Raw genomic sequence first — 274,776 nt, forward strand, 5'->3', positions numbered from 1 at the left:
GGTGGCACCCAATACCGGACACAATCTGGAAAAGCCTCGATATCTGTAAATTTGAACATTACTGAATGTTTTTACTACAAGAATAGTATATAATTGCCACTTCAATGCATTTGCAACATTAACGAGATTAATTTGAGTTTTTATTATTTTGCAAGATGTCCATCAAAAACCTCTTTCATATATGATAAAAAATAGCACATTTTACGATGTTGTTCTGAATGTTCATTCTTCTTAATTTTATTGCATGTTTGATACCATGATCGACGGAATCCATGAAAAATGTATGTGTTTTGAGACACTGGTGCCATAATTACAAAGATATCATATAACAAATCAAGCTGTCCGGAACTGGGGGACAGGAGGTGCTCAACCAAAATTGTAATTTGTCCACATTTAATTCAATTATGGTACAAAATACATTCATACAATCGAATTAGGATTATGTTCGATCATGCTTGCGTGATCGAAAGTATTTTATCATATTCAAAATAATTACTAAATAGGCTCAAAACTAAGGCAATACGTCAATATTTTTTAAATTTCAAAACATTTCTACTTTTTTGAAAAGGCATGCATATATCAAGGATGTGTTATTCTACGCAAACATTAGTCTCCATAATAGCTTTCTTTTCTATGAATACACCATCTGGATTGGACCATGATTTCTCAATTTTTCGACTTTGTCCGGTATTGGGTGCTGTCCGGTACTGGGGGATCTCCCCCTAGATGGGGAGACGTGCATACCTGCAGATGAGCTATATTATTGGATTTATATTTGCCAGATTTCCATGTCATTGCCCAGACAACCAAAATGCACGTATAACCAAATCACCTTTTGCTTTATGCGATGCTTATATGTGCAAAGTTTCACGTATAAGATGTCGCGAAAAGGCGCGCACAAAAGTGGAGGCGATTTACGTACATATTTTATATGATGAAACATAACATGCAATGCGAGTGTGTAAATTTTCTTGCGAATTGGTCTATACTCTTATGCGACTTTATTTATGATAACAAAGTTTATTTGACAGTTGCTACGGATTGATCCGACTTACTTTGTAAAACTATGCGGAACAAAACCAAATGTACATATGAACTCATAAAATAGCGTTTTATGCGAGGAAACTCATCGATCAAACGATTTCACCCACCATTTAGTGCGGAAGTGATGCAGTTTGTACAAATAAATGACTTTCGTCGTATACTGCTATGCGACTTCTGGTTGTCTGGGTGAACAGTGGCTGAACGGAACAGTGGTAGCCAGTATGATTATCTATCTGAAGATCTTTGCGTGGAGACTTGCATCCACTCGTTTTACTTTTTTTTTCTTTTTCTTTAATATAAAGTGCAAAATACTTTTATATACGAAACTATATAAAGCACCAAACGAACTCGTTTGAAGTTCTTCCAAGGGTGAAATGAATAATTGTGTCAAAATGAGCAATCAGTTCGATGCTCTACACAAATTTTCCGAACACCAAATCGAAGCAACCTCTAGCTCAGACTCTTTGATTCAAGTGAGGAAGCAAAGAGTGCCGCCTATCGTGGTCAGTTGTTCCGAATGTGGGCCCCACCGGTGGGGCAAAAGTTCGAATCTAGTGTGGTGCAAAAGTTCGTTGGCTAAAACACAAAATATCAATACTATTATGCCAGGCATACTTTATACCAGCCGTAAACTTATGTTTGCCGAAAAATACACACTGAATTTTCATCAAAAAATGCCCAAAACAGGGTTAATTGTAATACACCCAAAAAATAGCAGTTTTTCGCAAAACTAAGTGAAAATGTAAAATTTTTGTGACATTTTTCGCACGATTAGGCAAATTTTGGTAAATTTGAAGATAATATGTAGATTTCAGGAAATTTAGAAAATTTTCCGTGGATTTATACATGGGTCGAACTTTTGCCCCGCAGATTCGAACTTTTGCCCCGCTATGGGCCAAAAATTGATTCCAACTATTTATGGAAAAACTAATACACGTCAAAGCATCCTTGTGATAGGCCTAGAAACGCCCTTACATAAAATATTGAAAAATATTTTACCTTCATTTCATTCCATGCATCGAAAGTTTGACCAAATATTACAATATTTACGTCGAAAAACAACAAATAGCCATAACTTTTCCAAATCTCAATCGATTTTTATGATATTTGTAGTGAAAATTTCTTACTTGAATAGCATTCAAACCACCATGACATTTCTAAGTTTTGATTTGATTTTAGCTAGAAATCTTAAAAAGAAACTCTTGCCTCACTCGAACTTTTGCCCCACTTTACTCTAATCATTATGAAAAAGAGAACCCAATCTGGAATTGTTCGGAAAAGGGCTTTCTCCAGAATATTATTTTGTTCACTTTAACAAAAAAGATCTAAATAATATTAAAGCTTTAGAAAAAGCTAGACTTCTGTTTGACGTCCGTGTGACATGGGAACATTTCCAGAAACCTGGAGGAAATTTCCAGTGCCCCACTCAGTGCCGTCGGTGTCAAAAGTGGGGTCATGGTACAAAACTTTGCCGCATGGATGCTAAATGCATGCTTTGCAGAAGTTCTTCTCACGCTAAGGATGTCTGTCTAGTGAAGGAAGATACCGATAAGTTCATATGTGCAAATTGCAGGGACAATCATAAGTCAAATTTTTGGGCTTGCCCTTCGCGTAGGCGAGTCGTCGAGGCTCGTGCCAGGCAGATGAACGGTTATGTCCGTTACGATAACGGTCGTTTCCTGAATTTACGCGGTAGAGTATTGAACAATGCTCATTTAACGCTCAGTTAACGATCGCTTGAAGAATCATCCCATCAGGAAGATTAAAATCATGCTCAACTAATTTTAATCCGTCGGGTAGCCGTTCGAATCTTTTAATTTCGATTGTATCTACCCAAGGAAAACCATTTGCTAATATCGTAGCAGGCAATTTGAACTCCTCCCCTATTCATACTATGGGTACTAGACTGATGCAAATTTTAAAGTTTTTGCTCCCCTATGCTTAAACGATGTCAATTATGACGAAAATGATCCTCCCAAAATTTGAAGTGATTCGGAAGCAATTTGGTTGTGCACACGCTATTTGAAGTTTATATGGAAATTACTATGGAAAAAGCAAACCTTTTGTGTTCAGTCCTCTAACTGCTCGTCATAATAATCTATGGAAAAGTGAACACACTCATCTAATGTGAGAACTTCCCTGCTACAACTTTGCCGAAGACCACATTTTGATGGGCCGCACACAAGAGTAATTTGGGTAAATCATGGCCAAAATTATTTTTTACCCTAAATGATCTGCTCATACTTTAATGTTGACTAAAAAACTGTTATAACTCAATTATCAGTTATAACATATCAGTGAGTATCCGTATCGAAAAAAATACCGTTGTAGACAAACAGTTTTTAATTTAATTTTTGATGGCCAATCGTTTGAATATTCTACCAACAGATGGAAAATAAATTTGTACGTCATAAGTTGATGCGCATCTAGCTCGCCAAGAGGATAAGCAATCGATGAATAATTAGAGTTTTTACAGTTATTGGATTTTTCGTCCAAAAGAATACAATGCAATATTGCATTTGCAATTCATGAAATCAAATTTCTTTTTAATTGAATAATAAAACTGACTGGTATGTTTTATCTGGAACGCTTTCTCCATACCTTCTGCAAAAATGTTATGTATGCCTCATTTGTACAAATAATCTGATCCACAAATTTCAAGATATCACGAACGGATTATTTTGACTCCCTATGTTTTGTAAATGTGAATCGCATCAACAAAACTAGAAGCCGGCCTAAGTCCATCAGTCTTAAAATTTTAATAAAAAAGTAGACGAATATTCATAAGAATTCCTTTATAATTAGGTGAAAATTTGACAGCATAATCAGGTACAAATTTTACAGCTGGAACAATTCCTAATCCCATGAATGTAAAATCATGACATTTATTGGTTAATTCATTCAATTTTCACCCACAACTTTTAAATCCATTGAAAATTCTTTAGATACCCGTGGGACCATGACTCGATAAAAAGGACTTTTATGGGTAAAATAGTGTCGATTTTTTTTCACACAATGGTGTGAATGAACGTTGTTGACTATTGTTGGATCGAGAGTTGTGAAGATTTGTTTTGCGTTGATGAATGTTTATTTCTAATTTCTAAACTAATGTAAAATTCATGAATCATGTACGGTACGCTACTAACAAACATTCAAAAATAGCCTCAAAGTTTGTTTGTTTTTTAATCAACGAAACTCGTATCAACGAGCTTATTTTGTTGAAATAATTCAGTATCGGTTAGATATCAGGACATTCTTTTTTCTAAATTGTCTACATTGAGGCGTTTTCCGCGAAATTCTTGATTTTTTTTTTAAATTATTTCTAGACATATAGTTTTTTTTCAAAATTGGAAGCATATTTGTATTCAGGGAGCCGGAATTCAGTATGTGGAGTAATTTCAAAAACTCACAATAATCGCATTGACAAGTGATCAATTACACCCCGAAATGGAATTCCCCCAGTTTTTATTTAAGAGATTATTTTCAGCACTAAAACCACATTTGATAGAAAATGTCTGTACATAAGCCCGTGAGGATAACCGTTGTACTTATTTTCCTGTATTCAGTTGTTTGGCATTATCAACATTGAAGAGAACAGATAAAATCAACCGGGAAAAATTATCCATTTCAACCGAAATTACGGTATTCCTGAAATCCTATTAATGTGATGTTAACAACTGTGGAAGTGCTCATTAAACACTAAGCTGAGAAGCGGGCTCTGTGCCAGTGAGGACGTAATTTCAAGAAGAAGAAGAAGAAATTCAAAAGACATGGAATTTTAAACCATGGCACCATTGCGTCTCTTACAAAGCATTTCTGTTTAGAGGGATTCCACGGAGGCATGCAAGTCGATTCTGATCGACCATTTCAAAAATATCTGAAACTTTGCACAGTTTTTCAGTTCCATCTAAATCGTCATTTTCCGATATCAAATCTTCAAGTTGAGTCACGACTAACTTTTCAAAAGGGTGTATGTGAAAATGGTTCAAAAATATTCAAAAAGCTGCACAGCAAAAACGGTTCGTTCGATTGTTAGACAACTAAAGAAACAAAGTTAGACAACTAAATAAAGATTCCAAAAAAAATACACACAGTTATTTTTTTTTTTTTTGCATTAAAAAACATCATTTTTGTCACAAAAACTCAAATATCTCAAAACCCTATCGGAATACCAACGTAATTTTTTGAGGGAAAACGGTCCATTATATTAGCTATCTACCATAAAAATTTGGTGATGGTAAGCCAATAAACAAAAAAGTTATGACATTTCAAATATTTCACAAATTTGACACTTAGTGAAATTTTTTTTTTTCATTGTTAATTTTTTTTAGGACCGCAGTTTGTTGCTGAATTTTTTGTTAAGGGTACCACATGAGATTAACAAGTTGTTTTCATGATATTTTATTTAATTATTCATAACTATTATAGCATCTATTAGAAAGTTAGACGCGATCCAGTGTTGTGATCTAAAGTCTTGATAGTGTCATATTTTTTATTGTACGTAATTGAAGAAAAATTCTCTCAATAGTGTTGAAACCTTTTGATAAAAGAAACCTATAAGAAATCTAATATTGAAGACAAAAGCTACAAAAAAAGTTTTCTATACAGGTATACGACTAGTTTACCTGCAAAAAGTTTACCTCGTAGAGAACAAGGCGGGTCTATACCCAGGTGATCTAGTATACGTAAAGCAGGTCGGTTTTCTCGGCGCTGGTTTTCTCCACAAAGTTAAAATCTGATTACACCTGGGTAAAGACCCGCCTTGGTAGAGAATAGACTTTGTTAATCATATTTGGGAGAAAGCGAGTAACTTCAACAACATCAAAAACATGATAGGTACATACCATGAACATGCTCACGAAAAAGCTAAAAATATACTGCCACTATGGTTATAAAAGATTTAATTGTAAAATTTTTCTTCAGTCAAGCAAACGACACCAAACTAGTCAGTAAAAACTTAAAAGTGATTTTGTTTATTAAAATCTAACGAGCAACATGAGTAGTCGCTATCTCAACTGTTGCAGGCCGTTTGCAGAAAAAAAGTGTTCGAAAGAGCTACGAAATCTCACCGAAAGCACCATAGATAAACTGAAAGCGACTGGTTATGCTCCAATGTCTACATTGAATACAAATTTACGCATTTGTACGACCTGCCGTTTAAACGTTGACAAACGGGCAATCTGTACATCATCGGTGGATCAGGTTGCAGGAAGTTCGAAAACAACAACAACTGAGGAATTACTAGATGCACCGACAACAACTGAGGAGTTACCAGAAGCACCAAGTGCAGATAGTCTTGCCACGGTACCATCAGCGACATCTGTTTCAACAAATCAATCAGAAGATGAGTGCATCCAGAAGGTCAACATCGAACGCTTCAACGAAGGGATAGCTGGAATAAAAGTGACTCCGATTAAATGGACGAAGATGGGTTACGTCAATTATCCCGAGAAAAAATACCGTGAAATCAACGAAGCTGTACGAAGAAACCTCTTCAAATTAGGACCTGAGGATGTGGAAAATACAGACTACGATGAGGTAATTATGAATATGAAGGAAAGGTTCTCGAATCTAGCCACGACAAGGAAAGAAAAATTATTGATTTTGTCGATGCTGCCAAGCTCGTGGTCTATTCAAGACGCCATTGATGAGTTCAAAACCGATAGAAATACAGCAAAAGAGGCAAAACAATTCAAAAATAACTGTCTTGCAACCAAAAATGCTAGGTCGAGTACTTCATTAACAGATGAGACAAAAGAAAAAATAATTCAATATTTTGAAGACGATGAAGTAAGTAGAGCTATGCCTGGCCAAAAAGATTATGTATCTGTAAAAAAAGATGGAAAGCGTCAAGCAATCCAAAAACGATTAATGATAACTACTTTGAAAGAAGCGTATACACGCTTCAAGGAAATTAACGAAAATATTAAGGTAGGTTTTTCCTCATTTGCAAGCCTTCGTCCAAGGCAAGGCAAGCTTCTATCCAATTCAGGAACACATAATGTTTGTGTGTGCACAACACACGAAAATATTAACCTAATCTTACATAGTTTGAAAAGAATCAATTTATCAAAGGATATTAAAATGTTAACTGGTAGTCTTTTGTGTGAAAATACAACATCAAATTGCTATCTACGATCTTGTTCGGATTGTCCAGATTCTTCATCATTGGAAAATACTTTATTCGCTGAGTTTGAAGAAAATTATATTGATCAGTTATCATTTGAGCAATGGGTGACCACGAATAGGTGTGACCTAGAAACTATTGTAAAACCTGTAGATGAGTTTGTGTCATTTTTTTGCTTGAAATTAGAAAGTTTAATTCCTCATGACTTTATTAAAACAGAGCAATCCCGCTTTTTAAAAAATACGAAAAATACATTACAAGATGGTGAATTTTTAGTCATTTGTGATTTTTCTGAAAACTTTAGCTTTGTATTGCAAGATGAAGTGCAGTCCCATCACTGGAACGTACAACAAGCTACAATTCATCCATTCGTTATTTATTTCAATGGAAGTACGCAAATTGAACATTTTAGTTTTATTGTAATTTCCGAAGATTTACTCAGTATCTGTAAATTTGTTCATTGCCAAAATGATTAACTTTTTACGCGTTGATAAGGATAAAGAAATCAGAAAGATATATTTCATGTCTGATGGAGCAGCATCACAGTACAACAACCGTAAGAATTTTTCGAGCCTATGTCAATTTAAATCAAAGTACGGAATTGATGCAGAATGGCATTTCTTTGCTACGTCACATGGCAAAGGTCCTTGTGATGCTATTGGAGGAACCATAAAGCGCATGGCCACAAGAGCAAGTTTAGCCAAAGAACGTGAGCATCCAATTAAAACTGCAAAAGAACTATTTGATTGGGCGAATCGCAGAAAAGAAGGAGATTTAACAAAATTATCATTTTGTTTTACTACTACTGAAGAGTACGAATTAACGGCATCAGAGCTCAGCGAGCAATATAATAACGCGAAAACGATCCACGGAACCCAAAAATTTCACTGTTTCATTCCATTGTCAGAAAATAAAATTAAAGCAAAACTATACTCGAACTGTACTGATAATGATGCAAAAGTGTTCGATATTGTAAAAAAATGGAATAACAATAAATAAATAAATAAGTATTAATAAAATGTTTTCATGATCTCATAACGCATACCCAAATCCAAAACTTTTAAAGTTTATATATAACATTAAGAAACTCATCGATCATACTCTAAAAAAAATATCCTGGTAAAAAAAAAAAATTATTTTCGTGTAATCTGTTAATTCATTTTAATTTATACATATATACATATACATATAATATTTATACATATACATAATATTTATACATATAAAATACATAATACTAATGAATACATGAAAACGACTTGTTTAATTCACGCAAGGCCCTTAACAATAAAATCAGCAACAAACTGCGGTTCCCGTAATAATTTACACCGAAAAAAAAAATTTTTTTCTACTTAATGTGAAAATTGTGACATGTTTGAAATGTCATAACTTTTTTGTTTATTGGTTTACCATCACCAAATTTTTATGGTAGATAGCTAATATAATGGACCGTTTTCCCTCAAAAAATTACGTTGGTATTCCGATAGGGTTTTGAGATATTTGAGTTTTTGTGACAAAAATGATGTTTTTTAATGCAAAAAAAAATTTTTTTTACTGTGTGTATTTTTTTTGGAATCTTTATTTAATTGTCTAACTTTGTTTCTTTAGTTGTCTAACAATCGAACGAACCGTTTTTGCTGTGCAGCTTTTTGAGTATTTTTGAACCATTTTCACATACACCCTTTTGAAAAGTTAGTCGTGACTCAACTTGAAGATTTGATATCGGAAAATGACGATTTAGATGGAACTGGAAAACTGTGCAAAGTTTCAGCTCAATAGAAAAAAATGAATTAAAAAATTTACCAAATTTTGGTGCTGTTGCTTGGAATCACTCTTTATTTCAAAAAATTGCTAAATCTGATTTGGCGATGTCATGTGTAAAAACTGTGATATACGTTATTTATAAAATTAGCAATTTTACTTAAGTCAGTTATACAAATAAAAGAAAAATGTTTAAATTACAATTTTCTCGGACAACACATTGAACAAACTCATTAAGAACATGCACTTCAATTGATTAGGGATAGAAGGTTATTGAAAAGCGGGCAAAAATATTCGAAGAAAAATAATAAAAATTGATATTTTCGAAAGGTTTAAAATTTCAAGTGCGGAAATATGCGGAAGACTTTTATGCTGTAACTGATAGATAACATATGTAAGTTTAACACTGTGATCGAAACTTTGCCGGATATTGCCGTATAAGGTAACTTTTTCAATACTGAAGTTTACGAAAAATGACTAAAAGTTCGTTTTGAAAATTTGTCTTAAAAATAAACAAATAAAAAATATTTTTTGGAAAATTTAATGCAGAAGCTCTTCGTGTATTTATAAACAAAAAGTTCAGTAAAAAATATGTATTTATTTTGGCAAAATTGTCTCATCTAAAGAATAATTCTGATTTAATCATAAAAAAAAAATGAAAAAACCATTGAAAATCCTGCTTTTTTGAACTCTTTTAACATTTTTTAAGGTTATATGACGTCTTTTCAATGTAGCCACAACATGTGGCATACTATTAGCTATGTTTAAAAAATATAGCGGGGTCAAAAATCACATTTTTTCAAAATCGAAATTATGGCCACGAATTTGTTCTAGGTGCTCCTCTGTGGGCCGTAAGGATAATTTGTTATAATTGATAACAAAGTCTAAATCATGCTGAGATGATCATTCAATTACTTTCAGAGCAACACTGCCTTTTTGCTGTAGAACATAGTAGCCTGGATTACTTTGATCTATCATTCTCGCCAGGAGCACCACTGTTGCCTGACGAACACATGCAAACCAACTTTATGATGATGAATAACAATTTATCCTGAGGCCAATCAAAAAGTGGTCTTCGGCAAAGTCGTTGCTGGGAGGATTTCACATTAGAAGAATTTGTTCACTTTTCCATAAAATATTATGACGAAGAGATAGAGGGCTGAAAACAAAAGATTGTCGTTTTCCATAGTAATCTCCATATAAACAAATGGCGTGTGCACAGTCAAATTTCTTCCGAATCACTTAGGGAGGATGCTATTTACCATAATTAAAATAGTTTAAGCATAGGGGAGCAAACATTTCAAAATTTGCATCACTCTACCTATTCTAAATGTTTCAAATCAAATGAAAAAAAACCCTGTCGCCACAGGAAACTTTTACTCCGCCTCTTCGTCTACCGAAAATTCTAACGGCAAATCATCAGATAATGTACCCACTTCAAGTGATATGTCTGTCTCTGATTTTAATTTTCTAACTGAACAATTGAATCTAATGATTGATGCAATGTTCAAAGCCACCACTTTGATTGAAGAAGTCCAAGTTGGTGTGAAATTTACTAATCAAATTGTTATTGGATTACGTTTTTCTAACGGATCCAATAAATAATCATTTGAATATTTTAAATTGGAATGCTCGTTTTTTAACCCTCTAATACTCAACCTCGCCTTTAGACGGGGTACACTTTGGAATTTTGTGTATTTTTTCGTAGCTCGGAAATCAAAATGTTTTTATTTTTGGCTTATACTTTGACTCAAAACAGGCATATTAGAAAAGTTTTTTAAGACTTTTGAAACTTTTTTGTATTTTTAGAAATTGTTTGAAAAATTGCATTCTTGTATAACCTACAAATGCCTGGGGTTCATTTAACGTGTAATAAAAAAATCATACTTTTTATATTTTTCTACGATCAACCTATCACAAAAGAAGAGCCTGGTGGTATTAATATAATTTCAAATCTGTTTTCCGTTAGTTACACGGAAAATAAAATACGCTCCGAAAAAAAAATAAAAAAAAAAAAGTTTTTGAAAGTGCCGTAAAAATTTAAATTTTTATTATTGCCAAAAATCAACAACTAAAAAAGGCTTCAAGAAAAAATGAAAAAAGCTAGGGATGTTCAAAAATAAAAATTATAAAAATCAAAAACCAAAATTTAAAAATTGGCGAATAAAAATAAATAATTGCCCAAAATGGTTTAGAACAATTTTAGATAACGAAAAAAAATACTTAAATCGAAAATAAAAATTTGGGTATTAGAGGGTTAATGGTAAAGAGGACGAGCTGTTTAATTTTCTTACAGCTAATAACGTGCATATAGTAGTTATTACTGAAACGTATTTGAAACCTGGATACAAACTCAAAAGAAATCCTAATTTTTTTGTTTATCGTAATGGTCGACTTGATGGGGCATGTGGGGGAGTTGCAATCATCATTCATAGGCGTATAAAACATCAACTGTTATCGTCATTTGAAACTAAAGTTTTTGAAACTTTAGGTGTTGCTGTTGAATCACAGCTTGGTAAATATACTTTCGTAGCTGCAAATTTGCCTTTTCATATGAAACTTTATTTAGAAATTATTAATAAAGAGGACATAAATATAATCCAAAATGAAATAAAAGTCTTCTACACCTGGTGTAATAAATCCCTGCTGCAATTGAATGTAAAAAAAATGTAACCTAATAGCTTTTAGTAGAAAACGAGACACACCAAACGTTACAATCACCCTAGGAAATCAGACAGTGGTAAAATGTGACAGAGTCAGAGACTTAGGTGTCATCTTAGATTCAAAACTAACATTCATTGATCATTATAAGACATCATCAACAGAGCAAATAACATGCTTGGATTCATAAAACGGTTTAGTTATAGTTTCCATGACCCGTACACAACTAAAACGTTATATACTGCTTATGTAAGGTCAATACTTGAATATTGTAGTGTAGTTTGGTCTCCTTTTTCAATAACACATGAAGAACGGATAGAATCAGTAAAAAAAAACAATTCCTACTGTTTGCCCTACGTAAATTAGGTTGGACAAGATTTCCTCTACCTTCTTATAAAGCCCGCTGCATGCTTATCAACATACAAACTCTAAAAGTGCGTCGTGAATTCGCAATGGTGTCCTTCGTGAATGATATTGTTTCACATCGTATTGACTCCGCAGAACTCTTCGCAAAACTAAATTTTTATGCACCCTTCCGAACTCTGCGAAACCGGAATATATTCCTTACATGTCATCATCGTACTAACTATACCAAATATGGGCCTCTTAATCAAATGATGGCAACATATAATAAACATTGCGCAAGTATTGACTTCACATCGACAAAAACCAAATTGAAGCGATATTTCAATTCAGTTCGATGATTGTAAACTCGTTTATAAAACATTGTAGCACTAAATGTGTTGTTATGTACCTTTATAATTCCTGTTAGAAATAAGAAAAATATGTAAAATTAGTGTGTAATGAAACGGTCTACTAATGATTGACGACAAATAAATAAATAAATAAATAAATAAATAAATAAACAAATAATTGCGAAAATGCTCAAAAACTTGCTATGCAGTTTGAAAGCGCGCACAATTTTAATCTAGGACTTACTAGTCCAGTTGAAAATCAAGTTACTCAGGACTTCGAAAATATTCTCAATCAAGAGAACATTTTCGAAAATTCCTGGGAGTCTGATTTGGAAGAAGTGAGAACTATTATTTTAAAAAAATCAAAATATGAAAGCTCCTTGCTATGATGGAATTTTCTACATCCTCATCATGAAACTTCCAGAAAGTAGCTTATCATTTTTATATGATATATTTAACAGATGTTTTCAATTAGCATATTTTTCTGACAAATTGAAAAGTGCTAATGCTGTTCCAATTTTAAAACCAGACAAAAAGCCTGCAGAAGCTTCTAGCTATCGTCCAATCAGTTTGCTTCCCTCCATCAGTAAACTTTTTGAAAAGGACATTTGAACAGAATGATGGCCCACATCAACGAAAATTCAGTTTTTGCCAATGAACAGTCGGGATTCCGCCATGGACATTCGACCACTCATCAACTTTTACGTGTAACAAATTTGATCCGTTCCAACAAATCTGAAGGCTGGTTGCTCTTCTAGACATAGAAAAAGCATTCGACAGTGTTTGGCATGAAGGTTTGATCGTAAAATTAAAAAGCTTTAATTTTCCAACATACATTGTTAGAATAATTCAAAGTTATCTGTCAAATCGTACACTTAAGGTTAATTATCAGAACTCCAGATCTCAAAGACTTCTTGTAAGAGCTGGTGTTCCCCAAGGCAGCATTTTGGGACCAATTTTATACAATATTTTCACATCTGACTTACCTGAGTTACCTTAGGGATGTCAAAAATCCTTGTTTGGCATTGACACAGGCCTCTCCGCTAAAGAACGAAGCCTGTAGGTCATCTGTAGTAGGTTGCAAAAACGTTTGGATATTTTTTCTTCATACTTGCAAAAATGGAAGATTTCTCCTAATGCTTCCAAAACTCAACTAATAATATTCCCACATAAACCAAAAGCTCTTTATTTGAAACCTTCAAGTAGACATGTTGTCACGATGAGAGGAGTTCCAATAAATTGGTAAGATAAAGTTATGTATCTAGGGCTCATGCTAGATAAGAATTTAACTTTCAAAAATCACATCAAAAATACCATATACTCCCTGGTATAGTACCAATGAGTTACAAAGAATATCAAATGTTGAAACATTGGAACAAATGTCGAACAAAATAATTAATAATTTCAGGCAAAAACCGTTACAATCTTCTATTGCCACGATCAATGCGTTATATATTTAGGTTAAGTTAGTTTTGTGGTCTTCGTGGCCGTGCGATTAGCGGCGTCAGCCATTTAGGCGTATTGTGCCACGAAGCGTGGATTCGATTCCCACTCCAGTCGGTGGAAACTTTTCGTCAAACGAAAAATTCATCACTGGACTACTGGGTGTTCTGTGTTGTCCGTTGCCTAATGTTCGTGATTGTTCAGTCTGTGCAGCCTTTGGCTGAAGACGGTGTAAATTGTCTTTTATAAGTAAATCGAAAGCGTTTTTTTTCTCTTATAAGCAGGTGAAATCAACTCACCTGTAAAAAATCTGAACTGCTACGGCAATTGAAACGTAATATGTTGTTAACAAAATGTTAATAAAATCTTAAATTTGTTTTACTAAATTAGGATTATAGTGTTGTCTAACACAAAACACTTAGATATAAGAAATATATATCGCATAACTTATGATCTCGCCCTAAAAGCCATTGGTAATTATGTGTGTAGCTCTGTGTTTCTGAGTATTTGGATGGATTTACACGTTATTTAACAACGTTATGGAAAGGATCATTATCTACCTGCCGGTGGTGTTGGTTTGATTGCCTATTTGTTCATTTGCTCAGAAACAACAATCTACACACGTGGTTATCAATGGCTTTTAGGGCGTTATCCCAGATTACGCGAGATATGTATTGTTTGGAATGATACTAAAAACATATAAAAAAATACCCTCGTTGCTATAAGCAGGGTTAATTTATTCAACCGGATTGTTCCGATAAATAAAAGAAATATAAATAATATAAAATAAAATAGCGATTGCATGTTTTTTCTACAGATGATATTCAAACATCAATTCTAATTCAATAGTAAAAATACGCATGCTTGTAGGATTACATTGGACATAAAATGCTTTGAAATTTGTTGTTGATGTTAAGTTATTCAAAATAATTAACTATTCGCAACCGAGTTTAGAAGAACTATTACTATAAGATAAAAAATATATAGAAAATAAATGCACAAACATATTAAGACAGTACTCCATCTTTACCCTCAGTCTTTGATTGGGTCGATATTTCTTTCGCCGACCATGCGCACAACCGCCTCGTCCAAAATACTCTCATATAGTGAACGGATCATCAGTAGGTCAGATTTACAGCTATCAGTTTAAAGCCATCTAGTCGTGTTCCTTTGAAGGTTTGCAAGATTGTCTCGATTTTCAATTAAATGCTACACTAAATCGTACAGGTGAGGTAAATTCCAACGTTTTGGCTCCCATATTTCATTAAAAACGGGAAAATTCGCATAGGATAGAGTACGGTTTCGCTAACCAGTGACATTCGGTGCGAATTGCAAGGGAAACTTTTTCCGGCCATTGATGAAGTGTTCGGCTTTCGCGTATTTCGTACGTCGTCGTGTCCCTGTGTCCGAAGATAGACGATTGAGAAAAGGATTTTCATTCTAGCCAAAATCGGTATAGGAGTAAAGTGCTGTGCAATCGTCGCCAATTTTTCCCTGTGGATTATAAGTGATTTTTTGGAGATTTGCCTACAAATTTTGAAGGATTCTTTCTGCAATCGCTGGATTTACAGCTCTAGAGGTAAGAAGCAATGAACATTTTACTGTACGCGTTTACGGTAGACTATTCAAACCAATTTGTCGTCTACTTTGGGAAGTTTTTTTCAGCTCATGTGATGAGAAAATTCATTCAAAGTAATAGATGAGATTGTATAACGCAAAGAATAGAAACACCATATATTGTGTAAAATTGTTAAAAATGCTGGATTGTTATCCTTGAGTTCAGCTTATCTTGGGTTTCATCTCACGGATCATTAAATTGATAATTTTGATTAGGAAAAACTTTTCCACGTTCCGCCGCAACGATACTAGAATGGGTGGGCATTGGCATCGATCAGTGAGGTTCTGTTCATGTATGTAGTGGAAACATTGATGTAAGAGAGAAACGGTAAATCCTGTTTCTTCGAAGGACACCCATCGTGTCTCGACGCTTGAGCTCTAATGCTTATGGAACACGTCCTTACCTACTTTTCATTTCTGTCCAGCCAGCTTGACTCCAGTAATGGGTGGGAGGCGCCGTGTTTACTGTGCAAAGTAAAACAGTTGAGGGCGATTATTCTGCTCGTATGTCTTCTTCTTCTCTTTTCTGGTTTTACGTATTAACTGGAACAGAACCTAATTCTTAGATTAGTTATCTAAGAGTAATTCCACAGTTATTAACTTAATTATATTTGTCAATTGATAATTTTTACATTCTTTTACCGTGAGACAAAGGTACTCTATGCTCTAAGAAGTGTAAAAGACATCCAACTAATTTCCAAAAGGGCTTAGAGCCAAGGTCCAATTGAGAAATTTTATTTTCAAAATTTTTATTTCTTAATTGTTAGAGTCTTTTTTTTATTTTTTCTGCAAATCCTGCCATATAATTTTCATATGAGAATCGCAAGTGTGTTGAAATTGCCTTCTCCTTACGTTTTTAATACGGATCAAGAGTTTAAGATCATCGTCTATAGTCACGGATTCGAATTTAACTTCACATTTTGGAATTGAAATGCTCCTGGCTTCAATAATAGAATTTATTGTTAAAGTTTCAAGAGTATTGTCGATATCAAGTTTAGTTTGTAAAAATATGTTAACATCAAAATTACTACCAATATATGTTTCATATATGTTCCAGTCGGCTCGAAAAAACTTGAAAGTGAAGCTGGTAGGATTGAGAATTGCTTCATGGGATATTTGAAATGTAATCAGAATTGAAATGATCAAAATCAAAAAATCAGCATGAGTAACTAAATGGCTACAAAAATGACTCAAGTTGATAAAGACCAAATCAATCGTAGATGGATTTCTAGAAGATGAAAAACACGTAGAGCTATCAGGGTATTGAATTGAGAAATATCCTGAAGAGCCATGAAATTATATTTACCAAGCTGTGTTTCAACAGCAACACCTAAAGTTTCAAAAACTTTAGTTTCAAATGACGAAAACAGTTGATGTTTTATACGCCCATGAATGATGATTGCAACTCCCCCACATGCCCCATCAAGTCGATCATTACGATAAACAAAAAAGGATCTTTTTTAAGTTTGTATCCAGGTTTTAAATATGTTTCAGTAACAACTGCTATATGCCCGTTATTAGCTGTAAGTAAATTAAACAGCTCGTCCTCTTTACCATTTAGAGAACGAGCATTCCAATTTAAAATATTCAAATTATTATTTATTTTATTCATTAGAAAAACTTAATCCATTCACAATAGGATAAGTAAATTTCACACCAACTTGGACTGCTTCAGTCATAGTGGTGGCTTTGAACATTGTATCAATCATTAAATTCAATTGTTCAGTTAGAAAATTAAAATCAGAGGCAAACATATCACTTAAAGTGGGTACATTATCCGATGATTTGCCGTTAGAATTTTTGATAAACGAAGAGGCGGAGTAGAAATTTTCTGTGGCGGCAGGGTTTTTTTTTTTCATTCGGTTTGAAACAAGTATGAATAGGGGAGGAGTTCAAATTACCTGCTACGATATCGGCAAAGGATTTTCCTTGGGTAGATACATTCGAAATTAAAAGATTCGAACGGCTACCCGACGGATTAAAATTAGTTTGGGAATGAGCATGATTATAATCTTCCTGATGGGTATGATTCTTATTCAAGCGTTTGTTAACTGAGCTTTAAATGAGCATTGTTTAATACTCCACCACGGAAATTCCGGAAACGACTGTTATCGTTACGGACATTACCGTTAATCTGCCTGGCACGAGCCTCAACGACTCGTCTATGCGAATGGCAAGCCCAAAAATTTAACTTATGATTGTCCCTGCAATTTGCACATATGAACTTATCGGTATTTTCCTTCACAGGACAGACGTCCTTAGCGTGAGAAAAACTTCTGCAAATCATGCATTTAGCATCCATGCGGCAAAGTTTTGTACCATTACCCCACTTTTGATACCGACGGCACTGAGTGGGGCACTGGAAATTTCCTCCAGGTTTCTGGAAATGTTCCCATGTCACACGGACGTCAAACAGAAGTCTAGTTTTTTCTAAAGCTTTAATATTATTTAGATCTCTTTTGTTAAAGTGAACAAAATAATATTCTGGAGAAAGCCCTTTCCGAACAATGTCAGATTGGGTTCTCTTTTTCATAATGATCACTTGGACTGGGGAAAATCCAAGTAAATCATTTGATAAGATAATTTATGTATTTTTTTAATTTATTCAAATATGTGTGCTTCTTCTCTTCAAGATGCTTGAGAAGAAGCTCGCGATCTTTAAGAGTTTCCGGCAAAACGCGACAGTCTCCTTCCTTCGCGATTTGGAAGAAGACCTTGATTCCGCTAATGGAGATCAAGATCTCCTGCCTAAATCCCCCAAATTTGGAGCAACTGACCACGATAGGCGGCGCTCTCTGTTTCCTCACTTGAATCAAAGAGTCTGGGCTAGGTACTGCTTCGATTTGGTGTTCGGAAAATTTGTCTAGAGCATTGAACTGATTGCTCATTTGCAATTTTTAACATTATTCAATTCACCCTTGGAAAAAAGTTCGCATTCCGGAGAAACGTCCTTTCTTCCATTCTTGTCACGTTTAGTGACAGTTTTAAACCCCACTTTTTTGGAAGGAAGTTGTGAATCCAGAGATTCACCCTACCTTTTGTTTGTAGTTGCAACCATGTGAATAAACGAAAGAAGGCTTTACCTTCGAGAGGTTTCTTTTCCCAAGACGGTGTCCATGAAGGATTACCACCGTTAGCTTTCGCCAACGGGTCCAACGAAAAATCGAGGGCACGGGTCCAAACAAGGAGCGTAAAGGGATCAATAGTAGAAAAAAATAGTACTGAAAAGTACTGTTTTAGTAGCACTGAAAAGTATCGTTTTTTTGGCACTGAAATGTACTGTTTTTTTTTAGCATTGAAAAGTGCTAGGTAGTTTTTAAAAAAATTCCAATAGCAGAGAGAATTCCTGTACGCACAGCACGGAGGTACGATGCGCACTGAAAATTTAAATCTTATCGCTCCCTTGCTACGCCTATCCACCTAATTGGAGTAAATTCCAACATCAGAAAGAAAGCAAATTGAAACATATATTGTTTTCAGCATCAAATCGATATCATAATGTGATATCAATTGATCAATAATATATTCGATAACATATTTTGATTTCGTTTTGCTATCATGTTAATTTTTTGTTAAGAAAATCGGATTCGAAAATGTTTTTATAGCCGTCAAAGTGAAAAATAAAATTTTCTACCCGTTTTAACATCCACTTATATAAGAATTCAAGTTTATATTCAGAAATGTAACAGTGAAAAGTGAAAAATAAAAAAGCGACTTGGTTGATTTGTGTCCTCAGTACTGTGAAACAGTTGGTTTTTGGCTGCCCCATGTTCACCGAACCATCCGGAAGTTCCAGGCAGCACATGATTTGAGAGAATCAATCCGGTGAGTTTGTTCCAGTATGATACTTTTTATTTCGTAAGCCTTCTGGACTGTTTTTGTTTTCCGAGTCGTGGAACTTCTGGTCGTTTCTTGGACGGAAAATGTTTTTTCGGAGTTCGATATTTTTGTTCAGATTGCGCGCTCTGTCCGGGCGGGTGTTACGCAACTAACAATCGGTTCGATGACCCTGGATCGATTCTGCTTTTCGTAGAATTCTGAGCAGAAAACCCGACTGTGTTATCCTCGGGTGTTCAGTTCGAGTGCGCTTCCTTTCTATTTTCGACTATCTAAATATACCATACCGCCGGAATTTCTTTTTTGTTTTTTTTTTTTTGAACGGGCGGTTTTAAATGTTTATTTTTACGCGTATCGTATTTTTTTACAATCCGATGATCCAGGAGGGATCAGTTATGCTTTTACTGTCTATTGAGCAAAACATACTACTGCACAATCTACATTACGCGAAACACTATTTATACAATAAATAAACAATTGTTTTCTCTTTTGATTGCCGGCATTCAAAAGATTAATTTGAAAACGCTTAAACAACAAATATTTATGGTCTATCGCCAGCTTTCTAGGCGAATCCTGACAATATACCTTCCCCAACCTCCAACTTCGTAGCACTTATGAGGGTGTCGCTGAGTCGATGGCCTCTCAATAAGTAAGTGCTACATCATCATTTCCTTCCCCTATCCCAAGTTACGGTAAAAATGGGCGTGGCCGGGAATAGTGATATTCATGCGTTAAGTATTCTTGTTTATGATTTGAACAAGGTATACTCCCCTACCTTGTTCCTAAAAGCAGTCAGGATGAGATTATTAAAAACATACATGAATGTTGCTAGTATCCAATCTACGAAGTATACCGTAACTACGCTAACAGATATACGATGCTTCAAAATTTGGAGGCAAATAAAAAAAAAGTTCTCAGCAAGCCTCGAACGCGGGATCTCTGAATTAGGAATCGGACACCTTACCACTGTACCACCAAGGGTTTTATAAGACATGAGTGATTATTTGTCAGTATTAATGCATGTTTCATGTACAGCGACACTTGCTTTGTTGTTCTTTGAGGCCCATCGTCAGCAGATACCAAGTTTGGGTGGCAATTTTTGTTAAGTTATTGCGTTATGATATATGATCTGTCAGTTTATACAACTTAACGCGATTCAATGTTCCACTATTTGCGACATGTTTTGCTTTCCACACAGATTGTCGTTAATGAATCGCATTGGGGATTTATATACAACTTGTGTTGACATTGATAACGCCTTATTTGGCATCTTGTGCGATTCTGATTTTTGGCGTACGAATATGTGATTTTGGATGCCGTTCTTATACGATACGTGGTTCAATCGGCGGTCTTATGAGCGTTTTGTACATCGTGCATTTGATTCGGAGAAGAATCTTTCTTGACCGCTGTTTCTTCTGGAGCCCACTTATGATGCGCCGTCGTATTTCCCGACTAACATTGTTGTCAGTCGTCAACAATGATCCCAGGTAGACGAACTCGTCCACCACCTCGAAGATATCTCCGTCTATCGTGATACTGCTTCCTAGGCAGGCCCTATCGTGCTCAGTTTCGTCTACCAGCATGCACTTTGTTTTCGACGCATTCACCATTAACCGGACTCTTGTTACTTCGCGTTTCAGACTGGTGAACAAATCTGCCACCGTTTCAAATTTTTTCCCAATAATATCCATGTCGTCCGCGAAGCAAATAAATTGTCAGGATCTCGTGAAAATCGTGACTCGACTGTTAAGTCCGACTCTCCGCGTGACACCTTCAAGCGTAATATTGAACAACAGGCACGAAAGTCCATCGCCCTGTCGTAGTCTACGCCGAGACTCGAACAAACTGGAGTGTTCGCCCGAGATCTTCACGCTGTTTTGCACACCGTTCATCGTTGCTCTAATTAATCTTGTAAGCTTCCCGGGAAAGCTGTTTTCGTCCACGATCTTCCATAGCTCTACACGGTCAATACTGTCGTACGCCGCCTTGAAATCGATGAACAAATGGTGCGTAAGAACCTGGTACTCACGGCATTTCTGGAGAATATGACGCACGGAAAAGATTTGGTCCGTTGTCGAGCGGCCGTCGATGGAACCTGCTTGATAACTTCCCACGAGCCCGTTTGCTATAGGTGATAGACGACGGAAGAAAATCTGGGATAGCACTTTGTTTCATGCTTTTATTTTTAACTAGTGGTCCCCGCAAACTTCGTCTTGCCATCAAGTAGGCTGTTGAAAAACGCTATGCAAGTCCCGTGTAGAAAATGTCAGATTAGTTTCCTCCAGTTTTCCTCACTATCCCGAAGACTTTTTTAAACTTTTTCTTCGCACAAACACGTCGGAGCTCTGGACAAATTCAACAGTGAAAGAATCATGTAAGACCAATCACCCGTTCTCAAGCCATTTCGTGACATACAAACATCATTCCATTTTTGTTTATATAGATGTACAACTAGTGGTCCCGGCAAACTTCGTCTTGCCATAAAGTAGGCTGTTGAACAACGCTTTTGATCGTCCCATATAAAATGCCAGTTTTTTTCGCGCTCCTTTTTTCAACTTTCCCGGTGAATATTCTGGGATTTTTATACACACAAACACGTCGGAACCCTTGACGAACAAAACTGAGAAAGAATCATTCAAATCCGTTGGCCCGTTCGTAAGCCATTTCGTGACATATAAACACCATTCCATTTTTATTTAAATAGAAGAATATATATTATGAATCATATTTTTAACATGACAAACAGTGAATATTAGAGTGGTTCAAATAATCGTTTTTGCTGCACACCGCTCATGCGATTCTAGATCAAATTATGATTGTCCTCCCCATGGGGTAAGACACTCATTAATATTGGTATTAATATCTAATTAATAAATATTATTTTTATGATATCATCGAGATAGCCACGATTTTCCTAAAGACATCCTAAAGACAAGATGCATCTGTCTTGAATTTAAGTCGATGTCTGGGGCTTATAAACAAGCGGCTAGGGATCGTGGATTGTATGTTTTGCGGTTATGACATACCGCAGGAGACAAATTATAACGGAATCGAGTTGCGGAATGGCCCGGAAATCGTAGAAAGATGTGGGGCATTGATGACAATGAAGCTTCACCGAATGTGATGCATCGTACAAGGTGCCAGTCTCTTTCTAGCCAGACAAACAGTGTCGTCTATGTTGCATATTTTGCTCAATATAGAGAATGGAGGTGAGGAGGGTCTAATCACTGAATTTATTAGTGGTAGTATGGGGAATATCCTGGTCTGCAGAGACCTGTCAGATATAGATTCTGATTGTACTCCAACACATATTATGCTTCAGGAACATATTTTCTTTTCTTAATCTTCCTCTTACTGTCGACCACTTCCATTAAACACTTTCTCTTATAAATTAAGCTCTTCCCATCGCTATGATTAGTGCACTTGGGTCAATGTTCATCCGTTTAGGCTATTTTTACTAAGAACACAAAGCTACCATTTGGTTATACATGATTTCAATGAATACGGAATATGTTTGAGTGGAGAAAATCTATGCGGGCTTCTTACGGCGGTATCTACAGTGACTCAATCTCATTTTCATACGGGGCACTATAATGGTGCATGGACTTCGATATACTTTATCAATAATGAAGGTTATAGGTGTCACCTATTGTTTGGCAATGACAAACTGTATTCATCTGCTTAAATCTTTGGAATAATGGAAAAGTATTGAGATTGTGTCTATAATTGACCCAATTCCATATTCGTACACCTAACAAAAAAGAAATATACAGCATTCAAAACTAATTTCTAATGGACTAGATGATTACTTAAGCTTTTCGTTGTGTTGTTCAGATGCAGTAGAATACATTTGGAAAATTTAAAAGCAGACATATTTGAAACTTAAGTAAATTTAAGAAAAATACCAGTTTTCCCATGTTTTTTGCTGAAATATTCGGTGAGTCGAACAATAAATTGCATTTTTTTCAACATCACTTCCTCAAGAATGATAACTGCGAATATTGCACAAGTTTCAAAAAATTATAATCAGTTTTAGAGTAGCTAGGAGTGGATATCGACAACTTATACTTTTGAATCTTAGGTAGTATAACATTTACAACAAATCCAAAACCAAAAATTTTAGTTAATTTCTTTATGTTTGGCTCCTTAATGTATATACATAATCCATAGTTAATATTCCTATCAAAACATTGCGTAATTATCATTTTTAATTTACATTTTACTACCAAACATGATTATAGAGATTTAAAGAATAAATATTATTTCCATAACCGCAACACAAACGTTTTTAAAAATGATGAAAACAACAGGATATATTCTATTAAATGGTATATCAATGCGCTCTGCTCATTCAAGTTATTTTGTATTTTTATTATAAAATCAATAAATTGCAAAATAGGGTGCTATTTTGAATATAATTTGATATTATTTCAAAGATAATTGAATATTACGATGACATCAATTATGTGGAGGTATGTACAACGTAGTTTAGAGTACTTTATTGTAAAACGAAGTTCGTAGTTCAAATTATTTTTACAGACAAATTCAAAATTAACATTAACCTGTTGTTTAGAGTGAAAATTTGGTTGACATTGATTAAAAACATTATTTTAGAAGTGTTTTGAACTTATGGCACAACCATTTTCTGAACTCAAAAGGGGTAAAAACTGTTTATGATTTTTGTAAACTATATATATTTCAACTAAATTTCTATCAGAGCTTACGAGTATAATCTATAGATTGAATCCAATGACAAAAATAAACTTAATTGTGCGAATTATAAGATTTAATAGCAAAAATCATTGGAAAACTGGCATTTCTCATAACTTTACCTAAATTCCATATATGTCCACTAATAAATTGTCCAAATGTATTTCACTACATCTAAACATCATAATAAAGCATTTCAGTAATCAAATAGAGCTTCTAAATTTAATTTTGAACGTTGTGCGTATGAATTTTGGTAGGTGTACGAATATGGAATTGGATGAATTTTAGTCATCAATTCAATACTTTTCTATTATTCCAAAGATGAATGTAAATGGAAACATTTTGTGATTGGCAAACAATAGATAACACCTGTTACCTTCAATGTAGATAAAGTATTTGTAGCTCAATACTTCATTTAATAGTTTTTTACTAACTTGATGTGGAAACAGTGCCGTCTAAGCTAAACTGCGCACTATGGCCCTCCGAACATTTAGGGGGAATGGTCCTCCGGAAATCTAGGGGGTTGGTGTCAGGCCCTGCAAGCCAACCGTAAAAACACATCAGCACAGGAACGTCAACGAGAGAATACGGACCGGAACAATCGGCAAAGACCACAGCGACGAAAATGGACTAGCGATTGGAAACTCGGTACGTGGAACTGCAAATCTCTCAACTTCATTGGAAGTACTCGCATACTCTCCGATGTACTGAAGACCCGCGGTTTCGACATCGTAGCGCTGCAGGAGGTGTGCTGGACAGGAGCATTGGTGCGAACGTTTAGAGGTAATCATACCATCTACCAGAGCTGCGGCAACACACGCGAGCTGGGAACAGCTTTCATAGTGATGGGTGATATGCAAAGGCGCGTGATCGGGTGGTGGCCGATCAATGAACGAATGTGCAAGTTAAGAATCAAAGGCCGATTCTTTAACTTCAGCATAATCAACGTGCATAGCCCACACTCCGGAAGCACTGATGATGACAAGGACGCATTTTACGCGCAGCTCGAACGCGAGTACGACCGCTGCCCAAGCCACGACGTCAAGATCATCATAGGAGACTTAAACGCTCAGGTTGGCCAGGAGGAGGAGTTCAGACCGACGATTGGAAAGTTCAGCGCCCACCGGCTGACGAACGAGAACGGCCTATTTTTATTAATTTTTACAATTACCGAAAAAACCCAGTAAACCAAAACATGTTTTGATTAATGGATATTACTGACTTAGTCAGTAAAATTGTAGAGCGTTTTTACTGGCTTTCCAGTTTCCCATGCTTCATGCTTTGCTTCTCCGGATTCTGTTTTTTTTTTTCTCCAAAAACAATGCAAATAAAAACCCAAGGGACATGTGCATGTCCCTTATTAAGCATTTGTCATGTGAATAAACATCTAAGGTACGCGCGTATTTCAGTGGAAGTAATCGAAAAATGTGTGACAAAATCATTATTATTTTGGTTGGTTTGCATACAAGAGGCAAACTAATTGATGCAGATGAATTTACCTCTTGTATGGAAACCAACCGAATTTACCAACGTAAGAGCAGTTAAAATCGTGCTGAGCCTTTTTGGCTGCTTAAAATAGTTGAGTTTGTCACTGAATGTCGACTACTTACCACGAGAAAGCGCAAAATAGGCGCAGGAAAAGTTTGGTTGCCGTAGACGTGTCTCCTGGCGCCGGCCGGATGATTCTACAGCAGGAGATTCTCATTTGACACATTCCCGCATGCGCATCAGTTTGTTTTGATTTGATTTTGACGACAAGTCAGTAAAAAACACCAACTACTGAATAGTCGGTAATTGTTTTTTTGCAATTTCTCATCGTAATAGGCTGATTTTCATCACGCCAATCTGTCATGAAACGGCCTACTTTCCTGCACTGAAGTATGCAGTGCGGGAATAGTCATTACCTAACTGAAACCAGTGCTGTAACGATTCATTACGCAACTGTTTTGAGTTGCGTAATGAATCATTACACAACATTTTTTCAGAAATTGTAAAATGATGGTGAATGCATTCCGATATTATTTCTGATACCCTCCAGTGGTCTTCTACGAAATTGCAAAAAATGTTGTACGTAACTCGTTGCAGAACTTGATTTTCACAGCACTCGTCGTTATTATCCTACTTGGCAAGCCTCGTAGGATAAATTTACAACTTGTGCTGTAAAAATCATCATTCTGCAACTTGTTCCGTAAACTACTATTACTGACTTTTCGGCCTGTTTGGTAATGTTTCAAAATTGGGTCTGACAGCTACCATAGTTCAGTAAAAAGTAAAAATTATTACTGAACCTCAGAAGTTTTCAATCAAAAAGCTGAAAGTTCGGTAGTTTTTATGGTTTACAATTCGTATCCAGTATAAAAAATTACCGAACAAGCAAATCGTGATTGAGTGTGATGACATTATCTTATTCGGGTTCATAACTGGACGTGCTTCAGTGTAATGGATGTTATATACAATACATGCTTGTAACACAAGAAAATAATCGAGCTTCCTTTACTATCCAGATATCCTTCCAGATTCATCATTCGAACGAAAAAAAAAATACATGAGAAGGGTAATAATCAGATTGACGAAAATCGATACAATTATTTTCCGATAATACTCTTGTGGTCGTTACGTTGCTTGAACAAGCATCATACCGTATAGAATATGTCAGTATCGACAACCATGTCGTGTTCATAAAGCCCTATCAAATGTTGGAAATGAAAGCCGCATCAGCCGTAATTAGGTGAAATGTTATCGCGGTTGGGTGCGAATAAATCCCATATTTGCGCCGCACAATTTTAGGCATTTATATTGTTTCTCTTGAAAATCAGCTAGAATTCAGGATCGCTTTGCGATTGTTCTATTGAAATTTTAACTAATTAGTTCGATACAACTAATTTTATCTGCCGTTTTACAGTACTGGACAATAAATATGCAACCTTCTCGATTTTTAATAGAAAACGGTCAAATTTTGAATGCTAAATTTGTTTTATTGATATACAGATTCCAATGAATTATCAGACCTTCAGTAATAGCTTTAATTTCGACTTATATTTTTAAATATATTTTTTCTTTTGCGAAATTTGAAAGTTGATTTGTGGAATATTGGCTCATGTGGAATCGGGCTCATGTTCTAGCTGAAGGAGGCAAAGACGAAATGTCAGCGCTTTGTGGTCCGTGAGCAAACAGACATTCGTATGCGCGGTACGCAAACCGCTGCTCACATATATGCGGTCGAGGAGCGATAGGCAAATATAATGCGCCACCATCATAGAGGTCGCTGGGGAAGAAGGAGAGAAATGTCACTAAGAATGTTTGTTTACGTCCAAAATTCAATTTTCAACCCAAAAATTAGGTTATAATCAATTAATTATTGAACTATTTTCCATTGGCATAATCATTTGGAACCATTATTCTTGCGATACGCGTGATTTCACAACAAATTTAACCGCTCACAAAGAATCCGGAAGTTCATAACTTATGTTGCCAAAGACCAATTTTCAAATTTATTCCCACTAAACGTACATGAACACTGACCGCATCTGTACATTTTCCAAGGAATAAAAGTAAAAAAAGTAAAAAATAAAGTTTCCGAGAAGAAGAGTAAATTTTGTGCTGCTTCATATGCTGCACACGGTGCGTTCTAAACCCAACCTCTTTTTTGACGGTTCTCCTACTAGTCACCAGATGTCGAAGTGATCGTTTAGCATTGAAAATATTAGCCTATTGTGCATCCCGGCTTGTGTTTGACGAATCGCATGGGCGAAGCACTTGAAATTTTTTTTCCCTTGCTGCGCGCTGTGCAGAGCCGGAGGGAGCGTAGATGTTCCAAATCGTGGTATTATGCAATCGCAGACCGATAAGGCGGCTATCCAAGCTTTTCTCAACGTGAGATACCTGAATATACTTCATCAGAGCAACAAGCTTCCATTTTTCCATCCTTACGCCTGATACATAGGCAGTCTGCTAACCAAACAGCAACCCTCTCTGCCATAAAAATTACCGCCCCTCTACACTTTTACCTCATGAACTTAGCGTAGACGCAGTGGTATATACGGTCTACTGTGGGAGCCAGTTTAATGCATCATCAATTCCCCTCATTGGTCTGGTTCCCCGCGCACTACAGCACCTTCTCCACTTCTTTGCCGACCACTGGAACAACTTCTGCTATCCGGACCAGGAGGGGGATGACTCCTTCCTTCTCCTTTCTACTCCTTCGTCTGCAGTCTATCGTGGACCTCCTGCCTGTCCCATGCGCCTCTCGAGTGTCCGTCACCACTTGAGGCTTCAGTGACCCGTGGATTCACTGGAAAGCCTGGGTTTCCAAGCTTCACGGACTCACTCCTTAATTAGCCGCCCAGGGTCAACGCAGATAAGTTACGGTGGTAACGACTCAAACCGCAATGACGTTTTCAAACAATAACCGCGAGGTCCTGGAAGTCCAGTTATTCTTCGTGCTTTCCTCCTCTCTACTTCTAAACTCAATTCAAATTCGTGTGGTTTAGCGCAGCCCTGGTGGTGACTAGCGGCACTACTTTCGTTCTTCCATAGGGTGGAGCAAAGTTGGCTGCGTTCGTGAAAGCTTTCGGAACATTCTACTCTAACATATCTACAAACGTTTTTTTACGTTACATTTACGAAACTGAACGCGACAAATCTCATCATCAGACATCACACTGACACTGGTTACAGTTCATTGTGTAAGTGCAGCTGATCTGGCGGTACTGGAGTAGCAACCACGGGCGGCCCATCAAGTTCAAGCTCATGACATATATATTTTAGTGTATGTGCACCGCAGGGCTGTACATCTAAAACATTCTACTCTAAGATCTTGGTTACGATTTCTTCATTTGCTGTCATATCTGATTCGTCGTCTGTTTCCTGGTCGCTACAGCGAATGATTTCACTTCTGAAAATACAAGTTTTATTTAAAATCTTTTTAATGTTTTTCAACTTACCTTACAGTATGGCCCATAAAAATGCGAAAATTGTTTAAACGTGAATGATGCTATACAAGCGTTATTTTCATTGCTTTTGCTAGTTAATGTAATTTCTGATTATTGTAGTATATTTTAAAACAACTTCGCTATCCAGGACAATTTTTGTCATATTTTTCTTACTGTCCTAAATTATGTATTAAAGCAAATAAGTTCGAAGGTTTTGTCCGCCCAAAGCTAGAAACAGCATTTGATTGTCGTATACTCTGGTGATAAACTTTCCACCTTCAAAAATCACACTTTATTGTTGAAAATTTCAGTTTGTTTGTAATCAGAGGATGGAGGAGTTCTTAGAGGACGTACTTTTCATGATAACATATTTTGCCAGGGTCATAGTTTTGAGGGCATTTGCGTCTTATAGGTTTGATATGCCTTTATTTTTTGTTAAGGTTGAATAAAAAATAAATACGGAGGCCTATTACAGATTTTTGAGGATGAAATTTGTTCCTTCGGCTAGAGGCAACTTATATCAATACTAGCTCATAGATTTTGAGCAATTCAGAGCCGCTTATCACACTTATATGAAGGTTCAATCAAAGCTCTCCAAAATGAGACGTTTTTTCGAAAATATGTTTAAGTCTCCAATTACCCAGATATGCACCAATTCTAAAATTTCATATGGGCGTATGCTGGAGACAAGGCCTGTGAAGAATCTCACGCCATCGTTGATGTTTTAGAAGCTTTCATCACACAGATATTGAACTCGACGTCCGCATGATAAAATTTACATACTGTAGAGGGTTGGTAAATGGCTGGGCATGGCGTACCATTGGTACCTCGCGTACCTGAAGGAATAAAATAGACCCCTCCGTGTGGTCCTTAGCCTCTTGCCCAGCAACTCCTATCCCTACCTCCTCGCGGTACTGGCCGGGGTACGAGTAACCTTAGGGAAGATCGGGTAACCAACCCCTGGTGGGAACTTTGGTCGTATGCTGACAGGGAAGGGGGGGTTTGCTTTTGCTTTTGCTTCTGCAAACCTTGAGCGTCTGTACTCCATGTTAGGAGCGGCTCACAACAGCGTCTGTTCCCCATGTCAGGGGCGGCTGATCATCGTCCGAGTGCCAGAGAAGGACTCTAAGCTAAACTGCGCACTATGGTCCTCCGAACATTTAGGGGGAATGGTCCTCCGCAAATCTAGGGGGTTGGTGTCAGGCCCTGCAAGCCAGCCGTAAAAAAATCAAGCAACGAATAATCAACGAGAGAATACGAACCGGGACAATCGGCGAAGACCACAGCGACGTAAAGGGACTAGCGATTGGAAGCTCGGTACGTGGAACTGTTAATCTCTCAACTTCATCGGGAGCACACGCATACTCGCCGACGTGCTGAAGGACCGTGGATTCGGCATCGTAGCGTTGCAGGAAGTGTGTTGGAAGGGATCAATGGTGCGAACGTTTAGAGGTAACCATACCATCTACCAGAGCTGCGGCAATACACATGAGCTGGGAACAGCTTTTATAGTGATGGGTGATATGCAGAGGCGCGTGATCGGGTGGTGGCCGATCAATGAGAGAATGTGCAAGTTGAGGATCAAAGGCCAGTTCTTCAACTTCAGCATAATAAACGTGCACAGCCCTCAATCCGGAAGCACTGATGACGATAAAGACGCTTTTTACGCGCAGCTTGAACGCGAGTACGACAGTTGCCCAAGCCAAGACGTCAAAATCATCATAGGATATCTAAACGCTCAGGTTGGCCAGGAGGAGGAATTTAGACCGACGATTGGAAAGTTCAGCTCCCACCGGCTGACGAACGAAAACGGCCTACGACTAATTGATTTTGCCGCCTCCAAGAATGTGGCCATTCATAGCACCTACTTCCAGCACAGCCTTCCGTACCGATACACCTGGAGATCACCACAGCAGACAGAATCGCAAATCGACCACGTTCTGATTGATGGTCGGCACTTCTCCGACATTATCGACATCAGGACCTATCGTGGCGCTAACATCGACTCTGACCACTATCTGGTGATGGTCAAACTGCGCCCAAAACTCTCCGTCGTTAACAATGTACGGTACCGACGGCCGCCCCGGTATGACCTAGAGCGGCTCAAGCAACCGGATGTCGCAGTGGCATACGCGCAGCAACTCGAGGCTGCATTACCGGAAGAGGGTGAGCTGGACGAAGCCCCTCTTGAGGACTGCTGGAGAACAGTAAAAGCAGCCATCAACGATGCAGCTGAGAGCAACGTCGGGTACGTGGGACGGAGTCGACGGAACGATTGGTTCGACGAGGAGTGCCAGGAGGTTTTGAAGGAGAAGAATGCAGCGCGGGCTGCAATGCTGCAGCAAGGGACCCGGCAGAACGTGGAACGCTATAAACAGAAACGGCAACAGCAGACCCGCCTCTTTCGGGAGAAAAAATGCCGCCTGAAGGAGAGGGAGTGCGAGGAGATGGAACAGCTGTGCCAGTCTCAGGAAACGCGTAGGTTCTATCAGAAGCTCAACGCATCCCGCAACGGCTTCGTGCCGCGAGCCGAGATGTGCAGGGATAAAAATGGGAGCATTCTGACGGACGAGCGTGAGGTGATCGAAAGGTGGAAGCAGCACTTTGACGAGCACCTGAATGGTGCTGAGAGCACAGGCAATGAAGGACGGGACAACGGAGGAAATGCCTTCGTCAGTACTGCGGAAGATGGAAACCAACCAGCCCCCACTTTGAGGGAGGTTAAGGATGCCATTCACCAGCTCAAGAACAATAAAGCTGCTGGTAAGGATGGTATCGGAGCTGAACTCATAAAGATGGGTTCGGAAAGGCTGGCCATTTGTCTGCACCGGCTGATAGGCACAATCTGGGAAACAGAACAGCTACCGGAGGAGTGGAAGGAAGGGGTAATCTGCCCCATCTACAAGAAAGGCGACAAGTTAGACTGTGAGAACTTTCGAGCGATCACCATTCTAAATGCGGCCTACAAAGTATTATCCCAGATCATCTTCCGTCGTTTGTCACGTGTTCGTGGGAAGTTATCAAGCCGGCTTCGTTGACGGCCGATCGACAACGGACCAGATCTTTACTGTACGGCAAATCCTCCAAAAATGTCGTGAATATCAGGTCCCAACGCATCACCTTTTCATCGATTTCAAGGCGGCATATGACAGTATCGACCGCGTAGAGCTATGGAAAATCATGGACGAGAACAGCTTTCCCGGGAAGCTCACGAGACTGATAAGAGCGACGATGGAAGGTGTGCAAAATTGTGTGAAGGTTTCAGGCGAACACTCCAGTTCGTTTGGATCCCACCGGGGACTACGACAAGGTGATGGACTTTCGTGCCTGTTGTTTAATATTGCGCTAGAAGGTGTTATGCGGAGAGCCGGGCTTAACAGCCGGGGTACGATTTTTACGAGATCCAGTCAATTTGTTTGCTTCGCGGATGATATGGACATCGTCGGCCGAACATTTGAAAAGGTGACAGACCTGTACACCCGCCTGAAACGCGAGGCAGCAAAAGTTGGACTGGTGGTGAATGCGGCGAAGACAAAGTACATGCTAGCTGGTGGGGCCGAGCGCGACAGGGCTCGCCTAGGTAGCAGAGTTACGATAGACGGGGATACGTTCGAGGTGGTCGACGAGTTCGTCTACCTTGGATCCTTGCTGACGGCTGACAATAACGTTAGCCGTGAAATACGGAGGCGCATCATCAGTGGAAGTCGGGCCTACTATGGCCTCCAGAAGAAGCTGCGGTCAAAAAAGATTCACGCCCGCACCAAATGTACCATGTACAAAACGTTCATAAGGCCGGTAGTCCTCTACGGGCATGAAACGTGGACGATGCTCGAGGAGGACCTGCAAGCACTTGGAGTCTTCGAACGTCGGGTGCTTAGGACGATCTTCGGCGGTGTGCAGGAGAACGGTGTGTGGCGGCGAAGGATGAACCACGAGCTCGCCCAACTCTACGGCGAACCCAGTATCCAGAAGGTGGCCAAAGCTGGAAGGATACGATGGGCAGGGCATGTTGCAAGAATGCCGGACAGCAACCCTGCAAAGATGGTGTTCGCTTCGGATCCGGTTGGTACAAGAAGGCGTGGAGCGCAGCGAGCTAGGTGGGTGGATCAAGTGCGTATCGATTTGGCGAGCGTGGGGCAGAACCGAGGATGGAGAGATGCGGCCACGAACCGAGTATTGTGGCGTGAAATTGTTGATTCAGTGTTATCTGTGTAGATGTTAGCTAAATAAATGAAAAAACATACTGTAGAGGTTCCAATTGTTGGCCGAAATCAAAATCGTCAAAATCAAGAGCTTGTTCATGAGCTAAATGTTTAACCGTCCACTTCATATTGGGAACGGTAATAGCATACGCGTTATTAACACTCTGACTGAACTGCTCCATCAACATTTCGTTGCTTATGATGTTCACATTTTCATACATTTCACTCCAACAATCTTCGTTTACCATATAGGTGGCACACTTGCCCCAACAAGTATAGATTTCAACCAAACTGGATTTCGTTTGTAAAACAATATACTTTTTTCATTCAAATGCCACAATAACTTACGCATTTGAATAGTTTCACGATGTGCAGTACGTTAGAAAAATCTGTTCATAATTTACATTTTACCATGCTATTTAAAAACAACAAAATCTTATAAGAATCTACTCAAATTTGGTTGTTTTTACAAAAGTCGATGTAAATACGTGAAAAATAGAGTAATTTTCATCCTATTTTGATCATTGTATTGTGAACTATGAGGGAACCTATTGTTAAGCTCAAAGATAAAATATATTTTGTAGTTTTCATAAAAAGCAGGGGTGGCACACTTGCTCCAAAGTCCGCTACGGTTCATTCATTGGAGCAAACAATTCAATCATAGTATGCTTGAAAGAGAAAACGCTATAAAAATAACAACAAACACCAAGCATCAAGCCGGTATCCAAGGTATCATTGAGGCCTACAGATGATTTATCAGTGTAAATTTATGACGTGACAGCTGCGGTGACTTTTTGTTGAGCCCTGAGACGAGACTCGCGAAGATTTATCAGCAACTTTGGAAAAAACTGCTCCGCTGACTGAGGTTTTCAATAACAGTTTATTTTGAATACAATACTTTTCACGTTTGCAGCCATAAAAACGGCCGATTCCACCATCTTCAGTTCGGTTCTTCTGGTTTGGTGCCACTCTAGAGATCCTTTCTGAAATAAAAAAAGATAAATGTAAAATCAACAAGTTCAAATGTTGGAAAATTCTTCCTGTCAACGATAAAATTTCCGATGCCGATGCCAACGTAAAAATTTCGTGAAGTCCATGTTTGACATTTAGAAATCAACTTAGGTTACTCAATGGTTGCTGAGATGTAAATTTTAGTTCACTGTAATATTATGGCAATTTTATAGCAATTATGACCACCCCCTTGGTTTTCCCTGAAATTGCAATACAACCAATTAAGCGACATTCGAGACTGCGGAATAAAAGTTCTCTCCCGTAACCATCTTGATGATGTTTTTGAAATAGGCGTCCTTGCTCATTTTCCCTTGCATTTTATCAAAAACCTCTGCTCGGAGAATGCAAACCACACTGAAGCGCTTCATCAGGGTGCTTGAGGAAGAGGAGCCATTTCAAATTTCCTATATGTCATGCGGCAAGGTTCACAGGAACGTTTTACGCAGAACATAATACGCAGCGAACGAACCCTGCTTCCACTCCACTAAAGTGCTCTAACACCTACAAATTATACCGTGATGAATCAAAACCCGGACGGGACCAATATCCGGACACTCAAATAATATTTATTGATTTATCGATGAAATTTAACAATAATCTTGTAATATTTCCTCGTATCTTAAGATTTAAACTTATTTTATCATTTCACGATAATTTTCCATCTAGTAAGCTTTGCCATAAAAATATTAAAAATAAAAACAAATTCGCAACGTCAGTTTTGCCTTTTTCCTGCGTCGTTCAAGTTCATACTGAGCAATTCTCGCTGAAACCAGGCCGCCATCGGCACCCATCGTTAGAATTCCAATTTTATGTCTCTGATCGCTAGCTTTCGATAAAACTTAAGGGTGGTCCTTTTTGTTTTCTCAAATTGGTGGACCCCTCGTACGCCAGCTAGCTAAACAGTTTGCAAAAAAGCCCATTTTTTGATAAATCTTGGGTATTTCTTCACGTGATATGTCTCATATTTCCCTTGGAACACATACCAAACTTAATGGCATCGTATAGAGAAAGGATATAGCTTTCATTTGAAGTTAAAGAAATCCGGCGGCCATTTTGAATTTGGCCGCCATCTTGAATTTTGTTAGAAAAATCGTTTTTTCACCATTAGCGCACCGCTCGTTTTGAATTCTGAGATCACCATCAGAAAGCTGAGGAAAAATTGCGTAAGATAGGCTACAGAAACTAGGTGTGCAATGGTATTTACCCTATGAAATGAACGATTTTCTAAAACATGTTCCACGATTTTGACGTATATGGCGAGTGCAATCAATGCAAACATCATTTTTTGTACAACAAAGATACAAGTTTTCAATAGTTGGTGTATTTTTCGAGTCAGATGAAGAATAGGAGTATTATTTTGAGTGAAAAAATCTGGCGGCCATCTTGGATTTTGACGCCATCTTGGTTTTAAGTAGTAGAATGAGTTTTCACCTTGATAACTTTCAACATGTTGAATTTTAATGCCACCGTTACACTTACTATTCTTCTTGTTCTTCTTTTTCCTGACGTTACGTCCCTACTGGAATAGAGCCAGCCCCTAAGCTTCAAAAATAAATTAACAAGTAGAATTTTTTAACGCTTATTTGCCACCTGAATGATTGTTCTGCATATCTGCGAGTTGAAAAATAGCATTAATTCTTTCATTTATTTGGTCTAAAACCATTGATAGAAATGAACAATCTGTTGAACAGCTAAAATAAGATAAGAAATAAAGAATCTGTTTGTTTTTTAACGGAGATCTTTAATTAATTAAACATGAAGAGCGCTGAGCTGGTAAAAAATCATTCTACTGCTAAAAACTAAGATGGCGTCGAAATCCAAGATGGCCACCAGATTTTCCAAACTCAAAATGATTCACCTGAGTTTCGGCATTACGTCCACATTAGAACAAAGCCTGCTTCTCACCTTTCAATTTCGCTATTTTTCACATGCATGTTGGGTGTTAGTAAAAACAATACTTTATGATTCAGAAAATCAAGGATTTTTTTTGCTTAAAAATTTAAAATTTCCATTCTAAATTAATGCACTTTTGGAAATGTTTTACGTTAAAACTACAGATATTACCACAAAACTTACTAATGTCCCAACGCACAATTTATAAACTTCATTCGATGACAAAAAAAGCATATGGTAAAAAAAAAATTGTTTATTTCAATCAATGTTTTTGGACGGTTTTTATTCATTAAATTTATTTATTCATAATAACTGAATTCAAAGATATGTCGAAGAAATATTCTGTTATTAAAAATCGTATTAAAATTCCTATTTAATAACCTGTATTTATAACTAATAAAGCTGAGTATCAGGCTCGGTTCCACTAGGGACGTAACGTCAGGAAAATGAAGAATAATAAGAAGAAGAGTATACGTAACCTTGTTTTTATTGGTAACCTCTAAATTCGACATGCTGAGTGCTATCAAGGTGAAAAATTCATTCTACTAGTCAAAATCAAGATGGCGTCAAAATCCAAGATGGCCGCCAGATTTTATCACTCTAAATAATACTCCTATTCTTCATCTGACTCGAAAAATACACCAACTATTGAAAACTTGTATCTTTGTTGTACAAAAAATGATGTTTGCATTGATTGCACTCGCCATATACGTCAAAATCGTGGAACATGTTTTAGAAAATCGTTCATTTCATAGGGTAAATACCATTGCACACCTAGTTTCTGTAGCCTATCTTACGCAATTTTTCCTCAGCTTTCTGATGGTGATCTCAGAATTCAAAACGAGCGGTGCGCTAATGGTGAAAAAACGATTTTTCTAACAAAATTCAAGATGGCGGCCAAATTCAAAATGGCCGCCGGATTTTTTTAAACTTCAAATGAAAGCTATATCCTTCCTCTATACGATGCCATTAAGTTTGGTATGTGTTCCAAGGGAAATATGAGACATATCACATGAAGAAATACCCAAGATTTATCAAAAAATGGGCTTTTTTGCAAACTGTTTAGCTAGCTGGCGTACGAGGGGTCCACCAATTTGAGAAAACAAAAAGGACCACCCTTAAGTTTTATCGAAAGCTAGCGATCAGTGACATAAAATTGGAATTCTAACGATGGGTGCCGATGGCGGCCTGGTTTCAGCGAGAATTGCTCACTGTAAAGTTTCCAATTGACTTATCAGAATTGATTCACTCGCGAATGTGTGAATAAGTATTATTTTTACTGCTTGTTTGGTTCAGAAAAGTGAATGTGATGATAAATTATAGAAAAACAGTGATTTGGTGTGAAAATTAACTAAATCAAGAGCAAAAGCCGACACGAATGCCAAATGAATGGTAAAGTGTCGCTAATAAATAATAATAATAATAATAATAATAATAATAAGAGCAAAAAGACGCTGTCCGGGTTTGTGAGCCATTGTTTCTCTAGCCGGATATTTGCAGTGAAAAGTACTATTTTTGAAGAACATATGAAAAAAAAGGAAAGGTGGGAAAGTAGTGTAATCAATGATAACACAATTATTTTGCGCTGAAAAACTGCTTAAAACGCGATTGTTTCGGTGGCGCTGCAGCTCATGTTTAGCATCGAACTACAAAAATGAATGCAGGTAAAAAATGTTCTTATTAAACATAATGTTGTTAATTATATTATATTGTACAGTAAATGTATGTTTTACGTTACCGTAAAAATCATTAACTTGTTGATTTCAATGAATTTTGTATAGATATAGTCAATGTATTTAACGTTGTCCGGATTTTGATTCATGAGTGTCCGGCATATTGATTCACGTGTCCGGATTTAAGGACAAGCATTGTTTCATTATTTTAACAATTTACATGTTATTTTTGCTATTTTCCATGAAATTTTCTTCGTTTTTGTGGAGATGTATTCGTAAGCTAATTGTATGAATATCACACCTTAATCATGTGAGAAATTAAGGTCGTGCAAATTGAGCTAGAACATTTCGTGCCTCTTCAGCGTCCGGATATTGATGCACCACGGTATCTAGTTTTATTTTATATGTGTAGTAATCATTTACTATTGATGATTGATGTCCGATTGGTTTTTTTTCCGTTTAGAATACGATGGTCTTTTTCGATCTGTGTCACTGTTCGATCTATTTTCGGGAAAAATCGTATCTAGTATCAAACGAGCCAAACATTTTTATTAAAAATCCAGCAAATAAAAGACACTGATACGTTAATGCTTCCAGTGGGCATTTATGCCCTTTGAAGGAAGCACCACACTAGACAACGGACTAGCAGTTGCAACGCCCAGTGGCACATTCCTCACGAAAAGTTTACCGGCCTGAGGCGGGAATCGAACCCACACTCCCTAGCACGATGCGGCTAAACGCCTGGTGACACTAACCGCACGGCTACGAAGCTCCAAGATTATATATGACTATTCGATACTTATATTTCTCAGATGATCAAATGTCGCATAACTTATGATCTCGTCTTAAAAGCCATTGGTAACCAAGTGTGCTCGGTGTTTTGAGGCAAATAAAACTATCACAACTGGAAGAGGAGGATGTTCTTTTTATCATAACATTGCTAAATTAGTTTAAAATCTATTCGTTTGCTCAGTAATAACAAGCTACACACTTGATTACCAATGGGTTTTAAGGCAAGATCATAAATCAAGCCAGAAATGATTAGATAATATGCAATACCGATTTTACCAATGGATTTTCAATTATCCTTACATCCGTTCGTACTTCACACCCCTTCCATTATGACCACCAATTTTTACCCTTAGTGAGATTCAGGGGGTATATATTAACGTACAAGAGGACTTTATGGGAACAAAAACTGAGTTCCAGCTCTGTTTTAGAGGTTTTTTGGATTTTGGCAACTCGTCAAAAATTGCATATTGCCTAAAGCTTTAGAAACCCCATGTTTTAAATAAAACATTTTCAAAAAATCGTAAAATATAGATGCATGTCGGCGTCAATTTGTTAAACACTCTATCGGAAGGAAAATGTTCATATTAAATTGTACTTAGCGCATTTGAAATAGCTTTCTCATAAATCTGTTTTATTTCCTTCCTTTTTCAGATTATCCAACTAAAGTAAAAGCACATCAGGAGAAGCCAAACCAAACCGAAGATTAACTTCAAGTGATAGTGCAAGTGAAGAAGTGTATATCCGTCTAACGGAAATTAGTGCATAATTGTCGTATTCCATTAGGTCTACAGTTTTACACAACTCAAGTTCAATCAAGCAGCGATTCTGAAAAACAGCGTCGTGGCGTATTTACGTGGGTGAAAGCCAAACTTCAGTTCAAGGGTGAATTAGTTGTAGAATTTATCTAGATTTCAAAGTTTTTGTTAACATTATTTGTTTTCTTTTCCCCTGTCACGTGTCACGTCATCTCATTTCCCGGAAAACCTTGAATCGTCAGAATTATTGGCTCAATACCGAACGCATAAGACCCTTTTTGGTTGCTAAATAGTCATCACTTCACTAGAATATCATCACGCTATCTCGTTGAGATTGATAGTATAGAAAAAATCAAACCAAAACCTCAACTACACCAATAAAACAGCTACAACAAAAGGTTAGCTGTCCTACACGACAAATCGGTTCAATTAGAAAATAAAGCGAACGAGTAGCGAATCTTAAGCAAGGCAACTACTCATCCGGAGCGTGGTGTAGTTGATTCCCAACTTTTCTTCTCGTTCAATATTAGCGCCATATCTGACGCTGGGTGCGGGCGAATCTGCGCCCCGCCAAAGGTAATTTTCCGCATTACATGCATCCCTACTCAATACTGGCTATGTGATTTTTGTTTTTTTTTCTTCGTATTATTTTCAAACTCTTTTCTTATAGCTTTAAGCTTTGAACTTCTATCATAGAGTCGAGAATGCTTGTATTTCACGCTCTTATATGCTATATTTTTCCTTATCTGTTCAACAACAGCACCTTTAGCTACACAATATCATATAATGAATACACATCTTCAAGCAGAAGAAAAGCACAATAAAAAACAAAAAGCCACGATAAAGGATTCTTTTCTCTCTCTTCACACTTCGCATCATAAGTTCACCATACAAGCAATTGAAGCTCAGCATGCTTTTAACAGCTCGTAGATTAAAAGGAAGTGGAGAAACGGAAACCTGATTTGTATTGTTTGTGTGTTTGAAACTTATTCCACTTGGCTTTGCCTTCTATTGTACAGAATCTTATTGAGGTATTATTTATACCCAAAAAAACGTTATACCCTTACCTTGTCGGATGAGACTTGGTTAAAATAATAAATGATTCTAAATAAGTTAGTTTTGAACAAAATGCACTTTGTCAACAAGTGTTTATAATGCTACTACCTAGGCAAGAATATTGACAAAGATTCTTTCGATTAGAGCCCAGACAAACAGACGTCACACTTTCACCATTGTCCATCGACCACCTTTTTAACGGTCGAATAAAAAATATAGAAGGTGGCCAATCGACCACCCGTAGCGCTCGCATCGTTCACGTTCACGAAATCACCGATCTCTATATGGATCCAAGCTGAATTTTCAAAATTTTATCTCGGACACATTCACACTGATTGACCAGCCCACCCAAGTCTGCCGGTAGTTGATACACTTATTTACCTCACCTTACTTACCTATAATTTGCAGATTTAATACTCGTCATCAAAACACATAAGCGCCTTACATTCGAAAGCTATGCTAAGATGCTATCCAATATAACTTCTCCACACCCATGCTACACACAGCCAATTCAGATTACCGACCCCAGTAAAATTTACTGGATTTTGGAATTACGGTTTTTACAATTCGTATCCAGTATTAAAAATTACCGAACAAGCAAATCGTTATTGGCTGTGCATGTCTTTTAAAAGCAACAAAAATGATTGAGAGACCAATTTTATGAGTCGATTCGATCAAAATAGCTCAACTGAAGTCATTGTTGACCAAAATATGCGCTCGACACGACTCTTCTTTCCGTTTTTTGACTGTTTCCCAGTCACTCTATGTGACTGGATTACTATAAGAGTCGAAGGGCGGTTTCTGAAATATGTATGCTCAATAGACTTGAAAAGTTTCTGCTTCCTTATGCTTAAAAAGTATCAATTGTGATTGGAGATGAATTAGCCTATGGCTGAAAATCTTGATAATAATAAGTTATGATGAAAATTGATCTTTAAAGTTTGAAGTGATGTGGAATATGGTGTACACACGCCGTTTGAAATACTATGGGACAGGCCATCCTTTTGTGTTCAGTCCAAAAAGAGAACAATTTTTTTTCTTAAGTGGAATCTTCCCAGCTAGGGGAAATGAACCAATTTTCGACCAACCGGAAATCTGTGCCAATGAACTTTGGTCCAGAAATCAGATTTACGCGGAAAAAATGCATTTCGAGCTCTAGTTTTCTACAAGGTTGTAAGTGTCGTAAAACAGGGTTCTTTTGATAATGCGAGTTACTTTGATAGAACGGGACCCCCAGTATATTGTGCTTTGCCTTTATGGATGGATTATTGGGAAAGTTGTGTACTGTAATTTCGGGTGAAATTGATCACTTTCCACGGTTTTCCATGTCTGTTTTCTATGATGTTGCCAATTCCAAACAACTTAATGCAGGAAAACAAGTACGACGGTGAGCCTCATTGGTTTATATACTGAAATTTTCATACAGTTGTGATTTTAGTGCTGAAAATCGTCTCTAAAATAAAAAATCAAGGAATTCCATTTCGGGGTGAAATTGATCACCTGTCAAAACAATTACTGTTAGTTTTGAAAACAACTTTACTTATTTAATTTTAGCCTTCTGAATCCAAATATGCTCGCCAAATTCTTAACAATGTAAAATTTATGGAAATAACAAACAATTCTCGCGTTCAGTATCATAAGGGCGTAACTGCAGTGATCGATTTCTCTTCATCGATTTTCTCTTTAGCTAATTACTTGGTCGGGCGACTGTTTTCGACTGCAATGTTTGACTCAGTTGAAAGTATTCATCGTCCTTCATCGTACAGAACGATAAAATGTTTCGAAATTTGATTGAACTTCACGTAATAATGCAAAGAGAAAATCGACGAAGAGAAATCGAACACTGCAGATACGCCTTATGATACTCAACGCGAGAATTAATTTTCAACAGTACCGCAGAAAACGCCTAAATGTAGGCAATTTCCGTAGGAATCTTCTGATATCTATTAAAATTCAATTATTACAATAAAATGAACAAATTGGTACGAATTTTGATAAAAAAATCGTTTTGGGGTTATATTTCAAGCATCCTTACAAATTTTCAGGTTGACACCATGTTCAAATCCTTGTTTAAAACTATAAGTTTATTGATGTCTGCCAATACCACACAGAACACGATTATGAAATTTTCTATTATTTTCATAGAAATAAACATTCCTTAATACAAAAAGCTTCACAACATGCAATTCGGCAATAGTTAAAACAAATAACGTTCATTGAAATAGGTTGCATTAATTTCTGTGCTCTATTAGAGGGAAATAAAATCGTGTGACACAGTGATCAATTTCACCCTACTGATCAATTTCACCCGAATATACGGTATCGCACTTCGAAAGTTACCGAGCAGTGGCTCAAAATATTTTTCCATGCAGATGGTTCCACACCTGAAATGCTTCACGTGTACATTTACCCGACAAATTACGTAGGTATTTCTACCCAAATGCAGACTAGCACTTAACTGCATCTTTGCTACAACTAAATATAGTCGAACAAGCCTATTTCATGTAGCAGAAATACTTTTACAAATGTTTTACCAGTCAGTTTTTTTGTGAAACAAGTGTAACAAATAAACTAGCAACCCTGCTGAAAGCACAAGGTTTTGCTAAAACGTAAATAATTTTCATTGGCGCGAAACTGATTCACTCACTACCCGCCAACGGCGAAAACAAAGGGTTTGACGTTTCCGCACTTATAAACCCGCCCGCACTTGTGAAGTGCGTGGTGTCCAGAAAGGTAGGAACTGCACAATACATTACGAAATACTAGATGGAATAATAAAATTCGAGTAACACGAATGCAAAACTAAAAAGCATTAGTATGACACATTGTGTTAGAGCTATTTTCATTGAAATCGAGAATTAATTTGGGGTTTTTAGGTATTTAGTAAGGCGGCATCCATTTATTACGTAACGCTAAAATTGGAAATTTTCGACCCCCTCCCCCCCCCCCTCCGTAACGCTTTTGGTATGTAAATTTTTAAAATTTTGTATGAGTCGTAACGCTCGAGCCTACCCCCTCCCCCCCCCTTCGAGCGTTACGTAATTTGTGGATGCCGCCCAATAACATAAACACTAAGCTACTCCCAATCTTAAATAGGCCTTAACGGATACAAGACCTGGCATTAGACTGATTAAGAACCATAACTGAATAAACGCTTAAACCTATAATTCGTATTTTACTAAAACATCAGAAGTGGGATATGGATATTTATCTGCGGAGTCAATCACAGTCAGAAGGTGAAGTTTTGGAGAATCTGGGAAGTGGTCTTTCGTGGATCAGAGATGTAGTATTGCGAAACGATCGATCAAGCTAGACGAATTGTCCGCATTTTTGCCGTTCTTTTCCGAAGCACCCAACATCAATATTGTGGATCAGACACGAAAAACGTTTGATGTAGAAGAAGATGTAATGAAACTGACGATTTTCAAGCACCAAGGAACAATGTGAAAGCTTGGCTATCGTTACAACTGGATGTGTTCGAAACGAATTATTAAGAAACTATCACCCTAATAAAATCAACGTTCATTGTGTCCATCAGTCCGTTTCAAGCAAGGAACAAATTATAAATTCGTAGGAGGAGCACAGAAGAAACGTTTTTAGAATCCTTTATTGCAAAGAGAAACCTAGCTGTGTCGCTGAAATTACCTGCAGTTGAGTTGATTGAGATGACCGAAGGTAATATTCAGGTATTTAGTAATAACATGAACAATAAGCTGCTCCCAATCTTAAGTAGGCCACCTCATTTTGTGCGGCCCGCGAAGAGTTTCAAGCTTCTTCTTATATCGGGCCCTTTTGTAGCACAACCAAGTAGATGTTTCATCATTCCAAGGCCAATTATTACAATTATAGATGCTTCAGTTGTAAGCTATTTAATTTCGAAGATTTTTCACCAAAGTTTTTTAAACCTTCTAAATGTGCTTGCTTTCTTATAGGTGTAAAACAGGTTCATTTTCAAAAATTTAGCCAACATTTTTGAGGAATAAGTACAAGAAATCTGGGCAATAACTTTCTTTACCAATAAATGAACAAAACAAAACTCATATCAAGTACCTATGAATCATTAGTATTGTCGCATTTTTCTGTTTTGGTAACATTTTGTCCTGGATTCTGCAATTAACGCACGCTGTTTGTCTGTTGCACAGTTGTAGCACTTTGAACAACTGTAGTTCATATGTGACTAGCAATATTTTTCTTCACTTGTTACAAATTGGCTCCACCTCCTGCGCTTTTTTCGTTACATAGCTGTGAAATATTTCGTAGAGTTTGTTACACACAAATTGCTGTGATTTAAAAATGACATGGTATGCTACTTGAGCTTCGTTATGGCTAACGTTCACTATGGGAACGTGTTGTTCGAATAACACCATCAAGACAGCCAATCAAAACTACTCTGTTTTACGGTACGGGTTATGCTCTTTGTTTGCCGTTATTCAAAATAAGAGAGGTCCATAATTTCATAGGAATTAAATTGACAACTTTGTTATTTGTAAGAATTTTGGTTTATACCTACTACCCGTCATAAATACGGACTCGCTTGAAAAAGTATTGCAACACTCAGCTGAATATTGAAACACCCTGAAAAGTTTAGCATCACCTCAAAACAGAAACATTCATGATGCTATATCTCGATATGCTGATGATCTATAGTGGTGCGGTCTTCAGTTGTTCAGCAGATCAAAGACATTCGGAAAGCAAACAGTTTGGTTCGCAATTTTGCCGCTAGGTGGCACTAGTGAGCATGTAATATTGAGCATTTTAAGCAAGTTCCATCTTGTGATCCACATGAGATAGAAAGATCGAGTTTTCGACAAAGTTGTTCAGAAGGTCAAGGACATCCGAAAAGCAAACAGTTCGGTTTCGAAATTTTGCCGATAGGTGGCGCTAATGAGCAGATAAAAATGAGCATCTATATCATCATCCAGATAAGATAGAAAGATCGATTCTTCGACAAAGTTGATTATAATGTCAAGGATATCCGAAATGCAAACAGTTTGGTTCTAAATATTGCCGTTAAGTAGCAGTAGGAATACGGAAAACAGAATGATTTATATATGTTTCATACAAGTTCTATCTCATAATTTTGATAAGAAAGAACGTTCAAGTTTTTGGCAAAGTTGTTCAGAAGGTCAAGGAAACCCGAAAGGCAAACAGTTTAGTTCATAATTTTGTCACTAGGTGGTGCTAGTGAACATGTTAAATTGAGAATTTCAAGCTAGCTCTGTATTGTGATCCTGATGAAATAGCAAGTTTGAGTCTTCGACAAAGTTGTTCAGAAAGTCAAAGAAATCCGAACGTAAACAGTTTGATTCGTTATTCTACCGCATGGTGGCGCTAGTGAGCATGTGAAATTGAGCATCTTGAACTTGGAATTAAAGGGATGATCCCGTTATGGAACACATAATCAGTGTTACTAAGGTCCGAGGTTGCCACGAAAACCAACTTTTTCTCTGTTTCTTCAAGTCTTTGTCGAGATATGGAACATCAAGTTATGGAGGGTTGACTGTTACACAGCGCAACAAAAATTACATTTTTGCGTGTCTCAACACACTAAGCTCTTACGGTGAATTTCACCGTAATCTCAACAGCTGAAGAGTTCGGTGAAATAAAACACCGTAATTCCGTCGAAATTTTACGGATTCCGGTGATTTTTCACCGAATACTGTAAAAATTTACCGTACTCCGTTAATTTATTTCACCGAACTGTTCAGCTGTTGAGATTTTTACAGGAATCCGTAAAATAATTTAAGTGTGAAGGTTCAAATTATGTGTCTCTAGTAGATTTGGGGTTGCTAAATCTGATGCCGTTCTCAGAAATTTCCCAGCACGTCACAATTTTTAGCTACAGGTCGCCAAATTTGTATAAAACATTGATTTTATTGATGTTCACCTAATACTTGAAGTATATTTTATCAAACTTGTTTGTGATCTTTTCCACCTAGCATGAAAAAGAGGACTTCATTTTGAATGTATTTTGATTGAAATTGCACGATTAAAATTAGATTAAACCGATTTTTTTTTTCAATATGCTTGCAGTCTCCATACAAAATTCTTCGTTTCTCTTATATGGCAAAATATAATACTTTTCTAAACCATCAAAAAATAACTTTTTCGCGTCAAAAGTATTACAAACTTTCATGATAAGTGTTGTTATACACATAAAGTTTGAATTCTGTGGCAAATTAAGCAAATAAATTGCCTTACAAGCTGGGCTGAAATAGTCAATTTTCGCATTTTCAACAACCAATACCTCAAAAACTAGACGCGCTATGATATTTCTGTAAACGGCAATGGATTTAGCAACCCTTAATTAAGTAAATAGAGGTATTTTGATGCTGGAGACAAAAACTTGTTCCGCAGTATTATTAAATCTCATGATTTAATGAGATAGAATGTCCAGAATATTGTTCAGAAAGCTTTTGGCATTTGAAAGTGTAGGTGATTAATGTACGAATCTATCACATTCAAGTAATTCAGATCTGATGCATCTTTTAAAGATTCAGGTATGTTTTACTTCAAGTACGAGTAGTTCATGCCTGACGCAAGTCATATTCAAATTATGCAAGTCAGAACCTTCTCATATCCAAGTGATTCAGGATTGATTGACTTTAAATTCAAGTGATTCACGTTGATTCACTCAATACCCAAGTGATTAATGTCTAATTCACTTTATATTCATGTCCTTCAGGTTTGATTCACTTCATATTCAAGTTGTTCAGGTTTGATTCTCTCCATATTAAATAAATCATATCAGCTTCACTCCATGTTCAAGTGACTCAAGAGTGATACACTTCATATTCAACTGATTAAGGATTGATTCACTTTATATTCAAGTGATTCAGGATTGATTCATTTCATAGTCAAGTGATTTATGTTAGATTTGCTCCATATAAGTGATTCTTGTCGGATTCATTGCGTATTCAAGTGCATCAGGTCTGATTCACTTTTAAGGTGTGACTTACTTCATATTGAAGTAATTAAGGTCTGATTCAATTCCGGTTTAGCTTATTAATTTTTATTCAACTGCATTCTCCAGTGGAAGAGTTTAGGACTGATTCACTTAATTTCCTAATGATTCAGGTATGATTGCCTTCATGTTCAAATAATTTAAGACTTATTCACTTCATTTTCGAGAGATTCTGGTCCATTTAATTTTCACCAAATCATGTCAGATTCACCTAATATTTAAGTGATTAATCAAGAGTTTCAGGTTTGATTGACTTCATATTCCTAGTGATTAGTGTCTAAATCATTGGATGTTCCAGACTCCAATTTTCTATCATATCTGGATCAGAAGATAAAACTTGATTGAAATCCTTAATTTTATTTGCTCACTAGTGGCACCGACCGGATTTTTTTAATTCCGGTGTCCTTGAAACTCTGCAAAACTTTTCCGAAGACTCGAGCTTTCTATCTCATGTGAATCACAAGAAGAGCTTGCTCAAAAGGCTCATTTTCACATGCTTTCTAGCGCCACCTAGCGGCAAAATTGTGAACCAAACAATTATTATTTATTTAGTTGGTGTTACATCAATTAATTTGATAAAGCCTTGTTAACGATGTTACGCCAATTTAAACGGTCCAAGGCTGTGTCTCTCCAACTTCGATTTTGGCCTACGTTCTCCAGATATTGTTGCACCTGATCAAGCCAACTCGCTCGCTGTGCTCCCCGCCTTCTTGTGCCAACCGGATTCGACGCGAACACCATCTTTGCAGGATTGTTGTCCGGTAGTCTTGCAACATGCCCTGCCCAGCGCACCCTTCCGGCTTTAGCCACCTTCTGGGTACTGGGTTCGCCGTAAAGCCGAGCTCGCTATCATGGTTCATTCTCTACCGCCACATACCGTTCTCCTGCACACCGGCAAAGATGGTCCTAAGCACCCTACGTTCGAACACTCCAAGTGCTTGCAGGTCCTCTTCCAGCATGGTCCATGCTTCGTGTCCATAGAGGACTACCGGTCTTATTAGCGTTTTGTACATGGTACATTTGGTGCGGGGGTGAATCTTTCTCGACCGCAGCTTGCCCATAGTAGGCGCGACTTCTACTGATGATGCGTCTCCGGATTTCACGACTAACGTAGTTATCAGCCGTTAACTAGAATCCGAGGTAGACGAACTCGTCAACCACCTCAAAAGTATCCGCGTCTATCGTAACACTGCTTCCTAGGCGGGTTCTGTCGCGCTCGATTCCGCCTATCAGCATGTATTTTGTTTTTGACGCATTTACCACCAGGCCGACGGGTGTACAGGTCTGCCACCGCTCCAAATGTTCTACCGACAATATCCATATCATCCGCGAAGCAAACAAATTGGCCGGATCTTGTGAAAATCGTACCTCAGTTATTGAACCCGGCTCTCCGCATGACGCCTTCTAGCGCGATGTTGAACAGCAGGCACGAAAGTCCATCACCCTGTCAGAATCCCCGGCGGGATTCAAACGAACTGGAATGTTCGCCCGATATCTTCACGCTATTCTGCACACCGTCCATCGTTGCTCTTATTAGTCTTGTGAGCTTCTCCGGAAAGCTGTACTCGTCCATGATTTTCTATAGCTCTTCGCGGTCGATGCTATCGTAAGCCGTTTTAAAATCGATGAACAGGTGATGCGTTGGGACTTGGTATTTACGGCATTTCTGGAGGATTTGCCGTACAGTGAAGATTTGGTCCGTCGTCAAGCGGCCGTTGATGAAATCACCTTGATAACTGCCCACAAACTCATTTGCTATTGGTGATAGACGACGGAAGATAATCTGGGATAGCACTTTGTAGGCGGCATTCAGGATAGTGATCACACGATAGTTTTCACATTCCAGTTTGTCGCCCTTCTTATAGATGGGGCATACGACTCCTTGCTTCCACTCCTCGGGCAGCTGTTCCGTTTCCCAGATTCTGACAATCAGCCGGTGCAGACAGGCTGCCAACCTCTCCGGGCCCATTTTGATGAGTTCAGCTCCAATACCATCCTTACCAGCGGCCTTGTTATTCTTGAGCTGGTTGATGGCATCCTGACCTTCCCTTAATGTGGGGACAGGTTGGTTTCCTTCATCCGCCGTGCTGACGTAGTCACTTCCTCCGCTGTTGTGACCCTTTGCGCCTGTGTTCTCCGTGCCATTCAGGTGTTCATCATAGTGCTGCTTTCACCTTTCAATCACCTCACGTCCGTCCGTCAAGATGCTTCCATCCTTATCCCTACACATTTCCGCGGCGACGTTCGGTTGGGCCAGTCACGCTAGGTTATACCGAGGCGGGCGTCGATACCGTACAGTCCGCGGCTACAAAGCAAAACCAAGCTGAAGGTGTCTTGGTTCGAATCCCGGTCGGTGCAGGATCTTTTCGTAATGGAAATTTCCTTGACTTCCCTGGACATAGAGTATAATCGTACCTGCCACATGATATACGAATGCGTAAATGGCAACTTAGGCAAAGAAACCTCTCAGTTAATAACTGTGGGAGTGTTCATAAAAACACTAAGCTGAGAAGCAGGCTCTGTCCCACTGAGGACGTTAATGCCAAGAAAAAGAAGAAGAAGAAGCTAGTAGTCGGAGTGAATGTTAGCGCCACGACAGGTTCTGACGTCGGTTATTGAAGAGAAGTGCCGTCTATCGATCAAAACGTGGTCGATTTGTGATTTCGTCTGCTGTGGTGATCTCCAGGTGTATTGATACGAAGGGCTGTGCTGAAAATAGGTGCTGCGAATGGCCATGTTCTTGGACGCGGCAAAATCTATCAGTCGTAGGTTGTTCTCGTTCGTCAGCCGGTGGGCGCTGAATTCCTCCTCCTGGCCAACCTGATGATCTTGACGTCGTGGCTTGGGCAGCGGTCGCACTCGCGTTCGAGCTGCGCATAAAATGCGACCTTGTCATCATCAGTGCTTCCGGAGTGAGGGCTATGCACGTTTATTATGCTGAAGTTGAAGAACCGGCCTTTGAGCCTCAACTTGCATATTCTTGCGTTGATCGGCCACCACCCGATCACGCGCCTTTGCATATCACCCATCACTATAAAAGCTGTTCCCAGCTCATGTATGTTGCCGCAGCTCTGGTAGATGGTATGATTACCTCTAAACGTTCGCACCATCGAACCTATCCAGCACACTTCCTGCAGCGCTACGATGTCGAAACCGCGGATCTTCAGTACATTGGAGAGTATGCGTGTGCTTCTAATGAAGTTGAGAGATTTGCAGTTCCACGTACCGAGTTTCCAATCGCTAGTCCATTTTCGTCGCTGTGGTCTTTGCCGATTGTTCCGGTCCGAATTCTCTCGTTGACGTTCCTGTGCTGATGTGTTTTTACGGTTGGCTTGCAGGGCCTGACACCAACCCCCTAGATTTCCGGAGGACCATTCCCCCGTAAATGTTCGGAGGGCCATAGTGCGCAGTTTAGCTTAGAGTCCTTCTTAGATCCTTCTTAGAGTCTTTTCTCTGGTACTCGGACGATGATCAGCCGCCCCTGACATGGGGAACAGACGCTGTTGTGAGCCGCTTCTAACATCTAAATCACTTGAATTTTACGTTTGTTATACTTTTCACGTCAAAATCGTCAAATGTTTCATATTAAACACCATGCGTCGCTTAAATTCGATAACATGCATTTACTATATGAAAAAAAATCTTATTTATAAAATCTTTTTTAATATTTTAATTTTTGAACAAATTATTGTAAAAGTATTATATTTTTTAATATAACTTTACCCAAAAAGTTGCAAATTTTAGCAAAAACTTATAAATATTTCCAAATACGCTTTATTTAATCTACCAAACTTTGTAGGATGTTTATTTTGATATATTTGAGATATCTAAATTCAAAATAACCACCTTTTTCATATAAATAGATTTTTGACACATTGCGTCAGTTAAGATTTGTTAATCTAATACTTTTTGTTAGTCAGGTGTTTAAGCATACAGCTATTCCATGAAAACCGATCTAGTGCTATTTTGTTACTTATCCAAAATAAGGATACACGTATTTTTGGATTTTTTGATTAGGGTGACCATTTCCGAAATAGGGTTACCAGAAAAATCGCGATTTTGCAAAAAAATTATTTAAAAAAATATTATAACTTTTGAACCGTTTGACCGATTTTCAATCTTTTTGGACGAAATGAAAGCTAATGATTTTGACTTTTCATGAAAAATATGAAATTTCACAAAAATTGTGTTTTTACATGAAAAAACTCAATAGTTTCCGTTTTTTCGTGTTTTGAAGGCCTTGGGACCAAAGGGGCTATCGCTGTTCTCATTTTTTCTTTTGTTTTGAGGTTTTATTTGGCTAAATTCTGCTCCTGGCCCAGTGTGCACTGGGGTCTATTTTATTCGAACCAAACTATACGCTTCCCGAATGTCCTTGACCTTCTGAACAACGTTGCTTGAACAACTGAACAATATCATCTTGATAATGAGGTAGTTACTTATTATATATGCTTCTGAGTACAATTTTGGGGCTAAATTGCGCAACACACTTTCTGTCTTATGTCATTGACTTTCTGAACAACTTTGCCGAAGACTCGAACTTCTATCTTATATAGATCACAAGATAGAACTTGCTAAATCAATTTTACATGCTCACTAGCACCACCTAGCGTCAAAATTGCGAACCAAATGGTTTGCCTTCCGGATGTCCTTGATCAGCTGAACAACTTTGCTGAAGATCATGAAAATCATAAAGATCTCGAGATATAGCAGAGTAATTTTACCTATTTTGAGGCGATGCTAAATTTATTTGAATGTTGCAATACTTATTTTAGTGAGTCCGTATTTATGACGGATAGTGTACATGTTTCAGCAAAGTTGTTGACTATTCAATTTCAAGAAACTTTACCAAAAAAATTTTTTTTTGTGGCACTTGACCGTTTTACAGCTTTATTCCTATGTTGACGTAGAGTGTTCCTTAGACAACTGTTTATTCATGAACCCATTATAACTGCTCCTCCAGGGCCATATTAACTGGAGGTCCGAGGAGGCCATGGCCCCTGGCCCCCACATTTAAGTGGTTGTGAGGCCAATAATGACCTTAGCGTTAGCGTTAGCGTTAGCGTAGTTACGGTATACTTCGTAGATTGGATACTAGCAACACTCACGTTTCCTTTGATAACCCCATTCAGACTACCTTCAGGAACAAGGCTGGGGAGTAAACCAATTAACACCTTGACCAAAAAAGAAACAGATGAATTTGTACCAAACCCATCAAAAAATTTGAAAGACTTAAAGTGACTCCTAAAGTTCAACAATTTTCGAAGCAATTCAGAACATTAGGCAAAATTTACTCATTATACACTGAAAGCAAAATATTGAAACAAAGAATCCATTTTTTCATGGACAAGAAACAAGAAACTCCACATTGGCGACGAAAGGACCCACGTACGTCTACGATGGCTATCAAAGGTCAAAGATAAGCTGTATTTGAAGGGTATTTGAAGCGTTCAAAAGCTGTATGAAGATTTGTTTTCCCGAAGAACTATAACCCAAGAAGTAGCCGTAACCGAAGTTTTTGAAGCCACTGTTATTGCGATAATAGTATAATTACAACTAATAAGTACGTAAGGTATAAAAAAAACTTCACCTTAGAGGGGAAGTTGCCTTAGCGGCGGATTCGATCCGTCGGGTCAGGCTGTTTCAATAAAAAAAAAGTTCGCCTATGAAGGGAACGAGAAAGATAAGTTTCGAACTGTCGGGTCCGGTCGAAAAGTAAATGCTCGCCTTAGAAGGCAGTTGCCGTATCAACGGGTACGATCCGTTGGGTCCAGCGGAAGCACAAACACTCGTTTCAAAACGAGTACCGAAGCGATAGATTCGATCTATCGGGTCCGGTGGAAGTTTCGTAATGCTCGCCTTAGAAGGGAGCAGTCACGGATTCGATCCGTTGGGTTCAGCGGAAGTATAGAAATGTTCCCCTCAGAAGGGACCAGGAAAATTGACAGATTTGATATGTTGTGTTTGGTGTAAAATTCTCACCTTAGAAAAAATGTGACAGATTGTCGAGTGCCACAAAAGAAGAACAGTGACAGTGGAAGTACGAAGATTTCAAAGATCTCAATACAATATCTGAGTGTACAAATTTGCATAGATATTTTTCTGAGAAACGTCCAGGTACCGTCTCTAAAACAATAGAGTTCAAATAGGACCCAATTAGAACTGTCATATGATGACATTGATGCCAAAAAAACTCTTGGTCAGTGAATAAATTGTCACCCAACACGCAGCAACAAAGACATTGTCACCTCCTATTCTTGTTGCAACAATTTTATTCCGCAACATGAGTTTATCATCACCTGAACAGAATATGACAAAGATCGATCACCACGTGCGCGGCGATTTTCTGGGCTTCGCATTGCAATTTTCGAGACCTTTCTCCGTGTTGGTAAACATTGACACGTTATCAAACAGCATCCATAAAACAGTTTGGTTTTGTGTTTAAAATTACTGATTAATCGCGAGTTGAAAAGGTTGCAACAATATTGCGCTCTGTGATTGTCATGACAATTCTGCTTTAAATTGTGTCCTTATCCGCAACAGTTGTGACAAACGGTTGTGAGCAAGCTTGCTTTGTTGTTTGTTTTTCGTCTATTTTGATGATAATTTGATTCACTAGATATGTGGTGATTTATCATATGCCATGACTACTCTAAGATCATTATCATTCAAGTTGTCATGTCAGATAAAGAAGAAACTCTACGATGTTGATCTATTATTGCGGGGAAATTCAAAAATTTGGATTGCTTCGCGGAAATAACGTGCAGCTAGCAATCCCCGCACAGATGAAATGAACCACAGTAAGCATTGCAGTTTTAAATATGAGTCAAATCATTGACAACTTACAGCAAATCGATTGGTGCAGTTCGGCATGTAGTTGGAGAGGTTCTGCATAACTAAAACTCGTGATGGAAATGAATGATGGTTCGTAGTTGCTCGAATCTCGTAGACTACGGTCTTCCATATATTGTATTTAACTACGAATAACTACGTTTAAGACCAAGTTGGAAACCGTAGATAAAGTGTTTCCTACACCAGGGACTGTGTCACTTTTCATTTTTGACAATGATTCCGGATGGCTTCCCTCTCTAAGTATGTAATTTCCATCTATGTGGTTAACCAGTTAGCGTCTCACATACTGATGTATTTAGAGGTGAATTATTTTTGTTCAAGATGTACTATCAATGGAAGCTGAAAATTCAATTTAGCTAAACATCAGTTAACGCTTTAAGGTGTAATGGCGCAATTCATTCATGACTTATGAATTAGCAGGATCTCAATTTAAATGTTGTTCGCCGCAAGTTCTCGTGTGACAAACGAGGGATTCAACAAAATCTGTCGAAATCATCGGGTTCATTGCGACAGTTGATACAAAATAAACAGCAATAATACAATCTTCAAAGTCATCGGTGACTATGATAATTTTATTGGGAAATTTGGCAATCAAGAGCTCTGGATTTTCCACGATTCAAAATTTTTCTCGCAACGCGTAATACGCAAAAACATATATATAAGAGAAATTATCTTTAAGTCCATTGTGTTGTAACAACAACTTTCTTTTTTCAAAAAGGCATCTTAGGACTGTGACCCCAGAGCACATTTGTAAAACTGACCATCTGTAAGATCATCATTATTGATTCGGATAAATGAAATTACATTAAGAAATTATACAAGAATTGGACATTGAAACAACGTTTCAAAACTTCCTTATTAATTTTGGCATAATATAGAGCAAGTTCAAACGATACGTAGTAGAATTGAAATAATCATAAAAGTCGAGGCGAAGAGAAAAAATAACTGATTATGATATGACGTACACAGAATAAATTAATACAGTTATCACACTATTACGGGTCACCCACTATAAAGGATCGTTTCCATTTGAATTGCATGTGAAACAAAGTGATTAATATTCGTGACTAGGTGATCCATAATAGCGTGAGCCGTGTACTACTTTACAAAATTCTATATCCTCTTTAGGAAGAAAACTTTCTGGCCTTAGCTTCGTCAACGATTTAACAAAATATCTAAATAGCATATAAGAGTAGAAACGCTTTTTGCCTTCTCTATGTCCTTTCTTTTCCACTGTTTATATTATTGAAACTATGAGTGTACACCTCCGGCAATAACCTTCTTCTTCTATTTCTCTTTCTTTCTGTCGATTTCTCACTACAGCAGGATCCACAAGCCGGCACACTGTCTTTCGCAAGCTTCAAGAGTAGCTTTACCAGCAATGTTAATTTCCTGAAGCGACGGTAAGTGTCTGCAAATCCTTCCTTCATTCCGTCCGACATAAATTTTCCTTATGAACGTAGATTACACACATCCCCTGTAGCCATTTCCTTCCTGTCCTTTCTCAAGTCTCCCCACGAATCACATATTACACGTCATACCATCGGCATGCCGTTTGAGTTATCATTTCAGTTTTTATGAGCTTTGACATCTTAAATTTTCAACTCCACTGTGTAATCCCAAATCCGTGAAGACGCGTGTCTTGTGCTAGAGCTGAGCGATTATAATTTTCAGAAACTAAATAACACTGTGCAACAAACCGAGATGATGACACGTCAAGTGCTTATTTTAGCAGATCATTGCTAAACAAGTTATGATATAAGCCATGAAGCTGTGGAAAATGTCTTTCATTTTTGATTAATCAAACTCCATGCACAATTAGGTACCGTAAAACGAGGAATCTTTGATAACTTTGATAGTGGGGGATCCACAACATACTAAATGAAATAACATGGTTCCTGTTAATCAGTTAGGCTTTTTTCACAAGAGGGAAATCTGCAAACAGACGCCTGAGAAGGTAACTCAGGCAGTTTGGGGATGCCGCACCAACGATGACCCACTAAAACCAGCCGATGCACTTTACTTGAGCAATTCTTGTTGAATTGCTCAAGTGGTGTACAGTGCATCAACATTACCCTTGGCCTCAGACCCTTATCTCCCTGGAACCACCTCACGGTATTTCTTGGATGAAATGCCAGTAATCAATTAGGATGAACGACTATATAAGTCAGTGCTGCCCAACGTACGGCCCGCGGGCCGCATCCGGCCCGTGACCTCATTTTGTGCGGCCCGCGGAGGGTTCGAAGATTCTTCTCATATTTGGCCTGTTGACTATTCTACCAACCTGAAGTTAGAAAATACCAAGACTATTTCATTTTCAGCCAATATTTTAGCTTGGAAATTATTTGATTAGTTTTTTTTTAATCTTCTTAAATGCTTAATTTTTGTGAATGATTCAAATTTTAAATATCAAATCCTATGTGTTTCTACCATGACTTTCTACGGCATTAAAAAATGCAGGCTAAAAAAAACTTATGGACAAAAGGCTATATTTTCAAACATAATTTCACTGAATCATTGCCTAATATTCTCACAGAATATTGGAAATGATATTTACCAACACCTGGGCGTTATTCACGCAGAATCCTGGACAGGATTATAAAAATGAAGAAGAATTCTAGCCACGACTTTCACGGATAACAAGTGGACAATTAGATAACAATTGGAAAGATTCTTACAGAATTTTAACCAAGATTTCATAGACTTCAGGTAGAATTTTCAACGAATACATAATTTTCTAAAATCTTGGGTAAGACTACAATCTAACGCTATGTTGAACTTGGCAGGACCTTAAGTGAATTTATAATACAGTTTTAAGCAGGTTTCTTCTGAAATACTTTTTAGCACTTTCAAGGATTTCACGGTTGCATTCGAAATGATTATTGAGTGAGATTCTGAAGGAATTCTAGGCACGGTTTTTGAAAAATTATGGACACTCTGATCAATATTTTTGTAAAAGCTTAATTAGGATTTTAGCACATGTCATGCGCGGGTCATGCTAATAATACAAAGTCGAATAATCCAAAATTTCTGGGGTAAAAATTCTGTAGCTACAGGAATATAATATAATTTTGAAAAAAAAAAATCACAATATCCAGCAGAAAGCTTATTGGTAATTATCTGTTTATTGATTTCTTCAAATGAAGTTTACTTCATTCACTGATTTTGTCAGATTTCATGCGAATATTAGTACGTTTAAAAATGTGGCCCGCGACACCAAATTGTTTCTGCGGTTCGGCCCGCGGTTCAAAAAGGTTGGGCAGGCCTGATATAAGTAAAGAATATTAGTACACCCGATTCTGTTTTCGCACGGATTTTTTTTACACGGCCGTGCAAAAAAAGTTTCCATACATTTTTTTTTCGCCAAAACCTTATTTTTGCATGAAACGTCGAGAAATGATGTTATTTTTTTTTCACGGTTTTTGAAATTTTGAACTGAAAACTTTTTTGCACGGTACGCATCTTTAAAATCTCTTAGCGAAAAGCATTTTTACAAATTAGGACAATTTTTCTTATCAAAGTCAGAAATTCCCAAATAACGTTTAACGTCTAGATATATGCATCGTCTTATTTGCTCTAAGTAATTCATTAGTTTTTGTTCAACACATTTTTGTTTACCATAAAATGTGTTTTTAAGAACACATGGACTGATTTATATTTTTAAGTATTTTTATGAAAAATGTCTCGTTTTGAAAATAAGTGAGGTGTTAAGGGATTATCTATTCTACCTTTTCTAAGTAAGTAAACTCATTAGATTTATGCTGTTACATATTTCACTATACTTTTGGCTTATTCCGTGAAGTAAGTTTGCAATGTAAAAATTAAGGGGTCTATTTCGCGAGTCACTAAATATCAAATATCTTGATTTATGTAAAATTGGTAGGAAAACCTAGGTGGAAACGTAATAATGTAAAAGTGGGGTTGTTTTTGATAATACAGTCAACTCTCCCTTACTCAATATTCCGTATATCGATATCGAGATTGAGAACCACAGTAAAAGTTGGTTTTGATGGCTACCTCAATGGTTCCTTGGATCGCAGTTGCACTGGCTTTGTGTTCTGTAACGGAGGTAGCTCGATGGTATCTTCAATATCGAGATATGGAAAGTGACCTGTATTTCTAAAAATCGTTCAATCATATTTGTAGAATTTTTGGAAAAAAGATTTATTCCATAATTTGAAAATGGTTTTGAAGATATTGATCCTTTTAAGCACTACCTAGGTCCTAGATTAACAGGCATTTCATTAACATTTTCCGATCATGCCACTGCACACTGGTCCAGGAAGCTAATTTAGGCGGACATGAGGTTTTCGTCAAGATTCATTGATTTTAGAGCCATAGTTTATTCTGAGAATATGTTCAGAATTTTCAGTACTACAAAATGTACGGAACAAAAAAATTTTTACGGTGATCGCAAGAGTGACGTATACGCCAACTTTTTTATTTTAACGAATCGTAAGTTGGTATGTTCAGCAAAGTTGTAGCAAATGATCATAGAAACAACTTTGCCGAACAAACTTTTTCTCGGTTTTGCTTCAGAGCCGAGATAATTAAGTATTTTTAATAAAAAATCGTTTTTTGCTCTTAAGTGTTTTATATTTTAGTTTTATTGGCCTACTATGTTCTACAAAGTTTTTATACTTATCATTTGCTACAACTTTGCTGAACATACCAAAGTTGTATTTCTTATGGTTTTCATGTTATTTGAGTTTTTCATCTTAAAATTAGCTATTTTGTATGCCTTGTATCTCAACTATGAGCACCTCAAAAAAATATATCTTTCCACCAAATGATTTTGCAGTCTCTTAAGTACCTGTGAGCAAAATTTGGAGAAGATGATATTTTTCTATCTCGTTTAAAATCGATTTTACTAATAGACGATATGAGATAAATCCATATTTATTGAATATTCCTACATGTTCAACTCACAAAAGTCATGGCTACCTAAGCATATCAAACCAAAGGTAACACGTGTATTTATATAGAAATATAAAGTACATCGTTTTTCAGTTGTTTTCGATTAACTTGAAAGCTTCTGCAAGAAATTCATCGTCTTTTCCTCTACCAGTATTTAATCTATTCCTAAGCAAGATCAACGGGTTGAAAGTCAACATAAGCCGTATAAAATACATATACAAAATTTACAGTCCGATTGAATTCTGTGGCATGATTTTCCCAGAATCTTCTGATGGATTCCACGTTTCATGTTTTTCTTTGGTAACGCGGCATGCCGGATAACACCACTTCCGTGCAATAGTTGTAGACGTATCAGTAAGTGTAACAGCATTCTAAAGGATCGCCACGAAAAGCCCTCAAAGGAAGGTTAGGGCTGAGACTGTACGAACCTCTTCCAGTTGGTAGGAACTCAAATGGTCGTAACACGGCATGCTGCTTTTAACGGGAAGTAGATATTGTGTATTTCTTTCACTACTGGACTGCGAAGTGCGGCCTCATCAGTCCGAAAGTGTGAATAAAAGTGAGGGATTGCATTGAATCCTGTTGGTGTCTGCAGAACACTTATTCTTCGATTTACGAAGAATAAGTCTCCCGAAGACACCTACTCGATTTGATTCAATTGCGCACTTTTGTTAGCGTTTCCACACTTGTAATAACTTCTTTTCACAGATCTCAATCATTTTAAAAGTAGTCAACTTTAATCGGAAGATTAACGAGGAGGCATTTGAACAGTTTTTGTCAGAAACGTACTGTTAGTATCGCCAGTTCTACGATTGGTATGTACTCTCTCCAACGGTGCAAAAACTACTTTCGCATAGAGTGATGTTGTCCGGCATGCCGTCGAAGAAGCATAAAAAATGCGGAATAAATCCATCAGAAGATTCTGGGAAAATCATGCCACAGAATCCAATCGGACTGTAAATTTTGTATATGTATTTTATACGGCTTATGTTGACTTCCAACCCGGTGATCGTGCTTAGGAATAGATCAAATACTGGTAGAGGAAAAGACGATGAATTTCTTGCAGAAGCTTCCAAGTTAATCGATGCTACAACTTTGCTGAACATACCAACTTACGATTCGTTAAAATAAAAAAGTTGGCGTATACGTCACTCTTGCGATCACCGTAAAAAAATTTTGTTCCATACATTTTGTAGTACTGAAAATTCTGAACATATTCTCAGAATAAACTATGGCTCTAAAATCAATAAATCTTGACGAAAACCTCATGTCCGCCTAAATTAGTTTCCTGGACCAGTGTGCACTGGGTGTTGCACTTAAATCCGTGTGATGCTTCATATGTATATAGGGCAAATTGAACACTTCCCCTATTCATGCTTCAGGTCATTCACAAGGTTGTTCTGCACAGCTTCCAGAATACAAAAACTGCAAATATTTAGGTTATGATCTTGTTGCATATAAGTACAAAAATCATTTCAAGACAATTGTAGCGTGCATCCAAGTAGAATTAATATGTATGAGAGATTAAGCAGTCAAAATATAACAGTTTACGTTTTCAGGAGTTCCAACTTGAATTATACAGAAGTAATATCAGCTTTAGATTGCACAAAACCTATGAAATATAAGGTTGATACAAGATTAATTAAAATTGTAATATTTTGCTGTTGGCAAAATATAGTTTTATTTACAAAACTCAAATTCCTTAACACCCCATTTTGCATATCTGTCAAAAATCACACATTTTCATCGTTATCTTTGAAATCTGTCATATGATTGTCATCATTGTGATTGGCTTTTGATATACACGCCGGGAGAAAGGTAGGACTGTATTTTGTTCAATTATTGACATACCAGAAGTTGCTCGAAATTTACGTTGAACTTTTTTTCATCCCTTAACACCCCATTTTACGGTACCGTAAAACGGGGTAACCTTGATAGTTTTTTCGAAGAAAACTTGAATATTTATGCATGCTGTTTCAAAGAATTATAATTTTTATTTTTAAAACAAGTACTGGTATCCTAACTATCGATTGCAGTTGATGGATTGCCAAAAGATTTATCCTGAATGGATAAACAATTTTTCAAATAATCGAAAGTCGGTTTCCTGTTTTGGGGTTACTTTGATAATGGAGTATAAATCGAACTATATTGAATGCATTACGGAACATTTATAGAGCGTTGCATACCTCTAGGCGTTTAACGATGCATGGAAATTTCTGACTTAGATTACAAAAATGGTCCCAGTTTGTAAAAAAAGGTTTTCGCTAAGAGATTTGAGACCAAATTCATGTTCTACTATAACTAGGCTGTCATGGATTAGTGAAGAACTCATTTTGACTTTAACAAACAGTGATCGTAGAACAGATTGTTTGTAAGCGTTGCAAAAATGCTAAAATCTGTAATTTTTTTATACTTGCATATAAATACTCAAATGCACTTGATTCCAACAAAAATATATTTAACATGAAGTGTCATACTAATACTCTTCACTTTTGCATTCGTTTTTCTTAACTGATTAACAGAAACTTCGTTATTTCGTTTAATATGTTGTGGGTCTCGCTTTGTCAAAGTTACCCCGATTTACGGTATATGTCAAACTCAATTGATTTATGTAGAACCTAATGTCGAAACATGGGAATCAATCGGTATCTGTTCACATATATTATTTTTATACAGATTTTAGTTCCCGGTGGTGTACCTACCGTACTACGACGAAGATTCCCCGGCGGAAGATCTTTGGTATCGATGCAACCATGCAGACGCCGAGGTCCGTCCAGCAATTTCGGTGGAGGGAAGCTTCCAGCGACCATTTGCCGGTACTACGATGAAATTGTCACACTATGAAATTGCTCTAAGTTTTTAACCGTTGAGTAGAATTTAATGAAAATTTAGGTGGATTTAGTTCATAGTGCATTATTTACATCCTGCAAGTGTTAAAGTCCTGTGATCAAAACTCGCGGAAATGGAGCCAAAAGAACAGCTTATGCGTGATAAAATCTTGCGCATTCGTCACGAGAACAAGGATCTCTCGCATCGTTCCATCGCTAAACCGTTGGGAATCGCGAATTCCACGGTGTCGCGAGTGATTAAGCGGTTCGAGGAACGACTGACCACCGATCGGAAGCTCAGAAGTGAAGGAAAAAGTATTCCGTATAACACCAAAAATCACAACCACGTAGTTGGGGCCTTCAACCGAAACCCGAACGCCTCCGTTGGAGATGTGGCTAAGAACCTGCACCTAAGCTGAAATTTTGTCCAGAAGGCCAAAACTAAGGCTGGGCTTCGAACGTTCAAGGTACAAAAGGCCCCTAATCGCGACGAGAAGCAGTACCAGTACCGCCAAAACCCGTACCAGGAAGTTGTACCTCAACATGCTGACGTAAGTTGAATGCTGCATCATGGACGACGAAACATATGTGAAAGCCGACTTCAAACAGATCCCCGGCAACCTGTTTTTCAAGGCCAAGAATAAGTTCAGCGTTCCGGAGCATGTCCACACTCAGAAGATGTCCAAATTTGCGAAGAAATTCCTGGTTTGGCAAGACATCTGCACGTGCGGAAAGCGGAGTGCACCTTTCGTGACCCAAGACACGATGAACGGGCAGGTGTACATGAAAGAGTGCCTCCAGAAGCGGCTACTTCCTCTCCTGAAGGTCCACAACGTCCCAACAATCTTCTGGCCGGATTTGGCCTAAAGCCACTACTCCAAGGACGTGCTGAAGTGGTATGTGGACAATAAGGTCAATTTCGTGCCGAAAATGTTCAACCGTTCCAACACTCCGGAGCTCCGCCCATCGAGAAGTACTGGGCGATTATGAAGCAGCACCTTCTTAAACGATCTAAGGTAGTGAAGATAGTCGAGGAACTGAAGAAAGTATGGGTTTACATGCAAAAAACGGTTGACTCACAAGTTGTGCAGAATCTTATGGTCAGGGTTAAGGCCAAGGTGCGGGCATTTGCGTATGGACTGTAAATAAAATACGAGTAAAATGGTAAAATGAAGTTTAATAGTTATTTTTCAATCCCTGAAAATTTGATGGCTATCGGATGAAAACTCGAATTTTGCTAATCAATTTTATGTGTGGCAATTTCATCGTGGACACCCTTTAATTCGCGGTCTACTCTACTAGTCTCCGACGTCGGACCTAGTCTACCTCGACCGTTAGCTCGATGCTGGTCAGTTTGGTGCCAAGGTCAGTCCTACGCTTCCAATGGAGGTAGAATTACGGATAGCAGGTGCCCCATACTTACGTGTTGGAACATTTTCTGTACGATGCTGATGGGGATTAGATCTCCGTCGGTGCTCCCGAGCATTTCGTTCTACACTTCCGCGAGTATTGGGCAGCCCAAAACTACATGTTGCGGTGTTTCCTAGACAATCCAGCGTATGCTTCCAGTTTTAGCTACCGTAATCCGGGGTATCATTGATCAGCGGGGTAACATTGATCGGAATGACTCATCTCGTAAAAAGTTCGTATCATCCTATATTGATGGAACATTTCCAAATCACGAATGGTGCTTCTCTTTCTCATTTTCATAAACTAATGTAAGTGGGGATTTTTGCGAAAATTCCGTTTACATTATCCGTAAATTTGTCAACTTTTCGAAACAATGATTTCAATGGGTAAGGATGACATTACCAAAGATTCATATCTCACATAAGTTCTGCAAACGATATGAGCAAGGAAAATGCGGTTCTTACTAAAAATGGCATCGCTGAACACGATTCCGTTGTCAAAACTTTCATAAATATGCTCAATTGAGCAACATTAACGAATTACTGTAAAGAATATAGAATTCCCTTAGGAAATTGCCTACCTTTAGGCGTATTCCGTGGTTCGAGTTGTTTTTAATTTTAAAATAAGGCTGATACAAATATTAATTTTCTTTTATGTCACCCCCCCCTTCGAAAATCCGAAAATTTTGAAGGGGAGAAAAAAAAAAGATTCATCATTTTTTTGACATCAGTTAGGTTTTTTCAATTTACAAAGTAAAAAACAAGTAAAATAATGATCCAGAGGGCGATGAAAAACAGTTTAACAACTATCATTAAAAATAAAAATTCGATAAAATAACTTTTTTTTTCATTTTTATTTTTTTGTTCCTTATTTATTTTTATCCCCCCCCTCGTACCTTCCAAAAGGTCTCGGACATAAAAGAAATTTAATATTTGTATCAGCCTAACTCAAAAAGTAAATGACTTGTAAGCGTTTGGCTTTCATATTCGGCTGCGGGGGCCGTGATTTAAGTAAGTAACGATATTTTCAATATAACCGAACGTTATTTACATAGGTGATCAATGTTACCCCATATCAGCTAAATCAAAAAATCACTTAAAACATTTTTTTAAACATACTTAAATCTTTCAAACAACAAAATGCAGTATATAGTGTTACCTCTGAGATAGGTCCCAATATTAATTTTCTTCTTTTTCTTATGTAAATATTTATTCTTTGTTTATATTTTGTCTTTTTGTTAATAATTATCCCCTTACTATAAAAGTTGTAAATACTTGTATATAACTATTCCCTTACTATAAAATATGAAATCTGTAAATAAAATTTGAATTCAAATTCCCTCCCATAAAACCCTACATCGTCATTCCTTCCTCCTTGCACTAAAATAACATGGCGCGCATTACCAACTGCGCAAAAACAAACCGCTCCCGGGAAATGTTCCGCGGACATAGATTTTGCAGCATCATGAAATTGCTTAAAAGCCAATGTTGGTGAAGGCAAAAGCCTCTTTTCGGTAACAAAGTTCAAATCGTTAAAACCTTAAGTTGATTTAAAGAAAGTTAATCCTCTTCGCAGGAACAAAGTTTCAAGTGTTGTGCGACGCGAGTGGTCCAAAGTTACAGCCCTCGCGGGGTTTTGACCAGTGATAATTGTACCGATTAATCAGCCCTGGAACGTACCGACGAAACCGCCTACCACCCCTCAACCGTTCGCGACGAAAGGCCGTTCGCTACCCCTCGCCCGTCAAGAAGTGCGCCCGGTGCCCAGCTCGAGTCGACATTGAATCGGGTCATCACGGAGTGTTCGAACGGCGATTCGTCCGACAAGACCCCCAGCAGTTGGCAACCGGCAAATGATCCGCCATCCGGCGCCAGGTGATGTGCAGTGCAAAAAATCCCAAATAACCCTATTCCCATTTCCCGTAAATTACTAAATAAACTAAACAAATGAATTCGAATTTTATAATCTTTAGAGTGTAATTATTTATTTTGCTACGATTCCCTTATTTTCTTTCTTTTGTTGTGTGAATTAAATTTCGTTGAATTAGTGTGGGAAGTGAGTCCGCCCAGAAGATAACCGATTCTCCCGGATAGACCCTGAGAGGGATTAAATGTAAATAATCATATAAATTTCTTAGTGTTAATTTTTTATTTAGTGTAATTTTTATTTGATCTTTTTTTCTTAGTTTTAATAGAATAAATTGAATTTGAAAAGTAATGTGTGAATTAGACGAATGACTTACAATAGTCACAAGCTATGGGTGGCAGTACTTATTTTAAAAATATAAAACTTGCAACATTTGCATTTTCAAACAAAATATTTAGGAAATATTCAAAAAAATGATCAATGTTACCCCGGATTACGGTACTTTCAGAAAACTGGATTCACCGTAGAGTGGGGCGAGCTCATGATTCATTCTTTGCCGTCTCACACCGTTCTCCTGCACGCCGCCGAAGATCGTCCTAAGCACCCGGCGTTCGAAAACTCCAAGAGCATGCAAGTCCTCCTTGAGCATCGTCTACGTCTCATGCCCATAGAGGATTACCAGTCTTATGAGCGTTTTGTACATCGTGCATTTGGTGCGGAGATGAATCCTTTTTGTCCGGAGTTTTTTCTGGAGTCCACAATATGCACGATTTCCACGGATGATGCGCCTCCGTATTTCCCAACTAACATTATTGTCGGCCGTCAGTTTAATCCGAGGTAGACGAACTCGTCCACCACCTTAAATGTATCCCCATCCATCGTGACACTCTTTCCTAGACGGGACCTGTTGTGTTTAGTTCCACCTACCAGCATGTACTTAATTTTTGACGCATTTACCACCAGTTCAACTCTTGGCTTGACTTTGCGTATCAGACGGGTAAACAAATTTGCAACAAATTTCTCCCAAAATATTCATGCCGTTCGCGAAGTAGACAAATTGTCCGGACCTCGTAAATATTGTGCCTCGACTGATAAGTCCGGCTCTCCGCATGGCACCTTCAAGCGCAATTTTGAACAGCAGACACGTGAGTCCATCCACCCTGTCGTAGTTCCTGGTTGGATTTGAATGAACTGGCGTGTTTGTTCGTGATCTTCATGGAGTTTTGCACACGGTTAATACTGTCGTATGCCGCTTTGAAACAGATGAACAAGTGGTGCGTAGGGACCTAGATTAGTTACTCACGGCATTTCTGGAGGATTTGCCACATGGAAAAGATCTGGTCCGTTGTCGAACAGCCGTCGATGAAACCTGCTTGATAACATCCTAGGAACTCGTTTGCTATAGGTGATAGGCGACGGAAGATAATCTGGGATAGCACTTTGTAGATAGCGTTTAGGATTGTGCTTGCACGATAATTTACACACTCCAGTTTGTCTGATGAATTGCATTCTTAACTTCCCCCATTGTGGGTGCTGGTTGGTTTCCACTGTCTGCTGTGCTACTGCTCCATTGAGCTTCTGATAGAACTTCCGCGTTTCTTGAGAACCGTACAGCATGGAGTTGCTCTTGGAATTTCATCTCTACCAGGCAGCGATTTTTGTCCCTGAATAGTCGGGTTTGCTGTTACCGTTTCAGTCTGTATCGTTCCACGTTCAGCCGCGTACTTCAACATTGCCGCGCAGCAATCTTCTCCTCCAAAACCTCCTGGCACTCCTCGTCGAACCAATCATTTCTTGAACTTTTTTCCATGTATCCGACAATGCTTTCGGCAACGTCGTTAATGCCAGCTTAGACTGTGCTCCAGCAGTCCAGCAGATGCGCCCTATCTGGCAACTCTGCCTCAAGATGCTGCGTGTACCCATTGGTGACATCTGGTGGTTTCAGTCTCGCTGGATTGTACCGAGGCGGGCGTCCGTATCGTACATCGTTGATGACTGATAGTTTTGGGAGCAGTTTCACCATCACCAGGTAGTGGTTGGATTCAATGTTAGCGCCACGATAGGTTCTGACGTTGGCTACGTCGTAGAAGTGCCGCCCATAGATCAAAACGTGGTCGATTTGCGATTCTGTATGCTGAGGTGAACTCCAAGTGTACCGATACAAAAGGCTGTTCCTTGTGTTAGTGCAGCTGATCTGGCGATACTGAAGTAGCAACCACGGGCGACCAATCAAGCTCAAGCTCAAGCTCATTGATATTTCTTACGCGCCATACAATTTATTTTGTGGGTCTGACCAATGACCACGGTCCACACAAATTTTAAATTTTTTGTATGGTCAAACCACAAGAGGGAGGGGATGGGGTTGGAAAAGACTACGTGGTTAATGGACAGTCCCTAAATCAAACACAGTCGACTGTCTTTGTGGTTCCAGTTGCACAGTTAGTGTAGTTTGGTGGAAATTATTGAACGGAAAAATGCTTGTTAATGACCATTAGCTCAGATCTTCCAAGCACAATCTTCATAATATCAATTTATAATTTTGATTTCATTGTGCGCGATTACAACAATCGCGTATGTAGTATTAAATTATAAACGTATATTCTATATTTTCTTGTATTTCTCAATTTTTCTCGCTACATGATCGATGTGATGTGAAACGTGTAATCTGATAATATTGATCCGCCATTTTCTATCCAACCCTTCTGTCCTGTTGCACTGTGTTACTCTATAGTGATTTTTTACCTGGTAGATTCAGCTCGGGAGACTTGTCTTCTGAGTGTGATGATGTCGATCCCAAAGATTTACCACCAGCAGCACGTCCACAACCCCCTCTACAGCAGCAACCAATGCCTGGTGGACCACCAAACATTCCTCCGCCTCCGGCACCCGGTTCGGCCGTTTCGCCAGGGCCGGTTCCAGGATCAGCACCTCCCACCGGAGGACCCGAACTGTCACTGAGCTTCGGGAAAGGGCCCCAGCGTGGAACCAGTGCACCATCCAGCCCTGCAAAGTCACGCGAAAGTCTACTACAGCGTGTCCAAAGCTTAACCGGTGCAGCACGTGATCAGGGCGCTTCGATTATTGGTGAGTATGTTTGGGGAATTCGCATAATAACATTACACTGTATTGTTTTTTTTTGTCGATTTCATGCGCTTTTTGAATAGCGCTCCAAACCGTAGATTTTGGCGATATAGTATGTGGTTCTCTTAGGTACGAAAAAAGCACGCCGATTAGCCACGGAAATGTGAACGGAGGAAATAACGCTACGCGAGACGGGTTCAGGCTTACAATTTCAACTGTACTTGATGTATTTTATTTCTTCCTTTTATATAAATATCATTTCTTATGGAAATAATTACGGTATACAATTCAATAGATGCGAAGTTTGTCGCAATGTAAAGTACCGTTTTGATTCATATTACGGACAGCTCTTAATTCCGGACACTCTACTTTGTATGGGAAACGTTTCACACGAAATGTTTCAATTTTTGCCGTTCGAATGTTCACAATTTCGAGACTCGTTTTAATAAGCTATTTTGATAAATATCTATGCAAATTTATAATGCACAACTGCATTAGACGTCTCTTTAGTGGTTTAACAATTTCATTTGATGATTTGATTATTCTATTCATCATTTTCATGAGATGTCCGGAATTCGAATCAAAGTGTCCGGAATATGAGGCAAAAGTGGGGACGCGTCCGGAATAAGAATCATCAAAAGGCTATACATTTCGATTTATTAAAAATTATTCATGTTGCGGAAGCGTATTCTTTACCCACGATTCAAAAGTTAAGGGTTTTCGGCGCTCGATAACGCTGAGGAATCATACAGAATGATTTATTTTGAATGCTCTTTGCTGTGTTATACTTCCCTGAGGCCTTAAGTGTCCGTAATATGAATCAAAACGGTATCGGAGAGAGAGATTTTTGGAATTAAAAGGAATTCTTTGGATGAAACTCACCACTATCAATTCGGGTAGCTTCGCCAAACTTTGCGAAAACGCAAAATCAAACAGATTATTTGAAAGGTTAAATATGTGTGTGAGTATTATATTTCATTCGTGTCCAAACTATTTTATTGGTAAACTAGTGGTCCCGGCAAACTTCGTCTTGCCATCAAGTAGGCTGTTGAAAAATGATATGGTTTGTCCCATACAAAATGACAGTTCCGTTCACTCTCGTTTTTTCAGCTTTCCCGGTGAATATCCTTGGATTTTTATACACACAAACACGTCGGAATCCGTGACAAACAAAACGGAGAAAGAATCATTCAGATCCGCTGACCCGTTCGTAAGTCATTTCGTGACATACAAACACCATTCCATTTTTATTTATATAGATAATCAAATTTTAAGTTATTTATTTATTTATTTTCACTAAAATTTGGAAGAGGGAAAAACCCCTTTGAGTAATCACTTGAAGAGATCTTTCTCAAAAAGGCACAAAACCTCTTCATCTTTTCTAAAACGTTATAACAAATATCTTATAAACTAAAGGCGCATTCGGTTTGAACCATAACAGAGCCAGGATCTTGATCTTTCGAAACGTTGGATCAGAAAAAGGGAAAGGGGAGTCCGTCTTGGTAAATGGCTCAAATTTCAATTCTTCAAAGAAAAACAAAGAAAATTACGGCAGTAAAAATCAAACACGATATGATATCTCATTTAAATAATTATATAATAATTTCAAACAAGGATGAAATTTACTTCCAAGGATATCACGGACAGATGTAGGAGGAGTTTGATATAAAGTTTCCAAACTACTAATGAATTAACTTCTTGGTACCGTAAATTTGGTGCATACAAAAACAATATGATCAATATCTTCATAAAATTTCCCACAATCACATTTGAATCCTTCATGTCTATGCGATATAAATAACTGTTGCATATGTAATGGTTCGATTTTATTCGTGATATTTGATAGTTGCACTTTATAAAATTTCTATTTTCTATTTGATATTTGAACTTTATAAAATTTCTATTTTCTGATATATTTTTAAACCATGGGAATTTATCAACAAACGAACAAATGGAATGACACCAACGTCCTTTATCGCTTGAATTCCTAAATTGTTTCCAATTATTCATGCAATATTTATTAAGTTTTGAATGATGTTCTGAAGCAAAAATTTCTCTATTATAAGTAATTCCACGTGCAATACCTAATTTAGCCAAAGAATCAGCTTGTTCATTGCCATAAATATTACAATGAGCAGGAACCCACAAAAATTTAATTAAAAATCCTTTAGTATATAAAACTTATAAAAGAATTTCAGCTCCAAAAGAATGTGATGAGTTTTTGAATTAAAGTTTATAGGATTCAACGCATGAAGAGAACACAAACTATCAGAACATATTATATATGTGTTCGGAGTAAAAGGTCTAATCAAGTTACATGCAAAATATAATGCGATTAGCTCAGCTATGAATATAGAACAAGGATTTTGTAATTTTAAAAAATGAGCCAAATGATTATTAAAAACTCCAAAGCCAGCAACATTTTGAATTAAAGACTCATCAGTGAAATAAAATTGATCATAAAATTTTTATTTGAACAATAGATAAAGGAATTTAATATTTTACTTATAGGATTAATTACATTTAAAGATTTTAAAACATCAATGATTGGATGTTTATATGAAAAACATTGCAAGATAAATTTGCAATTTAATTTTTGAAAACGAATCTTAAGAGGTTCAATACTAGCTAATACTTCAATTGATTGAGTATGAGTTGAATTCAAGAGTTTTAAACAAATCCTTAAACATCGGAATTGATTTTTTTCACGTTTTGAAAAATGAGTTTTAACTGCATTTCCAAAAGTAAAACATCCATATTCCATGACTGAACGAATAGTTGTTTTATAAAGAATTATCAAATCAGAAGGATGTGCTCCCCACCATGTACCAGTAATCATACAAAGGAAATTTATTCTTTTAGAATAAACTTTTTGAATACATAAAATTTGACTTTTCCAATTTAATTTCGAATCAAACCATATACCAAGATATTTATAATCAAAAACTTGTTCAATTTCATGCCCATTTAAATGTAATGTAATATTGATTGTTGAATGTTTTCGTGAAAAAATAATATATTTTGTTTTTGGTACCGAAAATGTAAACCCATTATCAAAAGCCCAAGTGTCAATATTGTTTAACGCAGATTGCATAAAATGACCAATAATTTCTCTATTTTTACCACTAATAGACAATACATTGTCATCAGCAAATTGTATCAAATAACATCCATTAGGAATAACATTCACCATATCCGAAGTGAATAAATTATATAAGAATGGACTTAAACAAGATCCTTGAGGTAAACCAAAACAACTATAACGGATAATTTTAGATGAACCATTATGAAAAAAATGCATAACTTTCAAAGAAAACAAATTGTACAAGAAATTTGAAATCAAATTTAAAATTTTCAAATGATTCATTTTTTTGAAAAGTAAATCAATCTAGATAGAATCATATGTTCCAGAAACCTCAAGAAAAGTAGAAACTACATCTTGTTTTCTGTTGAATGAAAGTTGTATCTGAGAAGATAAAAGAGCGGTACAATCACGAGTACCCCGACCTTTCCTGAATCCAAATTGAGAAGAAGAAAAAATGTTATTGTTTTCTGCTCACAATTCCAAGCGATTCAAAATCATACGTTCCATAAGTTTGCGTAAACATGATAATAAACTGATAGGTCTTCGACTATCAGCCAATGATGGATCTTTGCCAGATTTTAGAATGCTTATTACTTTTACAAAACGCCATTCAAAAGGAATAATGTTTTGAGAAAGAAAAGAATTGTATATCGAAAGTAAGTATTCTTTACAGTCATCTGGTAATTTTTTGAGAACTATAAATTTAATATTGTCAATACCTGGGGCTGTATTTTTAGTTAATGATAAAGTGATCTAATGAAAATGGAATACAAAGATCAGGAAAATAATTAAAAGATTGGTTTTTAAAATTGATGAATGTAGGAACGAAATCCGGACATATTTTAGATGCAAATTTTTCAATTCTAGTAGAACTGGATCATATTTGATAATTTGTTTTTAAAGCTAGTTAAGCTGAGGGGCTGGCTCTGTTCCAGTAAGGACGTAACGTCAGGAAAAATAAAAACAAGAAGAATAAGAAGTGTAACGGTAGCATTAAAGTTCAACATGTTGAGTGCTAACAAGGTGAAAAATCATTCTACTACTTAAAACCAAGATGGCGTCAAAATCCAAGATGGCCGCCCGATTTTTTCACTTAAAATAGTATTAATATTCTTACTCGACTCGATAAAACACAAAAGATTGAAAACTTGTTTCTTTGTAGTACAAAAATGGTTTTTGTATTGATTGCACTCGTCATATGCATCAAAATCGTAGAACATGATTTAGAAAATCGTTCATTTGATAGGGTAAATACCATTGCTCACCTAGTTTCTGTGGCTTATCTTACGCAATTTTTCCTCAGATTTCTGATGGTGATTCAAAACTAGCGGTGCGCTAATGGTGAAAAAACGATTTTTCTATCAAAATTCAAGATGGCGGCCAAATTTAAAATGGCCGCCAATTTTTTTTCGATTTCAAATGAAAGCTATATCCATTCCCTACCCAATATTATCAAAAAATGGGCTTTTTCGCAAACGGTTCAGCTAGCTGACGTACGAGGGGTCCACCAATTTGAGAAAACAGAATGGACCACCCTTAAATTTTATCGAAAACTAGCGATCAGTGACATAAAATTAGAATTCTAACGATGGGTGCCGATGGCGGCCTGGTTTCAGCGAGAATTGCTCCATTCTCATTTGAATTTTCATTATATTTAATTTTTTCATCATTATTAATTGAGGAAGCAGTATTTTTTTGAAAACCAGGAATATTTTTTTGCGTAGCAGAATTTTTGAGATCAGGGAAATTCGAATTGTAGGAAGTTGATGGTTGAGGTTCAAAATCAATTGCATTATTTTTTGATGAGTTAATATGTGTTCGTTTTCGTTTAGTGGGAGGATTGTAAGTGAAATTCTGTTGTTTTCCAAAATTATTATCATCGTTATCTGGCAAAATTTCAAAGGTGTTGGAGGTAGACAAATTATCTGAAGATTTCATAATATCTGCATATGATAAAAGATATTTATTTATTATTTTTTGATTTAATTTCATTTGATTCTCAATATATATAGGACATTGTTGCAAGGTATTGTGTTTTTTTTTGTACAGTAAATACAAACACCAGAATTTTTCTTACAATCTGATGATGAGTGCAAATCTCCACATTTGGAACATTTCAATTTATTTGAGCAAAAATTGGCAGTGTGACCAAAAAGTAGACAACGCTCACAATGCATGAGCTTTGGATAATAAAGTCGAACATGAAATATTACATTATCAATCATTACATAATCTGGTAAAACAGAACCAGAAAATGTAATTTTGATACAATTTGAAGCTACATATTTTGATTCACTTCCATTGAAAAATAATTTGGATAGTCTATTACATTCTAAAATCTGGACAGGTGGAATAGAATTATTTTTAAAAATTCCCAAACCATGATCTTTAATTTCATTGCAATTCAAATCTTCATCGTATATAACTCCATTGATTTCACAATAATCACATGGAGCATATACACGATACGAGTTAATAAACAATTTAGATTCCAAAAGACTGTTGGCATCATCTCTGGAACTGAAAACAATTCTTAATTCATCGAGAGATTTTTTTTTGATTTCTTTCACAGATTTATAGTTTTTATAAACCTTTGAAGAAATCAATAAACATTTATGGGTCTCTCTTTTTTACAAAAATATACCACATATGGGCCAGCAAAAGTTGATGGATAAACTTTTACACGGAAAGGTTTCGAAGGAAGGGATTCTTTTAAATGAGAAGCATCATTTACATCTCCTTCACCTCCGTCAGTTTCCATAATAAGAATTCGAAAAATCTGTAAAACAAAAAAGAAAATAATAGAAGAAAAAATAACAAAAAATAAAATTAAATTATACTTAGCGATTTCCAAAATAAGAGAACTCCAATTCCGCGAATCAAAACCTCAGATTCTTGAATTTGGATACTTGAATACGAACTCTTGAATCAACTTGAAAAATCAAACAGCGCAACGATTACAATGTCTTGAATCCCCAAGAAATTTAGCGATTTTCAAAGGAAGAAAACATCAATACGCAAATGGAAATCTCAGATTCTTGAATTTGGATACTTGAACACCAGCTCTTGAAGTAACTTGTAACTGCAAATAGCGCAACAAATAATAAAGTCCTAAATTGGAATCCTCAGAAAATCTGAAAATGGCAAAAAAAAATTGACAAGCGAAGAAAAGACCGTTTAGCCTGGCCAAGGCCTATTTACCGAGTATGAAAAAAAATAAAGTTCAGTAAGTTAAATGAAAATCAATGCTTTATCGGCTTGGAAAATATTGTTTGTCCATTGTTTGTTAACAAGATATAGCATCAACCGTTGCAGTTTAATTCATATTTTCTGTTGGAGCTTTATTTCCCCAAAAGAATATAATATGCTCCTTAAGACAAATATTAACGTTATTATAGCAAAACAAAATATTTATTCAGTGCATTCAATGTTGCAGAAGATTTCCACTCAGTCAACTAACGGTATCGATATATCAACGCCCTTGATGGCAAAGCCTGGATGATAATGAGGACATCATAATCGAGTGTTATCCTTAATATGTTAATTGTTCTATCATTAAGTTTTCTAAATCACTCGGTAATTCAGCAAAAAAGCATTTGAATTATTTCATTTTTTCATAATGAGTTGTGTAAAAATATTTCAGTATGGGTGACGATGATGAAGTTTAGTTGAAATATAAATAGGTGATTATAAAAAATGATATGAAATAAAGGTGATTGTATAAAAATAGCTGATTTTTGAAACATTCCAAATATTACAATTGGTATTGTTTCTCTATCTAGTAACTGTTTGGTGAATGTATTTAAATTTAGAGAATAATGACGGAGATCCATTCCAATTTAAGGAATTTTGTTGATCATATTCACTAAAATCTGTTTCTTCACCACGAATAATAAAAACAATCCTCTTATGATAAACCCTTACTCATTGCTGGTAGTTTTATCAATCCAAACAAGATTTTTATCTTTTCTGAGATTCTGTTGTAAATCAATCAACTTTTCATTGATAATATGCACTACATAATGGCCTGCTTGTCCTACCAAAAAAATAATGCTGAAAAGTGCTACTTTTCAGCACTGCTTTCGGGGCAGAAAAGTGATACTTTCCAGTACTGTTTGGGAAGGGTCAGCCAAATATCCCAGTCTATTCTGCCACAGCATCTGATTCTGAATCTGATGTGCGATCCAGATGCAAGACTGATGATATTGCCGTCGTGACAAAAATTTGGAATAGGTTTCTCGCCGAAGTTGGATTTTTCTCAGAATCTATGCGGGACATCTATCTTCGGAAGTGGTGCATTCGATTTGCATCCGGATGTGCTCGAATGCGCCCTTCTACCGAAGCAGGGCATCTTGCATGGACACCAAGAATAATCCATTCTCGACGAACTGCATTCTCTAATGATTGACGATCTTACAATACTTGTTTGAAAACGGATAGTCCAGCATTCGTAGAGATGGCAGCAGATCCCGCTACTGTACGCGGTTTTATCTGTTCTGTCCTCCAGTAGGGAATATGGGTCTGTATGATGTGAACAAGAAAATTTGTGACATTCGTAGATATTACGTCGCAGCCTATGTGATTGAAAAATACTGAAATGATACTACACATGGATGCCACTTGTTGCATAAATAACTATTTCTACATTTTCAGCTATAAACTTGTTCTACGTTTTAACAATAACAAAAGTACTACAAATTAAATTTAAACTTGGAATCAAAACAATCGCTAGGAAAACAAATAAAATGAAGGGGGGGGGCTTGATATACTCTAGGGCGATTCAAATTTTAAAAATGTTCGAAAATCCAATCTCCCATATGCCCCTTACCATCCTTACCATAAAAATAATGTTCTGTGAAATTTTTAGCAACATCCTTCATTAAGGTTTGAAGAATGAGTTTTCAATATGGGATGATAAGTTTCTACTTACATTACAGTATTAGCGTGTTTGGAACATTTCTCAAAATTTCTCCATGGTAATTTCCATATAAACCTACATTGTCTTTGGGTCACCTTTAAATCACCACCTAGAAAGCTGAAAATTTCACAGAACACTATTTTTATGATAAGGATTGTAAAAAACATATGGTGCTCTGCATTGTTTTGATTTTACATGGGATTTTGACGTTTACTGGCCTTGTTGTTTACACATTCTGTGTAGGGGTGAAAAAGAGAGAGCGATTTTTGTGCAGAGCCCCAAGGGAGATTGAATTCTCAAACAATTTTAATTTTTGAACCGCCCTAATATGCTACGTATTTTCCGAGGGGGATATCAGCATTTGTGACTAAATGCTACGAGGGGGAGGGGGTGTAAAAAATCAGCCACGTCGTGATCTTAAATTCATCTCTGATTTGGGTTGTATTTGTTCAACAGACAGTGGATACATCATATTCTTTCATAGTCATTCCAAATGAGGGATGTGAAGTTTTATAATCATGTGAATTACAAATCATTCAATGTGCGACCGGATTTTTCCTTCAGTGTGGTAACAAACCGAAGATGCATCAAAGCCAAACCTTGAATTTGCAAGCACAAATCTAGATAACTAGTCAACCGTTCGCTCTAAGAATTTGATCGATTGATCACCACCAGCGAGTGACCAATTTTAAGCGCAAATGATTGTCTGGTTTTCTAGATTTGTGCTCTTGAAAATTCGAGGTTTGGCTTCGATGCATTTTTACCTAAATACTGAACGTCAAACAGAACATTGTGGAGAAATTTCAAGGGCTCAAGTTATTGAATAACAAATGAATATCAAACAATGTTATCGCAATGGTGTTCAATGCCAATGTCAAACCAGTTTTGATTTTTTTGCGGAATCTTCACACACAATCATATTTCTAGAAAACTAGCTTTTCAATAGCTAATTTCGTTATGATAGCTTAATACGATAATGATAATAAATCATAACTTAACCAAGGTTTGATATTTCATTCTGATCGGGATGGTAAACTAAATTTTCAGCGGAACTACAGTGGACCCATCATGTTCTATGTATGATACAATTTTTAGGCAATTGGCAACACTTCTAAATGAGAAGTTGAATATCTCGATTTTGAGTAGCATTTTCGCAGTTTTTTACTGAGGGTTTTTTAACATATAAGCTCCGTAAAATTTATTGATTTTTAAATAGATATTTATTATGGCATAATAATAATAATAAATTAACATTTAATATGTTATATTTTATATGCCAAGAAAGTAGACGATTAACATACTTCCAATGGATTTCGTTTTCCCCCACAGGAGCGGCCGTTTCCAGCGCAGCACGTGTGCAGCCATTCAACAAAGACAAATGTTTCACACTGCTAGTATTAGACGACCAAAACACGGATTGGTCGAAATACTTCCGAGGCAAGCGCCTGCACGGAGATTACGACATTCGGGTAGAGCAAGCGGAATTCCGAGAAATTTCATTAACTGCCAATGCTGATGCGGGTCCGCTGGTGTCATTCAATCGTGGTAGTTCAAAACAGCCCAAGTCCTATCGTCCGGACTTTATCCTGGTTCGCCAGGCACCGCGTGATGGAGCAAAGGATTATCGGTCAACGCTTCTTGGGCTGAAATACGGTGGCGTGCCGAGCATCAACTCATTGCACTCGTTGTATCAATTCCAGGTAAATAATGTGCATTTTTATGTGATATTATATACATACAATATGTAATAGCATTTTATGTTCAATTAATGGCTTAAATAGACAATGCACTTTAGATTATAGACACCATTCTCTCGGTTGCCAGAGACTAATACATTTTTTGCATTTCCCAAACTAGTGAACTTATAAAACCGGTACAACTGAAAACCTAAAATAACTTTTCCTACAATAGGATATAAATATTATCCCTAACCTCGAATCAAACGCTAATATTTTGGTTATCAAATCTACCATTGTTTTAAAGCAAATACAAATTATTTACCGTGCACCCCCGCTAATTTGAACGGTACCTCATGCAAACCATCGGGGTTCATTTTTAATTTGAACATCTAGTCACCCTAGAAACGTGTTTCTGGTTACCTCTTTCACTGTTTTGTTTGGATTCTGCGTTCCGTTCAACAGCGTTCCTTTTCACTTTACTTCGTTCCATGAGCTAAATGACGTTTGAACCATTTTTAATCTGAACGATGTGCAAATTAGCGGGGTACAGATTAAAAATTGTTCAGATTAAATGTGGTCAAACCAGCGGGGGTACCCGGTGTATATTTTAATATTTTATTTATCTTCATCTAGTTTAACATGAATATAGGATTTCTTTTCAACTGTTCGGAAAAATTTTAAATCAATCTTTGCAACGATTGTACCCCGTTTGGAAAAAAGTGGTTTGGCATAATGGCCGTTTGGTATAATGAGTGATTTACAATGAATATCGACATTTTTTGAATCCTTTACCGAGATTAACACCAATGAGCCCATAGCAAAAATGTTTGGTAGGTACTCAACAAGCGTGGTGTTCGTTCAGAGATTTTCCAAGCTATGGATGTCAAAAAATGCTGTGACATTAGGGAGCATAACTAAATAAAACTCGTAACGGATCTGGTGGAAGATCTTTTAGGAATAAAGATTTCCTTTACATCCCAGAACATATAGTATCCTTGAGCTTGTTGTGATATATGAAAATAGTGAATTGTCAGAGATAGTTCGCAGTTAATAATAAAGAGAACGATCATAGAACAACTGTCCCAGTTGGGACGTAACACTTGATAAAAATGACTGGATAAAAGCAGCGTAAATGTATCTGCAAAATATTGAAATCTCTAATTCAAAGATTGATTATTGCAGCATAGCATAGCATTAACGACTGTACAAATCGTGGGTGGCGTCACGGGATAGGAAGATTGTGTTAGAAAGGTAGGGTTTATATAAGGATCAGCTCAATTCGACAATTTAGAGCATTTTTAGTAATAAAAATAATGATATGTATTGATTTTGGATTTACCTGATCTTTTCTGAAAGAGAACTTATTATTAGTACAATAGAAATAAAACACAAAAATCAACGATTTTCATTTCTTCAAGACTAAGCTTGTCGATTGATCCTACTTCTTCTGCTCACCCCCGCAGGGGCAAGCGACACTACCAAGGGATCATTCACTCCTACTGAAACTCGCGGTACTTTTTCACTCTAACGCGACGACGCGCGACATGTTTAATCCTGTCCTCGTCGCTCGCCCCAGCATCAAGGTCGAAGGATCAAACGCTACTCCAAAAATTGATTATTGCAGTATATTGAAAAAAAATCCTACATACGAAAGCAAATTAAAAATCTTCTCACAGCATAACTCGAATGAATTTTTAAACAAAAATATTAGCTTAGCTTAGCTTAGCTTAGACTGACTACACATATCAATGGTTGCTATTCCGTGATTGACCGAAGTCAGTGAAAATGCACAAAGAATCAACTAGAAGTTTGGCTGGGATTGGCCATAATCTTCTTCAATGTGCATAATTCAGTGCCTCTATTTATACAGGGTCAATAACGGCGACGGCCACGTCCTTGCAGTCAGGTGGGATTGGGGGAAGGAATGTTAGTGTGTAACCTTTGCTATTTGGAGACCGTGTTTGCCTCTGCATCTCCACAAAGGTTACTGGGAGGGATGTTTGTTAATGGGAAGGATCGTTGGGTCACAGGATTCACTTTGATAAGCGATTAGACCATGATAAATAATGATTTGTGAGATATATACATGCTTATTTGTAAATATAATATTTTCATTTGATATAAACAATTTCTATGTAGTGGAAAATTATGCCGACACTTTAGGTGACAAACCATTCAAAGTTTGTTGAACAAATACCTAAATGTAACATTCCTACAGCTGTCAGGACGAAAGCATGTGTTATTATATTTTACTTATTTGAAAAGAAACAAAAAACTTGGTTAGTTGGAACATCGTAGAACACTCTTATTCTTATGCCAACACTTACAGTGGCGAACCATCCAAAGTTTGTTGAATAAAGTGAACTTTTCGCAAGTCTACACTTGTAGTGTCGAACCATTCAAAGTTTTTTTTTTTATTACAAAAATAAAGGTAAAAGGTGAAAATAAAAAAAAATGTGAAACATAAATAATTCATGAATCAGAGTTTGTGTCGACACTCACAGTGACGAACAATTCATAGTTTGTTGAAAATTCATATTTACGTCCCGCAATTGTAACGATTAAATGTGCAGTCAAACATATTTCATAGATTAGAAATAGTAGCATGAAACGAGCTCACCAATTGATCCTTTATCCTTCACTGTGCAGCCACAATCCACTCTCAGCCTCACTCGTTTGCTCGGCTACATAAAAGCACTCAGAAAAAAAAGGCGCGCGACCCGAAAAGGAAAAAAGAAACTTGGCTTTCTTGACGCACTGCCCAGCAGCAAGCGTCAAGGTCAAAGGATCAAAAAGAACTAACCGATCACGCCACTTTTTCACTTACTAGACCGACGCGCGACATGTTTGATCCTGCCCTCGTCGCTGGCCCCCGTAGGAGCAAGCGTCAAGGTCGAAAGATCAGACAGAACTAACCGATCGTGGCACTTTTCATTTACTCTAACTGATCACGCCACTTTTTCACTTACTAGACCGACGCGCGACATGTTTGATCCTGCCCTCGTCGCTCGCTCCCATAGGAGCAAGTGTCAAGGTCGAAAGATCAAACAGAACTCTCGAATGAATTTTTAAACAAAAATATTTGTGGAAAACTTCTTGAACGATTCAATATTAATTTTAATTTTGAAAGTGTAAATCAAAAACACCGTCTATTATCGAAAGAAGGGAAAATTTGTGATCGAATAAAAAAAATTTCCGGTTTGTCTCAAAAGGAGATCACATGTTTGTAAAACAAAATATTTTGAAATATTAGCAGTTTCTAAAGAAATAATCATTCTAACAATGTTCTAAAGTAATAATAATTCTAGCAAGAAATATAAAATTGTATAACATTTACTGCCATGAATCGCAAGTCATTCCCATATGTAAAACTAGACATTGAGAAAATAAGCTGTAAAGTTTTCAAACTCGTTTACCATACAAATATTCAAAAAATTCCAGAGGATTGGAACATATTCAAATCTTAATAAAACTTTCACAACTTGCTTTCCACTACGATATCTTTCCGAGAAAAATATAAAGATGATCAAAACACGGTTCATTTTTGTGTTATACGGTGCGGAGATCTGTAATGTTACTTTTCATTATGGGACAATTTGACTTGCTGTTTTTTTCTGAATTTTTCCGAACAAATCATACTATTTTATTAGTGCAGCTGAAAGAGCATTGGAAAATATGTTAAAAACTGAACTCAACTCAGTTTTGACGAAAATGCAGATGGGACTGACTTGCGATTCACGGTAGTTTAGGCTTTCTAAATTTTATCTTATAACGCTTAAAATGATTGCGGCATAATAAAAACCAAAAGACATCAAAAATTGCGTACAGAATCAACTAATTTTTCTTTTCGCTGATAACTTGAGTAGATCAATGTTCAAAAAAAAATATAGCCCCAAAGAACAGCCTATGCATTCTGGTGAAATTTAATTAAGTTTTAGATCAATAGATTATATATCTATAATTATGGTTGCATCATATTTGGAAAAAAACGATTTTATGCCAAATGACCTAGGAGTATTATTTTAATACACATATTTTTTAAGAAATGCCGTGCTGGATCGGAATCCATACACATGAGAAATTAATCAAAGCTGTATATTTTATTCAGTACGCCAACTATTCGTATGAAGTGCACAGCCTGTACGAATTTTGGTGCACCATTGTACTCTCTATTTATTGCGAGTTCTACTTTTTATGCCTTTAATTTCTGTTCTTACCATTCACCACTTATAAAGTGGTATTTAAAGTGTTGACAAAATTTTGTTTCAACTTTAATTAGACAGTTTTCCATAAAAAAATTTAAACTTTTGCAAAAAAAAATGAAACTCAAAAGTTAAAATAATTATTATGGCATTTGGCAATTTTGATGCTTGGAATTTTTTAAATAATTAACATTTTAATGATTTAAATCTGTTTTACTACACAACAAAATCTGTTCCGTAACGCCTCCGAGCACTTGATTCAGCAAATAAACTATCAATTATGATAATTATGAACAAAACAAATTATAAATACAAGGTCAATGCATTGAAAATAAACTTTTTTTATTATTGTATCTTAAAATCGATGATTTAGTATAGGTCCTAGCGTTAAGTTATTTTGATATTGGTAAATTTACAACTGCGAAGCATCTGGAACATAGTTTAAAAATCTAAAGCAACCGAACAATTGTCCAAGTGCTATAAAAGATTGGCTTTTGCTTGGTAGCCTCAGGGTTTTAAATGACCGCATCGCACGTCCTGCTTCGCTTTTTCAATTAGTTATTTCCGCACAGTTTACCCTATTAGAACTATTCATTGCAATAAGAGTGACTATCATATGTTATGAAAAGAGAATGTTAGTCCGATTGGATGATATTCTCTGAATTTGTGAATAGTTTATTCAATGTCATCGTTGTAAATTAATTTCTTTATTGTATTTATTATCTCTTTCGCTCACAGGATAAACCATGGGTGTTTGCACATCTGCTACAACTGCAGCGACGTCTCGGAAAGGAAGCATTCCCGCTAGTGGAGCAGACCTTCTTCCCCAATCCACGTGATATGGTGAGTACTTACACACTTGATTATATTATTACTTTTATCCCACGGTCAAATGTTTGTCAGAAAGGTGAGTTATCATCGCCGAAACTACGTGCAAAAAACATAAAAACACCTAAAACATGCCCCTCCTAACATGGTTCCAGCACACATAACTTATTGCTTCCAAGATGAATAGTTTTGGTCCCATATCCACCTTTTTAGTCTCATTTAGGGCTTTCAAATGATACATAGTTCATCTGTGTACATTCCGGGACCATAACTCCAAACTCCATACAATATTGCCCAATCTCTTTTAATTACGTTTACTTGATTTTTGACGGTTTTTCAATAGAAATATTAGTAGTAGAACGCTAATGGCCCTGTTCTCACAAAACTTAATTAGTTTATTATCACTTTTAACTGTATCTTTTCATTGTTTGTTCGATGCCATGTTGTAGTGGATGATTTTAAAATTGATTTGACACCTTGAGGACCGGTATTCAAGCTGTCAGCGCGTGGCAAACTAGATGTTGGTAACACGAACAGTAGCGACATTAGCATTCTTAGGTTAATGCTTCTACTGGGTTTTCACGCTCTGCCCTTTGAATCTGCAGTTTTCCAGTGACAGTTGGTGACAGGTTCCTTTGACTTTTGGGAGCTCGCAATCTAAGCAAGCTGTCACTTCTCTCTCTCAGCTGTTATCCAAAGGACCATCGAGGTAGCCATGAAAACCAACTTTCACTATGGTTCTGTTCTCTAACTCGATATCGAGATATGAAATATCAAGTAAGGAAGAGTTGACTGCACCACTATTGCTGGAACATGTTTGTATGAAGGAGATACACTCTTAATTTTATTTGCCGAATCTTGGCATTTTTCAATACCAAGGTACCTTGTACCAAGGTTGGCACCACCGTGCGCTGTAAAAATATCTTTTTCGACGAGATCTCAGCAAGGGTGATGTTTGTTTGCTAAAACTCGGCAAACATGTTGCCAAAGGTAAGCTAACAAACGTATTTTTGCCGAGAATCAGTTTCAAAAATTTTCCGAGGCGCAGGATCTTCCATTTTTTTTTTATTATTTAGCCTTGCTGAGATGGATGATGAACGGTTGTTTTCATATGAACATTGCAAAATATCACTAACTAACCAGCATCATCTTAAACCATAATTTGTTATTTTAAGTTTTGTAATCATACACACCTAAATTCAGAAATTGACATCTGATGTTTCGGTAAAACTTTTACCGATTTGTTTTGTTGATATTGGTGAAAAAACTTAAGTGTGAATAATCGGTAATAATATAACCTATATATTATATAAGAAATCCCTATAACCGATTGAATGATTACGATAAAGTCTTCAGACTTCAATTTTTTCGATGAAAACGATAAAATCTTAAACGAATTTTCTTCACAAAGTTCAGTTTGTTGATATACAGTGGGATTCCGTTTTTGGCATGCTCCGTTTTTGGCATGCTCCGATTTTGGCACCCCCCGATTTTGGCAACAAAATGGATCCGTTTTTGGCAACATTTTTCAATACCATTAAAATTTGTAAATTTTTGTAAATATTATCGTGTCTGTTGCTTTAGTCACTTGAATAGCATGTCAACTCCACACCGATTACATTCCAGGTCTGCATTTTCGTCGATGTTTCCCCAAATCTCACCAACTACTAAGGACTCGCGTACGCGCTTATTTACTTCAGAATGGTCATTGGTCATATATTGGCAACGTTTCATGAGACCAATAATCTCCACCAGTATCTCAACTTAAGACCATTACTTTTTCATAGGCATTCATATTGAGTGACCAGCCCACTTGAGTCTGCCAGTAGGTGATACAATAAAAAAAAACACTGTTCTTCAGATTTGGAACAGCTTGTTCGAACAAAGCACCAGCACCGACATAAGAGCAACGAAAAATCTATGACTCACACAGAGTTACAATCATAAATTTTGTCTCGCTGTCTTTATTATTATGGATTTATATACGTTGCGTATGTAAAAACACACCGCAATAATAGATGCAAATATGTACAGCAAAATTTCGTGTATCATAACTTTTTTTTTAATTTCATTAAATACCATGACAAATACAAATACAGTCCAAACTACAATTTATTTTCAATAATACCATTGGAGCGTGCGATAAATACGACTGAGAGTGTTTTTACTTTTTGTCTGTGGTATTGGTGTGTATATTGATCTTTCTGCGTCAACTATTTAAAGCTACGTTCTCTCTTTTCTATAGACTCTATAAGGCGTTAGATTTGTTAAGAGACGATCCAGAATTCTGTACAAGATTGTTAATCAAGGATACGGGTCTCAACATCATCAAAATGTTCCTTACGAGCTAAGTCTATGAGTTTTCTAACTGCACCCTGGAGAATCCTTAAGGGATTCTTGGTTCTTGTGGGACTTTTCAGAAATTTTAACGAATTCATGAAGATATCTGCAGATTACAAGTGGACACTGAGAGCTTCTTGAGGGATCGTTAGAGTGTATAACTGGTTATGGAGGATTATGTCCAAAATCTGGTGATTTCTAATAAACTCTGGGGCGTCTTGTAAATTATAAGCGGGATAATGTGAATTTCTAGTAGTTTTTTTTTTTAATATTTTCGGCGAAAGCTTGAGGATTTTGAAAAGGTTCCCAGAGGAATTTGAGGTGTGCTAGTGGTAGCCTAATAATAATAAACTTTTAATTTTTTCCATCGGAGACTTGAGAATTTACGGCAACATCGCAGCGGAATTAACTCATAGCAAAATCCTTAGCAAGATCCTGAGAACTCTGTGCGAGTTCCTACGGAGTTCCTACGACAAGATGCTTCAGAGCTCAAGCGTTTTTTTTTCTGTAGATTTCTTATGAGAACCTGAAGATTCCTATAAGGTTCTTGAGGTTTCATAACAGGATCCTGTAAATTTCAGTTGATTTCATAAGGCAGGTGTAAAACATATTCTTCTTCGTCAGAAAGCGTTACGTCCCAACTGGGGCAAAGCCTGCTTCTCAGATTAGTGTTCTTATGAGCACTTCCACAGTTATTACCTAAGAGCTTTCTTTGCCGATTGACCATTTTTGCATGTGTATATCGTGTGGCAGGTACGAAGAAACTCTATGCCCTGGGAATCGAGAAAATTTCCTTTATGAAAAGATCCTCGACCAGCGGGACTCGAACCCACAACCCTCAGCATGGTCATGCTGAATAGCTGCGCGTTTACCGCTACGGCTATCTGGGCCCCTAAACAAAAACATATATCAAGCTGAATTAAAAATTATTTCAAGTAAAAATTAAATTCTACACAATTACAAGACATTTATGCATCTTCTCATGTTTATGTTTGCCCTTTTGATACAGTCATTCATTCATTATAAAATGCTTAACTTTATCAGAAACATAAATTGAAGGAGCAATTCTAAACTTACCGAATTTTTGAGATTTTATGCTAAAGTCCAAAAGATAAACTGATTTTAATTGTTCATTTAATTAGAAAAAAGGCCATGCCGTTTTGCAATACCCAGCGCTTTTGATTCGCAAATACGTCTTTAAAAGAAAACATTTTTGTTTTCGTTTTCTCTCATAGTTTTAAGAAAATGTCCTGTTCTTCAATAAAAGTCACTTATGCGATTATTGGTTTTACAAGCCCCTCTTATACAAAAATTATGCATAAAGCTTCTAAAAAATAATTGAAGACGTTGAGGCCTAAAAACGCGACCAGAATATCGTTTGCCAGATTTAATATTACGGAGCTATAGATTCATAGCATAGTATAACCCTTCGGGAAAATGCTTCGTAGTGAACCTTTTCGAAGTCTCAACGCCTTATGATTCCATAAAAATGATGTATTAACATTGTAATGATGCTTTCAAAACCAATAGTCGAAAAATAAAATTTGAAATATGGGTTCCGATTTTGGCACGGTTCCGTTTTTGGCAACTGAAAATTTCAACTTTGTTGCCAAAAACGGAATCCCACTGTAGTCACTATGACATATAAAGTATCGCACGTTCTTTTTCAAGTTGATTTATTCCTTAGTTATTGAGTAACCTTTATCGTTATCGATATAGCTTTAAGTTATCAGACAATAATTTAACGCTTAACAACCTGTTTTGAAGGGGCCTTCCTTAGCCGAGTGGTTAGAGTCCGCGGCTACAAAGCTAAGCCATGCTGAAGGTGTCTGGGTTCAAATCCCGGTCGGTCCAGGATCTTTTCGTAATTCCTAGACTCCCCTGGGCATAGAGTATAATCGTACCTACCACACGATATACGTATGCGAAAATGGCAACTTTGGCATAGAAAGCTCTCAGTTAAGCTGAGAAGCAGGCTCTGTCCCAGTGAGGAGGTAATGCCAAGAAGAAGAAGAAACATGTTTTGAACCAGCCTAGTATACAAATTACATAGTATAATGAATGTGGAAACAAATTTCTATTATTTCTCAAAATAATAAAACAAAAAATATATCATCGAAGAAAAACGATTTTCAAAACAACATTTTATTGTGCGTTTTAGTTCTTTTTAACAAATAGTAAGTTTCTTAGGGAGATTACACTACTTTTCTCTTCCAGAAATATTGCTTAATCTAAACGTATCGCTATTTGTACTACAACATAATATTTTCTGCAAGTACAAAGGAGCATTGCCGCACGCAAAAATACAAATAAATATTCACATGGAAATCAGACAAATTGTTACTGTATTTGACTTTCACCTGTGTAAAATAAATAGTATATGCATTTGGATAATAAATAGTATTATCAGGTTTTATCACAGATAACAGATGTTTATGCTAGAACAAAAATCTTCTGAAAACTTGTGTAAATATTCAAACTAAAACACGTTGAAAACACTAGCGCCGCCACACAACGAATTGCTGCAATCAGTGGTGAATATAAATATCTTGAAATGTTTCATATTCACCACAGACATCACCATGGGAACTTAGCGATAACAGCGCTACCACGATGTTGCTACTTGTGTTGCCACTTAAAATCACCAATCATTGTCTTACACAGTTTTACAATCGGACATAAACATCTGTTATCTGTGGTTTTATAAAATAGTAATTTTACAATAGAAACATTCGCTACACCCACTGGAGAATTTGGGGGTAAACGGAGGAGTGAATTCTCAGAATGAAATAATTACAGCGAAGAACAAAAATTAAACATGTCAACTAAAAACTCGACAGCCGTGTTCAGATCATTCTCTTGTGTCCACTTTACACTTTTGATAGAGTGGTGATCGACGCCAGTGGCATTTGGCCGGTGATCCATCAATCAGATATCCTCGCGTCGGAATGCACGATCCGTAATCCGTCTCACAGGAAGCCCACGGTGTCCAATTGCAGGCCCCGATCGTCATATTACACTCGCCGCTGAAGCAAGGCTTGATCTGACACGAACATCCTTTACGGTAGATACCAGCCAGGCCACGCTTTTCCACAATCGTAAGATCGCTGTACTTGCGCACAAAGTTGCACAGGCCAACGTGAATGTCTCTGGCGGCAATCGCATAAAGCTGATTCACTTCAAGCTGTATGCCGCACATGGAATCAGTTGACGGTGTAATGAGCTTTCCTTGCTTGAGCATTTTTTGTGCACGGGGTGACATCTGTAGAGGAAGTAAGAAAAAAAGCAAGAGCTTATGTTCCATGCGATCAATGCGCCATCTACCGTCTGATCTTACCTTGTATTCTTTTTTGATGGCGATCTTGTAAACGTTATTGTCGTTATGCTTTCGGTTCGACTTTCTGAGCACCTGGGCCACAATCACTGTAAGAAAGAGGAAATAGGAAATTGTTATTTGCGAGACATTTGAATATGCACGAGTATGCAGTAGTGGGCAATACATTTGCAACTTTTCTGATTTTCAATACAAAATAATCAACTTTGGTTGATTAAGATCCAAGTTATTCATGAAACGAAAGTCCGACATTACTCGAATTTCAAAATGTAATTTTTAATGATTGTTCTCATCATGATATCAAAAGTAATAACGGTTAGACTAGAGTGAAGTTTTTTACGAAAATTTATAAACGATTTATCTGAAAATATGAAATTTGTTCACAAAAACGCGAGAGGTGGGTAGGACACGTAAGGGGTCGTCCATAAATGACGTAGCATTTTAGGGGGGAGGGGGGTCTTCACGAATTTGTGACGATGTGTGACGAGGGGGAGGGAGGGGTCCCAGCTTACGGACGTAGCATTTTGAATAATTTCGGTGAAAAGAGTAACGCTGAAAAAAAATGACAAACGTTTTTTTATCAAACTTTTTTGTCTGAATTATATAACTTAAGTTGTAAAATTATGATTCAGCTTCAAAACATTAATAAAATAAGATTAAATTTTTTTTTTTTTTTTATGGTGTACTCAGCTGGAGCTGTATGACAGCTTCGTTGTCTGTGCTGGACCCCGTAGTGCAAATTTTTACCCCTACTTTTGCCAATATTTAGACGGAATAGGCTATGTTGCCCGCTTTAACACTATTTTGGATGAATATTGTGCAGAAGTAGTTTTATTAAATTGTTTTTGCTTCAGTTTCCCTCCCGTAGTCATGTTTGTATAGTCATCCTTTAGTTCTGAGCAATCGGATTCTTGTTTACGCATGGAGAAGCGACATGAAAATATATGTTATTAATTAATGCATGTCTTGGAAATAACATACAGAGCTATGTTGTAGTAGTCTATGTTGACAAATTGTAGCACAGATGTCATCTCCAAGCATCTTTTGACAATGATAGACAGAAAATGTTAATTATACAGAATGCAGTCGTATATCAAACGATAGCGATAGGGAGATCCTTTTTTCCCGAATGGAATGAAGGTTATTGAAGTGAAAAACATGAAATGTACTTCCATCTATACGCGAACAAGAACTATCTGAAGTGCCTCGTCATTGTACGTCATGTATTCTCTAGTATTTTAGTCGTTTATGCTACTAGTCTGAAACGTGATGTGTTATACTATATGAATTAATTTCAAAATATGAATCAAGTGTTTGGTTTTAAATAGTCTTTATCTTCCGAAGGTCGTACTGGAATGCTAATCAATACAATACTTTCCTAGGAGAGATGACTGTCTATGTTGCCATCTTGTAGTACCGAATCCAAGTTGTAGATAATTAATATGAGGAGAGTATCAAATCTAAATGTACTGTAAATGTGTTTGGTGTGGTCATCGATGTGCTTTATGTTCGTCTTATTGTTATTGTCCTGAGGTCTTCTCAAAATGAGAATTCAATTGAATAATGTCTCAAGTTAGTTTACAGTTTGGATAGACCAAGTTATTGGTACGGTATTAAGAATATATAGGGGGGCTGAAATGATATAAAATATGTGTTCGCTAAGAACTAAAAATGTTACTTACCCCTTTCTTAGTATACCCACCAACGCATATGGATCGTTTTTACCTCAGTTTGATGGTAATTCGATCCGTGTCCGTGCTGATCTATGTGCTTCGGCTCCTAACACGACGTTTGATACATACGACAGACGACTTGCTCCCTCGTGATGGTGTTGTTGTTAGTTGTTATACATGAAAAGAAAGAAAGAAAGAAAGAAAGTTATTAGTATTAGGAATAAACAGGATTTAGTGAGTTTTCATTGAATTACATTTGACTACATCGCTGATTATAGTCAACGACATCGGAAACTTTATGTGTTGACTGTTGATCTAGTTTTTCCTCAGTCCCGTTGGTCAGTATTGCCACAGATAACAGATGTTTATGTCCGATTGTAAAACTGTGTAAGACAATGATTGGTGATTTTAAGTGGCAACACAAGTAGCAACATCGTGGTAGCGCTGTTATCGCTAAGTTCCCATGGTGATGTCTGTGGTGAATATGAAACATTTCAAGATATTTATATTCACCACTGATTGCAGCAATTCGTTGTGTGGCGGCGCTAGTGTTTTCAACGTGTTTTAGTTTGAATATTTACACAAGTTTTCAGAAGATTTTTGTTCTAGCATAAACATCTGTTATCTGTGGTATTGCTAAAGGTCCTTTTTAACATGTTTATTAGTACTTGGACAAGTTGAATTTTTTAAGTTTACTACTTTTGTCATGTTGGTCAATAATGATTTTGATCGGTTTGTTTTATACATCTATTCATATTCAAATCTGGTCTCGTAAATACATTTATGTGTTAAAAACTATACTAGAAATAATAAAGAAATAGAAAGTCATTTTTTATTGTCCGGATCCACTTTTCGGTGACAAAATAAAGCTTCATCGCGCCTAAGCCCTATCTATTTATTATAATTTTGCGAAAATGAAGTTGTTGTAGTTTTATGATACCAACATAATAAATGTGGTTTTTTATTATGATTCTAATGAGAGAAGCATAACAAATTAACATTTGTGTCACATTCTACTCGATGGATCCTTAGTCATTCTCCTCATTAGTCAATATTATAACCATTTAAACAAAATCTAACCTATCTTCATCAAAGCGTGGCTACGGCTCCTGTTACCCCGATGCCTGGTAACAGGATAACCGTTGGATCACATCCGTAAGATTCATGCATCTATGCCAGATGGTTGATGACGCGGCATTAAACAAATATTTCCTGATGTGATACCACCACGACTGGACATGTCTTTGGTTCCCATATAAGTGCTAATGGGGTAAGCCCACCCATCGCGACAAGATTACACGTCCTAGGGGAGGGAAGTTGTAAAATTATGATTCAGCTTCAAAACATTAATAAAATAAGATTAAAAAATTCTTATCAAATTATCAAATTTACTAACATATTTTTAATTTTCCTGAAATCAAACAGATTTTGAGAAGCTTTAAATATTTATGTAAATATTATATTGTATTCGTGTTCAAACTATTCTATTTAAAAATAAACAAATTTAAAGTTCAATCAGTTAAGTAAGTAGCAATGCTTTATCGATTGTTTTTCCATTTGTTAACAAGATATAGCATCAACCGTTGCAGTTCAATTCATATTTTCTGTTGAAACTTGATTTCCTCAAATATTATATGCTCATTAAGGCAAATATTAATGTTATGATAGTAAAACAAGATATTTATTCAGTGCGTTCAATGTTGCATGAGATTTCCAATCAGTCAACTCAACGATTTGTTTTGATATATCCTTGCTCTTGATGGAAAAGCCTGGATGGTAATGGGCAGGCTTGATAATTCTCCTCAACATCATCAGAGTTCGGTGACATACTCTAGAGCAGCGTGCTGCCAGTGCCTCTTTGCGAGGGAGCCAAAAAATGCTAAGCAGTGAGGCAACGAAAAATGAGCGAGGAAGATGCAGCACAAAAAAAAAACCGAGTTAAATTCCATCAAAAATGGGTGCTCTCACAACTCCCCGAGGACTGTCTGTTCGGGCGGCAGACTCGAGAGTTCGTTTGAAGTGTGAGTGGTGGTGAGCATCGCAACGAGAGAGAGTGTCTGAAAAAATCCTCGCATTTTTCTGCACTCTCACTCGAATCGCTTGAGGATCTTTGTTGAAAATTTTGAGTTTATTTTTTTCTCCTCAGAAAAACGGCAAAATCGCCTCCTCTTTGCCTCGCAGAGGAGTTTCTATCAAGCCTGGTAATGGGGACATCAAATTCGAGTGTTGTTTTTAATGTGTTAATTGTTCTATCATTAAGTTGTCTACATCACTCGATAATTCAGCAAACGAGCATATTTATTGTTGCATTTTGTCATTATGTGTTGTGTAGGAATATTTAGTATGATTGACGATGATTAAGTTTGGTTGAATTAGATTGATTGTATAAAAAAGCTGATTTTTGAAACATTTCAAATATTGCCATTGTTTTTTTTTCTATCTGGTAACTATTTGCTGAATGGATTTGAATTTAGAGAATAATGACGGAGGTCCATTCCTAATTGAGCAATTTTGTTGATTATGTTCACATAAATCTGTTTCTTAACCACGAGTAATTTAAAAAAAATCCTCTTATTTTGAACCCTTACTCCATGCTGTTAGTTTTATTAATCTGCACAAGATTTGTAATCTTTTTTATCTACATTTTCAGCTGTAAACTTGTTCTAGGTTTTAACAACAGCAAAAGTACTATGTACATATTAAATTTGGCCCAAATTGAATCAAATAAAATTTAAACTGGGAACCAAAATTATGTAACTTAAACAGAAAATAAGTTGGTTTAAACTGTTTTCAAATGATTTTTGGGCGCTACAGTATATTAAACTATCATTTGTCAGATTTTCCTGACGTTTCAGTCAGTACTTAACATTAATTAAAATCAAACTTTTGAATTTCTGGATCTACTTTTCGGTTCAGCCCCATCGCTGAGGAAAACAAATAAAAAAATTGGGGTTGCTTGATATGCTACGTATTTTCCAAAAGGGGGTATCAGCATTTGTGACTAAATGCTACGAGGGGGGAGGGGAGTGTAAATATTCAGCGAAAAATTGCTACGTCATTTATGGACGGTCCCTAGGACATGTGCTACGCACGAAAATACCTGGGTAGGACAGACAAAGAGTTGTCCTACCCATAATTCATCACGAAAAAAGTTTAAATAAAATAAATCGACAAAATTTTTAAAAACCACAAAAAAATGTAACTTGTCATACGATATGTAACACAGCTGAACATAACCTAATAGGCCTATTCACATGACGTCTCAAATCAGCTGATCGGGAAGCACTTTGACAGTTCTTCTATGAAAATGACAGGTTCGTGTCAATCTTGCTGAAGGACGTTGCTGAAAGAAAAATCTCTTTTGAGCTAATTTTGTTTGGGATTTTTGTAGATGTTTGCAGGGCTATAATCCCATATGAAGCTAAATAATAGCTAACAAACTCTTGATTATCTCTTGATTGAATTGCTCTCTTCAGCAAATTTCTTTATTATGGTTTGAGGAATGAGTTTTTACGATGGGATAATAAGTTTGTGCTTACATTACAATCCTAACGTGCTTGGAACATTTTTCAAAATTTCTCCATAGTAATTTTCATATAAACCTACATCGTCTTTGAACCACCTAGAAGACCTAGAAGACTGAAAATTTCACAGAACACTATTTTTATGGTAAGGATGGTAAGGAAGATATGGGAGATTGGATTTAAAAACTTTTTAAAATTCTGAACAGTCCTTACAGACATAACACTCTAATTGCACATTGCACGGTGACGTCATCAGAAAATCGCTCTCTTTCCCACCTTCGGGAAATCTGAAAACAACGGTGCCAGTACCTGTCACAGCCTACCTGATTGAAAACTATTGATTGGAAGGCCATGTAGATATTCTTGAAGCATGATTGTGCTGTTGAAAATTATTCAATAAAACGGCATTTCTCGGAATAGCAAAAAATGTTGTATGCAACTCGTTGCAAATCTCGATTTTTTCAGCACTCGTTGATTATTTTCCGAATTTTGTATGACCTGTAATATCTCGAAGACACCCACACTATAAAATATTTTTGAAAAAAGAGATTATTGTAATCCCGTAAAAAGTCATTAAAATGTGCCCTCGTATAACTTGTTGTCCGCATCATGTTTAAAAAAAATGAAGAGACCCGTGCAATCAGTTAGTTTGATGTATTTAGCAGATCTATTGACATTGCATTAAGGACTGTTCATTTTATAAAGTGGACACCTTCTATATGCTATATCTTTTTGATTTATTGATTAAATCGTAATCCGTTTTCTGTGCATCGTTTAACTATTATTCTAAAATGTTATAAAAATATAAAATCTTACAAAATGTTTTTGGTTGAAATACTAAATAGTTTTTCCAAAAACTCTCAAGCAAAACTGTCCGTCAAGGTTAAGCATTATTTTTCGCATAACAAAAATCCTCATATTTATGAGCAAATTGCATGCTGGTATCCTTTATTATTCTACTAAAAAAAATCAATAATATTCCACGATTCTCTGACACTAGGTCACTCTATTGATTTCTATATGGCCAAATTTGCTGATAAACCATCCTTTTTCTCCCGGCTAAAAAGTTAAGTAAAAGCGTGTTGAAAATTGGTTTAGATTGCTGAAGGATCTATATTTTATTTAAACAGACTTATATCGTGAGCTTTGATCGAATTCTTGGGAATAAATTTTACTATTATTGGTCGTTTTATGAAGATATCTCATACTTTCAAAATTCTAAAACACATTAGGAAAATTTACGTATTCTCAGCTGTCAAAGCCGATGTCGCTCTTCTTTTGTAATTTTCTCGATCATATGCACATAAATTACGTGTTTGTCTGTTTAAATTTATGCGCTGCTCAATCCACTATCGATTCACACGGATATGCTGCCGTGAATCGCAAGTCAGTCCCATCTGTAAAAAGTAGGCATTGAGAATATGGGCTTTGAAGTTTCCAAACTCGTTTTCTATACGAATATTCAAAAAATTCCACATGATTGGAAATGTTCAAATCTTAATGAAAGTTTCACAAATTGCTTTTCACTATGATATCTCTCGGAGAAAAATATAAAGATGATCAAAACATGATTCATTTTTGTGTTATACGGTGCGGAAATCTGTAGTGGGACTGATATGCGGTTACTTTTAAATATGGGACAATTTGACTTGCTGTTTTTTTCCTAATTTTTCCGAACAAATCATATTATCTCATTGAAGCAGCTGAAAGAGCATTGGAAGATATGTTGAAAACTGAACTCAACTTTGACGAAAATGCAAATGGGACTGACTTGCGATTCACGGCAATATAATTGTTAAAAGCTTTCTGGAAACGTTTTTACAACGCTTCGGTAACTGTGACTATTGTCGGCATAGCTAGGTTTTATTTTGCAGCTTTTCCATAATCACTTTGGCGAATCTCTTCGGCAGCCCCGAATCAGCCGCATTTTGATGTGAGTTCATTTGAATTGATCACATCTTTGGCGAAAATGTTTGTTCAGCCTTTGAAGTCAGACACTTTGAAGAAGCGAGTTGTGACAGCCCAACTTGGGGTGAAATCGGCAATACACTCTTTGCTTAAACAAGCCTAGAAATAATTAGATGTTAGTGTGAAGTTCGTAGATCTGTTAGATTATGTAGGGTCAAATGCTCGTCGATTTGTGTCGTTTTCTCCTAATGAGATCCATATTTTAACGCTATTCGAAGACCTAACAGTAACTTTACAATATTTGCTAGCTACCATCTTGAAAACATTTCCCAAATTTGAGTTTTTTAACGGGTTGCTCTGTGGTATGGAAACGCTTATTCTTAATGAAATCATCAGAAAACCTTAATAATTAGGCAAAAAAGGGAAAAATGTTGGATTTCGGCAGAAAATTAAGGAAAAATCAATGAGTTTATGTCCAAGTGTTGTGGCGGCAACTCTTGGGTAAACATATTTAACATCGTTTGGCAAAGAATATAAATTGAATCGTTCCAGGAATGATTTAATGAGGTGAGCCATTTTACCCCATCAGTGCGTCTTGGACCATGTTTCCCTATCCAGAATAGTAAACAAGAAATATAATATTCTACAAGGAGTCCTTCATATGTCACGTGGGTATATTTATGGTTAATTCTTCACAATTATTTAGACCAGACACTTCTCCTCAAAATGGTTACGCTATACATGGAAGGCTTCACAGTTTAGTCAAGGGGTTGAGCATGAACTACAATACTTCTGCAGAGAGAGCTGATGGATTTTGTAGAGAGGGGTCAATAGAGGTCTACAAGTAAACTGCCACAAACCCCAACGCATGATCAATCTTACACAAGTCGATTTTCTCAGAATGAAAACATATCGATGTTTGTTTGACGTCATTTGAGTTTTCGGTCAAAGTCAGTCCAACAAGGAAGTGAATGCTCGGCAGCCATTCTGTTTATGTTTGCTTTCTCACAGCAAACAAAAGCAATGTTGTGACAGTTCTCACAGCAAACAAACAAGTTTGATAACATCTTCCGACATAAGGTCACAATTGGAATGAAACGAGCTTCTCAGCTTGGCTATTTGGGCCTATATGACATATTTTATTAAAATAATCCAAACAAATGAATACACAAAATCGAATATCCCTAATATGAACCTGCCCAAAATTAACTTTTAAAAATTCAGGCAAAAATAAAAAAAAGTAGTGACACAATAATCTGAATCGTGAATTTAGCAGAAAAAAAACATTCTATTCTATTGATTTAAGACTTATGATGTCTCGATGAAAAGTTGTACGAAATTGAGTTATACAATTCCTTAGAAAAATATCGGATGTGGTGATCTTTATTTAGATTAAAACTGTCAATCAATTTGATAAGTTAATTTGTTGTTGCACAGCAAACTTTTACAAGATTATGAACTACTTTAATGAAGACACTATCGATCTAACTAAAACATACTTTCTATCAAACCAACTCCATAAGATAATGGAATTCAATTTTTGTTCCCACGAAATAATCGATTCGTACCATAGTTGTTTGTGACGTAACTTCGAATATAAGTATCTCAAATTCACGCTAATAAAGCATTATACACAAATACTCACCATACTCGGCATCGCAGTAGGCTGTCTGTGCGTGCTCCGGCAAACAACTGCACGCTTCGGTCGAACTCAGTTGCAGTATTACACCCAGGGCAACCAGCAGCGCCGCTGTCATCACGTGGTAGGGATTCATTCTCGTTTGTAACATGGTACGATGAACACCTAAGCAAAAGAGGAGATGCGGAGAAGGAAAAAAAATGATAAATGCAACATGTTAATCAATGTCCAATACGGTGGTGGTGGTCCATTATTGCATAGCCTTCTATGTTTGACATTTCCAAACATAATGGGTCGCAAAATAAATCATCACCACCATCATCAGCAACGTGATTGATTTGTTGTATGTTTTGATGGGCCAATTGAAAAAATCTATATTTTGACAGTTTTTTAATGGCAAAACCTTAAATTAAAACCGTTCGGGAGACACATTCTCACCACTCTGAATACTGCTGTAGAACTGCTGCATAATCAGGATGTTGCCAGTACTGTGATTCACCCCAAATAGAATTTTGTTTATTTTAATATGCGAAGGAGAAATAAGGGGCTTATATTTCTAAGCTCAACAATAGATAAATGAATGACTCAATAATTTGTTCTTCGCAGTATCTCAAGTTCATTCCATTGTCATTCACATTCATTCACACTTATCCCATCGGATCACGAATGCTACGTAGTTATTTAGCCAAACATTTCGATTGTTTGTTGTCTGATTCGAGCGAACTGGCGTTAATTATATTAAATTAAAAACGCATGCGATGGATTCTGGTCTCATAGACTGTATGAATCAATCAAGCAAAAATAAAAGAATGCATCGAAATTCAAAACTGTTTCAAAATACGCATAAAAGGTATAAAACAAAATCAAAATTAAATTTATTTAATTTATATCAATATAAAGTAATATCAGGTACCTATACCTCTTTTAGCTAAATCTCTGCTACCCTAAAAGTTTTGTCACAGAAAAATAGACGTAGTGTTACGTCGCACGCTCATCGTTTTTTTTTTTCTTATTTGACGTTTCACACTAGCGCCTTCTGCGAACCTTGTTGCACATAAACGTTTTTCGTGCAACATGGCCATCAGATGATGATTGTTTGAAGAGACCGTAAAATTTGAAAAGAATGTGTGCTAATAGTAACGTCTGTTTGTCTTTGGTATTGAATGCCGTGCAATTATAGTTGATGACCACCGGAGTAGTGTCAATGGAAAGGCAAGCATCGACGCTTTTAGTGCAACTGCATATAACCATTATTTCTATTCTCTTCTATCGATTTTTATAAGATAATAAACTGTAGCAACGGTTCACACACGTCATCTGCTCTAGGTCACTTAGGACAGCGCTTCGTAATGTGTCGGAATTTATGAGTGCACTGATGGAATGAATAACGATCATTGATTGTTGATATGACCACAGCATACATTGTTCGAGTGTTACTAAGTTTTCTTTTCTAGCAGTTAAATATGTAGAGAATCAATATCCAAGTCAATATAATTGCTATGCGCCATTTAAATGCATATATTGAAGGCGGGCAAACCGACCGCTATAAGATTTTCCAAAGGAAATTTGTTGCCAAAGATAACTTATCTTTGCTAGGTTGGTGATAATGTGTCTTCTGATGGTCATCTATGGTTTTTGGCAACCCTGAAGTAACTTAAATAAGTCAGATGTTGAAATATTTACAATACTGTCCCACAATAGGCCTATTCACATGACGTCTCAAATCAGCTGATCATGAAGCACTTTGACATTTCTTCTATGAAAATGACAGACCCATGTTAGCACCGGTCCTCCACCGATGTAAACAAATGCATAGACGGATCTGTCACATGAAAAGGCCTATGCTGCCTCGAGTAACACCAGCTCTTACAGGAAGTCTGTCAGATTTTGAATTAGGGTGTTTTTAAAACTAAAGCTTTATAAAACAAAACTACTCAGTGTTACTTTTTAATGCATATTGGTAAGAATGGAAGAAAGGAAATTTTCTTAGAAAGTTTCTTAGAAATGTGCGCTTTCTTCCAAGGGTGGAATGGTTAATGTTGATAATTGCATCGAAATGAGCTTTAGAAAAATTTTCCGAACATCAAATCAATGCAGCCTCTAGCCCAGGCTCTTTGATTCAAGTGAGGGAACATAGAATGCCGTTGTGGTCAGTTGTTCTGAATTTGGAGGATTTGGGCAAGAGATCTTGAACTCCATTAGGGGATTCAAGGTTTCCTTCCAAACCGTAAAGAAGTGAGACTGTCGCGTATTGCCGGAAACTCTTAAAGATCATCTTCTCAAACATCTTAAAGAAAAGAAGCACATTTTTTATTGCGAAAAAACTGAACATTTGATCAAGGTCGTCTTAAAGGTTTCTCAAGTCACTGATTTTGTGGTTTGTGCTAACTCAAAACTTTTTAAAACGAGTGTAAGAACGATAAGTGTGTCGTGTCTCGCGTCGCGACTTGTATATGTGGTTTCTCAAATTAATGATTCTTAAGTCACCTGAAGAGATCAAAAATGGAATAAATGATTTACTTGTATTTTCTCCAGTCCAAGTAATCATTATGAAAACGAGAACCCAAGCTGGCATTCGTCGGAAAGGGCTTTCTCATGAATATTATTTTGTTCACTTTTACTAAAGTGCTCTAAATAATTAAAAGCTTTAGAAAAACACAAACTTTTGTTCGATGTCCGTGCGAAATGGGAACATTTTCATGAACCTGGACGAAATTCCCAGAACACCACTCCGTGTCGTTGGATCCAAAAGGGTCATGGTACCAAACATTGCCGCATGGATGCTAAATGCATGATTTTTGGAGATTCTTCTCACTTTTGGGATTGCCCTTCTCGCAAACGAATCGTTAAAGCTCGTACCAGGTAGATAAACGGCAACGTTTTTTCTAGCCGGGATTTTTCAGACATACTATCTAACAATTCTTATTTTTCAGTTAACTATCGCTTGCTTAATAACACTAGTTTACAGCATTTTTGTTGATCATGAGTTGATCATTATTTTTCATGTAAAACCGTGCTCTGAAAATGCGGTCGAAAAAATTGTAGGAAGAATTGTTTTTAAAATGCATTCAAATTTTGAATGTTGTGATTTGTTATATTGATGCTAATATCTCCGAATCGGTGCACTTGATTTATAGTCTCTTTTCTCCAAATGAAAGCTAATTATTGAATTTTTCGATCCTGAGAACATTATTCTTTTCATAGGAGTTTTTTAAGGAGTTTCATAAGATGAGCTTTTTAGTTACAGTCATCTCTCCCTTACTCGATATTGAAGGGACCATCGAGTTAGGGAGGTATCGAGTTACAGAACACAAAATCAATGCAACTGCGATCCAACGGACCATCGAGGTAGCCATGAAAACCAACTTTTACTATGGTTCTCTAACTCGATAACGAGATTCGAAATATCGAGTAAGGAAAAGATGACTGTATTTATAATTTTTTTCGAAAAATTCTATGTTATTTTCTATTTTTCGCTTGAAAAAAACAATTTTCAAACAAAATTTGATGTGAGAAATGAACTGTTACAAAATACTTTTAACTACACGAAAAAAAAAATGTAAAAAATAAAAAAGATTGATTTGTTGACGGTTAAAATTGATTGAAAATTGAATAAGTTGACTTTTTTTGTAAATGCATTAAAATTCGAGATACACTGATGTTGGAAAATTCAACATTATATACCTGATAAAACAGATGATGATCATTATTCAAAAAAGCGGTTATGACTGCGAAGCAACCGTTCTCCCAATGGTTGCTCCAAAAGGGGTCACCCACAAATTACGCAAGACGATTTTCTATGTTTTTAAATCCCCCTCTCCCCACTATATTAGATCTGATATATTAGAAATCTGATTGTTTTGTATTGTCTGTCTCAAGATTAATTCAATTATCGCGATCATTTAGCGCAGTGGTCATTCACCAGAAAGATGAAAACTAAGCAAAATATTTGGACATTTGCAATCAATTAAATCTTGCCATCAGAAATGCTTTTGAAGAATATAACTCAAAAACTGAACTTGAAATAAAATGTCCTGTCCAAAGAACTTCTACAATTACGTAAAAATAACTAAAATCTGACAATTTTCCATCCGTTATGCACCTTGATGAAAATGTGGGTGACAACTCAGAAAAAAATTGCAATCTATGTGCCAATTTTTCCAAGAAGTCTATACTACATTTTCGGAAAAAGACCGCGATCGCAATTATTTTGCGTCTTATCCGGAATTTTCTAGAGATATTGGTGTAAATCAAATCCATGTGCGGGAAATGTAAAATGTCTCTATACTCTTATTAATAAAAAATCAAAACTTTGTCTTAAGAACAAGCTTTTGATATTCAAACAAATTTTCAGGCCAGCCTTGTTGTATGCTGTACCAATATGGACTAGCTGTTGTAATACCAGAAAGAAAGCTCTGCAGAGGATTCGGAATAAAATTTTGAAAATGATTCTGGTATAGTACCAATGAGTTACATAGAATATCCAATGTTGAAACATTGGAACAAATCTATATAAATAAAAATGGAGTGGTGTTTGTATGTCACGGAATGGCTTGAGAATGTGCTATCGGATTTTGAAAATTCTTCCTTTGTTATGTTCCTAAAGAGTTCCGACGTGAATCAATAGAATGTTTTAAGTGTTTTAAGTGATACTAATAAAATATATTAAAAAAAATGATTTTTGTGGTTTTGGCCGCCTTTGTACGTTGATCAATACGGTATTAATCTTTTTCAAAACTGTTACTCCAGGAACCAACGAACACGTTACGATTACGTTGTCGTAAATGCAATAGTGGCAGAATAAACTTGGGGACAAATTTAGTCCGCAACAGAACAAGCGTCAAACATACCCGGAATCGGTGATACCAATTTATAAAGAAATCTGATTACAGTTCCGGCGAATGCCAACCATCTTCGAACTAGTTGAATCTACCATAGTTCATGCTCAAGATCAGCAGCAGCAGTCAGTGGCATCCTACTGAATGTGGGAAACACGGCATGATCCCAAGTGCTATATTTAGAAGATGAAATCAAATGGAACCGCGTCACACTCCCTGACGAAGAAGACGCAATAAAAATACAACATTAATTGAGTCATATTTCTGGCGGTTTTGTTTTGAGTGTCGTTTACGCTTTGGGGGGAGTGGTGGTAAAATGAACACTTAGACAGAGAAAAACAAACTCGGTTTTTCATCAAGCATGGACACTAACTTTAGAGCATGTTGGTAAAGAGGTCATATGAACATCATGAATGAAAATGTCAACGAAAAACAAAAGAAAATGATTTGAAAATTTGATCTGATGTTATTTTTAACTCATAGAATTTAAGATTTCCTATGAGGTAAACATACAATCGATGACTAGGATGCAAATATAAGATGATTTTAACATTAAAATTTTTAGATAAGATTTCTGCACAAAAGCTTGTGGTGGTAAATTAAACAGCTCATTAAGCAATAGATGGAAATTGATAGAAAATATGGCCAGGTATTGCTAATGATCCAAAAATCTTTGTTTTGGACGTGTATTTTGTTAGATCAATTGATTATTTTACCCACATAATGTGAGTGAAACGAATATTTCGATCAGTTTTTGGTTGACGATAAAAACATGTAAAAATAACTTTTATGAATCCTCATAATATATTAGTATTTTGAATTAATGTGATAAAACCAACCAATTCATCGTTTATCCATTATAAACAAGATAACATCTCTAAATGTTCATTTTACCCCCCACTTCCCCTACACACCAGTGAACGCGCCCAGCTGGTTGGAAGGCAGATGAATGGACGGATTGCCCGGGAATTCTACGCTGAAAGCGCGTGCCTCTTGTGTGGCGGCCGGCAGCGCAAATTGTTCGTGTGTGTCATCTAGGGAGGAATTCGCTGGAAGAATTCCGATGGGGACGATGATTGTTTACCTTCTGCCCACATGGCCCTCGCTCTTCATAAGAAGTAACAAATGATGGTTCCTTCATTAGGGAGACAAATATTGTTTCACTTTTCTGGTGAAATGGGTTTTGGAGTGCATTTTTCGGTTGCATAACATTTGAATGGGAAGCACACAGTTTGCGTTTAATTTAGTTCATAAATGGATATTTTTGAGCGAGGCAACATAAATGGGTTGAAATCTATATGAATAACATAAAGGTTTATAAAATTGATCAAAAAGCTTTCCAAACAAGCGAAACATGTTATTGAAGATTATCACGAACGAAAGGGAAAGGTGAACCTCTGAGTTCACAACTTCCTTCCAAAAAAGTGGGCATGGAATCAGCCGCTAAAAACAAACAGTACAAAAAAACATAATGCATTAATCGTGACAATATAAGATTGCAACGATTTTTTTTTTTGAAGTTATTAATAATTTTGTTCGACTTTTTTCCTATATTTAACTCATTGGTACTATACCAAGGAGCTTCTTAATCATTTTCAAAATTTTATTTCGAATCCTCTGCAGATCTTTGTTACTTTGATATTACAACAACTAGTCCATATGGGTACAGCATACAATATGGCTCGCCTGAAAATTTGTTTGAATATCAAAAGCTTGTTCTTAAGAAAAACTTTTGATTTTCTATTAATAAGGGAATGAAGACATTTTTCATATTTGTTACATTTGGCTTGAAAGCCCTCAATGTGATTTTCGAAAGTTGAATTTTTAGCTAGCATGATCCCTAGATACTTAATTTCGTCTGATCAATTTAATGGAACCCCTCTCAACGTGACAACGTGACAACATGCCTACTAGAAGGTTTCAAATTAAGAGCTTTTGGTTTATGTGGAAATATTATTAGTTGAGTTGTGCAAGCATTAGGAAAAATCTTAGCAAACTTTTTTGCAACCTACTACAGATGACACGCAGGCTTCGTTCTTTGGCGGTGAGGCCTGTGTCATCCGCAAACAAAGATTTTTGACATCCCTAAGGTAACTCAGGTAAGTCAGATGTGAAAATATTGTATAGTATTGGTCCCATAAGGCTGCCTTGGGGAACACCAGCTCTTACAGGAAGTTTTTCAGATTAGAAATGTACGATGGTATTGTGCTTTGCTTTGATAAATGGATTATTGGGAAAGTTGTGTATCGCACTTCGAAGGTCACCAAGCAGTGGTTCCAATATGTTTCTAAGCAAATGGAAAGTTCTTCAAATGTACATTTACGCGACAAATTACACTGGTGTTTCTATCCAAATGCAGATTTGCACTTGACTGCATTATTGTCACAATTAATTATAATCGAACAAGCCTATTTCAAATGGCTGACATACTTTTACGAATGTTTTACAAGCAAGTTTTCGTGAAACAAATGAAACAAACAAACTAGCAACCCTGCTGAGAGCACATGCTTTTGATAAAACGTAAACAATTTTCGTTGGCGCGAAACCGCTTCACTGCCTTTTCTTGCCCGCCAACGGCGAAAACAAAGGGTTTGACGTTTCCGCACTTATGAACCCGCCCGCACTTCTGAAGTGCGGGGTCCAATAAGGTGGGAACTGCGCAATAACAAAACCATCTTCCAAAGCTGCGGCAACACACATGAGCTGGGAACAGCTTTTATAGTGATTATAGCAAAGGCGCGTGATCGGGTGGTGGCCGATCGATGAGAGAATGTGCAAGTTGAGGCTCAAAGGCCGGTTCTTCAACTTCAGCATAATAAACGTGCACAGCCCTCACTCCGGAAGCACGGATGATAATAAAGACGCTTTTTACGCGCAGCTCGAACGCGAGTACGACAGCTGCCTAAGCCACGACGTCAAAATCATCATAGGAGATCTAAACGCTCAGGTTGGCCAGGAGGAGGAATTCAGACCGACGATTGGAGAGTTCAGCGCCCACCGGCTGACGAACGAAAACGGTGATGGTCAAACTGCGCTTAAAACTCTCCGTCGTTAACAACGTACGGTACCGACGGCCGCCCCGGCATGACCTAAAGCGGCTTAAGCAACCGGATGTCGCAGCGGCATACGCGCAGCACCTAGAGGCTGCATTACTGGAAGAGGGTGAGCTGGATGAAGCCTCTCTTGAGGACTGCTGGAGAACAGTAAAAGCAGCCATCAACTATGCAGCTGAGAGCAACGGCGGGTACGTGGGACTGAGTCGACGGAACGATTGGTTCAACGAGGAGTGCCAGGAGGTTTTGGAGGAGTCTCTCTCGTGACAAAAAACGCCGCCTGGAGGAGACGGAGTGGGAGGAGATGGAACAGCTGTGCCGGTCTCAAGAAACGCGTAAGTTCTATCAGAAGCTCAACGCATCCCGCACCGGCTTCGTGCCGCGAGCCGAGATGTGGCGTGTGGGTCAAAACGAGTCGTTCTTACCTCGGGTGATGCGAGGCGACTAATGTTAATCAAATGGATGCGAGCCGACACCTCACCGACTCGTCTTGCCTTACATGCCGCACAGAGTAAGCACAATTGCATCTGATTCTTGTGTTTATTCCACGTCTGGCGTGAGGTGAGAATTGTCGGTGTCCTATAGCGAGGTGACAAGCCTCGTAGGATTAATTTACGGACTCGTGCTGTAAAAATCATCATTCTACAACTTGTTCCGTAAACTACTATTGGACTATTTTTTTTAAGGCAATCCATGCTCGTGGCCACTACTGTGCCGGAATCAGTTGATCTGTAGCTTCTTTACCGATACAGATCTATTTTCAACTTATCTATATTTACATCTACTTTCACTCTCTCTCCTACTCTTTTACTCTCACACCGAGCAGGTAGGAGAGAGCTCTGCTGTTAGTGAGGCTAGCTGCCCGCGAAGAGGGTCAATTCGTCTCAGTCACCATCTGATACTGACGGAGGATGGATGTGCTCCCCAAAGCACGGTCCTCCGTGAGGCGTCTTCTGGTGGCTGGACGGTTTTTTTTTGTGGAGGGGCTGGGAATCGAACCCATGACTTCCGCTTATGAAGCGAAAGCGTAACCTCAAGGCTACAGAATTGGACTAATTCTCTGATATAATTTTTGAACTATATTTTTGTTCATTTGTTCAGCTCTATTCACCTTGCACCGTTTATGCTTGAACAGTTGTTGTTCTAAATTTACCTGCGTTGTTCTAAATTTACCTGCGTGCTAAATATGAAGTTTCTTCTTCCACCTCTGCCCATCACACCGATCAAATTAGCCAATGCAAATTTGTGACATCATTTTCAACCTTCCAGGAAACCATTCTCGACTAACTAGGGAAGTAGTACCTTCACGCTCCACGTAATCAAATCCAACCATATTTATTTGTATTTCCTGGGAACCATTCCGTTTTGGTGCACTCACGCCTGTTCGGACCGGACGATATGTGCACCCTTTCTCGTTGGCTCGCACGGAATCCACACGGTGTTTTGCATTATTGCTAAATTGTTCAAACAATTCGGCTTCAATGCACGAGGGTGCCACATTATAGTGGAAGGGCGTGCAGTTTCCATTTGCGTTCAATTCGCTTGGTTTGGAAATAAAAGTTTGTCAAGAAAATGCAAATATGGTGTTGTTCCCTTGCCCACACTTGAGATTGATCGCGACAGGAGTCCAACATGCAGTTCACCTATTCCTCTAGTGAGCAACATACTTTTTTGAACATGGAAAAGTATTGATTAGTGAAGCAGGACATTGGTAATCAGATCACTTTGAACTTTCACTTGACCAGCTCGGAAAAAAAACTTATTTTGTAAGCAGGATTTATTGAACGTTCACACGTTAAACGTTTTGTTGTAATGGAAAAAAGGCATATTATTACAAGTATAAACATGTACATGATAATTCGAAAAATACCATCCACCTGCTTGTCGTTCACACTTTATTCACGCCAGACACCTACGACAGGGCATATAAAACAATTGCATTTGCCAGTCACGCATAGGCAGGTGACAAAAGCTAATATTGGCAGACAATAATTATTCACTTAAAATCTCTCGGTCCCACACGACACAGCCATTAGGTAGGGTGGGTGAACCCTTAGTAAATAGGCGGTCTACTATAATCGCCCTTGTGCAGGCCTGCCCAACCTTTTTGAACCGCGGGTCAAATTGTTAAAACAATATTGTACATCGTGCCAAATTATAGTTTTCGTTACCAATTGAGATCAAGATAATAGTTTTTGCTCCGAATTATGAAAAACTTGGTCACATAGTTTTTGTAGCCTATCTTACTATTTTTTTCTCAGCTTTCTGATGGTTGTCTCAGAATTCAAAACGACCGGTGTGCTAATGGTGAAAAAACGGTTTTTGTGCCAAAATTCAAAATGGCGGCCAAATTCGAAATGGCCTCCAATTTTTTTAAGCCTCAAATGAAAGCTATGTTCTTCCTCTGTATGATGCCACTATGTATAATATTGTACAAGGGAAATATGAGACATATCACGCGAAGAAATACCTATGATTTATCAAAAATGGGCTTTTTCGCAAACTGTTAAGCTAGCTGCCTTACGAGAAGTCCACCAATATGAGACAACCGAAAGGACCACGCAAAAGTTTTATCATATACTAGCGATCAGTAACATATAATTGAACTTCTAACAATGTGTGCCGATAGCGGCGTGGTTTCAGCGAGAATTGCTCACTATATAAATAAAACACTATAATCTAGGAAATCCATTGATCCTGATTCTGCCTACCCCCGCAGGCCCAAGTGACACTCAATATTATCTACTCAATTTGAGATGTATCTATCAAACAGTGAACAAAATAAAAAAAGGATCATCGACTCGTGGAAATACCGAGTCATGGAACAGAAATGAATTGGAAAGCTGTTTGAGGGAACCATCATAGTAACCATGAAATTTTGACTTTGCAATTCCATTGCACATCAGTCTAGTTTTTGTCCACGATAAAAAGAAACAAGGTATTATATTCCGAAAAATGACATTTGTTAATGACGTCATTCCTATCGCAATCTCGAACGAGTGCAAGAGAAAGCAAAGCCTGCCTTTTTCTATCCTTCTAGACCCATGCTTGGCGATATGAATGGAATGACGACACATGTTTTTATTGAAAATCGTTGTTTACACGTGGGAATAGCCTACCTTGTTGTGTATATCGTGGTTTTTATCGAAAAACCATGACGGCCTGCTTTTCCCATCAACAAAAACAGAACTGAAAACTACTGCTACCTATTAGCACGGTTTCATAACGGTGCTGAAAGGTAATACTTTTCAGTACTGTTTTGAGAGTTGTTAAATTAATATCTGAGTGCCTTCATCAGAAAATTCTTTGATGTACCATCGTCATAAAATCATACACATAAGGAGAATACCAGACTGATCGCAAAATTACACTACAAATCTTGTCAAATTACTGTGAACCACTGGCTTTTTCATCGTCAAGGTTACCGTGGTGAATCAAAATCCGGACGGTACCAATATCTGGACACTCTGGTTCCATTTAACAAATTAAATATGAAATCGAGCAATAAATTTTGGTTTGTATTTAATATTCTCAACTTTCAATGTTGCTGTTCATTTTAATTCATTGTTTCATCTAGTAATCCTTTGCAATAAAATATTAAAAATAAAAACAATTTGGGTGCACCAGTTCGGCGTCATTCCTGCAAAGAACCAAATTCTACAGTCAAAATTTCGGCAACAAAATCAGCCACTTCTGACTTACGATTAGTTTCCTAAACTACATAAATTTAGTACTGTACGTCTCTTAGAAGTGTATGGTATAATAATTTTCAAGTGTGCGCACGAAAGAGTGGGGAACTCTGTGTAAATAAGCATTTTTAGTGTGAAGAAAGGCTGCCTCAAATGCTGTCCGGATTAATAGGCAAGTTATCATTAACCCGGACGTTTCATGGAAACCTTATATTTAGCGCGTTTAGAGAAACAAACATAATATGAATTGACGAAAAGTTGTATAATAACATTACAAAAAGTGTTATCAATCTCTTGTGAATAGATTTGCGGAAGAAAAGTGTTAATATTGATGATCATTTCCGTGAACCTCAAGTGCAGGATGTTGGCAGGAGCGAAGGTAAAACAAAAATAGTTTTACCCAATAGTTTGATCCATGTATGCAAATGCATGCATCTAATATTATTATATTGGAGATTTTCAGTTAAAGTGAAGTGCTTTTTATTAGTTTTTCATTTGTATTTTCAACCCAAACGCACTTGTCCAGATTTCGATTCAAAAGCGTCCGGCATTTTGATGCATGCGTACGGATTTAAAAACACGATATGCTTCATCAATTTAACATTTTACGTGTTATAATTGCCTTTTCCACTAAAATTTTAGATCAAGATTCAAAGTTTTAATGTGTATCTATGTGAATAACAATAACAGTGATACCAGAAGTTGCAAAAACATATTCAAAACAGTGTTTAAGGTGAAGATGAATCGAAGCCAAAGTTCAAATTTTCAAGAGCACGGATCTGGAGAACCAAACATCCGTTTGAGCTGAAAACCTAATCGATTGGTCATCAGCAGCTAGTGACCAATCGATTAAGTTTTCAGCTTAAACGGATGTTTGGTTCTCCAGATCCGTGCTCTTGAAAATTTGAACTTTGGCTTCGATTCATCTTCACCTTAAAGTTTCGGCATTGCTTAAGTGTCCGGGTAATGATGCATCACGGTATCGACTGAAAATAACGGGGCAGTCTCAGTTGAGCTGTCACGTCCTGTCCTAGATGTAAACTAGGAGTGGAATGAGAAAAACTAAGCAATCACTGTAAAAGAAGACCGTAACCGCTAGTCTCATCAATAGAAATATAAGTAGTAGAACGCTAGTGGCGCTGTTATCACAAAATAGAATTATTTTATTAATACTTACTATTGAAATTTTTGATCGTTTGTTTAGTGCCATGTTGTAGAGAATGTTTTATTATGGTTGAAAAATTTGATTTGACACTTATAGACCCGGTACACAGACTGTCAGAGCGTTGCAAACTAGATGTTGTTCACACGAACAGTCGCGACATTGGCCTTCTACGGCTAATGCTTCTACTGTCTCATCTCAGCTCGATACATGTCAGAAACCGGAGTTTTAATTATCATCTCCCAAAAAAAACTACAGTAAAAATGTTCTACTAAGTGAACATGAATGGATATATTATGTGTCCAATGATCCACTGTCGGCTAATCCTACGTTTATCGTTTAAAAGTTCGTAAAGGAAGTGACCGTAGAGTTCGTCATCATCGTCCTCAAACAACAGATAAAACGAAAGATGCGACTCAATCAACGCAGATTGTGTTAGCTGCAGGTGATGTCATCGTACTCGCCGCAAACCCACCGCAAAATTTACATAAGCTGAAACCACAAAAGCTTTTAAATACAACTACTGCCTTGGACTCATTGCATGCAACGAAAATCGATATTTTGTGTAGTTAGAATTTGATTGCTGGAAAGAGTTCCACACATGTGATTCAAACGCAAAACTTTGTTTGGGTGTGGACAATATTTGTCTGCGTAAAGCTCTAAATTCTAGTGCAAACAAACATACTTAGAAAGAGCAATTCTTGCAATAGAGTTCTTAAAAATTGGACACAAATTTCCCAACATTTTCAAGCTTCAAGGTTGTCCCAAATTCATATACTGGTAGGTACTATACACTTAAGTGGGGGGGCACTCTAGGTCAGCTATCTGGATGTTGTTGTAGCAAATATTGGACCGCATAAGATAACCGTGACTATAGCGCTTGCTTTGGCCGGTTCCACTTTTTTCTATGACGAAAAGATTTACTGACTGGGTGTGCAGTTCAAGTGGTTGCTGAGCTGTGGAGGTGGGAACATACCACTTTCGAGTTTTGCGTTTGTTCGGTTCAATTGGGCGGTAGGCGTTGAGATTTATAATTACCGTCTGCCTACTGTGATGGTTGTGCTAACCTGCTGAGTTGTTGTTGGAGAAGTAGCATTAATCTTCAAATCTCTAAATCAAAATATGGCTTACTATTTTTATGTACTCTGCATGCATTCCTGTCGTTAACTAATCATTATTTTTTCGATACAGTTTCCAATTTTGAAATAATTACGTTTTCATTAATTTTCCATAAGTTTTAACAGTTCTCGATTAAAATTCTTCCATGAGCTCTGTTGGAAATTTGATAAATTTGGGAACCGAAAAGGAAGATGATAAGATCATAAGCTTAAAAAGTATTTCAACAATCTTCATCAAATAACATCCTACACAGAAGCCCATTCAGACTTTTCACACGAATCGAACCATTGCCACTGCACTCAACCTAACGGAGAAAACCCAACCATGCAATAATCCATCCGATTCAGCGATTAGACACTAGCGCACGTGAGAGTGACGATGTTTATGGTATCAGGACAGATTGACAGAGAACATACGATTAATTGACATTTGGACGCGGAGCTACCGAACTCCCCGGGCCGCCGGCATATTTGATTGTTTTTTCATGTTCTGTTTCTGCTGCCACAGAATTAATTCAAGACATAGTTATTTGTATCTAGCCGTGCATGCCGGAATCGTTCCCTATGGCGCTCGGTACTTAAAGTTAATCAGTTTTCCTTCGAATAGTGCGATGTATAGATAAGAAGCTGTCATTGGGTTTGTTTGAAACCCTTGCACCATGTTTTTTTATATTTGTAATGGAAAAAAAAATCTAATTTTTTTGTTTGTGAATTGTAAGAATATTTTGTAAACTGTTCGGCCCTGACTACCCTAAGAATCTCTTAACGAATTTGCGGAGAATCTTATAAGGAGATTGAAAATTAGCATTTAAAATCTTTTATTTCCACTCTTATTGATAATCTTTCGTCAACAAAACTACCACTTCTTATTTTTCTTCGATGTCAGCTACTCACAATTCCAACATACTATTGAACTCCCCATAACTCGATATCCATATCTCTATATAGAGTTATAGAACCATAGCAAATGTTAATTTTCGTGACTACCTCGAACTCCAGTTGCACTAATTTTCTTTTCTGTAACTCGATATCTCCCTAACAAGATAGTTCCTTCAAAACCGGGTTAAGCATACTTGATTGTATTTCCCCGAAGGGACCAAACCCATGTGTAGCTAATATCATCAGATAATTTGAAACTAACTGAATCGCCCATTGTTCCGACTATGTATGGCCCGAAGATCAGAGATAAATTATAGGCTAATAAACCGTTGACAGGTAACGTGTGCCCTTAGGCGGCGAGGCGAAAATCTCCAGCCGTACAAAGTCTTGTGAGTGCACTACATTGCGCATATTCAGAGTAGAACCTATCCCACTAACTGTATCGATGTAAAACGCCTCTCAAAGCTTTCCGTACGACACATGTCAGGCTAATTTTTTTTTCAACTCGAGACGCGCCATAAAACTTCGACACATGAGTCTGGAATAGTCCCCATTAACGGACCCTTGACGTTCTGTTCAAACAGCTCCAGGGAAGAGTGGCGGCAATAACGACGAAGCTCTCATCTCATTGTATTCCAGGCGGTCGAACGGTTTGTAATCTAATTTATGCTAATTGTCGGTAAAACACAGAATACCGTAAAATGGGGTACCTTTGATAATGCGGAGACCCACAATATACTTAACGAAATAAGATACTTACTGCTGATCAGATACGCAGAACAAATGTAAAAAGTATGACACTTTATGGATTATAAGCAGGTGAAATCGACTCACCTGTAAAAAATCTTAACTGCTACGGCAAATGAAATGTAATATGTTGTTAACAAAATGTTAATAAAATCTTAAATTTGTTTTACCAAATTAGGATGATAGGGTATTAACAACACAGAACATCTAGTTATAAGAAATGAATGTAATGTTTGGAATGCTACTAATAAAGAAATTAAAAAAAATGACACTTCATGTCGGCTTTAGGACGTTTGGTCGAAGGGACATTTGGTCGAATGGACGTTTGGTCATTTCATTCAACAGATCAAACGTGTGCTAGAATAAGGGCATAAGTCGCATGATCGATTTGTCTCCATCGATCCTCTCTTCTGAGAATAGAGGTGACAAGATGCAAGTGCTTTAGCATTTCTTTACTGCAGACCGCTTGACAGCGATGCAATATTGTGTCCCAAGGTGAAAAAATGCTACAAACTTGCATCTTGTCACCTTTATTCACAGAAGAGAGGATGGATGAAGAGAAATCGATCATGCGACTTACGCCCTTATTCTATCACACACACTTGAGATTTAAAACCGAACTCGAATTTTTGAATATTGAATGATCTTATGTTAATTTTGGACAAAAATACTGCCGTTTTACGCATATCTGTACTACGTTCTATAAAATTAACATAGAATAGAGACCAAGTACTAAGTGAGTAAGTTTAATTTTCAATGTGATGTAAACTGAAGTCCACTGTAAAAATAAATCAAAATCATGTAAGTTTAAATTATTATACATTTAATTTTAAACTAAAGATAGTTGAATATTACATGATCGTGTAAATTTAAAGTGAATTGAATTGAAAAATAATGGATTGGTCGTTGAAATTTACGTTTATTTTGATGCTCCAAATATGTGCATGAAAATAAACTTAAATTTACAACATATTTTTAGCTGTGTAGGCCTAGAAGGGCAGCATACTTTTTATCAGAATTCAATAATGAATCTATGCACACGATAATTACAACCTAGTTTTATAACGTGATTAGTAAACGTACAAATGTTGTACCAAACGGCAATAGACAGCACTCCACAAGCAGCGATGCGTTTCTCACGTTCCCTCAAAAATCGAGCGGGATGGGTGAAAGGACTCTATTTTCCTTCCGACGCTAGCTGGGCTTCGCCTCATGAAGCCTCGATGCGGTTCAGCTGGACTAACCCTTTAGCTAGCATTTGTGATTTTTTTTTATAAACAACTCTTGGAAATTTATTCTGTATAACTCGAGTAAAAATTATTCCCGAATAACACGGAACTATTTGCTATAAAACTTTTGGTGGATGGGCACTGTATGCTGGGTTGTTGAAAATCAAACACTGAAAAATACTTACTTTACACCGTTCTTTCTCTCTGGTTTAACAAAACTACTTTCTTCTTCAACTTATTCTTCAGCCGACAGACGGCTACTTTTCTGATCTGCACTGTATGGCGGCTCGCGTACAACTAATCGTTGCGCACACGTCGCACACGGTTTTATAACCGAATCACTCGCTTTGGCAGTTGAGTTCGGATTGCACGCGGCGACCACGTTCGCCTACTCGGCTTCGGCTGAATGACGGCTCAGGACTTTACGGTCGACTGTTATAACGCTGACGGTTGTGCAAAAACTGACCTCGTTGCGCATTTCATTTCATTGAATTCATAATTATTGTCATTCAATGTTTACATAGTAATTGAATTCATGCGTTTGTCCGAGAGGTCCTTCAGCTTTGAATTGAAATTTGTTTTTAAAGGCTTTAGATTGTGGTGGGTTTACCCTAGTTATCAACTTGCTTGGCCTTATGGGCTTTGGTGGTTTTTCCAAAAAGTACGATTTGTTATTCTAACTACTGTTCACAAGACGAGGTCCCGGATGACCTTCTGGCCAGATTGTTAGAAACGAGCCTGGTATCGATCGAGTCACCAAAGCGCTCATCTAGTGTTTTTATCTCGGCCAGACAGTGGACCTCATTCACGGAAGACTGTTGAGAATAATCCGAAGAAATTTATTCTGGGTGCTTTGAAGCCTCAGAAGGTGGGTTTTGGCGCAGCTCTCCCAGATTGGTACACCATATTCGATGACCGGAAGAATGACCTGTTTGTAAACAGCAAGCTTGATCTTCAGAGACAAGGTTGACTTTCGGTTGATCAGTGGATTGAGTGCTTTAAGCAAGATGTTGCATTTGGTGAACGTTTTGCCAACCTGATGTCTTAAAAGAAGCTTGCTCTCCAACGTTAGACCAAAATAGTCGGTCACATCAGACCATTTCACCGTTAATCCACCGAGGGTGATTTTTCAATCCTCAGCAGCCACAAGTCTGGTGGTATTGGGAATAGGGGGCCAGATGTTATTACGTGCTGCTCTCGAACCACGGAGATGGCCTCTTCGATGCTCTGCCACTGCCAATCGACATCTTCAATGGAAGCAAAGGGAGCCTCGTATGCGATATTGACATCGACACACCGCTGGAATCGACCCCAGTCGACACGGTGGTAGGTGTGCCGGGTGGCTCGATGCCGGTTGACCAGGGAACTGACTTCGGCCACCACCGGGTAGTGGTGCGATGCTGAGGTCCTGATGAAAGAATGACTGGTAGATGTTGCCGTCCATATTGGTCAGGAAGACAATGATGGTTGAGTGGGGCTCGGACCGGCTCAGACGGGTGGGCGAATCCAGGGTGTAGTTGCCTTCCTCCAGGTCCTGTTGTAGGATGAAGCGATTTCTGTTCCACCGGGTGTTTCCCCGTGCATCGTGCCTTGCGTTCAGGTCACCAGCCAGGATGAACTGCCCCTGCCGCCGAGTCAGCTTGATGAGGCTTGTTTTAGGGCCACCGATGTTCCGTCGATGATAGTAACTTGCTTCGGGCAGTACGCCGCGATGATTTTGATTGGGCCGATAAAGGTTTCCACCAGAACACCAACGGCCTCGATGACTTGTAGCTGTAAGCTCGGCAGCAGGGTGCAGTTTATGTTGCAAAGCAATCGCAACGCCTCCTCCTTCGGAGCCGCACCGGTCAAGCCTTACAAGCCGGAAGTTGGGGATGAAGACGTTAACTTCCGGCTTGAGGTGCGTCTCTGTAATTACGGCTCAATCGATGCCTTCCTGTGCTAGGAAAACGGACAGTTCCCGGGTTTTGCTCCTTAGGGAGCAAGCGTTCTAATTGGAACCCTCACGGTTAATATCTTGCGAGGAAGGTTTGCACCGTGATGGTCACTCAGTTGTTCTCGTTTAGAGCAGCATACTCCCAGCCACTCAAACAATTTCATAGTGAGCTGACTACTTCCGGGGGGTAGAGGAATTCATCGTCCAACGGATCGACGGTTGGGGAGCGTCCCTGGTTGGACCAGCCGGGAGGTGGAGTTGTTGGCACGGATGGGGTTGCGGCGGCTGCCGCGAAGCGTTGCTGAACGGATGGCTTCTGGCCGACGGATGCCGACTGGGGGGCTTGCTGGCGGTGGTTTGGTTGTAGCGGCGGTAGATTCGGCACTTGGTACCGGAGCCGCGGGAAATTTTCCTCGGTGAGCGGAGGAGGATACCTTTCACGCCCACGCTGATTCTTGGTGGAAGCCCTCTTGCGGATCTCGATGTTCACGGCCCGCTATTGGCAGCTTCGGTGGCCGCCGAAGTGTTGTGCTCTACAATTAACGCACTTCGGCTTCGCGCTCTCGTCTATCGGGGCTCATGTCACGGTTAGGTGCACTAGCCGCGTTGTAGGAGCATGTGGCAGTTCTTCGCCCCATGGCCGAACGTAAGGCACTTGCCACTTGCAAATACCATCAGAAATTACCAAATTGATTATTTTTGACTGTTAAACTCCATCGAGGTTGATGTCGTTATTGATAGCACTTCAAAAATTCTGATTATGATGCGGAGCTCATATTGCGAATGCTCTGTTATATGAATTATTATATGTTCATAAAACCTTGCTATCATCTCTCTTTCCGTGTCCAAGATTAACAATAGTATTTAATATTTTTGTGATAAGTACCATGAAATCTATCAATTGAAAGCAATTTATAAGGATTATTATTGTCCAACTTAAAAAGATTCCCCGCACAAAGTTGCTTCACATGCTCATAAGACTACATACCAAAAGTAGTGGATTCAAAACGCTAATGAACACTTTTCTAAGTGCCGAAGATGTACATACCAAATAAATACCTATTAATTGATAATGTCGATTTCACATCAAATCTCTACCAAATAACGAACATGTCACTTAATGTTCTTAATCTTACGTTTCAAATACTCACAACTAAGAAATAACGAATGAGTTGTTTGTTAATATTTTGTTACTTCTTAATATTTTTTTTTGAAGCGCTGATATAGATACTGGAATGTTGTTGATTATCTTGTGTTGATGCTCAAAATAAATACAAGAGCAATTTCATGTCGTTCCTCCCACACTTTGCGAAGTCATGTCTTATATGTATCGAAACTAATTTAAAGGGATTTTATTGTCTAGGCGCCCTCACTAAAACTACTTATTAAATCAATACACAATGTTGCAAGTGCATTTATATCAAATTGAAGTATGAGTAGTGAAAATTTCATTATTTTGTAATTCCAGTTCGCTATAAATATACTGGTATGTAATAAATTCTCACAACTTTGATGACACGCTGCTAACTCAATTGCAAATATTTGCAACCAGAACTGTCACAGGTTCATTTTCCTACTCAAACATGATCATTTGGTGGCAGAAGTTTGATTAAATGTGATAAAGAACATATTCAAAAATGTACTTCAAATAAAGTGATGTAGTTACGAAGTGAGTATATTTCTATCCTCATTACTCACATCAATACCGAATCATAGATGTCAAAAAATAACACTCTAAACTGTATCGAAAGTGATAGATATAAATCTGTTCTAATGTTCTGTAATCTGAACTGATTGAAAAATCATTTGATTTTAACGTATTTTTAACATATGAAAAATACACTCAATCCTTCACAGCCGTACTAAGTATATCATACTGAAACGTCTATAATATTTATGTTTTTTACATTCTTGAGATCATAATCCATGAAAAAGTAAGGGAATGACAACCAAGACATTCTGTTTTTTTTATTTATGTCCTATGGGCGGTACCACTGTGTAGTGGTTTAGTTGTAGATTTTTATGCGTTTAAATACACCATTATGAAAGTTACCCTAAAACTGAAAGCCGACTATCAACAATATGAAAAATTGTATTCAAAATAAAACGTTGTTTTAGATTTAAAATGCAATCGATAACTATGATACCAGTAATTGTCTAGGAAAATTAAAACAAAATTCAGAAATACTCAGATTTTCTTCCAAAACACTATCGAAGTTACCCCGTTTTACGGTACTATCATAACCGATGAATCCCGGTACACTAGCCATATCTGCATGATAATCATGGGAAACGCGGCTCACTTGGAGGTGGTTTTCTCTGAGTACCTAGTTGTTTGTTTGTCTAAACGAGTGCAAACAATTGAGCCTATTAAGCAGATTACAGCACTTAGAAGTGATCTCATAGCACAGAGGCGGAGCTTTTCAGGTGAAATGAACCGAGGCGCCTGCTGAGATCATTTTTATCCAAATATATACGAGTCAACCTACTAATTAATCACGAGATTGTTCCACTTCGACGACATACGACAGACGGATGATCATAAGGCTGAAAATGGAAATTTAACTGTGGATTTGTAAGTTAGGGAATATCAAGCACGGCTATGTGTCAAAAATTTGTAATTCATCGCGCATCAACCTGGAGGTCTTCTACCAGCGATTTATTACCGATCAAGTGCGATCAACACCCCGCAGAGGACGATCGTGACTACCTTGTATCTGTGAGGTTGAAAAACAACTTCTCTGACCGACTACAAACTGATCACATATCAGTTGATGCTCAATGTGATAGTCAGATGATCGTCTATTTTGCTCCCTAACTGATAATGTTTGACGTTTTTCATGGGTATAATATCAGCTTCTAAGAAATAATAATCCCTTTATGATTGCAAAATATGTAGTTCAAATCAGATTACAAACTGCCGACAGTGATATTTTAAATGATGCATTGTTCAACCTCTTGATTTCTGCCGACCGATACGAATCTTTGATCACGATAGTTGCCCGTGAAATATAGCATAAGTTCTCTGTGAATATGCAAGCATTCACATAAAATTGACTACCATACACGGACCAGACATCTTGGCATGCGGGATCTGTTTTATATCCCCAAGTCTTATTTAAAGTAAAATTGCTCTGAAGTTGTTTTATTGCACTCTTTCTTGAAAACTGTAACACACGTCGGAGCGAAACCAGCCGATCTAGCGATGACAAGCCAATTGGCTCTTCCGCAGCTAGCAGCAGGATCGTGACGATCTGATATTCGTTCTGGCTCTCTCTTGTCCCGCATGCTTGAAGGCACCACCAAATAGGCAGCGCGCAGTTTCGTTGAGATGGGATCGTTTTGACGCTGCAATTTTGTAGCTAATGCACCTTAATTAGAGAATTCGTGGATATGTCAGCCTTATCGCATTGCTACTAAAATTGTGCATGTAGATGCATGAATGTGGAAAAATGACTTCAGGAGAAGCACCTACCTTGTACCCTACCTATGCCATTATTGGACTCTTGAGCGCAATATTAATTCGAAATTCAGTAAATTTGAAAGTGCATCTCCTAGCCGTAACAAACGCGGTTGACAATCCGAACAATTGATTTCGAATAGGCGTTGCACGTATCAGCCTAATTTGTTTCGCCGGTAAGCCATGTTTAGACATTATCGGTGACAGTTCTTTTCTTTGCACTATCGCTACGCTATCTTAAAATTAATGAACAGATGATTAGTTTGCGGGGCCTTCCTTAGCCGAGTGGTCCACGACTATAGCAAAGCCATGCTGAAGGTGTCTGGGTTCGATTCCCGGTCGATCCAGGATCTTTTTGTAATGGAAATTTTATTGACTTCCCTGGGCATTGAGTATCATCATACTTGCCACACGATATACGAATGCGAAAATGGCAAAGCTCCCAGTTATTAACTGTGGAAGTGCTTATTAGAACAGTGCCAAGAAGAAGAAAAATCATCAAAATTAAACTGACTCCTGGTAGTTCGTTTCGAAAATTCGCATTATTTTGCTTTCAATATCACAAAACATATAAAAAAGAAACAAATTGATTACACATTACTCTGTCATATTATCGTCCACTACAAAACTTCGTTAGTATCGCAAACAACTCACAAGACAACGCTGCGAGACAGGCGACGATATCACCACCACCATATACGTCATGATACAAGATTAGATGACTGATGTATCTTTCTCATCCGCCTAGAAGCTGTTCGACGCAAAATGACGCACATTATTGCTTTTGTTTTGAGGCGTCGATATTCGAAAACATGCTTTTTTACTGTAGAACATAGTAGCCTGGATTACTTTGATCTATCCTACCCGCCAGGAGCACCACTGTTGCCTGCCGAGCAGTTGGTTAAGCATGTAAAATGCAAACTCTCTTTATGATTATGAATAGCAATTTATCCTGACGTCCAGTCGAAATGTGGTCTTCGGCAAAGTTGTAGCTGCAAGGATTTCAAATGAGCAGAGATTGTTCACTTTTCCATAAAATATTGTGAAGGCGAGATACAGGGCTGAACACAAAAGGTGAGCGTTTTCCATAGTAATCTCCATATAAACTTCAAATGGCGTGTGCACAGTCAAATTTCTTCCAAATCAGTTCAAACTTTGGGAGGATGCTATTTACCATAATAAAAATCGGTTAAGCATAGGGGAGCTAAAATTTCAAAATTTGCATCACTCTAGTGAGGCATCATTGGCAATGCCTGCGAAAGATAAATTCACTCGTGGTAAATAATGTTATCAAATTTTGCACGGACACCTTTAGCGTTTATCACTCGCGAAGTATGCAGCTCAGACCGAGGAATGCACTTTGAATTGATTGTCGTAAAACAAGATAAAAACGGCAACTACGGCGTCACGCTAAAGTTAACAATATTTGACTTCTTCTCTAACGTTTTGAATGCTTCTAGATGACCAACCCCAAATATACAATACAAAAGCAATATAACGTATTGTAACAGTACCATTCTAAACATTGAAAATTCAGTACAGTATACTGTAAAATAACAATACAGTTACAGTATAATATATTGTTTTGAACAATTCATTGTATGGTATATAAAGTTTTCACAATATAATGTATGGGTAACAATACAAATATTCATATTTTCTCATACATAGCTAAAACATAACAATACTGTATTGTTTTAAATGGTAATTTGTGTATTATTCCTACAATAAAATTCAAATAATACACATCAGTTGGTGGTGAAAAGAATAGAATTTGTATTTTGTATGGAGTTTTCACGTTAAAGTTGAACATATGTTAGATATGATATGTCTGAGAGCCGGCTCTGTCCCAGTTGAGACGTCAACGCCAAGAAAAAGAAAATATCAGAATGTATGATAGATGTGTCAGAAATTATATTCCAATACGGAAACAATAAAAATAACGCTTGTATGTATTAAATTCAAGTTATTACAATTTTTGCATTTTTGATGGGTCATATTTAGAGTGTCCATCCCGGGACAAAAAATCCCGGGATTTGACAAATTTCGGAATTTCCCGTTTCCTGGGATTTAGTGTCTGACATCCCGGGAATCCCGGGATTCCCGAAATGTACGTAAAATGAAAACCACTAAATTTCAATGAAAAACAATGACATTTTTCCTCACTATCGACCTTATTTGATAAAGTAGAAAAGCATAATGAAAAAGAGAATACACGAGTAATTATTAAGTAACAAACACATATTTTTATTTGTATAAGGCTGATACAAATATTAAATTTCTTAAATGTCCGAGACCTTTTGGAAGGTACGAGGGGGGGGATAAAAATAAATAAGGAACAAAAAAATAAAAATGAAAAAAAAAGTTATTTTATCGAATTTTTATTTTTAATGATAGTTGTTAAACTGTTTTTCATCGCCCTCTGGATCATTATTTTACTTGTTTTTTACTTTGTAAATTGAAAAAACCTAACTGATGTCAAAAAAATGATGAATCTTTTTTTTTTCTCCCCTTCAAAATTTTCGGATTTTCGAAGGGGGGGGTGACATAAAAGAAAATTAATATTTGTATCAGCCTAATTGCAAAGTTTTAATGCTATTCTTTTCAACATTTGCCGTTTTTATAAGCCTATGCTGAGATATCAAATTTAAAACTACACCTAAACTGCCGCAAATCGCAAAACAGTAACACCTGTAAAAAATAGGCATTGAGAAAATTGAATGAAATGTTTTAAATCTCGTTTTCATACATATATTTAAAAAAACTCCAGGAAATTAAAACATGTTACGATCTCAATGAAACTTTCATAATTTGCTTTTCACTCCGTTACCTTTCCAAGAAAAATATAAAGATGACCAAATAACAATTCATTTTTGTGTTACACGATGCAAAATCTGACTGACATGCGTTTACTTTTCATTATGGTGTTTTTTCCATAATTTTACTGAACAAAAAGTGATTTCTGGTAAGTGCAGCTGAAAGATCATTAGAAGATATACTTAATAAAAACTGATATCAACTCAATTTTGACCAAAATGCAGATGGGACTGACTTTCAATCCACGGCAGTAAACTTCAGTCAATAATTTTCAGTAATTAACTTTTAGCATGATCTTCAATACCTTTAATGATCTTTAATCGTTTCTTTTCTTTTAAAGTTTTTATGACTTTTCAAATATTTGAAGCATATTGCTTTAAAATTATGACTTATTTTTTATTTTACTTCCATTCATTAGTGTTATAGAGAATTTGAAAAAATCCATAGCAAGCCCGTAATTAGTCAAGCTAAGTTTTGATTTTTGTTAGGTTACTTCATCAGAATAAGTAAGTCTGGAATGTGATGTGCTATAATTATCATATTATTTTGAAAAATTACATCATCTGTTTATTTCATTGAAAAAAATGTTTTGTTAAATTTCAACCAAAATGTTAGTTTTATTGAAAATTTAATAAATCCCGGGATCCCAGGATTTCCCGGGGCAAGCATAGATTTTTGTCCCGAATCTTGGGACGAGACCGGGAAATGGACACTCTAGTCATATTGTACTTTCTGCATGTTAGTACACTTTTTAGTGATACTTTTTGGAATCAATGTTAACTATGTGGACTGAGCTCAAAAATATTTAGTTGAACTGTAATGCTAATTTGGCTGCCAAAACATATGACGGGCTACTTTGCCTTAAGACGATGATCTAAGAGTGTCTCCCTATCCCTATCCCTATCAAAGAAATCCTACAAGGATTTCTTTAGCAACTTCTTCAAAATACTAACGCTAATTTCGCGACGAGGTCCTCTTGGGATTTTTTGAGCTTCCAAAAATAATTCATCTATATATTTCAATAAACATGTTTTCAAGAATTTCGTGGATATTTCTCCAAAATGTTTCCTAATGATATGTTTAAGAATTACTGCAGAAATTCATCCAGAAAATCCTCCATGGCTTTGTTAAGGATCTGTTTTAAGTAATTGAAGTAATTTGTGAAATCTGAAAAACAATTTCTGAAAATAAAATCTTCAGGACTCCGTAGGCGAGTTCTTATAAATATTCTAGTAGGTATTTCTGAATGGCTACCAGTTATAAAAAATGAAAACATATATTTAGGATCAATCTGAGAATATTTGAATATTTTCTAGACAAACTGCCTCAGACTTTCGCGAGGAAATCATTTCAACATATTTTGGGCAAACTTTTTCATAATTCCTTCAGGAAATCATAACATATGTAATATTTAACATAGGAGTAATACATAAAGAGAATCAATGTGGTAAAGCCATGTTTTTTTGGAAGAATTCAAGAAAACACCCGAAAGCTCTGTTTGAATTTTTTGAGGAAGACTTTCCAATTTTTACTCGATTCGATTTCCCGGACACTGGAAATAAAATAGTAATATTCTGGAAATTTCCGAGATCTCAGAAAATTTTCAAAAACGAGAAAACAAAGCAAATTTTGATGTATTTTGTTTTTAGTTCTTCGTATACTGTCTATATTATATTTCATGTCAGTAATTTTTTTGTTAGTAGTTAACTATTAATGTTTGTTTCAATAAAATAATGTTGACTTCGTTTTCAACACTTAAAATCAAACATGTTTAGAAGAATATGCAAGAGTTTTTTTTTCTATCTTTATTAAGGAGATTTTCAGCCCTGGGCTAGTTCATCTCGGGACCAACGGCTTTACTTCCCTTCCAAAGGAAGTCGTCACTAAAAATTTTAGTGACTATCTCGGGGATGCGACTCGATCCCAGGTCCTCGGCGTGAGAGGCGTGTGTTCTAACCACTACACCAGGTCCGTCCCCTAATATGCAAGAGTCCACGTTATAAAAAGAGTGGATTTCATACTAGACAAATTGAGTCAAAATCAGATTTACCAACATTGTATATTGCTTTTCACTAGTGTGTTGAAATGTGATTGTTACATTGAGCAAAATCTATTCAGACTGTTTAAGCTTTCTCAATTCATAAAATAGATTTCTTGAGAGATCCTTCATCATGTCTTGCACATAATCTTTCTTGAACATGCATATCTTGAAGTAATGTTTGGAGTGATTTCTGAAAGAGTTCGTGCAGTGATGCTTGAAAATACTCATAGAATAAATTATCTGAAATATTGTGTCAACTTTTTTGAGAAATCCCATGAACCCGTAAAAAAAATAGTACAAAATAAGTAAGTAAGTAAAAAATCCTAGTATGATTCCTGTAGAACTTGCTGAAATTTTCCAGTGCACATTTCTAAAAAAAACTAAAAGGAAATTTTGAAGCAAAATGTGAAATATCGTACAACTCCAGAAGAGGAATTCCGTTCAAAGCTACTGGACGATTATAACAGGAAATTCGTGAATAAAATCCTTAGAGAACATATGGACAAATTCTTGAAGCTGGTTTGATGGAATTCTCAGACGAATAATTGCAGGAATTTAGATATAATTTGGTTGGAATTACACGATGAAATTTAGATTAAACCGGTTTTTCAACATGTCTGCAGTCTCGTCTTGTTATTTTGAACAACTTTGTCGAAGACACTTTTGATCTAACAAAGTAAATCGATTTTGAATGTTTTAACTCAGGGTGGACCCAAAAAATCAGTTATTTTGGTCTAACTTTTTTATTTTCAATTTTACGTGAATGCGGTCTTGAAAAGAGTTGCAGAGGAAGTAATGACATACACTTTTGCTGAACATCACAAGTTTGTATTTCTTGTAATTTTGAAGTTATAAGCAAATTTAAATGAAAAACTTTGAAATCATTTGATGCCTATAACTCATGGAGTTGGTTCGTTTTTTTTTTCTTCAAGCGGCATTCGGAAGGTCATACAGTAGGCAACTTTTGCTGCAAAAAATATGAGAACGTAATTCTTGTAAATTGAGAAAATTCACTTCAAAAATACACTTAACACTCCGGCGGTTGTGACCCAAAATCAGTAGGAACGGTATTTTCAACTCGCTAATCTTTTTTCACGTACCAATTCTCTCAGGTATCAAGTTGGTTGAAATAGCCAAATTTTGCATTTTTAACAGTAAATATCTCAAAAACTAGACGTGCTATGATATTTTTGAAAACGGCATTGGATTCAGCAACCCTTAAATGAGTACATAGCGGTATTTTGATAAAAACGTGTTCCGCAGTTTAATTGAACAATCACATCTGATCAAATTCTCTTATGTGTGCAACGTATATGCAATCATGATAACGCATTAGGGTGCGGCTTATTTTTCAAAAGTTCTCAAAATCAAAAATTCGTGTGCTCTCCTAAATTCAAATCACATTAAAAAAGAAACCTCAAAATCTGAAACAAAAATATTACTATGTAGAGGTTGCGCAAGCGTCTTGAAGGTGAATTTTCAAGTTCTAAAATATGACCTTCAGTGAAGTAAACATAACTTTGTTATTTTTCAACCGATTTTGAAACTTTTAGCACCATTATTTTTCAAATTAAATTGAAAACTTTGTAGAACATTGAATTTGTCTAAAATCTTAATTTGTCTTAGTTAAAAATACTTTCATCCAAATTTTTCCTCATTTTACTAAAAAAAAATCATTTCTGTTTGACCATAATTTCATTAATACTCAATCGATTCAGAATTTTACATTTTTTGAAGCAAATTTAGTTGTAACAGTTTTTTTTGCCGGAAATTACATGTTTTCTATAAAACTTAAATTTATAAAGCATCTTCCCGCAGTTACGAGTTGAATAGTGCACATATTTTTTAGCATATGCAAAAATATTTTTGTTTCAAAATTATTTAAAAATTGTTGCAAAGTCCATCCCAAAGGTTTAAAAAAATGAGAAAAACCTGGGAGGGAGGCACCGATACTACACACGAAAAATGAAACAAAACTTTTCCAAACTGCAAGATAACTCCAGCTCCCTACCGACAATCAAGACAGGCTTGGGGAAAATCGTTGGTTTTCATTTGTTGTGCACCTTCGATTTTTCTGAACAAACATGGGAAAAGGGCCATAGTTTTCTGTGCTTTTAATTTTCATTTTTATTTGTAAAGAGTAAAAAAATGCGTGTTTCAATACTTACGTTCTATCAAAATGAAAGATGCTATCGTGACATTGCTTTTGGATTTGCAGGAATTGGATTTCAACCGATTGTTGTCAACTTGGATAAAATGAAAAAATATGTTTTGATAAATTACGCGCTTTTTCATCTATGTCCGGTCCGCTCTTTAAGATCCGGGCTCACAGTGACAGTTCGTGACAGCAGAAATCTCGGCTCACCTTGACGTACAGAAATTTTGTATCGGTTTCTCCCTCCCAGAGAAAAACCAGTTTCAGCTTTAGAGATAATATTGAACTAGCAAAAATTTGAAAAAAAAAACTGGCATTTTTCGTTAAAAAATCATACTTTGGTGCAGTTTTTGCTGAATAACTTGGTCAAGACATTTTTTTGTGAAATGTGATTTATGAATTGTATGAAAAAAATGAGTTAGCTTCAAAAGCATGTAAAAAGATTTGGAATCGGTTGAGTAATCATGAAGTTATGGTCAAACAAAGTTGAATTTTTTAGTAAAATGAGGAAAAATTTGGAATAAAATACTTTTAACTAAAACTTGTTTTGATATTAGACAAATTTGGTGTTCTACAAAGTTTTTACAAATTTAATTTTGAAGGTATTGATGCTAAAAGTGTTAGAATCGTTTGAAAAATAACAAAGTTATGTGCACTCCACTGAAGGTCATGTTTTATAACCTGAAAATTCACCTTCAAGACGCTTGCGCCACCTCTAAATAATAATATTTTTTGATCAGATTTTGAGGTTTATCTTTTGATGTGAACTAAATTCAGTAGAGCGCACGAATTTTTGGTTTTGAGAACTTTTGAAAAATAAACCGCACCCTATTGCGCATGCGTACGCGCGTAAGGCTAACAAGCTCAGGTGGCGCGTTTTACCCCGCAAAAACTAAAAATGCGGATGAACAAGCATTTCTTAAAAAATGTTCTATCAACTCCAGAAAAAGGAAAATGGAAGGCTGTTTTACTATTTGATAGAAAACATGTTTGTCTATCAGATAATGATTAAAAAAGGGCTTATAACAATGTACTTCATAGCTAAAAACGCTTCCATCCTTACACGGCGCATTATGCCCCCAGTTACCCTGAGACCAATCATGATTCTCCGCGGCTCATTAGAATCATTTTCTTCAGATCCGAAGCATTAGGGAATATCACCTTTAGAATTACCAGAAGGATGCTATTTAATCGGTAGGTAATATTGCAAATATTTTTCGGCATTAAATCTGCCAGCAGCTATAGTGCTGGCTATTAGCAAATGGATCACAATATAGCATATCAATGCCTCTTGCCACCCTCAGTTGTATGATGATGTGTGGCTTAATTAGTAAGTATCCTCCAGTTTCCGATTTCCCATATGATTGAATTTCAATTCACAATTTAAAACAAAATTGCCAAAAAAAATCATGATAAACATAAACAAATCATGATGGCTCGTATAAAAACCTACAAAGGTTTTGGTTCATGGTCAAATTTTTACAGGTCGATAAAGTAGAAGAAACCCACTATTTTGGTATCAAATTTTTATTAAAAAAAAATATATCAACATCAGCATCACGATGAAACTTAACGCAGCGTTAAACTTCTTTTTGAACTGATGACGATCGCTATCGATGAGTTATATGAGCATCTTTAAAGCTCGACATAAAGAAAAGAGAAAAAAAATATTGACCGGGATTACGCTGACAGTGCGGAAAAGTAGTCCGTTTTATGACGGGTTGGCGTAATGAAAAACAACCTGTTACGATGAGAAATTAAAAAAAATCCATTCCCTAGTCTTTTGTAAAATATAGCGAATTTTATTTCTTAAATATTGGATCATTTTGAATGTTATTCGATTTTTGTAAGTTTGTTCTTTGTTTTCCACATTACAGTTTATATATATATATATATATTACTATTGCGGATTTGAGTGTTGTTTTCTAACTGTATTAAGAAAAACTCAATTAAATATTTTGGGCATCAAAATCAGATGTACTTTTTTCCAAGTTTTTAAATCATCGAACATGTATCTTTCATAATTAACTGGATGGTTTGCTACATTTACCGAATTGACGGCATCCTTCAAACCATTCCAAAGCGCCTACTACACAGAAAAAAATATTTAATTTTCAATGTGATGTAAACTGAAGTCTACTGTAAAAATAAATCAAATTCGTGTATTGTTAAAACATCATGTAAATTTAAATGAATATACATTCAATTTTCAACTAAAAATGGTTGAATATTACATGATCGTGTAAATTTAAAGTGAATTCGATTGAAAAGTAATGGATTGGTCGTTGAAATTTAGGTTTATTTTGATGCTCCAAATATGTGCATGAAAATAAACTTAAATTTACAACATATTTTTAGCTGTGTATGACTAAAAAGCAACAGGTGCCTTTCTAACTTCAAACAGACACTTGTTTAAATGCCCCGTTCCATCGGCGGCACTCGATCGTGCTTACAATATTGTCGGATGAAGGAAAATAGAAAACAGACGCTTCCTTTCGAGTTTGCTCAATAATATTCAGTCGTTGGAGATTTCTAGTAGGTATTTCACTTCTTCCCTTTTCCATCAAACGCACGACATTGGCGATGGCGTTGCCTGGCGTTGTGGTCTGTTTAAGCCTACTCGACACAACCCGAATCGGCATCATCCTCTCATGATTGAATAAAATAGAAGCAAAAAAGATTGGAAAATAAACAAGCAATAAAACGATGAGCAAATAGACTCCTCTCATCCAGGCAGCGCCAACCCATTTCCTCAACCGAGAGGAAACACACATTGCGGCACCCATGAATGATATCTTAGCCATTTATTTGTAATCAAGTTTTGTAATGTGGCAATGTGAGCTCCATAAACCTTCGAATATGTGATAATGGAATTTCCGTCGATCGAAATATGATATTTCTTGATCTACAGTCGACTCTCCATAACTCGATATAACTCGGTTAAATTTTTCGGTCCCTTCAATTTTCAATACATCGTGCTCTCCATAAGTCAATATTTCCATAACTCGATGTTTCTTTAAAAATCGATGTCAAGTGTCTCCAAAACATTACATTTATTGTAAAATCTCTATAATTCACTGAAATTTTGACTACTTAATGTTTGGCAGCCAATAAACATCATACAAATATTCAAAGTTGACTGTATCTACATCTAAACCTTATTTTTCCAAAAGCATGACTCGTTATTCAAGTTTCATGCAATAAGCTCCTTACGTTGTCCTTCCAATGAACGAGAAGATGCCACCCGAATGTTTTGTCTTCGCTTTCATCCGTGTATTTTTCTACACTTTATGAACGGTTCTCTCTTTGTTTCGCCTTCCCAGTGAAAATGAAGATTTCATGCATTTCAACTAAAAATATCATTGCATCAGTGCATTTTCGCCAGAATTTTTGTTTATTCGCTCCCGCTCAATGCACACCTCTCCGCAGACCAGTGAGTACTCTCTCCAAAACAACGAGCAGGTTATGTGGATGATGATTGGTTCGGTTTCTCTAGGACCGTGCCATAAATCAAAATAGCTTGAAATATAAGCTGATGTGTTTAGTTGCTGTTAGAGAACTAGTTCTTATTTTAATGTGCGGAACTAGTTTGATCCATATTGAACGGGTGACTCAGAAACAGAAACCTGCTACATTTTCACTGATAGCACTCCGTCCTCAAAGTACGTAACGCTTTAGGGGGAAGGGGAGTAGGCTCAAGCGTTACGGCTCATAAAAAGCTTTACGACGGGGTGGAAAGGGTAAAAAATTGACAATTTTAGCGTTACGTAATAAATGGACGCTGCCTAAGTTGGGTGGCCGAGTCATGAATGAATCGATGAGAGCGTTAAAAAGACGTATCCTATTCTCGTCACTTTTGATTCGCATATCGAGCTCATAGATGGCGTTGAGAGGCTTCGCATAAGTTGCATGTCCTCCGGGGTACAGATTCTCGACTTCCCTGGGCATAGAGTATGTTCATGCTTGCCACACAATATCTTCTTCTTGCTGGCGTTACGTCCCCACTGGGACAGAGCCTGCTTCTCAGCTTCAATGACCATTTTTGCATGTGTATATCGTGTGGCAGGTGCGAAGATACTCTATGCCCTGGGAATTCGAGAAAATTTCCAACCCGAAAAGATCCTCGACCGGTGGGATTCGAACCCACGACCCTCAGCTTGGTCTAGCTGAAAAGCTGCGCGTTTACCGCAACGGCTATCTGGGCCCCACACAATATAAGAATGTGAAAAAAGGTCATTTGGCAAAGAAAGTTCTGTCTAATAACTGTGTAAGTGCTCTAATAAACACTAAGCTGAGAAGTAGGCTCTTTTAGGGTAAGTGTTCCCTTAGTTGTGGGTGTTCCTATAGTTGCGGTAGTGCCGTTTTCACTGATTTTATTACATTAGCCACAGAACCGACACTGCCAATCGACGTATTGGTTTGTTGACACACGGAATATTTGAAAAAAGCGTTCAAATTGCTTTAAAACTGATGAAATAGCACTAACATTGCTAAAACTTTTCTTACTTGTACCAATAGTTGCGGTAAAGAGTTCCTATAGTGGAGGATCCCATAAGAAAACAACAGATACCGCAACTATAGGAACACAAATTAAAAATATACCGCAACTAAAGGAACAGTGTACCAATAGTGGAGGTATTATTTTTCACTGACATGCCGTGGATTACTGCGATGAAATCATTTTTCTCATTAAGTAAATTGTTGTAATTTCCCGTTACAACATAAACATGTACATTAATTGCGCTTATTGAATTTAGGCGAATAAATGAAGTTCAACCTTGCTTAGTACCTCCACTATTGGTACATCTACCCTACAGTTGGGAAATAACGCCAAGAAAGAATAAGAAGACAATCTATTACAATTTTAGGATACAAACTGCATTAGCAATCATGAGCACTTAACTACATTGGAATACAAATAAATTAAAGGCGCTCTGTTGAAGCGCATAAATTTCCGCACAATCAATTACCAATTTCACGGTCATCGCATAATTAATTGAATTCTCATCTTTCCGCTTTACTTGGACTGATCGCCTAAGACAGCCGCGCATAAAAGGGTATGCGCCACCACATGACGCTTTGACGCCGAAAGGCAACACGCACGCGCTTTCGCAGGCTCAAAGTAAAGCACCGCCACGCCACGCCGCAGGAGAAGGAAACCCCGTAAAAACACTCCGATAACAGAACAACATTTGCACTCTTCAGCGTTTAATAGAGTGACCAGACATACCGCTTTTCGCGGGACAGACCCGCGTTTTGAACATTTGTTCCGACTCAATTCAGTAAGCTCGTAGGTAGAAGTGAACTGGCTGATGAAAATTTAAACCAATACCGCAAAATGAATATATAGCACTCATATCAATTGGTTAGTGTTCTAAGTACTTTTATCGAACAAATCAGTGTTCTTTTCTTTGAAGTCCAGAATCATGCTGAAAACTTTCACATACGTTTCCAGCCCATAGAGAACATGTCTCTCAGAATTTCATATTCTCTGAAGACAGAAACGTTATATTTCGTGTTAATTGATAACTGCCCAATAGTGCATTGAGCAATTCTCGCTGAAAGCAGGCAAACCATCGGCACCCATCGTTAGAATTCCAATTTTATGTAACTGATCGCTAGTTTTCGACAAAACTTAAGGGTGTTCCTTCCGGTTTTCTCAAATTGGTGGACCCCTCGTACGCAAGCTAGCTAAACAGTTTGCGAAAAAGCCTATTTTTTTATAATATTGGGTATTTCTTCACGTTATATGTCTCATATTTCCTTTGGAACACATAGCAAACTTAGTGGTATCGTATAGAGAAAAGGTATGGCTTTCATTTGAAGTTAAAAAAAATTTGGCGGTCATATGAATTTGGCCACCATCTTGAATTTTGTTAGAAAAATCGTTTTTTCCCCATTAGCGCACCGCTATTTCTTAAATCTGAGATCACCATCAGAAAGCGGAAAAATTGCGTAAGATAGGCTACAAAAACCAGGTAAGCAATGGTATTTACCCTATGAAATGAACGATTTTCTAAATCATGTTCTACGATTTCGAAGTATAGGGAGCCGGACCCAATTCTTGGCACTTTTGATTCACTTCGGCAGTGGGGTTTTTTGAAAGCTACAAAGCTCATATTTGACCACAATATGCGTCTTAGTAAAGTGCTCCTTATTGCCAACTTTCAGATAATTCTACCGAGAAAAACCCCTCATGCCAAAGTGAATCATGGAAGTGCCCAAGCGGTTCTGTTCCCTATGGCGAGTGCAATCAATGCAAACATCATTTTTTGTACAACAAAGAAACAAGTTTTCAATCGTTGGTATATTATTCGAGTCAAATGAAGAATAGGAGTATTATTTTAAGTGAAAAAAATCTGGCGGCCATCTTGGATTTTGACGCCATCTTGGTTTGAGTAGTAGAATGAGTTTTCACCTTGACAGCACTCAACATGTTGAATTTAATGCTACCGTTACACTTACTCTTCTTCTTTTTCCTGACGTTACGTCCCTACTGGAACAGAGCCAGCCTCTCAGCTTAACTACAGTAGACTCCCCACATCTCGATATCGAAGGGACCATCGATATATGGAGATGTCGAGTGAATACTAGATTGAAAACCGCTCCGTTGTCAGGAAAATAGATAAAATGATAAACAAGCAGGCGTCATTTCGCGCTCCTAATTTGTTTGGAATCACGAAAATCTGGTCTAGGAACCTTCGACATTGGTGATATCGACATACGGAGAGAAAATTGGGAATTGAAAATCAACAGAAACATCGAGATATGGAGACATCGAAATAAGGAGGATATCGACATGTGTAGAGGAAAATTGTAAGCAGAATGAAGGGACTGAAGAAATCATCGACATAGGGAGAGATATCGAGATGTAGAACATGGAGATGTGAAGAGTCGACTGTAGCTTCAAAAACAAATTATCAAGTAGGATTTTTAACGCTTATTTGCTACCTGAATGATTGTTCTGCATATCTTCGAGTTGAAAATTAGTATTAATTCTCTCATTTATTTGTTTTAAAACCAGTTGGACAGCTGAGATAAGATAAGAAATAAAGAATCTGATTGTTTTTTTTTTATAACGGAGGCCTTATAATTCAGCATGATGAGTAAAAATCATTCAACTGTTATAAACTAAGATGGTGCCGAAATCCAAGATGGCCGCCAGATTTTTCAACCTCAAAATGATACACCTGCGTTTCGGCATTACGTCCACGTACAATTTAGCCTGCTTCTCAGATTAGTGTTCTTATGAGCACTTCCACAGTTATTAACTGAGAGCTTTCTTTGCCGATTGACCATTTTTGCATATGTATATCGTGTGGCAGGTACGAAGATACTCTATGCCCTGGGAATCGAGAAAATTTCCTTTACGAAAAGATCCTCGACCAGCGGGATTCGAACCCACGACCCTCAGCATGGTCATGCTGAATAGCTGCGCGTTTACCGCTACGGCTATCTGGACCCCTTATCTGATAGCCCTACACTGCTGTATTTAGCAAACTTCTTACAAGTTATTTCTGAAGAACTGTGAAAATTTCATTCGAATCGGTCCATAATTGACTCAGATGTATTAATATTGAAATTTAGTGGTTATTTCGACCTGAACTTTGAGGTAAACTGTATACGATCTCACAGAAAGTATTAGAATTTAAAAAAGTTGCCAACTTTGGCTTTAAACTTAGCACTTTACGTCGTATTTTCTACTATACAACAGTGATATGTACGAACATCATCGAAATTGTGAAATTTTGTCCCGCTCTGGAGCCAAACACATCTGGTCACTGTAGCGTTGGAGTGCTTACCTTCTTCGGTGCGCCTGTAAATGCGGCGACTTGAGGCTGAACTCGGATCGTCCTTCGATCTTTTGCGGTACGCCGATAATAATAAAAAGCGCCGTCACAGCCTATTCCTCGAAAATCACGTTCACTTGAAAACGCTCAACGCGTAAGGGACTGCCACTCAGGATCAACTTGTTGATCTCCCAGACACTTTGCACAGATGTTGCCCTTGTCGGTTACACTTTTACCATCCAATTTCGCTGCCGCTTGTGATCTTGATTTGTAATAGCGGACTATTTCGTGGGATTTTTTACCATTTCACTGCACCATGTGAGAGCAAACAAATTACTATGTGAGGAGGTTTACAATAACAATTTTCTCTGCACTTCACGACTATTTCGTCTTCACACCCTTTTTTTCCTGAAAAGCGGTCGCGTAAAAATAACACATCCAATCGGTACGGCGTTCGAATCTCAACTGGTTGTTTGAGTCGAACGAGTTCGCGCAAAGATGAGGACGGAGCACTTTTTAAAATACACCACCATATACTGCTCTTCACCACGCTTGTCGTCATCGATCGTGCTTACTCACGGTAGACGTTCTGGAGGGTGAGAGCAAACGACACGCTCTTGGCTTCCATTCAACACCTTTTGCCGAATTTCAACGTCACACTACAGTTTCGCATCTACAACCAACCGTATCCGAACTATTCAGGCTGCTCCGGTTTCATCAACGAAAAAATTCTCACCCGAAGAATGGTTATAAAATTGGATGTCTCTTGATCCGTGAAAATTTGAACGATTTACCAAATCTTCGCTAATGTTCACCGGCGATCAAAGTTTCTAAGAATGACGCATTTTTTCGACATGAATGCGGTTTAGACGATATTAACTGCACGGTCGTGGTGCACTGCACAATGGTCAGGCTCCATATCAAAAGGTGGCCAGAACTATCAAAATTAATTTTGAAATCTTATTTAATTTTTAATATGGTTAATACAGTTTTGATACGAATTCCAGACAGCTTCAAATTCCAGACATGCTCATGTGTATGGAGAAGATTTCACTCGAAATGTTTAAAATGTGTGAATGTATATACATATAACTCCATACATTACTACTAGGAACATTATAAGTGATCAGAATATTGCTCAATGCTGAATATGAATATGGTCTCAAATCTCTTAGGGAAAACAATTCTAACAAACTGGGACGATTTTTGTAATCTATGTCAGAAATTTCCATATAGCGTTAAACGCCTAGAGGTATGCAACGCCCTATAAATGCTACGAAATTCAATCAATTTTGTTCGATTTATACTCCATTATCAAAGTAACCACAAGGCAGAAAACTGACTTTCGATTATATGAAAAATTATATATCCATTCAAAATAAATCTTTTGGCAATCTATCAACTACTAGCTCCAATGCAAGTACTTGTTTTAAAATATAAATAATAATTCTTTGAAACAGCATGCACAAACATTCGTTATCTTCGAAAAAAAAACTATCAAAGTTACCCCGTTTTACGGAACTGAAAAGTGCTCTAAAATGGTTCATCCGTTAGTTAGTTTGGTTTTTTTATTTGGTCTTTTATTTTAATTTAAAAATAATATTAGAAAATAAATGACACGAGTCCATTTAATGTTTTAACAGGAATTTCGAAGAGAGAGAAAAATTAACCGTCAGTGAGTCACTGGCCTCTCTTTAAGTAGATGCCACATCATCATTATCCTTTTCGGAACGCGTACGGGCGTGACGTGTTTTGAAATTTCTGTCGCGTTTCAATCGTTCTTCGCAAATTTTCTTTTCGGCTGGAACTAGAATCGCGGAACGGCTGATTCAAGTGTAGAGTTTTACCAAATGAATTTATTTGTTTCGAAGTGTACGGTTGGCAATCCATCAGTTTGTATTTTTCAATTAGTTCGATGTGCATGTAGCAGTGAAGTGTGTGTACCGTCCGGATGTTCGTGATGCTAAGCCGAATATAGCCTTTGGACTTCTTCTAATTTGATGAGATCTTTCATGTTTAAAAAAAAATATATTGGCGTGGTTTGCACGCTGCAAATATGACTATGTAAGCTTGAAAAAATATGAGTTTGACTTTTTTTTTGTTAAAACACCTCATCCGTTCCTACTAAACATAGGTCAGTTGATGTTGTTACAGTGCATAATTGAGGAGTACCAATAAGCGTAATTTCAGCTACAATTTGCGAATATTGTTGTGGTTTTATACGTTTTGCAATAATAATAAGGAGGCGGGCATTTAACCTCGCCATTTTATTTTCGTTACAGGGAGCGAGTAACGGCGCTTTAGCCTAAGCTTCCGAGCCAGGACTAAGGTAGACATACCTGTGTCCCATCCCTGGAAAAAGAGCAATGGAGCGTGCATTAACTTTCTTAGCAAACGCCACTCCCAACGATTTGAAGTTTCCCCTGAAATGAGATGGTTGGTACGGTTGTCCCCGTTTCTTCCTTAATAAAATTTAAAAGTTTACATCCATCATATTATTCATAAGTGGATAATCTGATCGTCGTGATAACTCAAAAGTATCTTAAAAACCAAGAATGCACAGGGGATGATTCTAATATTACGTAACGTTTTAGATCCCCTCCCTCCCCCCTGGAAAATTTGTTTTTTTTTATGAACCGTAACACAATGGAAGACCCCCTCCCTCCCTCTACTGCGATAGGTAATATTTCAACGATCCCCAGTAGGCCTGACCGTTTTAATATTTGTATCATACCACTGATATGCTGAAAATATTGATGCTGACAAAAAAATACTAGAAGAAATTCTAGTATATCCATGGTGCTTTCCAATATTGGCTGTGCAAGCGCTTAGATAGTTAGTTTGATATAGATACTGCCCATAACTGCATATTTGTAATATTCGACAAAAGTAGGCATTGAGTAAATGGGATACCAAGTTTGCATTTTATTGCAGTAAGGAAGGGAACTGATATTTCAAAAAATTACTATGAATTCAAAAGTGCTTATTGGAGGCTTAAATTTTGTACAACTCATATTGCTTATTGGATGAATAGTCAGAAAATAATTCTGATAGAAATTTCATTGCCACTGCATTACGAGGCTCATGTATATTCTGAATGTGACTGTTATGCGGTTACATTTGCTAATGTGACAAAAAAACTTGGTATTTTTTTCGAATTTTCTAGAACAATCTCACAGATTTTAGTAAGTTGATCGAAAGTATTTGTCATTTGATGACTTTCCCCGGTATTAACTCGAAATTGTCAAAAATGTCGAATGTGACTGTTATGCAGTTATGGGCAGGATAGATGTCATATCATCATTATCCTTTCCTTACTTCCTAACGGAAGAAAGGCAATGAAAATGTTCATGTCTTTTCATTTCTGACTTTCGATTAGACAGCTATTCTTTCCAAAATAGTTTTCCATAAGCAATTGGAATAAGAGTGTAAAAGTAACTAACATGACAGTTTTCAGTATGCATTCTACGAAATACTCCGTTACCACGCAACGCAACATGTTTCCGGTATGGTAGAATAAGTGTTTCCCATTAATATACCGATCATTTTGACTCAAGAATAATTTCTGAAAATGGTCTATTAGTTTTTACATTCAATTCATTTGAAAAATCCTAGCTCCGAAACTGTTAATTTTAAGAGAAAAAATGTTCGATGCAGAAGTTGCAGAATATGCTTTTAAAAAAATATTAAATTTTTATCATGATATATTTGAACATAAAACTTAAATTTCAATTGCCTCAACAGCCAGATGTTTGGGACAATGATGGAGACTTTTTCAATGAAAAAGTTTGATTAATTACAACTTTCGGTCGATTTTGTGTGCGTTTGTGTTTTTTTTTATTCTTTTTCGTTAAAATATGATCACATCACTTCTCTTAAAGTAGCCATTTTCGAGTTATTGTACGTTAAATGCAGAAATGGTTCAATACTTTTATTGATCATAGAATAAAATAGCTGGATGAAGTTTTCGAGCTATTCAATCTTACACTTTGTAAATTTTAAAGATTTAAACTCTTGTCACGTCATGTAGCCGCCATTTCCAAATTTACACACTACAAAAACATTCTTAGATCTCATAAAACGTTTTTTTTTTTTGCAGAAATTAGCTGTTTTTCAATTCAGAGTTACATGCAACTCTCCCTTATTCGATATCAAGTTAGAGAACCATAGTAAAAATTGGCTTTCATGGCTACCTCGATGGTCCCTGGAATCGTGGTTGCACTTTTTTTTTTGTTTCTGTAACTCGATACCTCTCTAACTCGATGGCCCCTTCAATACGGTGTTTTAAATATATGTTGACAATATTGTTACACTAAGTTCTTTTAAAATATATTTATCCACTCTTCATGCACATTCTGATCATACTCGATCAAGTATAAACAAAATTTGTGTTTTCAAACAAATGAAACGGTATGAACAGTTACGCATGATGGGAATAATTCTTCTAAAACAATAAAAGAAAACACCAAATAACATATTCAGACAACATATTTCTTCGATTATGCCGATAAAATTAATTTTGTCCGATTTTGTTTTCCAACCATTATGCAGTAAAGAAAAGAAGTAATCGCGCAATTTAGACGTCATCTCAGCCGCCACACTATTTACATGCGAGGGAGAGTGTGCTGAGATAGCATGTGGGTGCATAAACGCGTTATCGTGCATTTAACGGCTAATTGGACTCAGTTTAGTTGGACGCTAGGTATAACTAGTTAATAGTCCATTAGTGTGCAGTATACATATTGGCTTGGACAACTATCAACATTAAGGCATTAGTATTTTCAAGCGTATCCTTCACGCAGGTCGCCAATTGATACCGCAGAAATGGAAACCAAATACAGTCAACTCTCCATGGGGGTGGGCCGTTTCGCATAAGGACGTTTGGCATGATGGACATTCTCTTTAACTCGACCACGAAATCAGTGCAATAGCGATTCAACAGACCATATAAATTGTCTTGAAACCCAATACTCACTATGGTTCTATAAATCAATATCGTGATACGGAATATCGAGTTATGAAGAATTTACTGTTCATGGAGATCCGTACCTTAAATTCTGATGCACCATACCGAGTAAAATTGATTACCGTTACAGACGATTTTGCTTTTTACAAATAGAGCACCAATATTTAATAGAATTAACGAGAATACATGTTAGTTATGCTGATAAAGACAATTGTCATTGTAAATGTTAATTTAGATAGTTGAGCTCTGGATCCATGTGGAGAAGTAGAAGTAAAACCTTCAAGTGTTCACCACAAGTACTACACTTTATTTTGGTACTTTAGAACGTATATGTTGTAACTTTTTCACACGTGAAAAATTTACAACATGCGGACCGAGTTGGGCAGGGAGTAAGGCAGATATTGCGCACTTTACCCAAGATTATACTATCACAAAAGTTGTAGAGTAGAGAAAAAGTGAGTTAAATGTGCACGTTTGCATCCGATCATCTCAACGAATTTTGTGCACTTGTTTCTTGAACAAAAAGGCATAGGGGAAGGGGTGGTAAAATGAACACCTTAAATCATATTGTTTCTGATAGAAAAACGAGGAATTTGTATAGTTCTATCGCACAACATCAAAAATAGGGAAGTAATATGTAGCAGCGACATTGATTCAGACTAAAATTGCTAAATTTTCACATATTTTCATCGCTATCAAGAAGCGATGCAAATGTTCATTTTACCTGCACTATGTGGGTAAAATGAACAAATGATGGTGGTGAAATGAACACCACGTAAAAAACATGGGCATTTCTGAAAATTTTCATTGCCCTACCGAAAAAACATACTTTACTGATTGTAACCCATTGAAAAAAATTCTAAAGGTATCAGATTTGACATCATATCATAACGATATTCACCTGACTGGAAAACCTCAAGTCTTTCTAGTTCAGAGTTATGTCAGTTTTCAAACGTGGTTTTCTAAAATCTTAGTTTTCGTAGATATTTTTTCACTTCAATTGACCTCCGTATAAACTCGAACACTCTGATATATGCTCTAAATCGTCCGTGCGTGATAAAAATTCATCGAAATTTGTTTTTTCTCAGCAAAAGGAACGGTGTTCATTTCACCACCCCTGTTCATTTTACCACCACTTTCCCTAAATGCACCAAAAACACCATCAGGATTCAACGTAACGTGAGCTGCTATCCCACTTTGAAAAAGCGTGTGCACTTTTGTGACGGTCCAATTTGTGAAATCAGTGTGATCAGTAGACTGATGCAAATTTTGAAGTTTCTGCTCCCCTATGCTTAAACGATGTCAATTATGATGAAAATCATTCTCCCAAAATTTGAATTGATTTAGAAGAAAATCGTTTGTGCACACGCCATTTGAAGTTTATATGGGAATTACTATGGAAAGGACAAACCTTTTGTGTTCAGTCCTCTATCTGCTCGTCATAATAATATATGAAAAAGTGAATACACTCTTCCCAAGTGAAATCTTCGCAGTTACAACTTTGCCGAAAACCACATTTTGCTGGGAAGTAAGGATAATTTATTATTCTTGACTCCAAAGTCTAAACCATGCTGAGATGATCATTCAATTACTTTCAGAGCAACACTGCTGTTTTGCTATAGAACATAGTAGACTGGATTACTTTGATCTTTTTTTTTTTTTTTTTTTTTTTTTTTTTTAGTATCATTCCTAACATTACATTCATTTCTTATATCTACGTGTTCTGTGTTATTTCACAACACTATCATCCTAATTTGGTAAAACAAATTTAAGATTTAATTAACATTTTGTTAACAACATATTACATTTCATTTGCCGTAGCAGTTCAGTTTTTTTTACAGCTGAGTTGATTTTACCTGCTTATAAGAGAAAAAAAAAACGTTTTTAATAAACCGTAAAACGGGGTAACTTTGATAGTTTTTTCGAAGAAAACTTGAATATTTCTGCATGCTGTTTCAAAGATTTGCAATTTATATTTTTAAAACAAGTACTGGCATCCTAGCTATCGATTTCAGTCGATAAATTGGCAAAATATTCATTTTGAATGGATATATAATTTTTCATATAATCGAAAGTTGATTTTCTGTTTTGGGGTAACTTTGATAATGGAGTATGATTCGAACAAAATTGAATGAATAACGAACATTTGTAGGGCATTGCATACCTCTAGGCGTTTAACGTTACATGGAAATTTCTGACTTAGATTACAAAAATGGTCCCAGTTTGTGAATATGCTTTTCGCTAAGATATTTGAGACCGTATTCAAGTTCTATGATAACTAGGCTATCAAAGTTAAGTGGCCAACTATTCAAAACTACATCAAATAGTGATCGTAGAACAGATTGTTTGTAAGCGTTTTGAAAATGCTAAAATTGTGTAAATTTTTTTAAATTCGTATAAAAAGCCTAAAATAATCTTCATTAAGATGAAAACTGCTCTTACATGAAGTGTCATACTAATATTCTTTAGTTTTGCATAAGTTTTGCTTAACTGATTAACAGAAATTATGATATTTCATTTTGTATGCGGTGGGTTACGCACTATCAAAGTTACCCGCATTATCAAAGTTACCCCGTTTTACGGTACTTAACCTAACTTAACCTAAACTTAACCTAAACATATGACATTTGTTCCAATGTTTCAACATTGGATATTCTATGTAACTCATTGGTACTATACCAGGGAGGAAGTTTCAGAATCATTTTCAAAATTTTATTTTGAATTCTCTGCAGAGCTTTCTTCCTGGTATTACAACAGCTAGTCCATATTGGTACAGCATACAACATGGCTGGCCTGAAAATTTGTTTGAATATCAACAGCTTGTTCTTAAGACAAAGTTTTGATTTTCTATTAATAAGGGGATAGAGACATTTTACATATTTATTACATTTGGCTTGAATGCCCTCAATGTGATTTTTGAAAGTTAAATTCTTATCTAGCATGAGCCCTAGATACTTAACTTCATCTGACCAATTTATTGGAACCCCTCTCATCGTGACAACATGTCTACTTGAAGGTTTCAAATAAAGAGCTTTTGGTTTATGTGGGAATATTATTAGTTGAGTTTTGGAAGCATTAGGAGAAATCTTCCATTTTTGTAAGTATGAAGAAAAAATATCCAAACTTTTTTGCAATCGACTACAGATGACACGCAGGCTTCGTCCTTTGGCGGAGAGGCCTGTGTCATCCGCAAACAAAGATTTTTGACATCCCTGAGGTAGCTCAGGTAAGTCAGATGTGAAAATATTGTATAATATTGGTCCCAAAATGCTGCCTTGAGGAACACCAGCTCTTACAGGAAGTCTTTCAGATCTGGAGTTCTGATAATTAACCTGAAGTGTACGATTTGACAGATAACTTTGAATTATTCTAACAATGTATGTTGGAAAATTAAAGTTTTTTAATTTTACAATCAAACCTTCATGCCAAACACTGTCGAATGCTTTTTCTATGTCTAGAAGAGCAAGACCAGTAGAATAGCCTTCAGATTTGTTGGAACGGATCAAATTTGTTACACGTAAAAGTTGATGAGTGGTCGAATGTCCATGGCGGAATCCGAACTGTTCATTGGCAAAAATTGAATTTTCGTTGATGTGGGCCATCATTCTGTTCAAAATAACCTTTTCAAAAAGTTTACTGATTGAGGAAAGCAAACTGATTGGACGATAGCTAGAAGCTTCTGCAGGATTTTTGTCTGGTTTTAAAATTGGAACAACCTTAGCATTTTTCCATTTGTCAGGAAAATATGCTAATTGAAAACATTTGTTAAATATATCAACTAAAAATGATAAGCTACTTTCTGGAAGTTTCTTGATGAGGATGTAGAAAATTCCATCATCGCCAGGAGCTTTCATATTTTTGATTTTTTTAATAATAGTTCTCACTTCTTCCAAATCAGTCTCCCAGGCATTTTCGAAAACGTTCTCTTGATTGAGAATATTTTCGAACTCCTGAGTAACTTCATTTTCAATTGGACTAGTAAGTCCTAAATTAAAATTGTGCGCACTTTCAAACTGCATAGCAAGTTTTTGAGCTTTTTGCAATTAGTTAGTAATAATTTGTTTTCCTCTTTCGATGCCGGTATTGGCTTCTGAGGTTTTTTCAAGATTTTCGATAATTTCCAAAAGGGTTTAGAGCCAGGGTCCAATTGAGAAATTTTATTTTCAAAATTTTTGTTTCTTAATTGAGCAAAACGTTTCTTGATTTCTTTCTGCAAATCCTGCCATATAATTTTCATAGCAGGATCGCGAGTGCGTTGAAATTGCCTTCTCCTCACGTTTTTAAGACGGATCAAGAGTTTAAGATCATCGTCTATAATCACGGATTCAAATTTTACTTCACATTTTGGAATTGCAATGCTCCGGGCTTCAACAATGGAATTTGTTAAAGTTTCAAGAGCATTGTCAATATCAAGTTTAGTTTCTAAAGAAATGTTAACATCAAGATTGGAGTCAACATACGTTTTATATATATTCCAGTCGGCTCGTAAATAATTGAAAGTGGAGCTGATAGGATTGAGAATCGCTTCTTGGGATATTTGAAATGTAACAGGGACATGATCAGAATCAAAATCAGCATGACTAATCAGTTGGCTACAAAGATGACTAGAGTCGGTTAAGACCAAATCAATCGTAGATGGATTTCTAGAAGAGGAAAAACATGTGGGGCTATCAGGGTATTGAATTGAGAAATATCCTGAAGAGCACTCATCAAATAAAATTCTGCCGTTGGAATTACTTTGAGAATTATTCCATGACCGATGTTTGGCATTAAAGTCACCAATGACAAAAAAATTTGACTTATTGCGAGTCAATTTTCGCAAGTCAGTTTGGAGCAAATTAACTTGCTGTCCAGAGCATTGAAAAGGCAAATAGGCAGCTATGAAAGTATATTTACCAAATTGTGTTTCAACAGAAACACCTAAAGTTTCAAAAACTTTAGTTTCAAATGATGAAAACAGTTGATGTTTTATACGCCTGTGAATGATGATTGCAACTCCCCCACATGCCCCATCAAGTCGATCATTACGATAAACAAAAAAGTTAGGATCTCTTTTGAGTTTAGATCCAGGTTTTAAATACGTTTCGGTAATAACTGCTATATGCACGTTATTAACCGTAAGAAAATTAAACAGCTCGTCCTCTTTACCATTCAGAGAACGAGCATTCCAATTTAAAATATTTAAATTATTATTTGGATCCATTAGAAAAACGTAATCCAATAACAATTTGATTTGTAAATTTTACACCTACTTGGACTGCTTCAGTCATAGTGGTGGCTTTGAACATTGCATCAATCATTAGATTCAATTGTTCAGTTAGAAAATTAAAATCAGAGGCAGACATGTCATGTGATTTCCCATTGGAATTTCCGGTAGACGAAGAAGCGGAGTTACCTGTGGCGGTAGGGTTTTTTCCATTTGATTTGAAACAAGTAGAATGGGTACCCATGGATCGAACAGGGGAGGAGTTCGAATTTCCTGCTACGATATCGGCAAAGGATTTACCGTGGGTAGATACATTCGAAATAGAAAGATTCGAACGGCTACCCGACGGATTAAAATTTGTTTGTGAATGAGCATGATTATGATCTTCCTGATGGGTATGATTCATGATCAAGCGATCGTTAACTGAAAAATGAGCATTGTTCGATACTCTACCAGGCAAATTCCGGAAACGACCGTTATCGTAACGGATATTATCTTTCATCTGCCTGGCACGAGCCTCAATGACCTTTTTGCGTGAAGGACAATTCCAAAAATTGGACTTATGGTTAGCCCCGCAATTACAACATATGAATTTGGTGATTTGGTGAATTTGGTGATTCCTTCACTGGACAGACGTCTTTGGCGTGAGAAGAACCTCCGCAAATCATGCATTTAGCATCCATGCGACAATTTTTTGTACCATGACCCCACTTTTGGCACCGACGGCACTGAGTGAGGTTCTGGTAATTTCCTCCAGGTTTCTGGAAATGTTCCCATGTCACACGGACATCAAACAAAAGTTTTGCTTTTTCTAAAGCTTTAATATTATTTAGTTCTTTTTTGTTAAAGTGAACTAAATAAAATTCTTGAGAAAGCCCTTTCCGAACAATGCCAGATTGGGTTCTCTTTTTCATAATGATTACTTGGACTGGGGAAAATCCAAGTAAATCATTTATTCCATTTTTGATCTCTTCAGGTGATTTATAGTCACTTGAGAGACCTTTCAAGACAACTTTGAACAAACGTTCAGTTTTGTCGTCATAAGTAAAAAATTTGTGCTTCTTCTCTTCAAGATGTCTGAGAAGAAGCTCACGATCTTTAAGAGTTTCCGGCAAAACGCGACAGTCTCCTTTCTTTGCGATTTGGAAGGAAACCTTGATTCCCCTAATGGAGTTCAAGATCTCCTGCCTAAATCCCCCAAATTCGGAACAACTGACCACGATAGGCGGCACTCTTTGCTTCCTCACTTGAATCAAAGAGCCTGGGCTAGAGGCTGCTTCGATTTGGTGTTCGGAAAATTTGTCTAGAGCATCGAACTGATTGCTCATTTCGATACAATTATTCATTTCACCCTTGGAAGAAAGTTTGCATTCCGGGGAAGCGTCCTTTCTTCCATTCTTGCCACGTGTAGTGACAGTTTTAAAACCCACTTTTTTGGAAGGAAGTAGTGAATTCAGAGATTCACCCTTCCTTTTGTTTGTTGTTGATACCATGTTTAATTAATAAACGAAAGAAGACGTGACCTTCGAAAGGTTTTTTCCCAAGACGGTGTCCAAGAAGGATTACCACCGCTAGCTTTCGCCAACGGGTCCAACGAAAAATCGAAGGCACGGGTCCAAACAAGGATCGTAAAGGGATCAATAGTAGAAAAAATAGTACTGAAAAGTACTGTTTTAGTAGCACTGAAAAGTACCGTTATTAATTTTAGCACTGAAAAGTACTGTTTTTGTAGCACTGAAAAGTACTGTTTTATTGCTTTAGGTAGTTTTTAAGAAAACTTCCAAGAGCAGAGAGAATTCGTGTACGCACAGCACGAAGGTACGATGCGCACTGGATTACTTTGATCTATTCTACCCACCAGGAGCACCACTGTTGCATGCCGAGCAGTTGGTTACGCATGCAAAATGCAAACCCACTTTATGATTATGAATAGCAATTTATCCTAACGTCCAATCGAAATGTGGTCTTCGGCAAAGTTGTAGCTGCAAGAATTTCACATGAGTAAAGACAATTCACTTTTCCATAAAATATTATGACGGCGAGATAGAGGGCTGAACACAATAGGTGAGCGTTTTCCATAGTAATCTCCATATAAACATCAAATGGCGTGTGCACAGTCAAATTTATTCCGAATCACTTCAAACTTTGGGAGGATGCTATTTACCATAATAAAAATTGTTTGAGCATAGGGGAGTCAAAATTTCAAAATTTGCATCACTCTAGTGATCAGCATTATAGAACACAAAATCAGTGCAACTGCGGTTCTAGAGACCATCGAGGTAGCCATGAAAACGAACTTTTGGTTTTATGGTGGTTCTATAACTGGATTTAGTGATATTAAATATCGAGTTATGGAGAGTTCACTATATTTGTAACATACCTCACATGATGAAATCAACCATAATAATATTGAACTGATCTGATGCTAAATATTAAAAACACATTCTAAAATATTTGCAAACTAGCTAAAGTCAGTGTCCTTATGTTCAAAACGCCATGAACATCTTCGCTACTGTCTGGCGGTGCCAATTAGTTGCGAACTGCCTACCAGAGGCATCAACCCGCAAAATACAGGAAGGAAAAACTTTTCAACTTCAGTCGCTTAGCCGGTAATCGAGTCAGCATGATGGACATCATTTGCGTCGTCTGGTCGAGTACGGCTGGGAATATTATTTATAGTAGCCGCGGCAATGTCCCCCGTGAACACTACGCTTCATTTTCAAGTTCTTGGGGCCTAATGCAAGGAATTCGTAGTAGGGTAAGGATATCAATTTATGGCCGCAGATGGGGTTTTGAAAGAGCTCTTGATTCTTTAATTGATCCAATCTGAACACGAATAAAGTCTGGTAGATGTTTAGAGCTGCTGTGTAATTTTTATCAGTCTCCAATATACGCATATGAACTTAGAAAACATTTAGAAGTTTCTCGTTTTCATATAAAATAAACGAATGAAAAGCATTGTTATCAGCCACGGCATAAAAATTAACAAGGCAGGCTCTTTACTGATGTAAATATCAAGTTTCACTATAAACATGTGACGTCACTACTATCGTACCATATACCTTCCGGACCACTAGATCATTTTTTCGTAAATTTGTTCGAGGTGGATAGGAATGACGTCGTCAAGTAGCTGTCAGTTTTCGGAATATATCACCTTCTTAATTTAGTACACCGTGGTTATCAGCGAGTCTGCCAATTCTAATTCGAGTTCGATTGTTTAATCTTTTAAGATCTCCATTTTCTAAGTATGACACAAATTTATGACGAATAAATATCTTAAAGTTGATATTAAAAAATGTGAAAACTGAGATTCTAAATATGTAAAAATATACATAGATTCAGAATATGTTAAAAAAAAAACTACATACCCCTAAACAACCCAGTTGACAAGAACGTTAGAGTTCACCTTAAAAGTAAACTACAACGCGAGGAACTGAACTGAGCATAACGCGTCCAGCAGCATGTGCATGCTACATAAATCAATTCGCGAGCTGCAAGGTATCCGGTACCATGCGGTCGTCAGGATAGACACGCCAGAAAGAGGAAAAGTGCAAGCATATTTCCATTCCGGTGAGATACAGTTTCTCAATGAGTGATTCGCGGATCTATTCAATCACAGAAACAAAATCAAAAATAGAATAGGAGCCGGATCCTATTCTTGGCATTTTTGATTCACTTCGGCAGTGGGTTTTTTTGAAAACTACTGAGCTCATATTTGGCCATAATATGCGTCGTGCTAAAGTGCTTCTTATTGCAAAGTTTCAGACGATTCGTCCGAAAAAAAAACCCCCCATTCCAAAGTGCCAATCATGAAAGTGCCCAAGAAGCTCTGCACCCTTCACATTTTGAAAAATATAATAAACGATCATTCATGAAATTTCACAAGTAATTAAAGCTTGACAATCGTACTAACTCTTACATTTCAAATCCTCAAAAAGATATTATTAACCCTGTAATATTCAAAGTATTCTTCTGGATCAAAATACTATTTTTGCTATGTAAAATCTATCGTATATAAAATCGAGAATAATGAATTGGAGTCACAGAATAGGGATCTATTTTATAAATCGAGTAGTTTCGTGTGACTCGTCTGCAGTCATTGTCGATCAAAGCAAGCATGCATATTTTAGATGTCACCCGTCGACTTTCATAGGAATCCAGTCACATAGACCGACAACTGTCGATAAACTCGAGTGACAGAGCCAATTCGAGCGAAATTTTTGGTCGACAGTGACTCCAGTCGAGTTGCTTTTAATCCTTTTTAAGTGTACTTTCAAAAATGGGTTTTAATAGTAGTTTACGGTACAAGTTGCATAATGATTATGTTTACAGCACCAGTCGTAACTTTATCCTACGAGGCTTGTCGAGGCCGTTTCATGACAGATTTACGTGATGAAAAACAGCCTATTACGATGAGAAATTGCAAAAACATTATTACAAAACTGTTGTATTCCCCATTACTTCAACTATATTACTAAGACCTACGTGGGTTCAAATCCATCGGGTGAGAAACACTGTAATAACAGAGACGACAGAATGTATGAATGAATGATCCGCCACGGTGGTTGGTTTCAATCGAGCAGTAGTAAGTCCGGTCTCAACGCATTGAAAGGTGGCGACTGATTATAGCCGTTGAAGACAAATGTCGCGACAGACCAAGTCAGCCGTCTCTCCATCTTTGTCGGTAAATTCGAAGGTTTCCTTCTTCATTCTGACGTTACGTCCCAACTGGGAAAAATTTTGTTCCTCAACTGTGTCCGTAAACCACAGTTTTTCTTCGTGTGACAAGCTCAAAGAAACTCGAGTATGCCCTGTGAAGACTAGAAAAAAATTCAATGCGAAAAGATCCTCGGCCGGCGAGTTTTGAACCCACGACCCTTATACAGATATTTAAAACAGAAAGTATTAAGTACATGTAGATTCATACTACAATAATTATAGCTTTCTCTCCACCGCACACCACTCCCCGTTAAAGTTTAAAAATTGCGAGAATATGAAGAATATTATGCGTTCGTACAATTGTGTGAAGGTTGAACAACTTAGAATCCAAATTCAAGATTGTACCAAAATGTGAAAGGCATAAATTTTATAAGGGAAGCAACAAATAGTAGTGCAGTTTTTTTAACAGAAGCCCTGGAAGGACCCAAGGAAAGAACATAGATTCGATGATTGAAAACCATCATATCATGTGATGAATCAATTTTCCAGATTTCTCTCAGAGATTATAAACTAATGCACTATTTGTAATTGTATGCATATTCTAGCATAATTGTTCGCCTTTTTACAAAATCTTTAGATATTTGCTTTAGAAATTCAAACATTGTTAATGTAACTATTGTAAATTCCGACAAAACCAGAGCTTCATGGATTTCTACCAGTTCATTTCATTAAGTTTTTATGAATTAATATTTAAACCCACCATAAAATTAGCTTGAATATTAATATTTGAATGCAACATCCTGAGGCGAAATTGATCATTATATAACAAATAACATTTTCAATTAAAACAATCCTTATCTACTGATTTTTTTTTTGGGTGTTCTGAACAAGAAAATTATGCCAAATATTTTAAAATCGTCTGTTTGACCATTTTATTGCAAAAAAAAAACATTGGAAACCTGCATACTACGCCTAAATATAGGCAATTTCCTTTGAAATAAGCATGTTTTTTTTCTAGAATAAACGGTGTTATGATATAAACACTGTTCTTGAAATGCTTTATGGTTTCAAAACTTTGTTCAGTAGTTTACACTCAAGCTCCTACAATATATCAAAACACTTATAGTTTGCATGTAGGCTAGGTACCATCGAGTAGTTTGATACTTACTTTCAATTGCATTAATTACATCTTTTAAAACTGTGAATATTTCTAAGCAAAACTAATCGTATTAAAAAATAAAACATTTAAAAATCATCATTAGACAATTGCAAGCTAAACAAAATTCACATTCAAATCGCTTGCGCCACTTCTCAATATTATTATTTTGGCATAAATTTTGAGGTTTCTCTTTTTATGTGACTTGAATCCAGAAAAGCAAACGAGTTTTCGGTTTGGAGAGGTTTTAAAAAAGAAAACGGCACCCTAATCAGTACCCCCATAGTAGAGGATCCCATAAAAAACAATGGTTTGCGGCATTAGAGTATACCCCATTAGGCATAAAGACGTTAGGCATAAGGACGTTAGGCATAAGTATGTTAGGCATAATGGACGTTAGGCATAAAGACATTAGGCATAATGGATGTTAGGCATAAAATACGTTAGGCATAATGGACGTTTGGCATAAAATAATTTGCGTGTGTGTAATTCAAAACTCTTCATATCGAATATTGTTCGGGTCGATTTACAAATTCCATTACGTTGATGGAGGTGGGTGGGTGTCCTTAAGATGTAACAGCTCATAAAAAATAATAGAAAAATCACACAAAAAGCGTTACGAGGGTGTGGTTATAAATTACTATTTTCGGTGTTATGAAACTTGACAATGAATCCATTATCGGAAGATATGGAAGAAAATTGTTATCATGAACATTGTTAGCATTCTTAAGCCCAGTTCAAACCATTTTTGTAAGTATAAATTTATATTTGCGATGAGCAAGTGTTATTTATTTCTAGAGATGTTTAGTTTGATATTTTTTTACATAATTGTTAATTCTAAAGAAGGGAAATATTCCATGTAATTATTAGTACTTATAATATAAATGATTAACTTGAAGACAACAATCTAGAGCCATCATCAAAAATTCATGGTATGATAGGTGACATTATCTTCAACAATTATATTCTGGTAGTGTGATGCCAATAAAAGCTTCACATTCCCACTTCGAATCTGCTCATCAATTTAGTGTGATGAAAACAGTTCCTTTGCATCTTCTGCCAACAATGTTCGATGATTTTCAAACAATTTTAATCAGCCATATATGCCGAAACCCCTTGAAAATATTTGAAATTTGTCGAATTCGAAAAGTAAACTTTGATCTCAAAGTCAATTTAATAGTGAAGCTCAAATTTTACATAGCATAGTATTCAGCATTAAGCATGGCGTGCATTTTTAATGGAAATATTTACACTTGCAACTCCAATAACTATTAGAACAGCAAGAATCCACAAAACAGCATATTATTGAAAGAAGGTCCATTTCTTACAGTCATTAGATTGACCGTATAAGTATAAAGAATAGCCTATGATTCAAAAAAGGGAAAATGTATGATGAGAGTGTTGAGAGCGATAGTGACATAAATTTTTGAATAAATATGCCTCGAAAGAACAGTTTAATTATAAAAAAATTAAAAAATTTCTGATTAAAACATTAGCAGTTAGTGCTGCTTCTCGACGGTATAACTATAAAGAACAGCCTTCAATTTAAAGAATGGATAATCTCTGATGTTAAACAGCCAAACACAAAATATGAGCAGCAATTACAGCATCGTTCATGTTCTTGGCATTACGCCCCAACCCAAGCTCTTAGCTTAGTATTCTAGGAGTACTTCCACCGTTATCAACCAAATGTTTGCTATGCCAAAGTGGCCATTTTGCATTCCTATTTGTGCGTTTACGTTTATACTTCATGATCCTAGGCCATGGATCGACTTGAAACCGAACTAAAATACCTTCAGAATGGCTTTACTCTATGGTCACATAAGTTACCACAAAGCTAATGAAGGCAATTGCCAGCATTTTCATGCTAATCATTTATTCTAGTTTTGTCCTAGAAATTGACCTCAAATGATTCACAACTATGGGACGACTGCAAGGCAATCGTATATCAAACGACACACTTTTGTTCTTTGAAGACCTCCACAATCACCAAAAAAGTCACCTCACTTTTCACACAAACAATTTCATTTTTTTTTATTTAAGGAATTATACCTATCGTCCGTTATGCCTAATGTCCATTATGCCAAACGTCCTTTATGCCTATCGTATTTATGCCTAACGTCGTGCACCCGCGACATTAAAGGTACCGTGCTGAATAATAGTGTTCCTATTATTAGAGCAAAGACTTGCAGGAAATTTTAAATACATCGTTATTTTTTATACATTTGAAGGAAAAAGGATTTGAAATCTATAGACTGATACGTTTAAATCACATATTTCATGATTTTATCATGATACTTCAGCTGCTTTTTCTTAGGTGCTCCACTTAAGGTACACTTGCTCTATTGCCGATAAACTTAATTTGAAGTATTTAATTGATTGTATTTTTTTATAGAAAATATTTAAAAATGATTTTGGCTGGTTCAAAACCACGTTGTTCCATTGAGATTTTTTTTTTCTTCAAGCTCCGTGTTCTTTTATGCAATTTTTACTAGGATTCCCCAGGATTTTTTCAAAAATCTTTCCAGACATTTCTACACAATTTGTTTTAAATAGTTTATCCTGTGAATCAGGTCAGCCTTTACTTGATACTTGATGGGCAACAATTCCTTGCTATTGCATTGAATCTACGCCGAATGAAAAAGCCTTCTCCATTGGACCCGGTCCTGGGCCAATCGCTTCCAGTCGCTCTGAACGTTAAGCGACCTTAAATCCTCCTCAACTGCAAAAAGCCATCTGGTACGCGGCCTTCCACGGAGGCAACGGCCTCTCCCTGGTTCTCTGCTGAATATTAGTTTAGCTTGATGATCCTCCGACATGCTACATACCCAGCCCACCGCAGCCTGCCGTGTTTTATACGCTTAACAATATTCATTTCATTATAGACTTGGTATAACTCGTGATTCATGCGACGCCGCCAGATGCCATTGTCCCCAAAAGCTCTCCGGTCGACCTCTTTCAACGTCCAAGATTCGTGACCGTACAGAGCTACCGGAAGAATTAGAGTCTTGTACAACGCGAGTTTGGTCTTTGTCTGTAAGCTGCGGGACTTTAGCTGGTTACGAAGTCCGTAAAAAGCCCGACTAGCAGCTGCAATACGCCTTTTAACGCCTTCAAAGGCCAGCCTTTATGAAGACTCAAAGATAGCTCTGATGATTCTAAATATATTTTGAACTAGAGTGAGTTTGCTACAAAGGTTAACATTTCAAAGATTGTCTTCAGCATTTATACTTACAAAAACATTCGTCATGATAAACTTTCTGGAGAACTCTTGGAGTGCAATCAAATCTCCGATTCATGACAAATCTCTTACCAGAAATCATTCAAAGACTTAATATGAAGAAGAATAGAAATCTGATAAAAAATATTATTATGAAATTTCCCTGAATACTGTCAAGAAGCGTGCTAGCAGGGGTGCTATGAAATGGGTTGAAGTTGATCTTTTTTGAGTGATTCTGTTCAACAAGTTCTGCTGGGATGCATGTATCATAATCTTAATATTTTTTTAAACCATTACTGGTTGGATGTTTATTGAGTTATGTATATGATTTTTTGAAAAAATGTTATAATAACGGTTTTTAGAGAACAAACATTGATATTTTTGTTTCCGGGTGAAGTTGATCAATTACTACGACAGGTTTCCGAAAATAAAGAGATATGCTACTCACTTAATATAAAATCTAAATCGAATCTCAACAATCTTACAACTGTCAATATGAGCTTTTATTGGCTTTTATCGGTGAAAGTGATACTACTCAAAGTGGAAGGGAACAAGGAAAGTAATGAAAAAATATGATGGATAGAACCGCAAGCAAGCAACGAAAGAAATGAGTAGAAGTTGAAAACTAACAGAGGGTCATATATGAACAACACAATCGACAAATCATTTAGGCGTGTCCAGAGATTATTCTAGAAATGTATGATTTATTTGTTCAGGATAAAACAAAGAATTCAATGAGGATTTCTTCTAAAAATTACATTCAAGAAATTAAATTTCTTAAAAAGAATCTTGTAGAATTGCTTGAACTAGACTAGAAATCCTTGAACTAGACCTGTGCGCCGCCGCAACCGATCCATTTTACGTTACACCGACGCCGATTGATGCATCGGCGGCGCGCCATACGCCCATCAACGTCTCACCGCCGATTTTGGGTTTTCACGCCGATAAATGTTTCAACTCGAAACATTTTATAATATTAATATAAGTCCATTTATAATATTAAAATAAGTACCCGTATAGGACATTTTGGTAAAGCGTATAACATTTGTAATTCTAATAGGAAATCGTCAAGGGATTCCTCCAAGAAATTATCCAGTGGATCCTCTAGGAATACGGATCCCATCGAGAATTATTTCAGAGATTCTCTTGAGGATATTTTGTGGAGTGTGAATTTATTGATAAATGATTCCAGGATTTAATTTCGAAAGATTTAGTATTTCTAGGATTCCTCGTATTACTGATGATTGCAGATTATTTAAAAAATAGTTCCTCTAAAATTTCCTCCGAGTTGATATCCAGACTTTTTTTTTCAAGAATTTCCACGTACCGTTGTTTACAGATTCCTCTTCATAAATTGCTTCAAGTATTCCTTGGATCATTTTTTCAGAAATACAAGTATTTTGTTAAGGATATTAAAAGATCTCACAATGAGTTCTTTATGGATTTTCTCATATGATTGCTTAAGATTTTTCCGGGCCTATACATATTTTTTCTTCATTGATTATTCTTTGTATTCTTTCATGAATTCCAGCAGCAATTCATTTGGGGCCGAGTGCTGCCGAGGCTGTGGGCTTCGTGGCCGAGTAGTTAGTGTCGCCAGGCAGTAATCGCTTCGTGTCATGGGGTGTGGGTTCGATTCCCGCTTCAGCCGTCGAAATTTTTCGTCAGGAATGTTTCTCGGCTATGCCACTGGAGCATGCTTGTCCGTTGTCTAGTGTTAAGTTACAGTCTGTGCAGCTAAATGGCTGAAAACGGTGTCCGTGTCTTTAAAAAAAACAATCCAATAACTGAATAAAAATGCACTTCTCATTGCACATTCTGCACAAAAACTTGGGAGAAAAATCTCAAAGAATTTTTACATAAATTTCTCTATGGTTTTCTGCATGCATATGTCCAAGAATTCCTAAAAATTACTTCATACAGGCCTCTAGGGATCCGTCCACAATTTACCAAAAGAGTTTTCAATGAAACCTGGAATTCCTTCTGTCAAGAGTATTCCATGGATTGTTTTTGTTTCCCTAAATTTATGCAGAGTTTTCCAATGATTACTTGAATATAGGACACTTGATTTTTATCGAGGATTTCATGTATGTGGAAGGAAATCGGCAAATTCACAAATGTTTTGGTGGATTTTACTAAACTTCTACAAGTATTGTTTATTAGGGTTTGCAGAAGCAATTCCTTCGCATATTTTGAGAGTTATTGCAAGAACAAAATTTTACACAGAAATAAATGATTAAGCTCATTAAAGCTTGAATAATAAGGCTGGTTAATGTATCCTAGTAGTATTAAATCACTCAAGTATTAACTTGATCGTGATAGTTTCACTACTGTTGAAATTTGGACATTTTTTCATAGAAAATTTTACAGATCTTTTTTTTTTTTCTTTTAGACGTTTTGATCTATTAAGCATAGATATCTGTTTTTATCATAAGAATTGTAAGGAAGATATGGGATTTCAAACTTTTTTATTATTATAGTTGTACACATACGGTTTCATAATTTATATTGTCGATTTAGTTTTATGGTTAATTTTCTCCACGCCGATGTACGCCGCCGTCGCCGCCGCCGAAAGTTATCAACGGCGTGACGCCAATGACGCTACCGCCGCCGGTGCAAATATGCCCTCGCGCCGCCGCCGATTGAAAATATTTCGGCGCACAGGTCTACCTTGAACATATTTTTTATTGAATTTCCGGAGATATACTCAAAGGAATTCCAAGAGAGCTTCTGATTAAATTTTCGTTAATATTTGAAGATGTTTCTAAAGATATTTTATAATAAATTTAAAATAAATTGAATCATGTTGGAAAAAAATATGTGACCTAAGATACATAAGTGTCTACGGTACTGTAGTACATAATTGTTTTTGTTGATTTTAAGAGAATCCAAGAGAAAAAAATCTAAATTAACTCTTAAAGTTATTTTCATAGATATCTTTAGACAAACATTTGGATAAATCCTTGGGTGCATTTATTCACCAATATGTAAAAAAAATCCAGTCGAATGAAAAACTGTTACCTGCTAGCTAAGGGTTAATGGAAATCTCAAGGTCGCTTATCGGCTTGTTCCCTCAACACCCACAAAGTTGGGAGGCGCTCACTATGAGCTGGGACGACTCGAAATGAACTCCTGCCCACTGGCTTCACACGTGTCGATTGAACGGAAATAAACTGTAATGTTCGACACCGAGAAAAAACTCTCATGCAAATGAAATATGGAAATCCGAAAGTGGAAGAAATTTGGTTCCTTTCTGAACCCGACATAGTAGAGATGCGAACAGAAGAGGAAATATTAATCACCAGGGCTATGCTCTTTGAACAAATAGCAAATAGGCAAATTTTCATAATAATGCTTACAATTTATTCATGACGTCATGCATGGGGTACTTGCTTGTTTCGGCTACAACGGATCGCGATCCTGACAGGGCTGGTGGCGGGTACGGTGGCATTCGGGTTTGGTGGTACTGCTTGGGTTGCTATTAATGTGGCGACCGACTCACGACAGGCATGCGGGGCTGGAATCGGAGCGGTAGAGGTACCGTATTTTCTTCACTGAACCGGTAGCATGATGGGTTGGCGACGGAGATGGTGGTATAGGGTGCTTGGTGACTAAGAAAATGGCGGTGGCTTCAAATATCGGTCGACAGGGCTGGTTCGACCTTTTTCCTGGTTTCAAATATCGGTCGACAGGGCTGGTTCGACCCTTTTCCTTCACAGCAATGTTGACGGTGCTGTTCGGACCTGGACGCGCTTGACTTTTGGCCACTTTCTTCCTCACTGTGTCCACTCTGACCAACCGGATTCTCGCCTGCCGATGAAACGCACAAAAGAAAAAGAAAAAGGCCCGCTTCGTGGACTTGCCCACAAAGTTAGTACCCCATGACGTCATATTATTTAGCCTCTCACAAATCACCCTTTGAATTACAGACATGTAGCAATTACCTTTTTCTTGGCTTTTTGTTATCACAACTATACTTTTTAATACACTCACAAACTTTTAACGTGTAATCTATAATACATTTTAATCACATTAGAATTAATAAAGCTACTAACTTTTATCTACTAACCGTACTAACTCTACTAATACCTTTTTAACCACTTTGACTATATAGGTGATTGTTCGTATTAACAACTAATTGTCCTTCTAACAATTGCCACCTAAACAAAAGAAACAATAACCTTAATTATTAACACTTCCACTTCTTTTTTAACTTCTTACAACCTTTAGAACTAATTAAAATGACTTTTTTCGCGCACTACTTCCACTTTGAGATTTCCAGGTAAAAAGAGATTTTTTGCATAGCCATGACGGCCTTTTTATCAAAATCGAGAATCCTCGATGCAGCCGAAGTTCTGTCGAAAATCATTCGTGTCCAAAGATCACGAACGATTTTTGACAGTTATGCTCATAACATGGCGGTTTACCCCATTATCGATTTGGGTTCCACCTATGAGCGAGTAGTACACCTCCGAGTGGAACTTATGTTTCACCACGGAGAGCCGTTCACAATGCCCAAAAGCGCTACTCAAGGTAAGTAGTGTTGTGAGTGGTGCAGAGCTCTGACACTCATCAAGCCACTGAGTGCAGCCCCTGTCCCATGCAATGATGTTAGTGGGAGACCTACTTTTGGAAAGGGCGTAGTGTTATTATAGGGGAAAAGGAATATCCACTTGCGGTGGAGCCAGCAAGTAAAAATTGTACCAACTGGTTACAAAACGAAGAGAATTTTATGGACGACTAGAACAGAATCCAAATAGTAAATTGTTAGAGGAATTCTAAAATTAATACATTGTGAAATAGCTTATAAAGGAATCTTTACTAAACTTCCTGGAAATTAGTTAGCTTTTAAAACAACAGAGAAATATCTGAAATACTTCCTGAAAAAAAACTGTATTAAATTTGCTAGACAAACTTCGGAGGAATTCTTCGAAGGAAGATGCAGACTTTTCTGCAAGCATCGATGGATTAATTTTCAACTCATACTATAAACATCATCATTCTGCACCTTGCTTCATGAACGACCACATTATATCCATTTGGACGAATATTTGACTTGTGATGTAATAATGTATACTATCAATTACTTATGACTTAACTTTAAATTATTTTTTTTTGTCTCTTTTTTTCAAGCTCGCCTGGCAACGGTTCCCATGCGTACTGAAGGCTGGTCACTGTTACGGTGGTAAGGCAACCGCTAAACTAGATAACCCAGGAGCGTTACAGGATGCCGCTGGGCTGTTGTGCGGTACTGGACTCTCCGACAGCACCTCATACTGCAGCCTGGAGCCGTACGTCGATGCCAAGTTCGATATACACATCCAGAAAATCGGCACCAACTACAAGGCATTTATGTAAGTTACTAACTAATTGCTCTACATTTAATCCTTAACCGCATTGTTTAAACTTTATTTTCATTATCTAGGAGAAAGTCCATTTCTGGAAATTGGAAAACAAACCAAGGATCAGCCATGCTCGAACAAATTCCAATGACGGAAAAGTACAAAGCCTGGATCGATGAGGTAGGTGTTCACTTGATTTACTTTTACTAGTTTTCTAACTAACAAAACCGGAAGAAGGCATTCACTTAAATGCAATTGTGCATTTAATCGTTCAATGACTCCGCACTAGAAATCGTCCATCAATTACGTAAATAATTATGGAAGCAGAGGGTTTAAGATTTCTTAAACGCCATACATGTGTGAATCTGGCTAATGACCAATCAATTCGGAATCCGGAAACACTCCCACGGATTATCCACGGAAGTTGTCATCACTTACGTGCATGGCATTCTAGTACATCATTTTGTGTGGGCGTCATGAGTAGTCCAGTCGAGACAAGTTTGCGACCAGTCGTCATAATTAATTATTCTATATCTATACCTTCATTTCTCGATCAATCTTTGCCACACACGTCTGGCACACATCAAACGCTATCGTAATCCATGTAGGTAGTTCATGCGAATTTGATACAAAAATAAACGAATCAACCCTCCAATTCAAGCAGATCGAATGAAATGCTTACCTTTGCACGAACACGTTGAACAGGGTATACAGATAAATGTGTTTATTATTCTTCCAATTTTAGTTTGTTTGAATACTGTACTGAATACATCGTTCCCCGAAAATATTCACTTTTCAGTGTGCTATCGTCAATGTTCTGACGCATTGCTGACCTAAACATTGTTCAGGGATTAACAAAAGTGGTGCTACCCTGGTGTACCTTTACGAGAAATCTCGCGGAACATTACTAAAGGACCTATCTAACATTGAGAGGCTCTCTTTGTTTACTTTCTCTTTCATTAATAACTGTGTCACATTAACCTCTTCTGTTGAGTTTTTTGTATGAAACGCTAGTCAAGAAAATTGACTTTTGATCTATAGTGAAAAACTTCCCAAAATTTTTAGTATTCCACTGTTATAATCGAAAGAGAACGAGAGAGGAGAGAATCTCTCATTTGTACATAGGTCCTTTAGTAATGTTCCGCGAGAAATGATTAAAACTGTGCATAAAAGCAAAACTGGCCCATATGGATTTTCGAACCAACATTGTCTTTCATCACAACATTCATGTTTTAAGGTGAAACAGTTTTGAATCAACTTCTAAGATTGCACTAAAACTTCAAAGGCACCAATTTCGCAAAGAAAGCATCCAACAACCGTGCACTTTTTATTTTGGCTTTATGCACTAGCAGTAAGCTTAAAATAAGAAGATCAGAAACGTTTGCCAACTATTTCTCCAGTTTTGTGCCTTTGAAATCGTGAGTAGGGGCACAAGTCGGCCATTGTGCCGGCCATCTTTGGATTCTGAGATGTTTCACCTTAATATGGGCACAATGGACACATTAAGCAAATGCTAATTTTAGGACCTTACAAAGACAATAATTTTCGGTTACAGTTGCAGTTTATTTTCATGTTCAATTCAAGTACCACGTGCTGCATTCATTCATGGTGATAAAACCATATCAAATATCAGAAAAAAAAACACTAGATGGAAAATTGGGTTTAATCAAGGCTGGCAATAAGTTATCGTCGCAAAATGTACACTTGGTTGTGTGAATTTAGTGAATCCATTTTTAAAATCCTTCATTAGTATTATTTCGAACATAACATATATTTCTTATATCTAGGTGTTCTGTGTTAGGCATCCAGATCGTCCTAATTTGGTAAAACTAAATGAGGTTGTTATTAATTTTTTGTTAACAACATATTACATTTCTCGCGTTTAGTATCATAAGGGCGTAACTGCAGTGATCGATTTCTCTTCATCGATATTCTCTTTAGTTAATTATTTAGCCGGGCGACTGTTTTTGACTGCTATTTTTGACTTAGTAGAAAGTACTCATCATACTTTATCGTACTGCACCGTAAAAGGTTTCGAAAACCTATTGAATTTCTCGTAATAATGCAAAGAGAAAATCGACGAAGAGAAATCGATCACTGCAGATACGCCTGTATGATACTCAACGCGAGATTTCGTTTGCCGTAACAGTTAAGAATGTTTACAGGTAAATTGGTAATTAGGGGGGCGATTCTGAAATTTGTTGGCCTCAAGGGGGCGATAGTCAAAGAAGTTTGGGAAACACTACATTAGAGAAACGTAATCCAATAATAATTTTATAAGTATATTCCACACCAATTTACACTGCTACAGCCATAGTAGTAGTTTTGAACATTGCATCAATCATTAGACTCAATTTTTCGGTTAAAAAATCAAAATAAGAGGGAGCCATGTTACTAGAAGTAGGTACAATTTCTGTTGGGATTTTCAGTCGATGAAAAAACGGAATAGAAATTACCTGTGACAACTTAAGGTGCAAAAAAAATGAAGCAAATGTCAAAAATTCAAAAGCAGTTTTCGCCCTTGAAATCAATAAATCGGAAAAGATAAAAACACACAGCCTTTTTATTTTGCAAATAAAACAGCTGTGTTTTTATTTTTTTCGATTTGTCGATTTTAATGGAGAAAACTGCTTTTTCACTTTTGACATTTGCTTCATTTTTACTTGGGCCTTAAGCGTGGATATTTCCATATGAATTGAAACAATTCGAACGGTTACCAGTAGAAAGAAAATATGAGGGGAGGCGCTGAAATTACCTACGACAACATTGGCATAAGAATTTCCTTGGGTATTCCCATCCAAATTGAAGAGACTCGTATGGTTACCTGACGGAAGAAAATTAGGATGTACATAAATTAGCATGATTATAATTTACATTATTGGTATGATTATTTAGCAAAAGTTTGTAATCTAAAAAATGAAAATTGTAGGAGATTCTGCCTGGGGAATTCCGGCTGCGAAAAACGACAATCACACTGGCAAGAAAAAATACTTCTCGGGTTTATTTATTTGCTCGAAAATTCAATTGTTCAACCACCTTGCTTATATACCAATTAAGAGAAAAACTTAAAGTCAATAAGAGATAATGATAGGGGGTCCGTAGCCTTGAGGTTACGCTTTCGCTTCATAAGCGGAAGGTCATGGATTCAATTCCCAGCCCCCCCAAAAAATAAACCGTCCAGCCGCCAGAAGATGTCGCACGGAGGACCGTGCATAGGGGAGCACATCCATCCTCCGTCAGTATCAGATGGTGACTGAGACAAATTGACCCACTTCGCAGGCAGCTAGCCTCAAACGACTCAGGAACACGGCAAAACGAACCACCGCAAAAGAGCAATGGACTATGGCTTATGGAAATCGATTGGACCAACAGCAGAGCACTCTCCTACCTGCTCGGTGTGAGAGCAAAAGAGCAGAAGAGAGTGAAAGCAGATGTAAATATAGATAAGTTAAAAATAGGACTGTATCGGTAAGGAAGATACAGATAAAACTGATTTCGGCACAGTAGTGGCCACGAGCACGGAGTGCCTCAATTAAAAAAAAAAAAAAAAAAAAAAAAAAAAAAAAAAAGAGAGATAATGATAAAATGACTTTGATAAAATATGCCTATTCTCAGGGAAAAAAGGGGTCTATTTCGTCCCATGTGCTCATCATGTCCCAAATCCCACTACTTTACTAGGCATATAAAATTTACCAAACTAGAAGTTGTTGCAGCCCTATATTGAAAAATGAAGGCATAACAGTCTCTATATAAACGTTCAACCAAAAAAGCAACTGCAAAACGTGAATTGAGTACAGTTTTATACATTTTGCTAATCAATAAAGTAAAAATTATTTACCTATGCGGTGATGCTAACTGAATATGGCATGCATAAATGCACTAGAAAGTTATGAACATTTGTATGAGTAGGCAAACTTAAAACTTTGTGCGACATTTTCTCAATATCTACTTTTTTCCCTATGGGACAGGTATGCTTTTATGGGCAGAAAACCTGCAAGCATGAAGGTGTTTATTTAGCACCAATCGTCTCTTTCACCCAGTCGCCTAGTCGGCCAGCCATCGCTATTGGTCGTCGACGTCATCGATTTTACGCTACAGTGTATTTCATAACTATATTATCACATCGTGCAACAGTTGCAAGGGCATTGTCAGTCTCACCTTTTCATTTCTCTCGCGAAAGGTTGGTGTTCGAAGAGTTTTGATTATGAATTATCAAATAGTATACAAATATGGCTAATTAAGGCCAATTGTAGCAAAAAATTTTTTTAATAAACACAGGGCAGCCTCAATATAACACCAATTTTAATTCCCTAAAGTTTTGTTAAAACCTCAGTGTAACGTAATTTTTGACTCTGTAATTTCCAAACTTAAATAGCATGTCATATTCAAAATATTTGTCTTTATTGCAAAAATAAAATGACAACGAAATGCTGAAAATTGTATCGAGTTGTCTCCATTTTCAGTGCAAAGAAATGTCTGGTTCTCTAGATTTGTGCTATTGAAAAGTTGCAGCTTCGTTTCATATTCACCTTAACCTGCAAGTCATTTCCTCATAAAAATGTTACATTTGACAACATCACAAGTTGATACAATTGTGTCAGATACTGTTTGTCTGCTCTAGGGGGCCAGATATCCGTAGCGGTAAACGCGCAGCTATTCAGCAAGACCAAGCTAAGGGTCGTGGGTTCGAATCCCACCGGTTGAGGATCTTTACGGGTTGGAAATGTTCTCGACTTCCCAGGGCATAAAGTATCATCGTACCTGTCACACGATATACGCATGCAAAAATGAATATTGGCATAGTAAGCTCTTAGTTAATAACTGTGGAAGTGCACATAAGAACACTAAGCTGAGAAGCAGGCTCTATCCCAGTGGGGACGTAACGCCAGAAAGAAAGAGAGAAGACTGTTTGTCTGAACTAAACACGCCGTTTTTATTATTGTTTGTGGGTATTGCAAATCTGGAGGTCTGGCAAAGCTAAAACAGATGATTCAAGTTTTCAATCAATGACGCATTATAGGTGCCGTATGCTAATGATCAATTCATTGAACCTCGTAGTGTGAATGTCAGCACTTTTTTATAAAACTGGTTTAAGTATCGTTTCATTTCTCAGTATCGTCACATTAATCATATAGTGCAGTGAGACAATTTAAAATATTCAAAGCTGTTTTACCTATTTTCAACTTCGATAAAATTGCATTTCCTTTAACTACAAGGTGTTCTTTATAGGAATATTGTATTGTACAGAATTTTTCGTTCAACTAGCGGGTAATTTCTCTGCGAGTGCTGCTTTTCAATGGGCAGTTTATTAGGGCACTCATAATTGTCATCACTTTATACATTTTAAGGTGATTAACAATTGGCTTGTTCAGGGGTACCCTGTTTTCTACATTTTCTGGTACTACATTGAAAATTGAGCCAGAATCCAAAGTTTCCTAATTTTCCGTGCCTTGGAACAATTTTGAAAACACGTTTGAACTTAGTATGGAAATCGCGTTGGAATCACCCCTCGGCAAATTTTACCTTGAGACGAGCTATCATTATGTACACTGGTCCCACAGTTATGAATCATTTAAGGCTCTGCTTAAATTTGAAAAATTATAGAGAGCAAAATAAATAATATTATTTGATGAAATCAATGCTGAATGGTAAAGTGGGTTTATACATGCAGTTCATGCACAAGGTTGTCATTAAAATTGTTGAAAACATTTGAAATTTTCACTTCTTCCGACATTATCTAAAACCACAATTTATGAATCGGCAAAAAAGTTGTCCACAAATATGAATGTGAACACGATTTATGAATCAGTTGATTAATTTTAATTATTTTGCAATTAAATGCTATATAGTGGGGGACCAAAATCCGTACAGGCTCAAAATCCTTAGGGATGGTACACAAATTGTCACGTTTTTTGTATGAGCCCTCCAAATTTTTTGTAAGGCTTGTCACGCTTGGCTTGACCCCCCCCCCCCCTGGAGCGTGACGTAATTTGTGCATGACCCCTTACAGTTCATACAAAAACGCCTACATTTTGTATGAAGTAGACGGATTTAGATTCAATTCTTAGGTGTACGGATTTCGATACCGCACGGTATAGTTCATAACACTGCCTCGGACAACATTAGTTATATCCGGGGGTGAACCAGAACCAAGTAGGGAGACTTACGGCTTCGGCACCTTGCAACTATTATCGGCAACCAAATTTCAAACGCCAAATACACAGTATTTTACTATCAAAACACATCAATGAAAACATCCAGATGATTCTTCGTTCTGTCAGCTACCCGCTAACGAGATTTCCGAGCAGGAACAAACAATTTCGCCAAAGATGTCAGCAATTCAAATGAACACGCCTCAAAATGCGACTAATTTGGAGCTTTCGAAGCGATTCAGTTGCAGCTCTTATGGGAAAGCTGCCGAACAGAAAAAGGCTGCCGACAATAGTCACACTGACAAGAGATGTTCGCAGCGTTGTAAAAACGTTTCCAAAAAGCTTTTAACAAGTCTGTCGGTGTGAATCGATAAAGGATTGATCAGCGCATAAATGTAAACAAACAAACACGTAATTTGTCTGCTGATGTCCGAAAAAATCACAAGAGAAGCGCGGCATCGGCTTAGACTGCCGAGAATACGTCTTCTTCTTCTTCTTCTTCTTTCTGGCGTTACGTCCCAGCTGGGACAAAGCCTGCTTCTCAGATTAGTGTTCTTATGAGCACTTCCACAGTTATTAACTGAGAGCTTTCTTTGCCGATTGACCATTTTTGCATGCGTATATCGTGTGGCAGGTACGAAGATACTCTATGCCCTGGGAATCGAGAAAATTTCCATTACGAAAAGATCCTAGACCAGCGGGATTCGAACCCACGGCCCTCAGCATGGTCATGCTGAATAGCTGCGCGTTTACCGCTTCGGCTATCTGGGCCCGAGAATACGTAAGTTCCCCTATTTCAAGAATCTGCATGACATTGCTTATTTTTAAATTTGGTACTGAGCGGGTCTGGTGAACATTGAATTTGTGAATTCATATGCTTCTGGAGCATGTTCATTTAGAGGATGATGGCAGGTAGTATAATTGAACAATCATTAGATCTAGATGGCAGAACTCGTAAATGCTTGATGCTTGGACTGCTATGAGGATTCCAATATTTTATGGCGATTATATGGTGACACATTACGTACGTGAAAAAATCGGCTACATGATTGTAAACGATACGCCATGACCTCTGATTTCTTGATTTTTTGAAAGTGTGAATACCTTTTACTGCTCCATATGTCTGATAGAAGAGCCAACAGTTTAGCCTGCGAGTTAATCTAAAAAAAACTTACGTGCAACATAAGTGATCATAAAAATGACAAACAATTGGTATTGATATCAATCAGGAAGGATGCAAACCAGTTCTTTTCTTTCCCACTTGTTGTTTTTGGTTCTTCTGCAGAAGCAATACCCCGTTTTTATAGCAAAATAGGAACAACCTATCAGATGTAACTAAAAAATTCTTTACATTTTTTACATCTATATTGTTTCTTTTTGTCCCTCACAAATTTATTATTTTTGTATTTATCAATAAATTATTCAACATAATAATCTTTGAGGCCTCACATAAAAAACGTCCACAATTTTCATAGCCATTTAAGACTATAATCTCCATAATAACTTTTTTCATAAGATTTTGTTTTTTTTTTCAAAATCATGGAAATTCATTAGTATTCTCAGATTCCTTTTCCACAAAAAAATAAATGTTCGTAGTTTATGAACGGTCCCAAACCACTTTTGCTCTGCCGTAACAAAATTTTACATTGGAAATTAGTTGAAACTAAGAATCATTTAAAAAATACTAAGTACTAGTAGTTTGAACGCCGATTCATAAATTGTGAGTGGTGTATATATTTCCCACAATCTATTGATCAAGTATTTTACTCAAAAATCTTAGCCAAATCCGTAAAATACATCTTTATCTTTCATAGCTATGTTTATTGAATCTGTAAATGTTGTCTAGGGCTCAATCTCTCACAAAAAAAAATCTTTGAAACAAACTATAAAACGTCATTTCTAGGTAGGCGTCAATACGGCTTACAAAGTTGGCCAAAAATACAGCCCAAATAGCTACAAAAAGAATTTAGTAATATTGTTGGTTCATTGAAACTGGAAATCTATTTATTTATTTATATGAATAAAAATGGTGTGGTGTTTGTATGTCACGTAATAACTTGAGAATGGATGAACGGATTGACGTAAGTTTTTCACTGTTGCACTGGTAGTGGTGAACTCGCCTGGGGCGAAAAACCACTTTAATAAAGAAAAAAAAAACTGTTGCACTCAACAAGGGATGCTACGTGATCGTGCGGAGAAAAAGTTTGGAAAAGTCTCCGAAATAATTGGGAAAACAGGAGAATACTACTGTGTCGTTTTGTACGGGGGATTACATGACGTTTTACAACAGTTTATAGTCATCAAGTATACTTGATAGCAAGACGAAGTTTGCCGGGACCACTAGTTTCATATAAAAATCTTATGAAATTTACTATTAAAAATAAAATAACATAATCTCATGTTATTATGTCTCTGTTTGAAATCGTATCAAAAAATAGTTGCAACGCTTATCGAAATTTCGTAAATATCTAATGAACTAGTCTTTAAAAAGCAACAACACTTTGAATAACAGCTAATTTTGAAAAGAAGGGAGAATCTCTTGTGAAGTTTTCTAAACCATAATTCCCTGTACAACTTATATTTAAAAAAAACTTACTTTATTATTCGTCTTGTTGAATAACATATCTTCGATAATTAGTTAGCAGTATCTATCATACGGAGTGGAGCAGCTTTTAATGAATGAAATTGTTATTCTTGGATGTTTTTATTCTTTCTAGTTTGCTAGAAATCATTTGTACCTAGTTCAAGTATTAGAATACCGTGATCTATCTGAAAAAAAAGTATTTGGGATGGTCCATTCTGGGGAATGGTACATTCTGGCGAATGGTTTTCTGACAAATATCTCACAATCAAAATTGGGGCTAAAAACCCAAAAAAGAGAGAAATTGAAAACAATAGTTCCAACACTTAACCTAATAAAGAAAATGAATCATCACTATACTTTTTCACCTGTATTTTAGTATATCTAATTGTTGGTTGAAAATTTATGTTGACACTTTCAGCCGTCGCACCATTGTATTTTGTACAACACTGCTAGAAACATTTCACGGTGTACAGCATCAACGTGGTGGTTCTGACGCTGGCAAACCGCGAACCGCGTGACAACTTGAAGATTAACAAGATTAACTGAGGTCATCAAGATTCATGACAGTTTTCCAATTATTGAAAAAACATATTGATTTTCGTGTTTAAATGGTTTTTTTTTCAATGGTCTGAGAATCAATAGACTTGTTTCGCAAAAAATCATCATTCTGTAAATCGTTGCGTACTATTTCGGTTTACACGTTATTTCGCGTATTGTGGGAACAGCCATTTTCATTTCAGATTCTTTCGATTGAGGCATAGTTATTGACTTTATTATGTTTGAGATCTCCTATGTTATTCGTAATATTTTGGGCATACTTTGACTAGCCGGAGCACCATCGTGCCAGCTCTGTTGAACGTCCCAACTAACACTAGGACGATCGCACTGATGGGGCTACCGATTTAGCCTAGCACGATTCAGCATTTCTTGACGGAGATAAAGTCGAGGTGAACGAAGAACTCATGTAATTGGGCTCAATAGTGACCGTCGACAACGACACCAGCAGAGATATCTAGAGACGCATCGTTGCTGTAAATCGTGCCTACTTTGGACTCCGCAGAACCCTTCGATCGAGTAAAGTTCGCCATTTCCCGAAATTAACCACCTTCAAGACGCTAATTAGACCGGTACTTTTCTATGGGCACGGAACATGGACATGCAGCGGATCAACGCGCCATTCGTGTTTTTTTGGAACGGAATTGCACCAACTGCTGATAAAACCAACCAGTTTTTTTTTTCGTTAAAGTGCAAACGGCTTCCTTAAAGCGAGCAACACGTCAACAAATCTTTCCTATCCAAATTGAACTGCAATCGGACGCAGCCGATGCCGGTACTGTTAAGTACAAATAATGGGAACCAAATACTAGCACACTGAGAGTATAACTAATCCCAAGTAGCATCCAACGTTTCCATACCATCTACCAGAGCTGATTTTGATTTTGCGTCTCCAAGAATATGGCCATTCGTAGCAACTACTTGTACTTCCAGCACAGCCTTCCATACCGATACAGCTGGAGATCACCACAGCAGAAATAATCACAAATCGACCACGTTCTGATTGATGGACGGCACTTCTCCGACATTATCGACGTCAGGACCTATCGTGGCGCTAACATCGACTCTGACCACTATCTGGTAATTGTTAAACTGCGCCCAAAACTCTCCGTTCGTTAACAACGTACGGTACCGACGGCCGCCCCGGTATGACCTAGAGCAGTTTAAGCAACCGGATGTCGCAACTGCGAACGCGCAGCACCTCGAGGCTGCATTACCGGAAGAGGGTGAGCTGGATGAAGCCCGTCTTGAGGACTGCTAGAGAACAATAAAAGCTGCCATCAACAATGCAGCTGAGAGCAACGTCGGGTACGTGGGACGGAGTCGTCAGAACAATTAGTTCGACGAGGAATGTAGGCAGATTCTGAAGGAGAAGAATGTAGCGCGGGCGGTCATGCTTCAGCAAGGGACCCGAAAGATCGTGCAGTGTTTTGCACGGAAACGGCAACATCAGACCCGGGATAAAAAAAAAACGCCACCTGGAGGAGACGAATTGCGAGGAGATGGAACAGCTGTGCCGATTTCAAGAATCATGTAAGTTCTATCAGAAGCTCAACGCATCTCGCAACGGCTTCGTGCCACGAGCCGAGATAGCAGGGATAAGGATGGGAGCATTTTGACGGACGAGCTTGAGGTGATCAACAGGTGACAGCAGCACTTCGACGAACACCTGAATGACGCTGAAAGCACAGGCAATGAAGGTCGGGACAACGGAGGAAATGCCTTCGTCCGTACTGCAGGCAATGGAATCCAACCAGCCCCCACTTTGAGAGAAATTAACGATGCTATTCACCAGCTCATGAAAAATAAAGCTTTTTAGATCTGTATAGATGTAAACTAAATAAATGAATGAATGAATCCGTCGTTTCCTTGTGCAAGTATAGTTGTTTTTACAATAAAGAACTGTGGGTAATAAATAACTGTGGGCAGTCAATAATGCTCATGATGTATGCTCCGTTTTGGATTTGTCTAATTGATGTTCTCAGAGTTATGAATTATTATCATATATTGGGCTTCGTTGCCATGCGGTTAGTGTCACCAAGGCATTTAGCCGCACCGAGCTAAGGAGTTCGATTCCCACCTCAGGCCGAGAGTAATGTTTTCCGACTGTGCCAATGGGCGTTGCATGCTAGTCCGATATCTAGTGTGTTGCTTCCTTCAATAATAAAGCATAACTGTTGCTTATGGAAAAATACTGTTTGTAACCTCTCAAAATGGTTACATTTGTTATTTTGTAAATATTACCTTAATTTTTTATTACTATTCTTCATACTTATTATTATTTTCCTCATCATAATTATTTTTATTATTGCTACCTTCATTACGATTAACTGAAATGTTAAAATAAAGAATACACACTGAAATTGAAATAAAAGAATTTATATCGAAATTATCCCACCTGAACATCCCCATCCCGATTTCCATAACGCCGACTACACACCGCCGCTACCAACGACAAATGTCACAGACATTGGTAGCCGTTCGAGATCAGCGATGACATAAAACTGCTTGTCACCGGACAGAGATCCTCTAATAGGTGAACCACCGTCAACACCGATTGTACGATAATTTTTATCCGGTATTTTTTTGAAGTAGTGAACCGAACTTGCGCACGGAATCAGCCATTGTACTGGGAAAAACCGCGTAGTGAAGCATCCTTCGGTGGAAGTGTTCAAGGGGCTGGATTCTGCCGGCCAACCAGTGTTCAAGTGTTGTGAAGTTCGTGGAAGACCCAGTCACCCGTCCGGGCGGCTTCCGAGTGTGCTGGTCATTTGGAGAGATTTGCGGTCGGTCTAAGCCACCTACGCCTGAAGAACTCCACTCAGTCCGGGCCTTCAAACTTTCCACAAAATGGTCGTCGGAACCGTCCTCCAAAAGGAACGAATTGGGAGTCCGTCCAAGCAGCATCGAGCGTCGGTTGAAGCAACGCCCCGACGATGATCCTGTAACAGGTGTGTCCTACCCAAAATAACCCCCCTTTCCTAATATTTCGATACGAAAAATGAAATTATAACGTTTATTAAATGTATAGAACTCTCTTTTCAATTTGTTTAAACGCTGAGCCCTGCTTCTCTCTTTTCTAATCGTTGGGTTCACCTTGGCCACATTTGGCGTAAGACTAAGTCCAAGTTTTTAAGGGAAGTTTTTCCGCCTCCACCCAATTTCCTCACCGGAGTAATTTTGAACGACCCTGAGTCCCCAAGAAGGCCACATTAGGCTGGCCCAAAAAAAGTAATTCTAACATGTTAAATGACAAAATTTTGGGAAAAAAATCAAATTATTCTTTTTTTTTTACTAGAAGTCAATTGAAGCAGCGAAAACTTACGATTACACCTTTTTGCAGACAATTATATTCGGAGCATCTAATTGGGCCAAATTGCACGAAAAATACGTTGCTTCAACATCAATAGAATAAATATTATATTTTAGCATAGCATGCATAGCATAGCATAGACTGACTGTACATGCCAATGGTTGCTACTCCGTGATTGATCGGAACTGGTAATAATTGCACTGCGATCCAAATGAATAAGGGATGGGAGTTTCCGCTTACTCTCGGAGTGCAATTTTAGCAGATCTAATATTATTGATCAATAACGGCGCCGGCCAAGTCCTTACAGTCAGTTGGGATAGGGAAGGAATGTTAGGGCACAGAGAACAGACATGGAGGCTCGAACAAAATTTCATCTGAATTATGTGTAAAGGTTCGAATCAACCATCAGCGCCGCCAACGCAGACTGCCCGACATACAAACTCGTTTCGACAACACGATGTCACTAGTGAACGTTAAAATGCATTAGCACACAAAGCAACGCTAGCGACAAGTGGCAATTTTTGATATCGACACTAGAGCCAAAGTGTAAAAAACGGCAAATTTGTAGCGTTCTCAATCTGACGACAGCGCCACGTAACAGGAGCATAACGACACACTTTGAAATGACCAGTACAATGGTTTACACACGCTGACGAGAAAAGATGAACGTCTGTTCTCTGTGGTTAGGGTGTAATGATTGTTGCTTCTAGAGACCGAGAATACCTCTGCATCTCCACAATCACCACAGGAAGGGTGTTTATTAGTAGGGAAGGAAAAGATCTGGGAGTCACCTTTGGTCGGTGATGCGATCCATGGATAAGGAGGAAAAATACAATTTATACTTAAAGCTAGTTTTTAGTTTTGTCTCAAAAAGTTTTTGGCAGAAGATTTAAAATAAACGTCAACATCTATCATGTCGAACCATTCAAAAGAAGTTTTTATTAATGGTGAAAAGAGAAAAATGTATGCGTATATTTTAAATTATATGAAACAGGAATAATGCCGACACTTGTAGTGACGAACCATACATAGTTTGTTTGAAAATTACATAAAAGTATTATTGAACATTATGCCACAAGAAGAAAAGTCTTTGGTAGAAGTTTTAAAATAAACGTCGACATTCATAATGTCGAACCATTCAAAAAATATTTTAAGAAATGTCAAAAGTTTTATATGTGTATTACAATTGTAAAAAACAGGCATAATGTCGACACTTGTAGTGACGAACCATACAAAATTTGATTGAATATTACATAAAAGTAACGCTTTCATGAAAAAATTTGTAACAGTGAAACCTCCATGAGTCGATATTGAAGGGACCATCGACTCATGGAAATATCGAGTCATGGAACATCGACTCATGGAGGTATCACTGTATCATAAGCATGAAACGAACTCACCAGTTGATAATACATCCTCGACTGGACACGAATATCTTTTCGCATTCACACAGCGCGAACAGCAAAACTTCTCGGCGCCCCGAAAACAAGCCGTCTTGCTTGGGCTTTCCAAAACACTGCCCAGTAAAACCCGCGAATCGAAAACCCGGCGTCCCGAAAACAAAGGGTTTGTTTGGGCTTTCCAGAACACTGCCCAGCAAAACCCGCGAATCGAAAACTAAACTCCCGGCGTCCCGAAAACGAAGGGTCTTGTTTGGGCTTTCCAAAAAACACTGCCCAGCAAAACGCGTGAACCGAAAACCAAACTCCCGGCATCCCTAAAACGAAGGGTCTTGTTTGGGCTTTCCAAAACACTGCCCAGCACAATACGCGAACCTAAAATCAAACTCCCGGCGTTCCGAAAACGAAGGGTCTTGTTTGGGCTTTCCAGAACACTGCCCAGCAAAACCCGCGAATCGAAAACTAAACTCCCGGCGTCCCGAAAACGAAGGGTCTTGTTTGGGCTTTCCAAAAAACACTGCCTAGCAAAACCCGCGAACCGAAAACCAGACTCCCGGCGTCCCGAAAACGAAGCGTCTTGTTTGGGCTTTCCAAAACACTCTCAATAGAATAAATATTATATTTTGTAGAAAAACTCAGATGAAATTGTTTATTTTAAACCTGACAATGTTTCTTCATATAATAAAAATAAACAATAAGCATTCACTGAATTTCGGTGAATGAGATGCCGAGGATTTCGGCACAGCATCTGCTCAGCAAATTTTGACAGCTGGATGAGTTTTGCATTTTGCAGTGGTGCTCGGCACTTTGAACTTTTAACGAGATTTTCGCCGAGATCTCATCTGTTCGGTTCTCGGAAATTTGTTTTGCCGGCCTCGGCGAAATAAATTGAGTATGTACGTGATTGAAAAATACGGATTTGATACTACGCCCTTCGCTTCGTACCAATCCATTACAGGCTTGGCGTAATGTCACGAAGCGAGATCCGGCCAGAACAGCATGGGACCATGGTGAGAGCAGAGGAAGGGCAGCAAGCGCTTCTGCAAGCATTCCTCTCGATAAATCTGCCCGTTTATGGTGCCGATTGTAACGAACGGCTTGCTGTACCGTCCGCACTCGCAGATCGCCTGCCTCAATAGGTACTTCTTCTCAAATTTCTACCTCCATCTTTCTCTTCCGGAACCTCTATCCGGGACGTACCGACAAAAAACTCGAGGATTTGTTTGTTGTCCGCCTTAATATATGTCTCGTCATCCATGACGAGACAGCCTGACTTGACCAGCCACTCACGATACAGCTTCCGCGCACGCAATTTGGCCACAGTGGTTTGCTTATCAGTCCGGTTTGGCGCTTAACACGTAGCCCAGCCCGCTCCATGGTCTGATGGACGAACCACTTCGACGAATTGAATTTTCTGGCCACCTCTAGGGTGGAGAGGTTCGGATTATTCTTAAAGTACTGCCGTATCTTCCGCGCCCTCTCTGGGTATTACGTTTACGCACCGCTCGATGGTCTTCGTCTCCTGGAACATCTTCACAACGCGGGATACGGTGGAATGGTGGATTCCAAGCCTTTTGCCGATCCATATGTGCGACTGAGCAGGATTATCGATCACCGCGCCCAAGATTTGCTGGCATAACTTTTCTTGTTTTGAATGTATCTTGAAAACTACTTGACAGATAGCCATAAAATTTTGCACACATAAACATAATACTCTAAACTGGTATTACTCAAAATTTCATTAATTTTTATTCACGCGATAAAAAGTTACAGCCAAAGCGAAGTGTCGCATTTTTTCAAGTCCAATCTCGACAACAGCTTTTCTTAGGAGTTTATTACATCAGCTATACAACTAAGAGTTTTTGTGTGAATCATATGTTTCTATGATATCGTTGGACAGTGTTAAACGATGTTCAAAAAACGGTTAACATAAGACGTAAGAAATAGCAAAAAATAACAATGCGTTTAGTTCACAAATTGAACATTTCTTACAGTATTGGTCATTTCCTGTGTAGCTCTTTCGTTTTTTTTTTTTTTTCATTAGAGTACCGAATTACTGTGTGAGTCTGTGTTATTTTTAATCAGGTTTAGATGAACTAATAAATATTAGTGACTTTCATCCTGACTGTTTTTAAACATCATAATGGAACTACCATGATGGGATAATTGACAAAACTAGCCAACGATTTATCTTAAAGTTTGAAAGAACTAAGCAAAAGCCCTCAATAGCACATTATATTGTTAAAGTCTAGTTTGCGGGAGATACTCTCAACCTTAAGCTTCAGTTGAATACTGAGTCGCTATTGAAGGGACCATCAAGTTGGGGAGGTGTCGAGGTACAGAACGCAATTTTTTTATGTTTTTACTTTTCATTATCTTAACAAAACACTTTAAAGTGTTCTATAACTCGATATCTGCTTAAATCGATGGTCCCTCCTACACCGAGTAATGGAGAATTCATTGCAATTGCAAATGTAGTAACATATATGTTATATATGTTGCATTTGAAATCTAGTAATACAAAATCACTGGAACACTGAAATCGAATTGTATGTAACACAATGATAATAAATAATACAGCTTACGTTGTGCTTTGCAGCAGATCAGAGTTGAAATCTGCTCCACCTAATAAAATTCATGATGTGTTTTCTCGGGTTATGATTTCACCATATCTCAACCAGAAACCAAAAAGCTAAGAACCGATAATCGATCAGGATGGTCGAGCCTATTCACATTAAAGTGGCCCATAATAATCGAAGTATGTCTTAGGTCACTGGCCATAATTTTGTCCATTTGGATTCCCAGAAAATACTGTGAAAATTTGAACATAGTCTGAGGAAGCTCAACGTTTGTAACAGAAAATCGAGAAAAGCAATCAATTTCAAATACATTATCAGCCAAAGGACGCGCTGTGCAACCGGTTACCGATCATATGAGGTGCAGCTAATATTTTTTACAGTTTGAATTTTCTCATACAAAACGGGCCACCTTAATACACCAGTAACACAGCCGACGACATCGGGCAGCAACCTGCAGCGCAATAAATTATAGCATTTAACTGATCTTTAAACATGTTTTGATCTTTATGCTTGTCGGCTTCTCTATTAACTGGTCATTTCACACCATGCTTGTATCTTCCGATAGGTTTCGGAGCTGTTTGGCGGAATGGAAGTGTGCGGCATCGCAGTGATCGTTTCGAAGGAAGGCAAAGAGTTTATCATAAGCGCTTCGGATTCTACCTTCCCCTTGATGGGCGATACCCAGGAAGAGGATCGACGACATATTGCTGATCTAGTTGTTGGACGTATGCAGGTATGATGATCAATCATGCCAACTAACTGAAATGGTTTATATTTATTGTACAACTGTTTTTAAGTTAGGACTGAATGTTCATTATTTATATGCTTACGTTCTTTTTCTATTAAGGAGGAAAGGTGTTTTTTCTGAACTATGATTTTCTACGTCTACGTAAGGCGTATTTGACTCATTTCGAAAATAATAAACGTATATACTTATAACTTATATCCACACTATGAACGCAAAGGAAATATATCTAGTTTTCTCATCCACAAACATGGTTAAAATATCAATGAAGTTGATGAAATAAATTATTCGTTATAAATAAAAATATTCTCATAGTTGTACAATTATTTCTTATTTATTTTATTTTTTATGTATTTGATTTCTTTTTTTTTTATATGACAAAAAATACGTCGTATCCAAGTTCAGAACAAATTTACTCAATCCAAAATATCAAGTTTTGTCTATTATGTCTGTCTAAAATCCGTTAGAATTGTCATAGAGCACTAACTTTCAATATTCTTTTTGAACAGAACGTATGCCGTCCATCAATGATGACGAAAGCCACTTCACGCTCATCGATCTCTTCTCGGGGCGGCAGTCCAACAGAGGAAATGCCACCGGTTCCGATTGGAACAAGACCGGCTCCGGTTGGTGGTGGCCCTCCGCCTATACCTGAGCGCACAACACCGGGTGTTGGATCGATTGGCCGCCACGGTAGCATTAGCAGCCAGTCTGGCGAAATTCCGGACCAACCTACCGAAAAAGCTCCAACATTGAACAGCTTGGGAAGACGTGACTCACAAGGTATGTTATTTTTATTATTATTTATAGGTATGCTCCAAAAAAACATATAATCATGCCTTATTTATTTATCCACTTATTATTACATCAATTAATTTGATAAAACCTCGTGAACGATTTTACGCCATTTCACTCGGCCTATTTCTCTTCAACGTCGATTTCGTCTCACTTTCTTCTGATCCTGTTCCATCTGATCAAGCCACCTGGCTTGCTGCAATCCACGCCTCCTTGTCCCAACAAATTTCGACGCGAATTTTGCAGCATTGTTTTCCGATAGTCTTGCAACATGCCCTGCCCAGCGTCCCCTTCCGTCCTCGCCACCTTTTGAATACCTGGTTCGCCGTAGAGCTTGGCGAGCTCGTTGTTCATTCACCACCGCCACACACTGCCGCCCTTTTGTAAACGGGGTATATGACCTCTGTATGTTTCCTCCTCTGTTACGGCTATACCTGCAGGCGACGAGAAAAAGTTTGGAAGCCACTCGAAGACCCTCATGATTTTTTCACTCAAGCGCCATTCAAGAAAATGGAACACACGGATCTGAAAAACGCAATCCTGCAGCTCACCAATCTCATCACGCAGCTGCAGGAGCACATTGAAGCTCAGCAGCAACAGATCGAAAACCTGGGGCACGGACACACTGATGGTGGTGAACAAAGAATCACGCACCGTCAATATTGTCTCTTGCAACCTGAAGAATTCTGAAAAAAGCAAAAAAGTACCCAAAACGCCATGCTGGAAATGTGATGACTAGCACGGTGTAGCAGTAAAGCTTCAGCACGAATCAGCGTCCGACATCACCATCATATCGAAAGATACTTGGATCAGCATCTGACAGCCACCCACTCAACCGACGGAAGGATCTACTATCACGGACTCTGGTGGCAACCTCAATCTTCTCGCCAATTTCCAAGCCGAGATCACCATCAAGAATGTTACCAAAACCGGTTGCATTTTCATCGCGGGCAGCGCAGAACTAGACGTTCTTGGAATCGAGACTACAGATCTGTTCGATCTGTGGTCTGTACCGATCACCATTGTACCGACCAACATTCCGATCAGAATGTCAGTCAACTTAAGCAACACTTCCCGAAGGTATTCCAAAACACGCTTGGCAAGGGCACCAAAGCGCAGGTGAAGTTGTACCTGAAGTCTGACGCAAGTCCTTTCTAGTGCCCGAAGTGTCCAGAGGCGTACGCTGCACTCTCCAAGGTAGATGCAAAACTCAAAACGCTCCAGAATAACGGTACCATTTCTCCGGTACGATGGTGATTATTCGGCTGGGCTGAACAACGCACTAGACTGTAACCGACATCCACTGCCTCATCCTGATTACCTCTTTGCGGAACTGGCTGGGGCACGTTTCTTCACAAACTGCGACATATCCGACGCTTACCTGCAGGTCGAGGGCAGAAGGAATCACGAAAACTGATCACTGTGAACACTCATCGTAGCCTTTTCCAGTACAACCGAGTGCCCCCTGGAGTGAGTCGCCACCGGGTGCTTTCCAGCGCATCATCGACAGTACGGTGGCCGGCATACCTAGAGTCAAGCCATACCTGGTTGACATCCTCATTGCTGGTCGCACGGCGTGGCGATCGCAATCTCCACGCCGTTCTCGAGCGTATGGTTTTCACTTACATCTCGAAAAATGCCGTTGCGCACTCTCCCAGATCGAGTTCCTCGGACACATCGAGGATAAGGGTGGTATTCGCCCGATCAACTGAAAACGGAAGCCATTACCATGATACAGCCACCGAAAGATGGACAGCAGCTCCGCTCTTACCTCGGTGCTGCGAATTACTACGGTCGGTTCGTCAAACAGATGAAGAATCTGCGGGTACCGCTGGACAATCTGCTCAAGAAGAATGCCCGCTGGAGTTGGACCGACGATTGCCAGCATTCCTTCGAACAGTTCAAGACCATTCTCCTCTCCGATCAGTTGCTTACCCACTACGGGTTCCCGACCGGTGAGGTGAAGGCAATCGCTCATGCGTCTCGTTCATTGACCCCAGCAGAGATGAACTACGGCCAAGTAGAAAAGAAAGCAATAAGGACGCCAATTTCTCCTACAAACCAACCATCAATCACTCTTCAAGGTTTTCGGTTCAGAGAAGGGGACTCCGGTATACACAGCAAACCGCTTGCAACGCTGGACCTTGACACTCCTGCTGTAGGACTTCGACATAGAGCAGCGTTCCTAATAATGACGACCGGTACGTACTACGTTGTACCTTTTGAAGAAGCCTGACCCTATAGCCAGTCAAGAACCACTAGCAGAATACCAGTTCAACCGTCGGCATGGAGCAGTCAAGCGCGACTTCAAAGAAGTTGACCTGGTCTATGTTGAACAGCATTCTCGAAACACCAAGTCTTGGATGCATGGTCGAGTCATTAGCTCGTACTAACATCATCGTCTTTCCTTGGTTACGGCTATAACTCTTACCTACTTTCCTGTCAGGCTAAGGCCTGGGGGGCCTCTGTTGTACGTAGGAGACATCTCCAGTTGACTCGTTCATTGGCTGCCCGTTGCCAGTCATGCTATGTTAAGGATGCCATTCACCAGCTCAAGAACAACAAAGGTGCCGGTAAGAATGGTATCGGAGCTGAACTCATAAAGAATGGCCCGGAGAGGCTGGCCATTTGTTTGCACCGGCTGATAGGCACAATCTGGAAAACAGAACAGCTACCGAAGGAGTGGAAGGAAGGGATAATATGCCCCATCTACAAGAAAGGCGACAAGTTAGATTGTGAGAACTTTTGAGCGATCACCATTCTAAATGCGGCCTACAAAGTATTATCCCAGATCATCTTCCGTCGTCTGTCACCTGTAGTAAATCTTAACTGTACGGCAATTCCTCCAAAAAATGTCGTGAATATCAGGTCCCAACGCATCACCTATTCATCGATTTCAAGGCGGCATACGATAGTATCGACCGCGTAGAGATATGGAAAATCATGAACGGGAACAGCTTTCCCGGGACGCTCACGAGACTTATAAGAGCGACGATGGAGAGTGTGCAAAATTGTGTGAAGGTTTCAGGCGAACACTCCACGATCCTGCCACGGACTACGACAAGGTGATGGACTTTCGTGCCTGTTGTTCAATATTGCGCTAGAAGGTGTTATGCGGAGAGCCGGGCTCAACAGCCGGTGTACGATTTTTACAAGATTCAGTCAATTTGTTTGTTTCGCGGATGATATGGACATTGTCAGCCGAACATTTTAAAAGGTGGAAAACATGTACACCCGTCTGAAACGAGAGGCAGAAAAAGTTGGACTGATGGTGAATGCGTCCAAGACAAAGTACATGCTAGCTGGTGGGGCCGAGCGCGACGGGGCTCGCCTAGGTAGCAGTGTTTCGATAGATGGGGATACGTTTGAGGTGGTCGACGAGTTCATCTACCTTGGATCCCTGCTGACGGCTGATAATAACGTTAGCCGTGAAATACGGAGGCGCATCATCAGTGGAAGTTGGGCTTACTATGGCCTCCACAAGAAGCTGCGGTCAAAAAAGTTTCACGCCCGCACCAAATGTACCATGTACAAAACGCTCATAAAGCCGGTAGTCCTCTATGGGCTTAAAACGTGGACGATGCTCGAGGAGGACCTGCAAGCACTTGGAGTCTTCGAACGTCGGGTGCTTAGGACGATCTTTGGCGGTGTGCAGGAAAACGGTGTGTGGCGGCGAAGGATGAACCACAAGCTCGCCCAATTCTACGGCGAACCCAGTATCCAGAAAGTGGTCAAATCTGGAAGGATACGATGGGCAGGGCATGTTGCAAGAATGCCGGACAGCAACCCTGCAAATATGGTGTTCGCTTCGGATCCGGTTGGTACGAGAAGGCGTGGAGCGCAACGAGCTAGGTGGGCGGATCAAGTGCGTATCGATTTGGCGAGCGTGGGGCATAAGCAAGGATAGAGAGATGCGGCCACGAACCGAGTATTGTGGCGTGAAATTGTTGATTCAGTGTTATCTGTTTAGATGTTAACTAAATAAATGAATGCCAGCCATGCATTCTGCGCAGGGTCCACAGATCATCATCAATTTGATAAATCCACCATGCCCACTGCGCACCAGGTCATCTTGTGCTGATCGGATTGATTTGGAGAACCATTTGTACCAGGTTGTTATCTATCGGACATTCTGGTGACATGCCCGGCCCTGCAACCTCCCCATTTTTGCGATATGAACGATGGTTGGTCCTCCCAGCAGTTGGTGCAACTCATGATTTATTCGCCTTCTCCACGTTCCGTTTTCTATCTGCACTCCGCCTCGGATGCTCCACAACACCTTCCGTTCAAAAACACCTAAAACGTGTTGATTCTCTGCACGTATGGTCTATGTTTCGTGCCCATAGAGGAATACCGGTCTTATCAGCTTCTTTTGATAGTTAGTTTAATGCGATGGCGAGCTTTGCTCGTCCGAAGAGTTATGCAGAGTACAAAGTACGCACGATTACCAGCCATGATACGCCTTTGAATTTCTCTGCTGGTGTCTTTGTCGGCGTTCATCAGTGAGCCCAAATACACTAATTGTTCGACCACCTCGATTTCATCACCGTCAATATGAACTCAAAGTGGGGGGCGTGTCGTGTCCTCTCTTGTGTATACCCCCGCTCTTCATATGACACCCTTTAGGGTGAAGATGAATCGAATCCATACCTCAAAACTTCAAGAGCACAATTTTTTTCAGGTATGGCTTCGATACAACTTCACCTTATCGCAATGTTGAACAGCAAACACGAGAGACCATCACCTTGCCGTAACCCTCTGCTAGATTTGAAGGGACTTGATAGCTTCTCTGATAGTCAGACTACGCACATCATTCACTCCATCGTCACCATGAACAATCCTATCAGTTTGTCCGGGTAACCGTATTCGGGCATAATCTTCCATAGCTGATCCTGATTGATTGTATCGTTGGCCGATATATAATCAATGAGCAACTGATGTGTGGATACATTGTAGACGCGGCATATTTCCAATACCTAGCGTATGACGGATATCTGATACATTACAGCTCGTTCGCCTATAAACTGTGCCTGATATTTCCCCACGATTCCTCTTGCTCGGTGACAGACAACGACGTAACATAAGTGCCTTGTAGGCGAAACTCAAAAATGCGATCGTACGATAATTGGCCCAATCCAACTTGCCACCTTTTTTGTACATGGGACACACGATACCTTCATTCACTCCTCCGGTAGTACTTCATTCTCCCAAATCTTGGTAACAGTTCAGCGCTAATACCAGTGCATCATCACCGTATTCGATCAGCTCTTCTAGAGTTATTGCCGCGCCAACTTCACTACTGGCCACATCACCATTGAGGTGCGCGTCGTAACGCTGCCGCCATCTCTCGGCCACCCGACATTCTTTCGTCAGAAGATTTCCGTAACAGTCTTTGCACGGCATGTGGTACAAAACTTTTGCGCGAGCGGTCAACCGGAATTAATTATATGGTTGGTTGCTCGTATTTTGAGATCTAGCTTTGACTATGAGATTCGTCTCATCCTTAGTTTCTAATACTTCTAATGTTTTTTCATGCATCTCATTTTTTTTTTCATTTCAGCTTCTCAATCCAGCTCCGTTTCGGGAGTTTCTTCTGCGTCCGCAGCTCGTTCTGGAGTCAGCAAAGTTACCACTCTTCCTGGACAAGGAACGGTTGCTGATGAGGCCGAGGATACTATGAAGAATCTCCGTAAAACATTTGCCGGAATATTTGGTGATATGTAGGATTTAGCAAAAAAGAAGAAACCACAACGCGGAGGTGACAGCACAACCGGCAGTGCTACCGGCAGCATACTAAGCACCCGTGAAAACTCTGTCGATACCGTAATCCAGCGTCCCATCGGGGCACCTTCATCTGAGAAAGATCCATTAGTGTGCAATGGCTCAGCCGGTCAGCTGCAAAACATAACATCTGTTAGTAATAATGTAAATAGCAGCAGTAACAACCATAGAATAGACAGTGTTTCTTCTTTTGATAAAAATTCTACATTGAGTAATCATGCCTCCGCAACAGAATCATCCACTACGGATACGCCAAGTGCACAAGAAACTAAGCGTATGGCGTACGATCCTACAATCAATGAGAGGATCAATCCATTTGATAAAGATAAGATAGCAGCTAGTCGAGCAGCTACAGCAGCTCCAGCAACTTGTTCTACGTTCTCTGGTAGTACATATACCAGTACAGCGACATACGGCGCTACTGTTGGACAGAATAGCTACACCACAACGACTACACTGTCTTCGTCGTCTGTGAGTCGGTCACCAGCAGCGATGACATCAGCATCTTCTTCCTCTTATTCCAGTACTTCTATCATAACCTCTAGCGATAAGAGAGATGATAACGTGAAAGATCGTTACAACACACAGCAAGGTATCAGGGATCAATCACAAACTGGTCGCATCGAGCCGCAGCCGATTGCTACTGCAAAACCGGCAGATACATCGACCATATCATCATACTCCAGTGAAACCAAGAAACAGGAATTCGGACGCACAAAGCGATCATCGTCAGATGCAGAACTAATATTTGGTGATAAAGGATTAGACTTCTACAAGCCTCGCTTCAGCACGGCTGGTACAGGACGTGACTTCAAAAGTAGCAGTGATTCCGTAGCCGACGCTGAGCTTATCTTCGGCACCAGCGCGGTCAGTGGTCCCCCATCAGCGACGTCCACATCAGGCGGAAATGCTCCTTCAACGGCTTTCAATCGTTATTCGTCGTACGGAAGTCGCGATAGTTCCAGCTTCAATAGCAGTGTCTCCGATTCAGATTACATTTATGGTAAGAAGGAAGAACGCAATACTTTCAACAAAAGTTTATCAGTGTCATCGGAAAAGGCTGACTTAGACGTTACGGAGCGGTTCCGCAGTGCCCCCAAACCGTATGAACCTCCCAAGAGTGCATCCTCTGTGGGTAGCTCAGGTAGTGGTAAGTGGAGCAACAAATATGATGAAGACGATTTCGACTTGAAATGAGCCATGTAGAATCAGTCGCGCCAGAAACCTTAGCATTTATTTCCATGATACCTGAATTATTTAGTTTCCACCAAGGCAATGTATTGCCACAGACAAACAGACGTAACACTTAGAACAAATCACGATCAAAATCATAGTCACGAGGACATGTACGCCCAATACTAAAATCGGTGTGTTTGGCCGATGGACCAACAGATGGCGGTAGTGTGTAAACGTCAAACGCGAACGAAAACGATGCGAGCGCTGCGGGTAGTGGATTGGCCACCTACCATATATTTGAATCGGCCGTTAAAAAGCTAGTCGATGGACATCGGTGAGAGTGTGACGTCTGTTTGTCTGTGGTATTGCTTACTGACTGTTCTTCAAGCTTGATAATACTTAAACATGCTCTTAATACTCACTAAAGTGTGAACTTTAAACTAATTTTAATAACCTGAATCTGCGAGCGACAACAATTGAAATACCGTTAGTAGTAAGTGCTATACGTTAATTTATGAAATCATAATTCAAATACCTATATGACATGTTAACGAAACTATTAAGCAAAGGACAAGATCGGCCTCTGATGTTTCCTGGTTTCAATAGCTGTATTTACAAAAGTTCTCCGACATTGGCGAAGGAAGAAGTTCCAGGGTTCGTTAAGAAGGCATCCAAACTAAACGCAAGGCAATGTTCGACGCAATCAAGTGCACAAATATTACATTACATGAGAGAAAAAAACGAAGAATGTGCATATCATTTTTCGTTAACTTTAATACTAATTTCCATATCAGTCTAGGCTCTCGTCAAAAATTATCTACTTTTTACTCATTATCCAATCCTAATATTTCAATCAAAGTATGCCTACTGTTGCTTAACTATTATAAACAATTGAATGTAACCTATTGAGCAAAATCTAACAATTACTCAACATTACATTTGTGTCAAGTGGTGGTACTGATTTAAAAATTTACAGTAATTTCCATGCTTTTGACATTTTAAACATCGCTTTGATTACTTATGTCGACCCAACAACTGCTACCAGCAGTCCAAATTGTGTTCTTTTAAACGGGAAAACGTTAAAACGGAAGAGAAGATCGATGAAGAGAAATCAATCATGCTACTTGCGCCCTTATTCTAGCCAGTTCGTGACATACAAATACCATTCCACAGCGTAACTAAAACAACATTTTTTCATGTCTCAAATTTAGGATTGCTGAAACCGATGCCGCTCTCAGAAATGTCCCAGTAGGTACGTCAGATTTTTTTGCTACAGGTCGTCAAAAGTGTATAACTTACTTTACTTTGTTACGTCAACAAACTCAGTCCATGACTGCTTACCTCCAGTTTCTCGATCGCCCCACACTTCCAAGATTATGCTCTGTGATTGTTGTCCGGCATTCTCACAACGTGCCCGCCCTGGGTTCACCTCAGAGTAGCGCAAGCTCGTGGTTCATTCTTCTCCTCCGTACGCCGTTCTCACATACTCCGCCAAAGATCTTCCTAAGCACACGTCATTCAAAAACTCCTAGCGCTTCCAGGTACACTTCAAGCTCCGTCAATGTCTCATGCCTGTAGAAGACTACTGGTATTATCAGCGTCTTGTACATGGTACAGACGTAAGCATGACTTCCGGCAATTATACGTCTGTGTCTTCGAATTTCTCTGCAGAGATAGGCAAATTCATCCACCACCTCGAACTCATGATCATTATACGTCTGTCAACGCGAGTTCTATGGCACTCGGTTCTCCAGCCAGCAGATATTTTGTCTTCGACGTATTTATCTTCAATTCGCAGGTATACTGCTCATCAACCACCTGAAACGTTTTTCCGACAATGGCCACGTCGTCAGCGAATCAGATGAATGACGGGATTAGCAGGATCCGTGGAGCGTTCGGGTGAAATATTCAGTAACGCGTCATAGGATGCAGAGCTACTTGGACACTTCCATGATTCACTTTGGCATGGGTGGTTTTTCTCGGCCGAATTGTCTGAAACTTTGCTATAAAAACACTTTAATACGATGCATATTGTGGCCAAATATGAGCTCAATGTGCGCAATTGCTGAACAAACTTCTGCCTAGTATCCATTTACGGCTCGTTCTTTCACATTTGACGAAGGACAAGCAGCCCTGATTGTCCTCTCGAATCACCATCGGCTGCGCTTGAGGTTGGCCAAGATCGCTGAGCAATTTCCTTAGCCAGATGGCCTCTTGACAGGCCTCACTCAAAACAACGTATTCGACCTCCATGCCGAAAGAAAAACACCATTCACGAAGTCGATTGCCAGTCATTTGGGTCACCGGCCCAATCTGCGTTGGAGTACCCGTTCAGTGGCGCGAAAAATTCGCACGCCGACTATCTTAAAAAACGCTTGTAGATCACCGCAGGTACTTCAAATCATTTTAGTGTCTTCTGCGCGATCATGCCTTGGATAATCAGAAATAATCGCGCAGAAGACACCAAAACGATTTGAAGTACCTGCGGCGATTTACACGCATTTTGAGAAGTTTTCAAGATCGCCGTCGCGATAAATAATCGCGCAATGCACAGTATAGTGTCGAACGCTTTTGAGAAATCAACGTAGATTAAGTCAATTTGTTTTCGCTGCTCAACCTCACGAAACAGCATGTTTGTGTAGCATAGCAGGTTGTAAGTTGTTGAACGATGAGGTAGAAATCCATGTTGGTACTCAGAAATGACCGAGTTAGCAGTAGACAGCATTACTTTGTGTATCATGGACTCCAAGAAATTCCGAGGCAACAGATAATTGAGATTCCTCGCTAATTATCCACAAGACGAACGCTGCCTGATTTGTGAATGGGAATCATTGTAGCAGTTTTCCATAATTCCAGAAACTTTTTTTTTGCTAAGAGACCGATTGTAAAGCATGGTCAACGGTGTTACTAACCCAAGTAACCACAAGCATTATAACATTGCACGTATTCTACTGCATATCAACACCATTGATGCAACATTGCTCTTATTCAACAAATTTCAAGAGCTTTCAAGCAATAAAGCATTAACCCTACATTACAAATGTATCAATGCTCTAACATCACTTTATAAATTGTACTGGTGCATTAATATTACTTTATAAGTTGCTTCATTGCTTCATCGTCCTTCTTGCATTAATTTAACTGTAAAAGTGCCCTTTTCCACTTTTAAACTACTTTAATGGTAGGCTTACGGCAATGCAGCTGCATTATATATGCAATGATATAATGCTCCATGGTTACTTGGGAAAGAAGTAGCACAGCTATTCAACAGATGAGGAGTCAAGCCATCCACTTCAGCGCCTTTCGTGGCGTCTAAGTTCAGTAAGGCATTCAACACTGAACGTTGTGGAAGCAATCAGGGTAAACTTGAGGAGACGCTGTATTGTACACACTTTGGAAGTAGCTCGCAAAGAGGTTCGCTGCTTCTACGGATGTGGCGGAGTAAGTGTCTCCGTAGATAATGGTGTTCGGGATTCCATTGCTTATCTTTTGGGCCTTCATATGTTTTCAGAACTTCGAAGGGTTTGTTTTGGCGAAGAGCTGCAGATTTTCAAGGTATAGTCGATAGCTCGTGTCAAGAAGTCATTATAGGAGGATTCCACTTGACAAAACGCATTCTTATTTTCCAAGGTTTTATTAGCGAAAACCGCTTTCGTATCTTTCTCAGCCTGTTGCGCAAATTTCGTAGCTGGGGTTCCACCAAGGCTTTCTATCTACACCATGATTAACGCGCCGGTGACGTGGAATGATTGATCGAAGTATTTCGTAGATTTTGTCGTAAAACAAGCCAACACTTTCGTCGACGGTTATCCCTAGTAGCTGGTGATTCCAATAAACCGAGGACAGTATGGAATTGAGCAAGGGCTGGTAAACTTGCATTCAATTATTTGAGATATTGACATAAACATAGTTTACTCAACGATTAATAAAGCAGTTTAAATGCAAATATCTCAGAAACTAAACGTGGACTCAGAAATCCTAAATTAAGTGAATAGCAGTATTTTGGTGCTTGAGACACTGTAATCAAACAGAAAATACACTCGAATTTCATTTGAAGTAATTTTGAGTAAACTAAAACAAATTCAGTATAGATAGTAGAGGAAAAAACTTACTCTATTATCTATAGAATTCAGTGCACAATTGGACATCACCCATTTGGACTGTATTTCTTATTTTTCTTGTAGAACTGCTTTTATTATTACCAACTGTATTAAATATGACTAATCACAATCATAACTAGCAGATTTTTCGAATGTTATTTACTTAATACAAGTATTGTGAGTCGATACTTAAAGAGAAAGAGTAATTATGTTTGCCCTATTTTCAATATCGTTCACGGCGCATAGTGACAAGCTGAAGATATATTATCATTTGAAGGCAAGCAAAGGAAAACGATAATTGTACTGATATTCACACCTCACAGCTAGAAACAGTAGTTAATTGCACGAACTAATTTAGTGATATTATCGTAAACATTAGATCGAATGAACGGAAGAGCAAATCTCTAGTAAAGGCAATGTCGCAGCCCCATCTGATTATGGTGAATGGTCGGCGAATATCAAATCAATTAACTGAGAACATTTGCATAATTATAACACAATATACACTATTATTACTAAATGTTGTTAGAGTATTATATTACAGTTGACGAGTTTGAATTGATGAGCGAAAAAGTTACTCAAAATATTGTTTTCCATTGATGAAAAACTCTTACTCAAATTGGCAAAATGTTCATGTTAAAATTTATTACAATCAAATACTTCGCTGAAATGGGCAATTAGCAATGATTTACACAATTGGAAAATAACGTTATCCGTAGTGCTATCAATCAATTCAATCTCAATTAAATGCATTGAAATATCGTATGATGACAATATTAATAAGATAGTTGATATTTACATATTAAATAATTGAGAGTCCTAAGACAGACGTGTTATTGGAGGTTATTGAAGCATCCCATTTATCCTCAGCGCCCTTGTGGTGCATTCCAATTATGAGCTATAGCAATTTGTCAGAATGCATCTTCACTCTAATCGTAAAAATAGACACATCTCTAATACTAAATCTACACTACCCAGCAATGAATAATTATTATTAAAGGAACGTTGTGAATTTAAAATTCGTTAGCTGAATGAATGTTATCGTTTACTATCTTGCTGCAAATCTGTTCACAGCCCCAGAATCGCAATAAGTGTTAATCGTCAAAAATGGACAAAATATCTCCCTACAATTATCCCTATGTTCGTTAGAAAAAAAAACTGTTAGTGTCGTAATAGTGACCACCGAATTCCGATTATCTGTTTTTACCTCCATAACAAACCGTGACGGAAACAACAACGAAATTATGCATAGCAAACACAACGGATTACGATTTGTGCTATCAGCCATCCCCCTTGTTGGACTGGGTTCGAATAATATACAGCCAATTTACACCATCTTCAGGAAACTCTCCACCACCACAGATTCCATCGAATTGTTGGAAATAATAACGCTAATAACACATATATACCAAAAAAAACAAAATACTGTTGTAAGTGTATTAAGAATAAACCAAATGAATTACAAATAAGAATAAATTCGTGAAGTATGTTATCGAACAGTAATAAATGTGTGTACAACCAGCTATACTAAATAACAAATGGGAATATACAAGTAGGTATTCAAATACAGGATACCTACATAATTTACCACTATATGGTGCAAGACAAAAAACCGCAACTGGAACATCATAAATAAACTGAGTTCAAAAAATTAAAAACGCAACGGCAAATTTCAATATATGTTAGAAACGCAAAGAAATCATGACTCAAATTAGGATGGCTTTATCGTTATGAGTAAAAAAAAGTTTGTTTGGACTTTTTTGGTACACCCAATTCTGTTTTTGCACGGATTTTTTTTTTATACGGCCGTGCAAAAAAAGTTTCCATACATTTTTTTCCGCCAAAACCTTATTTTTGCAAGAAACGTCGAGAAATGGTGTTACTTTTTTTGCACGGTTTTTGAAATTTTGAACTGAAAACTTGTTTTGCACGGTACGCATCCCCCGTGCAAAAACAGAATCGGGTGTATAGGGATTAGGAGCATACTAAACACGTGGGGTGAAATGGGCATCCTCTTTTTCTCTATATTTTTTATTGCGTGTGTAAAACTTGATAAAATTTTGATTAAAACTTAGAGTGTAATGTTCACATGTACGAAATTTCATCACATCTGTCAAGAGGTTATCGAGATGGCTTTAAAGAAAAAAATGTTTCTACAAAATATGAGCGCGGTCGTGGAAAATCCAGGCCAGTCCTACAGGTGGATCGCGAAACAGCTGGAAATCGACCATTCGACCGTGTCCCGTGTGGTAAAATCGATAAAGGAGACCCAGACGACCGTGAAGCCAAGCAAGGTGAAGGCCCAAACGCAATAATAGCGAAATCGGAACCGGTTCGCCAGCATGAACTATAACATGCTTGTCGGATTAAAGTTGGTTCGCTTTCTGATCCATTCTGGTTGGGAAACGGTTCCGCTATCATTGCGTTTGAGCTTTTAAGGGGTTACTTCAAGCGCAATCCGAACCGTTCGATTAGTGATGTCACCAAGAAGGTCAATTCTTTTCTCTGGTTCGTACAGCAGTTAAGGGAGCGGGCCGGACTTCATGACTTCAAGGTAAAGAACAAGGGGGGTAATCTGCAAACAGACCCCCTGAGAAGGTAACTCAGGGAGTGCGGGAATGACGCACCAACGACGATCCGCTAAAATCAGCCCATGCATGCAGCCAACTCTTGGTCGGCGCGCCATAGACGCTGCAATTCTGACATAATGTGAGTGACAGCCCTAGTTACTGCATTCCAGCACTCGGCATCCGCACACATTCTCTCTATTATATTGTCGGGGGACGTGTTCCCTCCGCATGTAGCGAGCATGCGACCTCTCACAACAATGAAACGGGGGAAATCGAACACGACATGCTCCGCTGTTTCCTCCACACCAGCACAATTGGGGTACGCAGGAGCAGTGCTGGGAATGGTAATAGTAGTAAGCTTGAATTTCGCGAAAATCACGTGGCTCTTCCCAGTACAGTAGTTCTAAAACGTGAATCTCATCAAGCAGCCTCAAGAAATGGCCAAGAAATTTTCTACAGTTAGCTCTATTTGAATTAACATTTCTTTTCAACAGCGTACTGCGATCAAATATAAATAGCTTTTCTTGAGCATTTCTTGCAAGAAATTTCCCACGCATCGAGATGGGCGATTACTTTTCTGTTGAAGTGCATACTTCCCATAACATTCTTCTTAGGCTCCGTTTTCGGTTTTCTCTTTTCTTTCTTTTTTTCCGACTCGAATCCACGGGTGGCTGTTGCCTTGCGCCTGTGGATGCACTGCCTGGTTCGGGTCACCCCGTGGCTCTTTTTTCTTGGCCTCTCCTTTGTTGCCATGTCTTCTTAAATGCGGAGTTTGGCTCGTGCCGGCTTTTCCGCTCTGGAGGACGGCCACGTTGATCACTTTTCCCTTAGCATACGTCTTTTCGCCACGTATTCATCCTCGGAAGGTCCCCTCTTTCGCATCGCGTATCGAATAATATCATCAGATATATTCGCGATGCCTGTGAAGGAAAACACTTCGGTCTGACACGACTTAAGGCTGGTCCACAATGGTGTGAGCGGCAACGCGGCGCGGCAGGTTTTGACAGAAAATGTATGGGTTAACTGTCAAATCTTGCCGCGCCGCGTTGCCGCTCACATCATTGTAGCTCAGCCTTTAGTGTCTCTTTTGTCTTCTACCTTGCCAAGTTGTACCTTGGCTTTCTCTTAGTCCTGCTTTGCCGCTATGACTGATTGTCACAATTTCAGTAGACTTGTTTTCAAGTCTTTGCTGGTATTGCTTTTGCTCTCAACAAACTCGATGATGACATCAAGTTGCTCATCAGCTTCCTCCCAGACAACCAAAATGTACGTATAACGAAATCACCTGGAGGCTTTATATGTGCAAAATTTCACTTAGGGATGGTACACAAATTATGTCACGCTAAATTTAAACTTTTTTGAACCACCCCCCCCCCCCCCCTTTGTAACGTATTTTGTATGAGTCTTCCGAAAATTTTGTAAGGCTTGTCACGCTTGGCTCCCCCCCTTTGGAGCGTGACGTAATTTGTGCATGATCCCTTATAAGATGTCGTGAAAAGGTCTTCTACGTACAAAAGTGGAGGCGATATGCGTGCATATATTATGTGATGAATAATAACATACAATGCGAGTGTATAAATATTCTACCGAACCAACCTGTGATCTTATGCGACTTAACTTATGATAACAAATGGTGATTTGACAGCTGCTACGGATTGATGCGACTTACTTTGTACGAGTGTACGAGACGAAGCAAAATGTATAAATGAACTCAGAAAAGAAGTGTTTTATGCGAGGAAACTCATCAAACTGACGAGTTTATCCACGGTGTTTTGCGGGTTTGATGTAATTAGTATGAATCAACGAGTTGTAACGTGAACTTTCATGCGATTTCTGGTTGTCTGGGCTGCTACCTGGTACTCCCTATTGCGATCCATAGCCTCGATTAGTCCCGGGCCATCGATCACCTCACATGTTGCACTGGTTACTGATAGATCCAGAAGCCTCTCCTTTACATTCCGATAGTTGTTTGTTTTGGTTGATCATCTCTTATGGGTCTTCCTAAGAGCCCTCCTGTTAGTTTGGGCTAGGGTGCTTTGGTACTATAAGCAGCACCGGTCGCTTTGACAGAGTTGCATTCGGATTTTTGTGTTTTTTCTGAATGTTCATCAGAGCCCACTGAGAACTCCACCACATCCTGGGCAACTCCCCAACTCGCAGAGGTCCCGAGGGTGGGTCCGTTAAGCCCCTGGACTTTCGTTCCCGCTGCCCCGAAGGAATGCGCCTAACCGAACCGATAAACAGAATATCCCGTGCAAGGGAGCTGTACCACTAGTGGTTGGTGTAGCCGAAATGCTTCGTAATGTAAGACGAGAGACGACAGGCAGGAGGAAGAAGGATTAATAATAAATATATAAAGAATGACTTCAAAAGCGCCCACTACCTTTCTGTTGGTTTCACGAGGGCTACACTCTGTTTTGGCCGGATCTAGCCTTGGTCATTACGCGGAACTGGAGAAGATGGAGTGGAGCCAACGATCTTGTTTTCGGTGAACGTTGTGGCTGATTTTCCTTTTTCTTCGACACCGCATTGACGATGTGCTTCGAACCTGATGATTTTCGATGAGCGTTGTGTTCATCTTGCGGTTGACATGTCGCTGGATCTCGTCGATTAATGTCTGAAGAGTCACTGGTTCTTCAGCTGCCATACGGGAAAGAAGACGTGCTTGAGTCCAGAGATGAAAAAAAGCACTTGAAGTACCGCGTTCCCACGGAAAGGCTTCCAGCCGAAGCTGAAGGCTATGGAAGCGTTTGTTTTTCAGCGTCTATCGTTTCCGCAAACTGAACGTCTTTGGGAAGTTTGGGCAAGATGTAGTTCACATAGCGGCTGCGTGAAGCATGGACCTAACTTCCACACTAAAAGACGTACCTCGGCTGCATCGTCGAGATGAGATTCTGAGCGTCGCTGTCGAAAAGGTCCAAATAACGTGCATACCAATTTTTGAATGTGATGCCGTTTTCGAGGTCGAATTCGCTGATGTTGGTGGAGTGTGACTCTTGAACTTTCTCCTGGTTTATCGTCGTTTGCGTGGCCAATCGTTGGTTGATTGGTTGGTTGGTTGCGTTGATCGAATTTGTCGCCATTTCCGTTTCCGCGTCTGCTTCTTCACGTTTCACCTCGTCGCCAAAGTAAGCTGTGTTTGGGGATCAGCCGAAACAGTGATAAACGTGGTTTTACACATTTTAGGGAGCCGGATCATATTCTTGGCACTTTTGATTCACACTTCGGCAGTGGGTTCTTTTTTTTAATACAATGCTAATATTTGGCCACAATAATCGTCGCATTGAAACGCTTCTTACTGCAAAGTATCAGACAATTCGACCGAAAAAAAAAGCCATACCAAAGTAAATCATGGATTATTCTAATACGGTTCACTTCAAAAGAGACCAAGTTATGCTCGGGCAACGCGCAGGTTGCTGTGATGAAAAGTTGATTGCTAATGGCAACAATCCGAATGCAAATTTCGCGCGGTTTGCTACGATCATACCTAACAGATAATTATAACCATTAAATCAGGTCCGTCCCACTCAGGCTCAGATTGGGTACCACTTCTAGTACTGCATTTGGTCCCTCGGTAGTGCAAAAGGTACCCAAGTTTGACAGATCGCAGTACACTTTTCACGGCATTCTAGATTACCTTGTGAGCCATAAAATTTTGGGCAACTGCAAGGGACATCTAGGTCTTTAATGTGTCTTTGATTAAATGCTGTAAACTTTGAAGTGAAAAAACTATTGTAAAGCAATCATTATTGGACGTTTTAGACTTAATGAATCACGATTTGCAGTCTTTTTGTTCTTACTTATTTTCTTTTTGTCAGCTAGCCTTCATTCTTTATGCTAGAACGAGGGGCATCATCCCATTACCTCGTGGTCAGTTAAGTCTCTAACTACTCTAACTACATAACTGCGAGTCAAAGTAAGATACTTACATGACGAACCGTTGAATAGCAGCGATATATTGGAAAATCCTTAATTATTTTTTATCTCCATTTACTTAACTTATTGAGCTCTCATTCGCCAGCTTGGGCATCACCAGAGCGAATTCAAATTGACAGTTGTTTTTCTTAGTATATATTGTCCGTATTCCTATCTGCTTTATCGATCAAATCTATTTGTGGATCTTATCCGACGTTACCTGCGATATTGCTTTTTAATCAGTCCAGAGAGAAGTCCATTATTCCAGTGGTCAGTCCGCTTCCAGACGGACATGGTGTTGGACGGTTGGAACTCGTGTAGTTTTCAAGCGGTCTGGCGAAGAGTTTTTTGTTGGGGGGGGGGTCTGGTCGCGGCTCTTCTCGGTGTCTGGGGTGATTTTTTTGGTCCTATCGTGGTTATCGCCGACGCATTTATCGCTTCGCATATTTTCTTCCATTTGTTGTCCATAGAATCCGTTTCCGCTATGTTTCCTGTTCGTAGTCGATGGTCCAGTAAGCGCTGAAATCGCTCACGACATTCTTCGTCATTCTTCAGCTTATCTAGGTCCAGTTTTAGCTTTTTCGTAGGGTGAGGTGCACTTCTTTGGTGTTTATCGGTGGAATTATTAAGTGGCTTGAATTTGAGTGTACATTCCAGGATTTTATGATCGCTTCGAATTGTTGGATGGAAGAATGCTCTAACATCCGGGAATACCATGTCGCTCATCTTGCTCATTAGGATATGGTCAATTTGAGAATTTGAAGTCCGATTAGTCCACGTGTAGTTTACTGATTTTGACTTACTTTACGTTAGATAATTTCCTATCTTAAAACAGTGTAGCAACGTCTTGAGTTCAACGCCATTAGTATTGCAGTCATCGTGGAGCAGATTGCTTCCGACATATTCTGGATCGTCTTCTGCCAGGTCATTTTTTTCTAATCGGGCACTTATTGCGCAGTTCCCACCTTATTGGACACCGCACTTCAGAAGTGCGGGCGGGTTCATAAGTGCGGAAACGTCAAACCCTTTGTTTTCGCCGTTGGCGTGCAAGAAAAGGCAGTGAATCGGTTTCGCGCCAACGAAAATTGTTTACGTTTTAGCAAAAGCATGTGCTCTCAGCAGGGTTGCTATTTTGTTTGTTTTATTTGTTTCACGAAAACTTGCTTGTAAACATTTGTAACATTTGTGAAAGTATGTCAGCCACTTGAAATAGGCTTGTTCGATTATAATTAATTGTGGCAATGATGCAGTCAAGTGCAAATCTGCATTTGGATAGAAAAACCAGTGTAATTTGTCAGTGTAATTTGTCGTACATTTGAAGAACTTTGGGTATGGATCCATTTGCATGGAAACATATTTGGATCCACTGCTTGGTGACCTTCGAAGTGTGATACACAACTTTCCCAATAATCCATTTATCAAAGCAAAGCACAATATATCTCTGGCAATTATTACGCGACTCTTCAATGGTGCTGAACCAATAATAGTTTTGCGTAGTTATCGTGCATCCAGTCATCCTGGTTTCCTTCAATGCCATTTATAGAATACCCCTTCATGTGGAAGCATCTGTTAAGTGCTTCTTGTTTTTCTCTCTCTGAACAACCTCTCACATTCCAGTTTGCTATTTTCACTGTTGTTCTATCAACTACCACGTTTTGAGATGTTGCTTGATCCATTGATAGTGGTATTGTTCTTTGGCTGATTTGCGGATCGTTCGGTATAGCGTTCTTTTGAAAAGCTTCTAGCTCGGGCATCGGTGGGTTATATAGGTTTCTGTGGCGGTCGTAGTGATCTCTTGTCCTGCTTGCGTTAGACTTCCTGAGGTAGTTGTTTCTTGGTAGTCGATATGCAATTCTTAGCGTTTTGTTCGCACCTGCCGCTTCATTATATTTTATTACAGGGCCTTTTTCATGGTAAACATCGATTCTGCATCTTAATATTTCCGAGGCCGCTGCTATTGATTCTTTTCCTCCCCATTCTCTTCCATGTTCGAGCCTGTACAGAAATTCTTCCACCGCTTGGTCTATTCCACCGTCCCTGTTCCATCCTTCTTCTATTATAGTTTGCACCAAACATGGTTGGTATCTTTGATCATTGTTTCTCATGTAGTTCACTATCAATCTTCTCAGGCAACTGATTTCTTCTCGATGTTGGTCGTCGTTAATGTCATAGTATTGATATTGGTTTACCAATGATGCGAATAAACAGTGTCCGTCTCCTGGTATAATGCGCACCATCACTACTCCTCCGTTAAAATTCATTCGCTCCATCATGCACTTGTACTGTTTTTGAGAATATTATTTGAAAGATTACTGTAGCAAGTAGTTTAGAGAAGCTACTATAGTTATTGGAGCTTATAAGTTAGTTTCTCTATGAGCCTTCTTACTTGTTTATTATTATTTCACTAATTTGTTCCTGACTAAGCATTATGAAGAGTATGAACATAATAATTAACATTAAACTTTGCATCATCCATTCGCTTCTCCCCCACTCCGCCAAACTTTCCTATGTGTTCAACATTAGTGTGGACGATGAACAGAAAATATTTCTAAACACAGCAAACAGCTACAATTCCATTGTATCCCTTATGTATAATTGTTTGTGTTTTTTTTTTTCTTATTTACAGCAAAGCTGAGCCCTTCGAATTATAAATTTGAAATATTACAAATAATTTGTTTCGAAATTGCTCTGTGCTCGTGGCCACTACTGTGCCGGAATCAGTTAATCTGTAGCTTCTTCTTTACCGGCTATTTTCAACTTATCTATATTTACATCTTATTTTCACTTTCTCCTACTCTTTTACTCTCACACCGAGCAGGTAGGAGAAAAATCTGTTGTTAGTGAGGCTAGCTGCCTGCGAAGAGGGTCAGTGACCCATGACCTTCCGCTTATGAAGCGAAAGCGTAACCTCAAGGCTACAGACCCCCCTTAGAAACATTTTGTTGTTTATTTTAAGTTTCTGCATTGATATTTACTGATATATTTATGATAGACCTAAGATTCCAATTCCCACAGAGTGACTACCCTATTTTATTTTGTACTACAACACCATAGGAGACCACATAAGATACTATTACTCTGTCGATAGTACGACGTATTGTACTAACATAGAGCGACTGTTATTGATCTCCCTTAGCTCCTATCCGCAACCTGGTGCACGCGCCCTTTTGGATCTCGAAGAGCCACGGAGAGAATTAAATACCGTCAATGGCTTTCCCATACACTATCCCACATTGCCCATTCCAGGGTCTGACTGGACTTATTACCTTCCCTCAGTATGTAATTCTTTCACCCGCTTGGCATTATATTTTCCAACAGTGTATTCGACGGATGTCCGCTATATTATGAAGTTGAATAAATAGAACCACAATATCAGCAAATGAAAAGTCTGATATGTATAAAATATTTTGCCATTATTCTGTTAAGATTTGTAATTTATATTCAGCACCACAAAGTACATCGGCCATAGGGTAAATTATGCATTTTGAACAGGCTAAGGATATGTCTGGAAACGGCGATCGATTAACTGCATAAGATACTAGCATTTTATTATGTAATGTTACTTATATGCTCAATGTCCTATTTTACTTTGAGTTTCTGGGGAGAAAAAGCTTACAAACTCACAAGTTTCCAAAATAGCGTTTTTCAGCGGCCTGTCTATTATACATTTCGGACACCAAATATACACGGGAAAAAATTCTGTGGTAATAATTACTATTGTAGCTGATTACGCCCATTCTTGAAACTACCATGGAATTTTAGACCAATTTACTATGTTTACGGTACATCCCACCATATTACTGGTACATTCGACAGAAATAATTTACAACAATCTGATTTCGACTACAAACATGGTAAAATCAAGCGCGTTGCTGGTCTGCTGAAAATTGCCGCTGCGAGCGCTTAAGTTAACCCCCTAAAATAGTAGTTCTTACCGCACAATTTTTTTGCGTGTACATTTTGGACACCCTCATCTGAATATAATTTGGACAGGGTCGTTATCTCAATATCCATACAATGGTTTCTTAAAAAGATGATCGTATCATAACATTTTAAGAGTTTACATGTGACTTATGATTTTTTTTCGCTTATTGGATGTGTATATTAGTGATAATCGAAAATTTCAATAACTGTAAGCAAATATCATCAGCTCCACGAAAAACGCCTGCAAGTATGCATGCATACGATTTTCCAGTGTTTTTCATCAGATGGCCAAATTATATCAACTGAACAAAAACCATAATCTATTTTGGACATCACCTGATTTAATACTCTACTATACATATACTTTAATATTTGTATACTCTTGTTATGATTTTAGATGAACTTAGCTTAAATTTTAGACATATTTTATTATGTTGCCACTTTTAAACTTTTTATGAATGCCAATTCTGCGCGCTATTATTGCATTTAATGTATGTTCTTGAGATGCACATCCTCTTGCATTCGTATGTTTCACAGATGTTCTGTTGATACAATTTACAATTTTGATATTTTTGAAGCCAATTTCTGATTGTTATGAAAATGGTCGTCATTAATAAGCTGCTTATTGTATTAATAATGCACTACATGATTTCCCGTCAACATATTCGTCACCATCTCATTAGAAATGAGCATAGAACGACTAACCTGTCCAAATTATATGCATGTCCAAGTTATATAAGTTACCCTATGTGTCTAGTCACTGTTTCATGGAAGATATAATCTCAAGCCCAGGGATAATTGACATAGCTAAAAATATTGAAGGAATATCTTAATGGTATCTTCAGCAAAGTTGTAGATTTTGACAAGATGAACAAGTTTGCTGGAGACAGTTTTTGTGTAGGGATATCGAAAATTTCACTTCAGTTAAATCGTTATGAACTCGTGATTGAGAAAATTATTCAAAAATATATGATGAAATCCAAGTTATGTCTGATGTTCTGTGAAAATTTCATTCGAATTGCTCCATAAATAACTGAGATCTAGCTTACCAAAGTTGGTCAATTTGAGAAACGAAACGAACATGCGTTATGTTTGTTTTGAACTTTTCTTGAGATACATTACTTCTCATTACTTCCTCATTCATTACTTTTAAATTACTTCCGCTAAAAAGATGTTTCGCATAGAGCAAAAATATGAAATATTTTCCTATTGAGGTATTCCACGGAGGCATGCAAGTCGATTCTGATCGACCATTTCAAAAATATCTGAAACTTTGCACAGTTTTTCAGTTCCATCTAAATCGTCATTTTCCGATATCAAATCTTCAAGTTGAGTCACGACTAACTTTTCAAAAGGGTGTATGTGAAAATGGTTCAAAAATATTCAAAAAGCTGCACAGCAAAAACGGTTCGTTCGATTGTTAGACAACTAAAGAAACAAAGTTAGACAACTAAATAAAGATTCCAAAAAAAAATACATACAGTAAAAAAAAAATCATTAAAAAACATCATTTTTGTCACAAAAACTCAAATATCTCAAAACCCTATCGGAATACCAACGTAATTTTTTGTGGGAAAACGGTCCATTATATTAGCTATCTACCATAAAAATTTGGTGATGGTAAGCCAATAAACAAAAAAGTTATGACATTTCAAATATTTCACAAATTTGACACCTAGTGAAAAAAAAAATTTTTTTTTCATTGTTAATTTTTTTAGGACCGCAGTTTGTTGCTGAATTTTTTGTTAAGGGTACCACATGAGGTTAACAAGTTGTTTTCATGATATTTTATTTAATTATTCATAACTATTATAGCATCTATTAGAAAGTTAGACGCGATCCAGTGTTGTGATCTAAAGTCTTGATAGTGTCATATTTTTTATTGTACGTAACTGAAGAAAAATTCTCTCAATAGTGTTGAAACCTTTTGATAAAAGAAACCTATAAGAAATCTAATATTGAAGACAAAAGCTACAAAAAAAGTTTTCTATACAGGTATACGACTAGTTTACCTGCAAAAAGTTTACCTCGTAGAGAACAAGGCGGCTCTATACCCAGGTGATCTAGTATACGTAAAGCAGGTCGGTTTTCTCGGCGCTGGTTTTCTTCACAAAGTTAAAATCTGATTACACCTGGGTATAGACCCGCCTTGGTAGAGAATAGACTTTGTTAATCATATTTGGGAGAAAGCGAGTAACTTCAACAACATCAACAACATGATAGGTACATACCATGAACATACTCACGAAAAAGCTAAAAATATAGGGTAACCAATATATTTTGGACCCCTATATATTTTGGACCCCCTGGCCCATTTTCCTGCAAATTTACCAGTTTAAATCGAAGCACCAACTCAATTCGCATGCCATTTGAAAAGATAGGACTATTCCGCACTTGCATCAACCGTTTGTACATAGAAAATGTGTTTATTTTATCTGGAATTAATTTAATTTGATCGGTTAATCCATGCAACCGTTACAACACGTTACGCACAGAAATTGAAGCTGCCAGAAATTTTCCAAATGTAAACAAAAACTTTTTTCAAATTTCTGAACTAAAGGCGTATAATTTCTTCGGTTTTCCATTGTCAATCGATTGATTAGACTATGGGCAATCATATTATGCAACCAGTGTGGTGGACATTGCAGCCAAACGATAAAAAAATGCAGATGGTCCAAAATATATACTTTGAGGGTCCAAAATGTATTGGTGTGTCCAAAATAATGAAAAGCAGTGCTTCACAATTCAATTATTTTCAACGTTATTTGAATCGTACATGACCGTATGGGCATTTTTATCTCGTAGAGGAAGTATTTCTCTACATTTTGGCATGTTCTTTGACTCGGTTACGCTGTGCAATTAATTAATTGGGACAAAAAACTAAAATCACTTCCTTAGGGGGTCCAAAATACGACCGTTACCCTACTACCACTATGGTTATAAAAGATTTAATTGTAAAATTTTTCTTCAGTCAAGCAAACGACACCAAACTAGTCAGTAAAAACTTAAAAGTAATTTGGTTATTAAAATCTAACGAGCAACATGAGTAGTCGCTTTCTCAACTGTTGCAGGCCGTTTGCAGAAAAAAAGTGTTCGAAAGAGCTACGAAATCTCACCGAAAGCACCATAGATAAACTGAAAGCGGCTGGTTATGCTCCAATGTCTACATTGAATACAAATTTACGCATTTGTACGTCCTGCCGTTTAAACGTTGACAAACGGGCAATCTGTACATCATCGGTGGATCAGGTTGCAGGAAGTTCGAAAACAACAACAACTGAGGAATTACTAGATGCACCGACAACAACTGAGGAGTTACCAGAAGTACCAAGTGAAGATAGTCTTGCCACGGTATCATCAGCGACATCTGTTTCAACAAATCAATCAGAAGATGAGTGCATCCAGAAGGTCAACATCGAACGCTTCAACGAAGGGATAGCTGGAATAAAAGTGACTCCGATTAAATGGACGAAGATGGGTTACGTCAATTATCCCGAGAAAAATACCGTGAAATCAACGAAGCTGTACGAAGAAACCTCTTCAAATTAGGACCTGAGGATGTGGAAAATACAGACTACGATGAGGTAATTATGAATATGAAGGAAAGGTTCTCGAATCTAGCCACGACAAGGAAAGAAAAATTATTGATTTTGTCGATGCTTCCAAGCTCGTGGTCTATTCAAGACGCCATTAATGAGTTCAAAACCAATAGAAATACAACAAAAGAGGCAAAACAATTCAAAAATAACTGTCTTGCAACCAAAAATGCTAGGTCGAGTACTTCATTAACAGATGAGACAAAAGAAAAAATAATTCAATATTTTGAAGACGATGAAGTAAGTAGAGCTATGCCTGGCCAAAAAGATTATGTATCTGTAAAAAAAGATGGAAAGCGTCAAGCAATCCAAAAACGATTAATGATGACTACTTTGAAAGAAGCGTATACACGCTTCAAGGAAATTAACGAAAATATTAAGGTAGGTTTTTCCTGATTTGCAAGCCTTCGCCCAAGGCAATGCAAGCTTCTATCCAATTCAGGAACACATAATGTTTGTGTGTGCACAACACACGAAAATATTAACCTAATCTTACATAGTTTGAAAAGAATCAATTTATCAAAGGATATTAAAATGTTAACTGGTAGTCTTTTGTGTGAAAATACAACATCAAATTGCTATCTACGATCTTGTTCGGATTGTCCAGATTCTTCATCATTAGAAAATACTTTATTCGCTGAGTTTGAAGAAAATTATATTGATCAGTTATCATTTGAGCAATGGGTGACCACGGATAGGTGTGACCTAGAAACTATTGTAAAACCTGTAGATGAGTTTGTGTCATTTTTTTGCTTGAAATTAGAAAGTTTAATTCCTCACGACTTTATTAAAACAGAGCAATCCCGTTTTTTAAAAAATACGAAAAATACATTACAAGATGATGAATTTTTAGTCATTTGTGATTTTTCTGAAAACTATAGCTTTGTATTGCAAGATGAAGTGCAGTCCCATCACTGGAACGTACAACAAGCTACAATTCATCCATTCGTTATTTATTTCAATGGAAGTACGCAAATTGAACATTTTAGTTTTATTGTAATTTCCGAAGATTTAAGACACGACTCAGTATCTGTAAATTTGTTCATTGCCAAAATGATTAACTTTTTACGCGTTGATAAGGATAAAGAAATCAGAAAGATATATTTCATGTCTGATGGAGCAGCATCGCAGTACAAAAACCGTAAGAATTTTTCGAGCCTATGTCAATTTAAATCAAAGTACGGAATTGATGCAGAATGGCATTTCTTTGCTACGTCACATGGCAAAGGTCCTTGTGATGCTATTGGAGGAACCATAAAGCGCATGGCCACAAGAGCAAGTTTAGCCAAAGAACGTGAGCATCCAATTAAAACTGCAAAAGAACTATTTGATTGGGCGAATCGCAGAAAAGAAGAAGATTTAACAAAATTATCATTTTGTTTTACTACTACTGAAGAGTACGAATTAACGGCATCAGAGCTCAGCGAGCAATATAATAACGCGAAAACGATCCAAGGAACCCAAAAATTTCCCTGTTTCATTCCATTGTCAGAAAATAAAATTAAAGCAAAACTATACTCGAACTGTACTGATAATGATGCAAAAGTGTTCGATATTGTAAAAAAAATAATAACAATAAATAAATAAATAAGTATTAATAAAATGTTTTCATGATCTCACAACGCATACCCAAATACAAAACTTTTAAAGTTTATATATAACATTTAGAAACTCATCGATCATACTCTAAAAAAAATATCCTGGTAAAAAAAAAATTATTTTCGTGTAATCTGTTAATTCATTTTAATTTATACATATATACATATACATATAATATTTATACATATACATAATATTTATACATATAATATACATAATACTAATGAATACATGAAAACGACTTGTTTAATTCACGCAAGGCCCTTAACAATAAAATCAGCAACAAACTGCGGTTCCCGTAATAATTTACACCGAAAAAAAAAATTTTGTTTCTACTAAATGTGAAAATTGTGACATGTTTGAAATGTCATAACTTTTTTGTTTATTGGTTTACCATCACCAAATTTTTATGGTAGATAGCTAATATAATGGACCGTTTTCCCTCAAAAAATTACGTTGGTATTCCGATAGGGTTTTGAGATATTTGAGTTTTTGTGTCAAAAATTATGTTTTTTAATGCAAAAAAAAATTTTTTTTTGCTGTGTGTATTTTTTTTTTTTTGGAATCTTTATTTAGTTGTCTAACTTTGTTTCTTTAGTTGTCTAACAATCGAACGAACCGTTTTTGCTGTGCAGCTTTTTGAATATGTTTGAACCATTTTCACATACACCCTTTTGAAAAGTTAGTCGTGACTCAACTTGAAGATTTGATATCGGAAAATGACGATTTAGATGGAACTGGAAAACTGTGCAAAGTTTCAGCTCAATAGAAAAAAAATGAATTAAAAAATTTACCAAATTTTGGTGCTGTTGCTTGGAATCACTCTATTTTGAATTTTTGCCAATCCATATTTAGTTGTTGATATTTTTCAGCTGTTTATCAATTTGAAAATGTAGCTCAAAGATTTATAACCAAACAAAATACCCTTTTTAGCAATGAGAAAGTCATGTCCGTGTTACAATATTATTCTAGACGCCGAGCAAACTCAGCATGGCTGGTCTGTTGCCAAATCATTCCATTTTACTTCCGCTTATCTCTCATATAAAGGATCACTAATCTGAAAGATTTCTCAGGTTATTTCGCGCCCTACTAGTTTTCTTAAAAACATAATCAAAGGCTATTTGTAATACTTATCTCACAATAAAAGATTTGTTAACATTTACTAGGTATATTTGCACTTTTAACTTTTTCTATCAAAGACGTACCTAGTTTTGTTTTACCAACAATGTCAACCGATGCATAATCCATCGTGACGTCTTCCCCAACAAGGAATTTTTCCACACCGTTCCAGGCTATCATTATTCCATTATCCGTACAATGCTGCCGTTCGGGCCTAACGGTCGTGTAACCAAATCCCTTTGCCATATTGGACACAGTATTGAATATGGCATCATTACACGCGACACCTCCAGATATTACGAGGAATTTCGCATCATCTGAACCAATGAGTTTCTCTTTTTCGCAGAACCGTATTGCGCGCTGTGTTCGCTGCGATATGTGACGGGCTGCTGCATTTAGAAATCCTGCGCATAAATCCTGGTAGTCGGGTAATACAGCGTCTGGGTCTAGATCTGTAAAATAACATGAGGGAAAATCGTGTAACCAACTGCGGTTGGAACATTGCATTGGTCGTATGCTGCGGTCCAAACTTACCTAATTCCCTCTCCTGCTGCAGAATGTGTCTAGTTGCAGTGTTCTTCAATCCAGCAAAGCTGAACTGGCAATCTCGATAGTGGGACAACGGTAGCGGAAAGTCATATTTCCGCGGGTTATCGCTAGACATGGCCGCTTGCTCAATTGACCGTCCTCCAGAACGCCAAGCATACTCTGGTAGATTTCTTAACTTCAAACGTCGCGCGATTTTGTCAAACGCTTCTCCTGGGGCATCGTCTAACGTTTCGCCAAGCAGATAGAATTGACTTGTGCTCTTTACTAGCGTTAACAAGGAATGACCTCCGCTGATCAGTATGCATAAAAAAGGAAATGGCACTTTGTTGGTCATCCGCGCCATTAGAGCATGAGCCTCCATATGGTGTATCGGTATAATAGGTTTTCTGTATTTCCTAGCCAAGTACTTTGCATATCTCAAGCCAACTATTAAACTCAGCGGTAATCCTGAAAGGTAACATTGAAAACACATTATTATTCGACGACTTTCAAAAAAATAGCGTATTATGAACATGCCTGGTCTATTTGTAACGGCGATTGCGTCAAGTTGTGAACAGTCAATGTCGGAACGTCTGAATGTTTCCTGTACAACGTTATCAATGTGTAACCGATGGAAATCCTGGGCAACGGGTGGTATAATTCCGCCAAACCTGTGCATTCATATTTAAGGTTTAAGCATTTCTCAGTTTCTAGTACAGTAGGTTCTACTCACTTGAGATGACTGTTCTGCTGAGAATGAATGCAATCGCCTAGAACAGTACCATTCCCACTTACAATCGCAGCACCACTGTCGTCACAACTCGTTTCTATGCCCAGAATCCAAGGACGGTCCGGTATTTTACTATAGCTTCGACTGTGAAAGGGAAAAATCATATTTTATTTTATTTGATCATCTATGGTTCAAAGAGGGGGTTCTGTGCAGGAAGGGCAGGGTACAGGTTCAGATTCTTTGAATAGTCAACGCCGCTTGAAAGAAAGGTCTCCAAGAATATTTTACATAAATTTCTCAACTACTTTCTACATGCACATATTCAAGAATTCTTCTAGATATTACTCCATACGTGCCTCTAGGGATTCATCCCCAATTTATCCAAAAGAATCTTCAATGAATCCATCCAGGGATTTCTTCAGTTATTCTGTCCAGAGTGTTCCATGGATATTTGTACATAGTTTTTCAATAATAACTTGAATATACGATACTTGATTATTTTGAGGACTTTATGTATGTTGAAGGAAATCACCCAGAGACACCTCCAGGAATCATCAGAAAATTATGAACACATTCTTCCTTCCCGGAGTTTCTCTATGCATCCTAACAGATATTTCCTCAGGAATGCCTACAAGAAACTGATAAGGTTCACAAATTGCTTCAAGTATTCTGCCTTCTCATTTTTTCCATGAAAGGTCATTCAAAGCTTATTATTGAATGTTTAATGGGTTTATCGGAATTACTCTGTTAATTTCTTCAGGAATTCTTTCAAGAAGTTTGTTGAGAAATTTTAAAACGACTGTCCTACGATTGTCCTATGAACTTCCTAGCACTTCTTCAAAAATGTTTCTACGATTCTTGCAGAAATTTGTTCAAAGATTCCATTCACCTTTCATAAGAAAACTATCGCCTATGTTATCATATGTGAAATTGTCCTTTATTACCACAATGAACTATGAGCTTTCATCATTGATTCTGTCAAAGGTGCCTGTAAGACTTTCTCTAGATATTTTCCAAGTTTTCCTCCAAATTATTACTTAAGGAGTCATGCCAAAAATTACTGCCGGAATTTATCAAAAAAACGTTCAAAAATCAATTCACTATGGCATTTTCTCAGGAACAAGTCAATAAATTTCTGGGATGATTTTTCTTTGAATATTATCTTCATAAGTTTCCTGTTAGAATTTTCTATGGTTTTTCGGATCATTTCAGGGATTGCATCAGGATTTTTTTTTAAATTCGTACAAGAATTCTTACAGAGCTTCTTGCAAAAAAATCCAAAACATTAAGAAAAATCTAGCAATTTCTTAAAGAATCTGTTTAGTAAATCCTCCAGAAATATCTGAGAAGATTCCTGCATATAATCCTTGGAGGATTTCTCCAGGTTCTTCCATGATTGAAATTTTTTTTAGGCACTATTCCTAGACTACACTTTTTTATATTAAACTTTGGGAGGGATTATTCCTAGAGAGACTATTCCTAGAGTTTATACAGATATTATTAAGGAAATTTTCCAAATAAAAATTCCAAGTAATTTTTCCTATGATTTTTTAAAAGATCCATGCAAAACTTATTCAAACAAATTTTGCATTAATTACACCAAAGTAAACTTCAGGAATCGCATAAAAAATGCAGTATTCCTTTAAATGTTATCAGGAATATTTCCATAAATCAGTGAGTTACTGGCCAGTTGGCATGTCTTTCAATCTCTGACTTCCGATTGGAAAGCAATTCCTTTCAAAACAGTTTTCAATGAGTAATTGGAATTAGAGTGGGAAAGTTATTAACATGTCTTTTTTTCAGAATACAATCTACGAAATATATCGTTACCACACAATGCAAAGTAACACAAGAATATATCCATAAATTTGTTAAATGATCTCTATTAACCCGTATAGGCCTGAGTGAAAGCAAAAATTCTAAAACCCTCACCGCTCAGCGAATTCTTAATGGATTCAAATGATTAAATCATTTTTTTGTCAGTATACTGGCACACATATTTAGTTTCTGGAAGTGATCACTGGGTCAGGTCGGGTGAGAAGGGTACTGTGCGTTTGTACCCCTGGAGGTAGGCAAATTTCAAGTCACAGAGTTAAGAGTTTGCATTTGATTAATCCTACAAAAATGATCATTTTTGGGTACCGAGATGCCTCAAACTGACAACAAAGTGGCCAATTTGAATCTGAACATCTGTGCCAAGCTTATGGGAACGCATTTTAGTGCACAATTACGTTTGTTTTCTACTTTTTGAGAATTGAAACGGTTTAGTATCCAACAAATCTATAGCTGGTTCTTCCGGGCATTACGTCCGATTGATCACATCCGGTATATTTTAAACGGTGCAAAACTTTTCATTTATAATGTTGAATATCAGATCTTAATGATTTATGCCATAGGTTCCCAAACTTTTCGAGTGCGCGACCCACCTTGACGTTAAGCGTCTTCCTCGCGACCCACTAAGAGTAAATCTTCTTCTTCTTCTTCTTGGCTATGTCCTCACTAGGACATATCCTGCTTCTCAGCTTAGTGTTCTTATGATTCGTATATCATGTGACAGGTACAATGATCCTCTATTCCCAGGGAAGTAAAGGAAATTTCTATTACGAAAAGATCCTGGACTGACCGGGATTCGGACCCAGAAACCTTCAGCATGGCTTTGCTTTGTAGCCGCGGACGCTAACCACTCGGCTAAGGAAGGAGGAAATCAATAATGAATTTTTCAGTGCGCATCGTACCTTCGTGCTGTGCGTACACGAATTCTCTCTGCTCTTGGAAGTTTTCTTAAAAACTACCTAAAGCAATAAAACAGTACTTTTCAGTGCTACAAAAACAGTACTTTTCAGTGCTAAAATTAAAAACGGTACTTTTCAGTGCTACTAAAACAGTACTTTTCAGTACCGTAAAACGGGGTAACTTTGATAATGCGGGTAACTTTGATAGTGCGTAACCCGCCGCATACTAAATGAAATATCATAATTTCTGTTAATCAGTTAAGCAAAACGAATGCAAAACTAAAGAATATTAGTATGACACTTCATGTAAGAGCAGTTTTCATTTGAATCAAGAACATTTTAGGCTTTTTATACGAATTTAGAAAATTTACACAATTTTAGCATTTTCAAAACGCTTACAAACAATCTGTTCTACGATCACTATTTGATGTAGTTTTGAATAGTTGGTCACTTATCTTTGATAGCCTGGTTATCATAGAACTTGAATACGGTCTCAAATCTCTTAGCGAAAAGCATATTCACAAACTGGGACCATTTTTGTAATCTAAGTCAGAAATTTCCATATAACGTTAAACGCCTAGAGGTATGCAATGCCCTACAAATGTTCGTTATTCATTCAATTTTGTTCGAGTCATACTCCATTATCAAAGTTACCCCAAAACAGAAAACCAACTTTCGATCATATGAAAAATTATATATCCATTCAAAATGAATCTTTTGCCAATTTATCGACTGTAATCGATAGCTAGGATGCCAGTACTTGTTTTAAAATTATAAATTGTAAATCTTTGAAACAGCATGCAAAAATATGCAAGTTTTCTTCGAAAAAACTATCAAAGTTACCCCGTTTTACGGTACTATTTTTCTACTATTGATCCCTTTACGATCCTTGTTTGGACCCGTGCCTTCGATTTTTCGTTGGACCCGTTGGCGAAAGCTAGCGGTGGTAATCCTTCTTGGACACCGTCTAGGGAAAAAACCTCTCGAAGGTCACGTCTTTCTCGTTTATTAACTAAACATGGTATCAACAACAAACAAAAGGAAGAGTGAATCTCTGAATACTTCCTTCCAAAAAAGTGGGATTTAAAACTGTCACTACACGTGGCAAGAATGGAAGAAAGGACGTTTCTCCGGAATGCGAACTTTCTTCCAAGGGTGAAATGAATAATTGTATCGAAATGAGCAATCAGTTCGATGCTCTAGACAAATTTTCCGAACACCAAATCGAAGCAGCCTCTAGCCCAGGCTCTTTGATTCAAGTGAGGAAGCAAAGAGTGCCGCCTATCGTGGTCAGTTGTTCCGAATTTGGGGGATTTAGGCAGGAGATCTTGAACTCCATTAGGGGAATCAAGGTTTCCTTCCAAATCGCAAAGAAAGGAGACTGTCGCGTTTTGCCGGAAACTCTTAAAGATCGTGAGCTTCTTCTCAAACATCTTGAAGAGAAGAAGCACAATTTTTTTACTTATGACGACAAAACTGAACGTTTGTTCAAAGTTGTCTTGAAAGGTCTCTCAAGTGACTATAAATCACCTGAAGAGATCAAAAATGGAATAAATGATTTACTTGGATTTTCCCCAGTCCAAGTAATCATTATGAAAAAGAGAACCCAATCTGGCATTGTTCGGAAAGGGCTTTCTCAAGAATTTTATTTAGTTCACTTTAACAAAAAAAGAACTAAATAATATTAAAGCTTTAGAAAAAGCAAAACTTTTGTTTGATGTCCGTGTGACATGGGAACATTTCCAGAAACCTGGAGGAAATTACCAGAACCCCACTCAATGCCGTCGGTGCCAAAAGTGGGGTCATGGTACAAAAAAATTGTCGCATGGATGCTAAATGCATGATTTGCGGAGGTTCTTCTCACGCCAAAGACGTCTGTCCAGTGAAGGAAGATACCACCAAATTCATATGTTGTAATTGCGGGGCTAACCATAAGTCCAATTTTTGGAATTGTCCTTCACGCAAAAAGGTCATTGAGGCTCGTGCCAGGCAGATGAAAGATAATATCCGTTACGATAACGGTCGTTTCCGGAATTTGCCTGGTAGAGTATCGACAATGCTCATTTTTCAGTTAACGATCGCTTGATCATGAATCATACCCATCAGGAAGATCATAATCATGCTCATTCACAAACTAATTTTGATCCGTCGGGTAGCCGTTCGAATCTTTCTATTTCGAATGTATCTACCCACGGTAAATCCTTTGCCGATATCGTAGCAGGAAATTCGAACTCCTCCCCTGTTCGATCCATGGGTACCCATTCTACTTGTTTCAAATCAAATGGAAAAAAACCCTACCGCCACAGGTAACTCTGATTTTAATTTTCTAACTGAACAACTGAATCTAATGATTGATGCAATGTTCAAAGCCACCACTATGACTGAAGCAGTCCAAGTAGGTGTAAAATTTACAAATCAAATTGTTATTGGATTACGTTTTTCTAATGGATCCAAATAATAATTTAAATATTTTAAATTGGAATGCTCGTTCTCTGAATGGTAAAGAGGACGAGCTGTTTAATTTTCTTACGGTTAATAACGTGCATATAGCAGTTATTACCGAAACGTATTTAAAACCTGGATCTAAACTCAAAAGAGATCCTAACTTTTTTGTTTATCGTAATGATCGACTTGATGGGGCATGTGGGGGAGTTGCAATCATCATTCATAGGCGTATAAAACATCAACTGTTTTCATCATTTGAAACTAAAGTTTTTGAAACTTTAGGTGTTTCTGTTGAAACACAGTTTGGTAAATATACTTTCATAGCTGCCTATTTGCCTTTTCAATGCTCTGGGCAGCAAGTTAATTTGCTCCAAACTGACTTGCGTAAATTGACTCGCAATAAGTCAAAAATTTTTGTCATTGGTGACTTTAATGCCAAACATCGGTCATGGAATAATTCTCAAAGTAATTCCAACGGCAGAATTTTATTTGATGAGTGCTCTTCAGGATATTTCTCAATTCAATACCCTGATAGCCCCACATGTTTTTCCTCTTCTAGAAATCCATCTACGATTGATTTGGTCTTAACCGACTCTAGTCATCTTTGTAGCCAACTGATTACTCATGCTGATTTTGATTCTGATCATGTCCCTGTTACATTTCAAATATCCCAAGAAGCGATTCTCAATCCTATCAGCTCCACTTTCAATTATTTACGAGCCGACTGGAATATATATAAAACGTATGTTGACTCCAATCTTGATGTTAACATTTCCTTAGAAACTAAACTTGATATTGACAATGCTCTTGAAACTTTAACAAATTCCATTGTTGAAGCCCGGAGCATTGCAATTCCAAATTTGAATCCGTGATTATAGACGATGATCTTAAACTCTTGATCCGTCTTAAAAACGTGAGGAGAAGGCAATTTCAACGCACTCGCGATCCTGCTATGAAAATTATATGGCAGGATTTGCAGAAAGAAATCAAGAAACGTTTTGCTCAATTAGGAAACAAAAATTTTGAAAATAAAATTTCTCAATTGGACCCTGGCTCTAAGCCCTTTTGGAAATTATCGAAAATCTTGAAAAAACCTCAGAAGCATTACCGGCATTGAAAGAGGAAAACAAATTATTACTAACTAATTGCGAAAAAGCTCAAAAACTTGCTATGCAGTTTGAAAGTGCGCACAATTTTAATTTAGGACTTACTAGTCCAATTGAAAATGAAGTTACTCAGGAGTTCGAAAATATTCTCAATCAAGAGAACGTTTTCGAAAATGCCTGGGAGACTGATTTGGAAGAAGTGAGAACTATTATTAAAAAAATCAAAAACATGAAAGCTCCTGGCGATGATGGAATTTTCTACATCCTCATCAAGAAACTTCCAGAAAGTAGCTTATCATTTCTAGTTGATATATTTAACAAATGTTTTCAATTAGCATATTTTCCTGACAAATGGAAAAATGCTAAGGTTGTTCCAATTTTAAAACCAGACAAAAATCCTGCAGAAGCTTCTAGCTATCGTCCAATCAGTTTGCTTTCCTCCATCAGTAAACTTTTTGAAAAGATTATTTTGAACAGAATGATGGCCCACATCAACGAAAATTCAATGTTTGCCAATGAACAGTTCGGATTCCGCCATGGACATTCGACCACTCATCAACTTTTACGTGTAACAAATTTGATCCGTTCCAACAAATCTGAAGGCTATTCTACTGGTCTTGCTCTTCTAGACATAGAAAAAGCATTCGACAGTGTTTGGCATAAAGGTTTGATTGTAAAATTAAAAAAACTTTAATTTTCCAACATACATTGTTAGAATAATTCAAAGTTATCTGTCAAATCGTACACTTCAGGTTAATTATCAGAACTCCAGATCTGAAAGACTTCCTGTAAGAGCTGGTGTTCCTCAAGGCAGCATTTTGGGACCAATATTATACAATATTTTCACTTCTGACTTACCTGAGCTACCTCAGGGATGTCAAAAATCTTTGTTTGCGGATGACACAGGCCTCTCCGCCAAAGGACGAAGCCTGCGTGTCATCTGTAGTCGATTGCAAAAAAGTTTGGATATTTTTTCTTCATACTTGCAAAAATGGAAGATTTCTCCTAATGCTTCCAAAACTCAACTAATAATATTCCCACATAAACCAAAAGCTCTTTATTTGAAACCTTCAAGTAGACATGTTGTCACGATGAGAGGGGTTCCAATAAATTGGTCAGATGAAGTAAAGTATCTAGGGCTCATGCTAGATAAGAATTTAACTTTCAAAAATCACATTGAGGGCATTTAAGCCAAATGTAATAAATATGTAAAATGTCTCTATCCCCTTATTAATAGAAAATCAAAACTTTGTCTTAAGAACAAGCTGTTGATATTCAAACAAATTTTCAGGCCAGCCATGTTGTATGCTGTACCAATATGGACTAGCTGTTGTAATACCAGGAAGAAAGCTCTGCAGAGAATTCAAACTAAAATTTTGAAAATGATTCTGAGGCTTCTTCCCTGGTATAGTACCAATGAGTTACATAGAATATCCAATGTTGAAACATTGGAACAAATGTCAAATACAATCATTAATAATTTCAGGCAAAAATCGTTACAATCTTCTATTGCCACGATTAATGCGTTATATGTTTAGGTTAAGTTAGGTTAAGTATATTAAAAACATTTTTTTTTCTCTTATAAGCAGGTGAAATCAACTCACCTGTAAAAAAACTGAACTGCTACGGCAAATGAAATGTAATATGTTGTTAACAAAATGTTAATTAAATCTTAAATTTGTTTTACCAAATTAGGATGATAGTGTTGTCAAATAACACAGAACACCTAGATATAAGAAATGAATGTAATGTTTGGAATGATACTAATAAGAAAATAAAAAAAAAATAAAAAAAAAAATGAATTTTGTAGGTTATCACCCAAGTAACTAACTAGTGCTTCAATTTGCTATTATAGAGATTACAGTACCTACATTAGAAAATTTAAAAGCCATATAAGCTCAAAAAGACGAACTAGCAGGCAAGTGGTTACTTGGGTCATTTTTTCTCAGATTTTGTGTAAAATTGGACCGTAATCGCAGTAGTTGATCATATTGTAAGAAAACATCGAATTATCTGTAAAACTGTTGAACAAAATTAAAAAGAAAACTAGAAAATGGTAACACCAGGGAATGAACTCTCGTCATTTCGATCAAAAAGCAGGTATGTTACCCTAGAGCCAGCTTCCAATCCATGATGGTGGTTTGAAACAAAAAAAATGTTGGTAAAAGGAGCATGCCAGAGCTACTCAAAATGTTGAACAAAAGATTGGTAATTGGTAAAGATTGGTGCTGTCACCGTGCTGTTCGACAGTATTTTACAAATTAAGTGATTATTTAAAAAAAACATAAAAACAAAGCTACAGTTAATATGCTGAATTCTGGATGTTCTCACTGAAATAATTGTTTTTTTTTTCTCTATTCTAAGTTTTCTGAACGGGGTGACGTTTTCAAATTTGAAAGTCAAACAATATATCATGATGCCTCAATCAGATGACCGGTCATTTATTTAAAAAGAGAAAAAAAATAAAGAAGCATAAGAGCAGCTAGTATTACTGGACAAATAATTAATCACGGTAAAAGTTTACATATTCATCTTTTTTTACCTGGCAAAAAAGCAGCTCTTTACCCTGAAACATATTTAAATAATCACTATTTTCGGGAATATTTTTCTACATTTTGACGAACTGAGAAATTCAGTAAATTGTATGCTTATTAAAGCATAATGGCCGGTACGCTGATCATAAGTACTGTGCAAAAGGATAGGACAAGAAACGGTCAAGAAATGATTCCGCTACCGAAATTACTTGAGCTGTACGCAGCTGAGAAGTAGAGCTAATTTCATAACGTCGGTAACGCCTGCCATACAAATCAAAGGGAGCTGTCACTTTTCCGAACGGAACAATGTGCCGCTCAATTATTCCGCAAGTAAAAGTGACATTTCGCTCATACTGAATCAGCTGTCAAAATTACTTTGGTAAAAAGGAGAAATTTTACTTGAGTGATTTACGTTTCAGGTCCGTACTTGGCTTAAGCATGGCAGAAATTTAGTCCAGTCATCGAGTGAAGTTCTAAAAGATTCATCTCAATGAAATTCAGCAAAATAATATATAATACAGCTAGTGATTCAAATGATGACGATCAGCTTTTCTCAAATTTCCTGGAAATCGTCTTTCAATCGATGTTTCAGCTTTTAATTCCGTTGAACGGTAGAGTGGCTGTTAGTGGCAACATACCTGTTGTGAGTGCAACTACTGTGCGCCACTCTATGATGTTTATGCTCTTTATTATTCTATTCTTTAATATTGGCAACAGTGCGCTGAGCGGAAGCATTTCGCGCCTTCGGTGCACGTTTTTCATAAGTTGTTGAGACGTTGAAGTGAATACATCGATTCGTGAATAAATAATCTTTTCTCGTTAATGAACTAAACTTGGCCTTTCAATTCTGCTGAATACTCTGTCCAAGAGGTTATTGGCCCAGCAGTCGCGGAAAGTATCGAGTTTTGCGGTTCGCGGTACGGAAAAGTGAATTTTGCGAAATTTGCGTATCGGTAGTGAACGTGATCGTGCTTGTTGAAAACAAGATGGCGGAATCACACGTCTCGATCGAAAAGTTGAATGATCAGAACTTCACAATATGGAAGTTCAAAATGCAACTTCTGTTATCACGTGAAAAGGTGCTGAAAGTTGTGATGGAACCGGCGCCGACGGCCCCTGATGCTTCATGGTCCGCCAACGACGAGAAGGCGAGGGCATTGATCGGGCTGGCATTGGACGACAGCCAGCTTATTCACGTGATGCAGACCAACACTTCGAAGGAGATGTGGGACGCTCTGAAAGGATACCACGAGCGATCATCCCTTTCGAGTAAAATCCATGTCATGCGCCAGATGTTTGCCACCAAGATGCCGGAGGGTGGAAACATGGGAGAGCACCTCAAACAGCTGACGTCATTGAGGCTCCGGTTAATTGCTCTTGGAGAAGAAGTGAAGGATCCGTCATTTGTTGCCTTGATGCTGTCGAGTCTACCAAAATCGTATGACGGTCTGATCGTGGCATTAGAGAGCCGACCGGATGCGGATCTCACGGTAGACTTCATCAAGGGTAAGTTGCTGGACGAAGGCCGACGTCGTGTGCAGGAAGGCGTGGAAGATGAGAAGGCATTGGTGTCTAGTGGATTCAGTGAGAAAAGTCGAAACAGGAGTGAGAAGAAAACTGACAAGAAGAAGGAAAAACTGTGTCACTATTGCAAAAAGGAAGGACATTTCCGAAGAGACTGCCGGAAGTGGGCCGCGGACAAGAAAGACAAAGAGAATAGTGAAAAAGCAAACATTGCCGCGGAAGTTGAGGATAGTGTGGATCTGTGTTTGTTCATCGGGAAGGCGGATGACGCTGGGCTGTGGTATTTCGATTCTGGGGCCACTTCCCATATGACAAACGATGCGTCTATCCTGAAGCAACTGGATAAATCGAAACAGTCGAAAATTTCGTTGGCTGACGGTCAATGCGTTCAATCGGCTGGTGTGGGAAGCAGCAAACTTGTTACCGTGAATGGGAAAGGAGGCCGCATGAATGTTTCGCTGGACAGTGTGTATCATGTACCATCGCTTACAACAAATCTGCTATCGGTGAGCAAGATTACCGATTTGGGTTTTGAAGTTGTGTTCGATAAGAATGGATGCCGTGTCCTGAAAGGTGAAAAAGTGCTATTAGTGGGGGAACGCAAAGGTGGCCTTTATCACCTGAAGCGATTTCCAGAGCAAGCCATGTTAGCGGACTCGAATCACGGAGTTTCTTGCCTACATCTGTGGCATCGTCGTTTTGGTCACCGTGACACGGAAGCGGTACTGAAGATCATGCGAAACGATTTTGGGAGCGGCTTGAAAGTGAATCAGTGTAACGTGAGGTCCGTTTGTGGTTCATGCTGCCAAGGGAAATTGAGCCGTGAATCATTCCCAAAAGTGTCATCTTCGAGAGCATCGGCTGTTGGTGACTTGGTGCATACGGACTTGGCTGGTCCCATGGAGGAGCCAACAGCGCGCGGCAGTCGATTTTTCATGACAGTGGTGGATGACTACAGCCGTTATACAGTAATCTTCCTGTTGCGTAACAAGTCTGAAGCCGAGGATCGGATTCGGGAGTACTGCGCTTTGGTCAGGAATCAGTTCGGCCACTACCCGAAGGTCATTCGATCCGATGGCGGCGGAGAATATGCGGGTAAGTCGTTGCAGAAATATTTTTCAGATCACGGAATAGTCCATCAGTGTACGGCCCCGTACTCCCCGCAACAGAATGGGGTTGCCGAACGTAAAAATCGGTACCTCGTTGAAATGATGCGGTGCATGTTGGCGGATTCGAAAATGGAGAAGGTGTTCTGGGGCGAGGCGGTTTCGACTGCAAATTATCTGCAGAATCGCTTGCCATCGTCATCGATAAAGTGCACGCCTTATGAGTTGTGGTACCGGAAGAAGCCGGCGTTCGCACATCTTCGTGTTTTCGGATCGGAAGCTTACGTCCACATCCCTAGGGAAAAGCGTCGAAAACTTGATAAGAAGGCTGAGAAGTTGGTGTTCGTCGGTTATGCGGAAGGGCAGAAGGCTTATCGGTTTGTGGACCTGGAAACGAAAAGAATCGTGATTAGCCGTGATGCAAAATTTGATGAAAACAGCGACGTTGGAGAAGCGAAGAAACAGGAGCCATCCAAGTCAGGAGGAGTAGTGATAGTGTCACTTGGACCAACTCCCCCGCTCGAGGAAGTGAATGTCGATCTTGATGCCGATGCTGGTTGTGAGGAGCTTGATGCAACACAATACGACAGTGCTACGGATGATGATCTAGCGGATGAACCATCGTTCCATGGTTTTCCTCTGGATGAGGTGGCACGAAGGTCCAAACGTGTGAACAAGGGTATCCCTCCGGTTCGGTTGATTGAAGAAGCTTATTCAGTGGGAACTATGCCGGAAGCAGTTGAACCCAGGAACTTGAAGGAAGCCTTATCCTGTGAAGAACGCGCTGAGTGGAGAGCAGCAATGGTGAGTGAATTGAAATCGCACGCCGAAAATGGAACTTGGGAGCTTGTCGATTTGCCTGCAGGACGGAAGGTGGTTGGTTGCCGCTGGGTTTTCAAGTTGAAGCGGAACGCAGCTGGTAAGGTGATCAAACACAAAGCTCGTCTGGTGGCTCAGGGCTATTCGCAGCGGTTCGGCGAGGATTATGATGAGGTCTTCGCTCCAGTAACGAGTCACACAACTCTTCGTATGTTGCTTGCTCTTGCTTCGAAGAAGAAAATGACACTTAAGCATTTCGACGTAAAGACGGCCTACTTATACGGCGAGCTCGACCAGGACTTGTTTATGCGGCAACCACCTGGATACGAGGAAAAAGGCAAGGAGCACTTGGTTTGTCGTCTTAAAAAGAGCATATACGGACTCAAACAGTCCGCACGTTGCTGGAACCAAAAGCTGCATGGTGTTCTTTTGAAGATGGGTTTCAAGCAAAGTAATGCTGATCAGTGCTTGTATACCAAAGTCGAAAATGGGAAGAAAGTGTATTTGTTAGTGTATGTGGACGATATAATGGTTGGATGCGAAAAGGAACAGTATATTGACTATGTGTACCAATCGTTGAAAAAGTGTTTTGAGATTACCGATCTCGGAGACTTGAGCTATTTTCTGGGACTGGAGATAAAACGACAGAACGGTGATTACAGTGTGAGCCTTGAAGGCTATATTGATAAACTAATAGACAAATTTGGTTTGAGTGAAGCAAAAGTTGCTAAAACGCCAATGGACGAAGGTTTTTTGAAAGTGGACGATACAAGCGCAGCTTTGACTGACGAAACAAAATACAGAAGTCTTGTTGGCGGTCTTCTGTATATTTCAGTGTGTGCAAGACCAGATATTTCGGTTAGTACGGCTATACTTGGTCGCAAAGTGAGCGCTCCTACTGATGCATGCTGGGTGGCAGCAAAGCGAGTCGTTCGCTATTTGAAGGCGACCAAACATTGGCGGCTGGTGTACAACGGATCTGGAGGCGGTTTGATCGGCTATACGGACGCTGATTGGGCCGGTGATGCAAATTCGAGGAAGTCAACAACTGGGTATGTATTTTGCTACGCAAACGGAGCTGTTTCATGGGCCAGTCGTAAACAGGCTTGTGTTACCCTATCCTCTATGGAGTCAGAGTACGTCGCACTGAGCGAGGCTACCCAGGAATTAGTCTGGCTTCGTAGGTTGATGCAAGATATGGGCGAGCGTGAAGAAGGACCTACAAAGGTGATGGAAGACAACCAAAGCTGCATTAGTTTTGTGAATTCCGAAAGGATCAACCGTCGATCCAAACATATCGAGACAAAGGAGTGTTTCGTCAAGCAGCAATGTGAGCAAGGACTTCTGAAGCTTGAATACTGTCCGACGGAACACATGGTGGCAGACGTTCTCACCAAGCCCCTGGGGACTACGAAGCAACGAAAGTTTTCTGGAATGCTTGGATTGTCGGCTAATCGTGGCACCATTCGTTGAGGAGGAGTGTTGTGAGTGCAACTACTGTGCGCCACTCTATGATGTTTATGCTCTTTATTATTCTATTCTTTAATATTGGCAACAGTGCGCTGAGCGGAAGCATTTCGCGCCTTCGGTGCACGTTTTTCATAAGTTGTTGAGACGTTGAAGTGAATACATCGATTCGTGAATAAATAATCTTTTCTCGTTAATGAACTAAACTTGGCCTTTCAATTCTGCTGAATACTCTGTCCAAGAATACCTAGTGCCTAATCAATAGATAAATCAATTTGATAAATTTAATAAATGAGAGAGTAGTAAAGAACTTGTAAAAATCTATTGTTGAAAATTGAAGAGACAATCAAAAAGCTGGAGGACATATGAAATTTGATAATTTCTCACGACCCACCAAAGATCACCTCACGACCCCCAAGGGGGTCGCGACCCACAAACTATGATTTATGCAAATTAAAAGGATTGTCATTACAAATAAATAAAGGTTACTTGGCATGTCCCAAAAAATAGCCCTTTTTTACCCGACTTGACCCAGTGACCCACCGGAATAACTCCGGCCACAAGAATATTTCCGAGTTCATCTGGCCACTTCTAGGAACTCAATATGTGGGCCAGTGAACTGACAAAAAATCATTTGAATCTGTTAAGAATTCGTTAAGAGCGGTGAGGGTTTCAGTATTTTTGCTTTCACTCAGGCCTATACGGGTTAAGACCCAGTAGCTTTAGCTGATTTTTAGTTTGACGAAAATTTTCCACTAACTGGAGCGGAAATCGATCCCACGCTTCGTGGCATTCAAAAACGTTTAAGCGACTGATGTCGCGTGAACGGCTACAAAACCCACAAATTACCAACTTCTTGGTGGATATTACTTAGCTTCAACAAGTATTCTTTCACGCTTTGCAGCAGGAATTCCTTCTCATATTTGGGAGTTATTACAAGACCAAAGTTTTACACAGAAATAAATGATTTATTATGTCACTTTGCTCAAAATTGCAGTTATGGTTAATGTATCTTGGTAATACAGTAATGTCCCGATTTTGTCAGCCCCATGCTGCATTTAGGGTTGACAAAATTGGGTAAAAAAATTTCGCCTGATTCGAAGTTTTATTTTAATTCAAGGACTTAGTTTTATGATTTTGTCAATATAAATATTGTTCTTTTACAATTTCCTGTCACAGTTTTTTCTCGGTATTGCGTTATTTTAGATTCGGCTGATAGTGCTATACCACCCGGCACTAATTTCGAAGTGAAAAAAGTGGATAAAGTGCGAAATAGTGAATAGCGAAATACCTGATAAATTATAGAGCTATAGTTTTGTATCATATCCAATACAGAACCGTTTGAAAGTCACTATGGACGCAAGGGTCGTAAAGTGATGGACTGATTGCCGAAGATATATGTGTTTGTGTTTTTTTACGAACGAACTGATGTACCTACTTATAAGTGGAAATATGGTTTAGAAAATTGTGTTCGTTGGAAGGCTATGTACCGCTTGGATGGCTTCCTGCGGTATTACACCTCTGAAATTGGAACGGTTGGGTTATCCGGTGAGTTTGTTCCATATTATTCTACACTTTTTATTTGAAATAACTCTAGATAAATCTTGTTAAAAAAGATGGGAAAGAATCGGTTTTGGTTTATTTGTAAATTTGTGTATCGCCGGTTTAATTTCACTAAAATCAAGTGGCTCACGCCCGCGCTTTATTTTTTCTTAAACTTGTTTCCGTTTTCGCTTTTCTTCGTTTTATTTTGTTTTCTTAGCAGTACTACGATATGGTACAATGTGAATTTCAGTTGAAACGCGGAGCACCGTGATTTTATGGGTTAAGTTTTATCAACATTCATTGATTTATTAACGGACAGTTTTTTTTTATAATTTTGAAATATTTTCGGAACTGGTTGACTTTCAAGCTTGAAATACTTTCCCAGACGTTTTTTTTTTTTGAGATTATTTGGATTAAGCTGAGTATAATTTTTAATTTCTTTATTTTTATAATTTTACGGTAAGATACTTTAATAACACTATGTATGATATTTTACTATATATTGGGTATTGGGGAGGGGTAGCCTAAGGGAGTTAATTGAACTGTCGACTGGATGAAAGTGCGTGGGGTCGCCAGCCTTTTGTCACGAGAAAACAGCCTTAGTGTTGTCTTCCAAAGGTCTTCAAAGATATTAACTAGCCCTGCTACAACAAACCATCAGGTAGATCATACCATCCCGGTATGATTCTGCAGCCATAGGTAATCCTTGCGCTGATGGTGGCTAAATAATCATCATCATCATCATATAAATATTGTTCTTTTACTTCTGTACGCGAGGGAGCTAATCGGACGAAATAATACACGGTGGACTACTTTTGAACTCAAAAATGGACTGTATTAATTTACTTTTAATTTTACTTTTAGTGACCGGTTGGTCAGACGACTGTACTTTTTCTGATTCTCTTACCGGAAAAAGAAACGGAATAATGTTGGCTGCGATGATGACGTTTGGCGAGGGATGTGCACGAAGTCTACACAGCGTGGGATGTACTGCATGCGAACAACTTCCATTTTATATGTATCGTGATCCAAGGTAACATTGATACGTTTCTTGGATAATTATTAAGAATTTCAAATTTAAAATTTAAGACGTGGCCAAGGTCATAATTGACTTTATACACCCAATATTGCTAGTATAGACGTGTTTATTCTAATTAAATTAAATATAATTTTTAGGCTGACATAATCGGGCATAAGAGATGCTAAAATCGGGGGTAGATAAAATCGAGTCAAAAAGGGTGCTAAAATCGGGGGTAGACAATATCGGGGGCTGACAAAATCGGGTCATTACTGTATCAACTTGAATATGATAGTTTTACTAGTTTTGAATTTGGACATTTTTTCATATAAAATTCTAATATTTAATCATAGGAATTGTAAGGGAGATATGAGATTTCAAACAGACGCATTAATTAGTTGCCAATTTGGGCCTCATTGTGCTATGTTGAAACAATCGGTGTGGCCAGCGTAATTAGTTAGATTGAGAACCACTGATTTATTACAGCAGTGCGATGTGCTGAACACAAACTAGTATTAATTTTTATAGATTAAACCTTAAAATTTTAACATTTTATGTCAGAAAACTAACCTGAATGAAGCAGCAAAATATCTTGAACAAATCGACACTTTGAACATTATTAAGTCACTAATAATTACGCCACAAAGTTTTGTGTAACGTTTTGTTTACAGCCGGCGAGGAACTGAGCTGCTGGCTGATGCTGTCTCTCTCTCCTGCACAGCTGATCGGCATGCATTTTTTATTGTCTGCGCGCTATCTATTATCGTTTTCCAATTACATAGTAGATTTACAAACCATTATACGATGAAACATTTATTAATAAAGCGACAACAGGTAGCGTGCAAGTTGGTGAAAATCTGGGATGTGAAAAAAATCACTGTGAAAAATTTCAACTCAATTTATACCAATTGCCCATTGCACGGTGACGTCATCAGAAAATCGCTCTCTTTCCCTCATTCGGGAAATCTGAAAACAACGGTGCCAGTACCTGTCCATATTGACAGGTACTGGCACCATTGTTTTCAAGTTTTGTTGAAGAGCGAAAGAGAGAGAATTTTGCCGTGAAATTCCTAATAATAATTGATTTCCTACCTAGAATTTCGCACTTAATACTAATTTTAATTAATTTAACCACTTTCGGCTCAATCACAAATTTCATAACGTTGAAGGGGGTGGTTGTGATGTTACGGCTCATACAAAATTCATACAAAAAGCGTTACGAGGCGGGTGTCGAAAATGGCCATTTTTAGCGATAATGAATGAACCCTTTAGACAATGGACCAATGCACGAGTTCACTATTTGACGCATGGGGCAGGACACTAGATCCAGTAGGGTAGGTGTGCCAGTTTTGGCCACCCTAAGGAAAAATATTGTTTATACATAAATCAAAAGACCTTTGGTTACTGTCAGTACATCAAACGAAAGCTTTCAATCCATGCTCAGCAGGGAAAATATAAAAAATAATCAGAAACTTTGTTTTTGTATTAAAAATGGTGGTGGCGAATACTGGACCTCTAGCACCAGTATTCGCCACGATTTTAATTTCGGTTCCTGAATTCGCCACTTACGTTGATTTCTTATGGAGGGTGGCGAGTCAGGAACAGGTGGCGAAACATAGGTACAAAGGAGTAAAAAGTTTAAGGAAAATGATTTTTTTCTATTATTTTCTGAGAAAATTTTGCGGTTTCCAAGAATGTTTCCGTATCATCTTAAAGCAATTTAGCGAACACTAAACAATTGGTAACCATATATGTCGTAAAATGGTATATAATCCGGGGTGGCGAATAACTGGTACATGGCGAATACCGGTACACCTTCCCTATTAAAATATTAATATTTATTAATGATATTAATATTGATATTGAGAATATTATCAAGTATGCATGGAGTTTTGTTGTTTGCCTGTTGCCGGAGTTGCCAAGGCAAATTGATTATTTATATGAAAAAACAAGTTGTGTTTATTGCCAGTTCGCCTCAGATCCATATGGTCATGATATCATGATGAGTATATGGATCAGAATTACCGTCTGCTTCTTCTTTCTGGCATTACGTACCAACTGGGGCAGAGTCTGCTTCTCAGCTTAGTGTTCTTATGAGCACTTCCACAATTATTAACTGAGAGCTTTCTCTGTCAATTGACCATTTTTGCATTCGTATATCGTGTGGCAGGTACGAAGATACTCTATGCCCAGGGAAGTCGAGAAAATTTCCAACCCGAAAAGATCCTCGACCGGTGGGATTCGAACCCACGACCCTCAGCTTGGTCTTGCTGAATAGCTGCGCGTTTACCGCTACGGCTATCTGGGCCCCAAGCCTCAAAGTAATTGAGCCAAAATAAAAGAAAAGAAAAGATGTTCTTGAAGTATAATATGTGTTGGAGTCATATCAGAATCTATATCTGACAGGTCTCTGCAGACCAGGATATTCCCCATACCACCACTAATGAATTCAGTTTTTAGAACATCCTCACCTCCATTCTCTATATTGAGTAAAAAGCATGAGAAATGCAACATAGACCACACTGCTTGTCTGGCTAGAAAAAGACTGTCATTGTCATCAATGCTCCACATCTTTCTACGATTTGGGGGCCATTCCGCAACTCGATTCCGATACAATTTGTCTCCTGCGGTATGTCAGATCCGCAAGACATACAATCCACGATCCCTAGCCGCTTGTATATAAGCCCCCTACATTGACTTAAATTCAAGATACTTCTGTCAGATGTCTTTAGGAAAATCGTGGCTATCTCGATGATATCATAAAAATAATATATATTAATCCGTATTAACGGATATTAATACCAATATTAATGAGTGTCTTACCCCATGATTTGACGTTTGAGCGGTGCCGTGTTATTTACGTGACCATGGCAACTAGTGAATTCGGCACCACTCAAACGTCAAACCATAGGTCCATGCACGAGTTCACTGATTTGACGTTTGGGCGGTGCTGTATTCACTCATTGCCATGGTCACGTAAATAACACGTCACCGCTCAAAAGTCAACTAGTGAACTCGTGCATCGATCCATGGACAATGGACCGATGCACGAGTTCATTATTTGACGTATGAGCGGTGTCATGTTATTAACGTGACCATAGCAACGAGTGAATTCGGTACCGCTAAAAAGTCAAATTAGTGAACTCGTGCATCGGTCCATGGATCAATGCACGAGTTCACTATTTGACGTTTTAGTGGTGCCATGTTATTTATGTGACCATGGAAACCAGTGAATTCGGCACCGCTCAAACGTCAAATTCGTGAACTCGTGCATCGGTCCATTGCAGGCTATCGACATGGATGGAGACACCTAGTAATCCTTCATAGAGAGATAAGCGAAAGTAAAATGGAATGATTTGGCAACAGACCAGCAGTGCTGATTTTGCTCGGCGTCGAGAATAATATTGTAACACGAACATGCTAAAAAGTGTATTTTGTTTCGTTATAGATCTTTGAGCTACATATCCAAACTAACAAACAGCCGAAAAAATCAACAACTAAAAATCGCATTGACAAAAATTAAAAAAAGAAAAATATTTATTTTTTTGCATCATGCAAAATTACTTTTGCCGAAATAATTTCATGTGGATTACATTACTCTTCAAGAAAAGTTCAAAACAAACATTACGCATGTTCGTTTGGCTCACACTTTGACAGCTCTCGTTGCTCGATTGGTTCACACTTTGACAGAAATGTCAGCTTCCGCGAATCTCTCTTATAAAGGATTACTAGATCTTCTATAGTGCCAGGCGTGTCAGGTGAATTAAAATCTGTGTAAATTGTAATTCTTAAGAGTGAGTAGAAATCTTTCACAGTGAATTGTTTTCACATCCCAGATTTTCACCAACTTGCACGCTACCTGATGTCGCTTTATTGATAAATTTTGCACGTTCAAAATTTTCTTTCGTTTGGTGATTAGCTCGAACCGTATAGCGGAATTTGGGGCAAGTAAGGCCACCCCCAGTCGTGGGTTCGAATCCCACCGGTCGAGGACCTTTTCGGGTTGGAAATTTTCTCGACTTCCCAGGGCATAGAGTATCTTCGTACCTGCCATACTAGACTGGCTCACCTTAGTATGGGAGAAAAATAAAGTTGTATAATTCCACGGGGCACCCACCAGGATTATTCTTTAGGGTTAGAGGAAGACTTCCTGAAAGTTTCAACTCATTTGGTCGTTCCATGAGCTGGCGCAATTGAATTGAAGTTAATATGGGATTTTCAGCTCCAACACATAGGAAACAGCACATCATCTCCTGTTTGAGTCAGGGAAATTGTTGATCGCGTTCAATTGAACCCAGAATGTCAAAAAAACTACTTGATACTATAGCAAACAATATTGTAGAAGGTTGTATGATGATTAAAATTGATAAAGTTGGTGTTTTAACTATCTGAAGTAGATTTGCAATATTTCATAGTATTCCTTCAACTTGGCTGGATGGTAGCCACTAAGCGCATCATAGCCACCTATGACGCTGGGCGAGCTGCGGTACAAGGTGCATGCACATGTGTGATTGTACGGGAGTGCTGATCTAAGCCTAACTTTCAACAACTGAAAGCTTAATGAAAATGAGCTTAAATCCAGATACAACCTTCGGCAACTATGTTCATTAGCGTATCAACTAGTGAATTTGTCATTCTGGGCTCAATTGAACGCGATTGACTAGTGTACGAGACGAAACAGTGACATAGGGTCAATTTTCAATATATTTGAGTCGAATATTCCATATAAACTTTGAATTGAATGCGCCAGCTGGGGGAGCAACCAAATGAGTTGAAATTTGGAGAGAGCTTTTTTCTTACCCTAAGGCACATATCTAGGGGGTGCCCCGTTAATTTTACAACTTTTTTGTTTAAGGGCCAGTCTACTGCCATACGATATACTCATGCAAAAATGGTCATTGGCACAGTAAGCTCTCAGTTAATAACTATGGAAGTGCTCATAAGAACACTAAGCTGAGAAGCAGGCTCTGTCCCTGTGGGGACGTAATGCCAGAAAGAAGTAGAAGGCCACCCCCAACGAGTAAGTTGCCTATACTCGCATAACAATCCCATTTTTTTAGGAAATCCCATAGAACATGGGACTGTTATGCGAGTAGGGGCAGTGATTGTTATTATTCCTGTTTGAGTTTAACAACATGATAAATAGGGAGCCGGACCCAATTCTTGGCACTTTTGATTCACTTCGGCGGTGGGGTTTTTGAAAGCTACAGAGCTCATATTTTGCCACAATATGCGTCGTACTAAAGCGCTTCTTTTTGCAAAATTTCAGCCAATTCGGCCGTGAAAAACCCGCCATGCCAAAATGAATCATGGAAGTGTCCAAGTAACCATATTTTATACAAAATTTGGGCGAATTACCATAATGGTTAAAACCTAAAAAAAAAAATTAATTTTATGAAAATTGATCAATTTTTTCACCTGTTTTTATCGATTTTTGTATAAACAACCAAACATTAGTGGATTTTAACAATAAGTCAAATCTCCACAACTCGATATGAAAAGAGCCATCGAGTTAGAGAGGTATCGAATCTCGAATCGAAAATATCAGAATACAAAACCAGTGCAACTGCTATCTAAAGCACTCTAAAGGTCCATCAAGTTAGCCATGAAAACCTACTATGGTTCTTTAACTCGATATCGACAGATTATCGAGTAAGGGAGAGTTGTCTGTATTGGCAGTTTTTAATTAGCATGGTCTATTAAGTTAAATTATAATAAGATTATTTCAATCTGGGGCCTACCTTAGCCGATTGGTTAGAGTATCATCGTACCTACCACACGATATACGAAAATGGCAACTTCGGCGAAGAAAGCTCTCAGTTAATAACTGTGGAAGTGCTCATAAGAAAACTAAGCTGCGAAGCAGGCTCTGTTCCAGTGGGGACGTATGCTAAAAAGAAGAAGATTATTTCAATCTACGGTCTATCGTATGTGGTATATACCCTAAAATGGGGTGTTAAGGTGAAGATAAACCGAAGCCAAATCTAAAAATTTCAACTTTCTTGAAATTTTTAAGAGCACAAATCTGGATAACCGAACACCCGTTTGAGCTGTAAACTAAATCGATTGGTCACCACCAGCTAGTGACCAATCGATTAGGTTTTCAGCTTAAATGGTTGATTGGTTCTCTAGATTTGTGCTCATGATTTTTTTTAAAGATAAAATTAAAATTAATGATAGATTGACCAATACAAACCTTACTTTACAATTTCCGTAGTAATAATAGGGTTGAAATCATAGCGTGTAAGAAAAACGAAATTTCAAAAGCATACGTATACGTAAAAATCGTAGACAGCGGTTTTCATATCGTGCTCCGCGGAGCACTAGGTGCTTGGCAGGTGCTCCATGACAGTTTTAAAATTTGTGCCAATGCCTTGTTTGTTTTCAACTTTATGGTGAATGACGAAACAGTAAAATCTGTTGTGGAACTGATATGCGATTACCATTAATTATAGGACAATTCGACTTGTTTTTTTTTCTATTTTTCCCAACAAACCATGTTGTCTCATTAGTGCAGAAGAAAGATCATTGGAAGATGTCTCGCATAATTATGATCTCGACCTATGGTAAACTAGTGTGTAACTTGTTAATACTGTACAAAAGAATTGTTTTACACGTTTGTTATCAGTGCTACGATGAAGAACAGATCCTCCTCTATCTCTCTGCGAGATTAGTTGAAAACAGAGCTCAACTCAATTTTGACAAAAATGCAGATGGGACTGATTTGCGCTATACGTCGGTATACACACGGTGTCCAAATCTCTCATTACTGAAATTTACCTCGGATATTTTCAGGAAAACGTTCAGCATTTGGGCTAATATTTTGTAACTGGAATGCTAAAAATACTCTGTAGGTGAAAGTTTTCCCATACATTTTGAATGGGACAGTTTTAGCTACAAATTCGTGTTTCTTGAATTTATCATGGTAAACAACCCTTAAATTTGAAGTAATCTAATGTTCCCGACAATATATTTTGGAACTGTTGGGTGTGAATGTTTGGTTCGGATATTTATGCTCGTCGAAAACAAATCAATTTCGATTATAATTATTCAAAATTAGCAATATTTCACGAGTTTCACCAAAATTATGCAAATTTCCGCTAACCCATTAATAAAGGCTCAAAAAAGATATATATCGATACAGAAACTCGCTCAGTAGTTCGAACTAACAACAAAACTTGGAAAATGTCCAAACCAAAGCAATTCTACCGTTTACAAGTCACGTATTTTGAAACATATGACAAAAATTCAAATATAGTTTTATTCGTTTTCAAGCCACGAATTTTTATATATTTGACGAAAAAACATTATAGTTTCATTAAGACCTTTAATTATTGTAGTTTTATCGTAAAATAAAAAAAAAAAACTTTGCCCAATCAAATTAAACAAATCTCTTTAGATTAGGATTAGAATTTAAAGATAAAATTGAAATTAATGATAGATTGATCAATACAAACCTTACTTTACAATTTTCATTTTCATTTTGCAGCGTTTGTTGGGGCAATGAGAGCGCAAGCCAGTCCAAAACCGGGGGTAGGGATAGGTAATGGCCGTAATAGTCTATGCGGACCACTTGAACACCATCGGAAAGGATAAGAAGGGTTGAGGTAGGGTATAGGGAATGGAGAAGACTTGACACAGTAATGCGATTAATGCTGCAAAATGTAAATGTGCTGAGAGCAATATAATTTGAGTTTTGAAGTTTGATTGGACTTATTAAAATTCCAAATTGATCGGCCATTGTACAAGTAAGAAAGAATATGCTGATCGCTTTCTAGAAATTTTATAAACAACAAAATAATAACAATATGAGAGTGATGCTAAGGGCTGCTGATGGCACAATGCGACGCTTTAGGAAATTTTGATACTTTTTTTTTTTTTTTATTAAGGCACTCCGTGCTCGTGGCCACTACTGTGCCGGAATCAGTTTATCTGTATCTTCCTTACCGATACAGTTCTATTTTTAACTAATCTATATTTACATTTTTGCTTTCACTCTCTTCTGCTCTTTTGCTCTCACACCGAGCAGGTAGGAGAGTGCTCTGCTGTTGGTCCAATCGATTTCCATAAGCCATAGTCCGTTGCTCATTTGCGGTGGTTCGTTTTGCCGTGTTCCTGAGTCGTTTTGAGGCTAGCTGCCTGCGAAGTGGGTCAATTTGTCTCAGTCACCATCTGATACTGACGGAGGATGGATGTGCTCCCCTATGCACGGTCCTCCGTGCGGCGTCTTCTGGTGGCTGGACGGTTTATTTTTTGGAGGGGCTGGGAATTGAATCCATGACCTTCCGCTTATGAAGCGAAAGCGTAACCTCAAGGCTACGGACCCCCCGATTTTGATACTTATTGAACATTACTATACAGAGCGCAATTCAATCGATGGTGATAACTTTACAAACTTTATCTGTTTTTACACAGATTGACGATACTGATTTATATAAAAATATTTGATATTATTAGTTCATTTGTTTGTGTGATCTAGGTGTTAATAATGGACAAAAATTACATACCCTTGATGATAATACTTCCCTGACCAAAAATATTATATTTTGAGCACCCTTTTCGAAGCTATTCTATCCAGATATCCATGTACTGCTTTCAATCCTGAAATTATTCTTATTGTGCATGCTCATGCATTATATTAGTGATGCTCATAATCATGCAACAGATAAGAAGGAGAGAAAAAGAGAATATAGGAACAGTGATTAGTAATGAGTTAATTATTTAGTTTTGTTAGAATTATAAACAATTAAACAGTAGTAATGAATAGCTTATAAAATGACTTTGCAGCATAGCTGAGCCTTTCGGATCGTAAGACCGATGTATAACCGCTTCTCAAGGTATTTCAGCTTTCGCTAACCAGCGGTACATTTCCGACTTGCTGGAAAACAGCCGAAATGTTTCCCGTGTATAAGAAAGGAAGCAAGCGTGACGTTAACAACTATCGTGGGATTACATCGTTGAATGCTGTAGCTAAGCTGTTCGAGCTGGTGGTCATGGATTCGCTAAGCGCACACTGCAGACAGTATTTGAGTGCTGATCAACATGGATTCACTATCGGCCGTTCTACTACTACCAACCTGCTATGCCTTACGTCGTACATCACTGAGAGTATGAATGTTCGGGCCCAGACGGATGTGATTTACACCGATCTATCTGCGGCATTCGATAAGCTAAACCACGAAATTGCAATCGCCAAACTCGATAGGCTTGGAGTTGGAGGTAGCCTTTTGAGATGGTTCCGCTCTTACCTCACCGATCGTCAATTAGTGGTAGCTTTAGGAGAATATCGATCACCCTGCTTTTACGCGTCATCAGGCATACCACAAGGCAGTCATCTGGGTCCGTTGATTTTCCTTTTGTATTTTAACGACGTACACTTTGTTGTGGAAGGGCGTCGACTGACGTTCGCAGACGACCTAAAAATTTTTCTGCGAATATGCTCAATTGAAGATTGCCGTTATCTCCAGGACCAGATAAACGTCTTCGCTGGATGGTGTGATCTCAACCGACTAGTCGTCAATCCAGCAAAGTGCTCCGTAATCACTTTTTCACGGAAGAAACAGCCGATAATCTTCGAGTATAGCATTTTTGATACGCCAATCGAACGAGTGCAGTGCGTTAAGGATTTGGGTGTTTTGTTGGATTCGCAACTGACATTCTCCCATCATATCGCTTATATTGTCGATAAAGCATCAAGAACGCTTGGCTTCGTCTTTAGAACTGCAAAGAACTTTACCGACATCTATTGCCTGAAAGCGTTATACTGTTCCCTCGTTCGAGCAACATTGGAATATGGGTCTGCGGTCTGGAGTCCGAACTACAACAACGGATGCGAGCGAATCGAATCAGTTCAACGGAGATTTCTTCGTTTTGCACTTCGGAGGCTACCTTGGAGAGACCCTTTACGCCTTCCGAGTTACGAGAGCCGCTGCCAACTGATCGACTTGCAACCTTTGCGAATTCGAAGAGACGTTTGTAGAGCTTTAACCGTCGTCGATACTCTAAACGGAAGAATCGATTGCGAAGCTATCCTGCAACAAATGCATCTGAACGTGCAACCTCGTCCACTGCGGAATAGTTCGATGATGAGGCTTCCATTTCGTCGCACCAATTATGGATTGAGCAATGCTGTTCATGGTCTGCAACGTGTTTTTAATCGTGTGGCGTCGATCTTCGATTTCCATCTGACACGAAATATGCTTCGTCGTAAATTTTCTAGCTTTTTCGCTGGCCGGAGGGACTGAAGACATATTTTAAGTTTGAAATGTTTTACGATCTTGACTTTTTTATATTCAATGTTTTGCCATGTTTGTTTTGTTATATAATATGTATTTTTGTTTTTATTTTTAATATCATTGGGACTATACATAGTCTGTTGATGTAAACCTAAATAAATAAATAAATAAATAAATAAAAATAATTTGTTTCGAAATTGTCCGGGTGGTCTTCTAGTGCCCCTATTAGATAAGAATCAGTCATAGACATACATACCGAATGCTCGCCATGACTCTATGACCAACATTTGTATATGTATAGCCTTAGCTGATGTGGCTTTTCTAATAGGTAGTTCTTTCACTCATTGATTGTCTTCAAAACCTTGTCAAGTATAGAAAATTGATTTTATTTCATTTATTACTACATTGAAGCTACATTGTACTTATTAAGTATTATGTATTATTTTATGTTTTTATCACTATTGATATTGTCAAGGCCAGAATTCCCAGTGAGTGAAGAATTTTATAGTACTAGAACACCATAGAAAATCGCTAAACATTACCTAATCATGGAACGGCTTTTGCTCTATTATTTTAGGTAGATGCTATTGATCTCCCTTTGCTCCTATCCGCAACCCGGTGCACGCGCCCTGTTGGTTTTCGAAAACCTCGTAGAAGATTACAAACCGTCAATGGCGTTCCCAATTACTACCCCACATTGCACATTCGAAGGTCTGATTGTGCTCCTAACCCACCCTCAGTTCGTAATCTTCTCGCCAGCTTGAAATTATATTTTCCCGAAGTGAAAGTAATTTTGATGAGTGATAGCCTAGTGCAGCCTAACTGCATAGTACAGTAGTTTAACCAGAATCTTAAGGTCAGAAGATAAATAACGGGGTTGGTGGTCTGATGGCTACCGCTTCTGCTTCATATGCAGAAGGTCATGGGTTCAATCCCAGGCCCGTCCCTTTCCTCGTACTTTGTAGTTGTATATCTCTCACTTGCTTCTATCTTCCATTCTAAATATATCACACTCAAACTATTCGTTCATAGCAAACGCTAGAACCAGAGACGGACAAGAAACCGTTTCCCTAACGTTTCCTACTTCCACGCGCACGCCTTTCTTACGCCGGATACATAGGCAGTCTGCTAACCACAAAAGCAAACCTCTCTGCCATGCCTTTCCCCCAATCCATACACTCCCGCATGAACTGACGTGGATGCAGTGGAATATACGGTCTACGTGGGAGTCAGTGCAATGCATCATCAATTCCTCCCCCTTCCCCTCATTGGTCTGCATTCTGACGTGGCAGGTGTCATTGTTGCCTAAAAATAGAAGATCACCAGCACTTATACACTGAGGATGCCTGTTAGTCCCAAGCAGTCATTCGGTTGGTTCCTTGTGTAAGTGCAGCTGATCTGGCGATACTGGAGTGCATCTACGGGCGGCCAATCAAGCTCAAGCTCAAGCTCAATCTTAAGGTCAGAAGATAAAATCTAAATTTTGTAATAAAAAGGTTGCCATTGCTTTGAAATTCACTAAACATCTAATCAAAACTACTAACAACAGCGATCAATTATCAAAATTCATCGCTCCCTGGAAAATATAATCCCAAGCCCAGGGTAAAGGTCTTGATGGGTATTGAACTCGCCACCTCTGGAGCGACAGCTACACGCTGGAGCTCTCTCGGCTGTCTCACCATCTTACAATCCTTACTTTACAATTTTCGTAGTAATAATAGGGTTGAAATCATAGCGTGTAAGAAAAGGGAAATTTTAAAAGCAGTAATAAAGAACAGGTGCTCCGCGCAACATTTTTATTTCAAAAAATGCTTCGCGAGCCAAAAAGGCTGAAACCCCTGTCGTAGAACATGATTTTGAAAACCGTTCATTACATAGAGTAAATACTCACCTAGTAAATACCTTACTCAGTTTTTTTTTTAACTTTCTGATGGTGATCTCATAATTCAAAACAAGCGGTGCGCTAATGGTGAAAAACGGGGTCTTCTGACGAAAACAACATTTTTCCTCTGACCCTTAGGTGTCGACCAGGGTAGACGCGAAAATCCTTTGGACTTTGACATTTCATTATTAATAATTGTTATTCCTTCCCGTGCAATTTTCGCTTCGCAATTCGCGTCTACCCTGGCCGCGCCCTAATAAAACTGCACTGAAACTTCAAAGGCACTAATCTCGCGAAGGAAGCATCCAGCACCAATGCACTTCTTACACAGACAAATTAAAGACCTTCATGTCCCTTGCAGTTGCCCAAAATTTTATGGCTCATAAGGTAATCTAGAATGCCGTGAAAAGTGTACTGCGATCTGTCAAGCTTGGGTACCTTTTGCACTACCGAGGGACTAAATGCAGTACTAGAAGTGGTACCCAATCTGAGCCCGAGTGGGACGGACTTGCTTCTTATTTTGGCTGTGTGTACTAGCTGAAAGCTTAAAATAAAAAGACTGTGGGGTTTTAAAATGATGTTGGCAAACGGGAGCACCACCGAAAGCTCGACGCTCTGCTTTTAACGTTACTGGAAAAGTGACGTGTTGGTTTACGCTGTGCCTACTTGATTGCCTGATTCACGATCGGGTGTCATCTTCACATTCTTTGGTTACTATGTTATCCCTAAGCGTTATCATAATGCCACTGGGAGCATAGGGTTACAATAAAGCGGATCAATACCACACAAAGACCAGGAACGTTTGCCTACTATTTCTCCAGTTCAGTGCCTTTTAAAACGCGAGTAAACGGAGGAAAAATATATTTCTTTATAGCTTTATAACTGTTATGAAATTTAATCAGAAGAAAATATTATACATTTCATACGATTGCGCTATGAACGTATCAGCTTGTAGCGTGGTATGAATTTTGCAGTATAGAAGCATAAATTCCATAAAGGTGTCGTATGAAATCTATAAATACCTGCTAAAACATCAAACTATATTTGTATGCATCTCAATTTACTTAAATGTGATTTTCATACCAAAAATTATAATTTTCCATATATATGATTATGCCTTTTGTATTATCTATCCCCTATAGGGGCACAAGTTGGCCATTGTGACGGCAATCTTTGAATTCCGAGATGTTTCACCTTAACCCTCTGTTTCCTATGGTAGCTCCAGACGCTCCAGAGCACCACTGATTTACAGCGAGCTTGAAACTATCCGTATAAGATTATTATTACTATGTATTACTTCACATTGTTTTTGATGAAATATTAAGAATTTATGCAGTATTCATGGTATGTAATTATCACACCCCATTGGTGAAACTGCTCCGACCTCTATTTGCACAAATAAGGCATTCCAGTCATGGCTATTGTTCATTACTAAGCAGAAATGGTATCCATTATACCACTAAACCCCTTGAACAGCGAATCATAGAAATCAAGAAAGTTTTATTCAATATTTGATTTTTTATTGTTTACTCAAATACTTAAAACTACATTCTTAACTCTTAATATTAAGATAGGAAATGTATTTTGTGTTTCTCCACAAACAGCTTGAATTTTAAACAAGAAAAAACCAATAGAGTATGTTGTATTTAGAATAATATTATTTCTACATGGATTAAATTTAAAACAGCTTTACATGAACTAGCATTTGTTCCTTTCCCAGAGAGAGAGGTAGGGGTGGCTCGTTTCACTGCACCGATCAGAAATGCGATCAAGCACGTTTATTCAAGCTATTGCTCATTTTCAACAGTGTTTCGGAATTCTTCCAAAGAAAATGCTATGGAAACTTTGCACATAACCAACTTAGTAGAAGCGTGAAACTAAATGCCAACTTGCTCGCTAGCTCTGGTGCGCGTTCGCGAGTTATAACGCGGTTTGTACAAATCTTCACTGCTGTAGCGCTTGGCCTTGACGATGCCATTGTTGTTGTTTCCGGGCGATCCTTTGCCTTCGGTAATCGGCTTGACGTCGGAAATGTCCACGGTTAGAATTGCTAAAAATGTAAAAGAGAAGTAATATGAAATATTTTTTGAAAATGATCGCCGAATGGCTCTAAGTGTTTAGCTACCTGTACTGGTGATAGGTCCTTTCGGCTTAGGCAATCCTACTCTCCTAGATCTCTTGGCATTAAATAGATTTTGCGTGCTGTTTTTACAAGGTTGAACGGTATCATCGTCTGTAAAAAGATATGTTATTAGAGTGCATGGGGGTTTCCTTAGGGCGATGACATATTGAAAGAGAAGAGAAGTGAAGTGAAGTGTTGGCGAAAAGAGAAGAGAAGAGGTAAAAATGGTATGGCATACTGGGAGCGGTTTCGAAAGAGTTTCAATGCGCTCCTTGTTTTCATTGATTCTGTGCTTCAGCAACAGCATGCTGCCTGCAACCAGAGAGAGAGCGCATGGCTGCTCTATTCGGTTTCTTCTCCTTTCCCATGTCCCATTCGCATCAACAGAGGCCTGTAAAGGCGACTCTGTAGAATGTATCAAGTTTGTTAAAATCATTTCTCATCAAGCAGGAAGACTGCTTCTCGATGGCGTGCGAAGAAATCTACATTCTTTGGATGTGATTCATAACCGTAGTAAACAATCATTTCCTGGTCCATATTATGGATCACTATTTAGAAGTGCTAATATTTGGTATTTAGAATCAACAATCAAGAAAAATGTTTTCCAATGACGAATTCATACTGAATCGAAGCGAACGAGCATGTTTTATGCTATAACATTTGAATTTTACCACCTGTGGGAGCTTATGAATGCTGACGGCACTTCTTACAGAAAACGACCATATAATGATAGCTGTGTGGTACCAAATAAACATTTGTCAAATACACCGTTATTTAGCGGTTGAACATTACAAATGGTAGAAGACAATTAGTATAACATAAGAAAAATATGTTTTACGTAAACGTTTATGTTTTGGGCAAGTTATTCGATGTTGAACGCCAAAGTGATCCGTCACTGTGGGTGATCCGTAAATGCGTGGGCGGAACAACATAAAAATTGGAGAAAAATATAACAGAATAAATAAGAAATTTATAAACGTTTTTCTCAATTAAGAAACAAAAATTTTGAAAATAAAATTTCTCAATTGTACCTTGGCTCTAAGCATTTTTGGAAATTATCTAAAATTTAAAAAAAAACCTCAGAAGCCAATACCGGCATTGGAAGAAGAAAACTGCTATGCAGTTTGAAAGCGCGCACAATTTTAATTAAGGTCTTACTAGTCCAATAGAAAATCAAGTTACTCAGGACTTCGAAAATATTCTCAATCAAGAGAACGTTTTCGAAAATTCCTGGGATACTGATTTGGAAGAAATGAGAACTATTATTAAAAAATTCAAAAATATGAAAGCTCCTGGCAATGATGGAATTTTTTACATCCTCATCAAGAAACTTCCAGAAAGTAGCTTATCATTCTTAGTTGATATTTTTAACAAATGTTTTCAATTAGCATATTTTCCTGACAAATGAAAAAATGCTAGGGTTGTACCAATTTTGAAACCAGACACAAATCCTGCAGAAGCTTCTAGCTATCGTCCAATCAGTTTGCTTTCCTCCATCAGTAAACTTTTTGAAAAAGTCATTTTGAACAGAATGATGGCCCACATCAACGAACATTCATTTTTTGCCAATAAACAGTTCTGATTCCGCCATGGACATTCGACCACTTATCAACTTTTACGTGTAACAAATTTGATTCGTTCCAACAAATCTGAAGGCTATTCTACTGGTCTTGCTTATCTAGATATAGAAAAAGCATTCGACAGTGTTTGGCACTGAAGGCTTGATCGTAAAATTAAAAAACTTTAATTTTCCAACATACATTGTTAGAATAATTCAAAGTTATCTGTCAAACCGTACATTTAAAGTTAATTATCAGAACTTCAGGTCTGAAAGACTTCCTGTAAGAGCTGGTGTTCCCCAAGGCAGCATTTTGGGACCAATATTATACAATATTTTTACATCTGACTTACCAGAGTCAGGGATGTCAAAAATCTTTGTTTGCGGATGACACAGGCCTCTCCGCCAAAAGACGAAGCCTGCGTGTCATCTGTAGTCGATTGCAAAAAAGTTTGGATATTTTTTCTTCATACTTGCAAAAATGGAAGATTTCTCCTTATGCTTCCAAAACTCAACTAATAATATTCCTACATAAACCAAAAGCTCTTTATTTGAAACCTTCAAGTAGACATGTTGTCACGATGAGAGGGGTTCCAATAAATTTGTCAGATGAAGGTAAGTATCTAGGGCTCATGCAAGATAAGAATTTAACTTTCAAAAATCACATTGAGGTCGTTCAAATCAAATGTAACAAATATGTAAAATGTCTCTATCCCATTATTAATAGAAAATCAAAACTTTGTCTTAAGAACAAGCTTTTGATATGCAAACAAATTTTCAGGCCAACCATGTTGTATGCTGTACCAATATGGACTAGCTGTTGTGATTGTAACCAGGAAAAAAAGCTCTTCAGAGAATTCAAAATAAAATTTTGAAAATGCTTCTGAGGCTTCCTCCTTTGTATAGTACTAATGTGTTACATAGAATATCCAATGTTGAAATATTGGAACAAATGTCAAATAAAATAATTGATAATTTCAGGCAAAAACGTTACAATCTTCTATTGTTTTTCTATCGATTAATGCGTTATATTTTTAGGTTAAGTTAAGTTAAGTAAATTGAAAACGTGTTTTTTCTCTTATAAGCAGGTGAAATCAACTCACCTGTAAAAAATCTGAACTGCTACAGCAAATGAAATGTAATATGTTGTTAATAAAATCTTAAATTTGTTTTACCGAATTAGGATGATAGTGTTGTCTAATAACACAGAACACACAGAAGAAATGAATGTAATGTTTGAAATGATACTAATAAAGAAATTAAAAAAATGATATCTATCAAGCCTACCGAATATTTTTTCAAAAAAAGTTATAATTTTCGAGAGTTTTGAAATTGAATGCCTTTTTCCAATCAAAATTAAATTATTAAACTTCTACTGTTATGAACGAAAAATTCACTTAACACTTCAGTCGTCGCGCTGTTGTATTTTGTACAATACTTTTGAAAAAAAAACTCGCTTTTCGTCCACAACAGCAGTGTGGTGGTTTTGACGGTGGTGAACCGCGCGACGACTGGAAGTTTAAACAATACACTAGTTATAGATATAATATCATGTTTGTATCTATGGAATGAAATAGTATGTTAATTGCATACCTTTTCTACGAGTACTTTAAATGGTTTATGGGAATCTTTTCTAAACTTGAATCATCGATATTATAAACAAGATCACGAATGGTTCCAATTGCAGTTAATTTTTAAGTAAATATTGATTTTCCGAACGGGTAATAATCGATCAAATTTGAGAGCAATTTCCCGCTTTATTAAAGTAAAAGCTATGGTTTTAATGATTGATAACAAATCGACTCTCTTATTTATAAGTCAAGGAACATTGTGCACAACCAGAAAACCATGGTTTTCTTTTTTTTTCTTCGGAATGGCCGAGTGATAATTTTGAGTTGGCTAATTTTATTGTATAAGATCAGTTCAGTGGTACAAAGCAAACATTTTTTATTTCAAATATAAAAAAGAACTTTTTTTGTGTTTGTTAATTTAGTTTACTCCCAACTGTTTTCATCAGTTCGAAATTCACGCGCAATATTAGTGCTGCCAATAATAGTTCAAATTATATTCAAGCGTTTTCGCGCGTCGAAGCACCACACGAACTGCTTTCACGCTTGACCACACTTTCCATCCCTCTTCGCATCGCTTCAGTATGCCAGGTAAGCGCGATTTTCATACAACATGCATGGAGAGACCTTCAACGCGTACGCTCCTCTTTCACATCCTCGCTTTCTGTCTGTACTAAGTAATATAGTTTGAGATTTTATCAAACATACCTTGTCGATTTTTTATATACCGCATTTACAAGTGATCCACCAGGAGCAAGTTTGTTTTACGTAAGCCATAGTGTTGCACAAAATATCTAGATACAGTGAAACCTCCATGAGTCGACATTGAAGGGACCATCGACTCATGGAAATATCGAGTCATGGAACAGCAATTCTTTGGATGATAGTGTTGCACACAATATTTCACAAAATTTTATTGAACTGGTGCTTGATATTGAATCGTAATCAAGAACTCTAGGAAGATTTCCTGTTTTTAGAGGCGTTTTACAAACAGTTACTTAAGGTTTATCCGATCGAATTGCCCGGAACCCATAATGGCGTTGTTTTGGTTTTGTTTCACATTGGGCTGGATAGATTATTTTAGATAGGTGAGGTTGGGATGGAGAATATTGCTTTTACCTTGAATTTCAATTTTCGATGGAAAATCCATCTGATTTTTTTTCTAATTTAGATGTCAGTATTATCATTCTGTATTTCTGTTTATTTGCTGTCAAATCATCTAACAGCTCTTCAAATCAGCAAAATGGAGTCACATAAAGCCAAGAGTACTCTGAAAATTATACAAGAGTGAATATTCAAACTGATGAAAGTTTAAATCAAAGCCTGAGCTTACATGATCAACTAATCACATTCTTCGACATCTTTTTATCTCGATTCATGAGGAAAATGTATACAGGAAACAAGACAAATAGAAATAAGGAATATATGATTGACGAATTATAATTATTCATGATTGTAATAAAAATGTTGAAAAATATAGATAATTAAAAGAGAGATTAGTGCTGAACAAGCAAAATATTATTCACCCCTGTTCTTGTTTATATTCAAATGCCATTTCGATCGAAAACAGTTTTTCATTTTCGCCAACAATACCAAGTAGGGATTCTTCCACCACATTTAATGATAAAAGATGTTCTGAAGTAGTTATCAACTGGAGAAAGCAATAAAATAATATAGAAAACAAAAATACTGATTACTGTGATGCATCAAAACCCGAACACCTAAGATGATACACATATTCAAATGCTTGCATACGATTGGTTAATCGTTATTTTATTATGCATTACTTTGGGATGATAGCTTTTAGGTTAGAACTTGATAATTTTCACTAAATTTACAATGAATTTAATGAAAATTGAGTTAATTCTGCATCATGTCGTGTCCATAAATCCGCACACATGAATCAAAATCCGGACATTCAAAAAATCGCAGTTGTTCTTAAAAAAAAATAAAAACCATTAAACATACCTTGATGTCACGATACAAAGATTCATGGATTTGTAAAAATAATGTTGTTCCTCTGTTGGATTATACAAAAACATCATAAAACGTAGGTTTTGAAGTCTTCAAAAGATACTTGTGATAAGTGCATCGTTCCCCCAATAATTACACATAATTTACAAACATTTTCAGTTAATACTATTTAAAATCACAACGGTACAACATTCAACGAGTTTTCCAGGTTTTCGAACAATTATGATGTTGTATTTCTTTTTGAACTATGAAAAATTGTATGCTAACACACAGTGTCAGGATTCGAAACCACACATATAAGTATCCGGACAGTCTTTTTTTAGCACAGAATTACATGCATTTCATTAATTTCTTCGAAACTATTGACTTTACCGAGAACAAAATACAAACAAATCACTACAGAACATGAATCACATATGATAAGCACGTAACAAACGCGTGATGAATCGCCGAAACGCGATGGCGCATTGAGTAGAATTTCTTTGGTTATCGTTAATTTTGAAAGCAAACGCTCTTCTGAGCGGAACCGACTTTTGTATTTGTCTTTGTTAATGATTTACAAGACTAACTTGATGTCGATTCATGTTACAATGGTCAACAATAGTTGACATTAATAGTAGGAATAATATTCTCACACTAGGAAGGATATTTAACATTGAAATGATTGAATTTCACCAGAGTGTCCGGATTTTGATTCATCACGGTAACAGTTTATCAATAAATCAGTTGTAATTATGGTAAGTTACAAAAGTTAATTCATTTAATTATAAAATTCCCTATTTGTGGATTTAATTTACTAGCAAACGTTCTGATCCGTGCTCCATTTACGCCAAGAACGAGCGCAGTCATATCATATTCCTCTAGCGTTCACTAGCGTTCTTGCGCGTCGAAGCAGCAAATGATTTCCACAGGTCTCTTTGAACCTCTTCACTTCGCCTTCAGTATACCAGGTAAGCGCGTTTTCCATATAGTTTGCATTGAGAGAGCTTTGACTCTTTTCTCTTCTCTCCTTTTATCCCTTCTCTACTCCTGCAATATGTCATCGCCCTTAGCCTTGTGGTCTAGTCCGCGTCTACAAAGTAAAAGTATGCCGAAGGTGTCTGAGTTTGGTTCCCGGTCGACCAGGGATCTTTCCATAATGGAAAATAGCTTGACTTTTCTGAGCACATAAACTTTTTCATCATAACTTGTCCGTCTTTAAAGAACAGCTCTTCTTTTGTGTTTTACCATGATATGCAATGATTATCTCGTCGTACCACTAACATAGTGATAGCACACTTTACTTTCTTTAAACCGCTGACTGTACTTTCGAGTTCCTGCCCAGCAACTCCAGTCCCTACCTCGTCGTGGTACTGGACGGGGTACGAGCAACCTTAGGGAAGATCGGGTAACCAACCCTGATGGGAACTTTGGTCATATGCTGACAGAGAAGGGGATGGGTTTGCTTCTGCAAATCTGGAGCGTCTGTATTCCATGTTAGGGCCCATTCACAAATTTCTTAACGCTGAAGGGGGTGGGCGGGTGTCCTTGTGATGTTACGGCCCATACAACAGCACTATGGCCCTCCAAACATTTAAGGGGAATGGTCCTCTAGAAATCTAGGGGCTTAGTGCAAAGCCGTAAAAAATCAAGCAATGAATAATCAACAAGAGAATATGAACGAGGACAATCGGCGAAGACCAAAGCGACGTAAAGGGACTAGCGATTGGAAACTCAGTACGAGGAACCGTAATTCTCTCAACTAAATTGGGAGCACACGCTTTTATAGCTATTTAGTGATGGGTGATATGTAGAGGCGCGTGATCGGGTGGTGGTCAAACGATGAGAGAATGTGCAAGTTGAGGATCAACTTCAGCATAAAACGTGCACAACCTTTACTTCGGAAGCATCGATGATGACAAAGACGCTTTTTACGCGCAGCTCGAACGCGAGTATGATAGCTGTCCAAGCCACGACGGCAAAATCATCATAGGAGATATAAACGCTCAGGTTGGACAAGAGGATTAGTTCAGACCGACTAGTCGCGACTATTGGAAAGGTCAGTGCACACCGGCTGACGAACGAAAACAGCTTACGACTAATTGATTTCGCCGCCTCCAAGAATATGACCATTCGTAGCACCTACTTCCAGCACGCCGACCACCTCGAACGTATCCCCGTCTATCGTGACCCTGCTACCTAGGCGATCCCTGTCGAGCTCGACCCCACCAGCTAGCACGTACTTTGTCTTGGACGCATTCACCACCAGTCCAACTTTTGCTGCCTCGCATTTCAGGCGGGTGTCACCTTTTCAATTGTTCGGCCGACAATTTCCATATCATCCATCCATCCATATATCATCTGGCTCTCCGCATAACACATTCTAGCGCAATATTGAACAGGCACGAAAGTACATCACCTTGTCGTAGTCCACGGCGGGATCCAAACGAACTGGAGTATTCGCATGAAACCTTCACACAATTTCCATCGTCGCTCTTATCAGTCTCGTGAGCTTCCCGGGAAAACTGTTCTCGTCCATGATTTTCCATAGCTCCAAGCGGTCGATACTATCGTATGCCGCTTTGAAATCGATGAAAAGGTGATACGTTGAGACCTGGTATTCACGACATTTTTGGAGGATTTGCCGTACAGTAAAGATCTGGTCCGTTGTTGATCGGCCGTCAACGAAGCCGACTTGACAACTTCCCACGAACTCATTTACTACAGGTGACAGACGACGGAAGATGATCTTGGATAATACTTTGTAGGCCGCATTCAGATCAGGTGATCGCTCGAAAGTTCTCACAATCTAACTTGTCGCCTTTCTTGTATATGGGGTATATTACCCCTTCCTTCCACTCCTCCGGTAGCTGTTCTGTTTCCCATTGATTGTGCCTATCAGCTGGTGCAGACAAATGCTTCCACCTTTCGATCACCTTACGCTCGTCCGTCAAAATGCTCTCACTCCTATCCCTGCACATCTCGGCTCGCGGCACGAAGCCGTTGCGGGATGCGAGCTTCTGATAGAACATACGTGTCTCTTGAGACCGGCACAGCTGTTTCATCTCCTCGCACTCCGTCTCCTCCAGGCGGCATTTTTTCTCCCGAAAGAGGCTGGTCTGCTGTTGCCGGTTCCGTCTAAAACGCTCCACGTTCTGTCAGTCCCTTGCTGCAGCATGACCGCCCGCGCTACATTCTTCTCCTCCGGAATCTGCCTACATTCTTCGTCGAACCAATCGTTCCGTCGACTCCGTCCCAAGTACCCGACGTTGCTTTACGCTGCATTGTTGATGGCTGCCTTCACTGATCTCCAGCAGTCCTCAAGAGGGGCTTCATCCAGCTCACTCTCTTCCGGTAATGCAGCTTCAAGGTGCTGCGCGTATGCCGCTGCGACATCCGGTTGCTTGAGCCGCTTTAGGCCATACCGGGGCGGCCGTCGGTACCGTACGTTGTTGACGACGGAGAGTTTTGGGCGCAGTTTAACCATCACCAGATAATAGTCAGAGCCGATGTTAGCTCCACGATAGGTCCTGACGTCGATAATGTCGGAGAAGTGCCGTCCATCAATCAGAACGTGGCCGATTTGTGATTCTGTCTGCTGTAGTGATCTCCAGGTGTATCAGTATGGAAGGCTGTGCTGGAAGTAGGTACTACGGATGGCCTAATCACTGTTCCTATATTCTCTCTTTCTCACCTTCTTATCTGTTGCATCATTGTGATCATTAGTAATATAACGCATGAGCATGCACAATAAGAATAATTTCAGAATTGGATACAATAGCTTCGAAAAGGGTTCTTTAAATATGATAAGGGGTCGTCCATAAATGACGTAGCTTTTTAGGGGGGAGGGGGGTCTTCACGAATTTGTGACGATGTGTTTCGAGGGGGAGGGAGGGGTCCTAGCTAGTGGACGTAGCATTTTAAATCACTTCGGTAAAATAAGAGGCGCTGGAAAATCACATACAATTATTTTTTATCAAACTTGTTATTTTTTACCTATAAAGTTGGGTTACTAAATGATGATTCAGCTTCATAACATTCATATGACAAGATTGAAGAAAATCTAAGAAATTTTAGATTTTCTTGATAAATGCGATCAAACAGATTTCTTTAAAGCTTCAAATAATCATGTAAACATTATTTTTTATTTATGTCCTAATAAATTAATTTATAAATAAACAAATTAAAAGATAAATAAATTATTTAAAAATCAATGCTTTGACGACTTGGATTACTTTGTTAAAGTTTTATTCATATTTTCTGACAAAGCTTTATTTCTTAAAAAAACATATGTTTGTTCTTGCTAATATAACATTAAAACAAGATATTTATTCCGTGATTTATGCTTTCAATGTTGCAGAAGATCTTCACCCTATCAACTCATAAATTTGTTTTGATCAATCAATAATCAATAATCTTGATGAAATAGCCTGGACAATAGGTTCGAGTGTTATCGAAATTGTTCTATCATTCAATTGTCTTAAAAACTCGGTAATTTGAAGAAATATTAGTTTCATTATATAATTGTTTCATATAGGTTGTGCAAGATTATTTCAGTATGGGGAACGATATTGAAGTTTAGCTGACATATTAATAAAGATGAAAAATTTGTATAATAATCGCCTAGTTTCCAAATATTATAAGTGTAATCTTTTATATATCTGGCCACTGATTGCTGAATCGAATTGCATTTGGATAATAATGATAAATATCAATGTCATATTAAGATGTTTCAATAATGTTGATCATTTTCATTGCAATCTATTTTCTAACAAAGAATTTTTTTCTACATTTTCAGTTCTAAACTAGTTTTTTTGTGGTAACAACAGCAAAAGTAGTACAATTCAGCCAACATCTTTAGTTTATTCAAAACTATTTTGCAAATTACTCTTGAGCGCTACTGTATATCAAACAATTATCCGTTAGTTTATCCTTACGTTTCAGTCAGTAATTAATATCAAACTTTGTATTGAACTTCTGAATTCCAATTTTTTGTTTTGACCCAATTGCTAAGGAAAACAAATTAAAAAATGATAGGGGGGGGGTTGCTTGATATGCTACGTATTTTCCAAGGGGGGATATCAGCATTTGTGACGAAATGCTACGAGGGGGGTGGGGGGTGTAAAAAATCAGTGAAAAAATGCTACGTCATTTATGGACGGCCCCTAATTCTGGTCAGGGAAGTATTATCATCAAGTTTAAGAAATTTAATTTACTCTTCATCCGACTTGTGGAAGTGCTTCAAGTGTTTGAAGCAAATATACCGCAGACCCCTGACTCGCATGATAATAGAAGAACGTGATCAGTAGGTTTTGCAAAGAACATAGAACGTATGGAAAGTCCTGAATAATTGACGGACTTTATGGTGAAGATGCATGGAAGCCAAACCTCGATTTTTCAAGAGCATAAATCTAGAGAACCTGATAGCCGTTCGCGCTGAATATTTGAATGATTGGTCACCACCAGGCGATTGACCAGAAAGTTAAATTTTCAGCACAAACGGTTGCCTGGTTCTCTAGAGTTGTGCTCTTAAAAATACCGGGTTTAGCTTCGATTCATCTATACCGTAAAAACAAATTTTCAAACGCTTCAAACTAGCCAAGCGGTACGTTACAGCTCCTGCAAGATGAGATACAATTTGATTTACAGAAAATGGTAACGCCATAGAACAGAGAAATTATCATTTGTTCAATATTTGACATCAAAATCTATTCAAGGTGTCCATAAAAAGAAAAATTCGGTCATCATTTGAATAAATTATTGATTTTTTTAAATTTTCCTTACATAATATTTTTTTACAGTTTAGTTTATTTTGTTATTATTCGGTTACTATTCGGCCTATTCGACCGAATAACGGATTTCATTATTCGGCAGAACGAATTTTCGGCAAAATAAAAAAATCGAGATATTCGGCTCGAATATTCGGCCGGCTGAATATTCGGTACATCTCTAGCGTAGACTATCACGGCCATTACCTATCCCTGTCCCCGGCATTGCCCCACCAAACGCTGCAAAATGAAAATGAAATAAAAGGAGATTTTAGTGTCATCCAGAGTTTCCCGTTTTGCTCAAACATTGGGACTTTTCTTTCATGACACACAAATAGAACAAATAAGTTTTTTAGTAAAAAAAATTTTTGATTATCCAAAAATTACTTTCTAAGCTCAAACATATTCACTTGATTTCTACAAAAAAAATCATGTCACAAAATTTACATCTTATAGCTTTGAACATTGTTTTACAGACAAACAGAATGCAAATTTAAGATTCCTCGTTGGTTTTCTAATGAAAGAAGTTTTGACTGTAATCCAAAATTTTTATTCCTGCCCAAACATGTTCACTGAACTCGTATAATCTAATTTATGCCGAAAAAACTACATGTTATCACTTCATTTGATGTATATGCAAAAAAGTTGAAAACCCCAATGTGATATAAATTTTAGTACATAGTAAAAACCAGGATTTCTTTAAGTTTAAATTTAATTCAAATTTAAATATTTTTAAGTAAATGCTGAGGTTAATCTCGAATTCCTTTAACTTAACTAGTCAAAAATGTTCAAACTACATAAAATCTTGCTCAAGCATGTTCACTGCACTTATACAAGCAAATGTATATCGAAAAATGTCATTTTTTTTTTTTTTTTTTCATTTAACAACATTGCCTCTTAAGAACAATACTCAACAGTTTTTCTTCTTTCTTCTTTATGGCTCTGCATAATGCGGTAAAATCAACATATGTACATAGGAGTCGCATAATAATGAACGCACAATATGTGGTTCGAGTAGACCACAATTTGAGCGCTATTTGATGGTACCTCATTTAGTTAAGAATTTGACCACTAGGTGACACTAGTGTGCATGAAACTTTTGCTTTTTTTTTGCAGATATCTCAGGAGCCTTTCCATTTAGAAAGATTGCGTTTTGGACAAAGTTGTTTAGTAACTCAAGGGCTATCATTGTTTGACCAAGTTTATTCAAAATTTTGCCACCAGGCGGCGCTAGTGAGCATCAAACTTTTATTTTGTAAATATCTCAGGAGCCTGACCACAAAGAAGTTCTGTTTGATCTTTCGACCTTGACGCTTGCATCTACGGGGGCGGGTGATGGGGGCAGGATCAATCGTGTTGCGCGCCGCATATTTATCGTTTACCAAAACGCATCCCTCCCCCATATCCAAACTCCCAGTGTTTACTTGTGGAAGTGCAGAGGACTCCTCGGCTTCCATAAAGCAAGTAACACGTCAACATTTCCCTCCCATCCCCAAATTGACCTGCATTCGGACGCAGCGGGCGCCGATATTGTTTATTATAATAATGAGAGCACCAGTACTTACACATTGAGGATGCTACTGATCCTGAGTAGCGTCTGTTGGTTGCCTGTGTAAGTACAGCTGTTCTTGCAATAACGGAGTAGCATCTGCGGGCGGTCAGTCATGCTCATGCTCATCTCAGGAGCCTGACCACAAAGAAAGATGGCGTTTTCGGCAAAGTTGTTCAGTAGCTTAAGGATTACCATTATTCTGCACAAGAGATTCGAGATTTTGTCACCAGGCGGCGCTAGTGGGCATGAAACTTTTTTTGCGGATACTTCAGGATCCTCAACACTTAGAAAGATGGTGTCTTCGGCAAAGTTGTTCAGTAGCTCTAGGGCTATCATTGTTTTAGCCAATCTCCAATTTCAATGCATGAATAAAGATAGCCTTTGAGTTACTGAACAACTCTGCCGAAGACGCCATCTTGTTAAATGCTAGTGCTGCTGAAATATTTCATGCTCATTGGCATCACCGTATAGTATAATTTATTTATTTTATGTCAGCCCTTGATCTCCTAAACCACTTTGTCGAAGATGGTTTTTCTATATTTAATCTAGATCACGAGGTATTTCATGTTGAATGTGAATATGAAAAACCAAGGGTGTTGTATAAAGTACTCGCGTTACAAAAATTCACGCGACGACCGAAAGGTTAAAATAAAAACTTTTTCGGTAAGATTTGACACGATGCTGATGCAGTTTCAGTTAGCAAAAAATGTATTGGTTTAATCGCTCTACGGGAGATTTGTGCCACCCCATGGAACAGTTTTTTAAAACTGTATAAACCTTGAGGGTGAGATACGTGAAAGAATTTCGAAAATCAGTTAAGTTATCGCTGATATAGCCGATAATCCATTTATAGACGTTTTTGATTCCGGAGCTCCTCGTAACTTTCTTGATACCGAAGCTTCTACTGTTAATAGAGTTGGGTGTTCTGACTGAAAAGTGAAAGCGGTACTACGACAAACATTTGATGACACAAGTACAGAATAGCAGGGCAACGGAGGTGTTGACTATATAACACACTGGACAATTTAGAGAGGGAAGTTTAATTATGTCATTTAATTGCTTAAAACCAATCAACGAGTCCTAGAGAAAGGATTGTATTTGAGGTTAATTCATCGAAATGAGTCTGAAAATATTGGTTGCGTGTCATAACAAAAACTTACTGGACGAGTTAAAGCAAGAATTGTAAACATATTCTTTCTGCATAAAGAGTGATCAATTGGAATGTGCGAAAATCGTGAGCACCATCTGTTGGCATTCCCAGCAAACAAACCAAAAATATCGACGCGACGTTTATGTCCTCAACAAAAACCAGCCTTTTAACTCTGTCATTTGGTACTTCTTCCTATTAAAAAGTTCTACCATACAAAATTCTGTCTTTTGAAATTCTGCTGTCGGTCATTCTGTCTTTTATTTCCCTCCATAGGATCGTATGAATCGTATGTCAACTTTCAAAGTAAAATTACTGCCTACCTGCTTTCATCGCTTGCTTGTCAATCCGTTGCACCGGAAGACACGCCTCGAAATCCACATCCGTGTTGGTCGCAGCGTTGGGAGGCGAACGGGATTGCTTTCTCTTCGATGTTCGCTGTTTGGGTGTTACTGCTTTCTCCACCTCCGTTGTGGCCATTTCAATTGCTGTCACTCGTTCTGACGACGGCACCGCTAGTTCCTGTTTGACATTGTCCTCTTGATCTTTAGTGTCTGACTCAGCGATTGATGGATCGCTTAGGGGTTCGGCCAATTCCACGGTCATTGTTTCATCGTCTTCGTTGTCGGGGAATATATTTCGTACACTCTTTTCGTGGGCGTGAGTTGGCGCCAACGAATACAATCGACTGTCGTTTTGCTTGAAATCATCTGGGACTAAAACTTCGGCAGTTTTGAGCCGCAAGAAATCCAACAGTTTCTCGTTTTCGGCATAAACTTGATCCTCTTCGGGCAGATACAGCAAATCTGTTTCATCATCCAGGCTGCCATTGAGCTTTGGCGCTTTTTGCCTGACCGGCGAGGAAATCATCGGTGCAGAGTTATTTCTGTTGCCGTCGCAAACAAATTCCAGCTCAATTCCTTGATCGTCTTCGCTTCCAGTTTCGTTGATCAGTTTCTTAGCGAGAGCCATCGCTTGCTCTCGCTTCTTTTTCTCTTCTCGCTCGATCTGCCTACGAACTTTCATGAGCTTGCGAGCCTCACTAAAGTTGGATGCGATCTTCGGTTTCCGTACACGGTTTTTAGCGACATCCAAACCTTGCTGTATTTTGTCCATGGTCGTTTCGTCTCCGTGCAGCTGCTTCTCGCCAATCAACAATTCAAGATCCATATTGTCTCCGTTGGTCAGCATTTGGTCCACTATCACTGGCTGAGTGGTCAAAGTGACAAGATCTTCCGGATTGGTTCTGGGAAACATGTGGGGCGCGGATTGCAGTATTTCATCATCATCACCAGCTAGGTTTGAACCAATCACTTGTGCGTTTTGCTCATCACTAGCTTGAATAACCATTGCCAGCTCGGTAGGTTCCAGCACAATCACATCTTCAGCTAAATGGTCCAATGAATCGATTGAATCTGGCAGCAGTTGTTCCACATTCCGTATCTCATCATGATCCGTTTCTCCATTTTTGCCCAATTTCGCCGGCTTATCGAATGAAAAGGCAAATACATCCATGTTGCTGGAGCTTTTGCGATCAGCTTCTTTGGGTGATCTATGAATAGGTTTTTTCGTCTTTTTGTTCGGTTTATGGGAATTCTCTCCCATTTTCAACTTGTTTGGCGATTTTGTCAAAAATTTTGCCAATTTGTCTACCTTTTTCGGGTTATCATGCAGTTGATCCTCATCGAAACCTTCAAAGCTCGAATCCAACGAATCGTTCAGCTGAGGTTGACTATCCTGAGTTCCACCGCTACGTCTGTCTGTATTTTGTGAATCCTTCGAGGAGATCTGAGCAGATTCTCCTGATCGAACCACGCTCTGTCCCGTAGTTTTATAACATTTACCATTTTCAGCTCCATCATTGGAGTCTCTGTCCGTCGATCGTCGCCGTTTTGTTGGTTTTTCGTGTGAACTGTAATGATCATCCTCTTCCTTTCTCTTGTCATGGGTTTTCCTGGAACTTCCACTATTGGAATTGCTGTTTCCGTTCTCATGTTTGCGATCCCGATCGCGATCCGACCTGCGGCTGGTGCTACCGTGCTTCGAAGAACCATGTGATCTTCGGTCATCCCGCGAAGATGATGATCCATGACGGTGCGATGAGGAATGTCGATGGCGATCACTTTCACGTTCTCGTCCACTTCGATGGCGATCTTTTCGCGAGTCACCCTCGGACACGTGATGCTGGACGGCCGCCAAGCTGACGACCTCCACCTGCGATGAGTCCATCTTATCGACATCCGGTGCTGACTGAGTGCTGTGTTCATCATTTAATGGCGTCTTGGCAGAATCGCAGTTGTCGAGGCGATCGCTGGCGTCCAAAGTTTTCTGCTCCAGGGTTGAATCCTCGCAGATTCGCAGTGAACGCTCTGAGTGCGATGAGTTTTCCTCGAACCTGGCCGATGGCAACGGCGACGGTGCATTCTGATGTCGTTCATCCGAGGTGTTCAATGGCTCGTCTTTTTCGTCACCTATTCGGCAATGATTGAAAAGAAGAAAATATTAAGTATATACTGATCAACGTGAATTATATGACAAAAGTCATGTGGTGATTACACGCTGTAAAAAAAAAACAACCGTAAGATCATTTATTCAAATTAGTATGAATTTAACTATTCAGGTCTCTATTAAGAGTCCACAAGCTTAAAGAATCATCCATTTCCAGCTTTATAGACTGCACTAAACTTCAGAACCCTTGTCTTGCTCCGTATGCATCGCAGAATTGACTGCTATACGCATTAAAGCGCATTGGACGAAATATTTAAAGGAAATTCACAGACACCCAGAAGATTTCATGAATATTTTTCAGAATGATTCCGATGTCCAGACGAACTCCATAAAGATTTACGGAATAATTTCGAAAGGAATTTCCGGAACCATTTAAAAGTAACTTTCAGAAGATTCTCAGAAAAAGAAATCAGTAATCAAAGAATCTCATAGGTATTTCTTAAAGTCCCAGAAGGCTGTCCGATAGTTTTCTTGAGGAACACTTTCTGCTAAATTTCTAGAAGAATCACAGAGATTTTTTTTTCAAAGAATCTAAGAAAAAAAATCTCAATAATCACGAAGAAATTTCCGGAAAAAATCCAAACGTATAATCAAAATTATCTCAGGCAGATTTCTTGAAACAATAAATCATGGTGTCTGTAAGAATATAAGAAGGATTTTCTGAAGAGTGCTAGGAGGATTTCCAAACAATTTCAGAGGAATTTTCGGATGACTTTCAGAGAAATTTACTGAAAAATTTCGGAGGGGTTTCCATAAAAAAAATTAGTAGCTTATAATGCAATAATATCTAGGATCTATTAAAACGCTTCGTAAAAGCTACGTGAAATCCATGTAGCTGTTACGCGAAATTCCGATAGAACGGATTTAGTTCATTAGTACATGCGTTCATTTTGTGTTAACCCTTTAATACCCAACCCCGTCTTTAGACGGGGTACACTTTGCAATTTAGTGTATTTTTTCGTAGCTAGAGGCTTCAAGAAAAAATTAAAAAAAAAGAGATATTCAAAAATAAAAATTATAAAAATCAAAAACCAAAATTCACAAATTTACAATAAAAAAATGATTAATGCCCAAAACGTGTTTAGAACGATTTTAGACAACGAAAAATTATATTTAGATCGAAAAATAAAAATTTGGGTATTAGAGGGTTAATTATGATCCACGTAAGTGCTATGTGAAAAGTAAAAAAAAACACATATGTGTTCACGTAGCAATGACGTGTGGATTATGTTGAGTGTATAGTGACTGGAGATTAAAATCGATCTAAACTCACCTCCATTTTGACCAGCATCCGGTCTTCCGGCCACTTCTCCTTCCAGTTCCGCTCCAAGGTATCGATTGCGGTCCGTTCCTTTGAAATCGTACGCTTCCTGTCGCAGATCGAAGTTGGATCTTTGTGGTTCCAACTCCGAGCTTGGGCCAGGTGTGCCTTCGTTGCTGTCCGAGAGTTCACCTTCTTCCTCGTTGGAATTTTCGTTGAACTTTGGCATTTGGGCCTCTTCCGTTATGTCAAGCCGGGGATTTCCCAGTGTGTCTAGCTGTTGTTGCTGCTGGGTGGTTGCTTCCGAGTTGGTAATGATAGATAATCGACTGTTGCTCGACACTTGCGACAACTGTGAATCATTCTGAGCGATCTCTGGGCTTGGTTTCTCTGGAGTGCCAGCGGCCACTGGTTCTTCTTGGGTATTATCCTCTTGTTGCTTCTCGCTAGCTTTAAAATTGGTTTGCTCAGACGTCGGTTCGGTAACCAATTCCTTCGGCTCATTCTCGACCGATTCCTGAGAAGTCAAACCACTGATGGCCGAGGCATTCGAATCATTACTTTCCTGTTTTAGTTGGCTTGGTGGGCGCGTTTCCAAAGGTTCAAACGCCGGCGATTCGAAATCGTCAATTATCTCCTTGGATTCGGTAAGCTCTTCCTGTTGGTTCTGTTCCATCATTGTTGGATGGATGTCCGAGGAGGCACTCGAAGACTTCTTGTCCGAATCGGGACTTACCGCTTCCAAATCTTCCGGTAGAAAATCGGTTTGCACATCCAATCCGCCACTTCCGTTGACCACCGGTTTGGGCTTTTCGATACCCAGATAGTTGTAAACTATGTCCTCCACCTTTGGATGGAACACTGTTGAAATTTTTGGATTCACCACTTGGTCGACGATGCGCTCAACTCCGGTTTCCAGGAATCCCGAACTACGATACAGATAAGAACGGAAAACAATTATTTTAAATTAGTTTCCAAGTATCAATGTCGAATAGGCAATCAATCAGAAGTAGCGTGTGCCAGAAAACAAAATCAATGTTCGAAAAGTCATGGTGCTCAACCCTAGAATGAATGAATCTTTTATCATTTTTCGGGGAAACGGGTAATTCGGGGAAATGGCATTCGGTAAAGTGACATTCGGGCAAACGACAATCAGGAATGGACCAATGCACGCGTTCACTCGTTGACGTTTGTGCGGTGCCGTGTTATTTACGTGACCATGGTAACGAGTGAATTCGGCACTGCTCAAACGTCAAATTAATGAATTTGTGCATTGGTCCATAGTAGCAGAATAAGACTAAGTGGCACAATCTACATGGCCACCCATTTTGTTACCAATGTTGATTCATCTATTTCGAAAATTTGAAGTTTAAGATAAAATTTAGTTATCGCATGATTTCATGAAATTAAGAAATATTTGGAAATATTTGATTACCGAAAAAGGCAGTAAACTTAGAAAAAAAAATCAAAATCAATAAACAGAGATTTTTTGAAATTTTACAGAGAACTATCTACTATTATCATTTACCAATGACAAAAAAAAAAACATGATTCAATTACGAGCGACAATGATTCTAATTTTACTTACTTTTTTGGTAGTCCAAAAAATACATTTACTAGTTACCAAGTCCAATATTCTAATCTAAGTGTGTATTCCTTAAAAGATGCGCAAAGCCTTTTTCGGGACGAAACAACACAATTGTGCTGGACATGATTATTTGGAACGGCATGGTGAAATGTTCTTTTTTTTCTATCTTTATTAACGAGATTTTTAGCCCTGGGTGAAATGTTGTATCACCCACGAGAAATCCAAATTCCTATTAAAGATGAACTTTGCAACCTGGGTTAGAAACCATTGAAAGTTGCGAATTTTGTAAAAGTTTATCTTTATTTTTTTCAAAATTTCTTGAACAAATATTTTGATAATGCTATGTAGGGATGATCTTATTTGAAGCTTGGGCCAAATTCATGAAATAAATGACTTTTCGTCAAAAAAAAAGTTTCTTTTGTAGAAATGTCTCAAAATATGCCGGTGCCAATAGTAGGTTACCTAAGCAAAATAAAAATCCAGTGCTACCAGTATATTTTTTACGTAGGACTACGTCTTTCTTCTCTATACAGGAGTGAAATTGGAATTTCAAAACCAAGAGCGTTAAATTAGCATGAAATATTTTAAACGTTTATAACTTTTTGCTGGCTTAACGAAATTCCTTGACTAGCACCTCAATCGAAAGACAAGACATCAAAGATTCATGTCATTTACTTACTGAATCCCACATACCTGTCCAAATTGTTTAATAACTGTTTTAAAAGAGAACGTTGATTTCAAGCAAGTCTATAAACAGGGGTGCTAGAGAAAAGTTGACGTCATTTGCTTTTCACTCTCCGCTTGGATCGCATCTCAGCAGGCAACAGGTCGGCTTGCTCTGACCGCGCGTGCTTCTCAGGCACAGACATCGATAACGAAAAACCCCCCTTTGGCTTGCTTCGCTCAAATCAAACTGTCGAGCGAGCGAGAGAAAATGCCGTCCGAAGCCAAAGCCATCACCGCTGCTGCCGCCAAGAAGAAGAAGAGGAGAATTTGCGGTCGAACTGTGAACACGGTCGGGCAAGTCATTCTCGCTTTGCGGTTAACCGCTTGTTTGCGTTCACCCAGCCATCGTCATCGCCGCCGGAGATTTTATCGGCCGAGGAGCTGTTGTCCCGTGCTTCAAGATTTCGACTCGTGATAAAATCAGCATTGGTGGTCAAGAAGCAATCCCGTTAGAAACAAATATCAGAAGCCCCCTGAGTTGCTGGTCCGAGGAGCTGCTAATCGTGCGTTGGACTAGTGAAATCGCACAAGCCCGATGATCCACTACCCGGTGCTGTTGTGCGCCATCCACGCCACGAAACATTCAGCTGGTTCGTCGTATAAGCAAATAACTTGCTCAAATTTATACATTTGAGTTGAGGATTCCCCGTTTGACCATGGCAATCAACTGATAACATCCCGCGGTGTTATTTATCTGTAAGAGCATCAAAGCTAACAAAGTCGTCGGCCCTTTTCAGGGCCATCAAATTAGTGCAAAGAGTTAAAAGAGAAATATTTCCGACTTTATTTATGACTTCTTATATTCCCAAATCAATTTCTCGGATGTATATTTGCTGGTTGAGCTTGTACCCTGATGCACTTTTCTCGACTTGCACACCAAGAAAATCTCCAATATCTCCAAGGTCAGCCACGGAAAACCGTTCATGAAGCGCCTTCAGTTTGGACTGGAAGTTCGTCGTTTGCGTAACGATGACCATGTCATCGAGGTATATCAGAATATACGCAATCGAACCATTCATACGTCGTACGTACAAACATGGATCCGCTTCGGTCAGCCAGAACCCCATGGATTTGAGAACCGCATCCACTTTGCGATTCCATACGCGCGCTGACTGCTTCAAACTGTACAGACTCCTCCTCAATCGGCAAACTGTCCTCTCTTCGCCGACATAGTACCCTCTGGTTGGCCTTCTTGTCGGCTGCAAGCTGCACCAACTCCACCGTGTCGTTGTCGATCAGCGCTCGAAACTCTTCGTCCATGGCGGATTACCATTGCGTCGTTTCGCAACGCTTCCGTTCGCGTTTGAGGAGCACCCGCCTTGTTCGCCGGACGTTTGCTCGCCTTCAATCCTTGTTGTTGATTGCTCTGACCTGCTTGGCTGCTCTGTTGAAGAGGAAAACGAAAATCCTTTTCTCGGAAATACAAAATCATTATACTTGCCTGGAATTGCCCGCTCCCGATCGCTGCACCTCAACACCTGTGACTCCGGTGGATTTAAAGATTATCGCGATTAAAAATCTTCGTCTAATCCAGATGCACATTCATCGGATGATTCTTCTTCACGTGGTGTAGGTCGGACTGGTCCATCTCGCGGAATCGGATCTATTGGACTGGTATCGAAGTCCAAATTAACAAATTAGCCCGTCAAAACCGAACGGAATGCGCTTCGTCGATATCGCATCCCACTTCTTCCGCTTTTGCTTGGGAATGTCCAAGTTGACTGACGATTGTCCACGTTTCATATCCGTAGAGGACTACCGGCCTTATGAGCGTTTTTTACATCGTACATTTGATGCGGGTGTGAATCTTTTTTGACCGTAGCTTCTTGTAGAGGCCATAGTAGGCCCGACTTCCACTGATGATGCGTCTCCATATTTCACGGTTAACGTCATTGTCAGCCGTCAGCAGGGATCCAAGGTAGACGAACTCGTCGACCACCTCGAACGTATCCCCGTCTATCGTAACACTGCTAAATAGGCGAGCCCTGTCGCGCTCGGCCCCACCAACCAACATGTACTTTGCCTTGGTGGCATTCACTACCAGTCCAACTTTCGCTGCCTCGCTTTTCAGGCGGGTGTACAGGTCAGCCACCTTTTCAAATGTTCGGCCGACAATGTCCATATCATCGCGAGGCAAATAAATTGACTGGATCTCGTAAAAATCGTTCCCCGGCTGTTAAGCGCGGCTCTCCGCACCTTCTAGCGCAATATTGAACAACAAGCACGAAAGTCCATCACCTTGTCGTAGTCCCCGGCGGGATCCAAAAGAACTGGAGTGCTTGCCTGAAATCTTCACATAATTTTACACACCTTCCATGGTTGCTCTTATCAGTCTCGTGAGCTTCCCGGGAAAGACGTTCTCGTCCATGATTTTCCATAGCTCTATGCGGTCGATACTATCATATGCCGCCTTGAAATCGATGAAAAGGTAATTCGTTGGGACCTGGTATTCACGACATTTTTGGAGGATTTATCGTACAATAAAGATTTGTTGTCTATCAGCCATCAATGACGCCGGCTTGATAACTTCCCAAGAACTCGTTTTCTACAGGTGACAGACGAGGGAAGATGATCTGGGATAATACTTTGTAGGCCTCATTTAGAATGGTGATCGCTCGGAAGTTCTCACAATATAACTTGTTGCCTTTCTTGTAGATGGGGTATATTACCCCTTCCTTCCACTCCTCCTGTACAGTATGGCCCATAAAAAAATGCGAAAATTGTATGAACGTGAATATAGCATACACAGGCGTTATTTTCATTGTTTTTGATAGAAAATGTAATTTCTGATTATTGTAGTATATTCTGACACAACTTCGCTATCTAGGACAATTTTTGTCATGTTTTTCTTACTGTCCTAATTAATGCAATAAAGCAAATAAGTTCAAAAGTTTTGTCCGCCCAAAGCTAGAAACAGCGTCTGATTATCGTATACTATGGTGAAAAACTTTACACCTTCAAAAATTACACTTTATTGTTGAAAATTTTAGTGTGTTTGGTATCAGAGGATGGAGGAGTTTTTCATAATCACAATAAAATATTTTGCCAGGGTCATAGTTTTGAGGACATGTGCGTTTTATAAGTTTGATATGCCTTTATTTTTTGTAAAAGTGGAATAAAAAATAAATACGGAGGCCAATAACAGATTTTTGAGGATGAAATTTGTTCCTTCGGTTAGAAACAACTTATATCAATACTAGCACATAGGTTTTGAGCAAAACGGAGCCGCCCATCATACTTATATGAAGGTTCAATCAGCTCTCCAAAATGAGTAGTTTTTTCGAAAATATGTTTAAGTCTCCAATTACCCAGGTATAAACCAATTCTATCATTTGATATGGGCGTATGCTGGAGACAAGGCCTGTGAAGAATCCCACGCCATCGTTGATGTTTTAGAAGCTTTCATCCCACAGATATTGAACTCGACGTCCGCATGATAAAATTTGAAGGTATGCTTCCAATTCCTCTCTGGTAAGGCAAAAGTAACAGATAAATATCATGTCCAAAGTGAAAAACTGAGTCTAAATAGATTTAACAATACAGGCAATGAATAGTATTTATGTTTCATCCACATTTTCTTTGTAAAAACTACCATAAAACATGATATGACGATTTTAGCATTTTTTTATGGGCCATACTGTAGCTGTTATGTGCTGTTAGATGTGCCTATCAGCCGGTGCAGACAAATGACCAGCCTCTCCGGGCCCATCTTTAATAGTTCAGCTCCGATACCATCCTTACCAGCAGCTTTATTGTTATTGACCTGGTGAATGGATGCCACTGTTCAGCACTCAAGAGGGGCTTTATCCAGCTAATCCTCTTCCGGTAATGCAGCATCGAGGTGCTGCACGTATGCAGTTGCGACATCCGGTTGCTTGAGCCGCTCTAGATCGTACCGGAGCGGCCGTCGGTACCGTACGTTGTTGACGACGGAGAGTTTTGGGCGCGGTTTGACCATCACAAGATAGTGGTCGGAGTCGATGTTAGCGCCAGTCTAATGTAGTTTCTGAAATTATTCGTAGCAAAACTAGTACATACACACGGCAACACTGATCTACTGAAACCTGAGTTGTTGTTTCAACGCAAAATCAAAGTTGAGCCCAAAAACCCAAATTTGGCTGAATTTTCTTTAGGTACTTTGCCTTTGAAGCCATAGGAAAAAAATATTTAAATTTTCAACCCAAGCTTGAGAATAATGTAAAATTTGGCTTATTGGGCCAAACTACCTCCATTGGGTAGGTGCAGCTCTCTCTATTTTTGCCACATTTGTGGGGAAGATACCGAGATCAACTCAAAAATGAGGTAAAATAGTGGTTTTTGAAATCCTGAACTAGTTTGTGACAAAATCTTTGAATGTTGTTGGTTATTATTCCTAACCGGCTCACTTTCCGGAGTAGCATTGGTTAGGTTCTTTCATTCCTTCTACACTGAAATAAATTGAACAGGTTATTCTATCAGAAATTTCATATAATTTATAGTTTCTGCGCTACACGTGCATTCCAAAAACACTCCTATACTCATCATTCGTTAAGCTATTAGAATACAACAAGGGTCAAATAAACATTGAAGATGCTGGGTTCATACATGTATCATATGCCGCAAGCATTTACCTGGTATATGCTTCGCATTTAAATTTTCCAAACAGACTGCCTCGTTAAATGTTATATGCTGGTATGCGCTGTAAAAAATATGATCGAGATGTCAGTAGGAAAAATGGAGCGTTTGTACGTAAAGTTGTGTTATACATTCTTGACTTCTTTTAAAAGGTGATTAAATCATTAAAATACAAGGAAATTTAAGACAGCTAATATTTAGAAATCTATTTCCTAGATTCGTAACTTTTTCCAAATTGGAAGACAAGTACAAACGACATAAAACATCAAATCCAGTAGAAGTATTTTCAAAGGTAAATATTTTATCAGTAGTTCGGATAATAGACGGAATTCTAATAAAACACATTTTATTCCTCCACGATAGATTCGAGATTTTTCTTCCGGTCGGCAAAGCCAATTGAACATCACACTAGTTTCCTTGGAAGAGATTTACCATATCAGCGAAAGTGTCTCCCATGCCAAGCTATGGCAAAACATCTTCTTCTTATTGGCATTGCGTCCTCACTAGGACAGAACCTGCTTCTCAGCTTAGTGTTCTAATGAGTACATCCACAGTTATTAACTGAGAGTATATCGTGTGGCAGGAACGATGATACTCTATGCCCCAGGGAAGTCAAGGAAATTTCCATTATGAAGAGATCCTGGACTGACCGGGAATCGCATTGCTTTGCTTGTGTAGGATCTTAGTAGTCCATGATGTATGTAACTTGACAAGGGACTTTAATAAATGACCATTAATAATTATACAACCAAGCAATCAAGTCTGGTCACTACAAAATGGCGACGAGGAATAAAATTTTTAACCAAAGTAATTGCGCCACGGACTTTATCAAAAACAAAATCAAGAAAGGGATATTACGGAGTACTAATTATTTATACCTCACCCAAACCGCTACAATGTTAGAGGTCTGTAAAGGACGCCGTTTCAAGTTTCCAAAAAGCTTGAAGAGAACAGTGGAGCAATAATAGTTCGTAATCAGCAAGTTCGGATCACTTTTCTAAGATATACAACTAGAAGGAAAACATTGGAAGTAGACGGATGTTGATGTTGATTGCCTTAAAACGGTGATAACTAAAGGTAGTATACTGCATTGGTATGGTGAGTACTATCCACAACTGCGGAGCTTAATCCTCATAGATAATTGGGGTCATTTTTGACCTGTTTTACTTGGGTTACACCAGAGGCGCTGTTTTGATTGTTTATTAGGAAAGTTAGTGAATTGTTCGCCTAAAAGATAAACAAATTGAGTGGTTCGGTACAATAGTTGTTAATGTTTGAAAAGAGTTTGGTTCAAATGCCATTGCTGCTTATAGTTCCAACTTTAACAAATTAGTGCTAATACAAATATTAAAATTAATAGATACCAAGAAATTAGCAAAGCTAAATTTGATTTTGTGATGTTGCGAAATTTGATAACTCAGTTTGTTGTCATTTCATCCGGTTTAACGGCTAAAATAGCAAAATTGAGAGTAGCAAAATGTTCCCATGAAATAAAATTGAAAACTATTCTTGCTGTCAGTGAAATCAAATTGAAAATTGTTTCTGATATCATTGAGAGCTAATTGAGAAAAATAAATGCTTTATCTATTACATTAACATAGCTTTCATAGTTGTAACACTAAGCAGTAATATAATACATCGAATAATTATGACAAATAGATATCAAATTGTGATATCAACTTGATGCTGAAAACAGGATATGTTGTCGACTTGCTCTTTTCTTGATGTAGGACTTTGTTCGGGTAGATATCTTTATTTGAAGGACTTGTAGCTTGACAGTATTTAAGAAATTGAAACTATCTACTGTCTTAGGTCTGAACAATGTTGACCGTAGAACTATATTTCAAATTTAATGTTGTAATATACTTTCAATAGACATGTATCCGTTATTAGATACAACTCACACTGAGTCTTTGTTTTAATATAAGATGAGTAAGTTTAACATTGAAAAGATATTGTTGTGACTCATAATGTAAATTATTTCCAAATTTACTTTACCCGTTAATATACTATTTGAGGAATTCATTTTCAGGAATGTGGCCTTCTATAATACACTTCTGATTATCTAGATTTGATCAATAGAACAAAGTGTCAATGTATTGCAATTAATTTTATACATTGTTCATCGACAATTATGTTCAATGCAATTATGTAGTAGATAAATGATAATGAGAATAAGATTGATTAGAAATTCTTGTTTGTTATATCCTCGAGAAAACAAAAAGTTATTTGACCACGAGGAAGCAAGTAAAAGTCTCCATTTTCCTGTTGTACCAATGATTATTATGATGTAAATATACCTGCGTGAAGTAAGTACGCACCTAGAAGAGATGTATTATCTCAAGAAGGGTTGATTGAAATAAGTTGTAATATAATGACAATAGTATTTGTAAATGTAACAATAAAATGTCTGTATGGTCCTCATACCTTTGTAATATTCCATATTACATACATGCCATCAATAGATGTTCGAGGAAACTCAAACAAACTTGGATTGTAGTTTGTCTCAAGTTGTTACTCGTGTTGATTTCTATTTTAATTAAAATCAGGAATTAGTTCTATACGGTTTTCAGTTGAACACAACTAAATTTTAGATTTCATTTTAAAACTGATGCAATGTATTCAAATATTGACCAGAGCCGTTTAGATTATTAGGTTTTACTAGATTACTAGATTTTTAAGGACACTAAAAAAATGCTTTGGAAAAGAAATGATTGAATTTATTATTTCTAAGTTCTGAAGGAGGAAAAATGAAAAAATCACAAAAGTTATTAGAAATTGCTTAATTGGTATAACCAGCCTTAACTAACTAATCGAAATTGAGAAAAAATCAAATAACTATTGTATATCAATAGTTATTTGATTGTTTATTGGATCAATCATTAAAGTGTACCAGTGTTCTTACACGATAACGAGTTAAAATAACTACGGAACAATATCGAATTTGAATTGGTTTACGTTTGACCCGTGGAAAAGTGATGGTGCTCTACAGACATCATGAGTGTTACAGGAATAATTATATATTATCCAATTTGGAAGACGTTGGTTGTTGTAGATATTTGAAATTAAGTACGAAATAATTTAGCATACTGTCATTTGGCTGCCAAATTGTAGTTCAGGCTGGTTTGAATGGATAATCTCTCAGGAGACTAAATGGAATTTATGATACACTTCAATATTATCATGTGACTGATCAATTCTTAATGATTTTCTAATCATGAGCATTATACAAGATACTTTAACTCTGAAATTATTGAGAGCCGTTCCTTACCCTAGTGGTAAAGTACGCGGCTACCAAGCAAAGCCATGTTGAAGGTGTTTGGTTTTGATTCCCCGTCAGTTCAGGATGTTTTCGTAATAGTAATTTCTTTGACTTCCTTGGGCAGAGCGTATCAGCTTACGTGTTTCACAATATACGAAATTTGACAAAGAAAATAGCCATGGAATGCTCATGAAAACACTAAGTTGAGAACGTAATGAAAAACAAAAAAAAAGAGATGCCATAGATTGTTGAGTGGATCTCGTAAAATGTTGTATCAAAGGCGATTCTTTGAGATTATGCGGAGCCCTATAAGTGGGATGAGCATGGAAAAAATAATATCCAAAGGCGATCCTTTGAGATGAGCACGAAAAAAAAAACATCCAAAGGCGATCCTTTGAGATGAGCAGAAAATCCAAAGGCGATCCTTTGAGATTAAGCGGAACCCTGTTGTTGGGATGAAGTACACTGATCTGGAAGGATAGTGGAACCCAGACAAAGGGATGAAGTACGCAGAGATCCGGAGGCGATCCTCGCGGGGAAATATTTAACTCTATGAGACCTAGAGGCGAACCTCAGGATGATTCTCAAGAGATAATGAAACCCATCTTAAAAGATGGAGTTATAACATTCCAAGACCCGAAGGCGATCCTTGCGGGATGCATCTCGTGTACCCGATTGAGACCTAGAGGCGATCCTCAGGATGAATCTCAATGGCTGGGTAAAAGCATTTGCATTAAAAAAAAAATAATATAAACTTTAATTTATTTCTACAGTGACGGAAACTTATTTGAAAAAAAAAATGAAACTTTCAAGAATAATGAAAAATAATAAAAAGACAAATGAAAAACATTGTTAATAAAATCTTTGTAACGATATGAGAAGGAGAGATAATACCAAGTCAGAAATTATCATATTTATGAAGAGTGAAGCAAGAAAAACAAAGTATAGACTACAACTACAAAGGCACACATGCAGTAGCAATTGTGAGAATTTGAAGACGGACAAGGAAATGGAAATGTAGAACATGGATAACATGAAACATTATATGATAACTCAACATTCCTGTAGACTCACGTTTTATTTATTTTCAGACACAAGCTACAATCAAAGTTCAAACAAACTATAATTAATAGGAAGTTCGGCTTACTGATTGATAAACAAATGGTATTGGAAGCGGATTACGCACATAACATATTTTATGAAATGAATTATAAATGAAGGGAGAGATGTAGGATCTTAGTAGTCCATGATGTATGTAACTTGACAAGGGACTTTAATACATGACCATTAATAATTATACAACCAAGCAATCAAGTCTGGTCACTACAATATGAAAATCCAATAGTGCAAAAATATATGCGTAACATATAGTGTTTACCTGAGAGAGACTCGCGAAGAGGAAAAATATCAACGTCATATGCAGCCCAGATTCCCCTCTCACGAAACGTCAAATGCAGCCCACCGTTTTTATGGCTGAAAAAGTGAAAAGTATTGTGTTCAAAGTAAATTGTTATTAAAAACCTCAGTCAGCGGAGCAGTTTTTACCAAAGTTGCTGATACATCTAAGCAGAAGATTAATTATTTCTAATGTCTGCTACGTTTGCTAGCATGAAATTTCACTCAAACGACTATTTATGATTCGATGTGATGCAAACTCAATCATTTTTTGCTGAGAGGTTCATGTGAGGGTTTGAACGGCTTGCGCATAATTGGTATAAACACAAAGGGGAATTAGAAAAAAACTCAGCAATCACAGAAAAAGAAGACCGTCTTCGCGAGTCTCGTCTCAGGTGTTTACTATAAGAGTTAGCTCAGTGCACGGTGTACTAAAATTAAGAAGGTGATATACTCCGAAAACTGACAGCTACTTGACGACGTCATTCCTATCCACCTCAAACAAATTTGTGAAAAAAATGATCTAGTGGTCCGGAAGGTATATGGTACGATAGGAGTGACGTCACATGTTTACAGTGAAACTTGATATTTACATCAGTAAAGAGCCTGCCTTGTTAATTTTTATGCCGTGGCTCAGTGTATAGCAGCAGATTACTACAGAAAGTTCACTAGTAATTTATGCCGCAGGTCTATCTTGTCTATATTGGTCCTGGTTTTCGCAAAAAAAAAAATCATAAAATATTTCGGCCGATAGGCCAATAAATTCATCCCAAAGCCGCAATATATAAAAGATTTTATCACGGAATACTAAATAAACAGTATTGTACACCGTGCATTTAATAAATAATTTGTAATTTATTCATTTATATAACGTTAGCCTGTTAGCTGCAAAACTGTTGACAAGCTCAAGAAAATATTTTTCATTCTGGTGCTGAGCACCTTGACTTTTCAAAGATTGATTTTAATTCGGGATCACCCTAACCAACAGGTACTTACTCTATAATATTCTTCCTCAGCTTCTCCCGCAGCTGATTCTTATGCCGGATATTGTCGGTCCACTTTTGCTGGGAGAGAAACTTGCTGACCGAACTTTCCACCCTTTGCCGGAGGTTCTGGTAGGCCGGCTTGGTGTCCACGTCTGCCAGACACTCCTTTCGAAACTGATCGAACAGACCTTGAGATTTGACTTCATGGACGATCGCATCGATGAAGGTCGGATCGTCTGCCAGATTGTCCATTTTGGTTTTCGGTTTTCGTGCTGCTGCGTAAAAAATGGCTCGATTTCGTCAGCCCCGAAAACAACGTCGTTTCGATAGTTATCTCCGATATAAAACTTCAACTAGCCGAAACATTTACTACACAACTTTCCACTGCTAATTTTAACCAGAAACGAGATATTTTAATAGCGAAAAACAATGTTCTTTTCACGGCACCAAACAATCAAAATAAACGCGTAAAAATGTTATGATTTTTCTTCCGCTCGCTCCACGAAAAGGTCGACAAGCAGACTGACATGCACGCTAAACACGGCGTTCACAAAAGACTTTGTGAAGCAAGAAAACAAACACGATGAAAAAATTACCTATAAATTTTGAGTTTACCCACACAATCCAAAGGGCGTATTTTCGATGCGGTAAAAATCAAGACTTTTTTTTATCGTTTAATTTTGCATTTAATTCAGCATAAAAATGAAATTTGGGAACAGGCCCTATCCTTTTTCTATAACAGTTTCGGAAAAAAATGTGCAAAATTCCGTTTCTAATCATTCATAACCGCCATAATTTCCTAACAATAATCATTCCGTGCTGAGACACTCAAATATTTATTAAGTAAAAATATTGACCGTTCAGTTCCTAACTGGTCACGACCGTTTGAAACAGTCGTCATTCTAAACGGTCGGTGAAACAGTCGCTGTCAGATTTGGCAGCAACAACGAGCGAGAAGATTTTCGCGCGCAAACTTGTTCCCCTACTCTTTCAAGTAGAGCAACAAGGACAGCAGAGTGGGCGTCGAGTCAGATTTCCAAAACAGCTGTTGTTGACACTCGGCTGCCGACTGCACGGCTCGGAAAATGAGGGGTGGTTGGATGGAATGTTTATCAAAGTATGTTTCACTAAACAAAATTCAACTTGTGATAAATGTTTATAATGCTCAAAATACAGGTTCAATGAAACAATAGACCATTTCCGTCAGACCTTACCCACTATTTTTATATTTTTCTTCGAAAGACGATTATTTTTAATGATTTTTGACGCTTTCAGATTTAATTTATATACACTCCTGATTTTATTATAAATTTTTGAAAACTTGAGAATTCACCACATTTTGAGTAGTGCGGCACAGTTGTTTCAACCCTGTGGGTAAACAACGTGGAGATTTTCCACAACTTTCTATCTCATCCCTGCGTTAAGTGTTTGTAGGCAAAACGAAATGTCAATGTCAAATCAAGCACACTACGACACGACAAGAGTTTGTTCATAAATTTTATAACGTCAAAAATGAACATTTTCGACACCCACCCACCTCTTGTAACGCATTTTGCACGAATGTTTTTCATCTCAAAGACACCCACCCACCCCCTTCAGGGGTATGAAATTTGTGAATGGGCCCCAACATGGAAAAATCTGAGACTCACTACGGATAGCATTTACCGTTTGATATCTGCTGCTTATGTGGTCAAACTATTCCGGATCCATATGGCCAATGGAGTATACATACTTCTCCGTTTTACCACTCGCATAGATCTCCCCGAAAAGTCCCCGACTATATCAAATATCCCTTCTTCTTCCCGCCGGAAATCTCTGTCGTGCTCCGCGATAGTCCTCGAAAAGGGTTCGGATGCTCCTCTACGGCCCTGTGTCCGGTGGCCAGCTGGGGACGAATATTTTACCGTGCCTCAGCATACTGTTTCGATCACTCGATTGCAAAGGAAGCTGCGGAAATCCGAACAGCATGATAAACAATCTCGAAAGATGCGATCTTCCGGATTTCAGCGGAATTTGCTTCGCTTCCTTCAGCCAACCACAAACCGGAAGAGAGCAGGACCATTTTCATATCCAAGCGGAGCACCACAGCAGCCAAAGGCGATGAAGGGAAAAGGATACCCGGGATACCCGCCGTTCTCGTGAAAGATTTCGCCGTGCTGGATCTCTTCTATACATATTTACCATCAAATTAGTAGTCACGGCGATGGAAATTTCGCGGGGAGTATCGAGACAAATAAAAACGGTGCAATAATGTTATTTGCGCGCACAATAAATCTTAAAATTCCGGTGGTGGAACCGACCAGCAGCAGCACCAAGATGATTTCCAAGATGGTTTTGTTGATTCCAGTCACGGTAGAAATAGCAGATGAAAACATGGTATCTGTCATGATTGACCCAATCAGCTGATCAAATATTCACCACAACGTGGAGACAAAAATTATAGGAGAAAAAGGGGTCTAATAAAAATCGGAGAGATAAAAATTGTATGGGACCGTGGGGCGTACAGCTGTGACGCCAGTTTTTCATTGTTTTTCAATAGTTAGAAGCTTCTAAACATATGGGTTCCTTGGGAAAGTTTGTTCAGTAAAATAACAGAAAGCATATAAACCATTAAAAAAATTTCACGGAAATGGTCTATTCAATAAGTGGCAATAGTTTATTGCGCTTAAGGTATGTATAGTTATCCTAATTATGCGTTTCAACAACATTGCCAACATTGTTCCATCTGGATGGAATACATTGAGATTCCCCTCGATTTCCGACGACTGTTTTGAAAGTCTTCTAAATAGACGGGATAATCCAACATTGAAGTGGATATACAATAATGTGTGTGCGTTGAAAGATTTTTGCTAATCGGCAAGATCCCCTTGAAGAATACAGAGGGATTTTGGGTTTGGACTTGTTCACAAATTGGGTCCTAAAATGTTTAATGAAATTTTGTTTTTATATAATGACATGAAAGAGCATGTTACTGCAACTATTTTAGCAATTTTTCCCGCTCAAATAACGGCTACATCATATTTAAACATTAATTAAAAAATTGGGTCCATAAATGAACCTTGACACTTTTGATCATGTTTGACGTTCGCTTAATCGACAAAAATACCACAGGGCTTTTAGTTTTAACACTAAGGTTGTTCCTATCTGACATTTCAGAAGGGACACGGAAAGCAAATTACACCCACAATTTGAGTTTGAGCCAAGGAGTGCGACAAAATCTAAAGAAATGTTTTTTGGACTTAAACAAAAGAAAAACATTAAAAAATTGAGTAAACATGTGTTTTTGGCCTAAACTTAAGCGTTTGGCATTAGAATTGGGACAGGCCTTTAGGAACCTATTTCATAAAGCTTTATGGGGTGGGTGGGTGTCCTCATGATGTTACGGCTCATACAAAATTTGTTCAATTTTCATACAAAAAGCGTCACAAAAAGGGCCATTATTGGCGTTATGAAATAAATGAATGAGCCCTTTGGAGAAAGTTTCGGTGGAATGCACGGAGCCGCAAATCAACCCAACTTTGACCAATGTACACGAGCGCAGAAACCACTATTAGGTTGTTTCCATTTGACAGCAGCAAAACAAACAACTCAGTGCAAAACAAAATCTACCCAGCGTTAGCTTTCGAAGTCTTCGTAATGGGTTAAAACAACTTAACGTTGGGTAAACTCGAAAGAACCCAAATTTGGCTTATTCCATTGAACTTCGACGCTGGGTCGGTGCGTCTCTCTCTGTTTTTGACAACATTGCTGTTGCGAGAGAGGCAAAACAACCCAACCGTGGGTAAAAACTAAATACAGTTTACCCAAATTTGAGTAAAAAGAACTTATTTTTTGGGTAGTCTGATTTCTCCGTGTGGGCCATACATAAACTGGAACACGTTCACAGGTTTGGCTATATAATTTAGGTCGAAAATTCGACCTTTTCGTGCGTGCGAGCACGTGATTAGCATTACTGTCAAAACTAGAGAGGTTTTTGTTTACAAAATAAGTTTTCATTCTCAAAGCTTAGCTACAGTTTAGCTTCAACAGCCATCGAGAAGAGGCATTTTTTTGCGCGCCCGTCCTCCGAAAAAAAAAAGGAATTTCGTCGCGTCGGGGTGAGTGGTGTGTTTCGTTCCATTTCTCAAATGATAAGAGTACTCCGGCAGCTACAAACTCTGGCGAGAAAGGCGTTCAGCAGAAAGTATCTCCTCTACACCAACGTTGCAATCTCCATCAGCTTATCTGGGGTCGGTGACATAATTGAGCAGCATTACGAAATCTACACCGAGAGTTTAGAATGCTGGGATCGAACGCGCACGCGACAGATGTCCATCTCCGGGATGACGGTAGGAATCTTCTGTCACAACTGGTACAACTTCATGGATCGAAGATTTCCTGGCCGAACGCTCGGAATCGTACTGAAGAAAGTCATGATCGATCAAACCGTGGCCTCGCCTATAGTTATATTCCTGTTCTTTGCCACGCTGGGTGTCCTGAGGAAAGCTACCATTGATGAGACGATCCAGGAGATGAAGGACAAATTCATACGGCTTTACACGGCGGAATGGGTTGTATGGCCACCTGCTCAGCTGTTCAATTTCTACCTTCTGCCCAATAGGTATCGCGTGCTGTATGATAATACAATTTCGTTAGGATACGACGTCTACACTAGTTACGTTATCAATGAAAAAATTGACCACGCTGAACACTCTAGTTGACCCAGATATAGAGATTGGAAGCTTTAGGGAATGTAATATAGGTAATATAGGTAATGCAATGTCCTTAGCGAAAAGCCGTAGTCACCTGTTCAATTGTTAAAGCGCATATTTATTAGCTGCCACTCTAAGAATAATGTTACAGTTATTCCGAGTTCAATGTGATCGAAAACCGTACTGTTGGATTGTTTTATGTTGCTTGATTGTACATAAAGCGCACTCGATGTGAAACTAAGTAAAGTTTTAATCAAACTGCTTCGAAACTAGAATGAAAGAATTTCGTTAGGGTCAAAGTTTATTTCATTATCAATTCCATTTTTAGTTCATCTCATATTCAACTTGTTCCAGCGGAGAAGACTAGTGAGAATTGATCCCATTTTCTAAATGCGGCAGTAACAGTTTAAACAGTAAATTGGAGCTATAAAACTTATCAGAAATAACTAAACGTATCAATGTGAGCAAATATGCCTTTTTGCATTTAGTATGATAACTTAGGGTTGCAGCGATCGTTTGTTTTACAATTTCCTTTGATGTTTTACTTAACTTGGACATATTTTCAGCTACACATTAATTTTTGTGCTTTCGGCAGAAATTATGTATAATAAATCTTCGAGCTGTTTACTGAAATAGTTAGGGCGTCTGTACAAGAAGCCGTTTTGCAGAAATCCAGTCTCTTTTAACAAATAGTGATCCTTGAAGGAAGTAGAGTGCGCGCGCGTGTTAATAGTTGTGACTTGCAGGCCGTGTTACTCCCAGCCTAGATGAGACCCCCGTCTACAAGCCTCATGGTCGGCGCTACGCTCGTGACACTCCGTGAAAGAAAACATTTACAGATTGGCTCAAGTAAAACTCCCTCTATTTTGTGGTCTCGTGTGCACTTGTATTTCCATTTTCTTGACGTCCTACTTCTTCTACTCCTGACTTTCCCTTCTCTATCCTGGCGTCCGTCTCAACACCGGACGACGCCTCCCACTTTCTTATTCTACTCCTACCTTACAATTTCTTCACTTGTTCGGGGCCCCGCGCACTGCAGCACCTTCTCCACTCCTTTGCCGATCGCTTAAACTTCTCCTTCTCTCCTGGCCAGGGGGCGGACGAATGGTCCTTCACTTTTCTCCTACTTCGGCTGCAGCCTCTCGTGGACCTCCTGCCTGTCCCGTGCGCCCCTCGAGTGTGGTGACGGACTCGAGGCTTCAGTGATCCGTGGATTCACTGGTAAAACCTGGTTTTTGTGGCGCACTTGAAGGTCGAACTCGGTTCAGGGCTTTAGGGACACACTACTGGCGAGTAGGTTCTTCAATGGCGATTTTGAATAAAAACCGCGATGGCGATTCCAAATAAAAAACCCAAGGACCTGTGGGTACGACGGATTCAAAATTATGGGAGTTAGACTCGGTGCGGTCAGGCTAGGTTCGGGGTTATTTGGGGACGAAAATTTACCTAGATGTCCATTTCAACTTTCACTTCCTTACTCTTTTCTTTCCAATATCCTTTCACTTTGTACTCTATAACTTTTTTACACTTTCTCGATCATTTATGATTTTAGCAAGCACAATTGCTGTCTTCAAAGATCACCAGGCTTCTGATGTTTCGTTTTGGTGATCGTTGACCCCGAACCTTTGGCCGTTGACCCATGTCCATCGATGACGTAATCCGCCTCATCATGGCCACCCATTTCGCCACCCCCATGGCCGCCCATTCGTGTGGTTTAGCGCAGCCCTGGTGGTGACTAGCGGTACTACTCTCGTCCTTCTATAGGGTTGAGCTGTGTTGGCTGCGTTCATGGGAGTTTTCGGGACATTCTACTCTAACCTATCTACAAACGTTTTCTTTTTCTTTACAATACATTTACGAAACTGAACGCGACAAATCTCATCAACACTAGACATCACACTGACACTGGTTACATAGTATATTTAATGGTGATAGTTTTTCTTTAATGGTGAAGTTCCTTTTAATTCTGTGTTTCTTTTCTTAAAATAGGTTATTGTAAAATGTGGTATTCGATTAAGCAGTAAATGTTAGTCGATAAAAAAATGTGTTAGTAAAAATAGTATGGAAGAGCCCATGTTCCACAATGTTGGACCAAGTATGGATCCCTGTGGAACTCCCGCCATGACTTCAATTGACATCCGTCCCTGGTTTGTGTCGTAGACCAGTACCCGGTTCGGAAAGTCACTTTGCCAAACTTTACACATATATCCGGGAACCCGCATTCTATGTAGGGTTGCGGCGATAGCCTCCCAACTGGCACTGTTGAACTCGTTCTTGACGTCTATTGTTATTAATGCGCAGTATCGATTGCCTCTTCTCTTCTGCTTCTGCTGACTGCCCGAATTACATCCACCATCGAAGTCTTTTTACGGAATCCGAACTGCCTTTTCGACAATCCGTTCTCGCCTTCCGTGAAGATCGTCAGCCTGCCGAGAATGACCTTCTCCAGAAGTTTGCCAAGAGTATCCAGCAAGCATATTGATCTATATGAAGCAGGATCTCCTGGCGGTTTTCCCGGTTTTGTCAGCAAGGGGTCATGCACAAATTACATCACGTTCGAAGGGGGGGGGGGAGGGGGTCGAGCCAAGCGTGACAAGTCTTACAAAATTTTCGGAGGAATCATACAAAAAGTGTGACAAAGGGGGGGGAGGGGGTCGAAAAAGTTAAAATTTAGCGTGACATAATTTGTGTACCATCCCCAACACCAGCTTCTGAACCTTCCATCTGTCTGGGAAGCAGCCTTCCGCTAGACACTTCTGCAACGCTGTCCTGAATATGTCTGGGAACGCCAAGATTGCTGCCCTTAGCGCTACGTTAGAGATATCATCTGGTCCGGGAGCTTTATTTAGCTTCAATCCTTTTGCAACCGTTATCAGCTCGGCGTTAGACACTTGTATACAGCGGGGATTCGATGGTTGGAACACGACTGCCTTCCATCTAGCGAATCCGACTCGTTAGTAAGAATAGCTGACAGCTGTTGAAAATGCTCTATCTGGAAAGCAAATCGTCACGAAACGCACATTTACATGCACATTTGTTTTATATATGGAGACTTCAATGCAACGATGCTCAGACGTCAAATTCAGTTTGATATCTACTTTTGACATTCGAGTGCTTTTTAGTTGGATTTTTTCCAACCAGCGAACATCCAACCATCGAGTCACTCCATGTAGCGCAGCCCCAAAGAACGAATTCCCACTGTACCGGTAACAGCTACACACGAAGATTCCGTTAATTTTAACGATCACGAAACCCTCGAATGAGCGTTCGATTAATTACTGGATAGGGAATCGGCCCATTGCTTGGATCGCCATCGTCTCTGATCTGTCTGCTACCAAATTGCCATTATCGGGAGGAAGCCGATACGGTTCTGCAATGATCGCAATGTCGCACTTTGTTTCTGTTGTCGACTGCCACAACAGTTGTTGTGCGGCGTCGCAATGATTGAGATACACCTGCGTTATCTTCATCATCATTACTGCCCTGCCTTCGCCTTCTGATATTTGGGGCATTTGAAGCCACCCGCCATATGGGTGTTACCTCCCTCCACCTTACACAGCATGCACCTAGGTGGCTTCAGGCAGTCCCTGCCAACGTGACCTTTTTCACCACATTTCCTGCAGTGTTCGGACCTGTCCTAGCCTTTGCAGTTTATTGCCCGGTGGCCGAAATCCATGCATCTGAAGCATCTCTCCACCGAATTTGTCTCCCGAGGGATCAGTTTCAGCGGGCAAACCGACCATCCCACCTTGACCTTACCAGCCTCGGCGAGTTTTTTGGCTGC

General features: G+C 38.0%; 5 protein-coding genes and 1 long non-coding RNA gene across 6 annotated transcripts; 2 read left to right on the top strand and 4 right to left on the bottom strand.

Moving 5' to 3' along the window:
• Positions 1-14,841: 14,841 nt before the first annotated feature.
• Positions 14,842-183,904, top strand: LOC5565053 (synapsin). The gene is made up of 12 exons (XM_021849534.1): positions 14,842-15,310; positions 39,049-39,279; positions 39,395-39,728; positions 55,348-55,427; positions 67,795-68,129; positions 77,459-77,829; positions 82,749-82,853; positions 158,511-158,731; positions 158,803-158,899; positions 175,868-176,035; positions 176,557-176,830; positions 182,403-183,904. The coding sequence occupies exons 5-12, from the start codon at positions 67,892-67,894 to the stop codon at positions 182,564-182,566; spliced, it is 1,638 nt and encodes a 545-aa protein (XP_021705226.1). The 5' UTR covers positions 14,842-15,310; positions 39,049-39,279; positions 39,395-39,728; positions 55,348-55,427; positions 67,795-67,891; the 3' UTR covers positions 182,567-183,904.
• LOC5578139 (tissue inhibitor of metalloproteases) lies at positions 87,289-134,649 on the bottom strand. The gene is made up of 4 exons (XM_001663660.2): positions 134,183-134,649; positions 97,263-97,421; positions 88,516-88,601; positions 87,289-88,440 (listed from the first exon to the last, which is right to left on the bottom strand). The coding sequence occupies exons 2-4, from the start codon at positions 97,405-97,407 to the stop codon at positions 88,030-88,032; spliced, it is 642 nt and encodes a 213-aa protein (XP_001663710.1). The 5' UTR covers positions 97,408-97,421; positions 134,183-134,649; the 3' UTR covers positions 87,289-88,029.
• On the bottom strand, positions 158,930-159,692 carry LOC110677850. The gene is made up of 2 exons (XR_002501241.1): positions 159,402-159,692; positions 158,930-159,309 (listed from the first exon to the last, which is right to left on the bottom strand). It is a non-coding gene; the product is annotated as an uncharacterized LOC110677850 (long non-coding RNA).
• Positions 183,905-204,356: 20,452 nt separating the features above from the next.
• LOC5565046 (probable tRNA N6-adenosine threonylcarbamoyltransferase, mitochondrial) lies at positions 204,357-222,901 on the bottom strand. Its single transcript, XM_001649364.2, has 5 exons — positions 222,747-222,901; positions 205,884-206,024; positions 205,688-205,821; positions 205,157-205,618; positions 204,357-205,074 (listed from the first exon to the last, which is right to left on the bottom strand). The coding sequence occupies exons 1-5, from the start codon at positions 222,791-222,793 to the stop codon at positions 204,656-204,658; spliced, it is 1,203 nt and encodes a 400-aa protein (XP_001649414.2). The 5' UTR covers positions 222,794-222,901; the 3' UTR covers positions 204,357-204,655.
• A 13,028-nt stretch (positions 222,902-235,929) lies between these two features.
• Positions 235,930-266,836, bottom strand: LOC5565059 (biorientation of chromosomes in cell division protein 1-like 1). Its single transcript, XM_001649363.2, has 5 exons — positions 266,312-266,836; positions 253,743-254,659; positions 250,285-252,432; positions 236,419-236,526; positions 235,930-236,343 (listed from the first exon to the last, which is right to left on the bottom strand). The coding sequence occupies exons 1-5, from the start codon at positions 266,551-266,553 to the stop codon at positions 236,171-236,173; spliced, it is 3,588 nt and encodes a 1,195-aa protein (XP_001649413.2). The 5' UTR covers positions 266,554-266,836; the 3' UTR covers positions 235,930-236,170.
• Positions 266,837-270,251: 3,415 nt separating this feature from the next.
• LOC5565070 (mpv17-like protein 2) lies at positions 270,252-271,245 on the top strand. Its single transcript, XM_001649362.2, has one exon. The coding sequence runs from the start codon at positions 270,429-270,431 to the stop codon at positions 270,999-271,001; it is 573 nt and encodes a 190-aa protein (XP_001649412.1). The 5' UTR covers positions 270,252-270,428; the 3' UTR covers positions 271,002-271,245.
• Positions 271,246-274,776: the final 3,531 nt, after the last annotated feature.

The sequence above is a fragment of the Aedes aegypti genome, chromosome 1 (genome assembly GCF_002204515.2).
Source record: "Aedes aegypti strain LVP_AGWG chromosome 1, AaegL5.0 Primary Assembly, whole genome shotgun sequence".
Lineage (NCBI taxonomy): Eukaryota > Metazoa > Arthropoda > Insecta > Diptera > Culicidae > Aedes > Aedes aegypti.

What these genes read in the sequence shown, in the direction of transcription:
- LOC5565070 (XM_001649362.2), top strand. Translation starts at nt 270,429, where the DNA reads ATGATAAGAGTACTCCGGCAGCTACAAACTCTGGCGAGAAAGGCGTTC.
- LOC5565059 (XM_001649363.2), bottom strand. Translation starts at nt 266,553, where the DNA reads ATGGACAATCTGGCAGACGATCCGACCTTCATCGATGCGATCGTCCAT. An exon ending in GGATGCTGGTCAAAATGGAG is followed by an intron (nt 252,433 to 253,742) that starts GTGAGTTTAGAT and finishes ATTGCCGAATAG; the next exon opens with GTGACGAAAAAGACGAGCCA. An exon ending in CAAGCAAGCGATGAAAGCAG is followed by an intron (nt 236,527 to 250,284) that starts GTAGGCAGTAAT and finishes ATCTTTTTACAG; the next exon opens with ACGATGATACCGTTCAACCT.
- LOC5565053 (XM_021849534.1), top strand. Translation starts at nt 67,892, where the DNA reads ATGCCTGGTGGACCACCAAACATTCCTCCGCCTCCGGCACCCGGTTCG. An exon ending in ACTCGTTGTATCAATTCCAG is followed by an intron (nt 77,830 to 82,748) that starts GTAAATAATGTG and finishes TTTCGCTCACAG; the next exon opens with GATAAACCATGGGTGTTTGC. An exon ending in TCCCCAATCCACGTGATATG is followed by an intron (nt 82,854 to 158,510) that starts GTGAGTACTTAC and finishes CTTTTTTTCAAG; the next exon opens with CTCGCCTGGCAACGGTTCCC.
- LOC5578139 (XM_001663660.2), bottom strand. Translation starts at nt 97,407, where the DNA reads ATGTTACAAACGAGAATGAATCCCTACCACGTGATGACAGCGGCGCTG. An exon ending in CTACTGCGATGCCGAGTATG is followed by an intron (nt 88,602 to 97,262) that starts GTGAGTATTTGT and finishes TCTTTCTTACAG; the next exon opens with TGATTGTGGCCCAGGTGCTC. An exon ending in CCATCAAAAAAGAATACAAG is followed by an intron (nt 88,441 to 88,515) that starts GTAAGATCAGAC and finishes CTTCCTCTACAG; the next exon opens with ATGTCACCCCGTGCACAAAA.
- LOC5565046 (XM_001649364.2), bottom strand. Translation starts at nt 222,793, where the DNA reads ATGTTCAAAGTGTCGATTTGTTCAAGATATTTTGCTGCTTCATTCAG. An exon ending in CGCCGTTACAAATAGACCAG is followed by an intron (nt 205,619 to 205,687) that starts GCATGTTCATAA and finishes GTTACCTTTCAG; the next exon opens with GATTACCGCTGAGTTTAATA. An exon ending in GCAGCAGGAGAGGGAATTAG is followed by an intron (nt 205,075 to 205,156) that starts GTAAGTTTGGAC and finishes GTTATTTTACAG; the next exon opens with ATCTAGACCCAGACGCTGTA.